Raw genomic sequence first — 282,714 nt, 5'->3', positions numbered from 1 at the left:
GGAATTTTTTAAGTATTCTTGTAATTTCTCTATCTTAAAAAACATTTGATTTCTAAATACATAAAACCACGTACATGTATTTTCCAAAAATCTATTATTATGTACCATCATGGAATTTTGATCCGATTTAGCGGACATAGCTGTCTGTGTAATACACGATCAAGTTTATAATCTTTACCTAAAATGTTGTTATATTCTATTGTAGTTTGGTATTGACCCAGGAAAAACTTACATTGAAAAGTAATGAGTTAAAAAGCTAATAAAACCTCTTTTCACAACTTCTTCATTAGCATTTTGAGTCATTATTTTAACACGGTGATGTCATTGGAGGCAAGTACTTCTACGCTCGCTTACAAATAGGGAGTTAAAGAAGTACTTTATCTTACAAAACAGTTTTTTAATAATAAAAAGAGCTAGTTAGAATACGAACCAGGGACTTCGGTTTGTTAGTCAAATAATGGTTTTCACATACAAATCTAATTGTTAACACTCAATTTAATAAAATGTGCAAACAAAATGACTAAGCCGAAAATAAAGTAAAGTACTTCTATATCAGATTATAAGAAAGTTATTACTAGTGTACTTCTAAGTAATGTAGACGGTAAGCAGTAGTCATTGAAAAGTAAGTGGTTATGGAAGTACAACCCATTACCGAGTTTTTGCTGGGGAATAACGGAAAATAATAGTAATAGTATTATATTCGGCTATGACGAATCATATATGTATGTATATCCACTATCAGCATCTATCGTATAAATTGAGGACTTTATGGATAAATCCTTTTATTATACTACGGTTAACTAATTTGCTATTTATTGATAATAAAATTACTTTCCGTAAAAGGGGCTGTAATAGGATCAATTGTGGACCAATCGACATAGATTTCGGTTCTTAAGAAACTATTTCAACAGACAGACGGGCGGACATGGCTATATCGTCTTAGAACTTAATAAGAACCTAGACAAAATATATACTTACAAACGGAACCACAAAATCAATATACCCCTAATATTTTTATACCCATCAAAAAAGATTGGGGTATATTAATTTATTCCGTTTGTAAGGTAGTAGACCCACCAAATTATATATTCATTCATGAATCTGGCTTCTTAGAAAAAAAATTAATTAGTGTGGCCTCCAGTAGGTTAGTGGTTTATGTTATAGTCAGACCTGACGTCGTGCGTTCGATTCCCACCTGAGGCATTGGTTAGGAAGTTCACAACGGGACCGATGCAGGCCTAGAAGTATTTCTTCGGATTTTATATAACATCCTCATTTCAAACTAACGAACTTACTAACATTCATGAATCAGAAATGTTGAAATACATAGAAACTTAATATTTTCTTAGAACAAACAATATAAACTTAACAAGGATAAACTTAAGATTGACGTATTTATTAAAATTCTTATTACTTTGCCATAACAGGGTCAGAAATGTTTATAAATTCATATGCATGAGATCAAAATTATCTTATCCTACCAAATTTGGACCAAAATTTAAACCTACCACCAAAGTCATTTCAGAGATTTGAAACTACCAATTTTGGTCCAATTGGACCAAAGTGGCAACGCTGGTCCGACATCAATTTAGTTAAAAGTGCAATATATAGTCTGGGCTAATATCTTGTTAATCTAAACGTAATTTTAAACCGTTGCAACGGTTACAACGCGCTGTTTGAACAAACATCAAGAAAGGGGATAAAAGACAATACACTAGCCTATAGTCTGGACTATACACTAGTATATACTCTGAATTATACATTTGTCTATAGTATTAACTATACTGTAGTCTGGACTATTCACTAGTCTTCAGTCTGGACTATACCACAAGGTATACAGAGGCGTCACGAGCTAAAGCCTATTTCCCTCTCTTTCGCACAAAACGATTTCAATGATTTTTTTTAGCTGTATTTTATATACCTCTTCTCACCAAACAATTTCAAAATCAAACAAAAGCTGATTTTAGACTTTTTTAAATGTCACAAGTGACATCTCTGTATATTTTGTGACTATACATTTGTCCAAAGTCTGGATTATACACTAGTTTATTGTCTATTCACAGGCCTATTGTCAATATACTGGTAAAATTGCATTGAAGTGGACAAGAATATATTTACATTTTAAATTCAAATGTTTTGTTAGAACAAATTTTTTCATTTAAAATTAATTTATTTTAATCAGAAACTTCAAAGAAAATGAAAGATTTTTAAATTAAATATGGTAGCACGATTCTAATGGAGACTTCAAAATCCTTAAGCATGTCAGATGTAGAATTCAAGAAATTAAGATAGATTGACACTACCTTCTCTTTTTCTACTATTGAAAATTCGGTTCAACAATAAAAATTTTAAATTTTCTGACAACATCAAAAAAATCTTGATTTTTTTTTAATTTTCTCATACACATAGTTTTGGTATAAGAATGAACAATGATAATCGTAAAAATCGATTTACAATTTCCTGTATTATTTGTTGGTGTACACTTTTCTCAATCTTCACGGGGACACCAGTCATGCCTTACGAGCTTGTTGGTAAAGGGGAGAAAGAAGAAAACAGTGTTGCAAAACAGGCTCGAAACGTAATTTGAAGGTTTTTTTCGATATTGCTTTTGTTACATGTTTGTAATTTCTATTCTGATCTCCCAGCATAAAGATCGTGTGCGATTACTATCACACATGTATAAGTTTTACCACTTCCAATAATTTATTATATCCTTAACCTTCGTGAGAAGGGCATGAAGTCGAAGTGGTTTACGTGAGTACCTGGCGTGTAGCCCTATCTGACGGTGGTAGTTTTTCAACCACTGGGTGAGTATCAAGTAAACAACTCACCACTGCCCCTTTGTGTTTGTTTTCGCAATTTCTGTACATGGATATGCCGGTCCATGTACAAGCACTTTGCGCAAGTACTCGAGCTATCTAATCTCTTGCCAAAGTAGTCACGTTGGGGAAAGACAGGTGTCATGAGCAAGCTCAATCTACCCCGACATAATGTCGCCCAACCACACTACTATGGCTCTGTTTTATTAATCCACAGTCATGCTCTGTAATTTGAACCGCTCCTTGCATCTAGGACCGATAACAGAAATGTATCTTGAAAATTTACATTTCACCGTGTATCAGTCTTTTAACCAAGCACCCCCTTCCTGCGATTTAGGTTTCAACCACAGCCACTACGTGGATCCCGAAGGAACCTCAACCAACTGACCAGCCAGGACAGGTCCTGTGGGCAACTGGTCACCCGTAGTACCAGATTATGTGGTGCTCTGGTTAGACCTCTTTCCAATTTATGCAAGGACTAGGCCAGGCAGTAAATTGTCAACACCAATTTATAGTCCCGGAAGACTACAGGTATTGGTAGCACCTATCTACCTCCGGATTGCAATACACCAAGATGCGGTCTGAACATCAAGGAAACATGCCCGAGGGGGGCCGTGAGAAGTGTATATAAAAGTTTGTCCTTCCTTTTGTAATTTCTATAATATAATTTTCCGACCATATAAAGTATATATATATTATGGATCCTTATAGGCAGCGGAGTTGATTAAGCTATGTTCGTCTGTCTGTCCGTCTGTATGTTTGTTGGAATCAGTTTTTAGAGGACCCCAGATATTGGCGAGATCCGAATCTTCAATAATTCTGTTAGACATGCTTTCGAGAAGATTGCTATTTAAAATCAGCAAAATCGGCCCATAAATAACGGAGATATGAGCAAAAATCCAAGACAACCTCTGAAAATTTCATCAAACATTCAGATTTTTCGTGCATGCTGAGGCAAAAATTATAAACAAAGAATAACAACAACACACATACGGTAAATTTTGTTATTGTATTACTTGTTTATAAAAAAGCAAAGCAAGAACAACATTTATGAAAGAAGCAGTGTGTTGTTATTAGCTAGAAACATAAAATTAAGTATGTAGGGCACGGATTCTCGGAGGAGTTTTCCCGTTTTTCCTACCGAGCGCGTCCCCGGGTGGCGGATAGGGGGTGGTGATGGACCATCTGTCCTCCCACAGTTTTAGTTTGACTCAAGCTAAGGGAGGGCAGATTGTCCACCACCTGGGAACATTATATTCCCCGCGGACCAAAAAACTGAAAAAAACAACATGGAAAATAAAAATAAAAAGAAAAAATTAAGTTTGTAGGGCACGGATTCTCGGAGGAGTTTTCCCGTTTTCCCTACCGAGCGCGTCCCCGGGTGGTGGATAGGGGGTGGTGACGGACCATCTGTCCTCCCACAGTTTTAGTTTGACTCAAGCTAAGGGAGGGCAGATTGTCCACCACCTGGGAGCATTATATTCCCCGCGGACCAAAAAACTGAAAAAAACAACATGGAAAATAAGAATAAAAAAATGAAAGTTACGGTGCAGGGCCTAAATAACCCAGTACCGGCGGCAAGTGTTAATCCACTCGCGAGTCACGTGTCGTCGTCATCCTGCAATCGTGAGCAAAATACTACTACGGAGGTGAGTACCTTGGCCTCCGTGGCGGACAATGCGTCAAGTGTACAGCATGCCGCTGGCAAAAACATAGGGGTGAAAGAGAAGGATGTATTCGGAGAGAGCTCTAAGCTACCTCAGCCTTTAAATATAGGTGAGGGTTCCGACTCTGAATCCTCAGATGATAATAATAACACCATTATAGCAAATCCCAAAAAGGATGAAGTAGAGCAAATGGTGAAACAGATGAGTGATAGCATAGCTAAACTACCTATTACTAAGAAAAGACTATCTGGAGCACAGAGGAGAAAGTTGAAAAAGATGCTTCAGGAAATCATAGTCAATCCAACGACACTCCAAAGGAAAAATCGGAATCTCTCACAAGATCTGAGGCAAAGAGGATCAGGTCTCCCGAAGAGTTTGCAACTGAGAATAAACCTAAGAAGAAAAAGAGCTCTTCTAATACACAGTCGAAGCCAAGCCATACTTCACTCAAAGGAACCTCAAGACAGAATCCTGCGAGTAAGGGTGACAACGCCAAGATAGATATTCCGAAGACGATCACGTTGGCGAAATCAACCTCGAAGGTACGGGTATCTCAAATGAAGCCCCGAAAAGCGAGGAAAGAGAGGCTAGACAGTGGAAAAGGAAGAGAGCCGCAATCTTACGCCAATATTGCCAGAAGAAGACACAGGGACGATCTCTGCAACGCAGTTTACGATGCCGGTAATCCGGCAAGCAAAATTCCAATAGACCAACTGAGTAAAATAGAAGACCTGGTCAACAATAAGATAGTGGACCATGCAATCGCTTCAACGGGCAAACAACCAATAGAGAGCGAGAGCTGCGAGTTCAGCATGGGCGTGTTGATGAGGTTGGCATCTCACCAATGTGTGAGCACCCTAAAGAACTTGGTGGAAAGTATCCCTCCTCCCTGGGACGACCCCGATAAGGACATTAAAACACCTAAGACGGTACCCAAAGCATCATTAGCAAGTACTGGTAATTTTGAGGAGTCAAATCTTAAAATCGAGGAGGAAATCACTCACTCGCCAGAAGACAGAACAGCAGTGCTGTACAAAATTGGGAATGTGTCGATTAAAAAGACTGCTCTTGCTATGCCTCTGGATTAAATCACGTAAATTTCCAACTTTTCTACGTTGATGCAGGGTCTCGACCGAAAACATGTATCTTATGTCACAAGAACTTATGTTTTCTCCTCTCAACAGGATTATCCATATCGGATGCAACGGTGCTGAAGTAAGGTCGTGGCAACATATACCTTGCATCTGTTTACCTGCCTTTCGATTCTCCGACACTACCACCCACGTCGGATCTGATGAAACTGGTCGAAGAGGCACAAAAGAAAAATAAGAAAATTGTAATAGGTTGTGATGCCAACTACCACCATGTAGCTTGGGGTAGTACAAACACCAATCGCAGGGGACAAGCCCTTATGGATTTCCTTGATACTAAAGACTTGATCACATCAAACTTAGGTAATAAAGCTACCTTCGTCAATAGAATTAGAATAGAAGTATTAGATATAACTATATGTTCAGAAGAGTTTATAAACGAAATTCAGGATTGGAGAGTTTCGGACGATCACTCCTTTTCTGACCATCGGTACATAAGATTCAAAATACTCCGGCCGCCACCAAAGCCGATAAAGTTTCGGAATAAGTCTAAAACTAATTGGACAATGTTCGGTTACTTACTAAAGAACTGTTTATGTCAGGACACTTTTCAATGTCGAAATAAAGAAGACATAGACGCCAAAGTAGAACTATTCACAAGTGCCTTGGTTGAATCGTTCGAGGACAGCTGCCCTCTGCGAGAGCGAAGATCTGCCCAGGAGAAACCCTGGATAACCGGGTAGATCTGGAACCTTGGTAAGACTCTTCGCAAACTACTTAACCGGGCACTGCGTAAAAAGACCGAAGTATACTGGGAATATGGTAAACTTGGTGAATATAAGAAAATGTTCGTAAAACCAAACGGGACTCCTGGAAACTTTTCTGTGAACAGGTAGACGAAGATAAAAAAATTCTTATCCAAAACTCATATCCAACCGGAATCTATGGTCGATGATACGGGAAGGAGGCTGGAGGATATGGAGGAGACAATGAAACTCCTAATGGACTCTCATTTTCCACCCGGAATATCGAATACCGATATTGGAGAAAGGGGAGGCTAACACGAAAATTGTAATTACATACGAAAATTGTAATTACATCTGATATGGTTAAAGGGGCAATCAAGAGCTTCGCTCCCTATAAAGATGCAGGGCCGGATGGCATTTTCCCGGCACTCTTACAGATGGAGGCGGGACTGGTTTCCGAACATCTGTCTCAGATGCCATTAAATGGCTCGATGCAAGGGTAATATTTATACCTAAGCCAGGGAAACCTAGCTATTCGACACCTAAGTCTTATCGACCGATAAGTCTTACGTCATTTCTACTTAAAACCTCGGAACGGATAATCGATAATATGATTAAAAGCAGTATACCCGACAAAGACCTAAAATTTAAGCAGCATGCTTATGTAAAGGGACGATCGGTGGAAACCGCTATAAACGAAGTTGTCCACTACATAGGTGCATCCTTTGATAGCAAACTGTGTACACTGGCGGTATGCACTGACATCGAAGGCGCCTTCAATAACGTGCACACTGATACTCTTATCCAATCCCTAGACCAGTTTTATGTTGACCGGGTGCTCCGTAACTGGATCAACCACATGCTAAGGAACAGATGAATAAGCTGCGAGATGTACGATATAACTATCAGAAAAAGGTATTTCGCGGTATACCACAGGGTGGCATTTTGTCACCTTTACTCTGGGTTACCACGATTAATATCCTCCTAAGGACCCTAACCGAGAAAGGACTTAGACCTGTCTGCTATGCAGACGATGTCGTAATATTTTTAAAGGGAAAGGATCCAAATTACTTGTGTAGAAGGGCTGAGGAGGCTCTGAATACGGCCTTGAGCTGGGCTCAACCGAGAGGCCTCAATGTTAAACCGGCAAAAACGGAAATCTGTCTTTTCACAAGAAAGACAAAAATTTATACTTATACTGAACCTTGCTTCCTGGGCAAGAAGATACCAGTGACAGACAAAGTTAAGTACTTAGGTGTAATCCTCGACCGGAAATTAAAATGGAGACACCACATAGAGGATAGGATCAACAAGGCACATCGGTGGTGGGCGATATGTAGGAGAACTATAGGCATGAAATGGGGTCTTAGTTCTACTATGACAAATTGGCTTTATAAAAGTGTAATTAGACCAATTCTAGATTATGCATCAATAATCTGGTGGACTGCTTTGGACAAAAAGTGCAATATCAAACTACTACAGGGAGTTCAGCGTACATGCTGCTTGGGTACAAGTGGTGCCATGTGTACGACTTCAACCAAGGCTCTGAAAACTAGATATTCCACCCATTGAAACATATTTAAGATATGAGGCGGCGCTTACAGCCGAACGGCTCTTTACTTTAGGAGAACTGGCCAAAAGTGGTTATAGGACACGTCATCAATGCATACTGGACACATTGGAAGGTTATGCACAATCATCGGACGTGCCTGATCGTATACCAGACACAGAATATGTCGGAAACTTTGAAACCCTGATCCCAGATAGAATGTCTTAGTCAAGAGGAACATTAGAGCAAATACCAGTAGGAATCCGTTGTTACACGGATGGCTCTAAATTGAGGGACAAAGTGGCGCTGGGGATCTATATTGAAGACCCAGAAACCGAAATATACCACCGTTTACCAAATCATAACACAAGCTTCCAGGCAGAAGTACCAGCAATAATGGAATGCGTAAATTGGATTAAAATAAATATGGCGCCCACAGCGCTTAATATATTTAACGATAGCAAGAAGGCAATTAGAATAGCCAGAAGGCAATTCGTCGCAACAAAAGCTGAACTAAAAATATGGGTGAGAGAATCCCAAAAGGCCTCTTGGAATAATGAAACAGTGGGTAGAACCACGAAGATCCTATGGGGTGACCCTGATGAGAGCAAGAGGAAAGATCTCCTCAAAATGAACCAGTCTGAAGTTAGTATGATGGTACGTATTCTGAGTGGACACACAGGATTACGAGCACATCTATGCAAAATTGGACGTGCGGATTCAGACGAATGTAGAGCATGTGGAGAGGACAGTGAAACTCTGGAGCACTTTCTTTGCCACTACCAGGCATTCGTCGAAGTTGGATTCAAGTATCATGGAAGTGAAATAACATTCCTGCCTAATACTGATTGGAAGGTTCTTAGGAATTACGTTAAGGAAACTGAGTTTATTAACACAGATCCCTTTTTTTCATGATAAGGAGCGCACAACAGGCCCGATAGTGGCCTAGGTGTATTTCTACGGATTTGATGTAGTATACGTCCTCCTATCAACCTACCTACCTACCTAGCGCACGGATTAAGTAAGAACCTATAAAATGGTACTTTATCGTTCTACAAAAGGTACTTTTTGAACCTATAACTGGGGATCTATAAAAGGTAGGTACTTTTTGAATTTTCTATAATATTGAAACTAGAAACATGAAATTTAGCATGTAGGAACTGGATTATGTGAGAACCTATAATAGGGGACTTTTTGATACTTTTACGTTCTTATTCGTTCTTATTCGTCCTACAAGAGGTACTTTTTGAATTTTCCATAATATTGAAACTAGAAACATGAAATTTAGCATGTAGGGACTGGATTGAGTGAGATTAAATTATGTAGAGCCCGGATTTTTTTCTGATTTTTTTTAATAATTGTAGTTACTAACTACTTTTTTTAATACATCATGGTGAATGGTATATATGTAAGATTCGGCACAGCCGAATATAGAATAAGTCTTAATTGTTTCTTATTAAGATAGCTAGCTTCCATGAGCTCTTTCGTCGGGATGATTTGCAAAAACCATATCATAATCGTTTATCATATAAAAAGATCTAATTGTGAAATGGGTTACAGATACTAATAATAGATCAATATAATTATTTTTAACGACAATTTCAATTTCATAAGAGTGATTGGATAGACTGTTCGCATTCCACATAGCTATCCTTAAATTTATTTGCATAATTTTGCCAATAACATTGACGTCACATTCATTCGATTATCCATAATTTTTTCAAGTCGATCCATACGAATGTTTTCACTTGTATTAGGAGATTTGACTGCTTCTGAATATGATATGTTGAAACTATTTTGATTTGGCTGACGATGGCAGTATCAAAGGCGGAGTATCTGTTGTTGTTGGATGATGTAGTTGGCATATAATGTAGGTTTATTCTTTTAGTATTTTTATGTTTTGGAGATTCTACTCCATACCCACCATCAAAAAAATGGTGGGTATATTTATTTTGTCATTCCGTTTGTAACACATTGAAATATTGGTATTAGACCCACAAAAGTATATATATTCTGGGTCGGTATTAAATTCTAAGACGATCTAGCCATGTCTGTATATCTGTCCGTCCGTCTGTCTGTCTGTTGAAAGCACGAAAGAGGCCGAACGGAAAGAGGTAGAGGCTTGAAGTTATGCACAAATATTCCTTACAGGAGGTTTGTTTGGTATTGAAATATCGGTCCATGTTTTCGGAGAGCCCCCATACAAGTGGACCCCCGAAACACAGCTTTAACTGGTATTACTGTTTTAAAAATACGTCTATAGCGATGAAATTCGACATAAATAAGTTTCATATAAGCCAAAATCTCTTTTATGAGGATCGGTCCAAAATTAACCCTACCCCTCATATAAGGTCCCCTTCAGAAAATTACTTTAACGCTCATTATTGGCTTCGACATGAATAAGTTTTGTGCGAGCCAAAATCTCTCTACCGAATTTTATGTGAATCGATCCATAATTGACCCAACCCCCTATATAAGGTCAACTTTAGAAAATGACTTTAACGCTCATTACTGGCTCAAAAATGTGAGTACATCGGTGAAATTCGACATTAACAAGTTTTGTGCGAGCCAAAAACTCTCTATAAAATTTTATGAGGATCGGCCCCTACCTCCCATATAAGGTTCCCTTCAGAAAATGGTTTTAAAGCTCATTACTGCCACAAAATAGTGAGTAAAGCGATAACATTCGACATAAACAAGTTTTATAGGAATTGAAATCTTTCTTCCGATTTTGATGAAGATGGATCGATCCTACCCCCATTTAAGGACCACTTCAGAAAATTGCTTTAACTCTTATTAGTTACTTAAAAATACGTCTTAGGCGATGAAATTTTAAATAAAGAACTTATTTACGAAAAATAATTTATGTACAAAAGTTTATGAAGATCGGTATAATAAGGTCTACTTCAGAAAATGACTTTAACGCTCAATACCTCAAAAGTTCGCACAAATTACGGTGGTTTTATAGGAACTGAAATTTTTGAACTGAATTTGATGAGGATCGGTCGATAACCGACCCATTCAGAAAATTACTTTAAACCTCATAACTGAGTTAAAGATACGAGTACCGCGATAAAATTCGAACAAATAAATATTGTCTAAACCATTAGGAATAGGTCCATAATTGACTCTACCCTCCATATAACCCCTTTTACAAAAAAACAGTTTATGGTTATAAAAATAGGACAAAAACGATTTGTTTTTAAAGCACGGTCCATACTTAAGACCTCATTCAAATATTACCCTGATGTTTATATTAATATCGATATATGATGATAAAATTAAACATAGATCTAATAAATTACAAATTTTTTTCAATAATAACAAAAGCATAGGTTCGTATATATCAAGGTTTATTTATAAGGAAGCATTTCTTTTCGGCAATGATTTGATGGTGGGTATATAAGATTCTGCATGGCCGAATATAACACTTTTACTTGTTGTTGTTACACTTTGCCAAATACTAGGTTCAGCGTTGTTGTTATTATTGTCATTATTTGTATTATTTTTACTTGTGCTTGCTACATCATCACTGCTGTCTTCAATCAAGTTTGCCATCGCTAAAGGGCCCTTCAGACGATCACACTTTATGTACGTTGGTATAAAACATACACTATAGGCAGCGTTGCCACTGTACAAATTTTAAACCTACCAAATTTTTGTCAAAAAAAAATACCAAAAAACCTACCAAGTTTTTAAAATCATATAATTTTTTTATACCCTACACCACTATAGTGGGGAGGATATTATACATTTGTGCTGATGTTTGTAACACACCAAAATATTGGTCCTACACTCACCTTAAAGTATATTAAGACATGTCCGTCCGTCTGTCCGGCTGGCTGGCTGTCCATGCAAACCTTGTGTACAAGGTACAGGCCGCAATTTTCAAGATAATGTGATGAAATGTGGACCAAGAATGTTTTTTGACACGAAGCCTATTGGAATCGGTCGATTATTTCACCTAGCCGCCATACAACCGTACCTGCCGATTTGGGCTTTTTATGCCATAATTACGTCAAATATACTATTATCTCTCTAAAAATTGGCACAAATAAGTTTTATCAATATATATAAAAGAGTAGCGTTACTGACTGACTGATTCATCATCGCACAGCCCAAACGGCTGAACCTAGAATCATTAAATTTTGACAGTAGATGTGTTTTTGGTTATGTAGATCCACTAAGGAGGGATTTTTGGGAATTTGTACATTTACGGGTAACAAGGGGAAAAAACGGGTAAAACAGGCTTTCTTAATTATCTTACCTAATATTAGTGATACAAGAAAAATTTTAAATGCACCTGTATCTACTCTTAAAATGAGCAGATGGGTGTCTGGTACTTTTTTGAAATTCGTACTTTTAAGGGGTAAAAATGTGTAACAAATGTGATTTTGCTACCTTTTTTGGCCCCTTATAACTTTTGAACTAATTAACATAATAAAATTTTTATAAATATTTTGGATACATCTCCCAAAATTATGAGATACCTGTTTCGTACTTTTTTAAAATTCAGTTCTTTTTCGGTGTAAAAGGGAGAAAACTTTATTTATGGTACTTTTTTTTAGCACATTAAGAAAACTTTTTCGGTTTATTGAATTATTCCTATTAAATTACGGACTAACTCTGTAATATTTATTGTAATAAAAAAGGAAAAAAACGGGAAATTTTAATTTATTCAAACTCATTGAGCCAATTTTTATAAAATTTGAAAAAGTAGTTTAATTACTCACACAAAATAAGCTGTTGGTATATTATTTTGGAATTCGAGTACTAAGTCCTATATAGGACCAAATTCGAGTAAATTGTTTGGTACTTTTTGAAAGCACTATTTTTCTGGAACAAATGACTGCAGATTTGAATCATTTCAGTTTTATCTGTGATATATAGATTTAAATATGGAACATTTTGTAAACTTAATTCTCGAAAAAGTATATTTCTAAGCGAAAAATTGTATTCTTTATTAGTACATTCCACTTAGGTAAATTTTATTCCACTTTTGGTACTTTTTCTTTCTTCAAATGATTCTCTTTGTATGTTCTTTAATATGAATTCAAAACACATGATTATTAAACATACACGGTCCTCATTGAATAAGATTCTTTAAGAGAGAACTTTTTAGTACTTTTTAAAATGCTTTTTATCAATAAATTGCTTAAATACTTTGGAATTAAGGTAAAATTCAACATAAAAGTTTCTTTATGAAAAATAAAAATTTTAAAATATACTCATGGTGTAGGCTTTATATGGTCGGCCATGCCCGACTATACTTTCGTACTTGTTTTTGCGAAATGTGTGACTTATTTCGTCGCCTAAAATGTAAAAGGGTGTTAAACTATGTATAAACGATTATTAGATCTAATATTGGCAACTTACAATTATTAAGATCTTTGTAAGATCTAAAAACCATGTAGGTATCACAGCTTTTATTATACATTTATTTCTTGAGATTCTTTTTTAATATGTGTAGGGTGTCCTGGAAGATATGAATTTTATAAAAGATGTGTTTTAATGTGATTAAAATGTGTCGATTAAATTTGCTATATACAACTGTATCCACACCCAATACAAATCGGAAAGCTTTTGGAAAATCATTTTAATGTTCACAAATATGTTGGTTATGTAGCAATTGTAAACAAATTTACCCCAACTCAGTTTGAAGTACCCAAAAATCATAATAACGGCTCCCTAACTGCCACATGAAATAGCCCAAAATAATATTAATATGCAGCTGTTTTTGGGAATAGAGTTTTAAAAATTTGCGACAATATACATATTGAAGCAGTGGACCATTTTCAATCAAAAAGTTTTCAATATTTTGGTTATTGTGCCTCTCTGCATTTCAGATGACTACTTAGATACAATTCGTCATAAACTACATATATCTTTGTTTCAGAATTTCAGAAAAAAATTTTGCCCTAGGTTATTTATTTATTATTCTATACAAAACAAAATACAACCCTGATAAGCTGCCGACGCGTCAAAAGTTGAAAGTTGCTGAACTTTTCGCGGCAGACGCGTTACAAACTACAGTGTGTATCTTGTTAAATGAAAAAACACTATTTTAACTTTTTTGTCGCGTACAACGTGTTGTGTACTTCTACCTTTACGGTTTTATTGGTCACAATCTTCATAAACATCCTACCAGGGTGTACTGAATACAAGTTGTCATCATTTGCCCAGCTTATCATTGTTTCCTTTTTTATACCCTTCACCTTCGTGAGAAGGGTATATATAAGTTTGTCATTCCGTTTGTAATTTTTATAATATAATTTTCCGACCCCATAAAGTATATATATTCTCCTTATAGATAGCGGGGTTGTTTAAGCTATGTCCGTCTGTCTGTCTGTCCGTCTGTGTGTTTGTTGAAATCAGTTTTTAGAGGACCCCACATTCAAATCTTCAATAATTCTGTTAGACATGCTTTCGAGAAGATCGCTATTTAAAATCAGCAAAATCGGTCCATAAATACCGGAGATATGAGCAAAAATCCGAGACAACCTCTGAAAATTTCATAAAAAAGACAATTTTTTTCATGCTTCGATGTAAGCAACAACAACAACATTACTTATTCATTGAGTTTCATATGTTTGGATGGCTGTGTGTTTCATTGCCTTGTGTATATTGTTTTTGTTTCTTGGTGCATTCAGTTTCGTATGTTTGAATGTCTGTTGTGTTCTTTGCGTTGTGTATTTTGTTTTTGCTTTTTTGTGAGTACTTCGTCATGAAACAAAGAAATATAGATACTGCATTACTGCATTACTGCAGGTACGTTATTTTTGTTTGTGAATCAGCTGTTTTTGTGTGACGTCACTGTAGTAGAAAATTTGGTTGTGTATTTTGTGATTTATTAAACTGCAATTAAAGCAATGAGGAAAAGCTTCTTTTTGCAGTTTTTTCCGTTTTCCAGCTAATGTAACACTTCGAAAAAAGTGGATTAGCTTTTGCGGCCGGAAGAAGTTTAATCCAGACACTTCTTTTGTTTGCATGGATCATTTCAAAAGTGAAGATTTTGCCAATAATCTACAATATCGTTGGCTATGTATGCCACAAATTGAAAGACTCGGTTCCAGATATTGCCGAGCATAAAAATACAGACGCTCCTTCCTTTACATGGGTAGACCATCTCAGTGAAGGTGGATTGTCTAAGCCAACACCAGAAATGATGACAGATATGAAAGGACTAGAATCCGTTTTCAATTCTGTTAATGAAAACGATTTATTAATGACAAATAATTTCTTAAAAATTCATTTGTAACGAGCACAACACATAAAGTGCAGTGAAAAAATTAAAAAATTATTCTTCCGTGCCAGAATGTATTTCAAAATAAGAATTTTAAATCGGGAAATATGCGATAAATTATCTAACAGAAAAAGAAAATGGCACAAGACATTGAGTTAAAATTTATATTAAATACATATATTTTTAAACTTAAAACTACAATGTACCTACTATTACTATTTAATAAAACTTGCATTTTATGAAATAAATCTACATATTAACATTTGAATTTGAGCTTTATTAAAATTATTGGTACTTAAATCAATGGGGTTAAAAAAGTTGTTAGTAACTTCTTAAAAATTAAATAAATGCAAAAATATGAAAGTAAAGTTGCTGCAAAATCTACCAAATTTAGTAAAAAGGGTTCAATAATGAATACTAAACAATTTTGTATTAGTTATAATACAAAAATAACAATATTTTCATTAAAATATAAATGTAAACAAAATTTCCCCATATTAAATACAAGTGTTCGTATGATTGTGTTTTGTTTATTTACTACTGTGACGTACATGCGCAGAACAATCAAATTTTGACAACGTGAATGCGCTGTCTTGTATTCTTTGTTTCATGGTACTTCGTGTCGTATGTTTCATTGCCTTGTGTATATTGTTTTTGTTTTTTGGTGTATTCAGTTTCGTATGTTTGGATGTCTGTTTTTTTTGTGTATTTCGTTTCGTATGTTTGGATATCTGTTGGTTTTACTGCCTTGTGTATTTTGCTTTTTTTGTGTGTTTATTTCGTTTAGCGTTGTTGTTGTTCGTTTTGCTATTGCTATAATAATAATATAAACGGGAAAATGAAATAAATTAAAATTTTATAGAATTGATATTTTTTAAATACACTGTGGTGAAGGGTATATAAGATTCGGCACAGTCGAATATAGCACTCTTACTTGTTTATACATAGACTTGCATACAAGCTTAATTAAACCGCACTTTTGTCAAACTGCATATAAAAAAATTTGACAATCGTGAGGTTGCTCTCTAGTGCTGGTACCTTGTTAGGATGCTTAACAAGGTACCAGCACCTTCCATTACCATATTTTTAACTTTAAATCTTAGAAAAGTTGTTATTGGGTTTACAAAAGTTTTCGTTTGTACGCATAGGCCTAAAACTATATCTTTCGTTAAACCGGGAAACCATTCTATTTATAAGTAAATTTAAATGTAAGTTTTATATGTGTATATTATTATTTTAATTTATTTTACATTCACAAACTTTTCTGAATTCAATAAAATGTTTTACTTTTTTTCTTAATGTCATCTATTTTTGTTTCCAAAATCGGATCGCCTTAAATAAGGGTATTCATAAAACACGTGTGCAAACTTGCACATTTGCACAAATGGTTATCTTTATTATTTAGAAGAGGAAATTTAATTAAAAATTATTTGTTCAAATAGGCTATCAAATATATTAGTGTTGTGGATGTAAAATCCCATACAATTTCAATGTAAAATTAAAAATGCGCAGATTGTTGAGATTGCGAGGCTTGGAAGTACACAACACGCGTTGAGGCGGCAACGCGTTTTACGCTTTTTAAACTTTTCGCGTTTACAAGCTGCAAGTTACACACCACGCGTCATTTTGATCTTTCTTTTAATGTTTTTTTAAAACTATTACTGTTTTAAAAATCAAAATTTTAAGTTTTTGTTTATTTTTTAAAGTTTTTCTTTCATTGTTGATGAAATTTATTTCATATTAGTTTATTCTTATTCTACACAAAACAAAATACAACCCTGATCAGCTGCCGACGCGTCAAAAGTTGCTGAACTTTTCGCGGCAGACTCGTTACAAACTACAGTGTGCAACTTGTTAAATGAAAACACACTATTTCAACTTTTTTTGACAGAAGCCTATAACGCGTTGCCGCGTACAACGCGAGTTGTGTACTTCCACCTCAATATCTTTAACAATATCATCATCATCAACAATGACCAACAAAATGTGTGTGCGAAGAAAAAATAGAACAAAAGGAAATATGAGAGATTTTTTAAAAAGAGTAAATGGTTTAAAAAAATCCTTCTAGAATAGCTGGTTACCATAGGCAATCATATCCATGTAAGTTTTGTATTTAGTAGGATTATAAATGTTCTGGACATTGAGCAGTGAATACATTTTGAAAAGTGCTATCAATAATAAGTGAAAATAAAGAAAAATGTAAGTTTTTTTGTCTGATAAAAAGATAACATCTACACTGTTAAATATCTTAAAATAAAATTAAAGATTAAAATTAATAAATTATTTAAAATAATACGAAAGAAAAATAAAACAAGTAAGAGTTGTATATTGGGCTGTGCCGAATCTTATATACCCTTCACCATTATGTGTTAAAAAAAGTAAGTACGAATTTTATTACAAAAATTAAAAATACCATTTGTAAAACGAAAAAGTACCAAAAAGTCTAATTTTAAAGATCTTTAATCAATTAAAATGTACCAGTCATAGAACGAAATAGTACCAAAAATCCTTTCCGCATACATTCACTAACTTAGGACTCTTGACTTTTTAAGTTTATGTTTCTTGGATCATGAAGAAGGAAAAAGTACCAAAAAGTTCAATTTTATGTGTTCCCACTTAATCAGGGCCTTACATGCTTAATTTCACGTTTCTATGTTTAATATTATAGAAAATGCTTTTGAATCCGGGCTCTACACACTTAATTTCATGTTTCTAGCCAATAACAACACACTGCTTCATTCGTAATTGTTGTTCTTTCTTTGCTTTGTTTTTATAAACAAGGAAGTACAATAACAAAATTTACAGTATGTGTGTTGTTGTTGCTTGTTTATTATTTCAGTCTGAGCATGAACGAAAAATCTAAATTGTTTTCAGAGCTCATATCTTCCTTATTTATGGACCGAATTTGGTGATTTTAAATAGCATTCTATTCGGTTCTATTCAATAGAATTATTGAATATTCGGATCTCGCAGATATCTGAGGTCTTCTGAAAACTGATTTCAACATACACACGACAGACATACAGGCAGACAAACAGACATTTGAAAACAAACTTAACTAAAAAAGCGGTTGCGTAGACGGACATCGCTAAACCGACTTCGACTGCTATAAAGAGTTACAAATTGTAAATATACCTTATGAGGACACAAAATTAATATTTTTAAATTATGAACAGAATAACAAACTTATATGTACACTTCTCACGAAGGTAAAGGGTATAATTAATGATTAAAATAAAGAAATTATTTAAAATAAAACAAGTAAGAGTTTTATATTCGGCTATACCGAATCTTATATAAATACCTTTCACCATGATGTGTTAACAAAACAGTCAGTATGAATTTTATTACAAAAAATCAATAAATACCTTTCGTAGTGAGAAATAGTAACAAAAAGTAACCTTTTATGTGTTCTCACTTATCCGGGCTCTACATACTAAATTTCATCTTTCTAGGCACTATTGACAGATTTGACAATTTATCGTCACATTGACGATTTTAACTCTAAATTTTACGTTTTTTAAAACAGGATGTTCGTTAAAATTTTCATAATTTTTATCAGTATTTTATCTAATATTTAAAAGAAAATCGAAGCATATTCTAAGAATATGTTAATAAAATTAAGAATTATAATAATTTACAATAAAGGTAGAATATCCATTGACCAAATATTTGACGTAAAAGCGAAACTAAAAATTTTTGATAATTATACTTTTATGACCAGCACTCATGATACCTACTCATGCAGTGTATTGTGGAACAATGGAAATAGTTTGTGGAAGGAGGCTAGAGGAAATAGCGTTTATTGAGTAAAGGGAATCATAATTTCGTTGAAGAAGAAATAGCTATCTAAACTCCTTTGGAAAATTTTTGCTAGGACCAATAGATGAAGAGTTACACTTATTTGAAAAATACCCTTATTACCAAAATGTCCAACTTTTATCCCTTCTAACTCCGGTAGTTCTTGACCGATGGAGCTGAAAACTGTATTTTGTACACTATCCAATAGTACCAACCTTGGTTCAAATTTCATCCGAATCGATTTTTTGAGTTGGGTCACTTGACACGAAATTGCCCGTATATTAAAAAAAAATATTTAAAGAAAAAATCGAAAAAAATATGGAATACTAAAAACCATAGAAGAAATATAGAAGGTAGTCTCAATCAAAAAAATTAAATTTAATGATGAAACAGAACTGGGGCATAGCGTTTTTTTCCATACAAATTGGCATTTTTTGAAGTCGTAGAATGCGCTTGTAAAAATATATTTTATTTTATTTTGACAGCGATTATTTTTATGCTCTCATTTTGAAACTCCCATTCTCTCAACAACGTTACCATATTTTCATACATTTTGTAAATAAACTAAATGTTTTTGAAGTTTTGTGTCAACGAAAAATTAAAGGAAAGAAACAAGATAAATTAAAAAATCGTTATTTTTTTTTTTTTTGTAAAAAAATCTAATAATAATATAATTTTAAAAACTTTTTGATGAAATGAGTGACATTAACGAAAAATTAATAGAAGAGGTGCAAAAACACGATTGCATATATAACTTGCAATCCCATATGTATAAAAATTTTTATTTGAAACAAGAATTGTGGAAAAAAATTGGAGAAGCGGTCGGAATCTCAGGTTAGTGAACTTTTTTTTAATAACTTAAATAATGTTTTTATATTGATAGATGATGATGCAAAGAAAAGGTGGAAGAGTATCCGCGACGCTTACAAAAGGTACAAGCAAAAAGAAAATCAGTCTTCCGGAAGCGAGTTTTTGTTTTGTAAACCTTACAAATACGCTGACAGCCTACGTTTTTTAGATGATGTGAAATGTAAAAGGAAGTACGAATAAATACGCATTTGTATTAACAATATAAATACATACCTATGTATGTATACTTTCAGAACTATATCTAATGTGCCCGACTTATCGGTGGATACAACAATCGATGAAACTGACACTGAATTCATCACAACAACATCATTAAAACGGAAAAATAAACGAGAGGATATTCAAAATCAAATGGAAAAATTTTTAAATAAAGCAACAGAATCTATTGAAAATATAAGTTCAAAAATTAATCCAACTGCACAGCTCTTCGGAACTTTGGCAAATAAAATTCAGGATGCTAATCTAACGATGCAGCAAATTAATGAAATTGAAAGAGCGGTTTGTTCATTAATTTATTCAAAAATAAGTGAATATGCAAATTCATAAATATTTGACCATTTTTTTTTAATTGCATTTGTTTTACTAGTAGTGTGCAATAAACAATTTGTGTATATTATATGAATTACTATGTATCTATTTCTTGTTTGTTCCCTGATAAAATAAAATAATTTTTAATATTAAACAAAATACAGGACTTTTTATTTATAATGTTACTATATTTGATAAATAATTCTTTAAATTGTCCCGTAAAGTAAATGCATCTGAAGATGAATGGTTCGAAGGCAGTAGTCGTATGTTTTCCAATTCTTCAAGATTTTCTTCTGCATTTTCTGGATTAAAATATTGTTTGTCTTTGTGAAAAATTAAGAAGTTGTGCAGAACTATTGTTGCTAAAACTATTTTATCAACGTTCTTTGGGTAAGCATTAATTGAAGTGTGCAGAATTCTCCAACGGTTGGCGAGGATTCCAAAAGAAATTTCTATTCTGCTTCTAGATTTTGACAAATTTTTATTAAATTTTCTTTTGTCTTCCGGAAGGTGTTTCCCCGGATAAGGTCTCATAAGGTTTTTTAATAGTGGAAACGCATTATCTGCTACAAAGTAGTACGGAAACACAATATTTGAATTTGGTAATGATCTAGGATTTGGAACGTCAAGTTCATTATTAATAATTTGTTTCCCAAAATTGCTCTCACGAAATACACCGCCATCACTTTGGCTTCCTAAAGCTCCGACATCCACATACGTAAAAGCATAATTCGCGTCACATGCCGCCAGCAAAACAATACTAAAGAACTTTTTATAGTTATAAAATAATGATCCACTTTGTTTTGGACTTTTGATGCGAATATGCTTCCCGTCTATGGCGCCTAAGCAATGAGGAAGACCGGTTTCTTTCAAAAAATTTTAAGATATTTTTATCCACTCATTTTTGTTAGGATTTGATAAATATATTTCATGGAGGCTATCCCAGATGACTTGACACGTTTCATAAATGATCTCCCTCGTTGTAGAAAATCCTATTTTGTATGCCCAAGTCAATACTTGGAAATTGCATCCGTGGGCTAGGTATCTAGAGTGTATAATTATTGGTATATACATTTGTATGTACAACATTATTAAAACTCAATACGTACAGTATTGTTATTGAGAGACGTTGTTCCGGATCAATCGGTTTTCTTCTTGAAAACTTCTGCAATTTTGGTTTTAGTAACGTAAGCAACATATTATATTTAGATACCTCCATTCTCGTTGCCTTAAAAAAGTGTTCTTCATCCTGGACTTTTATTTGTTCCATACACGTCTTAAAAAATCCTATGGAATCTCGGGTCAAATTAACCGGCCTCACCCACCACCTTCGATTACTTCTCATCAGGGATTCCTCGTACAGCGTGTACGTATTTATTGTAGTTTTTACAATGCTGGATATATTTTTAATCACGTCCATGGCAGTGATTGCACTCATTTCATCTGTATATTGATTTATATTATTTCCTTAAAAATTTTTTAAATAATTTTTATTTTTCACAAATGTCATTCTGAAGTTAAAATATGTATTAAAAATGACAGTATTTTAAGTTACTCCCAACGACTTAATTATGGGCCATTTTTTTCTGACAACGTTTTTGCTGTAAGTTACGGTCGTATTCTGTTTCATCATTTAAATAAGGTTTTTTGACGTTTTCCTTATTTTAAACTTTATATACAGAGTTGCCACATGTTAAAAATTATAATGGATTTCAAAAAATATTTTACAAAAAATGTGTAGTTAATTTATCTAAATAAAATGTAAGTTAATTAAATTACTGATTTCCTCTACAAACTTATAAATATGTCAGATTTTGCTTAATAAGTTGTATTTATACCCTACACCACTATAGTGGGGAGGGTATTATACGTTTGTGCTGATGTTTGTAACACACAAAAATATTGGTCCTACACCCACCTTTAAGTATACCGATCGACTCAGAATCACATTTTGAGTCGATTAAGACATGTCCGTCCGTCCGTCTGTCCGGCTGGCTGGCTGTCCATGTAAACCTTGTGCGCAAGGTACAGGCCGCAATTTTCAAGATAATTTGATGAAATTTGGACCAAGCATGTTTTTTGGCACAAGGACGAAGCCTATTGAAAATGGTTGAAATCGGTCCATTATTTCACATAGCCCCCATACAACCGTACCTCCCGATTTGGGCTTTTTATGCCCTAATTACGTCAAATATACTATTATCTCTCTAAAAATTGGCACAAATAAGTTTTATATAAGTATAAATGACACTGCAGATTTTCGTAATGATCGGCCCTTATTTGACCCTAGCCCCCATACAAACCCCCCTTCAAAAAATGTCTTAAACGTCTAAAATTGACTTGTAACCATTTGTATCGCAATGAAACTCAACATAATTAACTATTATTTAAAAATACATCCTGTTCCCAAATTTAATGAGGATCGGCCCATGTTTTACCTATACTCCTAAATAAAGCCTCATTTAGAAAATTAGATTTTTATCAATAAATTGCTTAAATACTTTGGAATTAAGGTAAAATTCAACATAAAAGTTTCTTGTGAAAAATAAAAATTTTTAAAATATACTCATGGTGTAGGGTATTATATGGTCGGCCATGCCCGACTATACTTTCCTACTTGTTTTAAGATAGATATTACAAAACTCCTCACATTCTAGTGTACTAAACCAACGCATGTACATACCTAGTAGTTATTGGGATAGCATTTCTATCCAATCTTGCACGTTTTGAATTGATTGTAATGTCACTTTTAAAGAAATGATCTGAACAAACCATAGGCTCTTTTGGCAAACTTTCTTCGTTGGTTTTGCATCTTTCAAGCCACTGTTGGCGTTTACCCGGTAATATAGGGACTTTAAAAAATCTTACATTGGAATTTTTGCAGAAGTATTTCGTATTTTCGCAGTTCGGGAAAATGCAGCTCATATTTATTCTCTAATTAATTTTACAAATTAGTTTTCAAAGATTTCAATATAAATGTGATTTTATTCAAAAGAACTATTTTTATAATATTTTCTAACTGAATTGAAATTATTTTTATAAATTTTTACATAAACTTCAAAGCATATATAGAAATTTCATTATAAAATGGGAAAAATTAAACTGTTTATGATATCACTAATTTAACGAAAACTTCAAAATCCTTAAGCATGTCAGATAGAGAATTTAAAAAAATAATGAGAGATTGACACTACCTTCTATATTTCTGCTATGCTAAAAACTCTTATATATTTACTACAGATTATATCAAATAGTTTACAAAAACTAAATATAAGTTCTTTTGAAATATAAATATTTGCCAAATTAAATATTTAATAACTAAAACTATCAAAATTTATAAAAATGTCTAGACAGTTAAAATAAATAAATATTCTAGGACCTCATAAGATTCTAAGACGATCTAGCTATGTCCGTCTGTCTGTTGTTGGCACGATAGCGTCCATAAAAAAAGAGATAGGGAGATGAAATTTTCCCAAAATATTCTTTATTGATCAGAAATGTCTGGTATCGAAAATGCGGCAACGATTTCACATAGCCCCAATACAAATGTACCCCCGGAATATTATGTAAAAAGCTTCAAACATTCACAAATTTTGACTTCCGAAATTAAAATCTGAATTAATGAGGACATAGGACCATAATTGGCCTTACCACCCATGTAAGGTCCCCTTTAGAAAATGACTTTAATGCTGATTACTGCCTTAAAAATATAGTGATGATGAAATTCGACACACATAAGTGTCAAACGAGCCAATATCTTTCCACAAAATTTTATTGGCGTAAAAATACGAGTGATGAAATTTGACATATGTAAGTATCTTAGGAGCGAAAACCTTTCCACCAAATTTTATGTAGATCGGTCCATAATTAACCCTACTCCCCATATATGGTTCCCTCCATAAAATTACTTTAACGCTCATTACTGGCTTAATAATACGAATATAGCGATGAAATTTCACAGAAGTAATGTACGAGCGAAAATCTCTTTACCAAATTTTATGTGGATCGGCCCATAATTGACCCTACCACCAATATAAGGTCCCCATCAGAAAAATTACTTTAACGCTCATTACTGGTCTAAAAAACGAGTAAAGTAATGAAATTCGATATAAACATGACTTGTATGAACCAAGATCGATCTACAAAATTTTACGAGGATCGGTCTATAATTGACTCTACCCCCATAAAAGGCCCCTTCAAAAAATGATTTTAAAACTCAGTACTGACTTAAAAATACTAGTGATCTCTGAAATTCGACATAAACTAGTTTTGTATGACCTAACATCTCTCTACCAAATTTTGTGGGGTTCGGTCCATAATTGACCCTACCCCCCATTTAAGGTCTCCATCAGAAAATTACTTTAACGCTGATGGCTTAAAAATGCGAGTACAGCGAGGAAATTCGACACTGATAAGTTCTATAGGAACCGAAATCTCTCTACCAATTTTTATGAGGATCAGTCCATAATTATCCCACCTCATATAAAATCCCTTTCAGAAAAAATGCAACGATTATACTGGCTGGAGATTTAACATAAATATGATTTGTATAAACAAAAATCGTTATACAAGATTTTGGTTCTTAATTGATCCTACCCCCATATAAGGTCTCCTTCATTACTGGCTAAAAATACGAGTACCGCAATCCAAGTCGACATAAACCAGTTTTGTATAAGCAAAAATCTCTCTACCAAGTTTTATGAGGATCGGTCCATAATTAACCCTAACCCCGTATAAGTTCCATTTAAAAAAATGTCTTTAACGCTCATTACTGACTTAAAAATACGAGTAGATCTATGAAATTTTAAATAAATAAGGAACTGAAATCTTCCTACCGAGAATTGGTCCATATATGTATAAATAACTCTACTCCCTATACAAGATCCTCTTTAGAAAATTACTTTAACTCTCATTAGCTACTTAAAAATATGAAATAAGAGACAAATGCGGTGATAAAAGTCGAAACAAATAATTGTTGTATAAATAGATGACGATAGGTTCATAATTGACCACGAATATAACTCCTCTTACAAAAAAAAAAAAAAACAGTTTATGGTTATAATAATTGATGAAAACGATTTGTTTTTAATATTTAATATTTTTATTTAATTCGGAAGAGCACTGTCAATAGTTAAACCCCCTCAATGGACCTCGTTCAAATATTACCCAGATGTTCTTATTAATATCGATATTGATAATAAAATATTCATAAATATCAAAGTTTATTTATATGACAACGATTTGATGGTGGGTATTTAAGATTCGGCATAGCCGAATATAACACTCTTACTTGTTTCTTCACTTGACTGGTACGCATTGACGTCAGAGTTTGTTATCATTTACATTTTTATATTTAAAAATTTCCGTTAAAACAGAGAAAAACTTCGTTTTTATTTTTAATAATTTATGTAAAAAATGTGAAAATACCAAGGATTTTGTAAACAAATATTTTTCTTATATAAATAATGATTAAAAATTTGGTATAAAAATAATATTTTTTCTATTATATGCTAAGAAATTTAACAATATTGTTTTATATTTAAACTGTGTATATAATGTCATTACACAGGCCTCATCTTGAATGTCTAAAAAATAGTTCTTGGTTCCCTGGAAAAAATTGTAAAAATTTTTCTATAAGAATTACAGCACCTGTGAAGTCAATATTCTTTGGAAGAGAATCGGCAACAAGTATAGATAGAGCACTACATTTTACGTGACAGAGACCATGACATAACCAACAAATAATCATCCTCTCATCATCATTAGTAATGGCGCACTTTTTATTCACACAATTCATAATTATAAAACAAAATTGTTTATTGGGTAATACAAAATTTTAAAATTAACGTTAGAAATTGAATGAATTTTAAATATGCAACAGCAGTGACCTTCAAACTGTTGTGATTTGGTGATTTAATTACCAGTGTTCTGTAACTATAACAGCTGTGTGTTTGCTATTATTTACTTGAAGTTTCTTTTACTTTGATTTGTATAATTGTTCCAATTGTTGTTGATTATAAAATATTTATTATAAATTCCATAATTTTATCACTGTATGATTGTAGTCTATGAACTGCTTTCAATATCACAGGTAGTATATTCGGTATATAATTTTTACATAAATTTCAACATTTTTGTTTATTTTTCATAAAAATATTAATTTTACATAATTTTAGGCACAAACTTAAGTTTTGCACATTAATCTGCCGGAGTAGAAATTTTCATTTGGAACAAACATTATTCCATTTATTTATCTTCACAATTTTTATACCCACCATCAAAAAAGATGGGGGTATATTGATTTTGTCATTCCGTGTGTAACACATCGAAATATTGTTCACAGACCCCATAAAGTATTCTGGGACCTCGTAAGATTCTAAGACGATCTAGCTATGTCCGTCCGTCTGTCTGTTGTTGGCACGATAGCGTCCACAAATTTTATTTTTATTTTATTATTATTATTATTTTATTTTATTTTTTATTGAAATGTTTGGTATTGAAAATGGGCAAAATCGGTCAACGATTTTACATAGCCCCCATAGCTTCAAACATTCACAACTTCGTTGTTTATGAAGCAAATGGCACAAAATTTCGCATAGGTCAGTTTTTTGACTTCCGAAATAAAATTCTGAATTATGGCGGACAATGGACCACAATTGGTCCTATCCCCCATATAAGGTCCCCTTTTGAAAATGACTATAATGTTGATTACTGCCTTGAACATACGAATATAGCGATGAAATTCGACACACATAGGTTTCATGCAAGCCAATATCTCTCCACCAAATTTTATGTGGATCGGTCCATAATTGACCCTACCCCCCATATAAGGTCCCCTTCAGAAAATTACTTTAACGTTCATTATTGGCGTAAAAATACGATTATAGCGATGAAATTTGACATAATTATGTATTATACGAGCCAAAATCTGTCTACCAAATTTTATGTGGATCGGTCCATAATTGACCCCCTTCAGAAAACGACTCTAACACTCATTATTTGCGTAAAAATACGAGTATAGCGATGAAATTTTTCGAAGTAAGTTTAAAACGAGCCAACACCTTTCCATCAAATGTTTTGTGGATCGGTCCATAATTGACCCTACCCCCCATATAAGGTCCCCCTCCATAAAATTACTTTAATGCTCATTACTGGCTTAAAAATACGAGTATAGCGATGAAATTTCACAGAAGTAAGTTATTTACGAGCCAAAATCTCTCCACGAAATTTTATGTGGATCGGTCCATAATTGACCCTACCAGCCCATATAAGGTCCCCTTCAGAAAATTACTTTATTGGCGTAAAAATACGAGTATAACGAAGAAATTTGACATAAGTAAGTATCTTAGGAGCCAAAACCTTTCCACCAAATTTTATTTGGATCGGTTCATAATTGACTTTGCCCGCTATATAAGGTCCCCTCCAGATAATTACTTTAACGCTCATTACTGAGTTAAAAATACGATTATAGTGATGAAATTTCACAGAAGTAAGTTTTATATGAGCTAAAATCTCTCTAACAAATTTTGTGGTGATCTGTCCATAATTGACCCTACCCTCCATTTAAGGTCCCCTTCAGAAAAGTACTTTAACGCTCATTACTGGCTTAAAAATGCTAGTACAAAATCTCTCTACCAATTTTTATGAGTATCAGTCCATTATAACCACTCCCCATATAAATTCCCCCTCAGAAATTTACTACAACGCGAAAAATACAAATACCGCAGTGCAATTCGACATAAACTAATTTTATGCTAAAATCTCTCTACCATATTTTATGATGGTCGGTCCATAATTAACACTAACCCCGTATAAAGTCCCTTTGAGAAAATTACTTTAATGCTCATTATTGGCTGAAAAATACAAATACATAGATCTATGAAATTTGAAATAAATAAGGAACTGAAATCTTCCTACCGACTTTTATGAGAATTGGTCCATATATGTATAAATAACCCTACTCCCTATATAAATTAATATATTTAATTCGAAAGAGCACTGTCAATAGTTAAACCCCCATTAATGGACCTCTTTCAAATATTTCCCTGATGTTCTCATAATATTCAAAATATAAGTTTATTTATATGGCAGTGATTTGATGGTGGGTATAACAGAATATAACACTCTTACTTGTTTATATTTTTATGTGTATTTTTTATAAAATATAAAAATTTCACAAAATATTTTCAATAAATGAATTCGCCGCAATTATTGTTTTTGACATCAGTGTTTGATGAAATTTTCAGAGGTAGTCTTAGATTTTTATACATATCTTCCTTATTTATGGACCGAATTTGCTGATTTTAAATAGCGTTTTTTTCGATCGTATGTCTGATAGAATTATTGAAGCTTCGGATCTCGCAGATATCTGGGGCCTTCTGAAAACTTATTTTAACATACACACGGACAGACGGTCAGGCGGGCATGGCTAAACCGACTCCGCTATCTTCATGGATCCAAAATATATATACTTTATAGGGTTGGAAAATTATGTTATAGGAATTTCTAACGGAATGGTAAACTTATATATACCCTTCTCACGAAGGTGAAGGGTATAAAAAGGTAAATATATGTTTTGTAGGTTGGCAAAAGTTTGAAGATTTGAAGTATACTGGATGAAAAATAAAATTTAAGGTTACTGCAATAACAAATTCTAACAAAACCTAGAAGTTTGTTCCTGCAAAATAGTATTACAGTATTATGACTAACCAAATCCTGTGTGCTCCGATACCCTCATCGTAATGGAATAAAATTAGTATATATATCTGCAATATCAAAAAGTTTCCATTTAGAGATTTGCATAAATGTTTTTGGTTCAATATTGAAAATCTTGCTTAACTACAGATTTTTATACAATCAGCTGCCTGTCCAATTTTATATTTTTAGGTTTAATATTATAGAAAATTCGTTCAATCTGGATACTGCGTGTTTAATTTTGTGCTTATATATTGAATATTTTAGAAAACTCAAAAAGTACCAGTTGAAGTACGAAAAAGAACCAAAAGACCTCTTTTATTTAATTTAATGTTCCTAAGTCCAATATTGTAGAAAATTCAAAAAGTACCAGTTAAAGAACGAAAAAGTACCAACAAATATTCTATTTTAAATTTTCATTCACTCAAGTTCCTGATTGCTTAGTTTTCGTTTCATTATAATAGAAAACTCAAAAAGTACCAGACGAAGAACGAAAAAGTACCAAAAAGTAGCCTTTTATACATTCTCACTTACGTGCTTAATTTCATGTTTCTTTGGCAAAATATAGGGGCGAAAGAATCCTCAGATGATAATAATAACAAAACCATCATAGCGAATCCCAAAAAGGATGAAATAGACCAAATGGTAAAAGAGGTGAGTGATAGCATAGCTAAACTACCTATTACTAAAAAACGGCTTTCTGGAGCACAGAGGAGGAAGTTGAAGATGCTTCAGGAAATCATAGTGAGTCAATCCCATGACACTCCAAATGAAAAATCGGATTCCCTCTCAATATCTGAGGCAAAGAAGATTAGGTCTCCCGAGGAGTTGACAATGAGATGGCGCTAAACTGGGACTGGTAAAAGAGAGGGATCTCCCGGTGCTCTTAAAGTCCACTGTCTACATAAAAGGATGGGGCAGTAAATTGACTAATGAGCGTATATTGGAAATTTTTGGAAGCCAAAACGCAGAACTGACCGTGGAAAAATGGGATGTCTTTTACAGGAAAGAAGAACCTGAGGGAACTTTATTTGTAATAGGTATCGACCAGAACTCCATGGCTAGTCTTGCCGAGAACAAAGGTAGGGCTTATTTCGCCTCTAAAGCTGTCAAATTCAAAAATGGGAAGGTGCAGATTGGAAGGGCTGTTACAACAAGTCCCGACAAGGACACTAAAATTCCTAAGACGGTGCCCACAGCATCATTAGCCACTACTGTTAACGTTAAGGAGTCAAATCCTAAAATCAAGGAGATTACCACTAACATGGCAGAAAAAAGTGCAGCTGCCCTTTCTAATATTGGGAAGGCATCGATTGAAAGGGCTGTCACAACTGGCCCGATAAGAACACAAAAATACCTAAGGCGATGCCCAAAACATCATTAGCCAGTACTGGTAACGATGAGGAATCAAATCCAAAAAGTGAGGATGAAATCACTCACTCGCCAGATTACAGAACAGCGGAGCTTTCCAAAATTGGAATCATGCCACTTAAAAAGACTGATATTCCTAGGCCTGATAAGTACACAGCAGTGCCATCAATAGTACCCACTGCATCAATAGCCACTTCAGGCTTCCCGGAGGAGTCAAATCCAAAGAGCGAGGAGGTGATCACGAACTCGCCCGAAGACAGTTTAATGGATGACCATGATTGAGGTTAAACCTCCATCGGAGCGAGACAGCTACCAACGCTTTGATGGCTAAAATAAACAAAGGTAAAATACATATAGCTTTAATTCAGGAACCTTGGACGATTCATAACAAGGTTTCTGGATTAAATCACGTAAATTTCCAACTTTTTTACGCTGACAAAAACTTATGTTTTCTCCTCTCAACAGGATTATCAACATCGGATGTAACGGTACTGAAGCAAGGTCGAGGCATTAAATGGCAGGATGCAAGGGTAATATTTATACCCAAACCAGGAAAACCTAACTATGCGACACCTAAGTCCTATCGACCGATAAGTCTGACGTCCTTCCTACTTAAAACCTTGCAACGGATAATCGATAGTAAAAGCAGTATACCAGACAGAGATCTCAAATATAAGCAGCATGCTTATGTAAAGAGACGATCGGTAAAACGGCGTTGAATGAAGTTGTCCACTATATAGGTGAATCCTTCGAAAGCAAGCTGTATACACTGTGCTCCGTAACTGGATCAACTACATGCTAAGGAACAGATGAATAAGCTGCGAGATGTACGATATAACCATCAGGAAAAGGGTATTTCGTGGTAAGGCTGAGGAGGCTCTGAACACGGCCTTGAGCTGGGCTCAACCTAGAGGCCTCAATGTTAACCCGAAGACAGAAATATGTCTTTTCACAAAAAAGACAAAAATTTCTAAGTATATTGAGCGTGCCCGATCGCATACCAGAGACAAAGTATGTCGGAAACTTTGCAACGCTGATTCCAGATAGAATGTCTTGGTCAAGCGGAACTTTAAAGCAAATTCCAATAGGAATCAGTTGCTATATGGATGGCTCTAAATTGGCAGACAAAGTGGGCTTGGGTTTTTATATTTAAGACCCAGAAACAGAAATATACCACCGTTTACCTAATCACAACACTAGTTTCCAGGCAGAAGTCCGAGCAATAACGGAATGCGTAAATTGAATTAGAATAAATATATACTCTCCCAGAGGTAAGGTTCATACGGATACCAGGCCACTCGGGAGTAGTCGGCAATGAAAGAGCGAATGTAATAGCTTTAAAGGGAAGAGAACTCGAGGTAGTTAACCTGACGAACGCAATACCATTTAACACAACAAGGACAGAATTAAAATTATTGGTGAGAGAAACCCATAAGGCTTCTTGGAATAATGAAACCGCGGGTAGAACCACAAAGATCCTATGGGGTGACCCTAACGAGAGCAGGACGAGAAGCCTCCTTAAAATTAACAAGTCTGAGGTTAGTATGATGGTATTTATTCTGAGTGGACACATAGGATTAAGGGCACATCTATGCAATATTGGACGTGCGAATTCAGATTAATGTAGAGCATGTAGAGAGGACAGTGAAACTCCGGAGCACTTTCTTTGCCATTGTCAGGCTTTCGCCGAAATTAGAGCCAAATATCTTGGAAGTGATATTATTACGGATACAATATCCCTCACGAACACTGATTGCAAACTTCTTAGAAATTACATCCAGGAAACTGAGTTTCTGAACATCGGACGATAATACATTTAGTGAATGCTATATAAGGTTTTTGTTTTTACCATCAAACATTTTCAATGAAAAGGAGCGCACAACAGGCTCGATAGTGGTCTAGGTGTATTTCTTCGGATTTGATGTAGATACATCCTCCTATCAACCTAAACTAACCTAGAATTTTGCACGAAGAACTTTAATATTCAACTGAAAACATCAGAGTTTCATATGAATAAAATAGACAAATTCGTATATCTGAGAAACTATTAGATCTAGAATCTTTAAATTTTACTTGAAGAACTTTGACATTCATCTGAACCTTTAGAGTATAACGGGCGGACTTTCAATGGAGGACTTGGTACCTCCCATATGAATTAAATACAAATTTAACTGGAAAACTAATAGAACTAGATTCTTCAAATTATGCACAAATTACTTTAATATTCATCTTAACATTTTGGAGGAAAAAGGGCGGACTTTCATCTGGGGAGCTTGAAGCCCTCACATGAATTAAATATAAGATTACGTATATCTGAGAAACTATTAGAGCTAGAATCTTCAAATTTTACATGAAGAACTTTAACATTCATGTCACCACCAGGTTATATCGTGAGTATTTTATGGTCTCCACCAGTTAAAAACATAGCCTCACTCTGAGGTAAAACGAAAGCACGCGTTTAATGAAGACAACGCATAACTTAGAAACAGTTATACGAAGTAGTGCATTAAATTAGTGCGGGGGTGAGAAGTAATTCTGTCGAAAGCTCGGCAACAAGCACAAGCCAGACCGTTATTAGGAAATCAAAACGCGAGAGTTGTTCCCCAACTCAGACCTGAATTACAACTGACAGCTGTTATTTGACGTTTGTTTGATCTTACACATGGCGAAACTAATAAGGTGAAGTAATTTCAACATCTGATTATTTTTTGTCCGTGGAAATTTAGCTTGAGGCTGTCAAACTCCATATAAAAAATTTCTCTCAAACCCGACGCTTTTAAACCCCATATATAAAAAATTTCATGAATTCGCAGCAAAATGAAATGACTTCACCTTATAATCTATTCACCTTGATCTTACATTTGGTTTGCAAGACCAAATAATGCGTAAATAAAAACCATATGTTTTTGAATGCTGAAAATATTTGTAATTTTTCCATTTTTTCGGCTCGACAAATAAGAATTTTAGGGAAAACAAATGAAATGTAATCAGCTGTTTGTTTTAATTACGTACTGCTTATGTTATTTCGTAAGTTGGAAAACAAGGTTGCCAGATAAATTTCACAATGTTTTTCCCAATAAGAAGAGAGTACCCAGCAGTTCGACGGGACAGTCCCGAACGGACCACTTAACCTACCACTTGTGGTGGCCCCTAGCCAGCTGACTACCCAGGTGACCAACCATTTTAACATGGGCTTGTCCTACAACTTGTGGTGGCCCCTAGCCAGCTGACTACCCAGGTGACCAACCATTTTAACATGGGCTTGTCCTACAAGGAAGTCAATCGTCACTCTATACCCTACAAAGATACAGCAAAGAGACGATTGCCTCCGCTCTCGCTTACAAAGGGGACACTAAAATGACGACTGTCTTCATTCTCGTTTACAAAGAGTTTATTTGTGACGAAAGACCAAAAACATACGAATTGGAAGTGGTAACATATTAATGGAACTAAAATTTAAAAATTTCAAGTGTCTACTCTCTAGAATACTATGGGACAATAATGTGACGATTAAACCGAAAGATATAAATTTGAGTCAACCAGATGGTGGCACATCATCTCCAAAAGATGGGTAAAATAACTACTTTCGGAAGTACAACAAAAAAACAACTTTTAAGAGTATAATCTCTAGGTTACTTGAGGACAGTAAAGAGACGACTGTCTCCGCTCCCGCTTACAAAGAGGACACTAAAGTGACGACTGTCTTCATTCACGATTACAAAGGGTACATTCGTGACGAATGACCCAAAACATACGAATTACGATCATCCAGGTGGTTAACTATTAGTGGAAATTACTGTCTTTTTCGTATGCATTGACTCTTTGTCGAACTGCTGGGTACTGCCACAGGGTATACAGAGGCGTCTCGAGCAAAAAACCATTTCCCTCTCTTTCGCACAAAACCATTTCAATGATTTTTTTACCTGTATTTTATATACCTCTTCTCACAAAACAATTTCAAAATCAAAAAAAGCTGATTTTAGACTTTTTCAAATGTCAAAAGTGACACCTCTGTATACTTTGTGGTACTGCTTTTGCGAAATTATTTCGCAAATATTGCTACCAAATATTTTATATGTAGTTTGACAGCATTTCGAACGAAAATTTTAACAGTAATGGTAATATACAAAAAAAGTACAAAAAGGAGTATAAAGACTAAAAGGAAGTACATACATTTAAGTGCTTATTGAGGGGTTATGCAGTTTAAAGTACAATTATGTGATAAAAGTACGCGTACTGATGAAAACAGTACGTCTGGCAAACACAAGACTGATTTTGTTATATACGTTTGTAACAAGAACAATACCCGTTAACCCCGTGTCTATATTAGACAAATATTTATTATACTAAACGTCAAATTGTTATCATGATAAAAAATTAGCAGGTACGGACGGCATTTATTAGCGTTATAACGTCGTTATGACAGTGTTGTCTAAACAATTGTTTAGACAACGTTGTCTTGATAACAAACGTCATTTTATTGTAAAATTTGTTTAGAATCTTGTTTTTGTGCAATTAAAATTGATTTTTAACATAAGTTTTAGTGAAATTAGTGTTTATTTACAAAATTTTCATTAAATTTTAATTGTTTTTATAAAATTTAGCATTATTTCAATAAAATTATCTGTGAGTTGTCGTGATAAAATCAGCATTTTGTTACCCCTATGCATTAACATAAACAAAAAACTGACAATTTTTCTGCCGACGTTTTGTCAAGTATCGTGATAAATATTTGGCTAATATAGACACGGGGTAATAAAACAACCTTTTAATAAACAGCAAACCCTAACATCTGTTTCTGATTGTTGTGTGGTGAGTTTCTATAAAAACGTAAACAAATGAAATAAAAACAAATTACAACACAAATTTATTTTGTGTTAAGAAAAATACATGTATTTTAATACATAAAATGTTTTATAGTCAGTGCCAGTGTTCTAGGAGTACATCATCTGCACCAATAATAATCGCGGTTGCTTTCGCTTCAACCCTTGCCATAATGTGCATATCGTTCTACTATTCCAAGACTAATAGGGCCACGGAATCCACCGGAGGTCAACCTATAACAATGACAGAGGGGTGGCTTTAACACCTTGTTCCTTTTATGTGGGTCAAGATACGAGCCTCATCTTGACAGTTCGGTAGATGCCTCATTTATGTACATTGCAGGGTCCTGGTACCCAACACAGCCTTATTGTATACGGTCTCATTATAACACTTAGATCTTTTCTTCTTTCTACGACTATACAAGGAAACACCTTTGACATATTAATGCTTTAAGTGCAGCATTATTATCAACCTATAGTGTTACCACAGTCCAGCGAACAACGTGATTCCAGCGTTTGTAACACATCGAAATATTGGTCTAGGATCCATAAAAGTATATGCTGGGTTCTTAGTACAGTCTAAGACGATCTAGCCAATATTTGCCAAAATAAGTTAAGTTAAGTTCTTTCACTTTTTGATGAAATAATTGAATAAAAATATTTCACTTTTTGATTAAATGATTTGAAATTGGTAAAAAGTTGTATAATTTTTTTGAAATAATTTTTATTTTTTGGTGAAATTATTGATTTGAAAATGAAATAGCGCGATTTTTTTGAAATAATTTTTCATATTTTGGTGAAATGATTGAATTGTGGGAAAAAGTGATATAGCGCCGCAGGTGAAATGATTGAATTGTGAAAAAAAGCGGCCTAGCGCCGCATGCGAAAAATTATTTCAAAAAAATCGCGCGATTTTTTTGAAATAATTTTTCACTTTTTGGTGAAATGATTGAATTGTGAAAAAAGCAGCATACCGCCGCAGGGGAAAAATTATTTAAAAAAATCGCGCGATTTTTATGTATGTATGTATGTATGTATGTATGTATGTATGTATGTATGTATGTATGTAGTATGTATGTATGTATGTATGTATGTATGTATGTATGTATGTATGTATGTATGTATGTATGTATGTATGTATGTATGTATGTATGTATGTATGTATGTATGTATGTATGTATGTATGTATGTATGTATGTATGTTATGTATGTATGTATGTATGTATGTATGTATGTATGTATGTATGTATGTATGTATGTATGTATGTATGTATGTATGTATGTATGTATGTATGTATGTATGTATGTATGTATGTATGTATGTATGTATGTATGCAGTTGCGTGATTCAAATAATTTTTAAACTGAACACATTACAATTAACCAAAATATATTTGAATTACGTGTGTTCACCCTGTTTTAAACAAGACGATTATAAATTTTTCGATTTTTTTTGTCGATTCGAAAGTTACAAAACACAGGCACTGGCTGTTAATAGGTTGATATAAATGATATGGACCATATTATATATCAATCAAAAGATATTTCAATACCATTGCATTGATATCCATATCGAATAATAAATAGTCCAATCTATACAAATGCATTCCATAAAAAAAAAAAATTTTTAAATATTAATTTTTAAAGTTATCTAACTTCTGCATTTCATGAGTTAGGTCTTTCAAACATGCAACATATGAAAGCTTATAATGTTGTCTATAAGATTTCATGTGACATAAAGTACCTTTATATCGATTTATTTTTGAAATAACGGTACTTTTGTAAAGAAAAATAAATAAAAATATATACAAATTGACCCTGGCTCTCAATGGGTTAATGATATAAGTTACAATATACATCAATTGAAAGGTATTTCAGAGACCTATCCACTGATACCCATATTGACCATATCAAATAATATGCACTTGAGATTTATAATAACATATGATAAAAATCAAAATTTACGAAAATATAAAATTTTAAACTTAAATAACAACTGCATTTCATGGGTTATAGCTTTCAAACATATATCAAAGGAAAGCCCCAAATGTTGTCTACAAACATTCACGTAAGATGAGGTACCGTTATATCGATATGTTTTAGAGATAACGGTACGTTTTTAAAAAAAGACAAATGAAAAAACAAAAAAATTCACCCTGGTTCTCAATGGGTTAATGATATAAGTTACAATATACATCAATTGAAAGGTATTTCAGAGACCTATCCACTGATACCCATATTGACCATATCAAATAATATGCACTTTAGATTTTTAATTACATATGATAAATATCAAAATTTATGAAAATATAAAATTTTAAACTTAAATAACTCCTGCATTTCATGGGTTATAGCTTTCAAACCTATATCAAAGGAAAGCCCCAAATGTAGTCTACAAACATTTACCTAAGATGAGGTACCGTTATATCGATATGTTTTAGAGATAACGGTACTTTTTTAAAAAAAGTCAAAGGAAAAAACAAAAAAATTCACCCTGGTTCTCAATGGGTTAATAATATTTGTCATCTAACACATCAGTGGAAAGCTCTGTCAAAGACCTTTCCAATGATACCCATATCGACCATATCCGTTTATCAGTGATCGAGATATATCCAATTATATATCAGACCTTTGGAGGCCCAAAACTCCCGAACCTTAATAGAGCGAATAATTTTTTTTCCTTTGTTGAAGTCACAAGAACAAGTACTATCATGTGGTATAAACAAAAGTTTTAAAATCAGCTGGATCAGAACGCTTAATTTATACCCCAACATAAAGTTCCATATAGGTTTTAAGCGTGCACAAGATCGTCCGATAGCAGTTATATATCTTTATATATGTACGGCCATAGTAAAATTTTTTGTAAAAAAAAGCTTGCTGTTGTAGTACACACCCTAGAACGATGAAATCCGGAAAACATTTATGCCATCCGATTTCTATATTGTCAATTTAAAGTTCTCTATAAGTTTTTAGCACAAGATCATTCGATAGCAGTTATATATAATTTTCAATATATGGCCATTTTTTATAAAAAAAAGTTTGTTGATGTAGTACACACCCCAGAACGATGAAATCTACAAAAAAATGGAAATCTACAAAAAAAATGTATGCAATCGATTTCTACACTTCCAACTTAAAGTTCTATATAGGTTTTTATCGGGCGCAAGATCGTTCGATAGCAGTTATATATAATTTTCTATATATGGCCATAGTAACATTTTTTGTAAAAAAAATCTACAAAAAATGTATACCATCCGATTTCTACACTTCCAACTTAAAGTTCTATATAGGTTTTTATCGTGCACAAGATCGTCCGATAGGCGTTATAGATAATTTTCTACAAAAAATGTATGCCATCCGATTTCTACACTTCCAACTTAAAGTTCTATATATTTTTTTATCGTGCACAAGATCGTCCGATATCAGTTATATATAATTTTCTATAAACTGCCATTGTAACATTTTTTTTAAAAGGCATTCTGTAACGATATAATCCGAAATATATTTATATTTTATCAGATTTCTTTCTTTCCACATTTATATACATATTTTAATTGATCAAAAATAAATTTTTTAAAGTAAATCATTAAAATCAACTTTTTTGATTTTTTTCCACGTGCATAAACACATATTGAAAATGTAAATAATGAAAACTAGTTTTTGCGTCTTTTCCACGTGCAGAAACACATATTTGTAAACAAAAATAACTCACCACACAAAAAAAAATGTTTATTATTGTTTACTTTTTCGTCGGGTTGTTTTCTTTATGTGCGTAACAAAAATAACTCACCACACCAAAAAAATGTTTATTTAGATAAAAGAGCTGTTACGGTTTGTTTTATTTTTCGTCAGGTTGTTTTCTTTATGTGCGTCTTCGTAGATTTAAATTAGGAAAGTCGACTTTTCATAAGTTACTTTTTCGAAAAGTCGACCGTTTGTTTGAACTATACAACCATGTCTAGGGTAAAGGAGTACATTATACGCAACTCTGTTAAAATCATTGCAAATTGTATTTTGTACACGGTAATATAAAGGTTGGCAACGCTTTGAATATCGAAGTTAAATCCATCCACAAATTTATTAAAAGAGAAATATTGTGCTACTTTTTTTAAAATGGTAAATTATATTTAAAAAAAAAGTTTTATTATTTACTATGTGATATATTTTTTCATTTAGGGTTCAAATGAAAGAACAAGATCACCAAGAGCCGATGATAATGGCAACGAGTCTGTGTCTCCAAAAAAGTTTCGCGTTGATTCTGGTAATTCCATTTATATTTTTTTAATTTACCACATACATATGTATATATTGAAATAGTATGATATCTATATTAATCTCTTATGTTTTTGATCTAAATACACAATAATGATTATGTTTCCTATGTACAAACATACATACTGATGCAAAGTAAATATATACAATTAACCCTCTTGTCTATATCCGAACTAATTCACGTTATTCAGTTGTTCAAATGTTCCCAGCAAAAAAAAATTTGAAGTTGTTAAAGAAGAAAGGATATTTTCATGATTTCTTTTGTACGTATTCTATTTAATGCGTTTTAAATACATGCCTAAATTCTAATAAATTTGTCATCAGTGAAGGCATGAAAAATGCACCCAAATTCACACATGTAACTCCACTATAGGAATTGTAATATTTTACTATAATTTGGTATTCTCTTAGGAGATTTAACGAAAACGTGCATTTCATACAATAAATATTAAAAATTACATTAATTTTTTATTAGATTTTTGTTTTTGTAGGTACCTACCTAGTAATATTAAGTCCATTTTAACATTAATAAGAGAAGGAAAAAAACGAGACTGCTTAACGGATTTTAAAACACAATGGGTATTTTTCCTCTGCATGAATTTAAATCCAATAAAAATCAGTTATGTTTTATCTTATTTTATTTTTATCAATATCACGCAAAAAAATATTTAAATATTGATAACTAAATCGAAATACCATTATTAATGCATTTTTAAATAAATATAGTGCACCAATGAAAATTCGCTTGAGAATAATCGAATATTCATTGGTTATAAGAACTCATTTAAATGACGAACTATTTTTCCAAATACGAACACATGCATGCCAATGACACGCTAATGTTAAAATCATGCATGTTTCCCCTAAATATGAACCAGTTCATTATCAGTTCAACCCATGCATTTACTACTTTTTTTGCACGTCTTTTTTTGCTGGGTTCCATTATAGCCAGGACTCTCATCCAATTATAAGACAGTTTAAATTTTTTACATAAAACTAATGTATTAAAATATGTACAATATGTACATTTTAGCCTTTTTTTTAATTTCTCATTGTATTCCTATTAACAAATAGGTATATTCTAAAAAACCTTCAAAGCCCTACACAATTATTACTCTACCGATAATGTAACAGAAAGATCACATTACCTTTAACTTTTATTGTAAGCTTTAGGAATTTTTGTAAAAATATGGAGGAAAAACAAATATGTACATATATGTAATTTAATTTTTCATATGAAAAAGACCCCAGGAAAATTAGGCAAAAAAAAAAAAAAATCTGGGGAATTTTAGATAGCTAAATAAAAATTGACTTATAGCTTCTCCTTAGCTTAGCCTAATTAGTATGGGATTAAATGTCACCGAAGATATCCTGTGCGCTAAGCGAGATATTGGATTTCAAAGATTACAAAAATCTGTTTTTAGCAAATACATATTTTTGGCTCAGATGGTCGTCAAATGATATGGAGATGCATTGGAATTATCTAACTTAAAACCAACTGTAAAGGACCCAAGTTGCTCTGCCATATTTTGGGGTTCTGTGTCCGTCCACGGTGTTGGACTGCTAAAATTTATTATTGTAATTATAGACTAGAAGGTCCACTTGTCAATTTTAGCAGAATTTGCATGCTAGTACCACCAAAATGGGGCTACAACCCATTCAATTTATTTTTCAACAGAAAAACGATCCAAAATACACGACCTGGTACGTCAGAATGTTGATCATTTACAACACTAAGTATCTTCTCTCACCAAATTTTCAATTGAGTTAATGTCTGGACTTAAACTCCATTAAAAATTTGTGGTTATATTTACAAGAACAACTTTTAAATCACTCATTATCCTCTAAAACCACCATACGGTTGCTTTGCATGAAGAATGGGACATAATAACGCCAGAACTATTCCATAAATTGGTAGAAACGGTCCCACGACGCTTGGAAGTTGTTTTTACTATACAAAACATTAATTTCATTTTAATTATTTACTTTTACTTCATAATGCTAATCTAAATATGATTTATACAAAGAATTCGAATAATTTTGTGAAGCTATTTTTTGCACTTTTTTTAAAAAAAAGTTAAATTAGTTTAAGTAAATTATTTTTTTTTTAATTTTTAAAATGTGGTATAAAATTTAAGGACTGTCTGGACAACATAATAGATTTATTTATTTATTTTTCCCACAAAATCTATTATAAAATGATGACTGTTTTCATAATACATTAAATTCGAATACTTATGAGAGACACTGTATCTTGCTTAATATGCGTCGTACGCATTTTAATGTAATTATAATTTTTATAGAGATTGACTTTCCTACATGGAAGAATATTTTTGTTGTTTTCGAGCTATAGTGCTGGAATATTTTCAAATCTATAGCTTGTACCAATAAGAAATTTGTCATAATTTGTACGTTATTTATAAGCAGTTAATATATGCTTATATCTATATTCTTTAATTTTTTTGTTAATATAATTTAATTTTTTTGTTAATATAAAAACAAAATTATAATAGTAAGCATATGTAATGAATAAAATTTAATTCATCAACATTGGTCAATATTTGTAAATGTTACAATTTATGAACTGCGACATATTACTCCGTATTTTAAACAAAATGTGTAATTTACTTCCACTTTTTTCATAAGATATAAGAATATATACAGTGGCGGAAAAAATTATAGAAACGGTTATATATCGAGTGAACAATTTGTTCTCACCCAACAATTAGCCGTTAGAATTGCATGAATAATATTATAAATGAAAGGTATTTAAGTCTACTTTAATCCGAAATTTACATTTAAAACTTATTTTAACTTATTTGTATTTTATTGATGTATACGAATATTTAAGTAATATCCCAGCAAAAAAAGACGTGCAAAAAAAGTAGTAAATGCATGGGTTGAACTGATAATGAACTGGTTCATATTTAGGGGAAACATGCATGATTTTAACATTAGCGTGTCATTGGCATGCATGGGTTCGTATTTGCAAAAATAGTTCGTCATTTAAATGAGTTCTTATAAACAATGAATATTCGATGATTCTCAAGCGAATTTTCATTGGTGCACTATATTTATTTAAAAATGCATTAATGGTATTTCGATTTAATTATCAATATTTAAATAATTTTTTTGCGTGATATTGATAAAAATAGAATAAGATAAAACATAACTAACTGATTTTGATTGGATTTAAATTCATGCAGAGGAAAAATACCCATTGTGTTTTAAAATCCGTTAAGCAGTCTTGGTTTTTTCCTTCTCTTATTAATGGACTTAATATTACTAATTTTAACAAAAATCTAATAAAAAATTAATGTCATTTTTAATCTTTATTGTATGAAATGCACGTTTTCGTTAAATCTCCTAAGAGAATACCAAATTACAGTAAAATATTACAATTCCTATAGTGGAGTTACATGAGAGAATTCATTCATTTTTCATGCCTTCACTGATGACAAATTTTTTAGAATTTAGGCATGTATTTAAAACGCATTAAATAGAATACTTACTAAAGAAATCATGAAAATATCCCTTCTTCTTTAACAACTTCAAAATTTTTTTGCTGGGATAGGTACTGTAATAATAATAAAAACGTTTCGTGGTATTGCACCGGGGACACAACGTTTTTCAACACTTTATTAAATAGTATAAACGCCAGATAGCTGAATCGGAGGACCCACTTTGAAAATAAAGAAACAATGAAGTTAATTACTTAAAAATGTTAAATAATCTATAAAATTAATTTATGATGAGATTTCGGGCCGAAAAAGTGTTGAATCCATGTACAGATAAGGACAATCTATATATATAAAATAGTAGCGTTACTGACTGACTAATTCATCATCGCAAAGCCCAAACGCCTGAACCTAGAATCATGAAATTTTGACAGTAGATGTGGTTTTGGTTATGTAGAACCACTAAGGAGGGATTTTTGGAAATTTATACATTTACGGGTAAAAAGGGGAAAAACGGGTAAAACAGTTATTCTTAATTATCTTACACAATATTAGTGATACAAGAAAAATGTTAAATGCACCAGTATCTACTCTTAAAATGAGCAGATGGGTGACTGGTACTTTTTTGAAATTCGTACCTTTAAGGGGTCCTTTATAACTTTTGAACTATTTAACTATTTAACATAATCAAATTTTTATAAATATTTTGGATACATCTCCCAAAATTATGAGACACCTGTTTCGTACTTTTTTTAAAATTTAGACCTTTTTGAGTTAAAAGGGAGAAAACAGTATTTATGATCCTTTTTTTATTGAATTATTCCTATTAAATTACGGACTAACTCCGTAATATTTATTGTAATAAAATTTTTGCTATTTCACTGGGAAAAAAATTACCAAAAAAGGGAAAAAAACGGGAAATTTAATTTTATTCAAACTCATTGAGCCAATTTTTATAAAATATGAAAAAAATAGTTTATTTACTCACACAAAATAAGCTGTTGGTATATTATTTTGGAATTCGAGTACTAAGGCCTATATAGGACCAAATTCGAGTAAATTGTTTGGTACTTTTTGAATACACTATTTTTCTGTAACAAATGAATGTACATTTGAATCGTTTGAATTTTATCTGTGATATATAGTTTTAAATACGGAACATTTGTAAACTTAATTCTCGAAAAAGTATATTTCTAAGCGAAAAGGAGAAAAATTATTAGTACTTTCCACTTGGTAAAATTTATTCCACTTTTGGTACTTTTTCTTCCTTCAAATGATATTCTTTGTATGTTCTTTAATATGAACTCAAAACACATGATTATTAAACATACATTGAATAAGATTATTTAAGAGACAACTTCTTAGTACTTTTTATCTCATAAATTGTACTTTTTTAATTTTCTAAAATATTCAACCTAGGAACATTAATTGTAACATACATGGTCTTGACTGAATAATATTCTGTAAGTGGGAACTATTTGGTACATTTCTATTCTTCACATGGTACCTTTTAGATTCTTTATAATGGTTAACCGGTTATTAAATGAGAATTTATTGAGAGAGATTTTTGTAGTTTTTCGTTTTTCCGATGGTACTTTTTAATATTTTTACGATACTGAACATAGATATTGAAAATAAAATTTAAAATGTGAATGAGAATCTACTGAAAGGGACTTTTGGTACTTTTTCATTCATCAAATTAAATTTTTTGAATTGTATATAATATTGAACACAGAAACATAAAATTTTTGATTAAATGATAATTTATCTTTTTATCAAATATTACTTTCGAAATTTTCTATAATGTGGAAGCTAAATGAATGAAACTAAAAATACAAGCTTCTTACTGAATGCGAATTTAATCACGTGATATTGAACGTATAAAACTGAAACATTAAAAAACTGTTTAATCAATTTTAATTTTCTATAAATGTAAACAAAATTTTGTATGTATTTAATTTAAGTTAGGGTAGCGAAGCCCCAGGGTATGCTAGTTTATTGATATTTCGGCCAAATTTCGAGCAATATTTTAATATTTTCCAATTCAAACCATTCTAGGAAGTTTAAAAGGGACTTAAATGTATATAATAAGTTCGAATTCAGAAAAACGTAATAATATAAATAACATGCTATTCGAACTTACCCAGCAAAAAAAGACGTGCAAAAAAAGTAGTAAATGCATGGGTTTAACTGATAATGAACTGGTTCATATTTAGGTGAAACATGCATGATTTTAACATTAGCGTGTCATCGGCGAGCATAGGTTCGTATTTGGAAAAATAACTCGTCATTAAAATGAGTGCTTATAACCAATGAACATTGATGTTTTAAATGCGAATTTTCCTTGGTGCACTATATTTATTTTAAAATGCATTATTGAAGGTACTATGAATTAATTTTTACTATTTAAATTAATTTTTTAGCGTGATATTGATAAAAATTATGTATGATAACAAAATAAAACATTAATAACTGATTTTAAAATGCATTAAAATACCCATTATATTTTCAAATCCGTTAAATAGTCGGTCAACTTGGTTTTTTCCTTTTCGTATTAAGTAAGATTTAAAAATGGACTTGATATTACTAATTTTAACAAATATTATATACAAAAACCTAATAGAATTAGTGTATTTTTAATATTTATTGGTTTAAAATTCAAGTTTCCTTTAAATCCTAAGAGAATACCAAATTACAGTGAAGACCTTAAGGAGACCTTAAGGTCCATTGTGATTCCCTTCAAGGCGTGAGGATTCAAAAACAGAAAAACAAAATAAAAACACACTACAAGTAAAAACAGAGAAGGTAAAAAAGGATAGATATATATATACAGTTAATCTCAAAAATAAGTATACAGAAATACTGACAATTGGTTTTATTTAAAAAAGGATATTATTTTTTCAAAAATCAAAAAAGTAACACATTTATTTATTAAAAACAATTACTTGAGTTCTCATTTAAGGTGTAGTTAAATAGGTCCAAAATTTACGTCACAAAAGTAAGTATACAGATAATTTCAATATTCATGAAAATTTTACCTGTTTGAATGTAATTATTTTATAATAAAATATTCTGTACACTATAACATGGAAAAAATTCACTTTTTGTTCCGAAAAATTAAAATTTTTGGTAATTGATCTGATTATTATTTATAGGAGCATTTTTTCCTATTTAAGAATATCTGACTATTTAAACCCCCGGAGTTTTGGATCGGGTATTCAATAATATCCCTCGTTTGCTCATTATGATGCATTGGAAGACGATATTTTAACTTTTAAATTAATTGCTTCTTTACAATAATTGCAATCCATTGCGGAACATTGCCGTTTTTAACATAGTATAGCGTTCATATTCGATATTTAACAGCGATTTCCTAAAATGTATATCTTAAAATTCGATATTAATAATATTTGTACTAGTATCCATTAATTAAAACAAGTTTTTTGGTTCCAATCATCCATTACACACTCCAAAATACTACCAATAATCGTCAAATGGTGACCTTGTCAATAACTTACACTCCATATCGGTACCTGAAATTGATTATTGTCCAATATAGTAAGATTTTTATATTAAATCAGGCTCAATTTGTGGTATGAATTCGAATTGAACAATTTTGAACACGGATACATCTTAATTTGTTGCTAGAACAAATAAAATGTCCGATCCATAAAACATGGTTATTGTATCGAGTATATCAAGATATGATTGGTAGCATTATTGTATGCTTTGGAAATCAGAGTATTTTGAAAACCTGTTTAAATTAAAGGAAATATGTAGAATTATTCAAATTTTAAAGTTTATGTTGTAAGTCTTAAGAAATCGAAGTTAAATTTCGGTTTTTTAAGAACGTACTGTGTTCAAAATGGCCAAATCCATGCATATAACATTAATTTCGAAATAACAACTCTTTTCAAAAGTTAAAAATTCTATTTCCAATGCATCATTTGGAGGGTTCAATGACCACCAGATCCAAAATCCGGGGCCTAAAGTGGAAAAAAATCATAGAAATGAGAAAAAACTGTTCTACTAATTGGTTCCGGAGCCAATCGGCCCAAATTTCAAGATTTCGGAACTAAAAGTAGATTTTTTCCAAGTTATTGTATAAAAAATATTTTATTTTATTTATTATATTAATACAAGTAAAATTTTCATAATTTTTGTTAATATCATTAAACCAAATATATACTGAAATGATCTGTATACTTACTTTTGTGACGCACCTTTTTAACTTCCGCTTAAATGAGAACTCAAAGAACCAAAATATGAAGAAAAAAAGTAGTGAATAATAATTATCATAATTGTTTTTAATAAATAAATGTGTTACTTTTTTGTTTTTTGAAAAAATAATATCTTTTTTTAAATAAAACCAATCGTCAGTATTTCTGTATACTTATTTTTGTTTCTCTTTACTATTCTTTACTATGGTTAATGTCTTAACGACTCTTGATTTTTTTTAAATTGTCATTTACCGAACTCTTGGTGATAAATTTAAATTATTTTGGCATTATGTATTCGTTCTTTTTGTCAACATGCCTTGAAATTTAAGTCCTTTTTAAACTATCCAGAACGGCTTGAATTCCAGTACCTGACCTTCATGCTCAACAATTCTGGCATGGAGGTCAGTAAGGGTAACATCACCGTCCTCCCATGTATCATCCTCGTTGACCGTGACGTCCGGATTGTCTCTCCCTAACAGGTCGACCACCCCTTCCGTCGTGTGTCTACTCTCATCCTTGTTTGTTTTTATGTTTGGTTCCTCTATTTTGAATCCCACGAGTATGCACGTACAGACGGACGATCCACGCAGTGACGGCGTATGTGGACTAGGCAACTACTTTACAACAGCGCTTTACCATGACGCTGAGGGGAGCTGTTAGCAACTAGCCTCTTTATGCACTGGCTAGCCATCCAGGCCCTCGGTACTGCTACCACTCACCTTGACCTTAAAAGTGCATATATAAAGTGTATATAAAAGTGCATATATATAATGTCTAACAATAAAGCCCTTACTGCTCAAAGAGCCAAATCGAATAACATAGCGTATCATCTATGTCATGATAGAAGTAAGTAGGATTGACAGACACATACCACACTCACTATCTTGACAAGATGAGTATCCTTTAGTTATACACTTCTTTGAAACCATAACTTCCTGTGGCTGGATACCGAAGCATTAGTCACAGTAAGCTATAGTCACGATGTGTACTTAAGCCCTCGCATCACGACAAGATAGTTACCCTTGTTATAGATAATTTGACATTTTTAAGTCATGAACTTCATTGTTTCATTATTTTATTTAAGAAATTTTCAAAATGGGTCCTCCGATTCATCTATCTGGTGTTATACTACCAAATAAAGTGTTAGAAAACGGAAAAGGAATGATATAAAAATCATATTTTGATATTAAAAACATCATTTATGATTACAACGTTTTAATAAATACTACGTTATGTCCCCTGCGCAATACCATGAATCATTTCAATTATTTTTTCCAATATCTATATTACTTAAATATACTTATATACCATTAAAACACAAATAAGTTAAAATAAGTTCAAAATGTTTATTACGGATGAAAGTAGACTTAAATACCTTTCATTTGAGATATTAATCATGCAATTCTAAGGGCTAATTGTTGGATGAGAACAAATTGTTCACCCGATATATAAACGTTTCTATTATTTTTTCCGCTTAAATTTGTAATGAAACTTAATTTTTTACCTAGAACTCTCAAAATGTGTAGAGTTAAACTCTATGTTAATTACTGAATACTTAAATAATGAAAAAAATTATCTCGTCAAGATGAACACCACAGATTTTCTTCGAAAATGCATTATTTGATTTTAAACCTTAATTGCATTGCGTGCCATATATGCTACATGATTAAAAAAATCTAATTCCAAAAAATTAAGCTTAAATGTGGAAAAGTATGTATGTACGTCTCAAATTATTTTAGACAGTATGTATAACGGTTCATACAATCATCAATCAGTAAATACTTTGAAGAACATCCACAAACTTTTAAAACGGCGCAAAACAAAAATCAAAAACATGTTTGCCGATGAAATGCACACATATTTTTCTAGGTTACTTAAACGTCATATATGTCATTATAAAGGGCTCAGCTTTTGCTTTCTAAATCCCTTGAGAAGCTTAAAATCGGTTGAGATTCAACTATCTTACTGACTTTTAAATGCTTAAAGATATGAAAAATCGGTTTTTAACCGTATCTCAAGATTTTGGAGGCGTTTGGGAAATTTCAAAAACAGATTCATAATCTACTCGGATCCACCTTTCAGAAAAATAGTATCACTTCCCAGGTATTTATTTTTGTCGCATAGTGTCATCAAAGGTTTACAAGACACATTTTCATACAAATTTTTTTCTATAAATCTTTGATAAATTATTATGAATAAAGCAGCAATAAAATACAAATAAATTAAAATAAGTATAAACTGTAAATAACGGATGAAAGTAGGCTTAAATACACTCAAACCGTACACACAGAAAAAAGTTTCAGCATAAATATTATGAACTGCTTTCATTGACTAAAGTTAATAATATTTAAGAATAAGTTCCTAAAATGTATGAATTTTTTCATTTTTTTATTTTTAAACATAATCTAGAAGCCTTGACTTAAAATATTAAAAATTTTCTTTATATTTTTCTGTTTGTTAAAAAATTTTTGAAATTTTCTTTAGAAAATTTTTTATTTCTTTATGATTTTTAGATTGAAAAAAATGAAATATGCGCGTAACATGCAACATTTTCTGAAGAATGGATGTTTAGCTATATGCTGGTTTTTTTATTTCATATTTTGTTTTCCAGCATTTTTATTTATTTATCATAAAAATTCGCTAATATGTGATTATTTTCTAAAAAATGGAAGATATTAATAGGTAACGGTTATTTATTTATTGCATTTTTGATGAAAATCAAAGAAAATGAACAAAAAAAAAACAAAAAATCTTTCATGTACAAATTCATACATTTTATGAACTTTTAATATTCTGAATGAAAATGGTTTGGGAAAAAAAGTCATGTTCGATTCATTTAATTTATTTCAAAATTCATTCCAAATATGAATTATTTTTTTCTGTACACACACCCGTTTTATACGATTAATTGGTTTCGAAAGATCGCATATGGGCATTTCCACCGAAAAGTCCACCGCGGCTCAAAAACTCGAAAGTCAAAGAAAAAGATGCAAATTTGATTAAATAAAAGATCCCAAAGATATTCTTATACATTATGATAAGAAATCAGAATTTACAATAATATTTCAGACATATTTTTTTACCTTTATTAGCATTTTCTTTTAATAGTTTTTATTATTTTAAAGGCTAATATTTAAATGGATCGGAAAATATTTGTTGGAATAATTGTTATCTTAAAGCATACAAATATAAAATGATAAAAATCCGTAAAAGGCAAATTTTCGATTTTCTTTCATAGACATTTAATTCAGAAGTGTTAAAAATTTTGAATCTAAATCATGTTTAGTATATAGAACTCAATTTAAAAGAAAAAAATTAATTCTAATCGGGATTGTTTTTTTATAGAATTTCAAAGTTTGTCACATTACGTAAATTTTCTCAAGTGCATCCTTTGAAATGTATTGAAAAAAGTGATTTTTGGATATCGGCGTTTATGATCTATTTTTGTATTATCATCAGAATGGTCAGTAGTTGTACTTTTGAAAGTTTTTTGTGTGTTTGTATTATCCAGGATGGCGACTTTATGTTAATTAATGTTAATTATTACATTATTCTTATACGGGAGCTCACGCACTTTAACTATTTATATCTTAGGGCCATTAAGATCTTTCAATTTCTTCTTTCGGCCAATTATAGAGCTATTGAAGCCGTATATAAAAATACAAGAAATTTTAAAATTATATAGTGTAATTTCATAAAATTTCGAAACAAAAATTGGGAATTTGAACATGGCCCTCTCCGATTTCTAAGAAATTCGATACATACATTCTTCATATGCATACGGAATTTAGTTTTCCAAAATTTTCAAATTCGTTACGGCTTAGATTTTATTGAGGTACAAATTTCATATTTTTTAGGATTTCTTTCAATAAGCATTAAATTGGACAAGGCATATTTTCTAAACTACATATTTGTTCGATTTTAATCGTTTTAGTCGCTAATTAAAGCCTATGTCTTGTAGTTTAATATTACCAATTATTTAAATAAACATGGATAATTATATCAAACAACATCCTTAAGTCAAGGATATCTCAAAAACGGTATCTTCCATTTTCAGAATATCTTCACAAAATATTAGTGTCCGACCGAACGTTCGGGTACGGGTTCGGAGTTCGGTAAAAAGTGGGGTTCGGTGTTCTGCGAAATTTTGACCGAACACCGAACGCCGAACTTTTTATAAATGTTTTTTTTATCATATTTTTATATCATCAAAAAGTTTTAAAAATGCTGAAAATCTGTTTACAGAAGTGATCATACATCCTGGCTGTACAATAAATTTCGGATATACATAGGTACAAAACGCCTTTTTAACCGTTCGTTTTTTCGGTTGATTTGAAAAACTGTTAACCAGAAACGGATTAAAAAGCTAAGAAAAGTGAAACATTTAATTTGAATTATCTAGTTTCGATTATAAATCTTTGATTTCATTTGTAACATCGAAATTTTCTAGGTTCTTATTCTCAAACGATCTAGACATGTCTGTCAGTCAGTCAGTCTGTCAGTCTCTTGAAAGAACGATAGGACCTAAACTATTGTTGCAGTTTGATTGGTATTCAAAATGGACAAAATCGGTTTACATTTGGACATGGCCTCCATATAATGTTCGCTTTAGAAAATTACTAACGTTCATAACAGGCTTTAAAATACTAGTATTTGTATGAAATTATACTTAAATTTTTTTATGAACCAAAATTTCATATAAATTGGCAAATTGAAATTTGTGAATTGTGTTAAGTATTGTATATATATTTTTTTAAAAACTAATTTTACTGATTCGATAAAATTCATTTTGATTTCGATACATATTTAAAACGAAATTTTGATCACATTGGATCATAATATCATGTATAACAATATTATGATAAATACAAAAATATCATGATGAAATATTTTGACGGTATTTAATCATATGATATTTTAAAATTGTTACAATAACGATAATATGTTTAGACTACAATCATATTTTTAATCATAATATGTTGCTCTTAGAACATGGTTTTTCCATGTTTTTTCTCAGCGTGCTCTTACAGATAATTATATCATTATCAATAAATCGTTTAAAAACCAAAAATAAATAGGTATTATTTTTCATTTAAAAAAAGTTCGTGTTCATCGAACTTTGAACACCGAACAAAGTTCGGGTTCGGCCGAACTTTCAAATTTACCAAAGTTCGGGTTAGGTGTTCGGTACCGAACGAAATTTTGAGTTCGGTCGGACTCTACCAATATAGCTTACAGTGTCATGAGCAAAATATACAAAATTCATAGTGGGACAGTGAGGGGATCTCGAGAAAATAAGATTTTACTAAAATGAATCATATCATTTCCATACAAATTTCAGAACTTATAAGTTTTAGTTAATAAACAATTTATTTTTTGTTTATGAACGCGCAACGCTGTTCTAGAATGTTGAAAAATTTTCCGTTATTGTTTTTGCTGTCTATTTTAATAAACAAATTGTGTTAAGGGAAATGACCGTTTTAATGTTTTTGTAAAATGATTTTATGTATGTATGTATGTATGTATGTATGTATGTATGTATGTATGTATGTATGTATGTATGTATGTATGTATGTATGTATGTATTGTTAAAGATAATGCTCTATATAATTTTGGGATTATATTGATCCCAAGTGTTTTAAAGGGTTAATTTTATTTTTTTATTGTTATTTTTAATATCGGGCCATATACATACTATACAAATAAATAATATTTCTATATGTTTCAATGAGAATTTCCAAATAATGAAAATTTGACCTTTGACCTCCAAAGTTTACGACTTAGGATTTCCCGCTTTATATATAACTTCAAGGACATATTTTATATTATCTGAGAAATAATATTCTGTAAATATTTTGTTTAAAATGTATAACAGTAAAGAATTAGGATATATTTTCTAAAATATTACAAAAAATAGTTTTTCTCGAAATTCGCAGAATTAAAATCGCAGCTTAACTATAAAAGGTATTGACCTAATTTTTTCACTGTTTTATTCCCTAATCTATAATCTAACCATAAATCGTCTGGTGATATTTCAAAAATTTTAAAAGTTGTTTACAAATATTAAAAAAAGCTAAATGGAGCCGCTATGTTGTAAAAAATACAATAAATTGCAACTTGCAGTTGCTCATTTTGCTACTGGCAGTAGTAGTTAGTTAGTTAGTTAGTTTGAAAGGAGGATGTATATACATCAAATCCGAAGAAATGCACCTAGGCCTCTATCGGGCCTGTTGTGCACTCCTTAACCAGTGCCTCAGGTGGAAATCGAACACTCAGGTGGGAATCGAACCCACCACCTCCGGTCTACCAGACTAGAACACTAACCTACCGGAGGCCACTGGCAGTAGTAGAACCAAAACAATATATTGCAGCTAGGAAAAAACGAGCAGCACAGCGATGGCGTGTGTAATATATTAGTAAATTTAAACGCTGCACAGTGGGGTCTCCCTGAACAAAACTTGGCATTAACTAAACTACAATGTTTTGGTATAAATTATGGGTATCGATGGATAGAGGAAGTCCTCTAGATACGAATTAAAAAAAGAAAAAGTTGCACTTAATGCAATTTTTTTGCATAATTTTCAAAACAAAATTTTCCAAAATTTTATTTAAGAAATATTTTTATTACATTTATAAATATCCTAATTACTTTCGCGAAAGACTAAATTTAATGCATCTTCTGGAAGATTTCTGGATTTTTTTTAGGGAAAGTTCTTTTTACAGTTATAAAGGGATCCGAATAAATTAATAAAAAGTTGAAAATATCTTTCATATTTTGTATTCGGCTGCATTTACGGGAATTCTGTTCTCGGTTTTTTTTTGAATCGTTTGTTCGTGGCTTCTTGAGCTTCTTCCGACATATCTGCTACGCTTAATTTTGAATTTTGTACAACTTTGCTGCTGTGAATTAAAATTTTATGTAAAGTTGGTGACATCCAAAACCAGTTATATTTTTCTACAACCAATTTTGCGGTTTTCGTACAAAAGTCTTTAAATTTCTCAATTTTGATTTTATGTTTTCCGGAAAGAACAGAAACTCTAGGATTATGCTGTGAATAGTGAACTTTAATATTTACATAGTAAAGATTTATAGTTTGAATTATACGAAGAGTAGTTTTATTTTCTATATTTTGTCACTAAAAATCGCTAACATGTTAATATGTGGTTTACATACCGGTGTACTAGTCTTTAAAAACTTTTAAAGTGATACCAAACCCTCATGAGAGTTACTCTTCTTATCACGGATTTTTCCGTACAAATAGATTCCGTCTAATAATTTTGCAAAACTTATTTACAGGAATGTAAGACCAATAATGCATCAATCAATAGCACGTTCAGCCATTATTTTACTAGTTTCTACTATTTTACTTATTACTTAAATCAATTCATTTCGCATTCAATAATTCGATTTTAAATAAAATATAAATATTTTCATAGCATGGAGTGTTAGAAAAGAGAGCGTAAATGCCGCAGAGGCAAAAAGAGGCAAACATTTTTATTTTGGTGTTATTGAGACGATTTCAGAGTATCTTTAGCATATGGTCGCTTAGAGGCCATCAGTGGCCAAATTGTACATTTTCACTTTTAAAAATTGAAAAAAAAAAACATAAATATCTATAAAAAATAGCATTTTAAGAAGTCGTTAATAATTAAGTCTCTGGCTGTAAAGATGATTTAAAATAACACCTTTTCATACATAACAATGGTATATTTGGTATCGAAAAAGAAAATTTTAAGAAATTTTATATTAAATGGTAGATTCGTACAAAAAATGTTATGGTATTAAATTAAATAAAAAAATTTCTTGAAAAATATATATAAAAACATAAACTTTGCTGCATCATGTAAAGTCCTATACAATAAAAATGGGAAAACTAATGATAGCGTTATATAGAATAAAGTCATAGCTTTCCAGGCATATTAAATTTTTATCAAAAAACTCATTTCTAAATAAAAAAAACTCATTTCTAAGAAAATTCGAAAATTTTTGAAATGCCCCTATATGTATTTACAGTGGGCGACAAAATAATGGAAATTTTTTCTAAATTTTCACAAATGGACTCAAAACCTAAAAATTTATTTAAAAAAAAAATATTTTTTAGTATTTCTTTTTTATATATCCTTATTAACTTAAATTAATAAAAATCTGTTATCTTTGGCAAAGAGTAGACGAGTAGAACGATTCTTTCTTAAACGAAGAGATTTTCTCGCAGGGTGACTACAGCCAAAACCAGTCTCATTTTCCATGTGACTAACCATAGGAGTACTAATTTCGAACTTTATAATAATAATTACCCCTGAGGAGTAATTTTTTGGAATTTTTCGAATTCTATTGTCAACAAATTATCCTGTATTAGAGCAGTTTTACGAGGTCTTCAACACATATGTTGAACTTTCACTGTATCTTTCTCATGAAATTGTTTAATATTTTTGAAAGTGTTGTTTTATTCATTAACCCCCTTATTTAAAAATAAATAATAAATATAAAAGGTTTATAAAACAAAATTTCCATACAAAATCTAATTTATAAACCGTTTATAAAATAAAAATTTTGTTTGTGAAAAATATGGTAAATTTTTATCGCAGATCAACAAATATTAGGTAAAATATTAAAAGAGGTATTAAAATCGTTAATTATTTTGGATTTTAAATAAACTCTAGCCATTTTAATTGATGATATCAAAAATTAATTTTGCTAAAAAATTACAAAATTATCAAAATGAAGAATACCTTGAAATGACTGTAAATCACTATGCTTTTTACACGGTTATTTTGCATATTTTTTAGTAAGTCTTCTTTTCTGTAAAAGTTCAAAAGTTTCCAATGTTTTGTCAGTACCATAATAATAAATAATCATTTGGTTTTCTTTTTACTGAATTTAATTATGTTCTGTATGTTAGGTTGTCCCGTGGACCACTTTTATGGAGGAATACGAGAAAAATAAAAAATAATTTTTTTGAAAAGGCCCTCAGTTCCCTACCAGCGATTGATTGATATCAGTACAATATGCACAAAAAATATTTTCTGCAATCATTTCGAATTGTGTATCAAAAATTCTGTAATTTTGAGCTTGTCGCGGGAAAAATAATAAACATTTTTGTTTGTGTATTTCTGGTCCGCAAAACGATTTTTATTGTATTATAAGGGGCGGCATATAAATTTGAAAAAATTTTAAAAAATTCTGAAAATGGACTAAGCCAAATGCCAAACTATTTTTTAATTTTTTTTTTCTGTATGAAATCGAAAATATTATGCCTTTCCAACTGTTCGTGCGTGAAAATAAAACGAAAAAATTGTTTTTTAAAATTTTGTTTAAATAAAAATCTTTATTAAATAATACCTTGTGTTTGGGTTATACGAAACGTATACGACAGCGATTAGGAAGATAATGCTATATTTTAATGGCAGAAAGTGGCGAACAATATTTAAGCCAATACCGTTAGCGGTTTTACTCGTTAGAATTTAGAAAAATATCCCCACCCAAGGGTGTAAAAAAAGGAGTGTACTAAATCCTAACAAGTATCAAATCATCAAAAAACGTAAATACACGTACAAAAAAAAAAACGAACTTAAACATTGCCGGCCACCTTGCAACAACATAGGGTGTTGCAACCATAATAAAAACTTAAGAGGTAAAATCTAATAAAGAATAAAGAGCTTAAAGTAATAGGTTTTTTTTTTTTTTTTTTTTTTATTTAATTAATATTTCATTTTTTCCAAAAAACGAATTGGTCATAGGACCAAAAAACCACACCAGCTGGTAAAAGATGTTCCCATAGAACAAATTCTATGGGATGTAGTTTTACGCAGACTACATACTGCTCTCATGGGAGAATGGTTTTAAATCAGACCATGAACTGGGCCTCTTAAAGAGAGGCTTGGCCAGAAATGACCCAACCAAAAATGGTGTATTGAGCCATTGGAAGTCCCGGGTTCGAATATATTTTTCCTTTTAAAACCTGTGGAGCAATTTCCGGACCAATGACAAGCGCGACTTTGCCAGAGACATTAAAACTAGGGTCTGCCAATTGCAGTCCCTCAAAATGGACCTTAACCGAGTCCGGTACAGTTTGCAACGGTGTTTTAATGCCCTGCATTTTTTTTACTTTGACTGTAAACGTTATCTGTTGCGTCGTGTCATATTGTGAACTAATGTTCACTCGGCATATTTTGTCTGCACCAACAGTGGTCACGGGCAGTTTTAGATTTGCAACTAAGGAGGAGCAAATATAGCTTATACTGCAGCAAAGGTCTAAAGCTGCCCGTACCCGAATGCTCTTTTTTGAGCCAAGCAACAAAACGGTTGCTGTTGGTGAGAATGTCACGACATGAAAAAACGGCAACGGCGAAGATATAACGGGGTCTGGTCGGGAAACTTGATTTCGTGCGCGTTCTTTAGGTTTAGCGGCGACGTGATTTGTCGAGTGGAGCATAGAATGGTGCTTTCCTTTATATTTCCTACAGCGGCCTTCACTCGTACAATCACGAGAGATATGTTCTGCTGATAGGCACCGGGAGCAACAATGATGTAATAACACCATCCTAATTCTCTTCTCGAAAGACATGTTTTGAAATTTTCGACAACCCGATAGTCGATGACGTCGCTTACAAATACGGCAATTTTGCTGACCGCTTATTGAATTCGCGACCGGATTCGAACCTGAGGCTTCCGTGGCACCTGATACGGGATCAGGATTTTGCGTAGGATCGGCTGCTGGAGCCGGTACTGCCATAGGGGCAGCCAGTTGCTCAGGTGAGGTCAAAGGTACCTCTCGAGCTGGAACCACTGCAGGTGCAGTGGAGTTTTCGTTTGAGGTCAATGGGACCTCTGGTGCAGGGACCACGGCGACTGATGGGTTTTCCACGGCGGCGATACTGGTGGCGCCATCGTCCGACTTGTCGGTAGAACCCAGTTGGTTCGTGGCTGCTGCAGTGTCAACCTCCATTGCCTTATTATACTCCTCAAGGAGAGCTGCTTCAGACATGGCCATAATGCGATCCATAGTGCTAGGAAACAATGAAGGTTAACAAATATTCTTCAAAATGATTCACTGGTCAAAACGACCAGTTTGGTAATTGGTCGCTTTATAACCCCGTTTTCGGTACGTATGTCCGCGACGCGTACGTGATTGTCACTTTTCGCTCATTTCGAATAACTACTAAATCTCCGGTTATTATATCGCGTTCCGGATACTTCCACTTGTAACGTTTGTGAAGCCCTGACAAGTATTCTTCCTTCCATCGACGACAGAAGTGCTGAGTCAAGGCCTTTACTTTTCTATACCGATTTAGAAGACTAAGCGGAGATTGATAAATCGAAGGTTCAGGTGGAGCTAATATTGGAGACCCTATTAGGAAATGGCCTGGTGTAAGAGCCACTATGTCATTAGGATCGTCACTCATAAGACTGAGAGGTCGAGAGTTTAGACATGCCTCAATTCTAGCGAGGACCGTCGAAAGTTCTTCAAAAGTGTATTTGCCGGAATGGGCTTCTTTACGGAAGTGAAGTTTAACGCTTGTATTTATAAAAAAATCTTATTTTGCTTTTAATGCACTCAATAGTTAAAGCTTTAGCCTTAAAAACCATTAATAAAATTGTGATATTCATAAACAAATAATAAACGTATATTAACTATTGTGCTGATTTATGTTTAAGTTGGCAGCACTGTACAATATGGCTGTCATTTTATGTGTTAGTGTTGCGTACAATTAGGATAAAATATTTGTTGATTCGGTTTTCTTAATTTCATATTTTTGTTTATAATAGATTTTTGACAATAAAAACAAACTTTTAAGAAAAATAAATATATATATGGCTTTAATAAATGTCTATTTAGTTCAGATGTATAAATATAACATATAATTTCTAATTATTATTAAAAGTATCCGAATAACGGATATTTTGCGACAAAATATACATCAATATGACACATTTTCTTATTTTTACTTATTTTCCTTGTAATTTTTGATAAATTTTTGCAAATATTGATAAATTTCTTAGATATTTGACTAATTTTAATGCCGGCGAATATATTTTGCATTAGTATAACACTAATCAATATAATTTACATGGTTAATTACTTTATGGCATTATATTTAACCAACAAACTTTGAAAAAGCCAAATCAAATGATTTTGTCCATCATTTGGTTGACAGACGGGCATTTCCAAATTGCCTAAAAATAGTGCTGGACAATTGGAATATTGTCAAATATTCATGCATTAATCCAATAATGCCTAGATTTGAGTTTTTTCCCCAAAATATAATCGTTTAAAAATTTTCTGGGATTTTATTTACAAATTTGTAAACGTTAAAATTAGAATTTTTAGATTTTATTTTAAAAGAAACCATAATTAGTTTTCGCAATCAACCTAAAATTACCGGAAAAATCTTTATCTGAGAAAAAAATTTTTAAAAATCAACTTATTGTTGGCTTAAAGAAGGGTCAAGCCTACAATAAAATTCTTCTAATTGTCAATGGTTTATTGAAGGTGTTTTAAGCTATTTCACGTTTATAAATACGATTTTCCTGAATTTTGCCTAAAATTGTTTAATAAACCTAAAATAAGTTTTTATAAATACAGCCGTAAAACTTCGGACTCCCGCTTCCCATAAACCACCCATATGAGGTGCTCCAGCTGGAATAAAACGCCAAGAAAGGCCGTTGATGCCGTACGTCGTACACATCCTAGCTCTACATTCTGACAAAAATGTTTTGAACTCTCGAGAAGCTCCTACAAAATTCGTCCCGTTATCCGAAAAGATGGTAAGTGGACAACCGCGTCTTGATATAAAGCGATTAAAAGCCGCTAAGAATTTATCCGTTGATAAATCCGAAGTTACTTCTAGATGTATGGCTTTCGTAGAAAAGCATACAAAGATACATACATAGGCCTTTAAGATCTGACACGATCTACCATTTAAATTTCTCATATCAAATGGGCCAGCGAAATCCACTCCAGTTGTTGTAAACGGTCGATCTAAATCAGTTCGTTCTGGAGGTAAGGCAGCCATAATTTGAGTGCAAGCGCGTTTACGATCTAAGATACATCGTTTACACCTATTTACAACAGTCCGAACAAGGGTCTTTGCACGAGGAATCCAATATTCGATTCGTATTATCCGTAGCATAAGCTGATTTCCACCATGGATGGAAATCTTATGAATAAATTCCGCTAAAAGAAGAGTGAAACGACATGAATATGGCAATAAAATAGGATGCCTTTCAGTGTAAGCTAATGAAGGCGATCTAGCCAATCGACCGTTAAGTCTCATGACACCTTCATTGTCCAGAATAGGATTTAAGGGCAACAGGCTACTTTTAGAAGAAATTGGTCTTTTTTCCAGTAGACTCTTGTATTCTTCCGCAAATTTGACCTTTTGAGCCACAATGACCAAACGTAGTTTCACATGTCTTATTTCATTATCAGATAGCGTAATTGTATCATACGAATAGCGATTCCTATAAGACGAATGGGTTCTATGGAAAAATCTAAAAACGTAAGATACACATCCTCATAGTTTGTAAAAAAAGAGGCGTGAGATTTCACATTTCGAGCTTCAAGATCGGTATCAAGCATACCTAGGCTTTTCAAATTCCAAGTAGACTTTTTCTCTCTAAGCCAATGTGGACCATTCCACCAAAGAGAGCTCTGAGCTAAAATTGAAGGGGTAACTCCCCTACTTCCTAAATCTGCTGGATTGTCCTCAGATCTGACGTGATGCCAGTTATGTTTGGCAACAATTTCTTGTATTTTGCAAACTCTATTTGCAACAAATGTTGCCCAAGTACAGGGTTCTTTTTTCAACCAGGAAAGGACGATCGTGGAATCAGTCCAACAATAAACCTGGTTCAATGGAATGTCGATTTCACAGCCTTCAAAAGATCTGCCGCTAATACAGCGCCACAAAGTTCAAGACGAGGTAAAGTAACCGATTTAATCGGGGCCACTTTCGTCTTGCATGTGAGCAAATGTGAATAAATTTTTTCTCTAGGTGTTTCCACTCGAACATATATTACCCCCGCATATGCTTTTTCTGAGGCATCAGAAAAAACATGAAGTTCCACTGAGGATTCTGGTTCATAATGAACCCATCGAGGAATTTGGATACTATTGACTTCATGATATGAAGTCACAAATTTCTCCCATTCGGCCAGCGTTGAAACTTTAAGATTCTCATCCCAATTTATCTGATCCTGCCAAATTCTCTGCATTATCATTTTTGCCACTACTATAACCGGACCTAACCATCCTACTGTATCAAATAATTTAGATATTGTGGATAAAACTTCCCTCTTTGTATATTTTGAACGCCATGCTATGGGATCCACTTTAAAATAGAACGCGTCCAAATGAGCATTCCATTGGAGTCCCAGCGTTTTCGAACTACTCGCTTCGACAAAAACTAAAAGTTTTTCATCTACCAAATGTTCTGGGGGAAAACCGGCTAAAATTGTTTTATCATTCGAAGTCCATTTTCGAAGATTAAACCCTGCTGATGATAATGCCGCTTTAAGCTGATCACGAGCAACCAAAGCGGTTTCAACATCATGTGTCCCTGTAAGTACGTCGTCAACGTACATACCTTTACGTATGATTTGCGAGGCAAGTGGATATTGACTCTCACAATCATCTGCCAACTGTAACAAACTACGAATGGCCAGATAAGGCGCACAATTGACGCCAAAGGTCACAGTCTGTAATTCATAATCAGTCCAACAATAAACCTGGTTTAATGGAATGTCGATTTCACAAAGCACAGCCTTCAAAAGATCTGCCGCTAATACAGCGCCACAAAGTTCAAGACGAGGTAAAGTAACCGATTTAGTCGGGGCCACTTTCGTCTTGCATGTGAGCAAATGTGAATAAATTTTTCCTCTAGGTGTTTCCACTCGAACATATATCACCCCCGCATATGCTTTTTCCGAGGCATCAGAAAAAACATGAAGTTCCACTGAGGATTCTGGTTCATAATGAACCCATCGAGGAATTTGGATACTATTGACTTCATGATATTAAGTCACAAATTTCTCCCATTCGGCCAGCGTTGAAACTTTAAGATTCTCATCCCAATTTATCTGATCCTGCCAAATTCTCTGCATTATCATTTTTGCCACTACTATAACCGGACCTAACCATCCTACTGGATCAAATAATTTAGATATTGTGGATAAAACTTCCCTCTTTGTATATTTTGAACGCCATGCTATGGGATCCACTTTAAAATAGAACGCGTCCAAATGAGCATTCCATTGGAGTCCCAGCGTTTTCGAACTACTCGCTTCGACAAAAACTAAAAGTTTTTCATCTACCAAATGTTCTGGGGGAAAACCGGCTAAAATTGTTTTATCATTCGAAGTCCATTTTCGAAGATTAAACCCTGCTGATGATAATGCCGCTTTAAGCTGATCACGAGCAACCAAAGCGGTTTCAACATCATGTGTCCCTGTAAGTACGTCGTCAACGTACATACCTTTACGTATGATTTGCGAGGCAAGTGGATATTGACTCACAATCATCTGCCAACTGTAACAAACTACGGATGGCCAGATAAGGCGCACAATTGACGCCAAAGGTCACAGTCTGTAATTCATACTGCTTTATTTCCTCCGTCGGAGAATCGCGAAACAAAATACGCTGAAAAGGAGTATGAGACTGGTCAAGCCTTATCTGTTGATACATTTGAGTAATATCCCAATTAAACACGAATCTAAAAAATCGCCAACGCAAAATAAGTAGGACTAAATCAGCTTGAAGGGTAGGACCGACCAACAAACAATCATTCAAACTAAGTCCATTTGAGGTTTTATTTGACGCATTAAAAACTACTCTCAACTTAGTAGTTTTCCGATCCAATTTGATTACTGGATGGTGCGGCAAATAACAAGAGGAAATAGAAGACGAAGTCTCCATTATTGGTCTCATGTGATCCAAAACTAAATATTCTCTTACTACATCGTCATACATTTTCTTTATCTCTGGTTTTCTCAACAATGAAGCTTCTGTCCTCAAAAATTGCGCCCTAACATTTTGTTTTGAAAAACCTAACGACAGCTTTTCTGGAAAATCAGATTTAAAAGGAAGTGTGACAATATATCGTCCATCAGGTCCTCTACGAGTTGTGGCCTTGTAATTTTCTTCACACATCCTATCAAGGGGGGACATAATTTTTCTTTTCGGCGCTTCTTCCAGTTCCCAAAAACGAAGTAAACTACTGTTTAAATTGTCCTCTTCCGAAAAGTCAACCCTGGTGTTAAATACCTGTACAGAAGAGGATGGCACTGGACCTGTGATAATCCATCCGAATATCGTGTTCTGAGCCAATAGCGATCCTAAAATATGCGTACGAATTTCTCCTAACATAATTTGTGGATATAAATCGGCACCTAAGAGCAGATCAACCGGTCTGGATTTGAAAAACTGAGAATCAGCTAGTTGAAGATTCGGTAAATCCCTACAAAGTTCATCTGATAAGACAAAAGATGGTAAGATACCTGAAATATTCGGTATAACAAGAGCATTAGTCCGCAAAATAATAGAAGTGTCTAAGGGAGAGGCTATTTCGATCGAGCAAAGTTTGGTAGAAGTAGCAGTAACAGTCTGGTTAACACTAGAAACTTGGGCATTTGTCAAATGCGCCGTAATTTTTAACTGATTCTGCAAACGTTCCGAAATAAACGATGTTTCAGAACCAGGGTCAATAAGGGCTCGAGCCGGGTATGTCATACTTTGGTGACATATTCACCATAGCAGTCCCTAAAAGTACAGTCCGATTATCAGACACGTGGAACACTTGTCGATTAGAAGGACCTGCATTATTGTTATTGGAAGTAGGTGCTGAAGATTCCACAGACCTAGAGTGGGTGGGTAGCGAAGCCACAACAGAACTCGTGCCGGTATTGGCACTAGCAGTCGCTTCATCCGATGATGAAGAATTTCTATGGAGCAAGGTATTATGTCTTTTCTTGCATATTGAACAGCTATGAGCACTTGTACAGTTCTTAACCTCATGTGTTCGTGACAAGCAATTAAGACAACAATGATGTTTCCTAATCGTAGAATATCTTTCCGAAACTGAAAGATTTTTGAATCGCTTGCAATCACGTAGGAAATGGCTTTGATGCTTACATAGAACACAAATATGAGAATTGGATGCCGGTTGAGCATGATGAGTCTTTACCTTTTGTGTCGTGGATTTCTTTGTCTGAGGCGTTTCCCGAATATCACGAAGACATTCTAAAGTTTGGATCCTTTCCGTAAGAAAGGCATTCATCTCTTTCCAGCGTGATAAAGCGAATTTATTCTTAATGCTCTGTTCCCATAAGGTCACAATGCAATCAGGAATACGCTGCACGCATAAAAAGACAAGAATGGGATCCCAATTTTCTGTCGGCACTTCATACTCCGACAACGCTTTCAAACAACTATTAATGCCTCCTTGTAAATCTTTGAGGCCTGTGAAAGACTCTTTTTCCAAGACTGGAAGACTAAAAAGCGCTTTTAATTGGTTATTAACCAACATACGCGGATTCTCATATGCTGCCTTTAATTCTTGCCAAGCCATTTGAAACCCTTTATCTGAAAGCGGACATTGTGATACAATTTTCTTTGCGTCGCCACTAGTTTTACGTAGCAAGTGACATAACCTTTCAATGTCAGTAAGACGTGAGCTATTTATGTATAAGGCCGTAAACAAATCCCGAAAGGCGGGCCATGAAAGGTAATCGCCCTCAAACATTTCCACGTCGCAGGGTGGTAAAGTCAAATTATATTGACCGTCACAATGTTTCGGATTCTTTACTGGCGTATCAGTTGATTTACTAACGGGAGAGAATTGAAGTTTTTTCCTATCTAGGCTACAAGCACATTCAACAAACGCATCAAAAGTTGCTTGGAATTTCGCGGCAGACACCTCAATCTCACCAGGTTCAGTGTCCTCAGAAGTTGTCAAGAAATCTAAACATAAGTCATAAGACGACTGAGCCGCTTCCCACAATTTGTTCAAATTCTCTTTATAGTAATCAATTTTGAGTCCGTCAAGTGTGTATTCACGAGCTCTATACTGTGCCTCAAAACTAATAACCGAATCCGAAGCTCTAATAAAGCGATCAAGTGGTGTAATAGACATGGTTTGCCTTTTCTTCTATTCAAATCGAAAGTTTAAAACACAAAATTTAATTTATTATTGACTAAAAGTTTGAAACTTTTATAAAAAAAATCAAAATTTTTATTGATGATATCAAAAAAAAATATTTAATAAATTAAATTTTAATTATTTCCACTAAATTTGGTCAAAATTAAACGAAAATTAATTTTGTCAAATTTAATTGAACAATATGATAGTCAAACTGACCGACCGTAGGGTGACCACTTAAGAATGAAGAAGAAGAAACAAGTAAATACTTAAGCTTATGTATTTACTTAAAGCACAACAAAAAACACACTTCTATTACACCAAATTGTTTTTCATTCAATAAGCCACAATAAATTTTATTAATTTAATTTAATTTTAAATAAACAAAATAAAAATTGCACACTTTTATTTTATAAAATTTTCACTGCACTTTTTAAAATCAAGTACGCACCTTATTAATTGTTTTGCTATTCCAAAAATTAAAATTCTCCGATGATGTTTGGCAAAATGTCCAAATAAATATGGCGATCTTGTGTGGAAACAAATAAAACAAAAAGAATACCAATTAATTTGTGGTGTACTTGTAAGCGGCAAATTAAATCCGTGAAATCGTTAAATCGTGCGTGAAAATAAAACGAAAAAAGTGTTTTTTTAAATTTTGTTTAAATAAAAATCTTTATTAAATATTACCTTGTGTTTGGGTTATACGAAACGTATACGACAGCGATTAGGAAGATAATGCTATATTTTAATGGCAGAAAGTGGCGAACAATATTTAAGCCAATACCGTTAGCGGTTTTACTCGTTAGAATTTAGAAAAATATCCCCACCCAAGGGTGTAAAAAAAGGAGTGTACTAAATCCTAACAAGTATCAAATCATCAAAAAATGTAAATACACGTACAAAAAAAACGAACTTAAACACCAACCAACTTAAAATCATTTTATGAATCAAAAATACTCGACAAAAATTTTAAAATTATTTTTCTCTTAATTAGATCAAAATTACGGAATTTTTGAGATCCATTTCAAAATAATCGAAAAGACTTTATTTTTCAAAACGTACGACATTTACGTTTGTCACGATGGAAATGCCCATATGTAATTCAACTTCGCACAAAACAATACACATACAAAATCCACTAATTGGATTTTAAATAAAAAATCACATATTTTCAAATTAAACCCTAAAAGTCAAACAAAATCTCATAAAAATCTACAAAAAGTTTAATTCTTTACTGAAACTAATACTTTAACTGAAATCATAAAAAAGAAACAAAACAAGTTAGAGTGCTATGCCGAATCTTAAATACCATCCACAAGCACGTTACATTTTATTAAAAGCTTTATAACTATCTAGTTAACTCGGCATAAGTTTTGTTTCCGTAGTGAGGGGTAACTCATTTGTAATTTCTTTATGCATATATGAAACTTGTTTTGAATAGGTCGCAAAAAAAAATTATTTTAAGTGATTTTCGGATATGGACTTTTTAAACGATGCTGTTGGCCTTATATGGGAGTTACGACCTATAACGGATCAATTGCAAAACATTTTAGCACAATGATTTATCTATACGTTTAAGTGATTTTCGAAAGTGGACCTTATATGGTAGCTATGACCAATTACGGACTTATCCGGAAAAAAATCGTAGAGCGATTGCTACATATACAAAACATATTCGTGCTGAATTTTATCTCGATAACTTTATTTACAATGACATATGCGCGTTTAACTGATTTTTGATAGTGGACTTTATATGAGAGCTATGACCAATTGTGGACTGATTCGAAAAAATTTCGCTGAATGATTTATATATATACAAAACATATTCCTGTTATCGCAATAGGTTTATTAGTTAATGAAATATGAGCGTTTAAGTGATTTTCGGAAGTGGACCTTATATGGGAGGCATGACCAATTATGGACCGATTCGGAAGAGTGATTAATACACTCACAAAACATATTCATGTCGAATTTTATCTTGATAGCTTTATTTATCAGTGAAATATGCGTGTTTGAGTGATTTTTGTGAGTGGGCCTTATATGGGAGCTATGACCAATTGTGGACCGATACAAATCTACGTTTGTAGTATGATTTCTGTTCATATTATATTTGTATGTGCAAAATTTTAAGTTGATATTGATATATTTGAGGAAGTTATTAACGGCAAATCCATTTCCGAAAATATTTACCCTTATATGAAGGCTATGGCAAATTTTGGATCGATTGTTTTGATTTTCAACATAATTAATCCTTGGGTAAAAAAATAACGGGTGACAAAACTCATCGAATTATCTTTTGTAGTTTCTGAGAAAACGACTTTAAAAATTACGAAAAAAAACTTAATAATTTTTTTCGAGGTAGTCTGAAATGTCTACTCATAACTTTTAACGTTGTGAACCGATTTTGCTGATACCAAACTGCTTAGGACAACAATGAATTTTTGGTGAATATGGTTTATTTCTTTTGCTAAGTTTTAACGTGAGCGTGTTTTAACCAGACAGAAAGACAGGCGGACATAGCTTAATCGACTCAGAATTTGATAAGGACGTGGAATATACAGTGATGTTCCGAAAAATAGAGCCACCTCTTTCAAAGTTTCTTTACACTTAAAATCTCTGATTCGAAAAAATTTCGCTGAATGATTTATATATATACAAAACATATTCCTGTTATCGCAATAGGTTTATTAGTTAATGAAATATGAGCGTTTAAGTGATTTTCGGAAGTGGACCTTATATGGGAGGCATGACCAATTATGGACCGATTCGGAAGAGTGATTAATACACTCACAAAACATATTCATGTCGAATTATATCTTGATAGCTTTATTTATCAGTGAAATATGCGTGTTTGAGTGATTTTTGTGAGTGGGCCTTATATGGGAGCTATGACCAATTGTGGACCGATACAAATCTACGTTTGTAGTATGATTTCTGTTCATATTATATTTGTATGTGCAAAATTTTAAGTTGATATTGATATATTTGAGGAAGTTATTAACGGCAAATCCATTTCCGAAAATATTTACCCTTATATGAAGGCTATGGCAAATTTTGGATCGATTGTTTTGATTTTCAACATAATTAATCCTTGGGTAAAAAAATAACGGGTGACAAAACTCATCGAATTATCTTTTGTAGTTTCTGAGAAAACGACTTTAAAAATTACGAAAAAAACTTAATAATTTTTTTCGAGGTAGTCTGAAATGTCTACTCATAACTTTTAACGTTGTGAACCGATTTTGCTGATACCAAACTGCTTAGGACAACAATGAATTTTTGGTGAATATGGTTTATTTCTTTTGCTAAGTTTTAACGTGAGCGTGTTTTAACCAGACAGAAAGACAGGCGGACATAGCTTAATCGACTCAGAATTTGATAAGGACGTGGAATATACAGTGATGTTCCGAAAAATAGAGCCACCTCTTTCAAAGTTTCTTTACACTTAAAATCTCTCCAATGAAGAATTGAGTTCGAAAAACTAACTGAAATTTTGTATTGATTTGTTATGAATACTATTATTTTTTCAATAATTTACGCTTCGCTATTCGTAATTTTAAATTAGTTTTAAATTAAACTATATAAAAAGGTGTGACAAAAAATAGAGAAAGTTTGCAAAAATATAAAAAGTTTATAATTTGTAGACAATTTTCAAATTAAAATCGATCGAAATAGTAAGTCTAAGGGCTATTATTACAACTTGACTTTAATGTTCGTAATAGTAAAAGTAATAGAACTTTAAATATTTTCATTATTACAACATAAATTTGTATTATACAAAAACCGTAGCATACTTTTAGCCTTTAATAATCTCTTTCATATAAAAATTTAAATTTAATTAATTTTTCTTTCATATTTTTACAAAAATCCTTAAAGCTTACGTTAAAGCTTACGCTTAAAGTTGACTTGTAATAATGAAAAGCACATTATCTGTACGATAAATTCCTAACTTTAGTTATTGGATAGTTATAATAATGGGCCTAAAAGTATTTCATTAAAAAATTTTAATATTGAGACGAAAAAGGGGCAGAAGCAAACATTGCAGGCGACACAGCAGAAAAACGATAAAAACACTCCATAATCTAGGAAAGGGCTATAGACAAATTGTTGAAATAATTGGGTACTCCAAGAATTTGATAGATGATGCAGTTAGAAATTCTGACTCATGCAGAGGATGACACTTTTATGTGCTCCGTGTACCTTTAAAAGGGAATATAACTTAGTTGTTGGAAAGCTTAATAGTAAGATCTCTCATGTACAAAAATAATTTAAAGGATAAAATTAGTAGAAAAGTATTATATGGTACTTTAAAGATCCTGAAAGAAAAATAAAATTTCTAAAAAAACATTTGAAATCTCCCCTTAAGCAGGAATCGAAATATTTTGTGCAAAAAAATGTATTTATTTAATTCTGATATGATCCGTATAGCTGTATGTAGACGTTCCAACACTGAATTTTGTCCCCAATGTACTATGAATATCATTGAACATGGTGGCGGATACGTAATGGTGTGGGGTTATTTTTGTTTGTTTGGAATATGGTCTATATTTCGGATTGAGAGAAGATAGGACTGAAAATATCCCATAATTATAATTAATGATGCTATGCTGAATGAGAAATAGCACTTTTTAAGGAGATTCTCACTATTGTGTCCTCAAAAGCGCCATTTTTTTACATGACTTCATATTTCTTGCTCAAAAAAAAAAAAAAAAAAAATATTTTATATTTTTTCTTGATATTTTCTGGCTTAAACTTATTTATTTCTTTGGACCAAAGAATTATTTCTACAATTTGCCTATAGCCCTTACATTGAACATGGCGTATTTTTATCATTTTTCTGCGGCCTAGCCGGCAAAGTCTGCTTTTGCCTCTTTTAGGACTCAAATTAATTTTTTTTTTTTAATGAGATTATATTAGGATTGTAATAATACGCCTTATACTTACTATTTGTATCGATTTCAATTTGAAAATTATCTACAAATTGTTAAATTCTGATATTTTTGAAAACTGGTTCTTTTTTATGGCACACTTTTTTATATAGCTTAATTTAAAATTACATTTAAATTACGAATAGCGACGCGTAAATTATTGCAAAAATAATGGTATTATATTCATAACAGATCAATTCAAAATTTCAGTTAGTTTTTCCAACTCAATTCTTCATTGGAGAAATTTAAAGTGAAAAGAAACTTTGAAAGAAGAGGTGGCTCTATTTTTCGGAAGATCACTGTTTATACTTTGTTAGGTCTCAGATGAATATTTCTTTGTGTAACACACGGAATGACCCTCTATATATACCCTCTATCACCACTGATGGCGGTGGAGGGTATAAAAAGGGAACAAACCAAAGAATATATGAAAAACAAACAATAAAACAAGACGAATTTCAAATAATGAAGAAAATATATAGGGTAAAGTTGGATTTTGAACATGACCCTCCCCGATTTCGATGAAATTCTGTACACATATTCTTCATGTAAATACGAAATTTGAATTTCTCCAAAATTTCTAAACTCGTTACGGTTTATATTTTATCAAGGCTCAAAGTTCACATTTTTTTATACAAAAACTGTAGCATAAAAATTGACATTTAATTAATTTTTCTTTCATATTTTTATAAAAATTCTTAAAGCTTACGTTAAAGTTAAAGGTAAGGTGATCTTCCCGTTAGCTTATCGGACACTTTTAGCGCCTAAGGCCTAAGAATTTTTTTAAAATATGAAAGAAAAATTAATTAAATGTCAATTTTTACATGAAAAAGATTATTAAAGGCTAAAAGTATGCTACGGTTTTTGTATAATAAAAAATTATGTTGTAATAATGAAAATTTGCGAAATATTATGAATTGCTGAATAATATATTTGAACTTTTTCGTATAGATATGTATAGTAATAATCATAAGAAAGTAAACTTATACAGATCTGAAGTTGTAATTGAATCGTTAGACACATGGAAGTAGTCATTGGAGGGATAATTGACCTTGCAAAACATATGCGAAAAATAAAAAAAAAATTTTTTTGAAAAGGGGATCAGTTCCCTATCAGCAATTGCGAAATGGGTCTCAAAAATTCCGTAACTTCGAGCTTATCGCGGGAAAAATAATTAAAATTTTTGTTAGAGTATTTCTGGTCCGTAAAACTAATTGCCAATAACTAAAGTTAGGAAGTTATCGTACAGATAATGTGTTTTTCGTTATTACAAGTCAACTTTAGCTAAAAGTGTCCCGTAGGCTAACAGGAAGATCACCTTACCTTTATCTTTTAACGTAAGCTTTAGGATTTTTTTTTTAAATATGAATGAAAAATAAATTCAATGTCATTTTTCATATGAAAAATATTACTAACGGCTAAAAGTATGCTACGGTTTCTGTATAATAAAAAATTATGTTGTAGTAATGAAAATATTTAAAGTTCACTTTATTCCTCACTTTAATTAAAGTTACCTTTTATTATTATGAACATTAAAGGCAAGTTGTAATAATGGCCCTTAGTGTATTATAAATTCCAAAATAATCTAAAAATTTCTGAAATGGACCAAACCCAAACTGAATTTTTAATTATTTTTAGTATAAGCTAAAAATTGCGAAAATTTTGACACCTATTTCGGAAAAATCGAAAGTAATATGACTCTTCAACCCACTTAATATTATTTTGTGGACCAAAAATACTCTACAAAAATTTTAATATCATTTTTTCCGTAATCATCTCAAAATTTTGAAATTTTTGAGACCCATTTCAAAAAAATTTAAGATATCTATCTATAATAATCTTGATAACTCGTTGACATTGTCTATGGATTCACAGTACTGGGACCATGAAATCCTTTTAGCCCTTTTGAGATCAGCTTTATACTTATTGAAACACATTTTATAGTTGTTCCAGTCAATCTGTAAGCTTGGCCCTATTGAACAATTTCCTAACAGTCGACCTTTGAAGTCTAAGTTCCTTGGTCCACCACTTAGGTTGCTCTCTTTTGCCCGGGAAAGTAACCGGACAAGATAGCTCATAGCTTCCCTTAAGTAGGTCTGTGAACTCGTTCACAACCCCCTCTAAATCAGTTGGCAACAAATCGCACAAGGCCCGTTGTGCCAATACAGACTCTACCCTATCATTAAAGGTTCCCCAATTTGTTTTCCTAGGATCCCCAAAAGGTGGACTCCTAGCCAAGACAAAATCCAGTGTGAAGGTAATGCGACTATGGTCCGAAAATGAACAGTCCGTTGCAACCTTCCAATCCCTAACGAGATCTTCTAAACGGTTAATTAAAGTTAAATCTATAACTGCCTCCCTATCCTTGTTCCTGAAGGTCGGCGTATCGCCCTTGTTACAGACGATGAGATTATTATCAGTTATAAAGTCAAACATTAACTCAACTCTTTTGTTGATATCCTTGCTGCCCCATTGGCAATGATGAGCATTAGCATCACAGCCCATCACAAGGATCGCACTTTTTCCTTTCGCATATGCCGTCAGCTCACGCACCTCAGTGCCGGGTGGGTCAGTCGCCTCGTACGGCATATACACCGAAGCCAGTGTGAGCGTACGCCTACCTTTGGCTTCTCTGTTTATTACGGTTATGTCACCGCTCCTAAAAGAATGAGAAATGAGAAAACCTAATTCATTCTTTGCCAGGATACAAGTCCTTACCTTGTCTTCGAAAGATGGGACAAATAAGGTGTAACCTTTGTCCCTTAAACCAAGAACCTTATTGTTGTTAATCCAAGGTTCTTGGATAAGGGCCACGTCCGTCTGTGAATCGATGAGGAAGGTTACTAAATCGGCTGAAGCTGCTTCACAGTGATGCAGGTTTATCTGCACCACTAGCAACTTCTTTGGTTCTGTCATGTTTCGGGTACCGGAACCTGACAGTGCCAAGACTCATCCAGTACCCCGTTTCTGTAACTTTGAGTGAGAAGTTCTCACATCGAGAAGTGTGAAACAAAAAATTCCATCGTTTCTCGATTTGTGAGTAAAAAGTGTTTCTGTAACTTAAAGTGAGAAGAGGCTGCACGAATTACGTTTTTATTGGAAATTTCCAATAAAACAGCTGTCAAAAACATAAAAATTAAAAGAAGAAAACAAAAATTGCCGAACAAATTTATAAACGAAGAATAAATAAACAAAAAATATAGAAATTAAATGAAAATTGTTCGAAAAATTATCCCACTAAATTTGCCCTTGGCAAATTCTAAGTTTATGTCCACGTACTTTTTTAGCATTTGCTTCTGTATATCCGAAATTCCTCCTATTTTCTAAAAATTAGTGAACAATATTTATTTTAATCTTAAATAATTATAAATATAACATTACTTTTTCATTGTTTCATATAATTCATGTTTAAATTAAATTTTATTTACTTAAAAATTTCCTTTCCGCACCGTTTTAAAATGTGAGTTTTTTTGACAGTTCATGTGAGAAACTTCTCACAAAATTTTCTTACAGAAACACTTTTACTCACAAATTTCCAATAACTTAAGTCAAAAAACATAAATGACAGATAGTTCTCACAAAATTTTCTTACAGAAACACTTGCATGTGAGAAATGATATTTTCTTTCAATTCACATTGTTTTTTCTTCAATTCCACTGTTTCATGCGAGAAACTTCTCGATGCGAGAGTTACAGAAACGAGGCACAGGACTTCTAAGGACTTACGATCCACAGCGAATCGAAAGTCCTTGCCAGTATTCTCCTTACAAACCAGTGAGTTCACATGTCTCCATTGGTCTGTAAGAAGACTACCATTCTGTTTGGCCAATACTGCCAGTATGGTTTGCACCGTTCTTACGGGTGGTGGAATCCACACTGTTACTATTGACCGTAGTGGCAGTTCGGAAGCCTGTATCACCTCAAGCTTTGCTGCTGGGTTAATGTCGCTACATTTGCCAATTGCCGATTTTAAGAATTCCAAGGAGTTCTTGTTTCCGCAATTGACAACCTTCACGCCCTTAACCCAGTCTGCACCATTGAAGTATACATCCTCCGGCCCACCCTCAAAGATGGCGATTTCATCAATCAGCCTACCTTCAATTGATTGCCAGAAATCGGTACTGATCCTCCCATCTGGATCATTCCGATCAATGACTGCCACTTGAAGGCATACATCCAGGCTAGTTGAGTTCTTTACCTTCTTACTGGATGAAGAGGGTTAATCATCACCAGATCTGGCTCTCTTAATTGTCTCCTTATGGGGACCTTTAGGAGCGCCAGCCGGGGATGGACCAGACCTCATCGTTGTGCTAGGTGACTTTGACACCACTGGTTTGGAGGGTCGGTCACTACCGGATCCCTTTTCCTTACTGACGTTCTTGCGGAGGTCAGTAGGAGTGCGGGACAGAAGTTTACCGGTCCTCTTTACCTTACCTGGTGTCGTGTCCACCTTGCTAGGGTTTTTGGATGGTAAACCTTTGACCTCCGCAGCTCGCTCCGAAGACATGAGCGCCTTGGTTTCCGGGATACCACCCTCTTTGCCTTTTGGCAGACTGCAGGTTGATGTTGCTATCGACCCATCACTCTTTTGAGTGTTAGTCGGGTTGATTGCAGCATCCACCTGTTGTCTCCAGGGAGTGGACCAACCCAGAACGTCACCAACGGGGCCGTATATTCTCTCGAATTTAGCGACGCTTTGTCGGTGCCTTCTGAGCAGGAGCCTCTCCCTTGACGAGAAATTTGAAGAATCAGCCTTTGCCTTCTTAGACAGAAAGGCGAGAGACCTCAAAGTCCCGTTCCTTGCCTTCTCCTCCTTCGTTCGGCCTGTATAATTAATATCTCGTGGAGGGGCACTTGGCTTCTCCTCCACGGCTACTTGCCGAACGACCTGTGGACGGTCTTCTCCCAAATGACCCCTTTGGATCCTCTTGGCCTCTTTAGCAGGGGATGTTATCTTAACAGTCTGACTGTCAGCAAGCTCTTCGTCGGACAGAGATAAATTCCCCAGCTTCTGTGTGGCACTAGTTTCACCAAAGGAGTCACTTGACACCTCCAGAAGACCCTCTACGTCTAAGTCGGTCAGTACCTGTCCTTCATGCTCAACAATTCTGGCATGGAGGTCAGTAAGGGTAACGTCACCGTCCTCCCATGTACTGTCCAACTCCCCATTATCCTCGTTGACCGTGACGTCCGGATTGTCTTTCCCTAACAGGTCGACCACCCCTTCCGTCGTGTCCCTACTCTCATCCTTTTTTGTTTTTATGCTTGGTTCCTCTATTTTGAATCCCACGAGTGTGCACGTACAGACGGACGATCCACGCAGTGACGGCTTACGTGGACTAGGCAACTACGTTACAACAGCGCTTTACCATGACGCTGAGGGGAGCTGTTAGCAACTAGCCTCTTTATGCACTGGCTAGCCATCCAGGCCCTACACTCACCTTGACCTTAAAAGTGCCTATATAACGCTATGTCTAACGGTAAAGCCCTTACTGCTCAAAGAGCCAAATCGAATAACATAGCGTATCATCTATGTCATGATAGAAGGAAGTAGGATTGACAGACACATACCACACTCACTATCTTGCCAAGATGAGTAACCTTTAGTTATACACTTCTTTGAAACCATAACTTCCTGTGGCTGGATACCAAAGCATTAGTCACAGTAAGCTATAGTCATGATGTGTACTTAAGCCCTCGCATCACGACAAGATAGTTACCCTTGGCGAAGGGTAACTAGGGGCTCTTAAATCGTCGAATTTTTAAGCGATATCCATTTTAAATAATACGAACTATTTTGAGGAGATTTCTCGTCTTGCTCTCATCAGGGTCACCCCATAGGATCTTCGTGGTTCTACCCACTGTTTCATTATTCCAAGAGGCCTTATGGGATTCTCTCACCCATATTTTTAGTTCAGCTTTTGTTGCGTCGAATGGTTTCGCGTTTGTCAGGTTAACTGCCTCCAGCTCCCTACCCTTTAAAGCTATTACATTCGCCCTTTCGTTACCGACTACTCCCGAGTGGGCTGGTACCCATATTATGTGAACCTTACCTCTGGGAGAGTATTCAGTTAAAGCTTTCTTACAATCCAATACGGTCTTAGATTTAGTTCTATTGACTGATATCGCCCTAATTGCCTTCTGGCTATCGGTAAATATATTAAGCGCTGTGGGCGCCATATTTATTCTAATCCAATTTGCGCATTCCGTTATTGCTCGTACTTTTGCCTGGAAGCTTGTGTTATGATTTGGTAAACGGTGGTATATTTCTGTTTCTGGGTCTTCAATATGGAACCCCAGCCCCACTTTGTTCCCCAATTTAGAGCCATCCGTGTAACAACGGATTCCTACTGGTATTTGCTCTAATGTTCCGCTTGGCCAAGACATTCTATCTGGGATCAGCGTTTCAAAGTTTCCGACATTTTCTGTGTCTGGTATAGGATCAGGCACGTCCGATGATTGTGTATAACCTTCTAATGTGTCCAGTATACATTGATGACGTGTCCTATAACCGCTTTTGGCCAGTTCGCCTAAAGTAAAGAGCAGTTCGGCTGTAAGCGCCGCCTAATATCTTAAATATGTTTCAATGGGTGGAATATCTAGCAACGTTTCCAAAGCCTTGGTTGAAGTAGTATACATGGCACCACTTATACCCAAGCAGCATGTACGCTGAACTCTCTGTAGTAGTTTGATATTGCACTTTTTGTCTAAAGCAGGGTGGGAAATTAAAGCACTCCACAAAAACAGCGAAAAATGGCTCAGCGAGCAAATTTATCTTCCGAAATAGTGTCCAGTTTAAAGTCCCGACATCAATACGTAATCTTCTCTATATATATTTAATATTAATCTTTTGATTGCGTATATAAAAACCCCAATCCTGGGGAAGAAGTAATTTCACTGCGATATGGCGATGTAAAACACACATCAAAAATAGTAAAGAATGGTGTTCTGAGCATAACTTTATGTTGATGTAGTGTCCAGCTCAATGACCCGAACCCAATCCAATAGAGAATTTGTGGTGAACCACGAAGAAGCGATTTAAACACTATCAATTTGGTGAGCTTTAGCAGCGAAAAGGGTAAAAATTTATGGAAGTATGAGTTGTTTTAGTTTTGTCTGTTTTTTACTTAGAACTTAATGCTTATTGATTTGAATTGCAATTCATTTTGTTACATATTAAACCTAAAATAAATGACAGAATTTTGTTTGGATTTGCATTATTACATTTATTTTTATTCCATGAGAGGTCCACAAAGTACCAACATGTACTCATTTATGTTTCCTACTGTAAATGTAAAATATTGTTTTTGTATATTAAATAATGATCATTTTATAACGTTTTTTGCTTCTCCTGTAAAACTATGAAAAGTGATTATACGTTATTTTGCATTTTATATGACGATATGTATGAACAAATTTTAAAAATGGGGATTTTCGTGTCAAGTGACCCAACTTTAAAAATCGATGTCTTCTGATGAAGAAATTTGCACCAAGGTTAGTACTATGGGATAGTAGGCCGGACTTTCTTTTAAGCAAAAAAAAAAAAAATATAAATAAAAAGGGCCCACTTTGTAAAAAAAAAAAATAATAAAATTATTTTTTTTTTTGGAATGAATAAAGAAATAGCTATCTGAACTCCTTTGGACAATTTTTGCTAGGACCAATAAGTGAAAAGTTACACTCATTTGAGTAAAACCCTCTATGACCAAAAGGTCCAAATTTGACCCCCTCTAAGTCATGCAGCTCTTGACCGATAGAGCTGAAAATTTGTGTCTGATCTACTATCCAATAGTACTAACTTTAGTGCAAATTTCGTCGAAATCGATATTTTGAGTTGAGTCATTTGACATGAAATTCCCCAAATATATTATCCTTAGATTTTATTACGTTCTTCATATGGAAATATTTACAGGGTTAAAATATTTACAAAATGTTGATGTTATAGCTTTTGACTAATTTCCGAAACTTTTTTTTATTGGTTTTATTCTAGAAAACTATAAAAACAATAAGAATTATCGCATAGCATTAATTATGTATGTGTTTCTATTAAGTCAACCTTGGTAACAAAATATTTTTTTCTTCACTGCTCAGAAGAAAAATGTTTAATTTTTCTCATTAGTGCAATCTGAATTAAAATTAATATACGAGTGATTATTTCTAATAAATTATATTTTTTTCTTTTTTGCTTTTTAGGATTTTTTTGTTTTTTTCTTTTCTTTTCTTTTCGCATAGACAACATATATAAAGTCTTTAAGTTCGAGAATATTTGTTGATTGAGAATAGCTGATTGCGGAATATTCAAGGGTAATGTTTGTCATTACATAAAAAATGCTACCTTTGTTTTCTTTTTCTGTTATCTTTTCAGATTCTGTTTGGTTATATAATTTATTCCTCTTGAGTACAACAAGAAATATATATATTGAAAATAGGACTGTTAATTCCAAATAATTTGTAGATTATTTTATTACAAAAACTATTAAAAAATTTCAAAATTTTTTTTACTTTAAATATTTAATAGAATTGAGTGTATATAAACTAAAATACAAAAGAAACAATTTATATTATATTATTGATATTTTTTGGAATTCTTCTTCGATCCTCATTATTGAAAGGATTTTGGTGTATTTTCTAATCAAAGTTATCTGTTTGCAGTTAGTTGTAAAATGAAATATAAATATTTTAAACAACTTTATTCGCAGTTTTCCGATTATTTTTATTAACATGAAATGGATTTGATCAAAACAAAAGATATCTTTTTAAATACATATGTACATGTATGTATATGTATGTGTGCATTCCAATTATTTTTACGCAGAATGGAAAAACCCTATACAAAATTTTTAAAATTAATAAAAAAAACTAATATTTTATAAGCTATAATTATTATTTTTAAATAAACAATATCAGACCAAAAAAGGAATAAATAATCGCATATGATACAAGGATACAACAACAAATTAAATACAGTTTTGATCGAAACAAAAGCACCACATCAGATTTATCTTTAAAGCAATTCTAGCTATTAAACACTTTTTATTTGGTAGTTCTTATTCGTCACACTTTCCAGCAGGCGGGGGACCTTTTGCAGTAAAATGTTTTTTTCTTTTAAGTAGAAATTTTAAATACAAAAGTTCGTAACTAGGTATCTATCATGTTTTATATATTTAGGTAATAAATTGGCGGAATAGCAAAATGGATATGTCACATTTGTATATAGCTGACTAGAAAAATAAGAGTAGCTTTTCCGTAAAAAGTAAATATGAAAAATTCTAAAAGGGGGTTTTAATATACCCAGTAAACAATTTTTTCAGACATGTCTGATGTCAGAAATTTTCTGAAATAATTCTTATATTTTATCAGAATTTTTAACGAATTTCTAAATTTCCTTTAGACATTTTACAGAATAATCGGCAAACTGTTTGTTAGACTTTTCTGCACATTTTCTGAAGTATTAAACGATTAACATCAGACTTGTCTGCACTGCAATGGCTTAAGAATTATATCCGATAAATCTGCACATAATCTGAAGAGATTTGTTTTTGTAACTTCGTCAGACAATTAAGCGAATAATATAAATTTCCTTTCAGATATTTAACAGAATAGTCTGCAGATTTTCTGATATTTTTTACTAGGTCATTTTGTTCTCATTTTCAGTACTTTTGTAAGAAAACTTTGCGACAACTCTGCACATTATCTGAAGGAAATTTTGTTTTTTTTTAACAAAAACCATGCACAAACCTGTTTCTATTTTGAAATTCGTCAACTGTACTTTAAAAGGAAATTTAATTTTTCTTTTATTTTATTTTCTTACTTCGTCTTTGGAAAGCAAGTAAACAACATCTGCATATGAGATGATTATTGTTTAAATTTCTTTAAAATAAATAATATTTGTGTTTGGTAAAAAAAAATAGATGTACATAATGAACTCTATTTTCGTATATAATATGTAAGTAGTATGGTTTAATTTTATTAATTTAAAAAAATATTCTATAAGTTTCTATTTATTTATGTACCCTTAAGAAGTCATGAATAATGGAAGCTTATAAATTATTATTAAAATTAATAAAATTAAACCATAATAAATTATATATATGAAAATAGTTTTCATCAGACATTGATCAGAATAGTCAGGCCATTTTCTTATACTTGATCAGACTTTTGTACGAACTGTCGGACATTTTATCAGACATTTATCCGACATCTATCAGACTTTCTTATACTTGATCAGATTTTTGAACGAACTGTCGGACATTTTATCAGACATTCATCCTACATCTATCAGACTTTCATACGAAATGTCGAAAGAATGTCATATTTCGTACCTATTTCTGACCGAAAATTCTGCACATTTTTCCGAATTTCCTCAGACAAAGAGTTCCGAATTCCGAGCAACCTTTCATACGATTTTCGCAACGAATTCTGGCGGAATTCGGACACGAAATCGGCAACTTGTGCAGACTGTCGGTACGAATTCGGCAAAAATTGTTTAGTGGGTACATAGGTATTTTCCCAGTAAACATTTTTTCAGACTTGTCTGATGTCAGAAATTTTCTGAAATAATTCTTATACTTTATCAGAATTTTTAACGAATTTCTAAATTTCCTTTAGACATTTTACAGAATAATCGGAAAACTGTTTGTTAGACATTTTCTGAAGTATTAAACAATTAACATCAGACTTGTCTGCACATTGTCGAAAGGGAATTTCAGTGTTACGACAATTATGAGACTAATCTGCACATTGGCGGAGGACAATTAAGCGAATAATATAAATTTCCTTTAGATATTTAACAGAATAGTCTGCACATTTTCTGGTATTTTTTGCTCGGTAAATTTTTTTCTTTAATAAAAATCATACACACACCTGTTTATATTTAGAAATTCGTCAACTGTACTTTAAAAGGGAATTTAATTATACCCTACACCACTTTAGTGGGGAGGGTATATTGGGTTTGTGCTGATGTTTGTAACGCACAATAATATTGGTCTTATACCCACCTTAAAGTATACCAATCGGCTCAGAATCATTTTCTGAGTCGATTTAGCTATGTCCGTCCGTCTGTCCGTCTGTCCGTCCGTCCATGTAAACCTTGTAATCAAACTACAGGTCGAAATTTTGAAGATAATTCAATGAAATTTAGTACATGATCTTCTATTGTCCCAGTGACGAAGCCTATTGAAAATGGTTAAGATCGGTCCATTATTTCACCTAGCCCCCATACAACTGAACCCCCCAATAGGGCTTGTAATCCTTGTAATCAAACTACAGGTCGAAATTTTGAAGATAATTCAATGAAATTTAGTACATGATCTTCTATTGTCCCAGTGACGAAGCCTATTGAAAATGGTTAACATCGGTCCATTATTTCACCTAGCCCCCATACAACTGAACCCCCGAATAGGGCTTTTAAAATTTTAATCAAACTACAGGTCGCAATTTTGGAGATAATTCAATGAAATTTGGCACATGATCTTTTATGGTACCGTAGATGAAGCCTGTTGAAAATGGTTTACATCGGTCCATTATTTCACATAGCCCCCATACAACTGAACCCCTCGAATAGGGCTTTTATACTTTGTAATCACACTACAGGTCGAAATTTTGGAGATAATTCAATGAAATTTGACACATGCTCGTTTATGGTACCGTATACAAAGTCTATTGAAAATGGTTAACATCGGTTCATTATTTCACCTAGCCTCCATACGACTGAACCCCCTGAATAGGGATTTAAACTTTTTAATCAAACTACAGGTCGCAATTTTGGAGATAATTCAATAAAATTTGGCACATGATCTTTTATGGTATCGTAGACGAAGCTTATTGAAAATGGTTAACATCGGTCCATTATTTCACCTAGCCCCCATACAACTGAACCCCCGAATAGGGCTTTTAAAACTTTTAATCAAACTACAGGTCGCAATTTTGGAGATAATTCAATGAAATTTGGCACATGAACTTTTATGGTACCGTAGACGAAGCCTATTGAAAATGGTTACCATCGGTCCATTATTTCACCTAGCCCCCATACAACTGAACCCCCGAATAGGGCTTTTAAAACTTGTAATCAAACTACAGGTCGCAATTTTGGAGATAATTCAATGAAATTTGGCACAAATGGCACGACAAAAAGTTGCAATAACCAAGTTGTATACTAGACTTGATGACCCCCACGAATTCCATAATAATAGGTTCTCATATGACCCTAGCCCCTATGCAAAGCCCCCATCAAAATTTCACATAAATGTCCACAATTTTATTCAACAATAAACGGCTTAACAAATAACGGCAATTTTAGAGATAATTTAATGAAATTTGGCACAAATGGCACGACAAAAAGCTGCAATAACCAAGTTGTATACTAGACTTGATGACCCCCACGAATTCCATAATAATAGGTTCTCATATGACCCTAGCCCCTATGAAAAGCCCCCATCAAAATTTCACTTAAATGTCCACAATTTTATTCGACAATAAACGGCTTAAGTATGTATATCTAAGGCAAGGTACAATTAAACTTAAATGCTTTATTATGGCAAATAAATCACATTATATTTTTGACAAAGGTGTAGGGTATTATATGGTCGGCCACGCCCGACTATAATTTCTTACTTGTTTTTATTTTCTTTTCTCAGTTGGTCTTTGTAAATCAAGTAATCAACATCTGCATATATGATGATTATTGTTTAAATTTCTTTAAACTTTGTTAATACACAAAATTAGCAAAAAAAAAATTACATAATTTTTTATGGTTTAATTTTATAATTTTAAATATGTAGATGAATGAACTTTATTTTCGTATATAATACATATGTAAGTAGTATGGTTTATTTTTATTAATTTTAAAAATAATCTATAAGTTTCTATTATTTATTTATGTACCCTTAAGATGTCATGAATAATTGACGCTTATAAATTATTATTAAATTTAAACCATAATAAATTATATAAAAATAGTTTTCATCAGACATTGATCAGAATATTCAGAAAATCTGATAGATGTCGGATAATCATCAAGAAAATGATTATCCGACATCTATCAGATTTTCTTATACTTAATCAGACCTTTGTACGAATTGTCGGACATTTTATCAGACATTTATCCGACATCTATCAGACTTTCTTATATTTGATCAGACTTTCGTACGAAATGTCGAAAGAATGTCAGACATTTGTCCGACTTCAATCAGATTTGTCGAAAATTCTGAAGGAATTCGTAACGAATTCTGACGGAATTCGGATACGAAATCGGCAACTTGTTAGTGGGTTGTTTTTAGGGTAGCGAAGCACACTGGGCATAGTTAGATAATTACAGGAACATTTATATTTTCTTTATTTATTGGAATTCATGTTTAAATTAAACTTTTTTCTTGCTCTGAGAAGTGATATTTTTTTCAATTCACATTGTTTTTTTCTTCAATTTCACTTGTGCCTGCTTTGGCCATCATTCTTTATCTGTCACCTATAGAAAATTTTGTAGCGGGTGTGGCGGCTAGGAATCTACTAAGACTCTATGAGCCTTCGTTAGTCAAACATTCTCGCGACAATCACACAAAAAATTCTGCTCGAAGTACATACAGTGCGTGACAAAAATGTGTAAATGATGGTAAAATATTTAAACTTTTGGTCTAATTTTTAAACTAAAAATGATATTTAAAAAAGTTTTATGTTTCTTAAAAGGGTATTGATAGAAGATATTTTTGAACTAAAATAAATAAAAAATCCACCAAGTTATACTTCAGAAAAATAAAAAATTAAATTAAACTCATTTACACATATTTGGCGCGTAGTACTTAAGTCAATTTTTATTATAAATTAACATTTTCTTGTTCAAAAATTTTAGTATTTAGTATCTTCTCTTTGGGTCAACGATAGTTTCAACACTGAAAGGCATAATCTCAATCAGTTTGCAACACGCTTCTTGCGTTATGAACATCCACACTTCATGGCACCTCTTTCAGAGATCTGTTGTGTTTTTACATGGGTGTTCGTAATTGTAAACCATAAATTATCAATCGGTTTTAACTCTGGCGACTGTAGGGGCCAATATAGCTATAAAATTGTAACACTTTATTGAAAAATCTAGTGTTTTTAGCCTTATATTTGGGCTCATTTTCGAGTTGTATCATAGTCATTTTCATCGTTTTGACCCCAATCATTAAAAATATCTCGATAAAATGGCTTCATAATATCAGTCGACATTTCGGCATTCATTTTCTCTGATGAGAAATATCCCTAAAATAAAATATTTCCATCACCAAATTTCATAATAAGCATTATGTCGCGGTCTTTTAATGGTGCATTTGGTTTTCTATATACATGCTTTGGCCTATCAGGTCCAAGAATATTATTTTTTGGCTCATCTGTCCATATAACATTTATCATATCGTTTAACGTCCAGTCTTGAAACCTTTTAGATAATTCTAATAGAAGAGCTTTGAGCTTCCTGTGAAAAGAGGCTTCATAGCACTTTCTCTAGCATGGATAGAATTGATAGATGACATAAAATTGATGGAATCATGAATGTCGAAATTTCTATTGATATTATCAAGGCATTTAATTTGGATATTTTTAAAGATTAGGGTCGAAATGTTGAAAAAACTATGATGCAACGAGATAATGACCCCAAATATAAGGTAAAAACACTCGATATCTTCCAAAACAGTTAAAATTTCATTGCTACATTGGCCCCTTCAGTCGCCATAGTTGACCCCGATTAAGAATTTAAGGTAAAATGAAGTTTACAATTACGAACACTTATGTAAAACACAACAGACCTCTGGCAGATCTGCCATAAAGAATGGACGTTCATAACGCAAGAAGAGTGTGGCAAATTGATCGAGATTATGCTTTTGAGAGTTGAAACTGCCGTGAACCTAAACAGAAGATACAAAATACTAAAAAATTTTAACTAGAAAATGTTAATTTATAATGAAAATGTTCCTTTAGTACTACGCGCCAAATATGTGTAAATGAGTAAACATTTTTTTTCTGAAGTACAATTAAGTGCATTTTTAATTTATTTTAGTTTGAAAATATTTTCAATAAATACATTTTTAAAAAACATAAAACTTTTTTAAATTTAGTTTTTAGTTTAAAAAATTAGACCGATGGTTTAAATATTTTACCATCATTTACACATTTTAGTCTCACACTGTAGTACATTAATCATGGCAACCCCCTTTGTGCAATTACAGATCATAGAATTACGACTTTAGACTTCAGGGAATACTTCTAAATGAATTTCCAACTACGTACGATTGGCTGTTTGATGGAAGTGCAGTTTTTACCGATGGGTCCGTCCGTGATCCATTAGTTTCGACAGGTAGGTTAAACTGAAGAGTTTGATCTCTTCATTTTATGGGGACATTGAGATCCCTGTGAATATTACTATTGCGAAGTACCACGGGGCACCTGTTATTGTCCTTAACAGTGCTGACTGCCTTATTTGCAATTTTTCAACATTAGATGAAGATTCTGTTGTCCATATCGGTCTTGTACTTTGTACTATAATTCCCATTTTCTCAATGTCTGGTTATATTTTATCGAAACGATAGATTAACAGTTTTCATACAAAAATATTTTTAACCGACAGAATATCTACCGGTTAAACGATAACCGGAGGTTGAGATAATTGGCCTAAGTTTAGAGCAGACCACACAGTGCTTTGTTCCCATATAGCGAAACGGCAAAATTAGAGGAGTGATCCTAGGATTATGAAATTTGGTATGTTAGTATCAAAAAAATCGGTGCAATGACACGCCTACCCCCCATATAACCTAAAACGTAAAAATGCTTTTGCTTCTACATTGGATACATGTTTAGCCAATAAGACTTAAAAATGCAATAAAACCCATAAAATAAGGGAAAAATAATTAAGTTTTCAATTAAAAATATTCAGTAAAACAATATAAAAAGAAAACAAAATTAAATTCATGATAATTAAATATTAATCTAAAGATTAAAACATATTTATAAATAAAGTCGAAGTATCCAGTTTTGCACGTTTTAAAAACAATTAGATTTTTAATATTTTGTGCAAAGTCCTTTTGCTTTTATGCCACTTTTTATACGTTTAGGAGTACTTTCGACCAAGGTCTCAATGGTCCGGTGCGGAATACTAGACCACTCCGTTTGTACTCTCGACCAAAGTTCTTTAAGATTTCTTGGTGCATTATCGAATTGCGCAAGACGTTTTTTTAACAAAGCCCATAAATTTTCAATCGGATTGATTTCCGGGCATTGAGTTGGCCATTGCATCGTTTGAAACCCAATTTTTTACGATTTTTGCCGTATGCATCGGATCCCCATCCTGTTGGAGTATAACCTCTGACTCTGGATATGCACATTCTTCCACAAAATCTGGAATATTTTATTGAAAATGCTCAAATAATCCTCCTTTGTCATTATAGCATCTAATTTTACTAAAGTACCGAGATTCTACCAAGTGAAACAAGCCCACACCACCAGACTACCACCCCCATGTTTCACCGTTTCTTTTACTTTGTGCTTTTCATAGGGGCTTTCATAAGGGCGGTGCCGGTAATATTCCTTGCCATCAGACTGAAAGCGATTAGTCTTCGTTTCATCGGACCATATAACCCTTTTCCAGTCATCAACACTTCAATTTTTGTGCTTCTTGCAAAATTTAACACGATCCTTCACATTTTTTTCTGATACCGCTGGTGTTTTTTGCTTTACGGCTGATATAAGGCCAATTCTACGAAGAGCTCTCCGGGCTGCGCATTCACTTAAGGGCTCATTTATGGCGACAGGAAAAGAAAAAAATATATTATTAAATATTTTAAAAGCCTCAAATTTAATGAAATAAGTGACTTCTTGTCAAAAATTTCAACATGTATATAAAATTTAATATATTCCCCCAAGAAAATATAAAATTTTATACTACGAACATAGGCTTATTTTAGCCATATGCTTTTTAAATTTGCGAATTAAGGCATAAACAAAAATGCAAAGTTTTCTAAGTTGTGGTTCGTAATTAAATTTTTTTTATTTTGTATATTAAAAGACAAAAAGAGATATCGAAAACAAAAATAAAAAATAACGCATCTTTTAAAACAAATTTTTGCTACTCCATTAAACTTTGGAAATTTTCATATTTATATTAAAAAAATTGTATAAATTCCAATACGACAAAAAGTAACAATAAGGTGTGTTTCAAAATTATAAGAACAAATATAATTTTCGAATTTCTCTTCAAGTATTGAATGGATCTACAAAAAATTTGTACAAATAATACATTTTTACATTTACTATTTATACATATACAAAAAAATAAGTTTGAGATTCTTGTTGTTGCATTTCTGGAAGTTTTCCGTTATTTTAATGTTTCATAATTATAAAACTAAATAAATAAAAACCCATTATGCAACTTAGTAGGCCAAAAATCTTGGATATAATTGGTCCTAAAATAAAGAAAAACAATTGTGGCTTTGATGTACCATGTAGATTTTTTTAATTCTGACCCTGCAAAAGGTAAAATTTCGGCCATAAAAGACCAACTTTTGAAATTTAGGCAAATTGCTCAGAAATTTGATAGGATTGACAAAGTTTTTAATTTTTTTATTTATCGTGATAATTAAGCACAAACCAAGTGATCAGCATGACATAAAACTCTTTCCCAGCGAGAAATACCCCATATTATTCGTAAAAAGAACAATTCAACTTTGAGTTTAAAAAATATAAAAGCTCAGATTTGCGTTTCAGTGCCTAAAATAACTGTGTGGAGGACAACTTCAGAAATAAATAATTCAAAATAATTAAAAATTATGCAAGTTCCGCGGTTACTACCCCATCATGTTACTCCAAAGCTCCAGTTGGCGAAAGAAAACATGCAAGCAAATTACATCCAAGTATGACTTTATCTTGTTTTTTGTAAATGGGAAAATAGCTATAAATTTTACATCATTTTATATTTTCGAAGGAAAAAAGTGGAATCCAGATAGAAAGTAAGGATACTGGAGAGATATGAGCAAGGATTCCCTACATTTTTCCAAGAAAAATTTTGGTGATGGTTGGTGCAGATTTTTGCTCCGACGTCTGCCCCCAATTCCAATTTCATTCATGTAAAATTAACAGCACGTCCTATGCCAGAACTCTAGAAATTAATTTTGTGCTTTTTATGGTACAAGGTCCAACAAAAAACTAAATTTTCAGCAAGAAAATGCTTTTATACCCAACATTAGATTTTTCAAAAACTGTTTTAACACCAAAAATACACCTGCTTTAGAGTGGTCAGCAGTGCTAACTAGATGTAAAGTCCACGGAAAGTCTTTTGGGGATACAACCCAATCGAGTTTACTTGGGAAATCAACTGTACGAAAGCCTTAATTTACGAAAAAATGGAATTTCACAGGAATCATCAAATATTGATCAAAATATAATAAAAACTTTAGTAAAAGTGTGAATTCTGGAATATTAAATCTTCTAAAATATAAGGGAGGCCGAATTACCAAATAATTTTTTAAAATTATGTTTAATTTTTAAAAAATATTGAAATGTTTTTATAATTTTTAAACACAGGCAAACTTGTTATTTGAAAAATATTAGAAATTACGAAAGAAATGGAGACAAACTGCACATCGCACAGTGGTATAGGAAAAAAAAGAGGGAAATAATTCGGTAACTTCTAAACGGTTAATCCGATTTTAATGAAATTTGGTATGCACAAAGAGAAGGTGTTGTCGAGGTTTTGAATTTGGACCTTATAGGCCAACCATGGGCCCGGCGGGGGGTCCTCAAATTAGGACACCTCGGCTATGTTAAATTTTTAAAACGATCATATTTCTTCATTTGAGTTCCGATTTAAAAAAAATAGAATCTCCTCATCGAGCACTATAGCAGTAAATTATCTCTTATAGTTTAGGAGATATTCGCATTTGAAAATTAAAATTTTAAAACTTTTACCGTCCTTACTTTAGTTTTTTTGATAATAGCGGGTCCAAATATTCCCGATTTTCGTCATTTTTTTTATTCGCTTAACAACAAGTTTATATATCAAGCAGTGAAAGAATTATGTAAAAATCATGACTGAGTCCAAAGTTATAGGCATTTTAATTTAAAAAATTAAAAAAAGGCGATTTTTTGTAATTTTTTTGGGAAAAAAAGTATCATTTTCTTTTTAAGTTATCTAAAAAGTTTCTAAGAGGATGTATATAGAATTTATACTTTTTGGAAAGCTGACTTTACATAAAATACGATAAATGAAACAAAACCTAAAAATTTTTGATACCGAGGGGACCAGGTCCATCCAAAAAAACCCTATTTTTTATGGAAAATTCAATTTTGAGCAAAAATTCTCAAATCGCATAGTCGATATCAAATTATAGTGACCTGTTTTATATGACCCAATATGTTCTTAATCATTTTGTAACGGGTTTCGATAACCCCGCCCCTGGTATGGATATAATAGGCAAAAAACCAAAAAATCCCATTTTTGGGATTTTTTAAAACTTTTTTGGAAATTCCGGGATTTCTAATAAGAAAATTCGAAATTTTTATTTAATATTGGATTTTGAGTAAAAAAACTACCTAACTGTAAAATTTCATCAAAAAATATTCATAAATAAAATTTTTATTGCAATTTGAAAAATTTGTATCTTCGCAAAAACTGAATAAAAAGCATTTTTTAATTTTTTTTTTAAAAGTATTCCGCTAATTTTTTAATTTTCAAAAATTATATACAGTTTTGAAAAATAGACAAAATTACCTTTCCATTGATATATAACAGCCTACCTAATGTTTTTTAAGTGACAAATTAATTAGGGAAAACTCAACATCTTTTAGAAAATTTACCTATCACTATTATTTTCATCCATATGTGTAACAAATTTAAGAGTTAAGAAATTTAAAAAATTCGCGGAATACTTTTTTTATAAAAAATTAAAAAATGTGTTTTCTTCAGTTTTTGCGAAGATACAAATTTTTCAAATTGCAATAAAAATTTTATTTATGAATATTTTTTGATGAAATTTTACAGTTAGGTAGATTTTTTTACTCAAAATCCAATATTAAATAAAAATTTTCGAGTTTTCTTATTAGAAATCCCGGAATTCCCAAAAAATTTAAAAAAATCCCAAAAATGGTATTTTTTGGTTTTTTGTCTATTATATCCATACCAGGGGCGGGGTTATCGAAACCCGTTACAAAATGATTAAGAATATATTGGGTCATATAAAACAGGTCACTATAAGTTGATATCGACTATGCGATTTGGGAATTTTTGCTCAAAATTGAATTTTCCATAAAAAATAGGGTTTTTTTGGATGGACCTGGTCCCCTCGGTATCAAAAATTTTTAGGTTTTGTTTCATTTATCGTATTTTATGTAAAGTCAGCTTTCCAAAAAGTATAAATTCTATATACATCTTCTTAGAAACTTTTTAGATAACTTAAAAAGAAAATGATACTTTTTTCCCAAAAAAATTACAAAAAATCGCCTTTTTTTAATTTTTTTAAATTAAAATGTCTATAACTTTGGACTCAGTCATGATTTTTTCATAATTCTTTCACTGCTTGATATATAAACTTGTTGTTAAGCGAATAAAAAAAAATGGCGAAAATCGGGAATATTTGGACCCGCTATTATCAAAAAAACTAAAGTAAGGACGGTAAAAATTTTAATTTTCAAATGCGAATATCATTTTTTATAGTGCTCGATGAGGAGATTCTATATACGAAATTTTTTTTAAATCGGAACTCAAATGAAGAAATAGGATCGTTTTAAAAATTTAACATAGCCGAGGTGTCCTAATTTGAGGACCCCCCGCCGGGCCCCTGGTTGGCCTATAAGGCCAAATTCAAGACCTAAACTCGACAACACCTCCTCTTTGTGCATACCAAATTTCATTAAAATCGGATTAACCGTTTAGAAGTTACCGAATTATTTCCCTCTTTTTTTTTTCCTATACCACTGTGCGCTGTGAAAATTTGATTCGGTGCAGCCGTTTAGTAGTCTATAACGTTCAAACATACAAACAAACACACATTCATTTATATATATATATATATAGATTTATAATCAGAATGTTATTTTTTGTGAGAGCGATGTCGATAATAAAACTGTTCTTAGAGCTCTTAGAGAATTCCTACACAGAAATGAGTTGGTATTAATTAAATTCTCTTTGTATTCCTCGACGATTATTAATAGAATAAAACTTTCCCAGTCTTTGTAATTTGGAAATGAAAGGAGTGGGGAAGTGAGGCCGACCTTATATGCGGGACCATTTGGTATAAAGATTTATGTTCCCATAAAACATCACATCACTACAGTACCGTTATTTGTAATTCTGTTTAAACATTTTTATATTTGAAACCGTGGACCGGTTTTGACCATTTTCAATACCAACATTTTCTGGTCAATAAATAGAAATTAACTTTGACATCCGTATAAACATTTTAGAAAAAAGTATGCGGACTAGCATTAGTGGGCTTGGAATCTCTCATATTCATCCAATTACTAAAATTCGTATCTGAGAAACTTGTTACTTAAGTATCAATATGAATTTTAGGGAAAAAAATGGGCGGTTTATAAATAATTTAGGAGGGCTAAAGTTTATTCGATAAAGATAAAAGTTAATATGTTATTTTTAAATACTAAATGTAAACTAAAAACTAGAAAAATAACACATTACATAGGAAACAAAAAAATAACATGTTATAATACTTCAATTTATACTAAAATTCAACAAAACAAAACTTTTAAGTTTTATGATAATAATTGAAGCCCAAAGTCTCACCCACCAAACAAAAAATAAAATAAAAAATAAGAATAATAAGAAATATCCCCTCTCCTTACAGACAAATTTTGCGTAAAACTTTTTTGCGAAAATATAATTTCAGATAATTTCACTTTTTACACGTTTTCTCACACACATAACACATTGTTGATTTTTTCTTTTCACATTTTTACACCGTTAAATAGCCAGTGAAACGTCAAATATGTATGTTTTTTGGCAATTAATTTTTGAGGAATACAAAAAAACTAAACACGAAGTTATAGTCGGGCGAGGCCCTTGCCTCAGATATACTTTAGCCATTTTTTGTTGTCATATTTTGAAGGGGGCTTTGAATAGGGGCGAGGGTCAAATGAGGCCCTGTCATCAAAAAAATCCTTGGGGGTCATGAAGGCTAGTATAGAACTTGGTTTTGCAGCTTTTTGTCGAGAACATAATTATGAACTTAAAAGCCCTATTCGGGGGTTCAGTTGTATGGGGGCTGGGTCAAATATTGGACCGATATTACCCAGTTTTAATAGGAGTCGTCTCTAGTACAATAGAAGATCATGTGCAAAATTTCACTGAATTATCTAAAAAATTATGACCTGTACTTTGATTTCAAGGTTTACAAGCCCTTTTCGAGGGTTGTATAGGCTTCGTCACTGAGTCAATAGAAGATCATGTACCAAATTTCATTGAATTATCTTCAAAAATGCTACCTGTAGTTTGATTACAAGGTTTACATGGACGATAAACATAATATTTTGCAAAAAAGCGAATAAAAAATTTAAAAACATATTTGGTTAATTTCGTGTCAAGTGACCCAACTTTTAAAATCGATGTGTTCCAATTTGGATAAAATTTTCTCCAATGTTAGTACTATTGGATAGTAGGCCAGACACAAATTTTCAGTTCTATCGGTCAAGATCTGTTAGAGGAGGTCAAAGTTGGACATTTTGGTCATACAGGGTTTTATTTAAATGAGTAACTTTTCACCTATTGGTCCCAGCAAAAATTGTCCAAAGGAGTTCAGATAGCTATTTCTTCATTGTTTCCAAAAAAAATTTAAATAGTTTTTTTTATTTTCTTTTTTTTCAAAAAAATCTCTTTTGCTCAAAAAAAAGCTTAGACAATTTTCTTTAAGGACTTTATAGTCTCATAATGGGATGCGAGTGGCATATCTATTAAAAAAAATTTTTTAACTTAATTTTCCCCAAAGTCTCCCAGAAAGAGAGGCAGATAAAAAAAGCACTACTACACACACTAAGTGGCATTTTTTCAATAAGATTGCACTGAAAAAAGGTTTGGCTATTTCCAATTTCAAAGATTAACTTTCATTACAGTAAAATGGAAACTTTTACAAATAAAATGCAATCAATGAACTTAAAAACGATAATTTCTTCACATAGTATAACATTTTCATTGAAATGTACAAAAAAAGTAATCAATCAAAAGCATTCCACAAAAATATTTGGAGTGTACGTTGTTTTTGTAAGTTGTGTGTTTGTTTTTAAAAATTGTGTTTGAATTTGTAAAATAAAGCGACATAGGCCTTCGTTGTTGAATACTGTCAAGCATCTAATGAAATTTGTTTGTTATTTACGCTCTTGTTGACAAGTTCGTCCACGGTCGTGTTGTGTACATGTAAACAGCCGAAAATCTTCGCATGCTGAACAATACTAGCGAGGAACTCTGGCCTAGATCATTTCCTTTAAGAGCTTTGTGACGACTTACTAGGAAGCAAGGGGCACAAAAAAATAATATTTTAACTCGAAACACTGCTTTTTTCAAATATTTTTTTATAGATATCCCACTAGCATCCCACTAAGTATATACACTCCCGCTCACTTAAATAGGTTCACTATTTTGTTTACATAAAATAATGGACTAATTGGTTATATTAAAATTTTAATTAATAGCATAATGTCTTATGTATCACTCGATAGACAAACATTAGTGCAATACTTAATAACCGATTTTTAATATTTGTTTCTAAAACACTACGACCACTTTTAGCTAAGGGGACACCAATGTGCGACACGAGTTTGTAGGCAAAGGGGGTAAAGACGAAAGGGAAGTAGCAAAAGACGAACGAATCGTATACGCACGGTATCTCTTTTGTTAAGCGTTCGTATTTTTGGCAGTTTGAATCTTTCTTATGTAGAAATTTACAATAAGTATTAAAATCTTAACCTAAATTATAACTAACGTTGTTATTGCCGATGCAATTTCAACCACAGTTCTCGATAATTTGATTATATGGCAAAATCCAATGTTTCCGTTCTTCTCAGTTGTCTATGAACCTCAAATGACAGCAACTCCCTGGCAAGGGGATTTGGGTGATCCATTAGTTTCGACAAGTAGGTTAAACAAGAGAATTCGATCTCCTCGCGTATTATGGGGACATTGAGATCCCTATGAATATTACTATTGCGAATGTACCACGGGGCACCTGTTATTGACCTTAACAGTGCTGACTGCTTTCTCGGTTTTATAACTGTTTTGTACAAAAGCACTTTGTATTCCAAGTCTAGAGCTGACCGTGGTCCAATTAGCCAGTACATTTGAGATGACTTTTATTTTGTGTAACCTTGGCTTCAATGTGGTGAGTCCATGTTAAGCGGCGATCAAGGTGGATACCAAGATATCTCACATGGCTTTGTTCAGGAATTCTTATATTGTTTATTTGTACGGGAGGACAATTTTCTCGTCTTAAAGTAAATGTAACGTGATTACATTTTGTTACATTGACCTTTATTTTCCAATGTCCAGCCACTTTCGCCGATGTGAAGCTGAAGTTGCTCAGAAGCATTGAAGGGTTATCATGTATGCTTACAAAAGCGGTATCATCCGCAAATGTAGATGTGTGAGTCAGTGCGCTCGATGGCATATCTGCAATATATAAAATATATAGGAACGGACCTAGAATACTCCCCTGGGGTACTCCAGCAGATATTTTTCGACGTGAAGAGATCCCATCTTTAGATCTGATTTGAAAAGATCTTTTATATATGTAATTTTTAAGCAGTTTGTGAACATTCGCAGGTAGTAATGTGATAATTTTGTGTATTAGTCCATCGTGCCAGACTTTATCGAAAGCTTGAGAAATATCTATGAATAATGCTGAGCAATATTGCTTGCTCTCGAAGGCCTTCCGAATAAGAGTAGTTATTCGATGTACCTGTTCGATAGTGCTGTGCTTTCTTCTGAAACTAAACTTATGGTCAGGAATAATGCAATTATCGTTAAGGTGTACTATAAGGCTTTCAAGCAATAACTTTTCAAAAAGTTTTGAGAATATAGACAACAGGCTAATGGGACGGTATGATGCCACTTGAGTGACATCTTTTCCCGGTTTTGGTATCATAACAATTTCGGATACTTTCCATGAGGTAGGGAAATATCCAATACGTAGCTGAATTGGGCAGGTTACTTATCATCGTGGTAGTAATTTTATCTATACTAGGTGATTTACCTGCCTTTAGACCTTTGATTGTCGTCTTCACGGTAGAGAACCGGAATTTTATTGGGCATGGAACCACATTATTTATAATGTTAGCACTAATAGAAGAATCTGTATAATTTTCAGTAAACACATTCTCCAAGTGATTGGCGAATGCTTCAAGTTTTTATGACGTATTTATTGCCCATTGAGCATTCTAGACGCGTATGGGTGACTCATATGCAATAGGGCATTGCATATGTTTAACAGCTTTCCAGAGACAATATTCTGTTTTCTTAGTAGGGTCTAAGTTTTTGAGATAATTTCTCAGATTAGATTCCTTATTATTTTTTAAGGCGATGTGAAGTCTTCTTTGGCACTGATTAAGTTTAACCTTTATGTTTGCAGATCGCGATTGTTGCCATTGACGTCTGAGTGTTCTCTTTTCTTTAATTAGAGACTCAATGTTCCTAGGACATTTCGAATTTTTGTAGTATCCTAAGGTGACTGGGGGTGTAGAAATTTTACAGCATCTTGTAAGATATCCGTAAATATATCGACAGCGGATTGTATTTCATGGTCATTTTTCAATGAAATATTTTGTGGCAAGTGTGAGCTGACATACATTTTATACTTTAACCAGTTCGTCTTCTTGTTAGGGAAACAAGATAAAACTGTAGGTAGTGGTCTGACGAGAGGTCCAGTGAAGGGATCATTGAAATAAATTCTCGCTTTATGTTTTTGATTACAGCAAAGTCAATTAGATCGGGAATCTAATCTAATCGGGAATCTAAGGCCAATAAGTAGGTTGGCCACTAGATATGGCATCTAGTCTGTTATGTGATATTGCTTCTAGCAATTGTCTGCCTTTGGTAGTAATGAGGCGAGAGCGCCAAAATGTATGTTTTGCATTATAATCACCAGCTGCTATGAATCTTGGTCCAAGAGTTTTAAAGTAATCAAGAAACTGCTCTCGATTAATATTATGGACAATATATTGAAGATATTGTAACTCCGCTAACAGGTATATTTATAGAGGTGGCCTGGATATGGTCCTTTTTGTATTCTAGCATTGGGAAATGTCTAATATTTTTTCTCACTGAAATGGCTGTTCCACCACAGGCTCTGCCACTTGAATGTTTTGTATCGTAAGTGTAGCATCCGTTAATTCTGAAACAATTCTTTAGGGTAAAGTGTGTTTCAGAGACGAGTAGTACGTCAATTTCCTGAAGTAGCAGGAATTGTTCTACTTCATTCTTGTGTTGGCTAAGGCCGTTAGCATTCCAAAAACAAATTCTTAGGGAATTCATTTCTTATTTAACAGGATCTGCATGATCATGCTTTGATTCTGCATTAATTGTTGAAACATATTTTGCATTTGCCATGAAACTGTTCATGGTTTGAATTATATTCTCAATAGAGCTTTGAGAATTTGTTTCGGGTGATGGTACACCCTCTTTTAATGCATGTGCATATGAAAATAACGTGGTATTATTTTCATTATTTGTTTGCAAATTTTCATTATTTTTATTTGTAAGACTTCTATATTGGGCACTAGAAGTTTGTTTTGCATTCATTTGGGTAACGGAACCCTCTTTTGTCGTATGGGCATACGATTTATTCTGATTGCTTTTATTTGTGATACTTCTATATTGAGCACTAGAAGTATTAGGAAGGCTTGGGAAGTTAGAAGCTTTATATTGAGCATATAAAGGTTTTCTAGCCTTATTTGATTGTTGCTTTTATTGTTATCTGTTTTTGGGTGGGGACAATCTTGGCTTTTATGGATGTCTCCGCATCTCACACAAACAGATGGTAATTTTCAGAAAGTTCTGGTGTGACCGAACTCTTGGCAATTTAGGCATTGAGGAGGACCTCTGCGCTTAATGGGTTCCTCTACAGTTATTTTGCGATTAAGAAGATATCTTAAACTATATATGGGATGAGTATCACCCTTCTTCTTCAATTGTGAAGAGTTAAAAGTAATTTCAACTCTAAACATTGGTTGAGGAATTTTGTCCTTGTTAAATATATTGTGAATGGACTTCATTTCATAACCTTCAGTCTCTAGCGCCTTTTTATACCCTTCACCTTCGTGAGAAGGGTATATATAAGTTTGTCATTCGGTTTGTAATTTCCAAAATATAATTTTCCGACCCCATAAAGTATATATATTCTGAATCCTTATAGATAGTGGAGCCGATTAAGCCATGTCCGTCTGTCTGTCTGTTGAAATCAGTTTTCTGAAGACCGCAGGTATCTTCGGGATCCAAATCTTCAATAATTCTATCAGAAATGCTTTCGAGAAGTTTTCTATTTAAAATCAGCAAAATCCGTTCATAAACAACGGAGATATAAGCAAAAATCCGAGACAACCTCTGAAAATTTCATAAAAAAATAAACAAGAACAATACTGCTTATTCATTGCCTTTGTATTTTGTTTTTGTTTTTTTTTTTTTTGAGTATTTCGTTTCGTATGTTTGGATGGCTGTGTGTTTTATTGCCTTGTGTATATTGTTTTTGTTTTCTTGGTGTATTGAATTTCGTATGTTTGGATGTCTGTTGGTTTCATTGCGTTGTGTATTTTGTTTTTTTCTGTATTTCGTTTCGTATGTTTGGATGTCTGTTGGTTTTACTGCCTTGTGTATTTTTTGTGTGTTTATTTCGTTTAGCATTGTTGTTGTTCATTATGTTTTGCTAGTATATGGGCATTTCTACCTAGAAGTATATTTTTGTCACATCGCGACTCATCATTGCCTATATCTCCTAACTTTTTGATTTTTCGCAAATATACTATTTAACATCCCTAAATCAAAAAGTCCATAAAAAATCAAAACACTTTTGATTTTCAACTGAAATTGAAGCAGAAGAAGCATAAATTCATTTTTATTTAGTTTTTGGCGATACAACATCACATTTTTTGCAAGGTAAATGAATTAATAAAAAATAATTTAAAAAAAATAAATAATTGTTTTTTACAGCAAAAATTACATTTATATTAATGGTAAAAATTGTATGTCGACAAATAACGCATACATTTTTTTATATCACCATGCGTTAAAAAATTGATGTTGCCGTCGCAAAATCTAAATAAAAATAAAATTTATGCTTCTTCTTCAATGATTATTAGAATAAATTACTAACACATAAACAATTTTTCATTAATAAAAAATAATTAAAAAAAATAAATAATTGTTTTTAAAGCAAAAATTACATTTATATTAATGGTAAAAATTCAATGTCGACAAAAAACGCATACATTTTTTCATAATTTTTTTTTATCACCATGCGGTAAAAAATGATGTTGCCGTCGCAAAATCTAAATAAAAATAAAAATTTAGCTTCTTCTTCAATGATTGTTGGAATAAATAACTAACACATAAACAAGTTTTGACCAAATTTTTTACGCGTTGCCATCACCCTTAAGAACAACAACAAACGAGAGATCTCCTCTCTCAAGTGCGCCAAAACAAAAAAATTGTGTAGATAATAGCGCAAAAAAAATAAATAAACAAACAGATTCAAAAATAACAACAACGAGAGATCTCCTCTCTCAAGTGCGCCAAAACAAGAAAATTGTGTGGAAGACAACGCAAAAGAAAAAATAGAAAAACAACTGATACAATGGTTCATAAAAATAGTAATGCTAATGTGAATAATATCACAAATAGTATCAATAACAATATTAACACTATAAAAACCATTAATGAAAAGGTGACCTTCCTTTTTGTTTTCTTGGTGTATTGAATTTCGTATGTTTGGATGTCTGTTGGTTTCACAATACACCAAGAAAACAAAAACAATATACACAAGGCAATAAAACACACAGCCATCCAAACATACGAAACGAAATACTCAAAAAAAAAACAAAAACAATACTGCTTATTCATTGCCTTGGTATTTTGTTTTTGTTTTTTTTTTTTGAGTATTTCGTTTCGTATGTTTGGATGGCTGTGTGTTTTATTGCCTTGTGTATATTGTTTTTGTTTTCTTGGTGTATTGAATTTCGTATGTTTGGATGTCTGTTGGTTTCATTGCGTTGTGTATTTTGTTTTTTTCTGTATTTCGTTTCGTATGTTTGGATGTCTGTTGGTTTTACTGCCTTGTGTATTTTTTGTGTGTTTATTTCGTTTAGCATTGTTGTTGTTCATTATGTTTTGCTAGTATATGGGCATTTCTACCTAGAAGTATATTTTTGTCACATCGCGACTCATCATTGCCTATATCTCCTAACTTTTTGATTTTTCGCAAATATACTATTTAACATCCCTAAATCAAAAAGTCCATAAAAAATTATTTGTTGATCATATTTGTTTTGACCATACCTCCGATTCTTATAGACCGATTTTACGGGGTTTAAACAACTAAACACTTAAAAGCATATTTAAATTAATTAAATAAGATTTGGATTCCGAAGACATATGGAGCCTTCAAAAAACTGATTATAAAAAACAGACGGACAGACATTTGGTGCGTGAACTTTTTAACCAACCGCGAAAAAATAATAATGTAGTTTCTCATAGTTTTTAACACTTTATTCGACTATGATATGCCAACTTGCATATTTGTAAAGAATGTCAATAGTTATATCCTTAATGTGTAATAATTTCTTTTCTCAGAATCAAAACTATCAACTATTGTTTTAAAAGACTTTTCTGAATAAGTCTGTATTTTTGTTTCCTGAATGTTTACTTTGCGTAGAGAGACTACGTGGAAATTTTCTTTGCCTACAAGTTGGGAATACTTATTAACCAATAGATTTGTGGTAGGTTCGCGCAAATAGAAGTGACAAAACGGTCCATTCCCGTTTGGATCTTTTCCGTTTTATGCGAGCTCAATGTATTTGGATTGTTTTTTGGTATGGCACCAGTATTCTTCGACATTGGGCTTGAGTGACCTTCCTTTTCGTTAATGGTTTTTATAGTGTTAATATTGTTATTGATACTATTTGTGATATTATTCACATTAGCATTACTATTTTTATGAACCATTGTATCAGTTGTTTTTCTATTTTTTCTTTTGCGTTGTCTTCCACACAATTTTCTTGTTTTGGCGCACTTGAGAGAGGAGATCTCTCGTTGTTGTTATTTTTGAATCTGTGTGTTTATTTATTTTTTTTTTGCGCTATTATCTACACAATTTTTTTGTTTTGGCGCACTTGAGAGAGGAGATCTCTCGTTTGTTGTTGTTCTTAAGGGTGATGGCAACGCGTAAAAAATTTGGTCAAAACTTGTTTATGTGTTAGTTATTTATTCCAACAATCATTGAAGAAGAAGCTAAATTTTTATTTTTATTTAGATTTTGCGACGGCAACATCATTTTTTACCGCATGGTGATAAAAAAAAAATTATGAAAAAATGTATGCGTTTTTTGTCGACATTGAATTTTTACCATTAATATAAATGTAATTTTTGCTTTAAAAACAATTATTTATTTTTTTAAATTATTTTTTATTAATGAAAAATTGTTTATGTGTTAGTAATTTATTCTAATAATCATTGAAGAAGAATCATAAATTTTATTTTTATTTAGATTTTGCGACGGCAACATCAATTTTTTAACGCATAGTGATAAAAAAAATTATAAAAAAATGTATGCGTTATTTGTCGACATACAATTTTTACCATTAATATAAATGTAATTTTTGCTGTAAAAAACAATTATTTATTTTTTTTAAATTATTTTTTATTAATGAAAAAATGTTTTATTAAAAACTGGATATTTTTCTTGGTATATTTCACTGTGCCTTTAAATAAATTCGAATATGATTTTTTTTCATCCATATTTCATTTACCTTGCAAAAAATGTGATGTTGTATCGCCAAAAACTAAATAAAAATGAATTTATGCTTCTTCTGCTTCAATTTCAGTTGAAAATCAAAAGTGTTTTGATTTTCATCAATCCAGTGCGTGTAAGTTTTTCTTCACTAACACAATCAAAAAAATTAATGTGTTTGTAAATTTGTTTGATCGTTGCCATCACCCTTTACACTTAAATAATTTTTATGATTTTTTGGATCATAATTATTGTTGTTGTTGTATGGAGAGCTCATAACAAAGTATGCATTTTTTCCATTGCTTCTGAGCCTCCTTTCATTTATTGGAGAGTTAGAGAAACTCATGCACAATAACACTGTTACTTATCTTTTTTTATATTTTAATTAAGAATTTATGTTCACAATGTTATTTTCTCGTGAGAGCGGTTTAAAACACGTCTATCCACTATGAGATCTATACAATTGTGCAGTTGCTTTATTTTTATTCTGCACTCAAAGAGTGAAGATCGTGTGCGAACACTCGAATGCATGAATCAGTGTTGCCACTTGCAATATTTTGAATTTTATTTACATTACATTTAATCCAAAAATAATAAATATTTTAGATATTTGCTAGTTAAATTTTAGTTATTTTTATAAAGAATATAAATAATTAAACAAGTAACTATAAAAATAACAATATTTCTCAACTAAACTCATATTTTAATAATCAATTGGTCGTTATTTCACCAAAATTGTATAAATTATTAAAGTATATTTGTAAAACATATTTAACACAACATTTAATTAACAAATATTTAAAAAATAAACATATATATTATTGAACAAAATAATAGAAACAACATTTAAGAATCATAAATATGGCAATACTAACAAAAAATGTCGCACACCTTTTGAGTCTCCATCTATTATTTTACGAAGGGCATTTAAAAAAGAATGGAGAAAAAAACCCTGCGACATGACCTCTCAACTAAAAGTGCTCTACGTTTTTGAACAATATTTTTTTGGCTCATTTGAATAGGTTCATCATCTTTAATTGACAAAAACAACAACAAAATGCATTTTTCATGAAACTTTTTTATTTGCATAAACATTTTCACAAGGTTTTAGAAAGCATTTAGTAAGGAACATATCCTTACTAAATGTTACATCGATCTGGACCTTCTAAATCAAACTTTTTTTCATCCTAAAAAACAAGATGTTAATATTGCTTTTCATAACCATGTGTTCATGTGCAAACTAAAGAGGTTTTTCTTTACGAGTGGCAATTGGAATGGCTTTTATTAAGTTTTTAATATTGTTACAGCTTTGGCCCTTCTTACAATACGTTTTACTGCAGCTAGGCTTGCTACTTTTTATTCAAATTTTGCTGCAGAATCACTTGGCTTGTAGCTAGATTTTATGAAACCTCTTCTGTCCTCTTTTGTTATGACTCCATATGTACATCTATGTATGTTTTCTTAATATTCAGACTGTTTTCTTATAAAATTGCGAATAACATTTTGAATTTGCACCATTTCTTTTGCCAAATTCCTGTGATTTTGGACAGTTCCCAAAAACGCTTAAATTTTGTAATTTTATTCTTTAGTTAATGGCTTACCGCGACCTATTTTTTAAAAATAGGTGAAAAGTTACACTCATTTGAATAAAACCATGTATGATAAATGTTTTCAAAATAAGAATCAATTACGGGCCTTTATCCAGAAAACGTGGTACGAAATACCAGTGGAAACCTGCCGTAAACTGATCTCCTGTATGCCAAAAAGAGTGGATAAAGTTATTCAAAATAATGGTTGTTACACATGATACTACCAAACACAAGTTGTAATGAGCAAAAAAAAAAAAATTTTAAATATTGAATTAGTTTTACTTTTCTGGTACCTTTGCTGAATGTACTTATTTTTTTGTCCACCATTTAAAACATTTTTAAGAAGACTGAAAGCAGTTTAGGATTTTAATTTATTTTTCTTTCGTATTTTTATTTTAAATCTTATAAAAAAAATAATTATGTTCAGTTTTTAATCTATCTTCAATAAATATTTTATTATAAGCTGTTAAACAGAACTGTTACTGGTGTATTTATTTTTTTGTCCACATGTGTATCCTTCACCATAGCACAGTGGGGCAGAATGGAAATTTTTTGGAAATAAATCTGGCATTTCTAAACGGCTGATCCGATCGGGATAAAATTTGGCGTGAGCGTAGCCAAGGAGTATTCGAGTTTAAGTTTTGAAGATGAACCGTGCAGATGCCCCAGGGACGGCGCTGTGGCGGCTCAAAGTAGGGTACCTACAACATGTAAAATTTTTAAACTCGTGCCATTTTTTTGTTTTTCACCCAAATATATCTTGTGAAAGCGCTCGACGAGATCTTGAAAAAACATGCTTGGACATACTACTTATCACTTATAATATCCGAGTTATAGGCATTTAAAAATTTAGTGATACAAAATTTACCATACCTTGGTCCGCCTTTTTTTGAATACCGGGCGTAATTTTGGACCAATAATATAAAAAAAATTTGAGATCAATATCATTTACTGATCCAAAAATATACGTTTTTTAATTTAAAAATTCAAAAAATTTTAGATTTTTGGCGTTTTTTTTTGCCAAAAATGTGTCTTAACTCTTTTATTAATAAAATAAAATTTTCTTTAAGAACATATAACAATTTTATAGTTTTCTAAAAGGTATCTTTACGCAGAACGCTTTGGCGTAAAAAACTTGTCCTATTTTTTGAAAATGTTGCCACTGCGTCCTTCCGAATGTGACCTATTTTCATTTATTGTTCATAAATAAAGATTTTGTCATATATTACATATTTGTTTAATTTCTAAAACTATGATTTATATCAAAATTTTAATAGGGTCGCAGATAGCTACAACAATTTAGTCCATATTTATCCCTTAATATATTTTTTTAGTTAGATATGGAAATTCTCGACCCTTTACAAAAAATTTCAAGCCAATATCTCAATTACATTCAAAAATATGTTCATTTAAACATGTGTCCTTTAATTTCATCTTTTTCATATTTTAGTATTAAGTATGACAGAACATACATTTGGTGTTGAATAAAATATTTGGACAATTTTTAAAATTATTTAGTTAATTATTTTATTAATGACTATAACATTGTATATACAATAAAAAGTTATAATTTTATTATGAGCCACGCACAACAACACCTAAATCACCCCACACAAACCACCTTTCCCGCCCACGGAAATATAAAACACAATTTAATACAATATCATCAGTATAATAGCTTTTTTATTTGAAATGTTTATCTTAAACATAATACAATTAATTCTTACAACCTACTTATATAGTTAATTCCTAACACTACTTATTTTCTATAAAATAATCTGTCATATCGGTATACATATCCAGAAGGTAATATAAGTCCTTTAAATCTTCCTTGTTTTGAGATGATAGAGTTTCATAACAAATCCATCTTTTTCGCATAGTTGAAAGAACAGGATCAGAAGATAGAAGTAAACTATTAAAAATATCTTAATTCTGTGATTGCCTGGAGCATTTTCTTGAGCTGAATAGTTGAACATGCTTAAAATCTCGATTCCTCGCTTCCTGGGCTTCTTCTGTTAACTCTCCAAGTGGAATATTCGATTCAATTATTATTTGACCATGACACAATACTTTGTGTACTGTTGGTGTTAGTTCCCTCCATGGATACAGAGATACAAGTAATTTAGAAATTTCAGATGTATATTCCCCAAATCGATTTCCATTAATTTTATGTTTACTATTCAGTGCCATTAAAATAGTGTTAACTCTTCGAAGCAACTCCTTGTCGATTCCAGTTATTTTTGAAGTAATTTTAAAATTACGAAAAAACCTTCTCGCCGTATTACCATCATTTGTACTACCGCAACTTGAAAGTGGTTTGTCGATGTTTAATCCCATCTGAACTTTAAATTCTTCTTGGATTCTGCTTTTTTCCGCAGCTCTCAGTTCTTTCAATTCTTCATTATTTTTTGTTGATTTAGTAAGATTCTCTGGCACACTTCTATATTTGAGGTCGTATGCTATGTGTAAAAAGTAATCCAAAAATCGTATTCTGGCATGAAGTGGTGAAATTCCGAAAGACAGGTCTTCTTCATTAATACTTCTGCTTTTGTTTATATTTGAGAATTGCGACTTTTTCTCATTACATATTGAGCATCACCAGAAGGAAGAAGTTTCTGTTATGGCATTGCTGACCTTTCCATCAACCATTGTTAAGCTTAGCTGATATGATGCGTTAATAGAGAATTCCTTTATTTTTATGCAAATGGGCTCCAGTTGTTTTCTTTGACTCCTTTATATGTTCAAATCCAATGGGTCTACAAAAATTTTTTGAACCCGGAGTTGTATTGATATATATATCTTCAAATGAATTTCCGATGCTTGACGATGATGGATTAAGGGAATATGAACGAATTCGTAATGGCACTAATGATGACATAAATACACTTTTGTAGTCTGCTAATGTCCGACTTCCACAAGCTTGTTTGTATTCTGGAAGTGCTGATAAACCGTCACATCCCCACTTACATATTAAGACAACATCACAGTTATGAATTTTCCTTAGTTGGTCTTCTGAAAAGTCTGACACAATTATTGATCCTGTGTTTTCGAGCATAGATGATATATCAATACAAGCTTCCACATCATTAACAGCAATAGGTGATGGTAGGATAGTTTGTTTTTTGGTTTTTCATAGGTTGGTTTTCCTTTTTCAGCATTTCGTTAAATGTATCAGCAATTTCCTCATTTGAGATTGAAAAAAGTTTTTGTGTGACCCTCTTTTTTTTGACCTTGAACATAAGTCGTCGTATGACTTGCAAGGCGCTCCTGTTGATGTGTTGAAAGTTGAGATTTCCGTAGTAGTTTCCATCCAATTACAAAATTTTAATAGAAATTTCTTTTGATTTCCATCCACAGACTTACTTTTTACATCAAAAAGTTTTAAATTTTTGATATGCCTGTTTTGTCTACTTTTCTACTATATGTAGTTTTTATATAATTTGAAATGTCTTCAATTCTTTCTGGCCCTTTTGAAGATACACTCCATAAAACGGAACACAACTCTTCGTTTAATGTAATCTTCATTGTAGATTTATTAAATATGGTACTTAAAATCTAAGAAGTTTACTTATATACCAATTCTTGTCATTTCCGATACAGGTATTTCAAAGTAAAAAATTACAAATTGTCTACCTATTAACATTTAGGACTATATTACTATAACCTGTAATTCAGTCATTGATATTTCTTATTAGTGAATGAATCGAAATTATCATTACCTGTATATTTTTACCTACATGATCATAAACGAAACAGAACGAAATGATCTGTCGAAAAAATTTAGGTAAAAAATAGTTATAAATTTTTGAAAATTTAAGCATAATAGGACCTTTCAATTATAAGGATAAGCAAACAAATAGAAAATAGGTAAATATAAGATTTAAATATGTTCTGTCATACTTAATACTAAAATATGAAAAAGATGAAATTAAAGGACACAGGTTTAAATGAACATATTTTTGAATGTAATTGAGATATTGGCTTGAAATTTTTTGTAAAGGGTCGAGAATTTCCATATCTAACTAAAAAATGATATTAAGGGATAAATATGGACTAAATTGTTGTAGCTATCTGCGACCCTATTAAAATTTTGATATAAATCATAGTTTTAGAAATTAAACAAATATGTAATATATGACAAAATCTTTATTTATGAACAAAACTCAATGAAATTTTCAACGCTTGTTAAATTTGTCATTTAAAATAAGAAAATGCAAAAAAAAATTGAAAAGGTCAAAGGGCATCCCGCAATTCCCAAAAATAGGAATGAAAATCCCAAAAATGGGATTTTTTACTTTTTTGCCCATAGGGTCCACATTTCTTTCAGGGCTGGGAAAATACTTTTGGAGTAAACAGAAAACATATTGAGGTTTCCAAAAGTGCTTTCAGTTTTCTGATCTCAGCTTTGGGATTTTAGAACATGTCGCCCAAAGTTGAAGTTTTGATAAAAAATAGGTCACATTCGGAAGGACGCAGTGGCAACATTTTCAAAAAATAGGACAAGTTTTTTACGCCAAAGCGTTCTGCGTAAAGATACCTTTTAGAAAACTATAAAATTGTTATATGTTCTTAAAGAAAATTTTATTTTATTAATAAAAGAGTTAAGACACATTTTTGGCAAAAAAAACGGCAAAAATCTAAAATTTTTTGAATTTTTAAATTAAAAAACGTATATTTTTGGATCAGTAAATGATATTGATCTGAAATTTTTTGTGTATTATTGGAAATTTTGTTGTCATTTGGTCCAAAATTACGCCCGGTATTCAAAAAAAGGCGGACCAAGGTATGGTAAATTTTGTATCACTAAATTTTTAAATGCCTATAACTCGGATATTATAAGAGATAAGTAGTATGTCCAAGCATGTTTTTTCAAGATCTCGTCGAGCGCTTTCACAAAATATAAAAATCTTTGTATTTGAGTGAAAAACAAAAAAATGGCACGAGTTTAAAAATTTTACATGTCGTAGGTACCCTACTTTGAGCCGCCACAGCGCCGTCCCTGGGGCATCTGCAGGGTTCATCTTCAAAACTTAACTCGAATACTCCTTGGCTACGCTCACGCCAAATTTTATCCCGATCGGATCAGCCGTTTAGAAATGCCAGATTTATTTCCAAAAAATTTCCATTCTGCCCCACTGTGCATAGTGTGTTAAACAAAAACAGTACGTATTTTATTACAAAAAATTAAAATAAAAAAAATACAGGTACGAAAACGAAAAAGTACCAGAAAGTCCCCTTTTATAGATTTGAATGTTTAATTTCATGTTTCTATATTCAATATTAAAAGTACATTTTGAAGAACGAAAAAGCGGTAAAAAGTAACTTCCCAGCGGTAAAAATACACATTTTGTACTCGCTTATCTAAGTGATATTTCGTGGCAGTCAGTGGTGATGCTTTCACTTATTCTTTCACTTAGATTTAACATAAAAGTGTCCTAGGCTGCCTCATCGATGTGCTCTCGCTTAGAATGTAAGCCACAATATCATTAAGACAAATTAAAATTTCACTTACATAATGTGTGGAGTTCAAATGAAGTTAATGAGACGCCTATAAACGCTTGCAAATAAGAATGTAATGTATATATATTACAATCCTATTTGCATTTGTAAGTTAAAGTACCATGTCTTCCGATTTTGTTATAAAAAAATATATATTTTTTATATTTATTTTAAAATTATGCAAGTTTATTTAAAAATGATCATCAAATAATAAACATGTATTATAGTTAATTCAATAAAAATATAATTAAATAATTTTAACGAAGATAAATGAAATGAATCTTAATTTTCTTTTGAAACTTTCGGTCATCTTCCTTTAGAGATCCTGTAAATAATCAAGAGAAAATTGTTAGTATTAAAACTAGAATATATGAAGTAAATTTACCCCAATTTTTAAGTCCGTTTCTGCCATTTAGATCAACACAATTATTTTAAATTTTTACAATAAAATAACTTTTTTAACAAAACACAACGTCACTTACTAAAGATCAACTTTAAACTGAAATAAAAATATTCTTCTTTTCATGTAGTATACAAAAAAAAAAATAAAACGGTACTTTAGTTAAGTTTTTTTTTTTTAAAGAAATAAAAACAAAAAACAACATAAAAAAGGCAGCTAACTCTCTGCTTAAATCGTAATCTATGTTGCACTCTAAGTACTTAGATTGCTCGCTTAGAACGTCATACTGACGTCATCGAATATTACACCGTCCAACACCATTTTTTACACACGAACCAAACCATATACATACGAAAGCACATAATTTATATGGTGTAACTGCGTACTCAGTTTTTCCTTTTCTGATCGTTTGTCCTTTTTAAAGGACTTTTAAATTTGAGGTACATACAATTTTCAAAAATTTTTATAAAATATTTTTAGCCACCCTATTATAACAATATGGGTATCAAACTAAAGAGGACAATTGCAGTATTTTTATCTCGTATTATGTTTTATTTTTCAAGAATAAAAAGATGTAAAAAATATCCTTATAAAAATTTATCCTTTATTTTCCTTGAAATTTTGTACAAAATTATTCAACAAAAAATATTCATAATAAAGACATTAGTATGGAGTACAAAAATCTGAAATTTGGTCTTCATAGCTCCATTTGTTTAATTTTTATAATATTTTTTAAATATCTCAATAAATTAATTAATAAAATTTTCCCGTCTGAAAATTTCAAAGTCATTTTTTTGTTAAAATATTATGTAGAAAAATTAGAAATTTGATATTGTGGAACCGAGTTTCTTTATCTCTATGATAAAAAGTTAAAAAAGTGGAAGAATATGAAAGGATAAAAATCGATTAAGGATATCTTGCATTTTTTATCCTTTCATGTTAAAACTACCTTCTGGGAAAGTATATTTTCCTTTTTAATTTAACACAATTATTCCGAACTCTATAGTTATTCTAAATTCTATATATCTTTTAAAAATACCTTTGACCTCCCAATAATGTTATCAAAGTAGTTTATTATATAGTTTTCATTAAAAAATACAACAGGGCGAAGGTATATCATGTGCAATTAGTAAACCACGATATACATAAATATTTAAACAAGTTAGGAAAGTATAGCCGGACTGGGCCAAGCATGTCATACCCTACACCAGTTGTGAATTTCTTTAAAATGTGATTTATTTTAGCAAATAAAATATTTATGTTGAATTTTATTTCAATTGCGACATATTGAAGAAAAACTAATTTTCTGAAAGTGGGCTAGAGTCAAATAGAGATTAAAGGCCTGCACAAGACAACAATAATGCGACAATTTGTTAAACAAGTATCGTGTGCGCCACCATAAGCACACGAAATTTTTTAACAAATTGTCGCATTATTGTTGTCTTGTGCAGGCCTTTAATATGTATATTATAAAATTAAGAGGAGAGATTTATGTCTACATATATAAACGTTTTTTATGTAGCTTTTCATCGTGATATTAATGTTTATATTAATTATATTATAATTTATATTTATAATAGTATTGCGCTTATCATATTATCCTGAAGTGGATTTTAGAATTCGGAACATGCATGTTTTAATCACTAAACCGTCATAATCATACGAAATAAAATTTTATATATTTTAAGGCTTGTTATCTCAACCACCGGTTATGTTTAATTGGTAGATATTTTGTCTGAAAACTGCCAATGTAACGTTAGGATAAAAAATTAACAGACATTGAGATAATGGGGGTAGGTAATTGGTATAAATAATAAATTAAATTAAACAAAATATTCTCAACAAAAATTTTTTTAATTTGAATACATCTTAACTTTTAATTTTTTTACAAAGAACTAATAAAGATAAAGACATGAAATTTGGGAGTCTGCAACTCCATATTTGTAGATATAACATATATTTTTTTCTAAAAAAACTGACTATAGAAAATAAGGATATTAAAGGATTAAAATTTTAAAGGACATTTTTTTAGTTTTTTTATTCTAACATTTTAAAACTATTTTATTTGTAAAAATACTGTTATTCTCCTCTTTCAATCGATACCTACTAGACCAAACCAAATTTAAGCTAAATATAATTATACTTACTCTTCCTTTCAAACTTTAAAGTCCTTTTAAAGGAAGAAACGATCAGAAAATAAAAAACAAAAAATGTAGTTTAACTATATCAAGTATGTAGTTTCCAACGTATATGGTCTTGCTCCAATGTCATCAAGTACTTCTCCGCTCGCCTACAAATAGGGAGTTAAAGAAGTATTACTTTTTATACCCTCTACCACCATCAGTGGTGATAGAGGGTATATATAACTTTGTCATTCCGTGTGTAACACCAAGAAATATTCATCTGAGACCCAACAAAGTATATTTATTCTGGGTCCTTATCAAATTCTGAGTCGATTTAGCTATGTCCGTCTGTCTGTCCGTCTGTCTGCCTAAAACACGCTCACATTAAAACTAAGCAAAGGAAGTACACCAAATTCACCGAAAACATTCATTGTTGTCCTAAGCAGTTTGGTATTGAAAATGAGCAAAATCGATTCATACCGGGAAAAGTTATGAATCAAAATTTAAAACAACCTCGAAAAAAATAAGCATTTTTTACACATTCGGATGCAATTTTCTCGAAAACTATGCAAGATAAATTCATGAAAATCACCACGAATAAGTTTCTACACGAGAACTTAATCCCTGCTGAAAATTGCTACAATCGATCCACAATTTCATATACCTCTCATACCAAAGTTCATATTCCCGGAAAATGGGTTTTTTGTTAATAACTTCCGTCACAATGTCGATATCTTCACAAAATTTTACAAATTAAAATCTTATGTCAATAGAATTCATTCAGAGAAAAAATTTTCTGGATCGGTCCATAATTGGACACAGCTCCCATACAAGATCCCCTCCCGAAAATCACTTAAACGCGCATAACTCATTACTTAATTAAGATATCCATATAAAATTTGGTACAAGTATTGCTTATCTGTACAGAAATATTACTGAGAAATTTTTTTCCGATCGGTCCATAATTGGTCATAGCTCCCATACAAGGTCCCCTCCCGAAACTCACTTAAACGCGCATAACTCATTACTTAATTAAGATATCCATATAAAATTTGGTACAAGTATTGCTTATCTGTACAGAAATATTACAGATAAATTTTTTTCCGATCGGTCCATAATTGGTCATAGCTCCCATACAAGGTCCCCTCCCGAAAATCACTTAAACGCGCATAACTCATTACTGAATTAAGATATCCATATAAAATTTGGTACAAGTATTGCTTATCTGTACAGAAATATTACTGAGAAATTTTTTTCCGATCGGTCCATAATTGGTCATAGCTCCCATACAAGGTCCCCTCCCGAAACTCACTTAAACGCACATAACTCATTACAAAATAAAGATATCCATATAAAATTTGGTAGAAGTATTGCCCGTATGCACAAAAATATTACTGTGAAAATTTTTTCCGATAGGTCCATAATTGGTCATAGCTCCTATGCAGGGTCCCCTCCCGAAAATCACTTAAAACCACATAACTCATTAGTAAATGAAGACATCCATATAAAATTTGGTGCAAGTATTGCTCTTATATACAGAAATATTATTATGAAAGTTTTCTTGGATCGGTCCATAATTGGTCACAGCTCCCATACAAGGTCCCCTCCCGAAAATCACTTAAACGCGCATAACTCATTTCTAAAGTAAGACATCTATATAAAATTTGGCACATGTACTGTTATATGACTGAGAAATATTATTGAAAATTTTTTTTCCGATCGGTCCATAACAAGGTCCCCTCCCGAAAATCTCTTAAAACCACATAAATCATTAGTTAATGAAGATATCCATATAAAATTTGACACAAGTATTGCTCTTATATACACAAATATTATAATGAACATTTTTTGGATCGGTCTATAATTGGTCATAGCTCCCATACAAAGTCCCATCCCGAAAATCACTTAAACGCGCATAACTCATTACTGAATTAAGATATCCATATAAAATTTGGTACAAGTATTGCTTATATGCACAGAGATATTACTGTGAAATTATTTTCCTATAAGTCCATAATTGGTCATAGCTCCCATACAAGGTCCCTTTCAGAAAAACACTTAAAGGCACGTAGCTCATTACCTAATAACCCATAAAATATGTGGCATAAATATTATTTTTGTACACTTAAATGTTATTTCAATTTTTTTTCATGGTTGGTCCATTCTTGGTCGTAGCTCTCATACAAGGTTCCCTCCCGAAAATCACTTAAACGCACATAACTCATTACCAAATATTGATATCCATACATTTAGCAAAAATATACATAAATTAACCTATAAAATTGTTGTACGATCGGTCCATATTTGATCATAGCTCTCATACTAGGTCCCCTCCAGAAAATCACTTAAATGCACAATATTCATTACCAAATAATAATATAGATACAGAATTTTGAATTTTTGTCTTTATATACATAATTGGTCATAGCTCCCATACAAGGTCCTTTTACGAAAATATCTTAAACGCACATTACTCTTTACCAAATAAAGCTATTGATACAAAATTTGGCATAAATATTAGTTTTGTATACAAAAATTCTATTTCCAGATTTTTTCACGATCGGTTCATAACATGGGTGCGGTCGGTCCCATAAAAGTTTCCTTTCAGAAAATCAAATAAACACTCATAACTTATTACAAAATTACGATATAGATACAAAATTTGACTGAAATATAGCTTTTATGTACAGAAATTTTTCTTAAAGAATTTTTTACGATCGGTCTATAATTGGTCATATCTCCAATACTAGGTCCTGTCCTTAAAAGCGCTTTAACCGTATTTAACTAGTTGCATTATCAATTTGCGTAGAACAAAATTATATATATGTATTTTGAAAATCCTTAAATCTTTCACACACATGCATACATGCAAATTACTAAATATCACTAAGCGCTATTAAAATATAAAGAAAATGGCGTTTGTAATGTTCAATAAATCTTGGAATTGTAATAGATTTATGCTGTTTAAATCTTGGGATTTTTCTATTTAAGACATGAGAAAACTTATTTCTACAAATATTTTATCAATTAGAAAAGTATTAATATAAAATTAGCTGGTGGAGGGTATTTAAGATTCGGCACAGCCGAATATAGCACTCTAACTTGTTGAATTATAACAATGTCAAAAGATAAAAAAGTCAAAAAATATTAAATTAATTAAACATGCGAAATAAACCAAATTAATTTCTTTGAATTTTCAATTCTTTTATTTTCTTTATTCCACATTTTAAACTAATAAATAAACTGTTTTTAATAAAATTTTTGTTTTTTTGTTTTGGTAAACAGCTGTTTGTTTTTGATTTCAGTGTTAGCACTTTTTTTTATGTTAAAATCGTTTGAATTTTTTGTTTATATGTTGAGATAAATAATTGGCAAAACTAAACTTTCTTAGGGCAGTGTCACACGTTCAATATATATCGTGATATTTGCTGTATTGTGATATGTATTGAACGAGTAGCATGTAATATTGATGGATCGTGTTCCATATCACAGAAAACCCCAATTTTCTGAAATCCAAAATTCGTATCAATATTTATAATGAATCACGTGATAAATATTGAATGTGTAGCATGTTTTGTGATATCAATCACGATACATTTTTAAAATTTGGAAAAAAAATGAAATAAAGCAAATAAAAATGAAATATTGTTTTAAAAATTGTTAAAAAATATAAAAGAAAATTAATTTCTTCAAAATTTTTGTTATTTCGGTATTTTCGCGGTATTTGTTTAATCATCCGCCGACTCGATCAATATGGATCAAGACCCATTTTAATATACTGATGAATAATTCGGGTATGCTACACGTTCAATATTTTTTTCTTCAGTATTTGCTATATTTTATGGTATACGAGTCGGCGGATGATTAAACGAATACCGCGAAAATACCGAAATAACAAAAATTTTGAAAAAAGTAATTTTCTTTTATATTTTTTAACAATTTTTAAAACAATATTTCATTTTTATTTGCTTTATTTTATTTTTTTTTTCCAAATTTTAAAAATGTATCGTGATTGATATCACAAAACATGCTACACGTTCAATATTTATCACGTGATTCATTATAAATATTGATACGAATTTTGGATTTCAGAAAATTGGGGTTTTCTGTGATATGGAACACGATCCATCAATATTACATGCTACACGTTCAATACATATCATAATACAGCAAATATCACGATATATATTGAACGTGTGACACTGCCCTTACAACATTCGAAAAACATATGAAAAATTGTCGTAGGAGTTGTATAGAGCTTTTGCATAGAAAATACCAACAACATTGTTATGACTATTGTAGCAGCTGCTGACATACAACGCATACAACGCTACAACATCGATTGTGAATTGAACCCTTATTGAACCTAAAAACATAAAATTGGACACTTCCTGAATGTATAAAAATCTGTATGAGAGGAATTTCTGGTAGAAAATTTAACATGCTCCATCCTTATTTAACTATAATCTATAAAAAGGGACTTTCTCTTACATTTTCGTTCTCCAACTGATATTTTTTGAATTTCCTGTTTTATTTTTTTCAAAAAAGTTGTAATAAATTTAAACTTAAAATTTTAAGTTGTTATTATTATTGAAATAGCTAAATTTCAACTAAGAAGAGTTGAGTTGAAAACCATAATCGGGGCATACAACTCAATTAAAGCAGTTGTAGCAAATTACAACTTCATTGTTTATAATGATATTTTATGAGAGAAGTAGAGTTCTTTTTAAAAGTCTTAAATTTCATTATTCACAGATTTCGAACGAATTTACAATAGAAAGAATGCTATACGAAAAATTCTATTTCATAAACTTTTCGCTTAATTTTATGACAAAAAAGCTTAACATCTGGCAATTTTAACTTGGTAATTCATAATATGTACCACAAAAAAGTTGAGTTGTAAACCGTAATAGGGGCATTAAGTACATAGTCTTCCAGTAGTGTGCACTATAAAACCAGGCTTATGACTCTGCTTTAAATATATTACAATTTTGGTGGGAGTTGAACACGGAAATAAAATAATTTATTTATTTAATAATTTATGTGACAGTTTACCACTAATATAATCACATACATATGTACATATAAATAAATTTACTTCTTATATTTCTTATATTCAGCAGGAAAAAGTATGGACTCTAAAATACCATATATTTCTCAACCTATCTATGATCTTAAACAAACCGGTGATGTGAAGTTTGGACCAGGAACCAGATCTGCGTTATTAGGATTACTTGGAGGAGCTTTACCAAAGCTATCTTCAGAACAGCATGATACCGTCAGTAAAGCTAAAAAGTATGCTATGGAACAAAGTATAAAAATGGTCCTTATGAAGCAAACACTAGCTCATCAACAACAGGTATTAAATTCATATCTTAATATACAACATACATACATCATCACCTAAATTTTGAAAACGGCGTAACAACATTTTAAAAATTTTACAGGAGAGACAAAAACTAAATAAAATGAACACTATTGTTGTTATAAAAATGACATTTTCTTATATGTATTATATCATAACATCAATAAAAACGTTTGAATATATTACGTTTGAATAGTGTACCGCCAGATATTGCAATTATATGGATTTGTAGGACTTTTTGGCTTGTGGAAAAGACTAATTTGTTGTTACGCCCTTTTGAATTTTATGTCTATAAAGTCGGTGTTTTTGACAATAGATGTTCGATATTTTAACACAAAGGCGTTCGTGGCAAAAAAATTATAATTTTTTTATGTAACAAATTAGAATACTTAGTTGCTATAAATCATATATACCAGAGATGTGAATGAATGGTATAAAAACGACATATATACATACATATGGGGAATTTCATGTCAAGTGACCCAACTAAAAAAAATCGATTTTGATGAAATTTGCACCAAGGTTAGTACAATTGGATATTAGGCCAGACAAGGCAATTGTCTAAGCTTTCTTTTGACCAAAAAATACAACAAAAATGTTCATTTTGAAAAAATTGGGAAAATTAAGTAAAAAAATATTTTTTTTATAGATATCCCACTCGCATCCCATTATAGGACTATAAAGCCCTCCAAGGAAATTGTATAAGTTTTCTTTTAAGCACAAAAAAGGCCCATATTGAAAAAAACAATTAAAAACAAAAATTATTAAAAAAAAGAATGAAGAAATAGCTATCTGAACTCCTTTGGACAATTTTTGCTAGGACCAATAGGTGAAAAGTTACACTTATTTGAATAAAACTCTGTATGACCAAAATTTCCAACTTTGACCCCCTCTGAATCCGGCAGTTCTTGACCGATAGAGCTGAAAATTTGTGTCTACTAGCACATAGAACTAACCTTGGTGCAAATTTCATACAAATTGGAAGACATTTATTTTAAAAGTTGGGTCACTTGGCACGAAATTCCCCATATATGATTAAATTCAGAATTTTTTTTAATTTTGGGATATAAAAAAGTGTGAAATTTTTTTGATGGCACCATTGATCCTGTTTGCGTAAAAGTTTTTCCAAAAGGTATGTCAAAGTTACCGCGTTTATTTATAAATGCTTTTTAAAAAAATTTCAAAAATACATTACTCAACATAATTAAACAAAAGTTAAGGAAATTGATAATACTTAACTAGGGCTACAAATCAATGTAAAAGTTTCATTTGTTTCGGCTCCTCTAAATGGTTATATTTATTTAAGTTATTATTAATAACGTCATATTTAATTTTTTTGCAAATTATGTAATAACATAATTTATAAAAATGTTTAGATGATAGTCAAAGTTGTTCGTACAATATTTGAAGATTCTAGCTCCAATAGTTTCCCAGATGTAAAAATGTTGGTGTTTAATTAATGGAGATGACCATGCCCCAATTGCTAGTTAGGTAATTTTTTTCCCTAAATTATTCGCATGGATTTCTATGTTGCCCGTGCAAAATTAGCTGTAATATTTTCCCAGATATACGAATTTTTGTATTTAATTTTAATGAAAGGGCCCAACCCCCATAATCCGCAAATTTATCAGACAAATGTTTACATGGATGTCAAAGTTATTTGTGAAAAATTCGAGCATTCTTCCTATAATAGTTTCCCAGATATACCATTTTTTATTTAATTCATATGGGAGGAACTTCTAGTCCGCCCATATTTTTCTTAAATACTTATTAATATTAACACTAAAAGTGGCTCCGACAAATTTTTAAAACTCTGTTATATTTTCTCAGATATGCTAATTTAATATTTTCTTTATATGGGAGGTGCCACGCCCAATATTGCTAGTATACCAATTTTTGTCCAAAATATTCATACAATAATAGTCGTACAAAATTTGTGCAGTCTAACATTTATTGTTTCTCAGATATACTAATTTTGGTATTAACTATATATGAGAGACAACACGCCCACTATTTATTGTCCATCCATTTCTTTATAAAATTTTCATATTGACACTTAGTTTATCGTACAAATTTTGGGACTGCAGCAGTTATAGTTTCCAAAATTTACGCCATTTGGTATTTGCACGCAATATTAGGCGTGGGATCTGCCACGCCCACGATTGCTAGTTCGCTCATGTCCCCAAAATGTTCATATATGTATGTAGGTGTCAAATATGTACGTGCAAAATTTGAGGACTATAGTTGTACCAGTTTCCGAGATATACGACTTTAAATAGTAATTTAGTAAGTGGACGTGGCACTTGCAATTTCAAAATAAAAAGTAGCCTATTTTTCCTTCCAGGTATACAGGAACACACTGTAAAAATTTCAAGAAAATCTGTTTAGCCGTTTAGCAGTCTATAGACTTCAAACAAACACACATTAATTTTTATTCTATGTTTTTTGTAAACACTTGTTATTTTTATAGAATTTCATCAATATTTTAGTTACTGCAAACATTTATCTATTTACCAGCTATACTCAGTGTGCTATGCTACTCTAAAAGCAATATAAATAAAAAACACTACGATTTTGAAGATTCTAACTATAATAGTTTTCCAGATATAAATTTTTTACATTTTGGGGATGCCACGCAAATTACACTGTGTGACACTCAAAAACACTCATTACGCGATATAATGCTGTTTATAGACCTAGATGAGTAGATAATTTTACCATTTTTAGAATCTTTAATATACCCTAAAAATCGGAAGATATTGGAAAAAAAGCTTTTTGTCTTATGTCTCAAAATTTTCTTAACCGATTCAATATTTTTGAACCGTTATGAAAAGAGTTTCCTTTGTCCTTTTTAAAAGGTATACGTACTTTTATATTTTTTACGGAAATGTGTAAAATATTTAGATCTAAATACAAATTTTTATATTGTTTTTAATAAGCCCATATTTTTATGAACGAAATAAGATATAAAACGTTGAAAACAGATAAAAACTGACAAAAATAGATTTTTTTTTTCGTAAAAACAAAAATTTACCAAATCCCTCATTTCTAAACCAGTTTTTCCGGTACGCCTTCAACACATACCATATAGCTCTACGTTTTATTGTGTCAAATGCTTTTTTGAAATCAATGAAAACCAGATATAATGGCTTCACTGGCGATGTTTTGGAAGTATTTTGTTTTGTCCTTCCTAGCTGAGGTTTTGACGGCCTTTGCTATAACCTTATATTGTCCCATAATTGATCGATTATTCATAATGTTCCTTTTCAGGTCATTTCTCCCCTGAATAAGTCTCCAGGTTTCATTTGATATCTATATCTTCCTTCTTTCCTTTTGTTTGTATCCAATTTCCCTCATTGCTATATTATTAAGTTTATTGTAAGTTTCGTCCCATGAACTGTAATTTACTGGTACACATTCTCCCAGTACTTCCCCAACTCTATCTCTCCTAGCCTGATTTTTAAGTCTTGAGACGTCTAGCCGTTTCTTCACCCTTCCCTTATTTTCAATGTAAATTTTCCTGAGTTTGATTTTGATCGTTCCTACCACAAGCTCGTGGTCGCTGTCGATATCAGCTCCCCTCTTAGAGCGTACGTCCTGTAAACATCCTCTCCATTTCCGACGAATACATATATGGTCGATCTGGTTTTTTGTGTTGCCACTAGGTGATGTCCATGTATACTTGTATATATTCTTGTGTGGGAATAATGTACCACCAATCACCAAATCAAAAGTTAGGCATAATTCTATAAAACGTTCACCATTGTTGTTCCTCATTTCGATACCATGTTTCTCCATTATACGAGTCAGGCCCAGGTTATCACTACCAATTTTTGCATTGAAATCTCCAATTAGTATCAAGATATCCAGATTCGGTACCTTTCGTATAGTAGATGTTAGTTGTTCATAGAACTCGTCCTTAGATCCATCGTCAGCCTCTTCCGTAGGTGCATAACATTGGATAATGGATAAACATTTCCCGATTTTTGTGAAAAACCGTGCGGTTATTATGCGGCCAGACACTGGGCTCCAGTCTTTGAGTGACCTTTTAAGATCCTTTGCTATTATGAATCCAACTCCGCTCTCATGTCTATCATCCCCCACGTTGCAGTATACTACCTACAATTGCAACTGAATTTAATTTTTTTTTAGATTTTGTGAACTTTTTGTGTTAAATTTAACTTATTTATAGCATTATTTCACAAGTCCATCAACATACTTTGATATTTAAGCCCCTTTTTAAACACCAAAAACTATCTACAATTCCAACTGAATTTCATTTTTTTTAGATTTTGTGAACTTTTTGTGTTAAATTTAACTTATTTATAGCATTATTTCACAAGTCCATCAACATACTTTGATATTTAAGCCCCTTTTTAACCACCAAAAACGGGTCGAATTGGAAAATAGCGAAATATTGTTCGAAATTTGGCCCAAAAATCGGTGGATTGTCGTTATCTATAAGTGGATTCATAACTTTTTCTTCTCGAAATCTACTCAGAAACTTATTTTTTAGATAATTTAACCATTAGAAGTAATTTCTTTCACTATCTGAACTTTTTATTTAAGAAAACTTGAAAGTCGGGCCTCTGATTCAGCTGTCAGGATCCATATGGTCAATCAAGCTTCGAAAAAACAAATGTTAACATAAAAATTAAAGTATACTTTTATATTAAGAATTTCATTTATAATTAAAATTTTTAAAAATAAATACAAAACACAGTTTAATAAATCTCAGCTATTATTTTTTCCAATGCCAATTTTTTTAATTCCAATAAAATACGATGGAGCAAAAAAACTTAATAACTCCATATATCATAACAAAGTAGACTTAAATACCTTTTATTTAAGATACAAATCATCAAATTCTAACGGGTGGTTTTTAAGAAAATATAGTTTTCACCACAAAATAAAGTCGTTTCTATTATTTTTCCACCACTGTATATAGATGACAATTTTGGGAATGATTCTTTGAAAAATAATTATTTTTACAAAAAATATGTAAACATATTATATTATTTACAACTTTGGTATCAGATAAGATTTCATTTATAATTTCGATCCTAAATAACTTAATTTCGACAGAGTAGGCTATTAAAAACATTGAATTCATGATAAAATTTAGAGGGAACTTGTATTATTTAAATCTTAATCATATTACCATATTTTCCTCTGGGTCCCTTTAAGAAGATCAGTTTTGAAGTCTTTTTATAAGGACATATGAGCTGATTGTAAAAAACGGAGTATGCAGAATAGCTATAAATGGACTCCAGTTGCACATTCACATAAACGTTTCTATGTGTGAAAGCTTTTTTTCAAAATTGTTACAGTACCGAGATGAAATTCGGCATGAACGGGTTTTATATGAATGTTAATCATTTTACCAATTTTATTATGATCGGTGCCGCTTAAGGTCCCTAAAGAAAATCAGTTTAACGTTCATACTTGACTTAAAATATTAGTACCGCGATGAAACTTAACGTGAACGATTTTAAATAAATGTGAATCATTTTACAAAATGTTTTATTAAGATCGATGCAGAATTGTCCCACATAAGAGCCTTTTAAATTTGTGAATGAATTCTAGGCACGATAATATAATTAATTATAATTATTTGCGCAAACTTTTATGTAGAATCTGTGCACTGCAACAGGAAACCTTGTAAATATATTTTGAAACCGCCCAATATTGTGAATTCGATTCACAAAATATCAAATGGCAAATCTAAGGAATTAAAAGTCATCAACACAGGTCAATGTTTTTTACGAAAATCTGCTATTTTGGCGGCATTTAGTCCACAGGGTTTTTAAATATTTTTTTCTTTTTTCGGTACTTTTAAGAGCTTTATCGGGTCCAATTTTTTGAAATTGAAAATAATACTGTTTAAAATCAATGACATTATATCATTCATAAAGGTGAATTCCTAGATACCTCTTAGGTTCTCTAAAATATAACAATTCCTTATTCGAGTGATGTATAAGAAAAACAGGGTACAGAAATACACATATATATACAGTTAATCTCACAAATAAGTATACAGAAATACTGACAATTGGTTTTATTTAAAAAAGGATATTATTTTTTCAAAAATGAAAAAAGGAACACATTTAGTTATTAAAAACAATTATGAAAATTATTATTCACTACTTTTTTCCGGGTTATTTTGGTTACTTGAGTTCTCATTTAAGGTGTAGTTAAATAGGTACAAAATTTACGTCACAAAAGTAAGTATACATTTAATTTCAATATGTATTTGGCTTAATAATATTAACAAAATTCATGAAAATTTTACCTGTTTGAATGTAATTATTTTATAATAAAATATTCTGTACACTATAACATGGAAAAAATTCACTTTTTGTTTCGAAAATTTGAAATTTTTGGTAATTGATCTGAATATTATTTATAGGAGCATTTTTTCCTATTTAAGAAAATCTGACTATTTAAACCCCCGGAGTTTTGGATCGGGTATTCAATAATATCCCTCGTTTGTTCATTATGATGCATTGGAAGACGATATTTTAACTTTTAATTCGATAACTTTTGTTGCACAAAAATATGTCATTGAAAGCGTCTCTCAAGGACCTTTCTTATGACACGCATTCGAGAAGTTTCCTATTTAAAATCAGCGAAATCCGTCCATAAATAACGGTGATATGCGAAAAACTCCGAGACATCCTCTGAAAATTTAATCAAAAAAATAACATTTTTTGCAAGCATAGGTAAAAAAGCAACAACAACATTGTTACTGAAAAAAACCTATGTTTGAAAGTGTGTTGGTTTTATTGCTTTGTGTATTTTGTAATGGTAGGGTTGGAAAATTAAATATGTAAATTGGTGAAAGGGTACATAAGATTGGGCAAAGGCGAATATAGACTTCTTACTTGTTTTTCTTTTATCTTATATAGAACTTAAGTTTTTGACAACAAATGTATAGGTTCTTGACACTGTTGCCAACTTTTTTCTCAAAAATATCGCTAAAGTCGACCGAAAAATAGCTAGAAAATAGCTAAATTCAAGACATTTTGAAAAATTTAGCGATAAATCGTCATAATAATATTTATTATATGATTCTGAAAAGAAATAGCTAAATTTTTCAGATTTTTTATATTATTCTAAAAAGTCAGCGATTTATCGCTAAAATCTATATACATACGTAGGAATGGGATAGTGATACAAACACATCTTATAACAAACACATAAGAGAATCTTTTTTATGTTAAATATTTTCACTTTGGGTTAGGAAAAATGTCAAGTTGAGGTTAATTTCGATATGCGACCCTATACAGATTGCTTTAGAAATGTTGTAAAGATAAATTGAATTTCGAAATGCTGACCTTTATGGATCGATCCTTTATTTTCGGCATAAGAGTATTATTTATTTTTCCATTACAATACAATTACAAATTATATTCTAACCTAATTTACCGAGCAGGGTGACGATAACCATAAGACCGTTGTAGTGTAGCAGACCAGGATCTCTCCTGGGAATCGAACCCACAACCCCCAGACTGACAGGCTAGCACACTACCAACTAGCCTACCGGGGCACCCAAGGTTATTATATACTCCTTTTGTGGGAAGTTTATCTGCAATATCGATATGCGGCCCTATACGCCTTAGAAATGTTGTAAATTTTTAGGACTTTATGGATCGATCCTTTCGTCACTTATTTCCAATGTTCACTAATTTTTAGAATTATGGTAAATTTTATTATCATATCACTCATTTACTAAAAGACTAGAATAATTAAATATTCGTTTTTTAATTGAGTACAACAAAATATACCCCTTTTAAAGTTTTTCGTATAACTTTACCTGTACGCACAAATATTTGCTCCTAATTATGTTCTTCAGAACATTCAAAATAAGTATAATACACACAGCTAAAACTCAAATAATTTACATTGAATGCATATTTTTATATACATACATATATGTAAATATCGTCATTCGTAGCAACTTTTAAGCGATATTATCAAAATATAAATGAATAAAAAATGCCTTAAAATCTAAAGAAAAATCGCTAGATTCCCCGCCAAATGGGATTAAAAATCGCTAGATTTGACGAGAAAATAGCTAAATTGGCAACAGTTGTTCTTGATGACTTTATGTGCTCTTATACCGAGAACCATGATTTAAAAAATAGAAGGTTGTTTCAATTTTATTTGTTTGACAAGAATGGAGATTTTTGAACTTTATTTTATTTGTAAATATTCAAAGGGAGCGTTGCCACATCTAGAAAAAGACTTTGAGGAGTTTTTAAACAAAAATGTGTAGTTTATTAAAATAACAATTTTAATTGAATTTATGAGACAAATTATGTATTTTTGCACAAGAATCGAGTTGCTAAATTTAAAAATCGTTCATGAACTATTTTTTGTACTAACAAGATGAACAGTAAACGATTTAGTGTTTCTTTTCCTATTATCCTTTTTTATTATTTTAAGTTAACAGAATGTGTGTTAAATTCGAATCCTAAGCTAAGTATACACGGTTGTCAGATCTTACAACGTTGGCAGTAAAATGTCTAACAACCGTGTCTACTTACATATTGTCAGTAATGCTTTTTCTGACAACGGTCATATAACGGACCAATCACTTTCACTATCATGATTAAACTGATGGACGGACATGTCTAGATCGTCATAGGACTCATATACATATGCACATATGTATACTTCTACAACCACTATTTCGATGTATTACCAAAGGATTGATCGATACTTTCTTTTTTGATGATGGGTTTATTAAACTTAACATGCGTAAATGGCCTGTTCCACAATACAACAAATTCAATAATAAAGAAACAATTCTTGAGAAAAAGAACACCGAAAAATGTCATTGCTGGAAGATGAGGCTCGTGTCTGCACCTGAATTTTGTTTTCTCATGGCGGCTAGTATGGTATTAAAATATGCCAATTAATTTCTCATCATATGGAGCACTTTAGATTTTTTTTAGAATTTAATTAAATATTATTAATATGGTAGCATTACTTTAAACATGAACTTCAAATCGCCTTTATTGTCAGATGGTTAATCAGGCTGACAGAAATAGAAATTGAAACTACCTTCTAATATTTTTTATACCATGCCGAGAACAACGAACATATGCAAATTAAAACAAGAAAGTATAGTCGTGTACGGTCGACCATATGATACCCTACATCAATGGTGCCCAAAATCACCATTCCCTATCACCCGAGATAGGGCAAGAATATTCTGCTGACGCACAGTGGTATAGGAAAAAAAAGAGGGAAATAATTCGGTAACTTCTAAACGGTTAATCCGATTTTAATTTGGTATGCACAAAGAGGAGGTGTTGTCGAGTTTAGGTTTTGAATTTGGACCTTATAGGCCAACCAGGGGCCCGGCGGGGGGTCCTCAAATTAGGACACCTCGGCTATGTTAAATTTCGTATATAGAATCTCCTCATCGAGCACTATAAAAAATGTCGTCGTAGCAGTAAATTATCTCTTATAGTTTAGGAGATATTCGCATTTGAAAATTAAAATTTTTACCGTCCTTACTTTAGTTTTTTTGATAATAGCGGGTCCAAATATTCCCGATTTTCGCCATTTTTTTTATTCGCTTAACAACAAGTTTATATATCAAGCAGTGAAAGAATTATGTAAAAATCATGACTGAGTCCAAAGTTATAGGCATTTTAATTTAAAAAATAAAAAAAAGCGATTTTTTGTCATTTTTTTGGGAAAAAAGTATCTTTTTCTTTTTAAGTTATCTAAAAAGTTTCTAAGAAGATGTATATAGAATTTATACTTTTTGGTAAGCTGACTTTACATAAAGTACGATAAATGAAACAAAACCTAAAAATTTTTGATACCGTGGGGACCAGGTCCATCCGAAAAAACCCTATTTTTTATGGAAAATTCAATTTTGAGCAAAAATTCTCAAATCGCATAGTCGATATCAAATTATAGTGACCTGTTTTATATGACCCAATATGTTCTTAATCATTTTGTAACGGGTTTCGATAACCCCGCCCCTGGTATGGATATAATAGGCAAAAAACCAAAAAATCCCATTTTTGGGATTTTTTTAAACTTTTTTGGGAATTCCGGGATTTCTAATAAGAAAATTCGAAATTTTTATTTAATTTTGGATTTTAAGTAAAAAAATCTACCTAACTGTAAAATTTCATCAAAAAATATTCATAAATAAAATTTTTATTGCAATTTGAAAAATTTGTATCTTCACAAAAACTGAATAAAAAACATTTTTTAATTTTTTTTAAAAAAAGTATTCCGCGAATTTTTTAATTTTCAAAAATTATATACAGTTTTGAAAAATAGACAAAATTACCTTTCCATTGATATATAACATGCCTACCTAATGTTTTTTAAGTGACAAATTAATTAGGGAAAACTCAACATCTTTTAGAAAATTTACATAGCACTATTATTTTCATCCATAAGGTTAACTCTTAAATTTGTTACATATATGGATGAAAATAATAGTGATAGGTAAATTTTAATTTTCAAATGCGAATATCTCCTAAACTATAAGAGATAATTTACTGCTACGACATTTTTTATAGTGCTCGATGAGGAGATTCTATATACGAAATTTTTTTTAAATCGGAACTCAAATGAAGAAATAGGATCGTTTTAAAAATTAAACATAGCCGAGGTGTCCTAATTTGAGGACCCCCCGCCGGGCCCCTGGTTGGCCTATAAGGTCCAAATTCAAAACCTAAACTCGACAACACCTCCTCTTTGTGCATATCAAATTTCGGATTAACCGTTTAGAAGTTACCGAATTATTTCCTCTTTTTTTTTCCTATACCACTGTGTGACGTTGCGTTGACTCACCTACACTATAAGCTTACTTGTGTATTTTCTTATTTGAGCATGTGCTAGTTGATTATCTCTCAACTTGCAAAACAAAATCAACTCAGTTGCTGATCAGCATTTGTCGAAGTAAGATCTGTACGCAACTTTTTTAAAATCCACACAGAAATACAACAACAAAATTTTGAGAAAGCCGAATTTATGTAGGTGAATGAGAGAGCACAGCTGATAGTTTTTTATATATGAACTTTAATGTACGCTGTTTGTCAAAATCCATAATATCAATTTGACAGTTAGAATATACTTTTTAGTATGCAGTCATTTTACTAGTACAGTTTTATTTTGGGTTACATTTTGTTCTCTGCTGCTTTACCAATACAAATGAATGTGTAACAGTGTGTGTATGGGCAACACTGCCCTACATCAATTACGAATATATTTAAATATGATTTAATTAAAATATTAGAGCATTTATATGGAATTTTGCTTAAATATTATTAATATGGTAGCATTACTTTAAACATGAACTTCAAATCGCCTTTATTGTCAGATGGTTAATCAGGCTGACAGAAATAGAAATTGAAACTACCTTCTAATATTTTTTATACCATGCCGAGAACAACGAACATATGCAAATCAAAACAAGAAAGTATAGTCGTGTACGGTCGACCATATGATACCCTACATCAATTACGAATATATTTAAATATGATTTAATTAAAATATGCATTTATATGGAATTTTGCTATGATTACGGTATTTTTCAACAATTTTTGATGAAAATTGTTTATCTGGAAGAGGGTTCATATGTCGGAGAGCGTCAAAAATTTTCCGATCCTCATAAAATTTGGTGAGAGGATGTATTATTGTATAACTAATATTTACACACAAACCTCGTTTTATGCGATTAATTCGCACAAAACGATACACTAGCTCCATACAAAATCCACTAATTGGATTTTAAATAAAAAGCACACATTTTCAAATTATTCCCTTAAAAGTCAAACAAAATCGCATATAAAAAATCAACAAAAAATTTAATTCTTTACTGAAACCAATAAAAATAAAGGAAACAAACAACAAAACAATACCAATTCCAAATAATGAAATAAATATATAAAATTTCTTAAAAATAAAAAATAATATTTCTTCATGTACAAAGGATTTCAACAATACTTTATATATCCGATCCGGAATTGGTAAAAAATCAGTAGTAGTACTTTGTTGATAACTTTTTTTTGGATGTATGTGGACCAACATTTTCCTCAAAATAATTTTTGCAAAGAAAAACAAGAAAGAAATTATAGTCGGGCGAGGCCGACCATATAATACACTACACGTGTTAAATTAAAATGTGATTTAGTTTTCATAATAAAGCATTTAAGTTGAATTGTACCTTGCCTTGAATTATACTTAAGCCATTTATTGTTGAGTAAAATTGTGGACATTTATATCCTGTTTTTCAAAACAATTTAGTTCACACACGAACATTTCATTTTATTACGATCAAGTTTAAAATTAGGTTTTTATAAAACATTTGACAGTTTTCGTTTAAAAATGTCTAAAATGAAACGTATTTTATTTTTGAAATTTTAAATATTTTTTCATGTAGTAATAAGGTGTTTGGTGTTAACTCTAAAAAATAAACAAAAATAAAATAATTTTACAAAAAAAAATTAAATTATGAAAAAATGTTTTTATAAAAACAACATGAAAATTGTATGCAATGTCTCATGAAATTTAAAGGTTTGTATTACAAATTGCATTCAGGTTTAAGTGGCTACATATTATTTCGTATTTTGGTATAATTTTCGTTGTTTTTTGGGCAAACGAAAGGCCTTTGCCTATCGTCTATTTCTGACATTTCTTTCGTTTATTACGAACGAATTCATTTTCTAAAAACCAAAAATATATGGAAAAATAAAGCTCTTTCGTTGCCACTCACATGAACATTTATTTTTTCCTTACAAAAACGTAAAGCCAATTTCCGGTACCATAGAAGATCTTGTGCCAAATTTCATTCAATTATCTTCAAAATTTCGACCTGTAGTTTGATTACAAGGTTTACAAGCCCTATTCAGGGGTTCAGTTGTATGGAGGCTAGGTGAAATAATGGACCGATCTTAATCTAAATCGACTCAGAAAATGATTCTAAGCCGATTGGTATACTTTAAGGTGGGTATAGGACCAATATTATTGCGCGTTACAAACATCAGCACAAACCCAATATACCCTCCCCACTAAAGTGGTAATTATAGAATTTTGAAACCGCACTAATTCAAATTCGCATAAAACGACGTTTGAGTGTATTTCGAATTTTATCGTAATGTATTTAAGTGTATTATAGTCGATAAAGACATTTTCTGAAGGATATTTTTTATGGGGGCTAAGGTGAGTGATATGTATGTGTGGAAAAAATTTCGTCAAATTATTTGTTTATATGGACACACAGATGGACCTATATTTTTGTACGTTAAAATCATCAGCACAAAAAGCTCTGTACTGCGATTATTATATATATATTTTTTTTTTTGAGAAATGTCACTAAAACAGAATGTTTTATTATTTGTTATTTTTTATCTCCACAATTGAGTCTTATTTCATTTTAAAATCGGGGATTTTTTCATATGAAATAAATACCAAAAATGGGGCGTTATTTCATTTTAATTTAGGGAGTTATTTCATCTCGTTGATGCGTTTTTATTTTTTAATTGGGGAGTTATTTCAGATACAGTGAAATAGCTCTCAAATGAAATAACTCCCAACATGTAAAATGAAATAACACCCAAAACCATATAGTAGCATATAGGCGAAAGGGATTGTCAAAGACCTAAGTCCCCTGTCAAAGACCTAACTGGTGAGAATGTATTAGTAGAAGCACAAAAATAAACACAGTTGTTCAAAATGTACTAAATAATAAATGTATTTTTGATACGTTATTTTTTGTGTGTTATTACTGGGATTTCAGCTAATTGTAAATGAAAATTTTAGTTAATTTATTTTTTTTTAAAAGATTTTTCATCTTAAAACATATTATAAACACGTCTTTTTGTTCTTTTTTTCTGCACTAATGGAAAAAGAAAAAAAGTATGTGAAATACTTTTTTCATTTTCAATACAAAAAATTACAACTTTTCTTTTTTCAGTTTTAATTAAAATGAAATGTCAAAGAATAAAAAATATTTTTTTTTTCGTTTGTAAAATTTAAATTATTTTCGGGGTTTTAAATACATTAAAAGTGTGGCAAAAAATAATAAATATTAAGTTTAAGTGATAAGAAAAACTATTAAGTGCTAATATCTTCCCAATTTCGCGAAGAAAATTTGAAATTTTGTGAGTGCGTTTAGTTCTCTCAAGTGTGTTTTATTCTCTCAGAACTCGTCTGTGTGAAGAGAATAACAATTTTTCTTTTACACAAATAGATTCTTCGACTTGGGAATTATTTCATATTTTTTATGATTTGTTTCATTGGGAGCTATTTCGCATTTTTTTGGGACTTAAATTTTTACAATTCCCAAACTCCCAATTATTGGGAATTATTTAATTTTAAACTTTGGGAGTTATTTAATTTTAAAAGTTTTTTTCTGATGAAATTGGGGGTTATTTCATTTTACTCGTTGGGAGTTACTTCATTTGGGGTGCTATTTCACTGTACTATGAAGTAACACTCAATAAAATTTTTGGTTGGGAATTATTTAATTTTATGAAAAAATCAGGAGTTATTTCATATGTAATGGGAGTAATTTCTTTTGTGCACTTTTTGTTAAAATTGGAAGTAATTTCATTCTTGTCGTGAGTTATTTAATTTTTCTAAGTTGGGTGGATAATGCATTTTGAATTATTTTAAACAAGTATCGTGAAAAACGGCCTTCGGCCGGACGCAAGGATTTTAATCTCTAGGGTATTTCGAACACCGGCTTGCCTAAAATTAACATTTCTTTGCACACCAAGTATTTTATGTCATTATATTATGAACATTGTGATACTTTTTAATGTGTCATAATTCAATATGGCTCTTTTAAAAAATTCATAATGTACATGAGAATAGTGATATACATAAGTACCATGGAATACAAATAGTCCGTTTATCAAGAAAAGGCTTAATTTATTGAAGCCGGTGTGCGAAATACCCCAGAGTTGAAAATCCTTGCGCCCGGAGGCCGTCTGTCCACCAAACTTTCTTAGGGAGTTGGGAGTTATTTTACTTCTGTGGAAATCGGAAGTTATTTTACACAAAAAATTCTTCGACTTGAGAATTGTTTCATATTTTTTTTTTGGGATCTGTTTCATTGGGAGCTTAAATTTTTAGAAGTCCAAAACTCCCAATTGTTGGGATTAATATCATTTTACACTTTATAAGTTATTTAATTTAAAAGTTAATTTTTGGAGGAATTGGGTGGGAGTTATTTCATGTTCTTCATGGGGAGTTATTTCATTTGGGAGCTATTTCACTGTACCGTTATTTCATAATAAAATGAGGAGTTTTTAATGTTTGTTTTGTGGAGTTATTTCATTTAAATGAATAGCTGAAATTTTCCTCAAATATTTCTTATAGGCAAGGTTTGTTTGGTACTTACAAAGGGCAATATCGGGTGAAGATTTTGCCTAGCCCCCATACAAGTGACCCCCACGAAAATTCCTAAAGATCTTGTGCCAAATTTCATTCAATTATCTTCAAAATTTCGACCTGTAGTTTGATTACAAGGTTTACAAGCCCTATTCAGGGGTTCAGTTGTATGGAGGCTAGGTGAAATAATGGACCGATCTTAATCTAAATCGACTCAGAAAATGATTCTAAGCCGATTGGTATACTTTAAGGTGGGTATAGGACCAATATTATTGCGCGTTACAAACATCAGCACAAACCCAATATACCCTCCCCACTAAAGTGGTAATTATAGAATTTTGAAACCGCACTAATTCAAATTCGCATAAAACGACGTTTGAGTGTATTTCGAATTTTATCGTAATGTATTTAAGTGTATTATAGTCGATAAAGACATTTTCTGAAGGATATTTTTTATGGGGGCTAAGGTGAGTGATATGTATGTGTGGAAAAAATTTCGTCAAATTATTTGTTTATATGGACACACAGATGGACCTATATTTTTGTACGTTAAAATCATCAGCACAAAAAGCTCTGTACTGCGATTATTATATATATATTTTTTTTTTTTGAGAAATGTCACTAAAACAGAATGTTTTATTATTTGTTATTTTTTATCTCCACAATTGAGTCTTATTTCATTTTAAAATCGGGGATTTTTTCATATGAAATAAATACCAAAAATGGGGCGTTATTTCATTTTAATTTAGGGAGTTATTTCATCTCGTTGATGCGTTTTTATTTTTTAATTGGGGAGTTATTTCAGATACAGTGAAATAGCTCTCAAATGAAATAACTCCCAACATGTAAAATGAAATAACACCCAAAACCATATAGTAGCATATAGGCGAAAGGGATTGTCAAAGACCTAAGTCCCCTGTCAAAGACCTAACTGGTGAGAATGTATTAGTAGAAGCACAAAAATAAACACAGTTGTTCAAAATGTACTAAATAATAAATGTATTTTTGATACGTTATTTTTTGTGTGTTATTACTGGGATTTCAGCTAATTGTAAATGAAAATTTTAGTTAATTTATTTTTTTTTAAAAGATTTTTCATCTTAAAACATATTATAAACACGTCTTTTTGTTCTTTTTTTCTGCACTAATGGAAAAAGAAAAAAAGTATGTGAAATACTTTTTTCATTTTCAATACAAAAAATTACAACTTTTCTTTTTTCAGTTTTAATTAAAATGAAATGTCAAAGAATAAAAAATATTTTTTTTTTCGTTTGTAAAATTTAAATTATTTTCGGGGTTTTAAATACATTAAAAGTGTGGCAAAAAATAATAAATATTAAGTTTAAGTGATAAGAAAAACTATTAAGTGCTAATATCTTCCCAATTTCGCGAAGAAAATTTGAAATTTTGTGAGTGCGTTTAGTTCTCTCAAGTGTGTTTTATTCTCTCAGAACTCGTCTGTGTGAAGAGAATAACAATTTTTCTTTTACACAAATAGATTCTTCGACTTGGGAATTATTTCATATTTTTTATGATTTGTTTCATTGGGAGCTATTTCGCATTTTTTTGGGACTTAAATTTTTACAATTCCCAAACTCCCAATTATTGGGAATTATTTAATTTTAAACTTTGGGAGTTATTTAATTTTAAAAGTTTTTTTCTGATGAAATTGGGGGTTATTTCATTTTACTCGTTGGGAGTTACTTCATTTGGGGTGCTATTTCACTGTACTATGAAGTAACACTCAATAAAATTTTTGGTTGGGAATTATTTAATTTTATGAAAAAATCAGGAGTTATTTCATATGTAATGGGAGTAATTTCTTTTGTGCACTTTTTGTTAAAATTGGAAGTAATTTCATTCTTGTCGTGAGTTATTTAATTTTTCTAAGTTGGGTGGATAATGCATTTTGAATTATTTTAAACAAGTATCGTGAAAAACGGCCTTCGGCCGGACGCAAGGATTTTAATCTCTAGGGTATTTCGAACACCGGCTTGCCTAAAATTAACATTTCTTTGCACACCAAGTATTTTATGTCATTATATTATGAACATTGTGATACTTTTTAATGTGTCATAATTCAATATGGCTCTTTTAAAAAATTCATAATGTACATGAGAATAGTGATATACATAAGTACCATGGAATACAAATAGTCCGTTTATCAAGAAAAGGCTTAATTTATTGAAGCCGGTGTGCGAAATACCCCAGAGTTGAAAATCCTTGCGCCCGGAGGCCGTCTGTCCACCAAACTTTCTTAGGGAGTTGGGAGTTATTTTACTTCTGTGGAAATCGGAAGTTATTTTACACAAAAAATTCTTCGACTTGAGAATTGTTTCATATTTTTTTTTGGGATCTGTTTCATTGGGAGCTTAAATTTTTAGAAGTCCAAAACTCCCAATTGTTGGGATTAATAGCATTTTACACTTTATAAGTTATTTAATTTAAAAGTTAATTTTTGGAGGAATTGGGTGGGAGTTATTTCATGTTCTTCATGGGGAGTTATTTCATTTGGGAGCTATTTCACTGTACCGTTATTTCATAATAAAATGAGGAGTTTTTAATGTTTGTTTTGTGGAGTTATTTCATTTAAATGAATAGCTGAAATTTTCCTCAAATATTTCTTATAGGCAAGGTTTGTTTGGTACTTACAAAGGGCAATATCGGGTGAAGATTTTGCCTAGCCCCCATACAAGTGACCCCCACGAAAATTCCTTAAATACACATAAGTACGTTTATGCACCCAGAAATTTCACTGTATAGTACAGGCACGGATCCTGATCAAGCGTTTGTGGGGGATTTTATTTTCGGGTATATATTTTGGAAGTGTCTATTTTATTTGATTTTTTATGATTTCATTTAATTAAAAAAGATTCACAATTTTTATGAGAATTTTAATTTTTTGACGATTTCGCATAGTTTTTATCAAAGTATACTTTGGTTTTTATTTAAAATAAACTGACAATATAAATTTATTTTTATGGAAATGAGTTAGTTTTACAAAATTTACTCTAAATCGTCTTTGACGGCTGACTTTTTACAAGCTATGGGATTGTAAAATGTCAGCTTTGTTAGTTTGTTCGAGCGTTCAAAGTGTGTTACTGAATTTTGGACTAATCCCCATAGCGCGAATAGATTGAAGACTGGCAAACATGAATACACTTAATGATAATGCAAAGTTATATTCGATAATTCGAAAATTTAGAGCTTTGTCAGTTTTTTAGTATGGTTATGAATTGGTAACTGAAATTACAAAAAATCCAGTTACTTTAAAGCTTCCTGTCATCCGAATAGGCAATTTAAAAATTCGAAAACTTGAAGCTTTAAAAAGCTTCTGAAATAATCTCCAAATCTTGACATCACTAAAGGATCTTCGAAATTTTGAACTTATGTTCGAAAAACTTTTAGAACTGTTACAATAATTTTTATAGATCTATTTCATTTAAGGCCGAGTTCCTACATTTTCCAAAATAAAAATGTAAAAAAGGTATGTTCATAAATGTTAAAGTATTTGCAGATAATTTAAAACTTTGGAAATTTTTAATAGCTTATGACAACACCATTTTCAACTGTAATTCAGAAAAGTGCAATCGTTAATAAGATTTTTCCTTTGAGATTCAGAATGATATTAATAAAAGATCAATTGAAATTCAGATTTTTCGTTTTGAATTTAGAAAAGTTAAATTTTCAGTTAAACATCATCTTTCATTTAAACTAGCTATACTTTGCTACCCTAAAAGCAATATGTATAAATAAAAAACCCACTTAACAATTTTGAAGATTCTAACTACAATAGTTTTTCAGATTTATAATATGTTAGATATGAGAGATGTCAAGCAAATTATTGCAAGTTCGCCAGTTTCTATATATCGTCAATTTCTATGAAAATGTTTATAATATAAGAGTTTCCAAGAAATTTTGTATTTAATTCATATATTTTGTGCCAAGCCACCCATTGCAAGTCCGTTCACATGAATATCAAAGTTCTTCATGTAAAATTTGAAGATTCTAGCTCTAATAGTTTTCAGATATACGTATTTTTCTATTTGATTCATGTGGGGGCTTCATGCTCCCCAGATGAAAGTCCGCACTTTATCCTCCAAAATATTCAGATGAATATTAAAGTAATTTGTGAAATTTTTAAGAATCAAGTTCTATTAGTTTTCCAGGTGAACGAAATTTTATATTTAATTCATATGAGATGTGCCAAGTTCCCCATTGAAAGTCCGCCCGTTACACTCTAAATATTCAAAATTATTCAAGTAAAATGTGAAGATTCTAGCTCTAATAGTTTCTCAGATAAACGAATTTTTCTATTTAATTCATATGGGGGCTTTAAGCCCCCCCCCAGATGAAAGTCCGCTTTTTTTTTTTCTCCAAAATGTTCAGATGAATATTTAAGGTCTTCGTGCAAAATTTGAAGAATTTAGTTCCATTAGTTTCCCAGACAAACGAATTTTTATATTTAAATAATATGGCCAAGATTAAGATTCTAACTTTAATAGATAGATAGATAGATAGATAGATATAGATAGATTAAGATAGATGAGATAGATAGATAGATAGATAGATAGATAGATAGATAGATAGATAGAATAGATAGATAGATAGATAGATAGATGATAGATAGATCGCTAGCTGATCGATCGCTAGCTAGCGATCGATCGCTATCGCTCGATAGATAGATAGATAGATAGATAGATAGATAGATAGATAGATAGATAGATAGATAGATAGATAAGATAGATAGATAGATAGATAGATAGATAGATAGATAGATAGATAGATAGATAGATAGATAGATAGATAGATAGATAGATAGATAGATAGATAGATAGATAGATAGATAGATAGATAGATAGATAGAATAGATAGATAGATAGATAGATAGATAGATAGATAGATAGATAGATAGATAGATAGATAGATAGATAGATAGATAGATAGATAGATAGATAGATAGATAGATAGATAGATAGATAGATAGATAGATATAGAAGATAGATAGATAGATAGATAAGATAGATAGATAGATAGATAGATAGATAAGATAGATAGATAGATAGATAGATAGATAGATAGATAGATAGATAGATAGATAGATAGATAGATAGTAGGTAGGTAGGTAGATAGTATAATATAATTTATGTTTGATTTTAAATGAAAACGTAAGAAAAAATGCTGGAATTGTTTTTATTATTGAATAAAAACAAACAGTGCGAATGTAAAAAGAAAAATATTCTTTCTTATTGATTTTCTTCTAAATATTAACTTAATATTATTAAGAACGTGTTTCTAAATAAAATAAAATAAAACAAAATACATGTAATTTTTTTAATCAAGGCTACCTGAAAAAATTAAAAATCATATTTCAGTTATTGGTTTCCGAAATGGAAAAAACCGTTTTAATTATGCTTCTCTAATTTTAAGTAAAAATTCTTAATTTAATTTAAGCGTTTCTATTTTTTAAATCAAAAATATAATTTTGTTTTGGGCTTTATTGAATTTTTAGTGAAAATTCTTAAATGGAAAATCATATAGTAGCATATAGGCGAAAGGAATTGTCAAAGACCTAAGTCCCCTGTCAAAAACCTAACTGGTGAGAATGTATTAGTAGAAGCACAGAAATAAGCACAGTTGTTCAAATGGTATTAAATAATAAATGTATTTTTGATACGTTATTTTTTGTAGAATTTCATATACTAGTGAATGAAAATATTAGTTAATTAATTTTTTTCCAGAAGATATTTCATCTTAAAACATATTATAAACACGTTTTTTTGTTATTTTTTCTGCACTAATGGAAAAAAAGAAAAAAAGTATGTGAAATACTTTTTTCATTTTCAATACTAAAATTTACAACTTTTCTTTTTTCAGTTTTAATTAAAGTGAAATGTCAAAGGATAAAAAATATTTTTTTTTTTTCGTTTGTAAAATATGAATTATAAAAGTGTGGCAAAAAAATAATTAATATTAAGTTTAAGTGATAAGAAAAACTATTATGTGCTAATATCCTCGCAATTTCGCGAAGAAAATTTGAAGTTTTGTGAGTGCGTTTAGATCTTTCAAGTGTGTTTTATTCTCTCAGAACTCGTCTGTGTGAAGAGAATAACAAATTTTGTTTGACAACCCCTTCAGTTTCGCCTATATCCCTACTATATGTGGAAAATCTAACCCTTTACCGCCCCGTGTAACATTTCTGTAACAAACTCAAAAATTGACTCTATAATACCCCTAAGGCACATATTTTCGAATCAAATTAGTTGAGCATTGAACTTTTTTAGCATGATACATCAATATGTAGGTGGCAAAACTATAGACTTATGGTAAAATGAACTTTCGGTTTGATAAAAAGTTAAATTTTGTGTTCAAGCTAAATTGGTAAGATAAATTTAATTTAAAAAATGGAAATTATAACAAACCAATAAAATTGGATTTGTTTTTTTTTTTTTAATTTTGCTTTGAAATTCACAAACCACAGAGAATTATTTTTTTCGAATATAACTTCAAATTTTCGAATGGAATTTTGAAAATTCGAATATAAAATTATATTGTTATCAGATGTCGACATACATATATTAAAAATTTCAACATATACGGGAAGTGGTTTCAACAAAAAAACTAACATAACTCCGAATTTTCGAATTATGTTTCGATTTTTTTGAACATAACATTGTCATCAGGTGTCTTTCTGTGTGCCAAATTTCAACCAAATCGGGCTACGGGAACTGGTCGAAAATTCAGTTACAAAATTTGTAACCCAACTATTAAAAGCTTCTAAAAATGTTATAAAAGAGAAAAAGCTTTGACTATTTTATATAATATGTATTGTATATAAGGATATCAATTTTTTATTAATTTAAAAATATATATAATTTTAAATTTCCAATTTTAAAATTGGTAAATCAAAAATATGAAAAAAAAATCATAAAACCTTAAAAAGGGCATTTATGCCTACATACAGATAATCAAATACCTTCGCCACGGTATATATTTGAAGTTTAGTAGGAAAAATTTAAATATTTTAATTTCCTTCATACAAATGAGACCGCCCTAATATATGAATTTAATAATGACTACTATAGAGGATTTTCCTGAACTTTCAGAATTTTTAATAAAACAGTAAAAAAAAAGATTTTAAGAAATATCATGTTTTTGAAGCAAATTTTTAATATTTTTTTTATTTTTTAAAATCTATTGAAATATTTCCTAATAACACATACATACATATAATCACTGAGGAATATAAATTAAATTTTAATTTTTTTCTATGAGAAAAATCGATATGTTTTTTATCCGAATCTCTCTTAATTTCTTCGAAAGTGTTTTAAAAATTCTCTAATAAAATTTAGTATATCATGAATTCCAGGAAAGAACACAGAAAAACTGACAATTTTTGATCTCATGTCTTCCAATTTCCTTCATATTGTCAATATATGTTCTTTAAGTAGAAAATAGAACAACTCCGTTGTTTATTTTGAAAAATTTTAAGAAACGCGATTTTTATGGCGATTTTAATTTGTTTGAAAACTACAAAAAATCAAAAAGGTATAAAACTTTGAACCTTTATATCTTTGAGAGTTTATATCGGATTTTTTTGATTTAGATCCCAATCTATTACTATGGATGAGCTCTTTCATTCTAATATAATTTTTATATTAAAAAGTTTAAGATAGTGCATTTTTAAAGAAATGCACTTTTTGAATGCATTTTTGAAATCGTTCTCCCTGTTTAAAATTTTTTAAAAGTGCATAAGTCGATTATTTGAAGCTTTTTATGCAATATATAAAAATATATTTTTGTGACGTCCATTACATCTATTTTTTCGATTTTTTAAAATGTTTTATATTGTAAAATTTTTAAATTTTATTGATATTTTAAGAATTTAACAGATTTTAAAAACTACTACTTATATTATATAAAATAATTTTTTATATTAAACGAATATGCACTTATCATTTTTCGCGATATTTTGAAAATATTTTTTTTTTAATTTAAGTTAGTTCAAATGCCCATAAAAAATATATAATTTTTTATTTTATATAAATTTATCAATAATGCCCTTACAAGATATGTTAAACATGGAGTAAAATGTAGAAAATGCACCTAATGTGCATTTGCAATAAAAATGCATTTTTCTTAACAAATATTATTTAGAAATGCTTTTTTATGAATGTGTACATTAGTTGTAATCGAATTTAAATATTTGCATCCCAATTGTGATCAGTAATGTATTTTAAACAGTTTTACATTATGTTAAATGCATAAAATATCAATAAAGTTTAAAAATTTTTCAATATAAATCATTTAAAAAATCGACAAAAATAGATGTAATGCACGTCACAACAAAATATTTTTATATTTTGCATAAAAAGCTTCAAATAATCGACTTATGCACTTTTAAAAAATTTTAAACAGGGAGAACGATTTCAAAAAGTGCATTTCTTTAAAAAATGCACTATCTTAAACTTTTTAATATAAAAATTATATTAGAATGAAAGAGCTCATGCATAGTAATAGATTGGGTTCTAAATCAAAAAAATCCGATATAAACTCTCAAAGATATAGACGTTCAAAGTCTTATACCTTTTTGATTTTTTGTAGTTTTCGAACAAATTAAAATCGCAATAAAAATAGCGTTTCTTGAAATTTTTAAGAATTTAACGTTAATATGTTTTATGCGTCTAATAGTGTATGTGTTTACAAAAAATTAAAGAAATCTGAAGACCATCGGTCAATTCTTAATTGATTTCTCATGGAATTCATGATATATGAAATTAAAAAAATCTTTAGTATTTTATAAAAGCTCAAAATACATATACATAGTTATAGATATAAATCCACATCCAATATTATTTTGTCTTTGACCATATATGTATTAGCTTACACAATGTATTTTTAGATAATGATGGCCTAAACTAAATTTCAGCTTCCAAAGATAGTTTTTTTCTTGAAATAAATTAAATCCAAAATAAATCCAGTGATTAAAAAAGCCTCTATTGTCTTAGGTAGTATCGTAATTTTTCGTACATTTCCTTTTTAGAACACAGTGCGTTTTTCAGGAAAATCATTAGCGAATTCGTGTTTAGAAAGAGGTTCTACATAAGGATACACCAGTTTTAACTTAAACGAAGAATAATTAATTTAAGGTTTATTTAAATTGGATCTATTAATTAAATACGTATTTTTTTCATTTTCAGCAATTGGCTTCACAACGAACACAAGTGCAGAGGCAGCAGGCTTTGGCACTAATGTGCAGGTAAGTGTGTTAAACAAATTTATACATAGTACATACAAATATACAAACATGCATGCATGAGTACATACTATTATTAGGGTGTCCCGAGGAAAAGCATTTTTAAAAATATCGTAATGGTTTTCTGGATAGTAGATTAGATTTAAGAATTCACAGTACATAATTTTGATAAACGGAAGTAATTGGAAGTTCTATATCCTAAAAAGATAAATTTTACTTAGTGCTTTAGATTTTCTTATCGATAATCGCTTTTATATAGCACAAAATGGAAACCTATGTTGTGCCTGATCAACATAATTGTGATATCTGTATTTCCTTCCACCCTATTTAATAGTAACTTCGAAGAATATTAACGTGCATTTCATATTAACTTTGCATTACATCAACATTATATGCAAATTTGACTATGACTATATGACGTAATAGATAATGTTGCTTTTTAGGACTTTCTGGCGGGTGGAAATGACTAACTTGTTCCCAGCAAAATATTTGCTTACAAATTCACTAGAAAAATCACCAGAACTCATCGAGTAAAGTGCTTACAATTCTACTAGAAAAAGTACTTATTTTTGTTTGAGATGTTCCAAAAGTAAGTCAATATTATTTGGTTGGAAATAAGTTGTTTTTTAGTAGAGTTATTTATAGAATATTTATGAAAAAATAAAAATAAAAAGTCGACACAGACTGGGGTTGAACTCAGTACCTTCCGTCTACCAGTTGAATGCTACTCTTACTACACCACTGCTTTGTTGTTTTATTGTGCGTCAAATAATAGTTTTCCCACACAAATACTATTTTATTTTCTGTTTGTCTAAAAATAGACATTTGATATCGTGTGCACAAAAAAAGGAAAAAAAACAGAAAAACTAACTGTTTTAATTTTTGTTTGTTTCTTTATTTTGATTTATTTTAGACGTTGCCTACAAAGTAAGTCATTAATGAAGTACTTAATGGTAATCATTGTAAGCAAAGATTTTGCTGGGTTATTACGCCCTTTTCAAATTCATGTTAATAAAATCGATGTTTTTGACAATAGAGTTCAAAAATTTGCGACAGTATTTATTTTGATGCGGTGGACCATTTTCAATCAAAAAGTCGATATTAAATTTTTTGGTTGTTACGCCGTTTTGGATATGAGAAATTTTGTCTCAAGTGACCCAACTTTACAAATCAATGTCTTCCGATTTGAATTAAATTTGCACCAAGGTTAGCACTATGGACACAAACTGTCAGCTCTATCGGTCAAGAACTGCCGGAGTCAGAAGGTTTTATTGAAATGAGTGTAACTTTTCACCTTTGGTCCTAGCAAAAATTGTCCAAAGGAGCTCTTTCTTCATTCTTTCAAAAAAAAAAATATATATATATATATATAAAAATATTTTTTTTTAAATATTTTTCTTTTTCAAAATGGGATTTTTTTTTTTTGCTTAAAAGAAAGATTATACAATTTCCTTGCAGGGCTTTATAGTCCCATAATGGGATGCGTGTGGGATATCTATCAAAGAAAATATTTTTTAACTTAAGAATAAGATTTCAAAATAGACGTTGTCATCGGAAGACAGATTTTTAAAGTTGGGTCTCTTGACACGAAATGACCCATATGGAGGAATACCTCTAAAACGATGCGTTTCGATGTACTAAATACGAGGAAAATAATTGAAAATCTTGATCTCAGTACAATATGTTAAAAAAAATGTTCTGGAAGCTTTTCGAATTAAGTGTAAAAAATTCCGTAATTTTGAGCTTGTCGCGGGAAAAATAATAAAAAATTTTGGTAGTGTATTTCTGGTCTGCAAAACGACTTTTATTGTATTATAGGGGCATATAAATTTCAAAAAATTCTGAAATGACTAAACCAAATGCAAAATTATTTTTTTTAATATTTTTCTGTATGTGCTAAAAATTACAGCAATTTTGACACCCATTTCGATAAAAAATGATTTTTGTGGACCAAAAATATTCTACAAAAATTTAAAAATATTTTTTTCCGTAATCAGCTTAAAATTGCGGATTTTTTGAGACCAATTTCGAAAAAATCTAAAATATTTTATTTTTCAAAAATTATACTAAAAATTATACTAAAATTATACAATCGTTGGTAGGGAACTGAGGAATATTCCAAAAAAATGTTTATACCCACCATCAAAAAGATGGGGGGTATATTGATTTTGTCATTCCGTTTGTAACACATCGAAATATTGGTCATAGACCCACAAAAGTATATATATTCTGGGTTCTCATTAAATTCTAAGTCGATCTAGCCATGTCTGTCCGTCCGTCTGTCTGTCTGTCTGTCTGTCTGTTGAAAGCACGATAGAGTCCCAATGGAAAGAGCTAGAGAGTTGAAATTTCACATAAATATTTCTAACAGGTAAGGATTGTTTGGTATTGAAAATGGGCAATATCGGTCCACATTTTCTGATAGCCCCCATACAAGTGGCCCCTCGAAAAGCTGCTTTAACAGCCATAACTTGTTTAAAAATACGAATATAGCGATAAAATTCGACATAAGGAAGTTTCTTATGATCCAACATCATTATGCAAAATTTTATGAGGATCGGTTCATAATTGACCCTACCCCCATATAAGGTCCCCTTCAGAAAATGACTTTAACGCTCATTACTGGCTTAAAAATACTAGTATATAGATGAAATTCGACATAAGTAAGTTTCATACGAGTCAAAATCTATCTAAAAAATTTTATGAGGATCGGTCCATGATTGACCCTACCCCCCATATAAGGTCCCCTTTAGAAAATGACTGCAACGCTCATTAATGGCTTAAAAATACGAGTGTAGCGATGAAATTCGACACAAATAAATTTAATACGAACCAAATTCTGTCTACCAAATTATATTAGGATCGACCCATAATTGACCCTACCCCCTATATAAGGTCCCCTTCAGAAAATTACTTTAACGCTTATAACTGGCCTAAAAAATACGAGTATATAGATGAAGTTCGACATAAGTAAGTTTCATTCTAGTCAAACGAGGTTTGATGGTGGGTATATAAGATTCGGCATTGCCGAATATAACACTCTTACTTGTTGATATTTTTCTCGTGTTCACTACATTAATACGCATCGATTGAGTGGTATTCCTACATGAAATTCTTAAAAAGGCTGTTCCTCGGGACCAGTGATGCCAAGTGTAGGGATTTTTCCCTTTTTGTAGGGATTTTTTTCAAAAATTTCACGTGTAGGGAAAAAGGGAAAGATTTCTTACTATTGTTAAGTTGTAGGAATTTTTTCAATTTCATAGTTTTTATCAAATAAAAATATACTCTTTCATGTATTAAACTTTAAAATTAAAAATGAAATCAATTTTAAGTGTATCGTTAGTAAAAATTCCGCTTGTAATTTCTACAATATGTGTACCTACATATCGCTACAAGCCTGGCATAATCCAAAATTCGGGTTTCTTGAACTGACGTCTACAAAACATGCGACATACTAAAATCTTTCATATAGATTTATCAAATTTCTAATATGTCTATTATTTTCGATGTGAAAACGATTTTTTGTAAACGTAAAAACTAAAACCCGCGTTTTCGTGAATATTAGACAACTAAAAATTGAATTTCAATTTAGATGAGAAACATATTAACCTCAACTATCTGAATTTGGATTTTTAAAATCCCTTAATTTATTTAAAAGTTATCAAAGAAAATAGTTAAATGTCATTAAATATTCATATCCATTTTTCTTCAAACTACTTTTTTGGATTATGCCAATCCTGTAGGGCGATATATTCTGACTCTTTATAGATAGAGTAGTCGGGGGCTTAATGCAGTAACTCAGGATTGAAAAAAATAATTTCATGTTCTGAGATTTATAAAAGTAAACCGCAAAAAGTAAACGCAAAAGTAAACCTTATTTAAAATAATTATATTAAATTTTATGACATCTTTTTGTTGGGAGCACATAAAATACATTTTTAACATCGAATCGTGATACTGCTATAAATCTCTCAATTGTCTTGTTTTTTTTAATCTTAACTGAAGAGTCAGGGTTGGAAGATTTGTATGATGTAAAATTGAAAGTAAAAAATTAAAAATTTAAATTCTAGAAATTTCATTCCTAAAAATTAAAAACAGCTAATATTTTAGTTTTTTATGTTATTTTTGTATTTTTTTAAGATAAACTTGGAAAAAAATTGAAAAAAGTAGTGTAGGGAAAAATGTAGGGAAAATAAAAAGTGGGTGTAGGGAAAAAAGGGATTTTTTCTCATAAGCGTAGGGATTTCTGAAAAAATTCTCCTGGCATCACTGCTCGGGACACTCTAATGTATATTTGGCAAACATATGCATAAGACGACTAATTGAACCTTTTTTGCAAAATAACAAATTATAAATTAAATTTTATTATAGGCTCAACCCTACTTTAAGCCAACAATATGTTGATTTTTAACTTTTTTCTCAGAACTCAGCTTTTTTCGTTATTTTTAGTTGATATCGAAAATTAATTATGATTTCTTTTAAAAAAAAATATAAAATTTATAATTTTATCGTTTACAAATTTGTAAAATTTAAAAGATTATATTTTGAGAAAAAGTTTCTAATATAGGTAACATTGGATTAATAGATGGACATTTGACAATATTTCAATTGGCCAGCACTATTTTTAGGCAATTTGGAAATGCACCTCTGTCAACCAAATGATGGCCAAAATCATTTTATTTCTCTATTTCATAGTATATACATACATATGTATGTATGTTAAATATAATAATATATTAGATATTTATCAATAATTGCAATAATTTATCAAAAATTGCAATAATAAAAAGTAAAACTAAGAAAATGTGCAATAGTGATGTTAATTTTGTCGCAAAATATTCTATATTCGGATATTTTTAATATGTAATAATTTAAATGTTATATGTACAAGATTTAAAAAAAGATATATCTTTTAACGTAAAAATCTTTAGATAAAGGAATATTGTGATTATTTTCAAAATACATAGAGAACTGGAATTGGTTGTCAACAAAATTACTTACTCGAAAATGTTCAGAAGTTTTCACATGGGAATTAAATAATTTTAATAAGAAAACAAACAAATCATTCATCTAACTTTAATAAATTTCTTTCTTAAAATCTTTAAATACATATTTTATATTTATATTATATTTTAACTCGAGAACATACTAAAAGTTGATTTAGTTTATAAATCAATCATATTATTTAATATATATTATACACAATTTAATAGAACATTTTTATTTTAATTTAGAGATTATATTAAAAATTTTATAATTTGACATTATATTTTTGTCGTTTGTTGGATAATATTTCAAACCGATACTAGTTAATTGATTCCAGAATAAAATTTTTGTTTATAAATGAAAAGCAAAAAAAAAAATTGTAATGATGAATTTATAACATGGTTAATATTGTTAGTACATACAATTTCTTCGTTCAAGTTATAGAACTGAAATTGAGTAACAATAATATAATGAACCACATAAAGCTGATAAGATCTGAAATAATCTCACAATAAAAATAAAAAAATTAAATATATATAAATTTAACAATGTTGTTTTAATTCCACAATCATTGTAGGGTTTATGTTGGAAGTATATCATTTGAACTTAAAGAAGATACGATAAGAGCAGCCTTTCTTCCATTCGGTCCTATAAAATCCATTAATATGTCATGGGACCCAATAACACAAAAGCATAAAGGATTTGCCTTCGTTGAATACGAAATACCCGAAGGTGCTCAGCTGGCATTGGAACAAATGAATGGAGCTTTAATGGGTGGTCGTAACATTAAAGTAGGTCGACCCAGTAATATGCCACAAGCCCAACAAGTAATAGATGAAATACAAGAAGAAGCAAAAAATTTCAACAGGATTTACGTGGCCTCTATCCACCCAGATTTATCTGAAGAAGATATAAAAAGCGTGTTCGAAGCTTTTGGACCAATTCTGTACTGTAAACTGGCCCAAGGAACTTCTCTACACACACACAAGGGTTATGGATTTATTGAATATGCAAATAAACAAGCCATGGATGAAGCAATTGCAAGCATGAATCTGTTTGATCTTGGTGGACAACTCCTAAGGTAAAAATTTTGAATAATATACTACTAGATATACCCAGTGTGCTTCGCTACCCTAGTAACAATATAACGTTAGCTTAGTACGCAAACGTAACAAGTCCACGTTTTATAGAAATTGAGATTTAAATGCAGAATGGTAGTATATCTTGAAATACACATGTTACAATCAAGAAATTACCTTATTTTTACTTTAAACATGTATTTTTGCTGTGGTATGCAAACGTGCTAAGTTCTCAAAACAATAAAAATATACAAAGAAAAAGTGCCAAGTCCTTTCAATTTGCTATTATAAAGGCATTAATTAGTCATGTAAAAAGAAATATCAAACATTTTGTACATCATCGTCTAGAAAATAGTTATAGTTTGTAAAATCTTCGATTGAGTACGAAATTATGGAATACTATTTTAAAATAAAATAAAACAAGTAAATATTGACAAAAAACTGATTTTATTTAAGAAGAATGATAGCGTAAATTATGGACCGAATCTCATAGTAGTTAGTAAAGAAATTTTGGTTCCTTTAAAACTTGTTAAACTTGAATTGCATCACTATATCGTTATTTTAAGCCAGTTGTGCGCTTTAAAATCAATGGGCGTTGGGTAAAACATTGCCCTATCCTCATGAAATGACGTAAATAGTTTTTGTGGTTCCATAAATCTTGTTTTTGTCGGATTTCATCACTATTCTGCTATTTTAAATACAGTTATAAGCATTAGAGTAATTTTTTCAAGGGTACTTTATTAGGGAGCGATGGTCAAATGTATAAAAATTAGTGTAGCGATTTATGTTCATTAAAGTTTTGTCTATATAGAATTTCGAAGCTTCACTGATATGTTTAATGCATTTATGAGCATTAAAATATTTTTCTGAATGGGATCTTATATGGGGGCTAGGATCAAATAAAACCCGATATATTCCTTACTATATAATTTTTGAAAACAAAAAAATAACTTGGTCCAAATTTTATCACGATTACTAGCTACTCATCACATTTATTTGCGTTTTCTAGAAGCCACTTGTATGAGGACCATGAGAAATCGTGGATCTACACTTACTAAATTTTATACACTTCGTCTTAAAGACACAGCAAAACATGTGTGTCAAATTACATCAAATTATCTTCAAAATAGAAATAGAAAGGAAAATGTTATAAGAAAATGTGCTAAGTCCAGCAAAAAATAAAAATTCAGAAAAAGAAAACGTGCTAAGTCCTAAAAAAGCCACCATAAGTATTCAACAGCATTATTTTTAAATTGTTTCACAAGTGATATTAAAAAAGGAGAAATCTAAGAAGATAACTGCGTTTACAGATTTTAAAAATATGAAATAAAGAAAAAGTTATGAAGTTTTTTGCTTCTTCTATAAAATTTACAAAAGAGGACTTGTTACGTTTGCGTACTAAGCTAACGATAAATTAAAAATCCCCTTATAATTTTTCATATTAAGTAATTTTAAAAAATTTCGAACAAAAAAGTAGGATTTTGAACATGACCCCCTCCGATTTCAATGAAATTCGGCACATAAATTATTCGTTATAGTTCAGATTTTATCGATGTTCAAAGTTCATATTTTTTAGGACTTTTTTCAACAAGCATTAAATTTGACATCTTATATGTTCTAAACTATATATCCGATTTTAATCGTTTTAGTCGCTAATTAAAGCCAGTATATTGTAGTTTAATATTACTATTCTTAAAATATTATAGTTTTAATAAAAGGATAATTATATTCAAAATTGTCCTTGAGTGAAGGATATCTCAAAAAAGGTACCTTCCATTTTTTGTCTTCCTTCACCAAAAGTAGCTTATAGTGTCATAAAATTATTCACATCATTTCAATACAAATTTTAAAAATATATAAGTTTTTGTTAATAGACTATTTTTATTTTGTCAGACCTTTTTGTGTTCATCAAGGAATAAAATTATAAATTTTGAAATTTGTGTGGAAATGATATGGATTATTTTACTAAAAGTTGGATTACTTGAGATCCCCTCATTATCCCTGCAAGCAATCTTATATGAAGGAATAAAGAAAATGGAAGGTACCTTTTTTGAGATATACTTTACTAAAGGACGTTATAGCTATAATATTTGAAATAAAATTCTGTCAAACTACAAAACATAGGCCTTAATTAAGGACTAAAGCGAATAAAATTGGATAAATAGGTTACAAAATATACGAAGTCAAAATTTAATGATTGTTTAATCTTAAAATTGAAATTTGAATCTTCATAAAATCTAAACCGCAATGAATTTGGAAATGGAGAACTTTAAACTTCGTATTTATACAAAGAATGTGAGTACCAAGTTTAATCGAAATCGGAAAGGGTAAGGTACAAAACCGTTCGAAAATTTTTGAAATGCTCATTTTTCCTTTTGCCCATTTTTGTATTCAGTGAAAGTATTTGTACAATTTACATACTTTCTTAGTTCCTAAGATATAACATTTTTTATTTTGTATGAAAGATGACATGTCCATGTGACATGGAGGTGCTTCGCCTACTTTCCAGTCCACTTATTCTCCAATCACATGATTATTTTTAAACTTAAAGTACACGTCCAAATGTTGAAGAACTTGAGTGTTTAATATACATATATGGTAGATGCAACGCCCACTATTACAAGTTTACAGTGTTACACGGGCAAAATTTTAGATTTCCATCTCTAATTGCTCCTCAGATGTATACATTTTTGTATTTAATTCACATGGGAGGTGTCATGTCCCCTATTGCTAATCCCAAAATTTATTTCCCAAATGTTTACATGGGTAATAAATATTCGTACAGCATCAAAGTCCCAATAGTCCAGATGAAAAAATTTGTGTATTTAATTTATATTGAAGGCATTTGGCATGCTAGTCAGGTAATTTTTTTCCAAATTGCTCACATAAATTTTTATGTTGCCCGTGGAAAGATTTGAGGGTTATAGCTCTAAAGGTTTCCCGGATATATGATTTTTTTATTTAATTTATATGGGAAGGATCACGCCCCCATAATCCGCCAATTCATTGAACAAATGTTAAGATGTATGTCAAAGCTGTTCGTGCAAAAATTAAGCATTCTAGCTTTAGTCTGCATATGTCCCGGTTACACATAAAATCATATCAAATTGTTGTCATCCTTATAAATTATATTTAAACTCAGCCTGTTTAAAAAAAATCAACCTTTGGCCTCTGTGAATATTAGAAGTTAAAAGTTTTATTAGAATTAGGGCCAAAGTTTGGCATTTTCTGATAAGATTAAAGTTAAAAAATTATTTTAAAATAATATATGTCAACTAAAAAATATAAACTAGAACATAATGCTTCACTTTATACTAAAATTCGACTAAAAACGAAAAAAGTTAACTTTAACCCTCCATACCTTTTTTTCCAACAAAAAATAAACTGCGTTTAAATATTACAATATAATCAAAAGTTATGGATTTATGAACTACTGTGCGAGCACAGTGGACTTATTGACTGAATTGAAGTTTTTAATTGTAGCTATAAAAAATTAAAATTTACCCCAATTAAACTTTTACGTTTACCTGTTTACGTAGTGTTAATATTACGTAATACTTGATCGTGACATTCAGCCCCGTTAACTCCACCTCCGGTTACCGTTTAACCTGTAGATATTCTGCCGGTTAAAATTTTTTTTTTTGTATGAAAAGTGTCAATTTAACCGTACGATAAAATATAACTATGCCCAGTTAACTCCACCTCCGGTTATCATTTAACCTATAGATATTCTGCCGGTTAAAATATTTTTTGTATGAAAACTGTCAATTTAACCTTACGATAAAATGTAACTAGATATTGGGATAAAGGGAGTTAAAATATAACACAAATAACAAATGTGTCCCATTTTTTTTTGTATAAAAAACCTCATTTGGAAAATCCTAATTGTTTTTGTGTAAATATGGTAAAATTTGTAAGAAATACAGCACTCCTTAAAAATTTAATGAAATACTTACGTAGTAATAATAATTTTTTTTGTTTTCGATTTTGTTTGGATTAAATATTGAAAAAACACAAAAAAAGTTATATAAAATAAAATTATACAACAAATCATAACGGGACTTTATGACAAAAATACTGTTAATGATAATTTGTAGTAAATACAATGATTTTATCATTACTTTATTGTTATTCGTCATTTAATAAATAAGCCAATCGCGAACATTTAATGAAATCATGCTACTAAATTAATGTAACTTGTCATCAATGTAGTGTAATGTCAAAATAATAACGGGACTTTATGACAAACATATTTTTAAAGTTAACTGTGAACTTTAAAGCAATTTTTTGTGGGAATTGGAGTGAAATGTGAACCTATTTTTGTTACACTTTATACAGGTCTGTCACACATTTCGATCGGAATGGTCTCAATTCCGTATTATTATTCCGATCGATTTTGTTTCAGCTTCTTCAAATTCCGAATTATGTAGTCAGTTCACAAAAAAATTTAAATTATATTGATTTTATTTAAAATTGATTCTGTTAAGCTTATCAAAACTAGAATCGTATTTTAGTAAAGGTTCTTGTTATTGAAACTTTAAGCAAAAAGATTAATTACATATAACTTTAAAAACTGAGAGTGGTTTCATTTCGAAAGAATTTTTCGTTTTCATTTTCTAAAAAAGCAAAACTACAGAAACAATTCTAGGAATTTAAAAATAATCATTAAGTTTTATCATATTACTACAAAATTAATACAAGTCTGACTGTACAAATTTAAGGCACATTTATATGAGGGATACCTTAAATCCCGGCAATATTAAGCCCATTTCCAATACCATCATGTTTTTAACTAATCGACGTCCACTTGGCCGTTTACAAAGAAGTTTAAAAAAATATTACCAGTTAATACCTGGATCGGTTTAATATTGACCATAGCTCCCATAGCCCCTGCCTGTGTCGACTTTTTTTATAAATGTTCTATAAATAACTCTACAAATAAATAACTTAAGCTTTTCCGGCCAAATCATAAGGGCTTTTAATTATGTTTTGAAATTAATTAATTTGTTGGTTCAATTTACATTCTAATTGAAGAAAATCCTGATAAAAAGGATCTAAATCTAACAGTTTAATGAATAATAAACTAAAGATTACGACATCAAGCGCTCATAAATACATAGTTTGATTTAATAAATAGTTTAATTTATTCTATACAGACAAAAAAAACTCCAATATACAGTGGTATAGAAAATAAAAACTAAATCTTTAACTTCTAAACTGTAAGGGCGAGTTTTTGAGTTGGCAATCAAATACCAATTAATTATCAGATTAACTAATCTGAAAATAAATTTAATCTGATGTTAATCCCCTTTGATGTTTTGAGTACAAGATTAAATTTCGCAGTGTTGCCATACAAAAGAACAGAAAACGTCACTGTTTGTTATCAAAACAATAAAAAAGAAGAAGACAATTGTAAATTTAATATGAAAATCAATGAAAACTTAAATTTAAAACAAAAGATGTATTTTCAAGTGTCCATAATTTGTACTAATCAATAAATAGAACATTTTAATGTTTATATTTATAAAAATTGTGTTAATTTTTTTGCATCAGCTGTTTACTGCATTTCATGCGTAAGTTTAAACCACCTCCATTGGGCGCTTAAACCTGCCAACAAAATTAGCTATTTGAGCACTCAAAACCAACTTTCTAGGATTAGTTTTAATTTAATCGCTAATCTTTCACCTAAAGATTGGCCCTAAGTATAACTTGCGTAAAAAAGAAGTGTTGTCATGGGTCCCCAAAGTGAAACAACTCGTTTATGAAAATTTTTTAAAGGAATCATATTTGTTTGGTTGTAGCCCGATTTATAATGTACTATTGGTAAAATTTTCTCATCGAGTACTACAAAAAACCTCGTCGTAGCTATAAATTATTATTATATGTATGTATATAAGTCAAGGTTATTGAATTAACAACAAATGTAAAATTCATTTATACAAATAAAAAAAAAACTGTTAAATAAACTCTTTTTTTGTTTAAGATTTTAATAAATCAACTTTATGCATTAAATATTTCTTTCGATTAATATTTTGAAAATTAAGTGATGACGAATTTTTATTTACAAGACACAAGGTCGAGAGTGTTGGAGAAATAAACACTTAAAGTCAAAATTTCTCAAAAAACTGATTGAAAGCATCTAGTTTTCTTTATAACTTTGAGGGCGGAAAGTCAATTTTGCTAATGAAGGTCACTGTGGGAGAAGCTTAAATATTGGAAAAAATAAACGTAAATTTTCTAAAAAGGGCTTTTTCATGAAGTACACTAACAGAGTAACTTCAATATACCCAAAATATCGCGTGATCGAAATACTTTTAAATTTTAGATGTTGAAATCACAAAGCCGCGATAAAATATTAGCATGCAAAGATGTTAAAACGAACACAAAAAAATTGTGAATTTTTAATTTTTTTCTGAATTTTATCAGTAATCAATCTTTATATAGAAAGAATTGGTTTGCAGCACGCCTCTAATTTAAATTGGGGACATTATACCTCAACCGGTAGCAGCTGACAATGATGCTTATACGAAAATCGATAAACCGTTGGAAAAAAAGTACGTTTTTGCATTAAAAAAGTATAAAAAAGTTCATTCATGTAAATATATATTTTTTTTTTGCAAAATTTAAATTAACCGGACTTGTTTTCACTTTAACGGTTTTCTGGATTAATAATTCATTTAAATTTAGAAATAAACAAGTAAGAGTGCTATATTCGGCTGTGCCGAATCTTATATACCCTTCACCACAGTGTATTTAAAAAATATCAATTCTATAAAATTTTAATTTATTTAATTTTCCCGTTTATATCATTATTATGGCAATAGCAAAACGAACAACAACAACGCTAAACGAAATAAACACACTAAAAAACAAAATATACAAGGCAGTAAAACCAACAGACATCCAAAAATACGAAACGAAATACACAAAAAAACAAAATACACAACGCAATGAAACCAACAGACATCCAAACATACGAAACTGAATACACCAAAAAACAAAACCAATATACACAAGACAATGAAACATACGAAACGAAAATCTCAAAAAAAGCAAAAACAAAATACACAACGCAATGAAACCAACAGACATCCAAACATACGAAACTGAATGCACCAAGAAACAAAAACAATATACACAAGGCAATGAAACACACAGCCATCCAAACATATGAAACGAAATACTCAATGAATAAGCAGTGTTGTTGTTGTTGCTTATATCAAAGCATGAAAAAAATTGTCTTTTTTATAAAATTTTCAAAAGGTTGTCTCAGATTTTTGCTCATATCTCCAGTATTTATGGACCGATTTTGCTGATTTTATATAGCGATCTTCTCGAAAGCATGTCTAACAGAATTGTTGAAGATTCGGATCTCGCCGATATCTGGGGTCCTCTAAAAACTGATTTCAACAAACACACAGACGGACAGAGAGACAGACGGACATAGCTTAATCAACTCCGCTACCTATAAGGATCCAGAATATATATACTTTATGGGGTCGGAAAATTATATTATAGAAATTACAAACGGAATGACAAACTTATATATGTATACCCTTCTCACGAAGGTATAAAAATGTAGTCAATTGTAAATAAGAAAGGATATGGTAACTATAAAAGAAATTTCATAAAAATTTCTCTTTCGCCGAAAAAACGCGGTGTTTCTTGAGTTAAAAGATAATTCGACGAAGCACACCTAAACCGCTAATTAAAATTGGTAACACTTAACATTAATCGGTAGCTGACAATGCTGCTTATATCAAAATCGATAAGCCATTAGAAATATGTACGATTTTCCATTAAATGCATTGAAAAAAGTTCGGTCATGTGTATGAAATTTATTTCCAAACTTTATATAGATTTTCATTTTAACGGTTTTTATATTATTTAATCATTTAAATTCAGAAATGGAAGCATAAGATAATTATAAACAAGCAGTTATTAAAAATATTTGCATCAAAGTTTCTCGTGTGCAGAAAATGCAGTGTTTTCCTTTTAAGAATAATTAGTGAAGCACACCCTTCACGCTAATTAAAATTAATAAAATTATATTCTTTTAGGTTGCTATTAATGAGGTCTATAGCAAAATCTATAAAAAAAACTACAACCATTTTGGATTTAATGCAATTTTAAAATAATTCATTCGAATATATGCATAAATAAATTAAAACTTCATAATTTTTAGTCTATCAAACATAAATGCATATTTTTTAGTTAATGATTGTAAATTAATGTATTAATTCATCATGTTAAAAAGTCCAAAAAAATGTGTACATAGTTTTATAAAAAAATATTTTTTGAAGAAAATCTAAATTAAAAAGAGAATTTCCCATATACATACAGTGTCTCACATAAATATTCGAATTTATTATTTTTTATGAATTACTGTGTTATTTTATGATGTTACTTTAAAAATAATAATAGTATTTAAAATTTTTTAATGAAATTTTATTAATTTATATTATTTCTACGAAATACAAGAAAAAAGTAATAAAAACTCATTAATGGTTTCCAAGAAAATGGAAAAAAACCCAAAAAGGGTCATTTCAGGTACTGCGCAAAAATATTCGAATTTTTTCTAAGAACTTCTTTAGAATCCTTGAACACGTGTTTTATTGCCCATTAATTAACCCATTATGCAGGTAGTGGTTATATGGAATATTTAACATTATATTTTTTGGAAATTTGCATAATTATGTTGTAAATCCTTCCTGTGTAAGCGCTTAAAATGTTCAAAGAAAAAGAGTTGATCAATTCAAATTATAAAATTAATTTATATCTGAATAATCAAGGCCGATCAATTAAATACATATAGGAAATGGTTGATAGATTCCCATCGACAATATATTTTGTCATTACACGCATGGAACAAGGAATTCCATTGAGTATTTACCATTATCAAGTCGTCCAAAACTGCTGTCAATACAGGACGACAGAGAAATACTGAGGAAATACCGAAGGAACCTTCATCTATCAGCTCCAAAAATTAACAACGAACTCATGACAGTCCTGTGAATAAAAATTAGTGTCGAAATTGTGGGCAAAGTACTAGGGAGCAATAATTTGCATAGTCAAGTACCAAGGTGGAAACCGCTCATATCGAAGTTAATCGATGTTAAGTGTCTTGACTCCGCAAATAGACTCATAAGTAAGAATATTGGATTCTGGAAGGAAGTTATTTTCGACGATTAGAACAAATATAATATTTTTGGCTCAGATAGTCGTCAAATGATATGGCGAAAGCTTGGAGATGCCTTGGAATTATCTAACTTAAAACCAACTGTAAAGGACCCAAGTTGCTCTGCCATATTTTGGGGTTCTGTGTTCGTCCACGGTGTTGGACTGCTAAAATTTATTATTGTAATTATAGACTAGAAGGTCCACTTGTCAATTTTAGAGCAGAATTTGCATGCTAGTACCACCAAAATGGGGCTACAACCCATTCAATTTATTTTTCAACAGAAAAACGATCCAAAATACACGACCTGGTACGTGAAAATGTTGATCATTTACAACACTAAGTATCTTCTTTCACCAAATTTTCAATGGAGTATATGTCTGGACTTAAACTCCATTGAAAATTTGTGGTTATATTTACAAGAACAACTTTTAAATCACTCATTATCCTCTAAAACCACCATACGGTTGCTTTGCATGAAGAATGGGACATAATAACGCCAGAACTATTCCATAAATTGGTAGAAACGGTCCCACGACGCTTGGAAGTTGTTTTTAAAAACAAAGGCTACTATACAAAACATTAATTTCATTTTAATTATTTATTTTTACTTCATAATGCTAATCTAAATATGATTTATACAAAAAATTCGAATAATTTTGTGAAGCTATTTTTTGCACTTTTTTTAAAAAAATAAAATTAGTTTAAGTAAATTATTTTTTTTTTAATTTTTAAAATGTGGTATAAAATTTAAGGACTGTCTGGACAACATAATAAATTTATTTATTTATTTTTCCCACAAAATCTATTATAAAATGATGTCTGTTTTCATAATACATTAAATTCGAATACTTATGAGAGACACTGTATGTATAAGAAATTTCCAAGAAGATATGAAATGCATCCCTACAAAAATACTTTGTCTCATAATAAAGGCAATATTGATTTTTTTTATTGAAACCTTTTGCACACATCCAACTAAATCTCTCTTACTTCATACTCGAATTTATTGAATTTTAAATGTCGTAGTAATGCATAAAATGCACAGTGCGATATTTTGTTTGGAAATAGACATAAAAAGTATCCAAATGCAGAAAATAATTCATCAATTAAAAAATATTTTCACATAACAAATCTTAATTTTTTCTTTTGGACAAAAATACTCTAACAAATCAAAATATGTATTACCAACATATCGTCACCTACAATCAAACAATTTAAAATGGAAAGTTAAGTTTCAATAAGCGCGATTTGTTTTTCTTCGAAATAAATATTTTTCAACGGTTTTGACAATTTTAAAAATTTACTTAGTATGTTGTATTTATAAATGATCAAAATGTCGAACATCGGAATTGTTTTAATTACGAATTAGTTCTCAAAAAAAATTAAAATTATATTGATTTAATTTAAAATTGAATCCGTTTATGTTATCAATCGAATCAGAATCGTATTTTAGAATATGAACCATTCTTATTACTGAAGCTTTTCTTATTGGTTATCGGAGTCCAATTTTTTGTGAACATTTGGTTTGGTTCAGTACATTAGAATTAATGAAAATTCGATTTGTAATTTATTGTTAGTTAGGTGACAATATACATACATACATTTAATAAGGTACTTTAAGAATTTTGCTTTTTTAGACCGGAAAATAAATAAAAGTTAAATTAGATATTTCATTAATTTAATATAAAAAATACAATTAAATATTAACTTTTATTCTTTTCTTAAAAATTTCTAGGGTTGGTCGTTCAATAACTCCACCAAATGCATTAGTAAGTCCAGCAGCAAACTCAACCATGCCAACAGCCGCTGCTGTAGCGGCTGCAGCTGCAACAGCAAAAATACAAGCTTTAGATGCAGTTGCAAGTAATGCTGTTCTCGGCTTAGCTGCCGCTACTCCTTCCCTCGGAATGCAGCCCCTTGCAGCTAAAGTAGCTACATTGCCGCTCTCAACACCTGGAAATAGTTTACATTCCGCTATTTCTTTACCCACAACTGCTGGTACTTCATTTATATCTACTGGTATATTCCAAACTCCAAGTGTTGCTTCAAATATTATGGCTGCTTCAGCTTTGCAAGCAGTTTCTACGCAAGCTATAAATGCTGCTGCAAAGACAATAATAGGTCCAGGTTCTAATGTGACAGTTCCACTTATTAGTAAATTTAATGCAGGCGCTTCGGAAGTAGTTCCATTGGCAACAATACCCAATCCCATAGTACCATTAGCTAATACAAATGCTACAACTATACCAGGCGCAGTAACGAATCAACAGGATCAAATACAAAAACCACATGACAAGCAACAAGAAGAACTTAAGAAAAAGATTCTGGATGAGGGAGAAACTCAAACTCTACAACAACAAGAAAGTATGTCTATTAAAGGTCAAAGCGCCCGACAATTTGTTATGCAGCGTTTGATGAGACCGCAAGAATCGAGAGTTATTATTCTACGCAATATGGTTGGACCTGAAGATGTTGATGAAACACTACAAGAAGAAATTCAGGAAGAATGTACTAAATTTGGAAGTGTCAGCCGTGTAATTATATTTAATGAAAAGCAAACAGAAAATGAAGATGACGATGAAGCAGAAATAATTGTTAAAATTTTCGTTGAATTCACTACAAATACTGAAGCTACGCGTGGAAAGGATGCTTTGCATGGGCGTTTTTTCGGTGGTCGTCGCGTAATTGCAGAATTATATGATCAATCACTTTTTGACCATGGCGATTTGTCTGGTTAATAATACTAATTGTATTTGCAGACTATCACTAAGTACATACATATATTCTTATTCTAAAAATAAATGTATATCAAGTAAAAATAAAAGTTTCAGCAAAAAGTTTTTTATTTATTTTTTCAACAGCTTCAAACTATTTTTTTCTTTCTAAAGTAAATCTACCCCAAAAAAAAAAATCTGGAAAATGAATTAGCAAAAAATAAAAGAATTATTAAAGCAGACTATGGGAGAAGTCGATAAATTTTTACTTCATACAGTCAAAACAAAATAAAATGTAAGTAGATATGATTATCAAAAAAATCAAATAGAAAATATTTTTTGTGTCTACACTATCCCATCTGAAATAAAATCAAAGAAAAAACATAAAATTTCATTTAAATTGGCTTTTGTTTTTATTTCTGATTTTTTCTGTGTTTAAATAAAAATAAAACTCTGATAAATTGAAAAAAAAATCCAATCGTTTTCAAATTTTTAAAAAAATTTTCAGTAAGTTTCATTACATTTTGTATATACACTATTATATTTTTCATTTTATTTGAATATTTTGACATGTTGCTTTACTGAATATTATGTGTGTAGTCAGCTTAAGAAATTAAAAATAAAACAAAACAACCGTGTAAATTTGTCTAATTTCACTTAAAATTTCATATTTTGTAGAATATTTGCACATTTTGATAATATCATTCCTTCTCCTGGACACAATATTCCCCAGAACCCACTAGAAATACTATGACATAAATTTTAACTTTCAGCCCATAAATTGGCAAAATTCCTAGGGATTTCTGCTTTTATTTGTTGCTCCATATCATTTCATATGTTCTTTATTGGATTGGGATCGAGAAATTATACTGGGCACTGCAAATATGTCAATCCCGCTCGCTTCCACTTTTAACACATTTTCAGTCGTTGTCGACCAAAAACGCCATTTAAATTAACTTTTTTTCTCTAATTTTTTTACTAAAGTATTTAAGAGCATATCGTCCGTCCCTGTTTTAAATATTAGTACTATGTGGGTTTTAACAAAGTTTTCAGAATGGCAAAAAACAGTTTAGTTTGGCTGTATTTTTGATATATAGCGATGCTTTAAAAAAATATGTCTCTTCGCGCATTCGTTAACAAAAATAATTAATACTATGTATTTTGAAAAATAACTGAATTTTGATCGCGCTTTAGAGCAGTTCAAAAAAACTCCACATTGGAAAACATTTTTATATTGAAATGTTCTTTCCAGATTTGATTTCTTTCGAAATATGGGTTAAAGGACTTTAAGGGGTATATTTGATCAATTACAATACCATGTAGCGGATGTTAGCATTACATCCATAACTTCTGCGAAATTTACCTTAGTAAACGTTATCTATCCACATTCGCAGACAAAATGGCTAAAATTAAGAATTTAACAAGATAAAATAAAAACTAGTTTTCAACTTTATCTTACAATTTCCACTTATTATCTGTTTATGCAAAAATTCTAATAGGTCTAGAAGTTGCAATTATACTTTCAATTTGAAATTTATTTTTGTGGACTTAATTTATTAAGTACGTAGACTAAAAATCGGAATAATAAATATAGCCTACTTCTGTTTTTCATACAAGAACTGCAAGTGCTTTAACTAAATGTTCATATAAAAATATTAACGGAAGGACGGACAAGATTTAATCGCCCCAAAAAGTGATTTGAAGTTGATCAGTGCACCAAAAGTTGAGTGATGATCCGTTATTTACGGTGTCAGATTGACTAGTGTAAATAAAATAATATTATAGTAGTGTTATTATTTAAATCAATATAATTTGAAACACAGTCTTGCTTTGGCAATTGCCGTGTTAAGTCGATCTTTTTTCTCTCTCTTAATAAGTGCGGATAGTATAACGGTTTTCTCAGTTTACTTTAAACAAACAGAAACGTGTTTTTTTTTTCTTATTTATTGTTGCTTAAATATCAAGAATAACAAACAAAAATTTTTAAGGAAAAAATTTCAACCTCTTTCTGAGGACTGAACCACCCAAATATGAATGGTTCACACCACCTGAACCATAACGGGTTCAGGGAACTATGATCAAATGAGGACTTAACCAACAGGGGTAAAAGGTTCCGTGTTGATGACTTTGTAGCTCTCCCAGAAATAAGACAATGCGACGATCATATCCCTCGATTCCTTGTCATATCAGTCAATATTAATAAAGAAGACCGCTGAGAAATTCAGAAAAGCCAATTACATCGACACAATACCTGTTTCCATTACTTATCAAATTAGGAGGGAACTGTGCAGATAATGTAGAGAAAATATTCACCAAGAAAAATTGTCCATCATTCCTAAAACATAAAACTGTTTTGAAAATAAAAATTGACAGAAGATGCACAGAGAAGCATGGAAAACCTATAACTCCAATCCAAAAGCACATAAATTTTTTACAAAAAATAACCCCAAACCCACATTTGCAAATATTACCAAAGGAACAAATAACGTAGCACAGTGGTATAGGAAAAAAAAAAGAGGGAAATAATTCGGTAACTTCTAAACGGTTAATCCGTTTTTAATGAAATTTGGTATGCACAAAGAGGAGGTGTTGTCGAGTTTAGGTTTTGAATTTGGACCTTATAGGCCAACCAGGGGCCCGGCGGGGGGTCCTCAAATTAGGACACCTCGGCTATGTTAAATTTTTAAAACGATCCTATTTCTTCATTTGAGTTCCGATTTAAAAAAAATTTCGTATATAGAATCTCCTCATCGAGCACTATAAAAAATTATCTCTTATAGTTTAGGAGATATTCGCATTTGAAAATTAAAATTTTAAAATTTTTACCGTCCTTACTTTAGTTTTTTGATAATAGCGGGTCCAAATATTCCCGATTTTCGCCATTTTTTTATTCGCTTAACAACAAGTTTATATATCAAGCAGTGAAAGAATTATGTAAAAATCATGACTGAGTCCAAAGTTATAGGCATTTTAATTTAAAAAATTAAAAAAAGGCGATTTTTTGCCATTTTTTTGGGAAAAAAGTATCTTTTTCTTTTTAAGTTATCTAAAAAGTTTCTAAGAAGATGTATATAAAATTTATACTTTTTGGAAAGCTGACTTTACATAAAATACGATAAATGAAACAAAACCTAAAAATTTTTGATACCGAGGGGACCAGGTCCATCCAAAAAAACCCTATTTTTTATGAAAAATTCAATTTTGAGCAAAAATTCTCAAATCGCATAGTCGATATCAAATTATAGTGACCTGTTTTATATGACTCAATATGTTCTTAATCATTTTGTAACGGGTTTCGATAACCCCACCCCTGGTAAGGATATAATAGGCAAAAAACCAAAAAATCCCATTTTTGGGATTTTTTAAAACTTTTTTGGGAATTCCGGGATTTCTAATAAGAAAATTCGAAATTTTTATTTAATTTTGGATTTTGAGTAAAAAAACTGTAAAATTTCATCAAAAAATATTCATAAATAAAATTTTTATTGCAATTTGAAAAATTTGTATCTTCGCAAAAACTGAATAAAAAACATTTTTTAATTTTCTTAAAAAAAGTATTCCGCGAATTTTTTAATTTTCAAAAATTATATACAGTTTTGAAAAAATAGACAAAATTACCTTTCCATTGATATATAACAGCCTACCTAATGTTTTTTAAGTGACATATTAATTAGGGAAAACTCAACATCTTTTAGAGAATTTACCTAGTACTATTATTTTCATCCATACATTTGTTAGGCATGTTTTATGAATTTTTACAGCCACTTTTTACGATTAATCTTTTATTCTCTATCCCTAAAAAAATTAACAAGTATTTATTTTATATAAAAATAGTCTTTATTTTTTTTTTTATAAATTAATATAATTTTGTAAAATAATCGGTATCACAGTAGTCCATATCTAAAAGATAAAGTAAATCTTTAAATTCATGAATATTTTCAAATGCTAACGTTTTGTTTCCTTATAGTAGATAAAACAGGATCAGAAGATAGAATCAGATTATTAAAAATATCTTCATTTTTAGACTGCCTAGAACACTTCCTTGAGCTAAACTGATGAATATGCTTAAAGTCTCTCTTCCTCGATTCTTGGGGTTCTTCTGTAAGCTCTCCTAAAGGCAGAATATTATGTTCTATGATGACCTTTCCATGACATAATATCTTGTGAAATGTAGGTGTCATTTCTTTCCAGGGATATAATTCCAAAAGTAATTTAGAAACTTTTGTAGAATACTCTCCAAATTTTGTTGCGTTCACTTTATGCTTGCTATTTATCGCCATTAGAATAATATTGACCTTTTGCAGTAAATCCATATTAATTCCGATTATTTCGGAAGTAGTTTCGAAATGATTGAAAAAACGTCTAGCGGTATTACCATCGTTTGTGCTTCCATATCCTGTGAGTGGTTTATCAATATTTAATCCCATCCGCTTTTTAAATTCCTCTTGAATTCTTCTTTTCTCACTGGCTCTCATTTCCATTAACTCCTTATTGTTATTTGCACTTTTGTTTGCATTTTCCGGTATGCTTCTGTACTTTAAATCATATGCTAAATGTAGAAAATGTTCCAGAAATCGTATGCGAGCATGTAGGGGGGATATTCCAAATTGTAATGTTTCCTCATTTATTGACCTTTGCTTGGAAATATTCGAAAATTCTGATTTTTTATCACCACATGTAGCAGTACCAAGTAGATGATGTTGCTGTAATGACATTTCCAACTTTCCCATCAATTATTGTAAGTTTTAAATCATAGGACATGTTAAACGAATAATTTTCTATTTCGATTGTTATAGGTTCCAAGTTTTTAATTTCTGCTTCAATACGATTTATCAAATCTTGCGTTGTTGTTTTGGATTCCTTTATATACTCAAAGCTTATTGGCCTACAAAAAGCTTTGGATCCTGGAGTCGAATTCTTCCAAATATCATCGAAACTGGTTGATGGAGAATCGCTGTCAGCATACTTTCGAATTCTTAATGGAACTAGCGATGCCATAAATACACTTTTATACTCGGAAGATGATTCACTTGTGTTGATTTGTTTATATTCCGAGAGTGCTGATAATCCATCACATCCCCACTTACAAATGAGTTGAAGATCACAAGAATTTATTTTTTTTAGTTGGTCTGAAGAAAAGTCAGAAGCAATCCTTAAAGCAGTATTTTCGAGTAGAGCGCCGAGTCCAATAACAGCCTTCCGATCAGTTATTTCAATAGGAGATGGTTAATGCTTTTCTTCTTTTCATTTATTTTGTCATATGATGGTAAAACATCCACTTCTTTTTCAGATAGCGCCTTTCTTAACGTTATGTAGTTATCACGACTTAATCCCAGCTGCAACATAAGCGCAATAGCTTCTTCCTCAGTGAACGTTGTATCAGATGATGGTGTGGGTATACTCTTTACTATTCTTTTCGGTCGTCTTGGTGATGCGGTTGGAAGAATATTTGCAATTTTTATGGCATCCAAAGGCTGTTTTCTTTTCTTAACATTGCTTTAGAAGTGTCCGAAACTTCTTCGTTAGATAAGGTTTCTAGTGAAGTTGATAACCTTTTCCTCTTTGATTTTGAGCTCAAATCCTCATACTGCTTACAGGGAGCACCAACAGTTGATACGCAAATAGCAACTTCTACACATTCATCCAGCCAATCAGAAAATTTCGATCGAAATTTAGCAATGGAATACCGAACACTCTTCAGTTTTATATCAACTGATTTTATAAAATTTTCAATTTTACATATATCAGTTTTATCCACTTTATTTTTATGTGCAGTTTCAATATATTTCAATAAGAAGTTGACTTTATCTTGAAAAGGAGCTGAAGAGTGTTCAAATAAAATGGAGCACAAATCATTTTTTTTAGTACGATCGCCATGGTTAGAAAATTACAAATAATTACAAACAGATATAAACCTGTCTTATATATTAATTACAGGTACTTAAATTAAATTATTTTTTAAAGGGTTATGATATTCTACCTAATATGTCTAACGTTTCCTTATGTAATGAATTTTTCCTCAATAGGTCACTTTAATAAGCTACCTATTAAAGTGACCTATAAATCATTACAGTTTAAAAAATAATACCTGAACATTTTTTAATATATGTAACAAATTTAAGAGTTAACCTTATGGATGAAAATAATAGTGCTAGGTAAATTTTCTAAAAGATGTTGAGTTTTCCCTAATTAATTTGTCACTTAAAAAACATTAGGTAGGTATGTTATATATCAATGGAAAGGTAATTTTGCCTATTTTTCAAAACTGTATATAATTTTTGAAAATTAAAAAATTCGCGGAATACTTTTTTATAAAAAATTAAAAAATGTTTTTTATTAAGTTTTTGCGAAGATACAAATTTTTCAAATTGCTCATCAATTACTCAAAATCCAAAATTAAATAAAAATTTTGAATTTTCTTATTAGAAATCTCGGAATTCCCAAAAAAGTTTTAAAAAATCCCAAAAATGGGATTTTTTGGTTTTTTGCCTATTATATCCATACCAGGGGCGGGGTTATCAAAACCCGTTACAAAATGATTAAGAACATATTGGGTCATATAAAATAGGTCACTATAATTTGATATCGACTATGCGATTTGAGAATTTTTGCTCAAAATTGAATTTTCCATAAAAAATAGGGTTTTTTGGATGGACCTGGTCCCCTCGGTATCAAAAATTTTTAGGTTTTGTTTCATTTATCGTATTTTATGTAAAGTCAGCTTTCCAAAAAGTATAAATTCTATATACATCTTCTTAGAAACTTTTTAGATAACTTACAAAGAAAAAGATACTTTTTTCCCAAAAAAATGGCAACAAATCGCCTTTTTTTAATTTTTTAAATTAAAATGCCTATAACTTTGGACTCAGTCATGATTTTTACATAATTCTTTCACTGCTTGATATATAAACTTGTTGTTAAGCGAATAAAAAAAAAATGGCAAAATCTGGAATATTTGGACCCGCTATTATCAAAAAACTAAAGTAATAAATTTTAAAATTTTAATTTTCAAATGCGAATATCTCCTAAACTCTAAGCGATAATTTACTGCTACGAAGTAGGATCGTTTTAAAAATTTAACATAGCCGAGGTGTCCTAATTTGAGGACCCCGGGCCCCTGGTTGGCCTTCAAAACCTAAACTCGACAACACCTCCCCTTTGTGCATACCAAATTTCATTAAAATCGGATTAACCGTTTAGAAGTTACCGAATTATTTCCCTCTTTTTTTTCCTATACCACTGTGCGTAGCGAATGAAAAAGAAATACCACAAAACAAACAATCAAACAAGTAAGAGTGTTATATTCGTCTTTGCCGAATCTTATATACCCACCATCAAATCACTGCCATATAAATAAACTTTGATATTTTGAATATTTTATTATTATATATCGATGGCAATGAGAACATCAGGGTAATATTTGAAAGAGGTCCATTAATGGGGTTTAACTATTGACAGTGCTCTTTCGAATTAAATATGTAAATTTATATAGGAAGTAAGGTTATATATACATATATGCGCCAATTCTCATAAAAGTCGGTAGGAAGATTTCAGTTCCTTATTTATTTCAAATTTCATAGATCTACTTGTATTTTTTAGCCAGTAATGAGCATTAAAGTCATTTTCTTAAAGGGGCCTTATAAGGGGTTAGGGTTAATTATGGACCAATTCTCATAAAATATGGTAGAGATTTTAGTATAAAATTAGTTTATGTCGAATTGCATCGAATTTCATCGCTGTAGTCGCATTTTTAAGCCAGTAATGAGCTTTTAAGTGATTTTCTGATGGGAACCTTAAATGAAGGATAGGGTCAATTATGGACCGATCCCCACAACATTTTGTAGAGAGATGTAAGTTCATACAAAACTATATCGAATTTCATCGCTTTGCTCGTTTTTTAGGCCAGTAATGAGCGTTAAAGTAATTTTCTGTTGGGGACTTTATAGCCCGATTCACATACAATCTGTGGAAAGGTTCTTAGCTCCTAAGATACTTATTTATGTCAAATTTCTTAGCTATACTCGTATTTTTAATCCAGTAATGAGCGTTAAAGTAATTTTATGAAGGGGACCTTATATGGGGGAGTAGGGTCAATTATTGACCGATCCTCATAAAATTTGGTGGAGAGATTTTCACTCATATAAATCTTACTTCTATGAAATTTCATCGCTATACTCGTATTTCTACGCCAATAATGAGCGTTAAAGTAATTTTATGAAGGGGACCTTATATGAGGGGTAGGGTCAATTATGGTCCGATCCACATATAGTTTGGTGAAAAGATATTGACTTGCATGAAACCAATGTGTGTCAAATTTCATCGCTATATTCGTATATTTAAGCCAGTAATCAGCATTATAGTCAATTTTAAAAGGGGACCTTAAATGTGGGGTAGGGCCAATTATGGACCGATCCACATAAAATTTGTTAAAGAGATTTTGGCTCCTATAAAACTTACTTCTGTGAAATTTCATTTCTATACTCGTATTTTTAAGCCAGTAATGAGCGTTAAAGTAATTTTATGGAGATGACATTATATGGGGGGTAGGGTCAATTATGGACCGATCCACATAAAATTTGGTGGAGAGATTTTCACTCGTATAAAACTTACTTCTGTCAAATTTCATCGCTATACTCGTATTTTTACGCCAATAATGAGCGTTAACGTCATTTCCTGAAGGGACCTTATATGGGAGGTAGGGTCAATTATGGGCCGATCCACATATAGTTTGGTGGAGAGATATTGGTTTGCATGAAACTTACGTGTGTCGAATTTCATTGCTATATTCGTATTTTTAAGCCAGTAATAAGCATTATAGTAATTTTCAAAAGGGGACCTTATATGGGGGGCAGGGCCAATTGTGGTCCTATGTCCGCCATAATTCAGAATTTTATTTCGGAGGTCAAAAAACTGACTTATGCGAAATTTCGTGCCATTTGCTTCATAAACAACGAATTTGTGAATGTTTGAAGCTTTTTACACAATATTCCGGGGGGTACATTTGTATGGGGGCTATGTGAAATCGTTCACCGATTTTGCCCATTTCAATACTAAACATTTCTGATCAATAAAAAATATTTTGGGAAAATTTCATCTCAATATCTCTTTTTTTGTGGACGCTATCGTGCCAACAACAGACAGACGGACGGACATAGCTAGATCGTCTTAGAATCTTACGAGGTCCCGAATATATATACTTTATGGGGTCTGTGAACAATATTTCGATGTGGTACACACGGAATGACAAAATCAATATACCCCCATCTTTTTTGAAGGTGGGTATAAAAACAAGGAAAGCAACAAAATCACTACAATAAACAAAGAAACAGTAAAACAAAATACTCAAGAACAAACTTCAACAATCAAACCAACAACAAGTCTCTCAGAAACACAAAACACAAAAACAACAACAACACACTCAAAAAATATACAACATCCACTAGAAAATGTAGATAATATCACAACAGAAATGGAAACTGAAACTGAATTAAACCACATGACTCCGAAAAGAACAACCCAACAAATTGGTACATGGTCCCCAGGTGATAAACTATGTCCATATTCTCGTGCAATATATTACGACATTAAAACCCAAATGGAGAAAACAGCAGCTGAAAAGGAAAACAAGGAAAGAGAATAATCACAAAAAACAACTTATAATTCTTCTATTTTTATTAAATTTCATGAACATTGGTCTTAACTTATTTATAATACAATGGAACATTCAAGGGTTCTTAAACAATAAATTTGCTTTAAAACTATTTATAAAAAAACACAATCCAAACATAATAATCTTACAAGAAACTCATATTATACAGAAAAAACAGACAATTTTTACATTTTCCAAATTATAAAATCTTTCACCACAACAAAGAATACTCAATCTGTAAATCCGGAATAGCAATATTTGTAAAAAATTCCATTAATGTTACCCATCACTTAACATCAACAGGAGACCTTCTACATCAAACTTTAACTATTAGTGGAACAGAAAATCTACACATCACAAATATATATATAAAGAAACAAATGTTACAGTAAATCAAGATATAATTAATACCATACTAAAATTTAATTCCGGCCAACATTTGATATGTGGGGACCTAAATACACAAAATACAATATGGGGCTCTCAGTACACTTCACAAGCAGGAAATCTATGGGAATATTTTGCCAGTGAAAGAAACCTAACTATTTTAAATGATGGATCTCCAACACTCTTAAGCACGATACACTCTCTCACAGCAATAAATGTTTCCATGGCTACGGTGAATTTAGTCATCTCCTTAAGCTGGAAATGCTTTAGTCATGAAATGAGCGATCATTTCCCAATTTTTATCCTGAACACAAACGGCAACTCCTATCGCAAAAAATACGTCAACAGATTTAACGATAATCTAGCTGACTGGGTAGTTTTTTCGAGAAGCACTAATCAGCTTTCAATTAACAATCCAATTTCTGACAATATAAATAAAGAAGCGGCCATAATAAGTAAAATAATTAGAACATCTGCAAACAAATCAATGCCGGTAAGCCAAGGTCCAAAACATAAAAGCCAAAACAACCCCATTTGGTTTAACGCACATATCGCATCTCTGATACAAGAAAAAAATGCTAGCTGGGAACTCTTTAGAAGAAGAAAAAACCTTTCAGATGTCATAAACTACAGAAGAAATTGTGCATTAGTACGAAGAGCGTGTAAAGAAGCCAAACGCAAAACATGGGAAAACTTCCTAAATTCCTTAAATCCTTTTTGCGACTCAAAAATGCTGTGGAATAAAGTTAGAAAGATAACACATTCAAGATCAATCGACTTACCGTCTATTTACCATGACAATGATATCATATCCCATCCACAACAAATAGGAGAGGCATTCGCAAAGACCTGGTGCTTAATAGGATCAGACAATTCCTTCAATCCACTGATAATAGAGAAAAAAGACAGCTTAACATCGATCTTCTTGAAAACATTCCAAATGAAATTACTGAGTTAAACAATCCCATTTCAATATATGACCTCCAAAATGCACATAAAAAGTGCAGCGGATCTACACCTGGTCTAGACAAAATCTGTTACTCTATGATAAAAAAAACTCTTCAATTACACTTAAATTAAGACTATTTCTTCTCTAACATTGTAAGCAAAGGAATATACCCCCACGCATGGAAACACGCAATCTTGTGCCCAATCCCAAAACCAGGCAAAAATCCAAACAGCACAGACGGATAAAGACCTATATCACTGTTGCCTGTCATATCAAAAGTGTTTGACAAAATTATTTCACAAAGGTTATGGAAACATTGCCAAAATAACAACACGCATATCTACCAAACAGGGGATTTTTCTCCTTATGTCACCAAATAGAGAGTAAACTAAAAGAAAGTATGAGAGAAAAAAAGCACTACGATTTTGTCAGAAGATCTGGAAAAAGCATTAACTTTGTTATAGAGGAACTACACAAATGGGGAGTATCCAAAAATCTGTTAAAATCGTTTCTCTCAAACAGAAGAATATCTTCAGAGTTTCAAAGTCTTATGAATTTTACAATGGCGTCCCTCAAGGCTCGCCATTATCTGTGGTATTGTGTACAGCTTATATAAACTCACTTTTTGATAAACTAAGATCTGTTAGAGGCATAGACCACACATCTATTTACGCAGACAACATTTTCATAATAGCCTCAGGATCGCACGAGGAAACAAGCTCATCGCTTAATAAATGTGACGATGTTATAAATCAATGGACAAATCAAACAGGAGCTGTAATTCCCATAATATCCACATCTGCAAAAAAAGTAAAATCCTAGGAATCACCTTCACAAAAAACATTCTTTGGAATCGACATATCAAGATACTCATCGACAAACTAAAAAGAATAAATAATCTGTTAAAAATAATTTGCACCAAGCATAAAGGCCCTCATATGGAAACTGGAATATCAATTTGCCGTGCTCTAACTGAATGATTAATTCAACACTGTATAACAATATATGGTTGGACAACAAAAACTAACACCAAGAAAGTAAATGCCAATACAATCAACACATCCTTAAATTCTATTAGAAAAACCGATGTAAATATACTTTATTTCAACAACTTTATTTAAGCGAAAAAGAGAAATATAATGCCAAATTATTAATATTTACTGATGGATCTTACTCAAATGGAAACACTTTGTATGCTGTTATTGAACAAAATAACGGAAACCATAAAATCATAAAACAATTATTACTACCAAACAATGCCGGTATTTTCCCAACGGAACTAGCAGCTCTCAGATTCGCAGTATCCTACGCATCAAAGAAGAAAGAAAAAACTTTGATTTGTACCGACAGTTTAAGTGCTGCCAAATCCCTAAAATTCGAAGGAGAAAATAGAAAATATGTTCTAAACAACTGTACACTACTTACTGAAATTATCATTCTCTGGATTCCTGGACATCTAGGAATTAAGGGTAATGAATACGCAGATTTAGCTGCAAAAAATGCAGTCAAATACCCATTAATTACCGAAGTCCCACCATTTGTCCCAGTAATAGTCAACTTTTACAAAAAATGTCAACGGGAACAACAGGAAAATCAATGGAGAACATCAACTAGCTTTCTAAAATCGCATAACGACACCATAGCACGACCTCCTCACTGTAAACACTTTAGTCGAAATGATTGCGTTATAATTGCTAGAACTAGAGTTGGAATAACAAGATTCAGTACACAACATTATTATGAACAAACTCAACCTAAAACGTGTGAACACTGCTCTGAAATCCTCACAATAAAACATATGCTGAAAGAATGTCCATTAACATTAACAACCGAATCACTACAAGATTTACTAAACTGCCAAAATAGAATGACAGCTAGAAAAATAAAAAACATCCTGACAAATGCCAATGTTTTAAATGAAATTTAATATTTACATACATAGTGTAATGGCCTAGTAGCCCACACTATTCAATAATTTGTATTTTATAAATTAATTATATATTTTACTTTAAATAAATAAATAAATTATTTTAGGACTTTTTGCTAAATCCTAAAACAATTAAGATATCGATAAATGCTATTGTGCACAAAGGTACAACCAGTAGAGGTACAAATTGCAATAATAAAAAAATTTAAAAAATTCCACGTAGTACTAAAATTCAAAACAGGGACGATATTTTGATAGTCATACTGATCCATTTGTGCATCCACCTTCCGTATTGATTCACCACTACGACCGGAAAACGCCACCAAATTCGTCCATTATGTTTTATGGTTTTAAATGTTTGGAGTATATCATAAATACACTTTTCCATCAAATCTGAACCTATTAAACTTCAATTAGTATCCTCCAATCATGCAGATTAAGTCAAAATGTTCCTGAGGAATTATAATGGGGGAAATTTGATGATATTCATTGCATTTTCTTGGCGTGCTGTTGGTCCTATATTGATGTTGGATGCACAAGTGGATCAGTATGTTGATAGCCATAGGCTCTTACATATTTTAGTAAAAAAATCAGAGAACAGAAGTTCAGTTAAATGGTGTTTTTGGTCGATAACGACCGTAAATATGCTAAAAGTACTGAAGAAGCTTCTTGGAAGCGTGCGGAATTGACATGTTTGCAGTGCCCAGTTTAATTCAGGATTCAAATCCAATAGAGAACATGTAAAATGATATGGAGCAACAAATAAAAGCAGAAATCCCTAAGAATTTTCCAATTTAGTGGCTGAAAGTTAAAATTTATGTCATGAAATTTACAGTGGGTTCTGGTGAAGTTTGTGTCCAAGAGAAGGAATGATATCAAAATGTGCAAATATTCCACAAAATATGAAATTTTAAGTAAAATTAGATAACTTTAGCGGGATTTGTTTTATTTTTAATTTTTTTGTGATTTCATATTTTGTGCTTAATTAATGTCCAGATTTTGAAAGTAAAAATTTCTATTATTTACCGTTCTGGAGTTATAGCTTCATATGTTAGCTTTTTGGCCAAAAATGTGGATTTTTTCAAACTTTGAGCGACGAGCGGTACGTGTTAACGTCTTTTAACCGAGCTCAAATTTCGGCTATCTCAATATCTGGAAAGTGGAATCATTTGGGTTAAGACAAACAAGATTCCGACATTTTATCTCCCCATATAAGATCCGGTCAGTCTAATATATATAATATATATATGTACATATATGTATATACATACATATATATATGTACTTGGTATCTGTTATCTGAAAATTTCCTTAACAAATTATACATGTCTGTTCTGTAAATTGATTCGCTTTCAAAACCGAGAAGCTTTTAAAACCGAATTTGGTGTTCTGCAAATCGAGTTTTTATTTCAACGTAAATTCAGAAAAATAATCATATTTTAAATGAAAAAGAGTTTAAAATGCCCTTAGCATTAATTGTTCAATTCACAATCAAGTTGTATATTGTACCTACTAAAGTGTAGTAACAGTGATTGTGAACAGATCTTTGCAGCAAGTCATAAGTTTATGTTCTCAATGAAAAAAAAAAAACAATCAAAACAAATATACATAAGAATGTCAGAAGATAAAAAAATCAAAAAATATTAAATTAATTAAACATGCGAAATAAACAAAATTAATTTCTTTGAATTTTCAATTCTTTTATTTTCTTTATTCCACATTTTAAACTAATAAATAAACTGTTTTTAATAAAATTTTAGTTTTTTTGTTTTGGTAAACAGCTGTTTGTTTTTGATTTCAGTGTTACCACTTTATCGTTTTTTTATGCTAAATTCGTTTGAATTTTTTGTTTATATGTTGAAATAAACAATTGGCAACACTAAACTTTCTTACAACATTCGAAAAACATATGAAAAATTGTCGTAGGAGTTGTATAGAGCTTTTGCATAGAAAATACCAGCTGCTGACATACAACGCTACAACATAGATTGTGAATTGAACAATTATTAAGTTACAACTATATTAAAAAACGCAAAAAATATATTTAATTTATTTGAATAAAATTAAAATCGGTTTAATTTCGACTAGATTTGTGTACTCGGTCTTAAAACGAGAAAAATTATAACTCGTTTTTAAACGAGAAATTTACTCGGATTCGGTTTACAGAACAGACAGACAATAGAAGCATAAAAAACAAGTACAACGGGATAAAATAGTAATATTTGGGTAATGTAGCTTATATTTGTTTTAACAGTTAATAAAAGGAGTGAAAAATGTAATCATGTTTTTGTGAACACTATTGTAACCCTACTGATATATGGGCATTTTCTATTTTCCGCATGGATATATACGCATTTATTGGAACCAACTTTTGCTTTAATAATAGGTTTAAGTCTCTTTTGCATGTTTTAAATAAAATTCCATAAAAAATATTTGTCAAATTTAACCCATTCTTCATTCATCGTCTTCTAAAGCTTTTCCAGATTATGTGGCACTGTAGATCACATATTATGTTAAATTTTGGCATATTCGAAAAATTTTCGGTTCCGTCTTGATAATTGTTGGGGCCAATCCAAACATTTAATACCGTGCTTCTCAAGTCCCTAGGTGGTTATATATACCTTTTGCTTATGGCCACCGTCTTACATACTGATATTTAAGTGTGGTTCACACCCTAAGACTTCCTGGATATGGAGATAAGAATCCCTTAAAGGATCAATCTAAGGTTCCGCCTGACTATTTTCCTAAGGATTCTTAACTTTTTTTCAGGGAACCAACTCCAAATCAATCCCTGTTAAAATATTATGAATATTTCGGCTTTTTCATTTAAGCACCTGGAAATTCTCAATAGAGACATTAAATTTTACGTTTAAGAAATGGAAACTCGTATCGTGGTATAAATAAAATATTTCAGATCTGTTGATCACATTTACAGTTAGTGGGACCCCGCGGAAAGCTCCAACTAAAGAAATACTAAAGAAAAGCATTAGGTGACGATAAATGAAGAATGAGCTAAAATTAACACATATTTTTAATCAAATTTTATTAAAAACATGCAAAAGAGTCTTAAACCTATCATTACAGCAAACAGTTTGATATATCCATGCGGAAATTAGAAAGTGTCCATATATACATAGGTAGGGTTACAATAGTGTTCACAATGATTACATTTTTCACTCCTTTTCTACGAAAATCAAATTTCATTTCATAATTTATGGCTTAGTTCATTTTCAGGACGTAATATATTTAAAATATAAAGAATGAAATTTGTATCTTGCTAGAAAAATTTTTTATACTAAAAATATTAAAATTTTGTGTTTTTGTGAACAGTTGTGGAAGTCACTGTATTTCCACATGTATTTTACACATGCAATGTTTAATATGTATCAGACGATATGTATAACTTTTACAGATGGAAATTTTTACAGTACATATGTAAAATACATGTCGTCTAATAGCACCTTTAGTATTAAAATGTGAAAAAATTAATTAAAAATTAGTCATCACAATCTCAAATAGCCTCTAATTCCTTTTAAAACATAAAATACTTAAAATTAAATATTTATTTCTTAATTACAAGAAGACCAAGTAAGAGTGCTATCATAGACTCACCTCATACTTAATTTTTTCAAATGTAAAAAACAAATTGCATTACAGTCAAACCCCTTTATAACTTTTTCTTGCTTTTTACGAACTTATCTTAATTAGCGGAATTTTGATAACTATTTTGATACAAAAACATATTTTATAAAGAATTCTTGGTTAAAAAGAATTACTATTTAGTACCATGAATAAAATTTGATACAACTATCCATTTTCATATTGAACTTCAAAAAATATGTGTTGAGAATATATAAACGGGGTTTACTGTACATGCAAAGTCAAAAAAGTTGTTTCTGGTGTTGATAGTGTATTGCAAAGTGTTTTATAATGAAATAAACATCAAGCAAATATTTTATGAAATAAGGTTGTTTTCCTTTTAATCTTCATTCAATGTTTACATTTTTTGCTGTTTTATTTTCAAACGAGCGATGAAAACAGTCATGCAGCTCATCTCACACACTAATCGATTTTTAATACATTTTTATTTTTTCTTTTGCTCTAAAATTTTACCTAATGGCGGAATTCAAAAAATGGTAAAAAAATGTAAACAAAACCATACGGTTCGAATTTACTTTTTTGACAGCTGTCAATTGTTTCTTATCTGGTTATCTGTGAGTGCTATATTCGGCTGTGCCGAGTTTTATATACCCTTCACCATAGTATATTTAAAATATGTATATCAATTTCATAAAATTTAAATTTATTTCATTTTGTTTTTGTTGCTGTTTGTATTAAAATGAAAAAAAAAAAAAAAAATAGCGGTATTCGATGTTCGTTCGATGCGTTTTGTATTGTAAAAGTTTAATCTTGCAAATATTTTGCTAACGATTGTAAGCGGTTTCTTTCTTTGATATTTGCAATGCAATGTAATTTAAGCTTTTGAACAATTAATGAAAGTTTTTGTTTGATTTTTTCAATAATCTTTGGAAGAAGTTGCTCAGGAAATAACTTGGACTGAATGTAAGACTATTTATAATTTTTTATTATGTATACGGCCATTTATGTATACGGCCTCAACTTACATTAATTTTTTTGTAACAATTCCGCGGTTTGTAAAAAAACACTTATTTGTTAAAAAAAAACGTACTTCTATACTTGGTGCCTCCTCCAAATAATGAATGAACATTTATATTCCTTCTGTTGACCACTTTTTGTTTGGTTTTTCACTTTTTAATCTATTTGTAATCATTTTTGCCTCTATTGTTTTAGTTTCATTTATTGTGTTGTTTACAATTGACAGCTGTTTTAATGGGAGAATTGCAAACGCAATAACGCACCAAAAAAAACTATACCATTTAAGTATTGCATCAATGCAATGGTGTGACAATTGCAACAGTGTGTGTTTTGTTGTTGGATTGCAATAAAAAGCTATGAAATTTTGCATTTGCTCTTTTGCAAGACCATTTGCACTAAACACTGAACTCCGCTAATGTATTTTTTATAAAATTTTCAGAGGTTGTCACGGATTTTTGCTTATATCTCCGGACGGAAACTTTCCGGAGATATAAGGACGGAAACTTCTCCAAAGCATGTCTGATAGAATTATTGAAGATTTGGATTCCGAAGATATCTGGGGTCTTCACTAAACTGATTTTAACAGACAGACGGACATGTCTTAATCGACTCCGCTATCTATAAGGATTAAGAATATATATACTTTATAGGGTCGGAAACTTATATTTTGGAAATTGCAAACGGAATGACAAACTTATATATACCCTTCTCACGAAGGTGAAATAATGAATTATTGCAGCTGTCAGAGTTTGGCTTGTGCATTTTTTCTGAAGTAGTTGAAGATTTTTGAGTCTATTTTATGTTATCTCTCTATATTAGGGTTGCCAGATTCCGATTCGCAAAAAGCTGGAAATCGGGTTTTAAAAAGCTGGACAAAACAAAAAAAGCTGGACATAAAAAAATACCGAGAAAATGTTAATTTTGGTTTTGTGTAAATAATTTCACAGTGATACACCAGAAAAATGCAGGGGTTCTCATATACCAATTCCGTTTTTTTATAGTCCATATAGTACGAATATATTTTTAGTTTTCCCCGATCACTTCGTTAACTTAGTTTTTAAGAGCAAAAGATGTGAAAAAGCTCCATTTTTGAAGTTTTAAATTTTAAAAATCATAAGTACGTAAGCTTTACGTAAAGAAATTGACTATCGCTCGCAATAATATGTATTTTCGCGTACTTTCCTGTAAGAAATATCCAGTAACTTTATGATAGAGAGCCAATTTTTAAAAAAAAATGTGCAAGTTTTTGTTTATAAACAAAGATTAGTAATGCCCTTTTGCTGAAATCTCAAAAAAACAAATAATTGAAACTTTGATTTTTCTTATAAATAAATGGATATTTAAAGTTAACAAAATATGTAGTATCATTAAAAATATATTATTGTTTTAAAACTTTATGATACAAACATATTATTAAAGTAAAAATTTACACAAAATCGCTAAGAGAAAGACAAACTAAATTGGTTTAAAAACGCCAGATTGACAATATTTGTTATGATTTTTCACAACAAATAAACTCTTTTAAAAACTAATTTATGATAAATAAAATTAAAATAAATCTAATTACAAATAATTTTTTAATATTCTTGTGTTATTAATTTATATATTTCTTTCAAAAAATTTAAAATTTACCAAATTTTCGATTTCTTTGGTTTGTTTACATATTCACAAAACAAACATATGTTGTGAATATAAGTTGGATATTTTTTACTGGGGAAAAAATATCCAGTAAAATCAAAAAATTCTCTATCAACGAACTGTTAATAATTCGCTCGAACGCGAACGGAATCCAGTAACAATTGTTGCAAATTGTTACAAATTATCGAGTACGCGAACAGACATAATATTTATTACGACATCAGCTGTTCAAGTGTTGAGACATGATGATAGAAGAGGGAAATCATAACTTAGTTGTATAACAAATGTACAATCAGTGTTGGCTAACATGATTTGACAAAGATAACATACAAATTATTGCAGTGTGCTAAAAAAATTCTATTTAGCTGGACAAATTAAATTTTAGCTTGAAAATGGACAAGCATCAAAAAAGCTGGACAATCCAGCCAGGCTGGCAACCCTAGTGTCCACTCAGAATACGTACCATCATACTAACTTCAGACTTGCTCATTTTGAGGAGATTTTTCGTCTTGCTCTCATCAGGGTCACCCCATAGGATCTTCGTGGTTCTACCTACCGTTTCATTATTCCAAGAGGCCTTATGGGATTCTCTCACCCATATTTTTAGTTCAGCTTTTGTTGCGTCGAATGGTTTTGCGTTTGTCAGGTTAACTGCCTCGAGCTCCCTTCCCTTTAAAGCTATTACATTCGCCCTTTCGTTGCCGACTACTCCCGAGTGGCCTGGTACCCATATGATGTAAACCTTACCTCTGGGAGAGTATTCAGTTAAAGCTTTCTTAGAGTCTATCACCTGATATCGCCCTAATTGTCTTCTGGCTGTCGGTAAATATATTAAGCGCTGTGGGCGAAATATTTATTCTAATCCAATTTACGCATTCCGTTATTGCTCGAACTTCTGCCTGGAAGCTTGTGTTATGATTTGGTAAACGGTGGTATATTTCTGTTTCTGGGTCATCAATATAGAATCCCAGCCCCACTTTGTCCCCCAATTTAGAGCCATCCGTGTAACAACGGGTTCCTACTGGTATTTGCTCCAATGTTCCGCTTGACCAAGATATTCTATCTGGGATCAGCGCTTCAAAGTTTCCGACATATTCTGTGTCTGGTATACGATCCGGCACGTCCGATGATTGTGTATAACCTTCCAATGTGTCCAGTATACATTGATGACGTGTCCTATAACCGCTTTTGGCCAGTTCGCCTAAGTTAAAGAGCCGTTCGGCTGTAAGCGCCGCCTCATATCTTAAATATGTTTCAATGGGTGGAATATCTAGCAACGTTTCCAGAGCCTTGGTTGAAGTAGTAAACATGGCACCACTTATACCCAAGCAGCATGTACGCTGAACTCCCTGTAGTAGTTTGATATTGCACTTTTTGTCTAAAGCAGTCCACCAGTTTATTGAAGCATAAGCTAGAATTGGTCTAATTACACTTTTATAAAGCCAATTTGTCATAGTAGGACTAAGACCCCATTTCATGCCTATGGTTCTCCTACATATCGCCCAGCACCGATGTGCCTTGTTGATCCTATCCTCTATGTGGTGTCTCCATTTAAATTTCCGGTCGAGAATTACACCTAAGTACTTAACTTTGTCTGTCACTGGTATCCTCTTGCCCAGGAAGCAAGGTTCAGTATACGTAGAAATTTTTGTTTTTCTTGTGAAAAGACAGATTTCCGTTTTTGCCGGGTTAACATTGAGGCCTCTCGGTTGAGCCCAGCTCAAGGCTGTATGCAGAGCCTCCTCAGCTCTTCTACACAAGTAATTTGGATCCTTTCCCTTTAAAAGTATTACGACATCGTCTGCATAGCAGATAGGTCTAAGTCCTTTCTCGGTTAGAGTCCTTAGGAGGCTATTAATCGTGGTAAAGGTGACAAAATGCCACCCTGTGGTATACCACGAAATACCTTTTTCTTGATAGTTATATCGTACATCTCGCAGCTTATCCATCTGTTCCTTAGCATGTGGTTGATCCAGTTACGGAGCACCCGGTCAACATAAAACTGGTCTAGGGATTGGATAAGAGTATCAGTGTGCACGTTATTGAAGGCGCCTTCAATGTCAAAGCATACTGTCAGTATATACAGGTTGCTATCAAAGGATGCACCTATGTAGTGGCCAACTTCGTTTAAAGCGGTTTCCACCGATCGTCCCTTTACATAAGCATGCTGCTTATATTTAAGGTCTTTGTCAGGTATACTGTCTTTAACCATACTATCGACTATCCGTTCCAATGGTTTAAGTAGGAAGGACGTAAGACTTATCGGTCGATAGGACTTAGGTGTCGCATAGCTAGGTTTTACTGGTTTAGGTATAAATATTACCCTTGCATCCTGCCATTTAACTGGGGTATATGTTAGCTTCAAGCATGCAGTGAATATTTGTGACAGATGTACGGAAACCAGTTCCGCCTCCATCTGCAAAAGCTTTATAGGGAGCAAAGCTCTTGATTGCCCCTTTAACCATGTCAGATGTAATAACTATTTCCGTATTAGCCCCCGCCTTAATCCATTATCGGTTTATCTATGTTATTCGATATACCGGGTGGGAAATGAGAGTTTATTAGGAGTTTCATTGTCTCCTCCATATCCTCCAGCCTCCTGCCCATGTCATCGATCATAGATTCCGGCTGAACATGAGTTTGGATAGGAACTTTTTTATCTTCGATATGTCATTTACGATATCTACCTGTTCACAGAAAAGTTTCCAGGAGTCTCGTTTGGCTTTTCGAACGATTTTCTTATATTCACCAAGTTTTTTACGGTACTCATCCCAGTATACTGCGGTCTTTTTACGCCGTGCTCGGTTAAATAGTTTGCGAAGAGTCTTCCCAAGGTTCCGGATCTCCCCGGTTACCCAGGGTTTCTCCTGGGCAGATCTCCGCTCTCGCAGAGGACAGCTGTCCTCGAACGATTCAACCAGGTCATTTGTGAACGTTTCTACTTTGGCGTCTATATCCTCCTTATTTCTACATTGAAAAGTGTCCTGACCTAAAGGGTTCTTTAGTAAGGTCCCGAACATTGTCCAATTAGTTTTAGACTTAATCCGAAACTTTATCGGCTTTGGTGGTGGTCTTAGTATCTTGAATCTTATGCACCGATGGTCAGAAAAGGAGTGCTCGTCCGAAACTCTCCAATCCTGAATTTCGGTTATAAGCTCTTCTGAACATATAGTTATATCTAATACTTATTCTCTGATTCTATTGACAAAGGTAGCTTTATTACTTAAGTTCAATGTGATCAAGTCTTTAGTATTAAGGAAATCCATGAGGGCTTGTCCCCTGCGATTGGTGTTTGTACTACGCCAAGCTACATGGTGGGAATTTGCCTATTAGAATTTTCTTATTTTTCCTTTGTGCCTCTTCAACCAGTTTCATCCGATCCGACGTTGGTGGTAGTGTCGGAGAATCGAAGGCCAGGTAAACGGAAGCGAGATATATGTTGCCACTACCTTGCTTCAGTACCGTTGCATCCGATGTGTATAATCCTGTTGAGAGGAGGAAACATAAGTTCTTGTGACATAATATACATGTTTTCGGGCGAGACCCTGTATAAGCGTAAAAAAGTTGGAAATTTACGTGATTTAATCCAGAAATCTTGTTGCGAATCGTCCAAGGTTCCTGGATTAAAGCTATATGTATTTTACCCGTGTTAATTTTAGCCATCAGAGCGTTGGTAGCTGTCTCGCTCCGATGGAGGTTTATTTGGATAACCTCAATCATGGTCATCCATTAAACTGTCTTCCAGCGAGTTGGTTTTCACCTCCTCGCTCTATGGACTTGACTCCTCCGGGTAGACAGAAGTGGCTATTGATGCAGTGGGTACTATTGATTGCACTGCGGTGTCCTTTTCTGGCATTGGAATATGAGACTGTTTAATCGACACCTTCCAATTTCCTCGATTTTAGGATTTGTCTCCTCAACATTACCAGTACTTTGATGCTTTGGGTACAGTCGTAAGTGTTTTAGAGTCCTTGTCGGGACCGTTTTTGACAGCCCTTTCAATCGGCGCCTTCCCAATTTTGGAAAAGGCAGCTGCACTTTCTTCTGGCGAGTTAATGGTAACTTCCTCGATTTTAGGATTTGACTCCTCAACCTTATCAGTGTTCTTAGGTTTTTTAGTATCCTTTTCGGGGCTTGTTGTAACAGCACTTCCAATCGGCACCTTCCCAATTTTGAATATGACAGCTTTAGAGGCGAAGTAAGCCCTACCTTTATTCTTGGCAAGACTACCCATGGAATTCTTGTCGATACCTATTACAAATAAAGTTCCCTCAGGTTCTTCTTTCCTGTAAAAGGCATCCCATTTTTCCACAGCCAGCTCAGCATTTTGACCTCCAAGAATTTCCAGTATACGTTCATTAGCCAGTTTGCTGCCCCATCCTTTTATATAGACAGTGGACTTTAAGAGCACCGGAAGTTCACTCTTCTTTGCCAGTCCCAGCTTAGCGCCGTCCCAGGGAGGAGGGATACTTTCCACCAAGTTCCTTAGGGTGCTAACACATTGGTGAGATGCCAACCTCATCAACATCACGCCCATGCTGAACTCACAGCTCACGCTCTCTATTGGTTGTTTGCCTTTTGAAGCGATTGCGTGGTCCACTATCTTATTGTTCACCAGATCTTCTACCTTACTCTGCTGGTCTTTTGGAATTTTGCCTGTCGGATTACCGGCATCGTAAACTGCATAGCAAAGATCGTCCCGGTGTCTTCTTCTGGCAACTTTGGCGTAAGATGGCGGCTCTTTTCCTTTTCCACCGTCTAGCTTCTCCTTCCTCGTTTTTCGAGGCTTCTTTTGAGATACCCTTACCTTCGAGGTTGGTTTCGCCGACGTGTTCGTCTCCGAAATATCTGGCGGTTCCTTTGAGTGAAGTGTGGCTGTGCTTCCACTGCGTATTAGAAGACGGGGAGCTCTTTTTCTTCTTAGGTTTATTCTCAGTTGTCAACTCTTCGGGAGACCTGATCCTCTTTGCCTCAGATCTTGTGAGAGAGTCCAATTTTTCCTTAGGAGTGTCGTGGGATTGACTAACTATGATATCCAGAAGCATCTTTTTCATTTTGCTAACGATTGCAGGATGACGACGACACGTGACTCGCGAGTTCATCAACACTTGCCGCCGGTACTTTAAAATCCATTAAAATATTAGCAAAAGCAACAATTTTTACTTAGAAGAAATATATTTATTGTTTATGAGCAAAAGGTACCAATTTTTACCCCTTTTTCCCCTTTTGTCCCTTTCTGGGCCATGTTACGAAAAAAATATATAGCCATTGATGCTTCCTAGTGTAGATCAATCAAGTTTTTAAAATTGATGTGATTGTAAGATCCCAGCGGGAAAAAGAGGCAGTAAAGAGGCCTTACACAAGCACACCCCTCTGTATTGCAAAATCATTTCAATTTTACACGGCGTGTCATTGTCAGCCAAGTGCTTGCCTTCTCTCTTCTATTAAAGGGCTGATAGAAGGCTTACTTAAAAAGACCTATTAAACGGTCTTCCGTTGTAGGCCTATTAGAAGATCTTTCGCTGAAGGCTTATAAGAAGACCTATAACGTAATGTATATAAGATGGTCTTCCGCTAAAGTCATATTAGAAGATCTTCAGTCGAAGGCTTTGTAAATAGTCTGTATAGGAAATTATTATAAAAGTTTTAGGAATATATATTTATAGGAGTTTATCAAAGTTTTATAAAACAAATTTTCATAAAAAATTGATAAATTCTTATCCTAAGACTTTAAATATAATTACCTAAGCAGACATTCTACAAAGCGAGCGGAAGCATGGGTTATTAGGGAAGATATTATTAATAAATTCCACATTAAACATAAGAAATTGGCACATGCGTATTTTTAATTATAAAAGCCTACTTTACAAGAACTTTACAACATAAAGTTTTCCAAAAGACTAAATTTTATTTGGAATGTAAAAAAATACATTCTTCTGTTTTCAGGTAGCGGTTTATAAAAAAGAGGCCAAATAAATTTTATAGAGCCGATTTTAGAGAGCCAATATATAAAAATAATTGCAAACCCAATCATGTTTGAATTTTAATTTGATTGTTTGGCATTGTTTTGCAATGCAACTTGTAATGTGCATGAATCCTACAAGAAGGGGAAGCTATGTGCTTGTGGAATATCTTCCGCGAGAAGGCAATGAGGAATGAGTATCGCATCTTTTAGAATGAGTAAATATGTCTCTTAGAAGGCCTAAAAATCGAAATCCTACCACTTTTTCCCGCTGGGATGTACTGGCGTAATTGAAACATGTAATAAAGGTGCAAAAGTACCAAAAATACAAATATTTTCCGGTTTTTACCCTTGTGTTTTAAATCTTTCAAAAGATTAATATTTAATTGATATTATTTTAAGTAATTTTTCACTCGTATTTAAAATTTTGACTCTATAAATATCTTTTCTACAAATGAGTGTAGAATGTCCTATTTTGCCCATTTTTACACCCTGAAAGATTGGTAGTCGGAAAAGTACTTTTGAGAGATAAAACACAAATATTTCCACCTAAGAATAAAAAATTAACATTATATAAGAAAATACAAATTTACCCGTTTTTCCCCTTTTTGTGCCTTTGCGGTCCAAGATAAAAAAGTGATATAGCCTATTGACGTTTTCATAGCTTTATGCTTAATAATTTAAAAATTCAAAGTTTAGTCCCCCTAAAATTGCAAAATCTGACACTGTGCATACTCTTCCTATTGAAAATGGTTAAAATCGGTCCATTATTTCGCATTGCCCACATACAACCGCACCCCGAAATATGGTTTTTGAGCAAATATGTTAAATGTTCTTGTATCACGCCAAAAATCGGCAAAAATCGACACTGCTGATTTTCGTAATTATCGGTCCTCATTTGATCCTATCCCCCATATAAAGTCTCTTCATAAAAGGACTTGATGGTTCAAATTCACTTATAAACACTAATATTAATACGATATTCTACATAAATAACTTTAATGTAGACATAAATCCGTTTACCAAAAATTTATAAGGATAGGCCCATATTTTTTCTTTTAGAAAATCTCTTTTTTGTCAATAAATTGTTAAAATATTTCTGACTTAAGGTAAAAATTAATTTAAATGCTTTATTATTAAAAAAAAATAATCAACATTTGTAACATAAACACTGGTGTAGGGCATCATATTGTCGGCCATGCCCAACTATATATTTATACTTGTTTATTTATTTGTTTTATTTATTTATTGAAGTAATTTGAATTGGCTGAAAATATGCATTTATTGAGTCCCTTTACTCAGCAAATACAGATTTCCCTTTTTTACCCGTTTTTTCCCCTAAGGGAGGGATTTCTAAACATATGTACATTAGGGTGGCCCCAAAATGGAAGTTGCTGATGTTCCCACCGAAAATGAAAATTTAGTTCATTCTAAGATACCATTTCACAAAATATTTGGCGAGCTGGATCAAAAGGTCCTTTTTTAAGGGTTTTAAGCTTTTTTTCACATTTCTGGCAAATTAGCCATACGTAAATTTAGTATCATATGAAAGGTCATTGAGAGACGATTTCAATGACATAACATAAATTTGTATACAACTCTAAAATTATTACAAATGTCGTAATTTTTCGGAAAAATTTTCAAATTTTAACAAAGATTTGTATAATGTAAATAATTAAAATTATTACATTGTAAACCTCATACAATTTCACTGAAATGTTTTTTTCTTTTTTTTCGAAATTATTAAATTTTGCATTTTATTTTAATATTTTAAACTCAATTTTGTCACAGGTTTTCTGCTAGCTATATTTATCCAACGTACTTAATATGTACATCAGCATACGCGTAATTTCATTAGTTTTACAATGGTATATAACACTTTATGGTTTCATTCTATTATCAATGAAAATTTTAAGTTTAACTAAAATATTAACTCAATTTTTCCCAAACATCTACTTATTTGTTATGCTTGCTTTATAAATAACGGTTTCTATGTTAATGTTTACATTATTTAGCAATGTTTTGGTAGCGTACATAGGCTTCGATATATTTAACCCTTTCCGTGGTTTTGTCGAATATATTCGACATTTTTTGGGTATAATATTTAACTTTAGTTTTAATTGTTTAATGTTTTTTTCTTTTTTTTTTCGAAATTATTAAATTTTGCATTTTATTTTAATATTTTAAACTCTATTTTGTCACAGGTTTTCTGCTAGCTATATTTATCCAACGTACTTAATATGTACATCAGCATACGCGTAATTTCATTACTTTTACAATGGTATATGACATGATAGAAGAGGGAAATCATAACTTAGTTGTATAACAAATGTACAATCAGTGTTGGCTAACATGATTTGACAAAGATAACATAAAAATTATTGCAGTGTGCTAAAAAATTCTATTTAGCTGGACAAATTAAATTTTAGCTTGAAACTGGACAAGCATCAAAAAAGCTGGACAATCCAGCCTGGCTGGCAACCCTAATCTATATACATATATATACCCTGCCAGCAAATTTGAGTTTAATTTTGGATAAATGAACTAAATTTACACTATTTAGGCTCAAATTCATGTTTCTCAGTGCTAAATAAAAATATTTACAAAAACAAAATGCATTATTTTCTAATTTTTATCACATTTTTGTAAAATTTAAGTTCGATCTAATATACCAAAAAGAAACGTAAATGATAATAATTAGATAGAATAAAAATGTATAAAAAGAACACTTTTTAATACACTAACAAGATAATTTAAGGCAGAATTATTTTTGCTCTCAAAATTTAAAAGAAAAAGTGTTTGTATATTTCAGTAAATATATTAAGTTTATAGTGATCAGTTGTGTGAATAGTAACACATTGTGAAATTTTGTAATGATTTTGTTTAAAATTTAATATATAAAAAATAAATTTAATATATAATAAACATAAGTGAGAGATTAGTGAGTATAAAAAATTTTAAATTATTCATAAAGTAAGAGAAAGAAAATGTATTATAAAGTCCAGTTTCCCTATTGCTATGGCAAAATTGAAAATTTTACTAATTTTACGCACTTTTATGCTATAAAAAAGTGACTTAAAACTGAAACGAAATAGACTCACTAAGTAAGTATTAAACAGGTCACTTTTCTTCCTTTCAAATTGTGCAATATTAGATGTTTTTTAGATATTTTTACCTACACGTTGTTACGTTATGGATACTATTTATATAGCAATTGTTTGCAGGGTAGCCGCCTAAAACGCCTTTTCTGGAAATTTTCACAGTGTGTTCCTGTATGCCTGGAAGGAAAAATTGGCTACTTTTTATTTTGAAATTTCATGGGGCGCCTACTTACTAAATAACTATTAAAAGTCGTGTAATTAGAGTCCTCAAATTTTGCACGAACAACTTTGACATCCATAAGAATATTTTTAGACAAAATGGGCGGACTGAATATAGTGAGCGTGGCATCTTCCATATTAGGTAAATATTAATATCTCAGAAAATATAACAGTTAGAGTCCTCAAATTTTGTCGGAGCTAAATAAGTCTCAAAATGATTATTTAGGACAAAAAGTGGGCGGACAAGCAGCAGGTTGCGTGGAACCTCCCTTATTAATTAAATAAAAAAATTCGTTTATCTTGGAAACTATTAGAGTTAAAAGCTTAAAATTTTACAAGAAGAACTTTAGCATCCATGTAAATATTTTGGATAATAAATTGGCGGACTACCAATGGGGGTTAGTGTTCTAGTCTGGTAGACCGGAGGTGGTGGGTTCGATTCCCACCTGAGGCACTGGAGCGCACAACTGGCCCGATAGAGGCCTAGGCCTTTCAAATTAACTAACTAACCAAAGGGGGGAGCGGCACCTCTCATATGCATTAAACACAAACAAATCTTTTATCTACCAAACTAATAGAACTAGATTCCTAAAATTTTGCACAAAGGACTTTCATCTGAACATTTTGGGAAAAAAAGCGGAGTTTCATCAGGGGGTGGTTTGGAACCCCCATACGAATTATATAGAAAAATTTGTATATTTGAGATACTAATAACTTTTACATGAAAAACTTTGACATTCATGTGAACATTTAGAGAAAAATAAGCGGACATTCAATGGGGAGATTGGCCCCTCCAATATTAAATACAATACAACATTTTTCATAGCTTACATTAAAATCCTTATTAGCGGAAAAATTGGCGAACTTGCAATAATTTGCATGGCATCTCCCATGTGTAAGTAGGTTTTTTATACCCTACACCACTTTAGTGGGGAGGGGATATTGGGGTTGTGCTGATGTTTGTAACGCACAATAACATTGGTCCTATACCCACCTTAAAGTATACCAACCGGCTTAGAATCATTTTCTGAGTCGATTGAGCTATTTGAAGATAATTCAATGACATTTGGTACATGATCTTCTATTGTCCCAGGGACGAAGCCTACTGAAAATAGTTAAGATCGGTCCATTATTTCACCTAGCCCCCATACAACTGAACCCGACGAATAGGGCTTTTAAGTTCATAATTATGTTTAATATACTCGTATCTCGACAAAAATCTGCAAAACCAGGTTCTATACTAGCCTTGATGACTCTCATGAATTTTATTTCTCCCCCATTGAACGCCAATTTATTACCCAAAAAGTTTACATGAATGTTAAAGTTAAAAAAATTTGAAGATTCTAACACTAATAGTTTCCCAGATAAGCGATTTTTTGTATTTAATTCATATGGGAGGTACCACGCCCCCTACTGCTAGTCCGCCCTTTTTGCTTAAATAATAATATTGACACTATAGGGGTTCCGACAAAATTTGATTTTCTGTTATATTTTCTCAGATATACTGATTTAATATTTTCTTCATATGGAAGGTGCCACGCCCACTATAGGCGTTCCGCCAATTTTTTTTCCAAACATAATCTTATGGATACAAAATTTGAGGACTCTAACGCTTGCAGTTTCTGAGATATGCGACTTTTAATATTAATTTTTAATGTGGGCCGTGGCCCGTCGCCTACTTGAAATTTTGAAGTTAAAGGTAGCCTAAAGTTCCTTCCAGGCATACAGGCAAGACACTGTGAAAATTTCAGAAAAATCGGACCAGGCGTTTAGCTGTCTATAAAGTCCAAACAAACACACATTAATTTTTATATAAATAGATGGGGGTGCCACGCCCCTATTGCTAGTCCTCCAATTTTTCTACCAAATAATCATATGGATGTCAAAAGTGTCCATAAAAAAATTGAGGACTCTAGATCTACCATGTTCGGAGATATTCGACTTTTGAAGGAGTGGCCTTGGTACCCCTCTCACTTGCAATTTCAAAATAAAAAGTAGCATATAGTTTCTTTCAGATATAGATGAATATACAGTGAAAATTTCAAGAAGATCGCTTCAGTGGTTTAGCCCACTTCTTCAAAGGTCGAACATCTCGGAACATGGTAGAACTAGAGTCCTCAATTTTTTTATGGACAATTTTGAGATCCATATGATTATTTGGTGGAAAAATTGGAGTATTAGCAATAGGGGGCGTAGCACTCCCATCTATCTTCTATTTTCTTCTATATATATATAAAAATCAATGTATCAATTTTTTATTTGTTTGTTTGTTTGATTGTTTTTTTGTTTGTACCTTATAGGAGGCTAAACCACTGAAGCAATCTTCTTCAAATTTTCAGTGTATGTTCCCCTATATCTGGAAGGACCTATAGGCTACTTTTTATTTTGAAATTGCAAGTGGGGTGTCACGTCCACAGTCGAATATCTCGGAACATGGTACAACAAGAGTCCTCAAATTTTTTATGGACAATTTTGACATCCATATGATTATTTGGTGGAAAAATTGGAGGACTAGCAATAGGGGGCGTAGCACTCCCATCTATATATATAAAAATGAATGTGTGTTTGTATGTTCGTTTGTTTGTTTGGACTTTATAGACGGCTAAACGGCTGAACCGATTTTTCTGAAATTTTCACAGTCTCTTCCTGTATGTTTCAAAGGAACTATACACGCAGAGAAAAAACATGGTTCAAAATGGTTACTGCAACTATCCCATGTTTACTGTAACAATATATTGTTTTCAAAAACATATAATTGTTATTTTAATCAGATTTTAACAATATTTTAGTTACTGTAAACATTTTCATGTTCCAGGCAATTATAAATTTTAGTATAATTCACTGAATCATAATTATTTTTACAACAACTAAATACTGATAACAAGGAAAACATATTCTGTTATTAACAACCATTTAAACTTGCAAATAACCATAATATGTTATGTTATATAACCATTGTATGTTATGTTGTTATAAATAACCATTATATATTATGTTGTTATATGTCTGCTGATACATCAACAAATTAATACAACAACAAAACAACTTTTGCTCACACAGATTACTTTTTCGTGTGTGTTTTTACGCGACAATAAAATGAGTTGAAATAATTCTCATTTGGTTTATAGCATTAAATGTATAAGTATTTCAGTTTGCATATATATATATATATATATATATATATATATATATATATATATATATATATATGTATATGTATATATATATATATATATATATATATATATATATATATATATATATATATATATATATATTATATTTTTTTTTTTTTTTTTCTTTTTTCTACTTTTTTTTAGAAACTGATTCAGTAAAATTTATTTTCGATACATATTTTTAAACGAAATTTTGAACACATTGGATCATAATCAGGCCTGCCAGATTTGCCGATATTTTACCTTCCAAATCGGAAAATGCCGACTTCCCGATTTTTGCTTCAAAAATGCCGATTTTTTACCCAATCGAACAAATTAACGAATTTATTATAACACAATTTATGTATGAAAATCCTGAATAGGTTCTAAAAGTCTGATCTAAGGGTGCTAAAATTTTTAAGAAATTTTTTATGGTTCGAAAATAAATTTACACATTTTTGTGGAAAAGTTAAAAAATCTGGAGAAAATTTCCCATTATAAAAATGTACTCAGCAAAATCTTTACCTATCCGGTTTTTGTTCGACGATAACCAATAACAAATGTGATAACCCCACTTTCTTGGATTCAAAATCGGCTTTGCACTAATTTTCTGTGTTTATTAGTCTATTCTATTTGATCGTGCAATTTGGAATGGTTTTAACAAAAATTTAAAAAACAATATTTTTTCAAAAAACTTCTAATATTGACTAGGATTAGAACCATTAACTAATTCCACATTAGACACACGCTCTAGACAATTGGTTACAAATCCTATTGTAAAAATTAATTAATATTGTTGATAACGATCACTCACTGTCAAGTAATGTATAAAATAACTACATCACTCACAACCAAAATTTGAAAATTTTTTACAGGGTAAATGTATAGTAATCCACAAATAATTATGTATTTACATTTTTCTGCAAAAGTGACACAAATTCTAATAGATTTTATTCCAGTAAACCAAAGTTTCGGTGTACCCTTACAAAGAGTTCTTTTATTAGACCTATTCTGAATAAAAATTCCCTGAGTTATGCATGTATGTAAAAACAATATTGTGATTTTTGAATTTATTTGTGTTATGTTTCTTTGGTACAAAATAGTGTTTCTTTCAATTGTCGATTTATTGCCGATTTTTAAAACGTAAGTGCCGATAAATGCCGATTTTTTGGGAAAAAATTGCCGATATTTCAACAAATTTATCTGGCAGCCCTGATCATAATATGATCATGTATAACAATATTATTATGATAAATAGAAAAATATTAAGATGAAATATTTTAACGATATTTAATCATAATATGATATTTTAAATTTGTTACAATAACGATATTATGTTAAGACTACAATCATAATTTTAACCATAATATGTTGCTCTTAGAACATGGTTACCACAACCATGTTTTTTCTCTGCGTGTAGGCTACTTTTTACTTCAAGATTTTAAGTGGGCGACGTGCCACGCCCACATACAAAATCAGTTTTAAAAGTCGCATATCTCAGAAACAGCAAGAGCTACAGTCCTCAAATTTCGTATGCAAAAAAATGGGCTGCCTAGCTATAGTGGGCGTGGCTCGTCCCATATGAGGAAAATCTTAAATTAGTATATCTGAGAAAATATAACAGCTAGAGTCCTCATTTTTTTTCGTAGGAACTTTCGTATCAAAATGAATGGGCGGAATAGCAACTTTTAGGTAGTCTTGGTACCTCCCATATGAATTAAGTACAAAAATTCGTGTATCTGGAAAGCTACTGACATTCAATAGGGGCTTGGCACCTTCCATATAAATTAAATGCAAAAATTCGTTATACACCACCATAGAGGGTATATATAATGTTGTAAAGATAAATTGAATTTCGAAATGCTGGCCTTTATGGATCGATCCTTTATTTTCGGCATAAGAGTATTATTTATTTTTCCATTACAATACAATTACAAATTATATTCTAACCTAATTTACCGAGCAGGGTGACGATAACCATACGACCGTTGTAGTGTAGCAGACCAGGATCTCTGCTGGGAATCGAACCCACAACCCTCAGACTGACAGGCTAGCACACTACCAACTAGCCTACCGGGGCACCCAAGATTATTATTATAAACTCCTTTTGTGGGAAGTTTATCTGCAATATCGATATGCGGCCCTATACGCCTTAGAAATGTTGTAAATTTTTAGGACTTTATGGATCGATCCTTTCGTCACTTATTTCCAATGTTCACTAATTTTTAGAATTATGGTAAATTTTATTATCATATCACTCATTTACTAAAAGACTAGAATAATTAAATATTCGTTTTTTAATTGAGTACAACAAAATATACCCCTTTTAAAGTTTTTCGTATAACTTTACCTTTACGCACAAATATTTGCTCCTAATTATGTTCTTCAGAACATTCAAAATAAGTATAATACACACAGCTAAAACTCAAATAATTTACATTGAATGCATATTTTTATATACATACATATATGTAAATCGTCATTCGTAGCAACTTTTAAGCGATATTATCAAAATATAAATGAATAAAAAATGCCTTAAAATCTAAATAAAAATCGCTAGATTTCCCGCTAATAGCTAAATCATATTTTCCCCGCAAAATGGGATTAAAAATCGCTAGATTTGACGAGAAAATAGCTAAATTGGCAACAGTGATTCTGTGTGTAACTTCAAGAAATATTCATCTGACACGCAACAAAGTATACATATGTATTCTGTCTTACGTAAAAACGATGCTAAATAAATTAATGAAATTCGACCAAAAGATTCACTATTGTCCTAGGCAGTTTGGTACTGAAAATGAGCAAAATCGGTTTACATCGGAAAGAGTTATGAATCAAAATTTAAAAAACTCCAAAAAAATTAAGATTTTTTAACACATTCTACACTCTTATAAATTTTTGTTTAAATTTACACTATTTATTGTAGGTAACCAGACTCCTAGTATAATTAGTGTAAAAATACACGTCGAAAAGTATTTAAAATTTTTAAACATATTGTATGTAAAAATACGGGATACAAGTTTAGGTTTTTTTACTTACTTATTTTTAAACATTTTGTGTGTAAAAATACTGAGGTTGAAAGTGGAGATACATTTAAACTGTTTAAAATTGAATGCCAAATATTTAAACTTATACGCCAAAGAATATAGAGAAATTGGGGCTTGTCAGTTGGTACGTAAAGGAGTTGTCATTCGGTACCTAACTCTAAGTATGTATTGGTAGAATTTTTGTATTTGTATTGGAGCTCCAACCACTTTCACCACACTTTCCAAACATACATACTTGCATAAAATCGTACATAAAAATTTTACGAAAAATAAATAACATTTAAATTTCTACATTCGCAGATTTTTTAATTTATTTTGCCCACATCTAATCAGTAAACATTTAATAAATATATTTATCGGACTTAAAATCTCTTTTTTTTGCAAAAAGATAAGTTTATTTTAAATAATTTTTTCATTTTCAATACCAAAATATACAACTTTGTTTTGTCAATTTTAATTTCAAATAAAAAATTAAAAAATAGTTATGTGTTTGTGAAAAAACGTCGTTCAAGTCCTATTATCCCGGTATTTTCGCGAAAAAGTTTTGAAGTATTGTGAGAGAATTGAATTCTCACAAGTGTGTTGAATTTACACAGAACTCGTCTGTGAAGAGAAGGAAATGTTATTGTTGTAAAACAATGTCATAGTCCAACTTCTTATTATTCTTTGTTACACGCCTTCAAATTCAAAATATATTACAACAAATATTTGTTTTAAATGATCTTTTATTGAAACCAAAATAGCCATTTAATAACATAACAGATTCAATTAATAAAGTGGCATTCTGGTTTGATTAAAATATGAAAAGATAACAAATTTAATTCTCAGTTAAATCAACTAATGAAATGGTTCCGCAGTCTAATTAAAACTACCATTGAAAAATTAGAATTTGTCCGGTATACTATGCATGTAAACAAATTCATTTTATCCGTTATTTTGCCACGACGATCGGTAAGTATTTGAAAAAGAATTAACTTCTTTTCGAGATATGTATATGAATACAACTACATTCCTTTTGAGTTTATTGCGTATTTTCTTCACTGTAATACAAGTGTGATCTTGATGATCATATAACTATTTTGAGATAGAAGGCTCAAGACATCAGCTTCCTCATCCACGAGTTAAAACTCTTGATTTATAATTCTTATGATTTAACACCAACAACATTATTTATGTATTTAATTCGCACTATTTATAGTATTTTTTTTTTAAATCAATGTATGTTTGAATATTCTTATTTAAAAGAACAAAAATATTTGTTCAATAATTTGTAATTTGTATAATTTTAAAAATGAAATTATGACATATTCAATACTTTTTTTGAAAAGTAAAATTACACATTTTGTGCTTAAACAAATAATTTTACTAAAAAGTATGTAAATGTAACGCTAAAATGTTTATTGTATTAGAAACATGTTTACGAAAAATCTAAAATACTTACTTTTGTGTGTACTTTTGCATACAAATGAATGTAATGAATTTTGTTAAACATAATATGTCTAAATTTAAGCATTTTATGTATTTTTACATGAAATCTTACATACTCTGTAGCAGTAATTTTACATGCATTTTTTAAAGTGTGTAATACAATTTTCACAAAAACTATGCGATATAATTAATAATAATAAAAATCAGCACACAATTATTCTATATGAGAGCTTGATTCCTGTTAAAAATAGGCGGAATCGGTCCACATTTTCATATACCTCCCATACAAATGTACATATTCAAGGAAAATGCATTAATTGTTAATAACTTCCGGTAGAATGACAATATCTTTACAAACTTTTACAAGTAAAAGTTTTAATATCCAAAATTTGGATAGTGACAAACAAATATTAATAAAATTTTCCTAAACAAAAAATGTATTTCAATATATTTTGAATATTTTTTATTTTATATCGACAGGGGTAGCAAAGTACGCTGGGTTTTAGCTAGTATACATATTTAGATTTCTGAAGATTTGCCATGCAGTTGTTCCAGTCAATTGCTTGGCCTGTAAGCTTAGCCCTATTGAACAGTTTCCTTACAGTCGACCTTTGAATTCTAAGTTCCTTGGTCCACCACTTAGGTTGTTCTCTCCTGCCCGGAAAAGTAACTGGACATTATAGCTATTTCTGTGGGTTATCCACCACATTTTGAGTATAATATACATTTTTTAACTTGAAATATATTGCTTTACATAAATAGCTATAATTTTTTGTTTAGCTATATTTTCAGATTTTTTTTTTATTATAATTTGTAAATATACAATTTAACCAAAAACTTAAAATTTTTTACATTTCTTTGCTAAGTTCATGACTTACAGCCTTTGCCTAATTTTGAGCAAAAATATTGATTTTACCTAAGTTTGAATAAAAATACTCAAAAAAAAGTAAATTTTTTTTTTATTTCTTTTCATTTTTTTATTACCTTGTATCCCGCTCTATAAAAGTAATTTGATCAGAACTGTATTTTTTTATTTCTTGTGAACCTCTATTGGTTTCACTAACCTATTGGTTTCTCTAACGCTGTTTATTTGTTACATCATGTTTAATTCATTTTACTCATTTTCAGATGTTCAAATAACTTCAGATTCTGCACGAGTTATTTATTTATTTATTAAATTTTGAAGTATTTTGTGCACTGCTTTAATTTTTTTTAATCGTTTAGAGTGATAAATTACTTGTAAAACATTTCTGATTTAGGTTCCGATGATTGTTTTTATTAATTTCCGAGTTTAATACTATTTATTATTTATTTAGTTTAAGTGATTTAAGGAAAAATATTCATAAATGATTAACAAATGATAGTTTATTAAATAAACCATTGAGAACTTTATGAATATTGAAGTATATAAGTACAAATATAAGGCATTTATAATATTTGTAAAAACAATTAATTACAAAAATATGAAATTGTACTCCTACCTAGAACAGAATCCAGTGAGAAGGTAATGCTACTATGGTCCGAAAACAACAATCTGTTGCTACCTTCCAATCCCTAACGAGATCATCTAAGCGGTTAATTAAAGTTAAATCTATAACCCTATCTTTATTTCTAAACGTCGGCGTAACGCCCTTGTTACAGATGATGAGTTTGTTGTCAGTTATAAATCAGTACGAACACTCATATTGATACATTCATAATAAAAATACATGAATGAAATTTACAATTCTTTCATGTTCATTTTCGGAAATGGAAGGGTTTGTGCTGATGTTTGTAACGCCCAATAATATTGGTCCTATACCAATCGGTTAGAATTATTTCCTGAGTCGATTAACTATGTCCGTCCGTCCAATTTTGAAGATAATTCCGGTACCGGAGAAGAAGCCCGGTCCATTATTTCATCTAGCCCCATACAACTGAACCCGGCGAATAGGGCTTTTAAGTTCATAATTATGTTTAATATACTCGTATCTCGACAAAAAGCTGCAAAAGCAAGTTCTATACTATCCTTGATAACCCTCAGGAATTTTATAATTATATATTTGACCATAGCCCCTATCAAAGTCCTCTTCAAAATTTAACTTAAATGTCCACAATTTTATTCAACAATAAATGGCTTAAGTATATCTGAGGCAAGGTACAATTCAACTTAAATGCTTTATTATGAAAACTAAATCACATTTCATTTTTGTAACAGATGTAGGGTATTATATGGTCCTCGCCCGACTATAATTATACCCTACACCACTTTAGTGGGGAGGGTATATTGGGTTTGTGCTGATGTTTGTAACGCACAATAATATTGGTCCTATACCCACCTTAAAGTATACCAATCGGCTCAGAATCATTTTCTGAGTCGATTTAGCTATGTCCGTCCGTCTGTCCGTCCGTCTGTCCGTCCGTCTGTCCGTCCGTCTGTCCGTCTGTCCGTCCGTCTGTCCGTCCGTCTGTCCGTCCGTCTGTCCATCCGTCCATGTAAACCTTGTAATCAAACTACAGGTCGCAATTTTGAAGATAATTCAATGAAATTTAGTACATGATCTTCTATTGTCCCAGTGACGAAGCCTATTGAAAATGGTTAAGATCGGTCCATTATTTCACCTAGCCCCCATACAACTGAACCCCCCAATAGGGCTTGTAATCCTTGTAATCAAACTACAGGTCGCAATTTTGAAGATAATTCAATGAAATTTGGTACATGATCTTTTATTGTCCCAGGGACGAAGCCTATTGAAAATGGTTAACATCGGTCCATTATTTCACCTAGCCCCCATACAACTGAACCCCCGAATAGGGCTTTTAAAATTTTAATCAAACTACAGGTCGCAATTTTGGAGATAATTCAATGAAATTTGGCACATGATCTTTTATGGTACCGTAGATGAAGCCTGTTGAAAATGGTTTACATCGGTCCATTATTTCACCTAGCCCCCATACAACTGAACCCCTCGAATAGGGCTTTTATACTTTGTAATCACACTACAGGTCGAAATTTTGGAGATAATTCAATGAAATTTGACACATGCTCGTTTATGGTACCGTATACAAAGTCTATTGAAAATGGTTAACATCGGTTCATTATTTCACCTAGCCTCCATACGACTGAACCCCCTGAATAGGGATTTAAACTTTTTAATCAAACTACAGGTCGCAATTTTGGAGATAATTCAATGAAATTTGGCACATGATCTTTTATGGTATCGTAGACGAAGCTTATTGAAAATGGTTAACATCGGTCCATTATTTCACCTAGCCCCCATACAACTGAACCCCCGAATAGGGCTTTTAAAACTTTTAATCAAACTACAGGTCGCAATTTTGGAGATAATTCAATGAAATTTGGCACATGAACTTTTATGGTACCGTAGACGAAGCCTATTGAAAATGGTTACCATCGGTCCATTATTTCACCTAGCCCCCATACAACTGAACCCCCGAATAGGGCTTTTAAAACTTGTAATCAAACTACAGGTCGCAATTTTGGAGATAATTCAATGAAATTTGGCACAAATGGCACGACAAAAAGCTGCAATAACCAAGTTGTATACTAGACTTGATGACCCCCACGAATTCCATAATAATAGGTTCTCATATGACCCTAGCCCCTATGCAAAGCCCCCATCAAAATTTCACATAAATGTCCACAATTTTATTCAACAATAAACGGCTTAACAAATAACGGCAATTTTAGAGATAATTTAATGAAATTTGGCACAAATGGCACGACAAAAAGCTGCAATAACCAAGTTGTATACTAGACTTGATGACCCCCACGAATTCCATAATAATAGGTTCTCATATGACCCTAGCCCCTATGAAAAGCCCCCATCAAAATTTCACTTAAATGTCCACAATTTTATTCGACAATAAACGGCTTAAGTATGTATATCTAAGGCAAGGTACAATTCAACTTAAATGCTTTATTATGGCAAATAAATCACATTATATTTTTGACAAAGGTGTAGGGTATTATATGGTCGGCCACGCCCGACTATAATTTCTTACTTGTTTCTTACTTGTTTTTATTTTATTTTAAGCACACATAGTACATAAATGAAAACATTTGTATTTTTTAAATAAGTATGTACATATTCGTAATGTGAATGGTCATTAATATTTGTATTCATGTGTGAGTTGTTAGATTAAGTATGTTGGTCGTCCTCGCGATGTCTTCTTGTGATATCTGTCACAGGTACCCTGGATTCCTAAACCAAGCAAGTTAGACTCACGAATAAAGAAGTCTATCTTCCGTATATCATCCTCCGATAGATCCGTTAAGTCCTGCGGGAAATTGCTATCTATCTGTTTCAGTCTATGATCTGCAAGGGCGGTACAATGTCAGACGAAGTGAGTGATACCCTCCTCTTCCTCCTCATCTTGGCAACTCCTGCAGAAGCCATTACTGGTTAAGTTAAGTCTTCTTGCATGGAGCCCGAAGTGCCAGTGGCCAGTCATCACTGCCGTTAAGTTCCGTAGATTTGTTCTCGGATTATGAAGAAGGGCTGGTAATCGTTGGGCGTTAAGTAACGGCCATATGACTCTCGCTTGCCTGCATGTTATATTACCAGAATGCAAACAATTTTACCAGAATGTTTTATCTACACTCAGAATATGCTCATGTCGAATTCTATACGGATATAATCATTTAATAATGAATTATGTGGTATTAAATGATTTTCAGAAGTGAACCTTATATGAGAGCTATGACTATTTATGGACCGACTGATTTATATACACAAAACATATTCAAGTTGAATTTTATCATTATAACTCTTATTGTCAATGAAATTGTGCATTTAATTTATTTTCGGAAATGATCCTTATATGGGAGCTATGATCATAATGGGAGTTGTGACCAATTATGTAGATGACCTTATATGAGAGCTATGACCAATTACGAGCCTATCCGGAAAAAAGTGATTGATACATACATGAAATATATTCGTGCTGAATTTTATCTCATGCTTCATTTGTCAACGAAATATGCGTTTTTAAGTGATTTTTGAAAGCTTAGGACAGCAATGAATATTTTTGGTGAATTTGGTTTATTTATTTTGCTTAGTTTTAACGTGAGCGTGTTTTAGGTAGACAGACGGACATAGCTAAATCGACTCAGAATTTCATAAGGACCCGGAATATATATACTTTGTTGGGTCTTTGATGAATATTTCTTGGAGTTACACATGGAATGACAAACTTATATATACCCTATCACCACTGATGGTGGTGGAGGATATAAAAATTACGACATTCTGAACAAAGGCACAAGCAGCGGGAAAAAATTATAGTATTATAAAGATGAGATATAGTTTCTAATTGCCTTTTCGCAAGAGATATTCCTGGAAGACTTTATTTCCTCTTCTAAGGCCCATTCTTATAACTTGCCAATAACTAAAGTTAGGAAGTTATCGTACAGATAATATGTTTTTCGTTATAACAAGTCAACTTAAAGCTAAAAGTGTCCCATAGGCTAATGGGAAGATCACCATACCTCTAACTTTTAACGAAAGATTTAGGAATTTTTTTACAAATATGAAGGAAAAATAAATTCAATGCCATTTTCCATATGAAAATATTATTAACTGCTAAAAGTATGCTAGTATGTATGTTTTTTGTATAATAAAAAATTATGTTGTAATAATGAACATATTTAAAGTCCACTTTATTCCTCACTTTAATTAGTGTTACCTTTTACTATTACGAACATTAAAGGCAAGTTGTAATAATGACCTAACAAACTGAAGTCAGCTTAAGCAACTGTGCGAACACATATAAAATGTATGTGACAAACAGAGACAAAAAGAGAGTTTCGTCAAGTTTCGTCAAATTTTATTTGCTTAAGCAAAGAGCGATACTGACAGCACATTACGTACGGAATCAATTGTTTGTTTATTATACACAAAGAAAATAAAGAAAAAATGGAAAGCTACAAGAAAATTAATTTATTTCAATAAAATATTTTGAAATATGTATTTTTTTTTATTAAGTTTGTCACATAAATGTGTAAATGGAGCTAAATTGTTTTGAATGCACGTAAGTTTCCTCGGATTTTCTTAAGCATTTGAGAGACTTTTCGTTCGATTTTTAATTACCTTAAGGAAGCTTATGTACATTATAGTTTTGCCTTAAAACATATACCGGCGTATAGAGAGGCAGATAAAAAATCACCTCTACACACACACTATTGGCATTTTTTTAATGAAATTGCACTGAAAAAAAATATTTGGTTATTTTTAATTTTGAAGATTAAATTGCATTACTGTAAAATGCGAATATTTATAAACAAAATGTAATCATTGTACATAAGAATGATAATTTCTTCACATAGAAACAACATTTGAAATTAAAATGTACAAAAAAAGTATGAAACAAGATGAACTTATTTACTTTCATTGTTATGCATTCTAGAAAATTATTTAGGGTGTACGTTGTTTTTGTAAATTATGCTCATGTTTTTGCAAGTTGTTTTTGTTTTTTCAAGTTGTGTTTGCAATTTCTTTAACAAAGCGACATCAGCCTACTTTGTTGAATGCTGTCAAGCAACTAAATAAAATATTTGTATTTTTGATGCTCTTGTTTAGAAGTTCGTCTGCGATCGTGTTGTGCACATGTAATTTGCCGAAAATCTTCGTTGTCAGAACAATACTATCTGCGACGTCTGCTCTAAAAGTTTCATGCACATTTATCAAAGGTTTGTATGAAAATTTGGTTTATAATAGGTTTGTTTGAATACATTTCTTGTAAAAGTAGTAAAACAAGACAAAAATCAAAAATATTCTCTAAAATATAAAATGTAAACGAAAGAGATTCAAATAAATTTTGTTTCATTGTCATTATATTACAAAATTTTAAACAAATTGTTTGAATTTTTTTCCAAACAAATCAATACAGAACAAATTTTGTTTTACTACTTTTTACTCGATAAAAATATTCAAGCCAAAAATAGTAAAAGAGAAAAATATTTTATTTCAAAGAGCTTACTATTTGTTAAAATTTTTTGTGTACAAAAACAGAAAACTTAAAAAATAGTAAAAAATGGTAAAACAAGTAAAAAATTGTTTGTAAACGAACAAACTTAATATGTTTGTAAGTTCTAATGAATAAGTCAACATCCTTCGACTGAAGATCTTCTAAAACGGAAGACCTTCCAACAGGCTTTCAACTACAACGGAAGACCATCTACAGGCCTTTTTAAGTAAGCATGTAAAATTTTAACGATTTTGCAATACGTCTGGATGAAATTGTGTCTATAGAATAATGCCTTTAGTAAGGCCACTATACTGAACATTTTTCCCGTTGGGATATGTTTATTTGTTGTTGCGGGACCCAGTTTGCTACGCCCCTGAAGACGAAAAAAAATTTTGCGTGAGGGTTAGTAGCAACAACACATTAGGAGGAGGCAAAAATTTTTGCGCACGCCTCTACTCCCTCATTGGTATTGAAATTCTTATATTAAATGGGGAGGGGCCCTTTGCCGATGGAGACACTAGCTCCAGCCCGAGTCCCAGTGGTTATAATATATGTTGTCTCTTTATTGTTAGTATTTTTTTTTTTTGTTAGTAAAAGATGTTTGCATATGATTAGTGTGTTAGTTGATGTTTTTATCTGAAAAAAAAGAGAAATAGAAATGTTATTTTAGGGTAAACACAAAAAGATTAGAACGATACTATTTTTTTATAATTACCTTAGTCTGCAAGAAATATTTAAGCGAAAACCTGAAAATAAAGAGAAAATAAGAAAAAAAATAGATAAATAAATATGTACATACAATGAAATAAAGAAAAGAGATTTGGTAAAAACTAATAAAATATAAAAGATAAAGATATATATATTTATTAAACCTATGTATGTTTCTTTATTTAACCAATATTAAAAGTAACGGCTAATTAATTTGAATTTATAAAATTGATATATAATAAGTGAAAATTAATATTAATAACTATTATAGTAGTGTTAGTGTTTATTTTAGATTATTTTTATATACAATAAAGTATGTTATGAATATAGTCAGAAGTTAAGACTCACCATGTTGGCTTAAATTATTAGTAGTTTGGTGATGATGAACCGGTAAGTGGAAAAGTTCGGTCGTGTGGGTTCAGGGTCGTAGAAAAAGAAGATCCGGGAGATCTACGACAAGGATGGGAGGGCTATCAGCGAGACTAACAGCTGTCTCGAGTTTGGTATGTGGTATGTTATGTTGATGTGTAGATTTTTGCAGATTTCAATTCTTGTGTTATGGTTTAGCAGCTGACGACAGGGTTGGGACCTCCTGAGACTCCAGAGCTAGTCGTTATACTCGTCCGGCACAGGCAGACCGTAACATAAATGGCGCCCAATCAGAATGAAACAACTTGATATACTCTATCTAGGAGACAGTATCTCAAGGTTGTATATAAAAATACATGTAGTAACAGCAACACATGTGACAATATCCCATTAATAGTGAAAACAATAGCCCAAAATCAGAAAGACGTTTTCCTAAATATAGCTTCGGTAGCCTCTGAAAAGAAATTAGAAAACAGAGATGTATTGGAATAGTGTTTGGTGAACGAAATTCGGTGTGAATACTTATGGAGCGGTTGACAATAGCTAAATTAAATAGTGTATGTGTTTTTTTTTATGTATTGTATCCAATCCCATAATTAATACAAATTCCGAGTTCTAATGGGGAACCGATGATAATGTGTAGATGTTAAATAGCCTCTCTTAGAAGTCGTATTCAGGAGGAATGTTGTATTTAAATTTATACAGTCAATCGTAATCTCATTATAAAATATTAATATTGAACAATGAAGTACGTTGTACCTTCGGTAACATCATTAGAATTGTTTTTGATTCGATTTTGAATTCATACCACATTACAAAACTGTGATTTAATATAGAAACCGCAGCGACCTCCACGTCCGTTCATCATTGCCAAACTAGAAAGATTAATAGAGAGAATAAAAAACAAAATAGATAAAGTAAAATTAATAGCATAATTATATTATACGTTTTTCTGTCGAGTATTTATGTAATTGGTATTTTATTTAGGTCAATATATATGTATGTTCCTTTTGATTATAGTATTTTTCCAAGCGTTTAGTATAATATTAAATTCTTAAATTACAAATTTTAGTATATTTTTATTTTTTTGATTTAGTTTATTTTAGATTTATTTTTTTAGCTATTTTAGTATATTGTATCGTACATTCTTTTTTAAATTTGTTTTAATATTACGTATGATTTTTTTTTAAGTATTGTTGTTATAATTATTTTTAAAATTTAGTATATAATAATTTAAAAACTTATTTTATAGAATTCTATTTCACAATTATCCCACCGATTTGCCACACATTATTAAATTTCGTATACATATGCTTATTCCGATTAATATATATAGTAATTTTTCATTATAAAACAATTAATTATTTACTAGTATTCGAGTGAAAGATTATGAATATTGAAACCCGTTCTAGAACTGAAAGTAGAAAACGTAATAGACAACCAAATTTTGATTTGAATAGCTCTATACAGCACGCTTTGCCAAAAGTTAGAAGAAAAGAAAGTCCAAATATTAGAATGTCTAATCCACAAAACTCAAGTAGGAGTCAAATCATTGATATGTCCCACACCATAAACTCTGGGGCGCAAGCTCAAAATATGAACAATAGCCATTCGAATGTTATAGGGAATACTATTCCAGTAGAGAATATTACACCTGAAGTAAGGGATCTTGTAGCCGATGAGGCATTAGTGGTACAAAGATCACTTGAGGATAAGATCAAGAAAATGGTACAAGATGAAATGTCAAGTATGAGAAAAAGTGTAGAAGTATTAACGAAAGCGGTAAGTGATCTTTCAAAGATCACTTCACGAAACCAACAAGCAATAATTGCAAACCCCAATACATCAAATCCATCAACAAGTGATAATTCCTCTGATTTAAATGATAGGCTTAACAGTAGATTAGTATCCGACCAATGTTCAGAAAATAATACTTTAAATAGTGGAAATGTAGCTTACCCAGGTCAACGAGTGCAGTTATCAGGTCAAAATATTCAAAGCATCGAACAAGCCCGCATTCGTGTCGACAAACTAGGAGTGCTATTTAATGGTAACCCGATTCATTTGAGCATTGATGACTTCGTATTTAGGCTAGAGCATCTACAAGCACATTACCAAATACCATGGACAGAAGTTTTGAGAGATTTTCATCTCTTAGTATCTGGAGCAGCGAGAGAATGGTATTGGCTGTTCATTCGTACTCACGGTGTTATAGATTGGCCCGGTCTTCGTCATGCGTTGCTGAGTCAATATCAAACAACACGCTCGAATTTTGAAATAATGAGGGACTTAGTAGAGCGAAAACAACAGAGCGGTGAAACTGTGGACAGTTATTTCCATGCAATGTGTCAAATCAGATCACGTCTCATACAACCGATACCCGAATATGACTTAATCAAAATAATCAAAAGAAATATTAAAGAAAGTATTGGCAGAATTGTATATCCCATTCCGGTCTCTTCAGTAGAGCAATTGAGAGTAGAATGCAACGAAGCTGAGAGAAACTTTCCAAAAAGGGATGTCCGAAGCATTCAACCTATGTCACGCCCTATGAAATATGTAAATGAGATTAATGATACAGACGTAATGGTAATGGAAAGCCCATTAGATGAATATGAAGAAGTTGCTGCCATTAACACTTACCCTCAACTTCGTAAACCACAGGTGGTGTGTTGGAACTGCCGACAACTAGGGCATATGTTTATGGAGTGTCCATCTCAGGAGAGATCGCTATTTTGTTACAAGTGTGGAAAACCAAACGTTATCACGCCAAGGTGTCCTAATTGCCAATCGGGAAACCAGTCACGGAGCTTGGGGGTGAAGGGAGACCCACGCTCATCCGAAAATCTCTCCCCAAAATAAATTTAACAGACGAGGCCAAAGAAATTAATAACCCAGTTCTACGTAAAGAAATGCCAAACCTAAGACACTATTTACCAATAGATATTAGACAACAATATTACAATGAAGTTAGGGCAAATATATTTGGATCTGAAAATTATAAACGAAAAGTTTCAAATCGAATCCTAAAAGTTCGAAAGAAATTTGCTGAACGGCGAAGAATGAGACGTTTGATGATAGAGTCAGTTCATAGAGCAAGTCGCGATAAGTTAGATAGTAGAATATTTACAGAAGTAATGGTAGAAGGAAAAATAATTAAGGGTTTGTTAGATACTGGTGCGTCAGTGAGCATTTTAGGACATGGATGTAGAGAATTTATACTTGATTTAGACCTTGAAATTCAGCCGATATTGTCTAATGTGAAAACTGCCAGTGGACAATATCATCGAATATCATCGAATCAGGTACAAAGATCAGGAGAATAAAATGCTTCTGTATCTTTGTCCAGACTTGGAACAATCTCTATATTTAGGAATAGATTTTTGGAGAGCGTTCAAATTAGCACCAGATATTATAGGATTAGAAGAACTAAATGTGGAAATAATAGGAAAAGATTTTATGTCAAAGAACAATGAGTACCAAATGAAACCACACGAATTAAATGATGCTCAGAAAGCAGAATTAAAAAACGTAATTTCTCAATTTGACACCTACGAAGAGAAAGGATTAGGAATGACCACCTTAGAGAAACATACCATAAAACTAGTAGAAGGAGCTGAGCCAGTCAAAGATCGATACTATCCCATTTCTCCGGCCGTCCAGGAAATTACATATCAAGAAATTGATACCATGTTAAGGCTAAATGTAATAGAATTGAGCGAAAGTCCATGGTCTAATAGAACTACGATAGTAAGGAAACCAGGTAAAAACCGCTTCTGTTTAGATGCCCGCAAACTTAATAAACTTACTGTTAAGGATGCTTATCCTCTCCAAAATATAGACGGAATTTTAAGCCGAATAGATGAAACGTACTTTATTAGCAGCGTCGATCTCAAATATGCCTTCTGGCAGATCGAGCTAGATGATAACAGTAAAGCGTATACAGCTTTTACTGTGGCTGGCAGACCATTATATCAATTTAGGGTAATGCCTTTCGGCTTATGTAATGCCGCACAAAGACTCTGTCGGCTTATGGACAAGGTCATACCAAATAGATTGAGAGAGAATGTATTCATATATTTAGACGACCTGCTGGTCATCTCTAGCACTTTAGAGGATCACATGAGATTATTAAATGAAGTAGCACAATATCTAAAGAATGCCAAGTTGACGATTGGCTTAAAAAAATCGCAATTCTGTTTTCAAGAGCTTAGGTATCTAGGCTTCATCATAGGAGGTGGGACTCTTAAAACAGATCCAGATAAAGTGCAAGCGATACGTGATATCAAATTACCCAAGAACGTTAGAGAAGTTAGGAGTTTTCTTGGCACGGCTGGGTGGTATCGTCGATTCATTAAGGGCTTTGCAACGATATCAGCACCTTTGACAGATACTCTTAAGAAATCGAAAAAGTTTCATATGACACCGGAAGCCATAGATGCGTTCGACAAATTGAAAAGAGCTCTGACTTCGGCTCCCGTACTTCGACATGCTGACTTTAAAAAACCATTTTTCATACAATGTGACGCTTCCGACTACGGCATTGGAGCTGTGTTATACCAGTTAAGTGATAACGACGAACATCCAATAGCTTTTTATTCCCAAAAACTAAATCCTTGTCAGAAAAATTACACTGTCACGGAAAAGGAATGTTTGGCAGCAGTGATGGCTGTAAAAAAATTTAGGCCGTATATCGAAATGATGCCGTTTTCAATTATTACCGACCACGCTAGCCTAAAGTGGTTAATGACCATGAAAGACTTAAGCGGAAGACTCGCTAGATGGTCGTTACAGTTACAAGCATTCGACTTTAAGATTGAACACAGAAAAGGCTCGGAGAATATTGTGGCTGATATGCTTTCTCGTCTACCACAACAAAACAGAGCAGACGAAATTCAAACTGAAGACCTTTTGGATTTTGAAACTATAGAATTTGAGTCCGATGAATATACCGATTTAATACAACAAATCACACAAAATAAGGAAATTTTGCCAGATATCAAAGTTGTCGAGGGAAAAATCTATAAGAGAACAAATTGTAAACCAGATTCGGAGGAAGAATACCAATGGAAATTATGGATTCCCCCAAACCTAACAAATACAATAATAGAAAAAGCCCATAGCGCAAACGTTTCTGCTCACGGGGGAACAGCAAAAACTATGGAACGCGTGAAAAGATATTTCTATTGGCCAAAAATGACTGTTCAAATTAAAGAATACGTTAAAAATTGTCAAGTGTGCAAGGAGACCAAGCCTTCGAACGTCAACTTAATGCCAGAGATAGGTAATGAGGTGATTACGGAAAGGCCTTTTCAGAAATTGTATATCGATTTCTTGGGAAAGTATCCTAGATCCAAAAGTGGCAATAGTTGTATATTTATAGTAATGGATCATTTTTCAAAATTCATATTCTTAAAAGCGATGAGAGAGGCAACTACTGCAAATGTGATTAAATTTTTGACACAGGAAATATTCTATAAATTTGGTGTCCCAGAAACGATTCACAGCGATAACGGTTCACAGTTCGTTGCAAAAGGTTTTCAAGATTTACTAACTACCTTTGGAATAAAACATATTAGAACAGCGGTTTACTCTCCACAGTCTAACGCGGCAGAGCGGGTTAACCAATCAGTTTTAGCGGCAATTAGGGCTTACTTAGATGAAGACCATAGGGACTGGGATTTATATTTGTCGGAAATTGAGTGTGCTCTGAGAAACTCTGTTCATTCTGCCACGGGTTTTACACCTTTCTTCGCCTTATTCGGATACCACATGTATACAAATGGTTCAGACTATAGGCTTGCACGAAAGTTAATGTCCCTTTCGGAACATGAGATTGCGAGTATTGCAAATAACGAAAGGCTCGAACTAATTAGGGAAAAAATTAAAAAAAACATGCATATTGCATATGAAAAGAGTGCAGCCAGATACAATAAAAGAGCTCGACAAATAAAACTGATACCGGGTCAAGAGGTTTTCAGACGAAACACAGTCCTTAGCGACTTTAGTAAAAATAGGAATGCAAAGTTTTGTAGAAAGTTTCTGAAATGCAGGATAGTGAAACCAATTGGAAATAATATGTATGAAATTGAGGATTTACAAGGCAAACCTATAGGTATCTACTATTTGAAAGATATTAAAGTGTAAAAGTCTACAGTAAATTTTGAAATCTGTGATAAAATCGATACTAAGTGCAATATTAAGACAATTAACACATATTATAGAAACGATCATTTATTTATTTAAGTAATATTTATTTTTAATTTTATATGTATGTGTCGTCGTAATATTTCTCTTTTTACCTCATTGATTTATAGATTTCGAAACCAACTGTGATGTAATGAAAACAAGTGCAATATTAGGATAAGTAAGAAGACCAATAATATTAACCTGACAAAGATAACAAAACAATAGTAGTAAAGTATGGTCATTATCCTAACATTTCACGATAATCCTGATACATAATATATCTTTCTTTTGGGTGAAAATAGAAATTTCTCATAAACCTTTCTACACAGAGTATAACGAAAATTATTTGGTAACAAATGAAAGTAAAATAGTAAAATAATGAATCACTTACTGCATTCCGGTTAAATGCGACCCTCGTTAGCGTGTACATTTTTTGTCCATCTGTGATATTTACAATAGTTTGTCCAATTTTTAAGTTACCTAAAAAAAAAAGGAAAAAAAAAAACAAAAAAATCACAAAGTAAGATTACTTAATGTAAATAATATAGGTATACTTCCCGTAAATCAGTTTTCATGCATTGAATTATGCAATTCGTGTCCAGTCAAATAAAGAAGTGTCTAGATAGAAGTGGATGAGATTGAACCAAACAAACTAAATGTAGATTTAAGCTACCAAGTATTGATGCCCGGCTAATCTTAGTTGAGACTCTGATCAGGGGTGGGAGTTCCCCACGTTGTAATGCATACCCGCACACCGTCCCCTCTGACGAACGTCAGAGAACCCGGAGTTTTGTTGCGGGACCCAGTTTGCTACGCCCCTGAAGACGAAAAAAAATTTTGCGTGGGGGTTAGTAGCAACAACACATTCGGGAGGAGGCAAAAATTTTTGCGCACGCCTCTACTCCCTCATTGGTATTGAAATTCTTATATTAAATGGGGAGGGGCCCTTTGCCGATGGAGACACTAGCTCCAGCCCGAGTCCCAGTGGTTATAATATATGTTGTCTCTTTATTGTTAGTATTTTTTTTTTGTTAGTAAAAGATGTTTGCATATGATTAGTGTGTTAGTTGATGTTTTTATCTGAAAAAAAAAGAGAAATAGAAATGTTATTTTAGGGTAAACACAAAAAGATTAGAACGATACTATTTTTTTATAATTACCTTAGTCTGCAAGAAATATTTAAGCGAAAACCTGAAAATAAAGAGAAAATAAGAAAAAAAATAGATAAATAAATATGTACATACAATGAAATAAAGAAAAGAGATTTGGTAAAAACTAATAAAATATAAAAGATAAAGATATATATATTTATTAAACCTATGTATGTTTCTTCATTTAACCAATATTAAAAGTAACGGCTAATTAATTTGAATTTATAAAATTGATATATAATAAGTGAAAATTAATATTAATAACTGTTATAGTAGTGTTAGTGTTTATTTTAGATTATTTTTATATACAATAAAGTATGTTATGAATATACAGCCTGTTTTTCTAAAACAATTTAGTTCTCACACGAACATTTCATTTTATTACGATCAAGTTTAAAATTAGGTTTTTATAAAACATTTGAAAGTTTTCGTTTAAAAATGTCTAAAATGAAATGAGCTTTTTCTATCGTAACAGAACATTATTGCCTACGTATTTCATTTCTGAATTTTTAAATATTTTTTCATGTAGTAATAAGGTGTTTGGTGTTAATCCTAAAAAATAAACAAAAATAAAATAATTTTACAAAAAAATTGAAATTATGAAAAAATGTTTTTTTAAAAACAACATGAAAATTGTATGCAATGTCTCAAGAAATTTAAAGGTTTGTATTGCGAATTACATTCTGGTTCAAATGGCCACATATTATTACGTATTTTGGTAAAATTTTCGTTGTTTTTTGGGCAAACGAAAGGCCTTTGCCTATCGTCTATTTCTGACATTTCTTTCGTTTATTACGAACGAATTCATTTTCTAAAAACCAAAAATATATGGAAAAATAAAGCTCTTTCGTTGTCACTCACATGAAAATTTATTTTTTCGTTACAAAAACGTAAAGCCAATTTCGTTCGTTATTTTTAAGAACGAAGACAAATTTTCATTTTAGAAAAACAAGCTGATAGTCAGAAGTTAAGACTCACCATGTTGGCTTAAATTATTAGTAGTTTGGTGATTTTGAACCGGTAAGTGGAAAAGTTCGGTCGTGTGGGTTCAGGGTCGTAGAAAAAGAAGATCCGGGAGATCTACGACAAGGATGGGAGGGCTATCAGCGAGACTAACAGCTGTCTCGAGTTTGGTATGTGGTATGTTATGTTGATGTGTAGATTTTTGCAGATTTCAATTCTTGTGTTATGGTTTAGCAGCTGACGACAGGGTTGGGACCTCCTGAGACTCCAGAGCTAGTCGTTATACTCGTCCGGCACAGGCAGACCGTAACATTGTTAGTTCATTTTTGGCTGTCGAAGTTTTTTGTTTCATTCTATTGCTACATCAATAATTTGGTAGCAATTGAACGATCAAATAGTAGAAAAGATTGCTGTTGCTACTTATCAAAAGTAGCAATAAAAATAAATATATTTTTAAGCTACTACTCCATTTGTAGTTTATGTTTTATTTATAACTATTTCTACTGCTACTGTTGTTGTTACTACTGCTATATTTTAAGATTTACTTTCTTATAAGTATGTAGCAATAGTTTTAAAAATGTATGACTACAAAACAAACAAATGCTACTGCTACAAGTTCAGATAATTGTTTGGAGCAGTAATTAAGCAATAATATAATTATTAGCAGGAGATGTAGTTTTTCTAACACTGAGACCTTCGGAAATTTTCTTTGAATTCCGTTATCAGCAACAGCGATGTGGGAAGGATTCCTTAAAAGCTTTTGCGGTGGGTCTAAGTGCAATTTGGTATTCTTGGGGTATTTAAATGCCATGATAGTTTAGAATCCATGTGCTGAGTGACTTAAGTGCAGTCTCCATCCTTTGCGATAGGGCAATAGTCCTATAGCCCATTTACCTAAGGTGCATGAGATGTGGGTTCAGCGCTAGGTTCCACAATAGTAGGGATAAAACTACTTCTTGTGGGGTACCGCGATTTGCCACTTTTGTGAAATTAGCTTCTCCCAATTCTGAGATAATGATTCGTTGGGTCAATAATCTCCCAAAGAAAGCTATGATTGGTTGATTTATACCTATAGGCATGTTGATGTGCATTCTGAGAAAGGTGGTATAAAATCCTTTGGCTTCGTGAGAAGACCACTGTGCACTTGTTCCAAGGTTCTGGTATATAAGACCATTTGAGATAGGCATTTTATATCCAAGGTTGAAGCTGTTTATCGTCCAGTTGATCCTTCATAACTCGATATTTGAGAGATTTGTGAACTGCATGTCAATCCCGTTTTCAGGGGACTGATAGCCTGGAAAGTTTGTGGCCATTAAAATTTCTAGGCTTTCCTGGCTACTGTTTGTCCAACTGCCACACGGTTTCTAAATAAAACTCGGGACACTCGGTTGACGATAATATTTTGCGACTAGTCGCAGAGGAACCGTCCTCGACCCCGTTTCTATGTCCGATCCCGTTTTCTATGTCCGATCACTTTCCACGATCGGAACAGTCTGGAGTGAACGTGAGATTAGCTTTACTTGCGTTTCCCAGTCTGTTATTTTCCTGTTTCTGAAGAGCCTTGAGACCTCTTTGTGTACTTCAATTTCAAAATCGATATCGACAAACAGTCACTTGACCCTCCACCCCTTTATCCGGTGTTACGTGGGTTAGGATCCTAAGTTTAAAATGTCAAGATTATTGCATAGAATGAAGATGTTAAGACTGCTTTTGGCTACTATACAGGATCGAATCTTACCAGATCCTTTTGCATACTATAGCTTATAGCTATTCATGTCTAGTCCGCTCATCCTTTCTTGGTGGGTCCATGGCTCCTGGACTAGGGAGAGCTCCTCCCCACTAACGTTCATTCGGAGCAGAAGCTGCTTTGGAGTGGTGGAGATTAAATTAGGTTAATATTTTCACAAATTGTTTATAATAATGCAAAGCAAACAAATGTTCCTAAACGTCAATAGTGTTGCAAAGTTTTATATAACAACTTAATTTGTTTTTCAGTGCTGCAAAGTATTACTGATTTATTTTATCACAACTTTGACGTTGCAAGGCAGCCTTACTCATCTAAATGATGACTAGAAGTATTTAGACAAATACCGAGACTGGTAACCGCCCCATCGGGAAAGACAGACGCTATTTTTACATAAAAAGTCAGAAAATAGCACTTATTTTGTGACTTTTATAATAAAAGTCATAACACTTATGGTTCCTGAATACAAAAGAAGAGCTTAACAATATGTTGCTCTCATCCTACGTAAGTACTTTGGCGGACAAAACTAAAGCACAAAATTTTTATTATTAGAAAAATTCCATAAAATAAAAAAAATATATATCGAGGGACTGAAAATAAGATTTTAATGGCCAAATATCCAGCAAACTATCCCATCAGTGACATAAATTTCAAAGAAAAAATATTTTTTGGCAATTTTATAGCAATTTTTACATTTCCCTATCTGAAAAAAAGAAAAATTCTGAATGAAAAACTCTCTATCTTATCCAAAAAATGCTTCAAACTCTATTATTTTGGATAATTTTCTGTTGCAAAACAATTTGGACATACTGAACACAAATTCGCCAAAATATTTAAAATCGGTTTAATAGTTTTCCAGATATCGCACATTATGTTACTAATTTGGTTAATTTTTTGTCGTGTTTAACCATATAACATTGATTTTGGACTAAAACCTTATAATCCGTTACTTTTTCAACAATTTGGTTTCTATTACTTTATTAAATTGCATAAAATATAATAGTTCTTGATATTAAATGAATTAAAAATTGTTTATTTCTATAAAAAACTCTCTATCTGAAGGTTGTAAAATTTTTTTCGTTGAAAAAAGCTCTATCTGATATAAATTTGTGAATAATTTTGCAAATAATGCAAAATTGTAAATTCTTTTTATACAACGATTTAGAATATGGTCGTAAAAATATAAATATTGTAGAAAAAAAAATTAAAAATCTTAACGAACTAGCGAAATAAACAGTTTTTTTGCCCTCCTGAAAACTTGCATTATTTTAAATAGAGACTATTGGATATAGTCCCTCGATATGTTACATATTTTGTAATGTTTGTTTTTGTTTCTGAGTCTTCAATGTAGAACTCCAGGCCTATTTTGTCCCCCAATTTGGAGCCATCCGTGTAGTAACGGATTCCTACTGGTATTTGCTCTAATGATCCACTTGACCACTATCTGGTCAAGTGCTCCAGAAAGCCTTTACTTAGTAATAGGTAGTTTAGCTATGCTATCACTTACCTCTTCACCATTTGATCTACTTCATCCTTCTTGGGATTTGCTATAATGGTGTTGTTATCATCTGAGGATTCAGAGTCGGAGCCCTCACCTATATTTAAAGGCTGAGGTAGCATAGAAAATACTAAAATTGTTTTTCGAAACAGTGAAGAAATAGCTATCTTAACTCCTTTACACCATGTGTTTTTTTTTAATATTACTCGAAAATATCGGGGGTTGAAAAAATAAAACACAACAAAAAAATAATTTTTTGTAATAAATAAAAAATGGGGTTTTATTTGGGTTTTTATCTCGAGGTTTTAATAGCTGTACGTACCGTAGACAAAGGGTTTACAAATGTACACAGAAAAAAATTTAAAACGCGATTCAATTACGAAATTCATCCAGTTGAGTTAAAAAAATATTTAGATTTCAGCCTATGAAAATATTCGCAAATTCAAGTACTGAGTGATATTTTTTTCATTGGAAATTTCAAGAAATATTTCCAATTAAAATAATATTATATTAACAAACAATTTTATTGGAAAATTTGAAAAATATCAAAAAAAAACAAATAATTATTTCAAATAAAATATTGGTTGGAAATAAAATTATAATTCAATAAATTTTTTATTTAATTTGATAATCATCGTGATTAAAACTTCTATATATAACCAATTAATATTTTTATTGTTTTAGTAAATAAATTAATTACTTTTTGCAAAAAAAGTAATAAACATTTTAATTGATTTAAATAATATTTTACTCAGTTTTACCCCCATAAAAATACTTGTTATTTTTTTCATTATTTATTATAAAAAATAATATAATTAGTAAAATAAGAGTATAAAATATATACAATTATAGATATAATTTATGTATGGCACAAATAATACAGATTATATAACATAAATCAATTATAAAAATTATCTTGTACCTTTACAATTATAATTTGAGGTAGGTATGTCATAAAAAAATCTTGAATAAAATTATGAAATATTTCAGATTCCTCGAGAAACTGAAGACTGAATACAAAAAATATTTTAAAAAGTAAATCAAATACTTTTACAATACTCAAAAATGGAAACTTAATGCCATCGAAATAAACAATTATAGATTTAATATCCTCTAAACAACCAGAAATTAATAATTTGCGCTGGATATTACGTCCTTGAAGCACAAGAAGTTTTAATTTTATATTGATTTCTTCTTCGGATTCTGCCAAAATTGCAAAACTTTCCTGGGAATCTAGTACAGAAAACTTTGTGCGTATTTCTGCCTCACTCATGTCCGAGGTGACTTTTTGTGTTGGAGGAAATAAATGATGAATATTCCGAAGTGCTGTTAAATTTACTGATTCTGAAAAGATATATATAAACAAATAATTAAAAAGTAGAATTTTTTAACAAAAATAAAAGTGTTGTTGCATTTTTTTGCAATAGCAGGGTTGCTGATTTTACTTTGCAGCAATTATATAACTTTATACATATCTATAGCTTGACCACCTTTCAGAAAATTGTTTGGCAAAAGGAAATTTCAGCTCAAAGTCTATATTAATCTGTAAATGAAGAAATTGAATTTCAATGTTTTTTTGTTGTTTAAAAGTTACTTACTAGAATTGAACCAGAAGGCTTTTTGTATTCAGGCCACATCTGAAAAATTTCGGCAGTACTTTTGGATTCTGAAATCTGTTTAAAACGGTAACGGTCACACTTGCGCCAGTAAAGGTCAAACTCGTCCGCTGTAATTGTAGGTAGCCTTAAATACTGCAATGCGACGGCCACATTTTCTTCTGGTTCTAATTGGAAGTAGGGTTCTATAAATCGACTTTCGAATAATCGAACAATCGACTTTTTGTCGAAAAAAGTCGAAAAGTCGAAGTCGACTATTTTGTTCCAAAAAAGTCGATAACTCGACTATCGTCTGTGAAAAAAGTCGAAAAGTCGACTTTGTTAATAAAAGTCGAAAACTCTGAAAGTCGGAAAGTCGAATAAAGTCGAAAAAAGTCGAAGAAAGTCGAAAAAAGTCGTACAAAGTCGAAAAAAGTCGAAAAGTCGGGAAAAGTCGAAAACTCGAAATTTGTAGAAAAAAGTCAAAAAAAGAGTCGGAAATTCTAAAAAAGTGGAAAAAAGTCAAAAACTCTAAAATAATCGAAAAAAGTCGAAAATAGTAAAAAAGTCGGAAAAAGTCGAAAAAAAGTTTAAAAGTCGACTATTTATAAAATACTTATAGTCGAAAAGCCGACTTTTAATTAAATGAAAAAAAGTCGAAAAATCGACTTTTCATAAAATGCAAAAGGTCGAAAAGTCGACTTTTAACTAAATGAAAAAAGTCGAAAAGTCGACTTTTGGTTTCAACTATAGAACCCTAATTGGAAGTAGAAAAAAGAATCATTTAATTATTGAAAACAATTTGCATATGTACACTTATGTACCACATTAGAAGGAAGTGCATAATTTTTAATTCATTAATTTTCAAGTTTTTAATTATAAATTATTATTTTTTGTAAATTACAGCACTTTTTAAATACATAAAACACTTCTTATTTTAATTTTCGTTAGTTATTTTGTTTTACTTACAATTCTTTCTAACACGCAACTTGTTTTAACCGTTATAAATGTTGTTGTTCTTGTTTAATTTGTTTAGTACTTATAAATACACTTTAACATCGATGTTGTCACCCCGAAAGCAAAAGAAGAACTAAACTTGTTTTGTTCTTATATTTTGTATTAAACCGAAATTAATAGGTGTTGCCGTTTTAAATATTTATAGTTAAACTTCTTATTTTATTTTTTTTACATGAAGATTTGATTTTAATGACATTTATTTACTTGTTTCATAATATTAAAATGACTACACAACAACACTGACACCTATTTATCGTTTTTTCTTTCATCATGCTGCATCTTGTTTTCCACAAAAGCAAAAAAAAAAACATTTCAAGTCAACAAAAAAATTTGTTGAATTAAGTAAAAAAATATTTAACTATTTTTATTGGAAATATTTTCCAATTTATAAGTGTTGCTTGGTAGCGCTTTATGCACTTGTAAAAAAAGCTCAAATATTAACATGTGTTTAACATAGAGCAATTATTTGGATATTCCCCGGTTTTTATTTTTTAACACATTGATAGCACTGTCAGAAAAAAACGACGATATTAATTAAAAAACTTATCGAATCAAATAAAAAATTACTCAAAATTAAATTTTTTAACAATTATCCATTTAATAGAAAGAAAATTGGAAAAATTTTTTTCTGTGTAAGTGATTTTCTGTGTAAGAGAGAAAGGGGATAAAAAGCGCTAAAGAATAAAAAACCTAGAATAACCAGTGAACAGTAACTGACCATCTACACTGTGGGAATAAATATCCCGCCTCTCTTGCAGCACTGCAAGGATAAGGATACTGCGGGGTAAAATAAGCTGAAAACAGAGTTACATAAAAACGGGTAACATTATTTCAAAATAAAAATTCATTTGTATAAAATTCATTAATTAATGACAACAATAATAAAAAATTCAAACTATACGGCCAGACATCACATTTATTACAATTGTGTCAGGGGTTTTTTGATGGCTGTATGGATGGGGTTGTTTTTGTTGTTGTTGCTGCATATAATGCTGGGTTTTTTGATACTGCGGCTGTTGTTGCATAAAATTTTGGGGTTGCATGCAGCAAAGATGTTGTGGTTGTTGTTGGGTTTTGCCGACCCTGGATTTGCCACGTTTATTTTTCCTTCTTTTGGAGGAACTTTGATTCTTGGGACTGTCGCTGCTGCTTGATTGCTGTTGGGCTTCGGGTTTCTGAACTGATGATGGAGCACTTGGCAGATTCCATGTGAAAGCGGACAGCAGTCGGATTTACCATCTCCCTTTTCCTCCCTTGGATCTGCGCCTGACTTGGTACTACCATTAAGTTTTATAATACCCGTTATGTCTACTATAAAAAAATCAACTTAAGAAAAATCGGTCCTTATTTGCAGCTTTTGGAAGCTTTAATATATTTTTTATAATCGAACTCTCTCATTTAACACCACGTACATACCTCACCTAGTATTTTAAGAGAGTGGTAATAAAGTAGATTGTTAATTTAATAATTTTCTTGTACACTTTATTTAAAATATTTTATTTATCGATTTTAAAGGCAATATCTTTGGCTTTAAAACAGAGAAGCTCAAGATTGCCATTACATAGCACGCGTGATAGGGTAAGAAAATTCTGCTGACGCTAAGTTCATACACATACACTATAGGTTTAAATGTTCTTCTTTTTATAATGAACAATATCAGTTAGTTTGCTCTCAACTTGAAAAACAAAATCAAATCAGTTGCTGATCAGCACTTGTCGAAGCAAGGTCTGTACCCGACGTTTTAAAAATACACACAGAAATACAACAACAACCTTTTGAGAAAGCCGAATTAATGTAGGAGAACATGAGAGAACAGTTGACAGTTTTTTATATATAGACTTTGATATACGCTGGCTGTCAAAATCCATAATAAATATTTGACAGTTAGCATATGCTTTATAGTTTGTAGTCATTTTATTAGTATACTATTATTTTGAATTGAATTCTGTTCTCTGCTGCTTTACCAACACAAATAAAACTATAGTAGTCTATCATAGTAGTAAGTGTTTGAGCACCACTGCTTTAAAACGAAATCAAAAATCATCCTGTACTTAAATTTCATTAAAATCGGAAAAAATTAATTCGATATGGATTCTGCCACTTTGAGTTTTTGCTATCTATTGGCAATCTCAACGAAAGATCGGGTGACAAAAGTGGTGCTCCTATCAGAAAATGTCCTGGTCTTGAGTTAGACAAGCTTCTATTCGGGTTAACATTGTTGTAAACTCCTCAAAGGTAAATTTCAGAATTCCAGCAATTTTGCGAAAATAAGTTTATACACCCTTAACGCCGGCTTCCCATAAGCCAGCGATATAAGGAGCACCAGAAAGCATAAAATGCCATTCAACTGGCTGAAAACTATTTCGTATAAGAGAAAACCCTTAATTGTAAAAACTGTTTTCCGTCTACTTCGAGAAAATTAGCAACACCGACAAATGCAGTTCTATTGTCCGAGTATATGTGGACAGGACAACCTCGACGGGAGTAAAAACTGGAAAAAGCACCACAAAATGTTTCGATCAACATATCACCGGTTGCCTCTAAATACTAAGGTTTTATACAAGCATTTTTTGGTTTTTAAATATTGTAAACAACTGAACCAATACGAAATAATTCGCATTGCACGGGGTAAATTTGATAAACGTTCCAGTATGTCAAATTTTGATTTTATCTGAACAGAAAAAGATTGAACTTCTAAGTGCTGATGTTCGTTAACGATATTTTGTGGCCAGTACTCTCGCGACAGTCTTAACCACGAGGGACCATGCCACCATAGGGGGTTATCAACTAAATCTCGAGCTAGACTTCCACGACTTGCGAGATCTGCAGGGTTATCAACATGAAACCAGTTTTCGTTACCAACTTTCTTTACGATTAGGGCAACTCTGTTTTTGACAAAGGTTAGCCAATGGCACGGGGGTATTTGAACGAAGATAAAACTATAGTAGAATCAGTCCACAGATAAATATTTCTCTTGGCTAGATTTAATTGACTACACAAGGATTCTACCATATTTGCCATCAAGGCCGCTCCACAAAGTGCTAAACGGGGTAATGTTTCACACTTAACAGGAGCTACCTTCGTCATCACAGAGAGTAAATGTGATTTCATTCGAAGAAATACTTCGAACGTAAAGAGCAGCGTCATAATGCATGAAGTTCAACTTCATGACTCGGGTGGAATGTTAATTTTCTCATTATTCAGGTAATCATTTAAAAATGAGTGCCATTGCACAAGAGTTAGGGTTTTAAACATTCATCCTAATCTGTACTGTCTTTCCATATTTGTTACATTATAATTTAAGCAACAATGATTTTTGGGGATAGCCAACCGGCGGGGTCAAATATCTTAGCTAGGCATGGCTGCGATATGAATTGGAAATTTTAAGAAGTCGGCAACCAGCAGATTCTTACGAGGTAAATCTTCTATGAGACGTGTGTGGCAGTCCATTTTCTCAAAACAAAACCAGCCGATTCAAGAACATGGGTAAGTACAATAAGTCTCCTAAAAGCGTCTTCTAGCTGAGAGCCAGCTAGTACGTCGTCGACATACATTTGGGTTTTCAAAATTTCAGATGCTAACATACTTAGGGGTTCACAATAGTTGGCGTATTGTAAAAGAGTCCGAATCGCTAAATACGGCGCACTTTATATCAGCTTCGGGATTACAGCGGTACAAGGCCCGTTGAAATTGTGCCTGTTCGGGATGAATTAAAATTTGGCGATACATTTTCCCAATGTCAGCATTAAAAACATAACGAAAGAGTCGCAATTGAAGGTTTAAGACTGTTATGTTTGCCTGTAAAACAGAACCGGGGTACAAAACATTGTTAAGGCTTACGCGATTGGAGGATGGGTTCGAGGCATTAAATACCACACGAAGTTTAGTGGTCACACTATCGGGTTTAAATACAACATAATGCTAAAAACAGCATAAATACTCTCTAATTACAGTATCATACTGTGATTTTAGATCGGGGTTTTTCAAAAGTCGAGGGACAGAACACTATGTCGAGAATCTCCTAATGTCACTTCATTGAGAAATACCCGATGGAAGGAGAGTGAAACTACATAGCGACCATCAGGATTCCTATAGGTAATAGTCCGGTAAAGTTATTCACAATATTCCTCGGTTTCCGACAATCGGGTCGCTTGGGGAACATCTTCAAGTTCCCAAAACCGAGAAAGTTGAGCCCTACATGGTTGCAAAATGATGCAATAGTATAAGGGGGTTCTGATTGAAATATTTCACCAGCATAGTTGCCAGATGATTTGGGTGTAAAATCGTCAAATTTCGAGGAAAAAATCGTCAAAATCGTCAACTGATTTTTTGAAATCGTCATTAAATAGTCAAAGCTATTTTCCATTTATATAATATACATGTTTGATGGTATTTTTACTATTTTATAGTAATTATTTTAACTGTCGAGAAATTTTTATAAATTTCGATAGATTTTAGTTTTGTTTGTTTGTACTTTAAGTTTGCTTAGCTGCATCTGCAGCTAAGACTTCTTGGGCGAATCGAAATATTATAACGCCAACACCAATTATTCCAGTACGACTGGACGGAATATCAAATTGAGTTTTTTGGTTCTCCACAATAATCAAAATTAAAACATAGGTTAAGTTAACACGAATACATATGGTCAACATGCTCTTCAAAAAACTGTAACTCGATACAGTTATTCGACGTCACACATTTGACCAATGCGGTTTGAAACGTAAAACTCTCGAAGGCGGAGCAAAAAGGACGTCCTTATTCCCCTTAAGCGATAATGGCAACGACGCACGATGATCTTCCTCCACCCAGAGCTGAATTACGAATGCATTTGTTTATTATCTGTTTAATTTGGCAAATATGATTTAAAATACTTTACATTGAGTTCTTGCAAACTAACTTGGTATGATCTCTAGTAAATGTATGTATATTAGATGTTTTAATTATTCGTATGCAAAGAAATTTCCTCCTTTAAATCAAATGTCCAAAAAAACTACTTCCTCTATCCTTCTTCCCACTACCAATTATTCTAGATCCAATAACCCATAAGTGCTGGCCCAAAAAAAGGGAAATTCTCAAACATTTTTGAGTTCGTTATTACGTAAATCATTCGATCAATGGACATTATCTAAAACATTATAATGTTTTATTTTCTTAACATTTTCATTGGATATTCTAAATACATCGACATTCTTAAAAATTATAGGCAGAAAAATGATAAAATGTATTAAAATTAGTACAAAAATCCTATTTTAAAAAATCGTCAAATTTAGAGTTAAAATCGTCAAATCGTCAACAGGCCATGTTTGACAGTGAAAATCGTCAAAATGACGATAAATCGTCAAATCTGACAACAGTGTTCACCAGTTCTCAGTTGACTGCCTAATAGAGTAGACGTGTGTTATGAATACTCCTCAGAAAACTTTGTGCGCGAAGTGTTTTAATATTGTTAAAACAAACCTCATTACTTGCCATATTTGTAGAACAAAATTTCATTTCATCTGCGCCAATATATATGAAGGTTTATTTGAATTATTTAATAAAAATAATAACGTTGTTTTTAATTGCGACGAGTGTCTTAATGTTTCTAAAGATTTGGTGAGAGTGAGAGAACTTAAATCACAATTAATAGCAACAACAATCAATGATGATGTGAAAGAGCTAAATCAAAGGTTCAATGAACTTGCTAGTAACCAGTGTGACCAGGTCTCAAAAAATGTTGCGGCTAAATCCCATCCAAAATAGTACTAGAAAAAATGCTAAATTGATTTTAAAATGCCAAAAAAAATGCTAAAATTTTTTTAAGTGTTTTTATGAACAATTCATATTAATTTGTAACTGAAATTCAATGTAATTTATAACAAGTAAGAAAGTATATTCTGCAGTGGTTGACCATATGAGTATAAAATTTGATTTATTTTTCGTAATAAAGCATTTATGTTGAATTGAACCTTGGTTCCGATATATTTAAACTAATTTTCTGAGAAAGGCTTTATACATTTGTATATGTATGGGGGCTAGGTAAAATAAAGGACGGACTTTAACCATTTTTAAAAGGTTTTGTCATTGGAAATTTCAACCTCTACCAGACGGTCAGACTTACATGGCTTAATCGATTCAGAAAATGATTCTTAACCGATTAGTACACTCAAACGTAGTATAGTGGAGTAGGGTAAAAAATTAAGTTCCGTGGTATTAAGTTAAACAGAAATGCTAAAAATTATTTCAAAATTTTTGTAAATTAAGCAATATGTAATGTCTCTAACTTTAAAATATTTCTGAATGCAAAAATTACATTAAAACTCTATTAATTACACTAGTTGCTCATGGTATTAAACCTATATGTGTTTTCGGAAAGAAAACACATATAGCAATATGTAATGTCTCTAACTTTAAAATATTTCTGAATGCAAAAATTACACTAAAACTCTATTAATTACACTAGTTGCTCATGGTATAAAACCTATATGTGTTTTCGGAAAGAAAAGTATAATATTTCTAGTTTTACTTTTTTTATATAAACAATTTTATTTGTCTTCCTCAAAACACTTTAAAAATGGTTTTCATGTCACAAAAATATTGAAAATTCCGTTGAAATAATTTTAAATCTCGGTGAATAGATGTCAGGTTTATAACTCATACTTCCAAGATTTTTTCGGAAAAATATATATGAGAATGCATGAAATGAATTGAGAGATATATTCAAATCCGTAAGTTTGTAATTCTGGAATAAATTGTCAATAATATTTTCGAAATTTATGTATTTTTTTTTTAATTAAAAAAAAAAAACGTGACAACAAAATTACTAAAAATTTGGTAAAAATAAAAAGAACATAAAGTAGGATGAGAAAGTCTTAATTATATATTATTGATTTTTTTCAATACTTATTTTCAATAAATTAGCATGAACTCCTGAAGGATGATAAAAATTAAAACCTCTTTATTTCGTATAGGAAAAAATAAAATTTGTTAATTAACCGTCATACATAGCCTTTTCCAAAATTATATGTTTCATTCCATGAGCAAACAAAAAGTATTAGTTTGTAAAATAGCGTACTGAACTTATTTGTAAAAATATATGAAATCTCTTGAATTATTTCTATCACCTCGAATTTAAAAAAGCATTGGGTTCCAGAAAAATATTTTAGAATACAACATTTTAAAGTATTCACTTGTATTGGCGTAATTTTAAGTTATTTATCTTCATGAATATTTTTGCATTATTTTGAATTACAGTGTAAATTATTACATTACTCATATTTCTTGTTGCTTGCGTTTGGGTAGACATTTAATTCTGATTTTTTCCGGTTAAACCTATTTCCAATATAAATCTTTTTTGCAAAAATTTTTCTTTTTTTTTTGTTTATATACTAAAATTGCAAAAAAAGCTAAAAATGCTAAAAATATTTTATAAAAATGCTAAATAAAATGCCAAATGCTAAATTAAAATTTTACAGCTAAATCAAAATAAAAAATGCTAAATCTAGCTGCAAAAATGCCAAAATGGTCACACTGCTAGTAACCTTGAACAATCAAGAAATCAACATAAAATGCATTTAACAAAACAAACAAATAATACTGCTGCAGTAAATTCAAATCAACATACAGTCGATGATGTTGTTGGTGCTTCAAACATAAATAATATTCGTGGTGATGGTTTCGCTAGTTCGTCTGTTTCTTCTTTTCCTACTGCTGCATCAAACACGTATGAAGCTGAGAACGTATTAACAAGTGTTCACAGCAGGGATGGAAAATGAGATTTTGTTTCAGTATCACAAAATATATCAGAGGGTACTTTTTTGGATCTTAGAGTACTAAAATATTTTTTTTTGCTGAAAGTTGTTAATTTTTTAAATACACCTTCACATATTTAGACATTTTTTAATAATTAACAACAGAAGTAGAAAAGGTATTTACCGTAGGGTGATCGATTATTCGACATTTTCCAAAAACCAGTTTTCGAGTAGTTCGATTAGTTGACATTTGAAAAAAACCGGTTGATATTTTTCAAATTCAGAGAAAACGGATTTTTATTATACATAAAAACATCTAGTTTAATTTGAAAAAAAATTATGACCCGAACTGATTTTTTAAAATAAACATTATTTCTTTAATGTAAAAAATTGGGAAGGATCATAATCCTAGTTTATTCTAAAGTCCCTGTTTAGTAAATTTTCATAGGCATTCCAACACTGCTATAATATTTCAGCGCCAAATTAATTATTGTAATTGGAATATAATCTTAAGATTGATAAAATTTTATCCAACAGTTATTCCAATCAATTTTACAAATAATTTTTTTAAATTATTAGGAAAATCAAAAAAGTTTAATTAAAGGTGCTTTAGAAAAATATACTCTAGTTTCTTGACTCGAATATTTTAAAATTTAGAAAGGTATTATTATTTATTTCAAAATTTAATTGAAGTAATCTTTGAATACAAAGCAAATAAAAGTATTCGAAACCGGCTTTTAAAAAGTTAAAAAACCGGTTTATTCGATAATCGAAAAAATCAACATTTAGAAAAAACCGACATTGGTAAATAGTTAAACTGAAAAATTTGATTGATAATAGAGTAATAGAAGAAAGTGTTATATACCATTGTAAAGCTAATGAAATTACGCGTATGCTGATGTACATATTAAGTATGTTAGATAAATATAGCTAACAGAATACCTGGGACAAAATAGAGTTTAAAATATTAAGATAAAATACAAAATATAAAGAATTTCGAAAAACAGAAAAAAACATTTCGGTGAAATTTAGGTGAGGTGAGGTTTATAATATAATAATTTCAATTAATTACATTATATATTTCTATGTAAAAATATGAAAAACTTAAAATTTTCCCGAAAAATTACGACATTTGTAATCATTTTGGTGTTGTATACAAATTTGTGTATGTCATTGAAATCGTCTCCCAAGGACCTTTCATATGATACTAATTTGCATATGGTTTATTTGTCAAAAATGTGAAAAAATAACATAAAAACCCTAAAAAGGACCTTTTTATCCTTTGATCCAGCTCACCAAATATTGACGTCAGGACAAAATTTTTGAGAAATGGTATCTTAGAATGAACTCTAATATACATATGTGTTATTAAATTAAAATTCGATGTACATAGGTGTTCATTTGTTAAAAAATCAATAGTCATATCAAATTCTACACATGAGACCATACATAAGACCATCCATGACATGAAAAAGTAATTTGCTTTAAAGTCCAAATAATTTTCACCAAAAATTTCTCTTATTATATATGGTTGAATTCTTAATTTCAAAACATATCGTTTTATATTAGATATAAATTGAGTCCTTCGAGCTTCTATCATTTGGAAATAATTAGTTTTAAAGTTAAATATTTTTTCAAAATTGAAATTTTTGGTAATTTTTTCATATAATATTAACAATGGAATTTAATTAGATTAATATTCATATAATGTCAATCAAGATAAAAATTCGAAATGAGCTGCATTGGTTATTTGCAAAACATACTTCTAAAAAGTGGCTTTTAAAACTAGATTTCAAAACATTCTTAGAATTTCAAATTTGAACTTTTAAATATACTTTGACCCCCATTTTCTCATTGTCTGATTATGTTTTATCATAACGATAAATTGACATTTTACATACAAAAATTATTTTAACCGGCAGTATATCCACCTGTTAAACGATAACCGGAGGTTGAGATATTAGCCTGAGAGTATCAAATAAGACTCGGGAGTATCACGGTACTTTTGAACATCAAATAGTATCAAAAAAAGTACCATCGTACCAAATTTGCCATCCCTGGTTCACAGACGTAAACGAAGAAACCGTGTGATTGTTGTTGGTGATAATGAGACAAATGGTTCCAACTGTTTCTGCTGACCAAATAATTTCGTATGTAGAGAAAACTGCAAAAATAAGTAAAAATCATCTTGAATGTACGAGGTTGGTTAAAAAAGATGTTGATGTTAATACTTTAAAACATGTCAACTTTAAATTAGCTGTTTCTCAATGTTATTATAATGAAATTATAAAATCATCTTTATGGCCTGTTGGAATCAAACTTCGCCCATTTTTTTTTTCCAAAAAAGCCGGCAGAGTTACCGGTAGTATAAAAAAACTGCCAAGTTTAAAATTTTTCTACCAAAATGTCTCTGGTATGCGTACGAAATCTTCTCAATTATACGATTTTTCATCTCAAAGTGATTTTGACGTTATTGCTGAAACTTAGTTGAACTCGGATTTTCAAGATGGCGAATTCTTTGATACGAATTTATACAACAATTATAGAAAAGACAGAAGTGCTGAAAAGACTGGATGCTTGCTTGGTGGTGGAGTACTGATAGCCGTAAGAAAAGTATTAAAATCTTATTTATGTTCATCAATTGTTGTTGATGATTTATTAGATCAGTTATTTGTTATTATTCCTTTTCTTAATAGTTATATTTGTGTGGGTCTATCTTACATTCCGCCTAATAGTTCTTATTATTTATACTCATCGCACATTGATAACGTTATCTACATATATATATATAAAAATGAATGTGTGTTTGTTTGTATGTTTGAACGTTATAGACTACTAAACGGCTGAACCGATTTTCTAGAAATTTTCACAGCGTATTCCGGCATGTCTGGAATAGGTAATAGGCTTCGAAATTTCAAGTGGGCGATGAGCCACGCCCACATTAAGAAAATATAAAATCCGTATATTTGAGATAATATAACAGTTAGAGTCCTCAAATTATGTCGGAGCCACTTTAGTGTCAATATGATCATTTAGGACAAAAAGTAGGCGGACTAGCATTAGGGGGCGTGGTACCTCCCATATAAATTAAATACAAAAATTCGTTTATCTGGGAAACTAATAAAACTAAATTCTTAAAATTTAGCACGAAGAACTTTAACATCCATATAAACATTTTGGGTAATAAATTGGCGGACTACCCATGAGGGGAGCGGCACCTCCCATATTAATTAAAAACAAAAATTCGTTTATCTGGGAAACTAATAGAACTAAATTCTTAAAACTTTGCACGAAGAACTTAAATATTCATCTGAACATTTTTAAGGAAAAAAGAGCGGACTTTCATCTGGGGGGCTTAGAGCCCCCATATGAATAAAATAGAAAAATTCGTATATCTGAGAAACTATTAGAGCTAGAATCTTTAAATTTTACTTGAAGAACTTTGACATTTATCTGAACATTTAGAGTATAACGGGCGGACTTCCAATGGGGTACTTGGTACCTCCCATATGAATTAAATACAAAATTTCGTTTAACTGGGAAACTAATAGAACTAGATTCTTCAAATTTTGCACAAATTATTTTAATATTCATCTGAATATTTTGGAGGAAAAAGGGCGGACTTTCATCCGGGGAGCATGAAGCCCCACATGAATTAAATTCGTATATCTGAGAAACTATTAGAGCTAGAATCTTCACATTTTAAATGAAGAACTTTGACATTCATGTGAACATTTAGAGATTAACGGGCGGACTTTCAATGGGGCGCTTGGCACCACATATATGAATTAAATACAAATTTTTCATAGATAGATAAAAATTGGCGAACTTGCAATAATTTGCTTGGCATCTCTCATATGTAACATATTGTTAATCTGGAAAACTATTGTAGTTAGAATTTTCAAAATCGTTAAGTGAGTTTTTTATTTAATCAGTTTAAACGGCTAAACTGATTTTCTTGAAATTTTCACAATATCTTCCTGTATGTCTGGAAGGAGTTATAACTGCTTTTTATGTTCAAATTTCAAATGAGCGAGGTCCCACGTATAGAGTCCCCAAATTTTGTACAAGTAACTTTTGTTTAAATACAAATATTTTGGACAAAAATAGGGAGTTCAGCAAAATCGGGCGTGGCACCTCCCATATGAAGTAAATACTAAAATCTAATTATTAAAATATGTATATCTAGAAAACTATAACAGCTAGAGTCCCCAATTTTGGTGCCTCTCACGTGAAGTAATTACAAAAAATTGTATATTCTTATCTATATATATAAAAATGAATGTGTGTTTGTTTGTATGTCTGTATGTTTGAACGTTAGAGTCCTCAAATTTTGTCGGAGGAACTTTAGTGTCAATATAATTATTTAGGACAAAAAGTAGGCGGACTATACGTTTATCTTGTTAGAATCTTCAAATTTTGCACGAAAAACTTTAACCTCCATCTAAACATTTTGGGTAATAAATTGGCTGACTACCCATGATGGGAGCGGCACCTCCTATATTAATTAAAGACAAAAATTCTTTTATCTGGAAAACAAATGGAACTAAATTCTTCAAATTTTGCACGAAGAACTTAAATATTCATTTGAACATTTTGGAGGAAAAAAAAGCGGACTTTCATCTGGGGGGTCTTGAAGCCCTATTAGAGCTAGAATCTTCAAATTTTACATGGAGAACTTTGAAATTAATGTGAACATTTAGAGCATAACGGGCGGACTTTCAATGGGTGGCTTGGCACAACATATATGAATTAAATACAAAATTTCGTGCATCTTGGAAACTCTTATATTATTCAAATTTTTTATAGATAGATAGAAATTAGCGATAGATAGAAACTGGCGAACTTGCAATAATTTGCTTGACATCTTTCATATGTAACATATAATAAATCTGGTATTTATTTATACATATTCCTTTTAGGGTAGCAAAGCACACTGGGTATAGCTAGTTCATTTATATAATAACTTGAATGCAAACACTCGTTTTTGTTTATTTGGTGACTATAATTTAGGTAACATTGTTTGGTCTACTACTAATAATAATTTAATTCCAACTAATGTAAATAATGATTTCGAAATGTATGTCATTGATAGCTTTTATGAAATTGATCTAGTACAAATAAACAATGTCTTCAACAAATTGAACAAAATTTTGGATCTTACTTATATTCCATCCAATCTAAATTATTCTATTTCTGAGTGTTTACATTCTTTTTCGCCTTTAACTATTCATCATTGTGCTTTAATTATTAAATTACAGTGCTTTAATTATATCAATTCTTCATTAAATACAAAACAAAAAATTTTGAATTTTATTGTATGTAATTTTGATCAATTAAATTCCACTTAAATAAATTTTGATTGGTCAGATCTATTTTCTGGAAATGATTCTAGAATATCGTATGAACTATTTCTTAAGAATTTTCTAGATATTTGTTATAAAATTATTCCCCTTAAGGAAAAAATATCTTTAAAACATCCCTGGTACACTAAAGGATTAAGAAGGCTCAAAAATCAAAGAAATAAATTGCATAAGTTATATATTACTTCAGGTTGTCCTGAAATTTTTAACCAATATAATTTACTGCATAAAGAATTCAGTTTCTTAAATAAATTTCTATATAAACAAAATCTAATAAATATGGAAAATAAAATTAAAAGTAATCCAAAATATTTTTGGAAATTTATTAACTCTAAAAGTCAATCTTCTGATATACCGTCTTCAATGATCTATAAAGATTGTATTTCTGATAATCCTCAAAATATTGCCAATATGTTTGCAGATTATTTTAAATCTAATTTGAATAAAAATCTCGCTGTGAATAATAATATTAATAATATATTATCATCGAATAATCTTAATTTGGGAAAATTTGTTATTTTAGAAGATGAAATAACTCTTGCAATAAATGATTTAAAGAAATCACTAACTTTAGATGCTGATGGAATATCTGCATTTTTAATTAAAAAATGTGCATCATCCATTATTTCAGCATTGGCACAAATTTTTAATAAATCTTTATTAGAAGGCATTTTTATAGATAGATGGAAACTTACATATATTACACCTATATTCAAGTCAGATCATAAAAATCATGTTGATTGCTATAGATCTATATCTCAATTAACAGTAATATCTAAAATTTTTGAACACGTTGTCTATAGAAGGATGCTACTAAATCATTAATAATTTCTGAACAACATGGCTTCCGTGAATATAGATCTACAATCTAAAATTTAATGGTATTTTCTGATTACTGCTTTTCATCAAGTGAATGTGGATTTCAAGTTGAAGTAATTTATACAGATTTTATGAAAGCTTTTGATAAAGTATCGCATAGTATACTACTAAGAAAATTGTTGGGAATTGGTATTCATTCGAATTTATATTCATGGATTTCGTCATATATTAGTAATAGAATTTGCATCGTGAACATTGAGGGATTTGAATCAGTACCTTATGAGCTAACTTCCGGAATCCCGCAAGGTAGTATCTTAGGACCTTTACTTTTTAATCTTTTTATAAATGATATATCTTCTGTTTTTAAACATTCAAAATATTTGCTATATGCTGATGATTTGAAAATTTTTCTGAAAATCAAAACTTTAAATGATGCTTTAAATATAAAATCTCACAAACTCATATTGAACGTATTGAGAAAATACAAAGAAAGTTTGTTAATTTTGCTTTAAAACATATTAAATTTACTCAGCCTATGCCGCCATATGAAGCGCGTAGTTTGTTTATTGGACTTGAGACGTTAGAACTTCGTCGTAAAGTTCAATCAATGATTTTTATTTTCGATTTAATTAATAATAATATCGACTGTCCAGAACTGCTTGGCAAAATTGATATTAATGTACCTCCAAGAAATCTACGTCATCATAATGTATTCTATTTAAGACTACATCGCTCTGAATTTATGCTAAATAGTCCGTTTATTCGACCCTTAATACTTTTTCAAAATCTACATTCTGAATTATTAGTGGAATTTAATTAAAAATTTTAAATTCTTTCTTTTTTATAATTTAAAATAAATGTATATATTATATGAATTATTAATGTAAACTTTTTATAAATACATATGTATATATTTTATTTATATAAAGCTATATATTATATATATTATTTTTATAATATTATTTTATATAAAACAATGATAATTTGTTCCCTAGTCTGTAAGGAATTTTGTAATTCTATAGACTTTAAATAAATAAATAAATATCCAACCAAAAACAGTTCTCTGGGCGAACTGGTTGCCATTCTGATGCTTTCTAACATCCGAAGTTCAAATTTTTGGATAAACGTTTCCTCCTAATAGAATATCCATACGGGTACACATGACGTCGACCATGGTAATATCGGGAAAACTAGAGTTTAAAACATCTGTAAGGAAACACCGACCGGTAATCTTCTTGACTACATACTTATGCACAAGTTTTCAATTTGAAACTCGGATCTATTAGAGAACCAATAATATGAACGCATATAGTCGAGGAATTTCTAGCCAGGCAATCCATCATACCAGTAACATTTATCGATGGCACCGAAAATGTTGGTATTGCACAGATAATTGAGGTCTTCAGAAAATTGCAATAGACACACAGACGGACATGGCAAAGATAACATTTAACAAAAATTATTTTTTCTAGGAAATTAATTACTCTTTTAAATATCGGCTTTAATTAATCCAAAACCCCATTAAAGGACCTATTCCGAAAATCTTCCTGATGTTTACATCAATATGGGTAATTTTTAAAAATTTCGAACATATGTTCTTTGCAGTAAGTCAAAATTCTCAAATTCGTTACTTTTTATCGAAGTCCAAAATTTCTTTTTTTGAAGAATGAAGTTTAATATCGCATATTTTCTAAACTACTTATCCGATTTTATTATTTTTGGTTTTAAATTAATGGTTATTTTTCTAGTTTGGCAATTCTTAAAAAGAATTTATTGTTACACCGTGATACAATTTTACAGTTTTTATTGGAATTGAACGAGACCATCCATATACATATGATACTAGAGGCCATTTAAAGTGAAACTGCATTTTCAGTTTTTAATTTTTTGATATTTTCTCCTTTTTAAAGGACTTTAAAGTTTTAAGGATATACAAATTTATTAAAATATATGTATTTACTGAATAGTTTTATCCAATATGGGTATCAAATGAAAGAGTACAATTTCCGGAAATCAAATATATTTTTTGTTTTTATTTTTCAGGACGAAAAAATTTAAATAAGATCCTTTGAAAATTTCATCCTTTTATATCTTTTGGAAATTCCATTATATTTTTTATATGAATATAGATTTATTATTTAAAACGTTTATAAATGAGGAAATAAATGTGAGTTAATTTCTTCAAATCGGAGAGGGAAAATGCGAACCCTGCTTGAAATATTGTAAAACGACCCTTATATAAAAAACTAAACTAGAATTAATATATATATATATATATATATATATATATATATATATATATATATATATATATGTATATTATAAAATAGCTAATATTTTAGTTTTTTATGTTATTTTTGTATTTTTTTAAGATAAACTTGGAAAAAAATTGAAAAAAGTAGTGTAGGGAAAAATGTAGGGAAGATAAAAAGTAGAACAATAATTCTACCGATCTATCAAATTGACCAATTTGTAAAAATACACATTATGCTACAAATGATATACCATATTAAAGTGCAATCATAATGCTTTAAAATGATGCATAAATGACTGTCATAGCGTGAAAACTGTCAATCTTATTTGCAACCATATCGGAACCTCAAATTACCGCGTTTTTAAACATAGAACAATAATTCTACCGATCCATCAAATTGACCATTTTTTAAACGAACACATTATGCCACAAATGATATACCAAATTAAAGTGCAATCATAATGCTCTAAACTGATGCATAAATGACTGTCATAGCATGAAAACTGTCAAAGTAATTCACAACCATATCGGAACCTCAAATTACCGCCTTTTTAAACCTGGGAAAATAATTCTATCGATCTATCCAATTGGCCTTCTTCTAAAAATACATTATACAATAAATTATATACCAAAACAAATGGCAACTAAAATGCAATAAAAAGATGTATAAACGACTGTTATAACATGAAAACTATAAAAGTTATTTGCAACCATATCGGGTATTTAAATTACCGCATTTTTAAACCTGTACCAATAAATATACCGATCTATCCAATTTTTGTAAAAATTCATTATGCCACAAATTATACACAAAAACAAAGTGCAACTGTAATGCTTTAAAATGATGCATAGCATGATGCATAGCATGATGCATAGCATGAAAACTGTCAAAGTTATTCACAACCATATCGGAACCTCAAATTACCGCGTTTTTAAACCTGGGAAAATAATTCTACCGATTTATCCAATTGGCCGTTTTCTAAAAATACATTATGCAATAAATTATATACCAAAACAAATGGCAATTTTAATGCTTTAAAATGGTGCATAAACGACTGTCCTAGCACGAAAACTGCCAAAGTTAATTGCAGCCATATCGGAACCTCAGATTACCGCGTTTATTAAACATAGAACAATAATTCTACCGATCTATCAAATTCACCAATTAGTAAAAACACACATTATGCTACAAATTATATACCATATTAAAGTGCAATCATAATGCTTTAAAATGAAGCATAAATGACTGTCATAGCATGAAAACTGTCAATGTTATTTGCAACCATATCGGAACCTCAAATTACCGCCTTTTTAAAGCTGTGAAAATAATTCTACCGATCTATCCAATTGGCAATTTTCTAAAAATATATTATGAAATAAATTATATACCAAAACAAATGGCAACTATAATGCAATAAAAAGATATATAAACGACTGTTATAACATGAAAACTATAAAAGTTATTTGCAACCATATCGGAGCCTTGAATTACCGCATTTTTAAACCTGTACCAATAAATATACCGATCTATCCAACTTTTGTAAAAATTCATTATGCCACAAATTATACACCAAAATAAAGTGCAACTGTAATGCTTTAAAATGATGCGTAAACTAATGCCCTAGCATGAAAACTGTCAAAGTTATTTGCAACCATATCGGAACCTCAAATTACCGCGTTTTTAAACATAGAACAATAATTCTACCGATCCATCAAATTGACCATTTTTTAGACGAACACATTATGCCACAAATGATATACCAAATTAAAGTGCAATCATAATGCTCTAAACTGATGCATAAATGACTGTCATAGCATGAAAACTGTCAAAGTTATTCACAACCATATCGGAACCTCAAATTACCGCCTTTTTAAACCTGGGAAAATAATTCTACCGATCTATCCAATTGGCCATTTTCTTAAAATACATTATGCAATAAATTATATACCAAAACAAATGGCAATTTTAATGCTTTAAAATGGTGCATAAACGACTGTCCTAGCACGAAAACTGCCAAAGTTAATTGCAACCATATCGGAACCTCAGATTACTGCTTTTATTAAACATAGAACAATAATTCTACCGATCTTTAAAATTATGCATAAATGACTGTCATAGCATGAAAACTGTCAATGTTATTTGCAACCATATCGGAACCTCAAATTACCGCCTTTTTAAAGCTGTGAAAATAATTCTACCGATCTATCCAATTGGCAATTTTCTAAAAATATATTATGCAATAAATTATATACCAAAACACATGGCAACTATAATGCAATAAAAAGATATATAAACGACTGTTATAACATGAAAACTATAAAAGTTATTTGCAACCATATCGGAGCCTTGAATTACCGCATTTTTAAACCTGTACCAATAAATATACCGATCTATCTAACTTTTGTAAAAATTCATTATGCCACAAATTATACACCAAAATAAAGTGCAACTGTAATGCTTTAAAGTGATGCATAAACTATTGCCCTAGCATGAAAACTGTCAAAGTTATTTGCAACCATATCGGAACCTCAAATTACCGCCTTTTTACACCTGGGAAAATAATTCTACCGATCCTTCAAATTGACCATTTTTTAGACGAACACATTATGCCACAGATGATATACCAAATTAAAGTGCAATCACAATGCTTTAAAATGATGCATAAATGACTGTCATAGCATGAAAACTGTCAAAGTTATTCACAACCATATCGGAACCTCAAATTACCGCCTTTTTAAACCTGGGAAAATAATTCTACCGATCTATCCAATTGGCCATTTTCTAAAAATACATTATGCAATAAATTATATACCAAAACAAATGGCAATTTTAATGCTTATAATGGTGCATAAACGACTGTCCTAGCACGAAAACTGCCAAAGTTAATTGCAACCATATCGGAACCTCAGATTACTGCGTTTATTAAACATAGAACAATAATTCTACCGATCTATCAAATTGACCAATTTGTAAAAATACACATTATGCTACAAATGATATACCATATTAAAGTGCAATCATAATGCTTTAAAATGATGCATAAATGACTGTCATAGCGTGAAAACTGTCAATGTTATTTGCAGCCATATCGGAACCTAAAACTACCGCGTTTTTGAAGCTTTGAAAATAATTCTACCGATCTATCCAATTGGCCATTTTCCAAAAATATATTATGGAATAAATTATATACCAAAGCAAATGGCAACTATAGGTTAGGTTAGGTTCGGTTGATAGGAGGATGTATACTACATCAAATCCGAAGAAATACACCTAGGCCACTATCGGGCCTGTTGTGCGCTCCAATTCAAGAAAAAAAAAAAAAAAAAAAAAAAATTGTTCACTGAATGTATTATTTTTCCATGTTCAGAAACTCAGTTTCCTGGACGTAATTCCTAAGAATCTTCCAATCGGTGTTGGTTAAGAATGTTATTTCCGGAATAACATCACTTCCAAGATACTTGGATCTAACTTCGACGAATGCCTGACAATGGCAAAGAAAGTGCTCCAGAGTTTCACTGTCCTCTCCACATGCTCTACATTCGTCTGAATTCGCACGTCCAATTTTGTATAGATGTGCTCGTAATCCTGTGTGTCCACTGAGAATACGTACCATCATACTAACCTCAGACTTGCTCATTTTGAGAAGATTTCTCGTCTTGCTCTCATCAGGGTCACCCCATAGAATCTTTGTGGTTCTACCCACCGTTTCATTATTCCAAGAGGCCTTATGGGATTCTCTCATCCATATTTTTAATTCAGCTTTTGTTGCGTCGAATGGTTTTGCGTTTGTCAGGTTAACTACATCGAGCTCCCTTCCCTTTAAAGCTATTACATTCGCCCTTTCGTTGCCGATTACTCCCGAGTGGCCTGGTACCCATATGATGTGAACCTTACCTCTGGGAGAGTATTCAGTTAAAGCTTTCTTACAATCCAATACGGTCTTAGATTTAATTCTATCACCTGATATCGCACAAATTGCCTTCTGGCTGTCGGTAAATATATTAAGCCCTGTGGGCGCCATATTTATTCTAATCCAATTTACACATTCCGTTATTGCTCGTACTTCTGCCTGGAAGCTTGTGTTATGATTAGGTAAACGGTGGTATATTTCTGTTTCTGGGTCTTCAATATAGAACCCCAGACCCACTTTGTCCCCTAATTTAGAGCCATCCGTGTAGCAACGGATTCCTACTGGTATTTGCTCTAATGTTCCGCTTGACCAAGACATTAGCGTTTCAAATTTTCCGACATATTCAGTGTCTGGTATGCGATCAGGCACGTCCGATGAATGTGTATAACCTTCCAATGTGTCCAGTATACATTGATGACGTGTCCTATAACCGTTTTTGGACAGTTCGCCTAAAGTAAAGAGCCGTTCGGCTGTAAGCGCCGCCTCATATCTTATATATGTTTCAATGGGTGGAATATCTAGCAGCGTTTTTAGAACCTTGGTTGAAGTAGTACACATGGCACAACTTATACCCAAGCAGCATGTACGCTGAACTTCCTGTAGTAGTTTGATATTGCACTTTTTGTCCAAAGCAGTCCACCAGATTATTGAAGCATAAGCTAGAATTGGTCTAATTACACTTTTATAAAGCCAATTTGTCATAGTAGGACTAAGACCCCATTTCATGCCTATGGTTCTCCTACATATCGCCCAGCACCGATGTGCCTTGTTGATCCTATCCTCTATGTGGTGTCTCCATTTTAATTTCCGGTCAAGTATTACACCTAAGTACTTAACTTTGTCTGTCACCGGTATCTTCTTGCCGAAGAAGCAAGGTTCAGTATATGTAGAAATTTTTGTCTTTCTTGTGAAAAGACAGATTTCCGTCTTCGCCGGGTTAACATTGAGGCCTCTCGGTTGAGCCCAGCTCAAGGCCGTATTCAGAGCCTCCTCAGCTCTTCTACACAAGTAATTTGGATCCTTTCCCTTTAAAAGTATTACGACATCGTCTGCATAGCAGACAGGTCTAAGTCCTTTATCGGTTAGGGTCCTTAGGAGGCTATTAATCGTGGTGACCCAGAGTAAAGGTGACAAAATGCCACCCTGTGGTATACCGCGAAATACCTTTTTCCTGATAGTTATATCGTACATCTCGCAGCTTATCCATCTGTTCCTTAGCATGTAGTTGATCCAGTTACGGAGCACCCGGTCAACATAAAACTGGTCTAGGGATTGGATAAGGGTATCAGTATGCACGTTATTGAAAGCGCCTTCGATGTCAATGCATACTGCCAGTGTATACAGTTTGCTATCGAAAGATTCACCTATGTAGTGGACAACTTCATTTAAAGCGGTTTCCACCGATCGTCCCTTTACATAAGCATGCTGCTTATATTTAAGGTCATTGTATGGTATGCTGCTTTTAACCATGCTATCGACTATCCGTTCCAAGGTTTTAAGTAGGAAGGACGTAAGACTTATCGGTCGATAGGACTTAGGTGTCGCATAGCTAGGTTTCCCTGGTTTGGGTATAAATATTACCCTTGCATCCTGCCATTTAACTGGGGTATATGCCAATTTTAAGCATGCAGTGAATATCTGTGACAGATGTACGGAAACCAGTCCCGCCTCCATCTGCTAAAGTGCCGGGAAATTTCCATCCGGCCCTGCAGCTTTATAGGGAGCAAAGCTCTTGATTGCCCCTTTAACCATGTTAGTTGTAATAACTATTTCCGTGTTACCCTCCCCTTCCTCCAATATCGGTTCATCTATGTTATTCGATATACCGGGTGGGAAATGAGAATCCATTAGGAGTTTCATTGTCTCCTCCATATCCTCAAGCCTCCTGCCCGTGTCATCGATCATAGATTCCGGTTGGATAGGAATTTTTTTTATCTTCGATACGTCATTTACGCTATCTACCTGTTCACAGAAAAGTTTCCAGGAGTCTCGTTTGGCTTTTCGAACGATTTTCTTATATTCACCAAGTTTATTACGATACTCATCCCAGTATACTGCGGTCTTTTTACGCCGTGCCCGGTTAAATAGTTTGCGAAGAGTCTTCCCAAGGTTCCGGATCTCCCCAGTTACCCAGGGTTTTTCCTGGGCAGATCTCCGCTCTCGCAGAGGGCAGCTGTCCTCGTACGATTCAACCAGGGCACTTGTGAACGTTTCCACTTTGGCATCTATATCCTCTTTATTTCGACATTGAAAAGTGTCCTGACCTAAACGGTTCTTTAGTAAGGTCCCGAACATTGTCCAATTAGTTTTAGACTTATTCCGAAACTTCATCGGCTTTGGTGGTGGCCTTAGTATTTTGAATCTTATGTACCGATGATCAGAAAAGGAGTGCTCGTCCGAAACTCTCCAATCCTGAATTTCGTTTATAAGCTCTTCTGAACATATAGTTATATCTAATACTTCTTCTCTGATTCTATTGACGAAGGTAGCTTTATTACCTAAGTTCAATGTTATCAAGTCTTTAGTATTAAAGAAATCCATGAGGGCTTGTCCCCTGCGATTGGTGTTTGTACTACCCCAAGCTACATGATGCGAGTTGGCATCACAACCTATTACAATTTTCTTATTTTTCCTTTGTGCCTCTTCAACCAGTTTCATCAGATCCGACGTTGGTGGTAGTGTCGGAGAATCGAAAGGCAGGTAAATAGATGCAAGGAATATGTTGCCACGACCTTGCTTCAGCACCGTTGCATCCGATGTTGATAATCCTGTTGAGAGGAGAAAACATAAGTTCTTGTGACATAAGATACATGTTCTCGGGCGAGATCCTGTATCAGCGTAGAAAAGTTGGAAATTTACGTGATTTAATCCAGAAACCTTGTTGCGAATCGTCCAAGGTTCCTGGATTAAAACTATATGTATTTTACCTGTGTTGATTTTAGCCATCAGAGCGTTGGTAGCTGTCTCGCTCCGATGGAGGTTTATTTGGATAACCTCAATCATGGTCATCCATTAAACTGTCTTCCAGCGAGTTGGTGGTCACCTCCTCGCTCTTTGGATTTGACTCCTCCGGATAGCCTGAAGTGGCTATTAATGCAGTGAGTACTGTTGATGGCACTGCGGTGTCCTTATCAGGCATAGGAATAGCAGTATTTTTAATAGACACATTCCCAATTCTGGAGAGCATTGCTGTTCTGTCTTCTGGCGGGTGAGTGATTTCCTTCTCGCTTTTAGGATTTGACTCCTCAACATTGCTAGTACTTGCTAATGATGCTTTGGGTACTGTCTTAGGTGTTTTAGTGTCCTTGTCGGGGCCGGTTTTGACAGCCCTTTCAATCGGCGCCTTCCCAATTTTGGAAAGGGCAACTACACTTTCTTCTGGCGAGTTAATGGTAAATTCCTCGATTTTAGGATTTGACTCCTCAACGTTATCAGTAGTGGATACTGATGCTGTGGTCTTAGGTTTTTTAGTGTCCTTTTCGAGGCTTGTTGTAACAGCCCTTCCAATCGGCACCTTCCCAATTTTGAATATGACATATTTAGAGGCGAAGTAAGCCCTACCTTTATTCTTGGCAAGACTAGCCATGGATTTCTGGTCGATACCTATTACAAATAAAGTTCCCTCAGGTTCTTCTTTCCTGTAAAAGACATCCCATTTTTCCACGGCCAGCTCAGCATTTTGACCTCCAAGAATTTCCAGTATACGTTCATTAGCCAGTTTACTGCCCCATCCTTTTATGTAGACAGTGGACTTTAGGAGCACCGGAAGCTCGCTCTTCTTTGCCAGTCCCAGCCTAGCGCCGTCCCATGGAGGAGGGATACTTTCCACCAAGTTCTTTAGGGTGCTAACACATTGGTGAGATGCCAACCTCATCAACATCACGCCCATGCTGAACTCGCAGCTCTCGCTCTCTATTGGTTGTTTGCCCTTTGAAGCGATTGCATGGTCCACTATCTTATTGTTGACCAGGTCTTCTATTTTACTCTGTTGGTCTATTGGAATTTTGCCTGTCGGATTACCGGCATCGTAAACTGCATAGCAGAGATCGTCCCGGTGCCTACTTCTGGCAACTTTGGCGTAAGATGGCGGCTCTTTTCCTTTTCCTCCGTCTAGCTTCTCCTTCCTTGTTTTTCGGGGCTTCTTTTGAGATTCCCTTACCTTCGAGGTTGATTTCGCCGACGTGTTCGTCTTCGGAATATCTGGCTTGGCGTTGTCACCCTTACTCGCAGGAATCTCACTTGAGATTCCTTTGAGTGAAGTATGGCTTGGCTTCGACTGTGTATTAGAAGACGGGGAGCTCTTTTTCTTCTTAGGTTTATTCTCAGTTGTCAACTCCTCGGGAGACCTGATCCTTTTTGCCTCAGATCTTGTGAGAGAGTCCGATTTTTCCTTTGGAGTGTCGTGGGATTGACTAACTATGATTTCCTGAAGCATCTTTTTCAACTTCCTCCTCTGTGCTCCAGAAAGTCTTTTCTTAGTAATAGGTAGTTTAGCTATGCTATCACTCACCTTTTTCACCATTTGCTCTACTTCATCCTTTTTGGGATTTGCTATAATGGTATTATTATTATTATCATCTGAGGATTCAGAGTCGGAACCCTCACCTATATTTAAAGGCTGAGGTAGCTTAGAGCTCTCTCCGAGTACATCCTTCTCTTTCACCCCTATATTTTTGCCAGCGGCATGCTGTACACTTGACGCATTGTCCGCCACGGAGGCCAAGGTACCCACCTCCGTAGTAGTATTCTGCTCACGATTGCAGGATGACGACGACACGTGACTCGCGAGTAGATCAACACTTGCCGCCGGTACTGGGTTATTTAGGCACCGTAACTTTTATCTTTTTATTTTTATTTTCCATATTTGTTTTTTTTTCCAGTTTTTTGGTCCGCGGGGAATATAATATTCCCAGGTGGTGGACAATCTGCCCTCCCTCAGCTTAAGTGAAATTAAAGCTGGGAGAGGACAGATGGTCCATCACCACCCCCTATCCGCCACCCGGGGACGCGCTCGGTAGGAAAAATCTGGAAAACTCCCCCGAGAAATGGCAACTATAATGCAATAAAAAGATATATAAACGACTGTTATAACATGAAAACTATAAAAGTTATTTGCAACCATATCGGAGCCTTAAATTACCGCATTTTTGAACCTGTACCAATAAATATACCGATCTATCCAATTTTTGTAAAAATTCATTATGCCACAAATTATACACCAAAATAAAGTGCAACTGTAATGCTTTAAAATAATGCGTAAACTAATGCCCTAGCATGAAAACTGTCAAAGTTATTTGCAACCATATCGGAACCTCAAATTACCGCGTTTTTAAACATAGAACAATAATTCTACCGATCCATCAAATTGACCATTTTTTAGACGAACACATTATGCCACAAATGATATACCAAATTAAAGTGCAATCATAATGCTCTAAACTGATGCATAAATGACTGTCATAGCATGAAAACTGTCAAAGTAATTCACAACCATATCGGAACCTCAAATTACCGCCTTTTTAAACCTGGGAAAATAATTCTATCGATCTATCCAATTGGCCATCTTCTAAAAATACATTATGCAATAAATTATATACCAAAACAAATGGCAACTAAAATGCAATAAAAAGATGTATAAACGACTTTTATAACATGAAAACTATAAAAGTTATTTGCAACCATATCGGGGCCTTAAATTACCGCATTTTTAAACCTGTACCAATAAATATACTGATCTATCCACTTTTTGTAAAAATTCATTATGCCACAAATTATACACAAAAACAAAGTGCAACTTTAATGCTCTAAAATGATGCATAAATGACTGTCATAGCATGAAAACTATCAAAGTTATTCACAACCATGTCGGAACCTCAAATTACCGCGTTTTTAAACCTGGGAAAATAATTCTACCGATTTATCCAATTGGCCGTTTTCTAAAAATACATTATGCAATAAATTATATACCAAAACAAATGGCAATTTTAATGCTTTAAAATGGTGCATAAACGACTGTCCTAGCACGAAAACTGCCAAAGTTAATTGCAACCATATCGGAACCTCAGATTACTGCTTTTATTAAACATAGAACAATAATTCTACCGATCTTTAAAATGATGCATAAATGACTGTCATAGCATGAAAACTGTCAATGTTATTTGCAACCATATCGGAACCTCAAATTACCGCCTTTTTAAAGCTGTGAAAATAATTCTACCGATCTATCCAATTGGCAATTTTCTAAAAATATATTATGCAATAAATTATATACCAAAACACATGGCAACTATAATGCAATAAAAAGATATATAAACGACTGTTATAACATGAAAACTATAAAAGTTATTTGCAACCATATCGGAGCCTTGAATTACCGCATTTTTAAACCTGTACCAATAAATATACCGATCTATCTAACTTTTGTAAAAATTCATTATGCCACAAATTATACACCAAAATAAAGTGCAACTGTAATGCTTTAAAATGATGCATAAACTATTGTCCTAGCATGAAAACTGTCAAAGTTATTTGCAACCATATCGGAACCTCAAATTACCGCCTTTTTAAACCTGGGAAAATAATTCTACCGATCCTTCAAATTGACCATTTTTTAGACGAACACATTGTGCCACAAATGATATACCAAATTAAAGTGCAATCATAATGCTTTAAAATGATGCATAAATGACTGTCATAGCATGAAAACTGTCAAAGTTATTCACAACCATATCGGAACCTCAAATTACCGCCTTTTTAAACCTGGGAAAATAATTCTACCGATCTATCCAATTGGCCATTTTCTAAAAATACATTATGCAATAAATTATATACCAAAACAAATGGCAATTTTAATGCTTTAAAATGGTGCATAAACGACAGTCCATAGCATGAAAACTGTCAAAGTAATTCACAACCATATCGGAACCTCAAATTACCGCCTTTTTAAACCTGGGAAAATAATTCTATCGATCTATCCAATTGGCCATCTTCTAAAAATACATTATGCAATAAATTATATACCAAAACAAATGGCAACTAAAATGCAATAAAAAGATGTATAAACGACTTTTATAACATGAAAACTATAAAAGTTATTTGCAACCATATCGGGGCCTTAAATTACCGCATTTTTAAACCTGTACCAATAAATATACTGATCTATCCACTTTTTGTAAAAATTCATTATGCCACAAATTATACACAAAAACAAAGTGCAACTTTAATGCTCTAAAATGATGCATAAATGACTGTCATAGCATGAAAACTGTCAAAGTTATTCACAACCATGTCGGAACCTCAAATTACCGCGTTTTTAAACCTGGGAAAATAATTCTACCGATTTATCCAATTGGCCGTTTTCTAAAAATACATTATGCAATAAATTATATACCAAAACAAATGGCAATTTTAATGCTTTAAAATGGTGCATAAACGACTGTCCTAGCACGAAAACTGCCAAAGTTAATTGCAGCCATATCGGAACCTCAGATTACCGCGTTTATTAAACATAGAACAATAATTCTACCGATCTATCAAATTGACCAATTTGTAAAAATACACATTATGCTACAAATGATATACCATATTAAAGTGCAATCATAATGCTTTAAAATGATGCATAAATGACTGTCATAGCGTGAAAACTGTCAATGTTATTTGCAGCCATATCGGAACCTAAAACTACCGCGTTTTTAAAGCTTTGAAAATAATTCTACCGATCTATCCAATTGGCCATTTTCCAAAAATATATTATGGAATAAATTATATACCAAAGCAAATGGCAACTATAGGTTAGGTTCGGTTGATAGGAGGATGTATACTACATCAAATCCGAAGAAATACACCTAGGCCACTATCGTCCCTGTTGTGCGCTCCAATTCAAGAAAAAAAAAAAAAAAAAAAATTGTTCACTGAATGTATTATTTTTCCATGTTCAGAAACTCAGTTTCCTGGACGTAATTCCTAAGAATCTTCCAATCGGTGTTGGTTAAGAATGTTATTTCCGGAATAACATCACTTCCAAGATACTTGGATCTAACTTCGACGAATGCCTGACAATGGCAAAGAAAGTGCTCCAGAGTTTCACTGTCCTCTCCACATGCTCTACATTCGTCTGAATTCGCACGTTCAATTTTGTATAGATGTGCTCGTAATCCTGTGTGTCCACTGAGAATACGTACCATCATACTAACCTCAGACTTGCTCATTTTGAGAAGATTTCTCGTCTTGCTCTCATCAGGGTCACCCCATAGAATCTTTGTGGTTCTACCTACCGTTTCATTATTCCAAGAGGCCTTATGGGATTCTCTCATCCATATTTTTAATTCAGCTTTTGTTGCGTCGAATGGTTTTGCGTTTGTCAGGTTAACTACATCGAGCTCCCTTCCCTTTAAAGCTATTACATTCGCCCTTTCGTTGCCGATTACTCCCGAGTGGCCTGGTACCCATATGATGTGAACCTTACCTCTGGGAGAGTATTCAGTTAAAGCTTTCTTACAATCCAATACGGTCTTAGATTTAATTCTATCACCTGATATCGCACAAATTGCCTTCTGGCTGTCGGTAAATATATTAAGCCCTGTGGGCGCCATATTTATTCTAATCCAATTTACACATTCCGTTATTGCTCGTACTTCTGCCTGGAAGCTTGTGTTATGATTAGGTAAACGGTGGTATATTTCTGTTTCTGGGTCTTCAATATAGAACCCCAGACCCACTTTGTCCCCTAATTTAGAGCCATCCGTGTAGCAACGGATTCCTACTGGTATTTGCTCTAATGTTCCGCTTGACCAAGACATTAGCGTTTCAAATTTTCCGACATATTCAGTGTCTGGTATGCGATCAGGCACGTCCGATGAATGTGTATAACCTTCCAATGTGTCCAGTATACATTGATGACGTGTCCTATAACCGTTTTTGGCCAGTTCGCCTAAAGTAAAGAGCCGTTCGGCTGTAAGCGTCGCCTCATATCTTATATATGTTTCAATGGGTGGAATATCTAGCAGCGTTTTTAGAACCTTGGTTGAAGTAGTACACATGGCACAACTTATACCCAAGCAGCATGTACGCTGAACTTCCTGTAGTAGTTTGATATTGCACTTTTTGTCCAAAGCAGTCCACCAGATTATTGAAGCATAAGCTAGAATTGGTCTAATTACACTTTTATAAAGCCAATTTGTCATAGTAGGACTAAGACCCCATTTCATGCCTATGGTTCTCCTACATATCGCCCAGCACCGATGTGCCTTGTTGATCCTATCCTCTATGTGGTGTCTCCATTTTAATTTCCGGTCAAGTATTACACCTAAGTACTTAACTTTGTCTGTCACCGGTATCTTCTTGCCGAAGAAGCAAGGTTCAGTATATGTAGAAATTTTTGTCTTTCTTGTGAAAAGACAGATTTCCGTCTTCGCCGGGTTAACATTGAGGCCTCTCGGTTGAGCCCAGCTCAAGGCCGTATTCAGAGCCTCCTCAGCTCTTCTACACAAGTAATTTGGATCCTTTCCCTTTAAAAGTATTACGACATCGTCTGCATAGCAGACAGGTCTAAGTCCTTTATCGGTTAGGGTCCTTAGGAGGCTATTAATCGTGGTGACCCAGAGTAAAGGTGACAAAATGCCACCCTGTGGTATACCGCGAAATACCTTTTTCCTGATAGTTATATCGTACATCTCGCAGCTTATCCATCTGTTCCTTAGCATGTAGTTGATCCAGTTACGGAGCACCCGGTCAACATAAAACTGGTCTAGGGATTGGATAAGGGTATCAGTATGCACGTTATTGAAAGCGCCTTCGATGTCAATGCATACTGCCAGTGTATACAGTTTGCTATCGAAAGATTCACCTATGTAGTGGACAACTTCATTTAAAGCGGTTTCCACCGATCGTCCCTTTACATAAGCATGCTGCTTATATTTAAGGTCATTGTATGGTATGCTGCTTTTAACCATGCTATCGACTATCCGTTCCAAGGTTTTAAGTAGGAAGGACGTAAGACTTATCGGTCGATAGGACTTAGGTGTCGCATAGCTAGGTTTCCCTGGTTTGGGTATAAATATTACCCTTGCATCCTGCCATTTAACTGGGGTATATGCCAATTTTAAGCATGCAGTGAATATCTGTGACAGATGTACGGAAACCAGTCCCGCCTCCATCTGCTAAAGTGCCGGGAAATTTCCATCCGGCCCTGCAGCTTTATAGGGAGCAAAGCTCTTGATTGCCCCTTTAACCATGTCAGTTGTAATAACTATTTCCGTGTTACCCTCCCCTTCCTCCAATATCGGTTCATCTATGTTATTCGATATACCGGGTGGGAAATGAGAATCCATTAGGAGTTTCATTGTCTCCTCCATATCCTCAAGCCTCCTGCCCGTGTCATCGATCATAGATTCCGGTTGGATAGGAATTTTTTTATCTTCGATACGTCATTTACGCTATCTACCTGTTCACAGAAAAGTTTCCAGGAGTCTCGTTTGGCTTTTCGAACGATTTTCTTATATTCACCAAGTTTATTACGATACTCATCCCAGTATACTGCGGTCTTTTTACGCCGTGCCCGGTTAAATAGTTTGCGAAGAGTCTTCCCAAGGTTCCGGATCTCCCCAGTTACCCAGGGTTTTTCCTGGGCAGATCTCCGCTCTCGCAGAGGGCAGCTGTCCTTTATTTCGACATTGAAAAGTGTCCTGACCTAAACGGTTCTTTAGTAAGGTCCCGAACATTGTCCAATTAGTTTTAGACTTATTCCGAAACTTCATCGGCTTTGGTGGTGGCCTTAGTATTTTGAATCTTATGTACCGATGATCAGAAAAGGAGTGCTCGTCCGAAACTCTCCAATCCTGAATTTCGTTTATAAGCTCTTCTGAACATATAGTTATATCTAATACTTCTTCTCTGATTCTATTGACGAAGGTAGCTTTATTACCTAAGTTCAATGTTATCAAGTCTTTAGTATTAAAGAAATCCATGAGGGCTTGTCCCCTGCGATTGGTGTTTGTACTACCCCAAGCTACATGATGCGAGTTGGCATCACAACCTATTACAATTTTCTTATTTTTCCTTTGTGCCTCTTGAACCAGTTTCATCAGATCCGACGTTGGTGGTAGTGTCGGAGAATCGAAAGGCAGGTAAATAGATGCAAGGAATATGTTGCCACGACCTTGCTTCAGCACCGTTGCATCCGATGTTGATAATCCTGTTGAGAGGAGAAAACATAAGTTCTTGTGACATAAGATACATGTTCTCGGGCGAGATCCTGTATCAGCGTAGAAAAGTTGGAAATTTACGTGATTTAATCCAGAAACCTTGTTGCGAATCGTCCAAGGTTCCTGGATTAAAACTATATGTATTTTACCTGTGTTGATTTTAGCCATCAGAGCGTTGGTAGCTGTCTCGCTCCGATGGAGGTTTATTTGGATAACCTCAATCATGGTCATCCATTAAACTGTCTTCCAGCGAGTTGGTGGTCACCTCCTCGCTCTTTGGATTTGACTCCTCCGGATAGCCTGAAGTGGCTATTAATGCAGTGAGTACTGTTGATGGCACTGCGGTGTCCTTATCAGGCATAGGAATAGCAGTATTTTTAATAGACACATTCCCAATTCTGGAGAGCATTGCTGTTCTGTCTTCTGGCGGGTGAGTGATTTCCTTCTCGCTTTTAGGATTTGACTCCTCAACATTGCTAGTACTTGCTAATGATGCTTTGGGTACTGTCTTAGGTGTTTTAGTGTCCTTGTCGGGGCCGGTTTTGACAGCCCTTTCAATCGGCGCCTTCCCAATTTTGGAAAGGGCAACTACACTTTCTTCTGGCGAGTTAATGGTAAATTCCTCGATTTTAGGATTTGACTCCTCAACGTTATCAGTAGTGGATACTGATGCTGTGGTCTTAGGTTTTTTAGTGTCCTTTTCGAGGCTTGTTGTAACAGCCCTTCCAATCGGCACTTTCCCAATTTTGAATATGACATATTTAGAGGCGAAGTAAGCCCTACCTTTATTCTTGGCAAGACTAGCCATGGATTTCTGGTCGATACCTATTACAAATAAAGTTCCCTCAGGTTATTCTTTCCTGTAAAAGACATCCCATTTTTCCACGGCCAGCTCAGCATTTTGACCTCCAAGAATTTCCAGTATACTTTCATTAGCCAGTTTACTGCCCCATCCTTTTATGTAGACAGTGGACTTTAGGAGCACCGGAAGCTCGCTCTTCTTTGCCAGTCCCAGCCTAGCGCCGTCCCATGGAGGAGGGATACTTTCCACCAAGTTCTTTAGGGTGCTAACACATTGGTGAGATGCCAACCTCATCAACATCACGCCCATGCTGAACTCGCAGCTCTCGCTCTCTATTGGTTGTTTGCCCTTTGAAGCGATTGCATGGTCCACTATCTTATTGTTGACCAGGTCTTCTATTTTACTCTGTTGGTCTATTGGAATTTTGCCTGTCGGATTACCGGCATCGTAAACTGCATAGCAGAGATCGTCCCGGTGCCTACTTCTGGCAACTTTGGCGTAAGATGGCGGCTCTTTTCCTTTTCCTCCGTCTAGCTTCTCCTTCCTTGTTTTTCGGGGCTTCTTTTGAGATTCCCTTACCTTCGAGGTTGATTTCGCCGACGTGTTCGTCTTCGGAATATCTGGCTTGGCGTTGTCACCCTTACTCGCAGGAATCTCACTTGAGATTCCTTTGAGTGAAGTATGGCTTGGCTTCGACTGTGTATTAGAAGACGGGGAGCTCTTTTTCTTCTTAGGTTTATTCTCAGTTGTCAACTCCTCGGGAGACCTGATCCTTTTTGCCTCAGATCTTGTGAGAGAGTCCGATTTTTCCTTTGGAGTGTCGTGGGATTGACTAACTATGATTTCCTGAAGCATCTTTTTCAACTTCCTCCTCTGTGCTCCAGAAAGTCTTTTCTTAGTAATAGGTAGTTTAGCTATGCTATCACTCACCTTTTTCACCATTTGCTCTACTTCATCCTTTTTGGGATTTGCTATAATGGTATTATTATTATTATCATCTGAGGATTCAGAGTCGGAACCCTCACCTATATTTAAAGGCTGAGGTAGCTTAGAGCTCTCTCCGAGTACATCCTTCTCTTTCACCCCTATATTTTTGCCAGCGGCATGCTGTACACTTGACGCATTGTCCGCCACGGAGGCCAAGGTACCCACCTCCGTAGTAGTATTCTGCTCACGATTGCAGGATGACGACGACACGTGACTCGCGAGTAGATCAACACTTGCCGCCGGTACTGGGTTATTTAGGCACCGTAACTTTTATCTTTTTATTTTTATTTTCCATATTTGTTTTTTTTTTCCAGTTTTTTGGTCCGCGGGGAATATAATATTCCCAGGTGGTGGACAATCTGCCCTCCCTCAGCTTAAGTGAAATTAAAGCTGGGAGAGGACAGATGGTCCATCACCACCCCCTATCCGCCACCCGGGGACGCGCTCGGTAGGAAAAATCTGGAAAACTCCCCCGAGAAATGGCAACTATAATGCAATAAAAAGATATATAAACGACTGTTATAACATGAAAACTATAAAAGTTATTTGCAACCATATCGGAGCCTTAAATTACCGCATTTTTGAACCTGTACCAATAAATATACCGATCTATCCAATTTTTGTAAAAATTCATTATGCCACAAATTATACACCAAAATAAAGTGCAACTGTAATGCTTTAAAATGATGCGTAAACTAATGCCCTAGCATGAAAACTGTCAAAGTTATTTGCAACCATATCGGAACCTCAAATTACCGCGTTTTTAAACATAGAACAATAATTCTACCGATCCATCAAATTGACCATTTTTTAGACGAACACATTATGCCACAAATGATATACCAAATTAAAGTGCAATCATAATGCTCTAAACTGATGCATAAATGACTGTCATAGCATGAAAACTGTCAAAGTAATTCACAACCATATCGGAACCTCAAATTACCGCCTTTTTAAACCTGGGAAAATAATTCTATCGATCTATCCAATTGGCCATCTTCTAAAAATACATTATGCAATAAATTATATACCAAAACAAATGGCAACTAAAATGCAATAAAAAGATGTATAAACGACTTTAATAACATGAAAACTATAAAAGTTATTTGCAACCATATCGGGGCCTTAAATTACCGCATTTTTAAACCTGTACCAATAAATATACTGATCTATCCACTTTTTGTAAAAATTCATTATGCCACAAATTATACACAAAAACAAAGTGCAACTTTAATGCTCTAAAATGATGCATAAATGACTGTCATAGCATGAAAACTATCAAAGTTATTCACAACCATGTCGGAACCTCAAATTACCGCGTTTTTAAACCTGGGAAAATAATTCTACCGATTTATCCAATTGGCCGTTTTCTAAAAATACATTATGCAATAAATTATATACCAAAACAAATGGCAATTTTAATGCTTTAAAATGGTGCATAAACGACTGTCCTAGCACGAAAACTGCCAAAGTTAATTGCAACCATATCGGAACCTCAGATTACTGCTTTTATTAAACATAGAACAATAATTCTACCGATCTTTAAAATGATGCATAAATGACTGTCATAGCATGAAAACTGTCAATGTTATTTGCAACCATATCGGAACCTCAAATTACCGCCTTTTTAAAGCTGTGAAAATAATTCTACCGATCTATCCAATTGGCAATTTTCTAAAAATATATTATGCAATAAATTATATTCCAAAACACATGGCAACTATAATGCAATAAAAAGATATATAAACGACTGTTATAACATGAAAACTATAAAAGTTATTTGCAACCATATCGGAGCCTTGAATTACCGCATTTTTAAACCTGTACCAATAAATATACCGATCTATCTAACTTTTGTAAAAATTCATTATGCCACAAATTATACACCAAAATAAAGTGCAACTGTAATGCTTTAAAATGATGCATAAACTATTGTCCTAGCATGAAAACTGTCAAAGTTATTTGCAACCATATCGGAACCTCAAATTACCGCCTTTTTAAACCTGGGAAAATAATTCTACCGATCCTTCAAATTGACCATTTTTTAGACGAACACATTGTGCCACAAATGATATACCAAATTAAAGTGCAATCATAATGCTTTAAAATGATGCATAAATGACTGTCATAGCATGAAAACTGTCAAAGTTATTCACAACCATATCGGAACCTCAAATTACCGCCTTTTTAAACCTGGGAAAATAATTCTACCGATCTATCCAATTGGCCATTTTCTAAAAATACATTATGCAATAAATTATATACCAAAACAAATGGCAATTTTAATGCTTTAAAATGGTGCATAAACGACAGTCCATAGCATGAAAACTGTCAAAGTAATTCACAACCATATCGGAACCTCAAATTACCGCCTTTTTAAACCTGGGAAAATAATTCTATCGATCTATCCAATTGGCCATCTTCTAAAAATACATTATGCAATAAATTATATACCAAAACAAATGGCAACTAAAATGCAATAAAAAGATGTATAAACGACTTTTATAACATGAAAACTATAAAAGTTATTTGCAACCATATCGGGGCCTTAAATTACCGCATTTTTAAACCTGTACCAATAAATATACTGATCTATCCACTTTTTGTAAAAATTCATTATGCCACAAATTATACACAAAAACAAAGTGCAACTTTAATGCTCTAAAATGATGCATAAATGACTGTCATAGCATGAAAACTGTCAAAGTTATTCACAACCATGTCGGAACCTCAAATTACCGCGTTTTTAAACCTGGGAAAATAATTCTACCGATTTATCCAATTGGCCGTTTTCTAAAAATACATTATGCAATAAATTATATACCAAAACAAATGGCAATTTTAATGCTTTAAAATGGTGCATAAACGACTGTCCTAGCACGAAAACTGCCAAAGTTAATTGCAGCCATATCGGAACCTCAGATTACCGCGTTTATTAAACATAGAACAATAATTCTACCGATCTATCAAATTGACCAATTTGTAAAAATACACATTATGCTACAAATGATATACCATATTACAGTGCAATCATAATGCTTTAAAATGATGCATAAATGACTGTCATAGCGTGAAAACTGTCAATGTTATTTGCAGCCATATCGGAACCTAAAACTACCGCGTTTTTAAAGCTTTGAAAATAATTCTACCGATCTATCCAATTGGCCATTTTCCAAAAATATATTATGGAATAAATTATATACCAAAGCAAATGGCAACTATAGGTTAGGTTAGGTTAGGTTCGGTTGATAGGAGGATGTATACTACATCAAATCCGAAGAAATACACCTAGGCCACTATCGTCCCTGTTGTGCGCTCCAATTCAAGAAAAAAAAAAAAAAAAAAAATTGTTCACTGAATGTATTATTTTTCCATGTTCAGAAACTCAGTTTCCTGGACGTAATTCCTAAGAATCTTCCAATCGGTGTTGGTTAAGAATGTTATTTCCGGAATAACATCACTTCCAAGATACTTGGATCTAACTTCGACGAATGCCTGACAATGGCAAAGAAAGTGCTCCAGAGTTTCACTGTCCTCTCCACATGCTCTACATTCGTCTGAATTCGCACGTCCAATTTTGTATAGATGTGCTCGTAATCCTGTGTGTCCACTGAGAATACGTACCATCATACTAACCTCAGACTTGCTCATTTTGAGAAGATTTCTCGTCTTGCTCTCATCAGGGTCACCCCATAGAATCTTTGTGGTTCTACCTACCGTTTCATTATTCCAAGAGGCCTTATGGGATTCTCTCATCCATATTTTTAATTCAGCTTTTGTTGCGTCGAATGGTTTTGCGTTTGTCAGGTTAACTACATCGAGCTCCCTTCCCTTTAAAGCTATTACATTCGCCCTTTCGTTGCCGATTACTCCCGAGTGGCCTGGTACCCATATGATGTGAACCTTACCTCTGGGAGAGTATTCAGTTAAAGCTTTCTTACAATCCAATACGGTCTTAGATTTAATTCTATCACCTGATATCGCACAAATTGCCTTCTGGCTATCGGTAAATATATTAAGCCCTGTGGGCGCCATATTTATTCTAATCGGGGCCTTAAATTACCGCATTTTTAAACCTGTACCAATAAATATACTGATCTATCCACTTTTTGTAAAAATTCATTATGCCACAAATTATACACAAAAACAAAGTGCAACTTTAATGCTCTAAAATGATGCATAAATGACTGTCATAGCATGAAAACTGTCAAAGTTATTCACAACCATGTCGGAACCTCAAATTACCGCGTTTTTAAACCTGGGAAAATAATTCTACCGATTTATCCAATTGGCCGTTTTCTAAAAATACATTATGCAATAAATTATATACCAAAACAAATGGCAATTTTAATGCTTTAAAATGGTGCATAAACGACTGTCCTAGCACGAAAACTGCCAAAGTTAATTGCAGCCATATCGGAACCTCAGATTACCGCGTTTATTAAACATAGAACAATAATTCTACCGATCTATCAAATTGACCAATTTGTAAAAATACACATTATGCTACAAATGATATACCATATTAAAGTGCAATCATAACGCTTTAAAATGATGCATAAATGACTGTCATAGCGTGAAAACTGTCAATGTTATTTGCAGCCATATCGGAACCTAAAACTACCGCGTTTTTAAAGCTTTGAAAATAATTCTACCGATCTATCCAATTGGCCATTTTCCAAAAATATATTATGGAATAAATTATATACCAAAGCAAATGGCAACTATAGGTTAGGTTAGGTTAGGTTCGGTTGATAGGAGGATGTATACTACATCAAATCCGAAGAAATACACCTAGGCCACTATCGTCCCTGTTGTGCGCTCCAATTCAAGAAAAAAAAAAAAAAAAAAAATTGTTCACTGAATGTATTATTTTTCCATGTTCAGAAACTCAGTTTCCTGGACGTAATTCCTAAGAATCTTCCAATCGGTGTTGGTTAAGAATGTTATTTCCGGAATAACATCACTTCCAAGATACTTGGATCTAACTTCGACGAATGCCTGACAATGGCAAAGAAAGTGCTCCAGAGTTTCACTGTCCTCTCCACATGCTCTACATTCGTCTGAATTCGCACGTCCAATTTTGTATAGATGTGCTCGTAATCCTGTGTGTCCACTGAGAATACGTACCATCATACTAACCTCAGACTTGCTCATTTTGAGAAGATTTCTCGTCTTGCTCTCATCAGGGTCACCCCATAGAATCTTTGTGGTTCTACCTACCGTTTCATTATTCCAAGAGGCCTTATGGGATTCTCTCATCCATATTTTTAATTCAGCTTTTGTTGCGTCGAATGGTTTTGCGTTTGTCAGGTTAACTACATCGAGCTCCCTTCCCTTTAAAGCTATTACATTCGCCCTTTCGTTGCCGATTACTCCCGAGTGGCCTGGTACCCATATGATGTGAACCTTACCTCTGGGAGAGTATTCAGTTAAAGCTTTCTTACAATCCAATACGGTCTTAGATTTAATTCTATCACCTGATATCGCACAAATTGCCTTCTGGCTGTCGGTAAATATATTAAGCCCTGTGGGCGCCATATTTATTCTAATCCAATTTACACATTCCGTTATTGCTCGTACTTCTGCCTGGAAGCTTGTGTTATGATTAGGTAAACGGTGGTATATTTCTGTTTCTGGGTCTTCAATATAGAACCCCAGACCCACTTTGTCCCCTAATTTAGAGCCATCCGTGTAGCAACGGATTCCTACTGGTATTTGCTCTAATGTTCCGCTTGACCAAGACATTAGCGTTTCAAATTTTCCGACATATTCAGTGTCTGGTATGCGATCAGGCACGTCCGATGAATGTGTATAACCTTCCAATGTGTCCAGTATACATTGATGACGTGTCCTATAACCGTTTTTGGCCAGTTCGCCTAAAGTAAAGAGCCGTTCGGCTGTAAGCGCCGCCTCATATCTTATATATGTTTCAATGGGTGGAATATCTAGCAGCGTTTTTAGAACCTTGGTTGAAGTAGTACACATGGCACAACTTATACCCAAGCAGCATGTACGCTGAACTTCCTGTAGTAGTTTGATATTGCACTTTTTGTCCAAAGCAGTCCACCAGATTATTGAAGCATAAGCTAGAATTGGTCTAATTACACTTTTATAAAGCCAATTTGTCATAGTAGGACTAAGACCCCATTTCATGCCTATGGTTCTCCTACATATCGCCCAGCACCGATGTGCCTTGTTGATCCTATCCTCTATGTGGTGTCTCCATTTTAATTTCCGGTCAAGTATTACACCTAAGTACTTAACTTTGTCTGTCACCGGTATCTTCTTGCCGAAGAAGCAAGGTTCAGTATATGTAGAAATTTTTGTCTTTCTTGTGAAAAGACAGATTTCCGTCTTCGCCGGGTTAACATTGAGGCCTCTCGGTTGAGCCCAGCTCAAGGCCGTATTCAGAGCCTCCTCAGCTCTTCTACACAAGTAATTTGGATCCTTTCCCTTTAAAAGTATTACGACATCGTCTGCATAGCAGACAGGTCTAAGTCCTTTATCGGTTAGGGTCCTTAGGAGGCTATTAATCGTGGTGACCCAGAGTAAAGGTGACAAAATGCCACCCTGTGGTATACCGCGAAATACCTTTTTCCTGATAGTTATATCGTACATCTCGCAGCTTATCCATCTGTTCCTTAGCATGTAGTTGATCCAGTTACGGAGCACCCGGTCAACATAAAACTGGTCTAGGGATTGGATAAGGGTATCAGTATGCACGTTATTGAAAGCGCCTTCGATGTCAATGCATACTGCCAGTGTATACAGTTTGCTATCGAAAGATTCACCTATGTAGTGGACAACTTCATTTAAAGCGGTTTCCACCGATCGTCCCTTTACATAAGCATGCTGCTTATATTTAAGGTCATTGTATGGTATGCTGCTTTTAACCATGCTATCGACTATCCGTTCCAAGGTTTTAAGTAGGAAGGACGTAAGACTTATCGGTCGATAGGACTTAGGTGTCGCATAGCTAGGTTTCCCTGGTTTGGGTATAAATATTACCCTTGCATCCTGCCATTTAACTGGGGTATATGCCAATTTTAAGCATGCAGTGAATATCTGTGACAGATGTACGGAAACCAGTCCCGCCTCCATCTGCTAAAGTGCCGGGAAATTTCCATCCGGCCCTGCAGCTTTATAGGGAGCAAAGCTCTTGATTGCCCCTTTAACCATGTCAGTTGTAATAACTATTTCCGTGTTACCCTCCCCTTCCTCCAATATCGGTTCATCTATGTTATTCGATATACCGGGTGGGAAATGAGAATCCATTAGGAGTTTCATTGTCTCCTCCATATCCTCAAGCCTCCTGCCCGTGTCATCGATCATAGATTCCGGTTGGACATGAGTTTTGGATAGGAATTTTTTTATCTTCGATACCGTCATTTACGCTATCTACCTGTTCACAGAAAAGTTTCCAGGAGTCTCGTTTGGCTTTTCGAACGATTTTCTTATATTCACCAAGTGTATTACGATACTCATCCCAGTATACTGCGGTCCTTTTTACGCCGTGCCCGGTTAAATAGTTTGCGAAGAGTCTTCCCAAGGTTCCGGATCTCCCCAGTTACCCAGGGTTTTTCCTGGGCAGATCTCCGCTCTCGCAGAGGGCAGCTGTCCTCGAACGATTCAACCAGGGCACTTGTGAACGTTTCCACTTTGGCATCTATATCCTCTTTATTTCGACATTGAAAAGTGTCCTGACCTAAACGGTTCTTTAGTAAGGTCCCGAACATTGTCCAATTAGTTTTAGACTTATTCCGAAACTTTATCGGCTTTGGTGGTGGCCTTAGTATTTTGAATCTTATGTACCGATGATCAGAAAAGGAGTGCTCGTCCGAAACTCTCCAATCCTGAATTTCGTTTATAAGCTCTTCTGAACATATAGTTATATCTAATACTTCTTCTCTGATTCTATTGACGAAGGTAGCTTTATTACCTAAGTTCAATGTTATCAAGTCTTTAGTATTAAAGAAATCCATGAGGGCTTGTCCCCTGCGATTGGTGTTTGTACTACCCCAAGCTACATGATGCGAGTTGGCATCACAACCTATTACAATTTTCTTATTTTTCCTTTGTGCCTCTTCAACCAGTTTCATCAGATCCGACGTTGGTGGTAGTGTCGGAGAATCGAAAGGCAGGTAAATAGATGCAAGGAATATGTTGCCACGACCTTGCTTCAGCACCGTTGCATCCGATGTTGATAATCCTGTTGAGAGGAGAAAACATAAGTTCTTGTGACATAAGATACATGTTCTCGGGCGAGATCCTGTATCAGCGTAGAAAAGTTGGAAATTTACGTGATTTAATCCAGAAACCTTGTTGCGAATCGTCCAAGGTTCCTGGATTAAAGCTATATGTATTTTACCTGTGTTGATTTTAGCCATCAGAGCGTTGGTAGCTGTCTCGCTCCGATGGAGGTTTATTTGGATAACCTCAATCATGGTCATCCATTAAACTGTCTTCCAGCGAGTTGGTGGTCACCTCCTCGCTCTTTGGATTTGACTCCTCCGGATAGCCTGAAGTGGCTATTAATGCAGTGAGTACTGTTGATGGCACTGCGGTGTCCTTATCAGGCATAGGAATAGCAGTATTTTTAATAGACACATTCCCAATTCTGGAGAGCATTGCTGTTCTGTCTTCTGGCGGGTGAGTGATTTCCTTCTCGCTTTTAGGATTTGACTCCTCAACATTGCTAGTACTTGCTAATGATGCTTTGGGTACTGTCTTAGGTGTTTTAGTGTCCTTGTCGGGGCCGGTTTTGACAGCCCTTTCAATCGGCGCCTTCCCAATTTTGGAAAGGGCAACTACACTTTCTTCTGGCGAGTTAATGGTAAATTCCTCGATTTTAGGATTTGACTCCTCAACGTTATCAGTAGTGGATACTGATGCTGTGGTCTTAGGTTTTTTAGTGTCCTTTTCGAGGCTTGTTGTAACAGCCCTTCCAATCGGCACTTTCCCAATTTTGAATATGACATATTTAGAGGCGAAGTAAGCCCTACCTTTATTCTTGGCAAGACTAGCCATGGATTTCTGGTCGATACCTATTACAAATAAAGTTCCCTCAGGTTCTTCTTTCCTGTAAAAGACATCCCATTTTTCCACGGCCAGCTCAGCATTTTGACCTCCAAGAATTTCCAGTATACGTTCATTAGCCAGTTTACTGCCCCATCTTTTTATGTAGACAGTGGACTTTAGGAGCACCGGAAGCTCGCTCTTCTTTGCCAGTCCCAGCCTAGCGCCGTCCCAGGGAGGAGGGATACTTTCCACCAAGTTCTTTAGGGTGCTAACACATTGGTGAGATGCCAACCTCATCAACATCACGCCCATGCTGAACTCGCAGCTCTCGCTCTCTATTGGTTGTTTGCCCTTTGAAGCGATTGCATGGTCCACTATCTTATTGTTGACCAGGTCTTCTATTTTACTCTGTTGGTCTATTGGAATTTTGCCTGTCGGATTACCGGCATCGTAAACTGCATAGCAGAGATCGTCCCGGTGCCTACTTCTGGCAACTTTGGCGTAAGATGGCGGCTCTTTTCCTTTTCCTCCGTCTAGCTTCTCCTTCCTTGTTTTTCGGGGCTTCTTTTGAGATTCCCTTACCTTCGAGGTTGATTTCGCCGACGTGTTCGTCTTCGGAATATCTGGCTTGGCGTTGTCACCCTTACTCGCAGGAATCTCACTTGAGATTCCTTTGAGTGAAGTATGGCTTGGCTTCGACTGTGTATTAGAAGACGGGGAGCTCTTTTTCTTCTTAGGTTTATTCTCAGTTGTCAACTCCTCGGGAGACCTGATCCTTTTTGCCTCAGATCTTGTGAGAGAGTCCGATTTTTCCTTTGGAGTGTCGTGGGATTGACTAACTATGATTTCCTGAAGCATCTTTTTCAACTTCCTCCTCTGTGCTCCAGAAAGTCTTTTCTTAGTAATAGGTAGTTTAGCTATGCTATCACTCACCTTTTTCACCATTTGCTCTACTTCATCCTTTTTGGGATTTGCTATAATGGTATTATTATTATCATCTGAGGATTCAGAGTCGGAACCCTCACCTATATTTAAAGGCTGAGGTAGCTTAGAGCTCTCTCCGAGTACATCCTTCTCTTTCACCCCTATATTTTTGCCAGCGGCATGCTGTACACTTGACGCATTGTCCGCCACGGAGGCCAAGGTACCCACCTCCGTAGTAGTATTCTGCTCACGATTGCAGGATGACGACGACACGTGACTCGCGAGTAGATCAACACTTGCCGCCGGTACTGGGTTATTTAGGCACCGTAACTTTTATCTTTTTATTTTTATTTTCCATATTTGTTTTTTTTCCAGTTTTTTGGTCCGCGGGGAATATAATATTCCCAGGTGGTGGACAATCTGACTTCCCTCAGCTTAAGTGAAATTAAAGCTGGGAGAGGACAGATGGTCCATCACCACCCCCTATCCGCCACCCGGGGACGCGCTCGGTAGGAAAAATCTGGAAAACTCCCCCGAGAAATGGCAACTATAATGCAATAAAAAGATATATAAACGACTGTTATAACATGAAAACTATAAAAGTTATTTGCAACCATATCGGAGCCTTAAATTACCGCATTTTTGAACCTGTACCAATAAATATACCGATCTATCCAATTTTTGTAAAAATTCATTATGCCACAACTTATACACCAAAATAAAGTGCAACTGTAATGCTTTAAAATGATGCGTAAACTAATGCCCTAGCATGAAAACTGTCAAAGTTATTTGCAACCATATCGGAACCTCAAATTACCGCGTTTTTAAACATAGAACAATAATTCTACCGATCCATCAAATTGACCATTTTTTAGACGAACACATTATGCCACAAATGATATACCAAATTAAAGTGCAATCATAATGCTCTAAACTGATGCATAAATGACTGTCATAGCATGAAAACTGTCAAAGTAATTCACAACCATATCGGAACCTCAAATTACCGCCTTTTTAAACCTGGGAAAATAATTCTATCGATCTATCCAATTGGCCATCTTCTAAAAATACATTATGCAATAAATTATATACCAAAACAAATGGCAACTAAAATGCAATAAAAAGATGTATAAACGACTTTTATAACATGAAAACTATAAAAGTTATTTGCAACCATATCGGGGCCTTAAATTACCGCATTTTTAAACCTGTACCAATAAATATACTGATCTATCCACTTTTTGTAAAAATTCATTATGCCACAAATTATACACAAAAACAAAGTGCAACTTTAATGCTCTAAAATGATGCATAAATGACTGTCATAGCATGAAAACTGTCAAAGTTATTCACAACCATGTCGGAACCTCAAATTACCGCGTTTTTAAACCTGGGAAAATAATTCTACCGATTTATCCAATTGGCCGTTTTCTAAAAATACATTATGCAATAAATTATATACCAAAACAAATGGCAATTTTAATGCTTAAAATGGTGCATAAACGACTGTCCTAGCACGAAAACTGCCAAAGTTAATTGCAACCATATCGGAACCTCAGATTACTGCTTTTATTAAACATAGAACAATAATTCTACCGATCTTTAAAATGATGCATAAATGACTGTCATAGCATGAAAACTGTCAATGTTATTTGCAACCATATCGGAACCTCAAATTACCGCCTTTTTAAAGCTGTGAAAATAATTCTACCGATCTATCCAATTGGCCATTTTCTAAAAATACATTATGCAATAAATTATATACCAAAACAAATGGCAATTTTAATGCTTTAAAATGGTGCATAAACGACAGTCCATAGCATGAAAACTGTCAAAGTAATTCACAACCATATCGGAACCTCAAATTACCGCCTTTTTAAACCTGGGAAAATAATTCTATCGATCTATCCAATTGGCCATCTTCTAAAAATACATTATGCAATAAATTATATACCAAAACAAATGGCAACTAAAATGCAATAAAAAGATGTATAAACGACTTTTATAACATGAAAACTATAAAAGTTATTTGCAACCATATCGGGGCCTTAAATTACCGCATTTTTAAACCTGTACCAATAAATATACTGATCTATCCACTTTTTGTAAAAATTCATTATGCCACAAATTATACACAAAAACAAAGTGCAACTTTAATGCTCTAAAATGATGCATAAATGACTGTCATAGCATGAAAACTGTCAAAGTTATTCACAACCATGTCGGAACCTCAAATTACCGCGTTTTTAAACCTGGGAAAATAATTCTACCGATTTATCCAATTGGCCGTTTTCTAAAAATACATTATGCAATAAATTATATACCAAAACAAATGGCAATTTTAATGCTTTAAAATGGTGCATAAACGACTGTCCTAGCACGAAAACTGCCAAAGTTAATTGCAGCCATATCGGAACCTCAGATTACCGCGTTTATTAAACATAGAACAACAATTCTACCGATCTATCAAATTCACCAATTAGTAAAAATACACATTATGCTACAAATTATATACCGTATTAAAGTGCAATCATAATGCTTTAAAATGAAGCATAAATGACTGTCATAGCATGAAAACTGTCAAAGTTATTCACAACCATATCGGAACCTCAAATTACCGCCTTTTTAAACCTAGGAAAATAATTCTACCGATCTATCCAATTGGCCATTTTCTTAAAATACATTATGCAATAAATTATATACCAAAACAAATGGCAATTTTAATGCTTTAAAATGGTGCATAAACGACTGTCCTAGCACGAAAACTGCCAAAGTTAATTGCAACCATATCGGAACCTCAGATTACTGCTTTTATTAAACATAGAACAATAATTCTACCGATCTTTAATATGATGCATAAATGACTGTCATAGCATGAAAACTGTCAATGTTATTTGCAACCATATCGGAACCTCAAATTACCGCCTTTTTAAAGCTGTGAAAATAATTCTACCGATCTATCCAATTGGCAATTTTCTAAAAATATATTATGCAATAAATTATATACCAAAACACATGGCAACTATAATGCAATAAAAAGATATATAAACGACTGTTATAACATGAAAACTATAAAAGTTATTTGCAACCATATCGTAGCCTTGAATTACCGCATTTTTAAACTTGTACCAATAAATATACCGATCTATCTAACTTTTGTAAAAATTCATTATGCCACAAATTATACACCAAAATAAAGTGCAACTGTAATGCTTTAAAATGATGCATAAACTATTGTCCTAGCATGAAAACTGTCAAAGTTATTTGCAACCATATCGGAACCTCAAATTACCGCCTTTTTAAACCTGGGAAAATAATTCTACCGATCCTTCAAATTGACCATTTTTTAGACGAACACATTGTGCCACAAATGATATACCAAATTAAAGTGCAATCATAATGCTTTAAAATGATGCATAAATGACTGTCATAGCATGAAAACTGTCAAAGTTATTCACAACCATATCGGAACCTCAAATTACCGCCTTTTTAAACCTGGGAAAATAATTCTACGGATCTATCCAATTGGCCATTTTCTAAAAATACATTATGCAATAAATTATATACCAAAACAAATGGCAATTTTAATGCTTTAAAATGGTGCATAAACGACAGTCCTAGCACGAAAACTGCCAAAGTTAATTGCAGCCATATCGGAACCTCAGATTACCGCGTTTATTAAACATAGAACAACAATTCTACCGATCTATCAAATTCACCAATTAGTAAAAATACACATTATGCTACAAATTATATACCGTATTAAAGTGCAATCATAATGCTTTAAAATGAAGCATAAATGACTGTCATAGCATGAAAACTGTCAAAGTTATTCACAACCATATCGGAACCTCAAATTACCGCCTTTTTAAACCTAGGAAAATAATTCTACCGATCTATCCAATTGGCCATTTTCTTAAAATACATTATGCAATAAATTATATACCAAAACAAATGGCAATTTTAATGCTTTAAAATGGTGCAATAAACGACTGTCCTAGCACGAAAACTGCCAAAGTTAATTGCAACCATATCGGAACCTCAGATTACTGCTTTTATTAAACATAGAACAATAATTCTACCGATCTTTAATATGATGCATAAATGACTGTCATAGCATGAAAACTGTCAATGTTATTTGCAACCATATCGGAACCTCAAATTACCGCCTTTTTAAAGCTGTGAAAATAATTCTACCGATCTATCCAATTGGCAATTTCTAAAAATATATTATGCAATAAATTATATACCAAAACACATGGCAACTATAATGCAATAAAACATATATAAACGACTGTTATAACATGAAAACTATAAAAGTTATTTGCAACCATATCGTAGCCTTGAATTACCGCATTTTTAAACCTGTACCAATAAATATACCGATCTATCTAACTTTTGTAAAAATTCATTATGCCACAAATTATACACCAAAATAAAGTGCAACTGTAATGCTTTAAAATGATGCATAAACTATTGTCCTAGCATGAAAACTGTCAAAGTTATTTGCAACCATATCGGAACCTCAAATTACCGCCTTTTTAAACCTGGGAAAATAATTCTACCGATCCTTCAAATTGACCATTTTTTAGACGAACACATTGTGCCACAAATGATATACCAAATTAAAGTGCAATCATAATGCTTTAAAATGATGCATAAATGACTGTCATAGCATGAAAACTGTCAAAGTTATTCACAACCATATCGGAACCTCAAATTACCGCCTTTTTAAACCTGGGAAAATAATTCTACCGATCTATCCAATTGGCCATTTTCTAAAAATACATTATGCAATAAATTATATACCAAAACAAATGGCAATTTTAATGCTTTAAAATGGTGCATAAACGACAGTCCTAGCACGAAAACTGCCAAAGTTAATTGCAACCATATCGGAACCTCAGATTACTGCGTTTATTAAACATAGAACAATAATTCAACCGATCTATCAAATTGACCAATTTGTAAAAATACACATTATGCTACAAATGATATACCATATTAAAGTGCAATCATAATGCTTTAAAATGATGCATAAATGACTGTCATAGCGTGAAAACTGTCAATGTTATTTGCAGCCATATCGGAACCTAAAACTACCGCGTTTTTAAAGCTTTGAATATAATTCTACCGATCTATCCAATTGGCCATTTTCCAAAAATATATTATGGAATAAATTATATACCAAAGCAAATGGCAACTATAATGCAATAAAAAGATATATAAACGACTGTTATAACATGAAAACTATAAAAGTTATTTGCAACCATATCGGAGCCTTAAATTACCGCATTTTTGAACCTGTACCAATAAATATACCGATCTATCCAATTTTTGTAAAAATTCATTATGCCACAAATTATACACCAAAATAAAGTGCAACTGTAATGCTTTAAAATGATGCGTAAACTAATGCCCTAGCATGAAAACTGTCAAAGTTATTTGCAACCATATCGGAACCTCAAATTACCGCGTTTTTAAACATAGAACAATAATTCTACCGATCCATCAAATTGACCATTTTTTAGACGAACACATTATGCCACAAATGATATACCAAATTAAAGTGCAATCATAATGCTCTAAACTGATGCATAAATGACTGTCATAGCATGAAAACTGTCAAAGTAATTCACAACCATATCGGAACCTCAAATTACCGCCTTTTTAAACCTGGGAAAATAATTCTATCGATCTATCCAATTGGCCATCTTCTAAAAATACATTATGCAATAAATTATATACCAAAACAAATGGCAACTAAAATGCAATAAAAAGATGTATAAACGACTTTTATAACATGAAAACTATAAAAGTTATTTGCAACCATATCGGGGCCTTAAATTACCGCATTTTTAAACCTGTACCAATAAATATACTGATCTATCCACTTTTTGTAAAAATTCATTATGCCACAAATTATACACAAAAACAAAGTGCAACTTTAATGCTCTAAAATGATGCATAAATGACTGTCATAGCATGAAAACTATCAAAGTTATTCACAACCATGTCGGAACCTCAAATTACCGCGTTTTTAAACCTGGGAAAATAATTCTACCGATTTATCCAATTGGCCGTTTTCTAAAAATACATTATGCAATAAATTATATACCAAAACAAATGGCAATTTTAATGCTTTAAAATGGTGCATAAACGACTGTCCTAGCACGAAAACTGCCAAAGTTAATTGCAGCCATATCGGAACCTCAGATTACCGCGTTTATTAAACATAGAACAACAATTCTACCGATCTATCAAATTCACCAATTAGTAAAAACACACATTATGCTACAAATTATACACCGTATTAAAGTGCAATCATAATGCTTTAAAATGAAGCATAAATGACTGTCATAGCATGAAAACTGTTAAAGTTATTCACAACCATATCGGAACCTCAAATTACCGCCTTTTTAAACCTAGAAAAATAATTCTACCGATCTATCCAATTGGCCAGTTTCTTAAAATACATTATGCAATAAATTATATACCAAAACAAATGGCAATTTTAATGCTTTAATATGGTGCATAAACGACTGTCCTAGCACGAAAACTGCCAAAGTTAATTGCAACCATATCGGAACCTCAGATTACTGCTTTTATTAAACATAGAACAATAATTCTACCGATCTTTAAAATGATGCATAAATGACTGTCATAGCATGAAAACTGTCAATGTTATTTGCAACCATATCGGAACCTCAAATTACCGCCTTTTTAAAGCTGTGAAAATAATTCTACCGATCTATCCAATTGGCAATTTTCTAAAAATATATTATGCAATAAATTATATACCAAAACACATGGCAACTATAATGCAATAAAAAGATATATAAACGACTGTTATAACATGAAAACTATAAAAGTTATTTGCAACCATATCGGAGCCTTGAATTACCGCATTTTTAAACCTGTACCAATAAATATACCGATCTATCTAACTTTTGTAAAAATTCATTATTCCACAAATTATACACCAAAATAAAGTGCAACTGTAATGCTTTAAAATGATGCATAAACTATTGTCCTAGCATGAAAACTGTCAAAGTTATTTGCAACCATATCGGAACCTCAAATTACCGCCTTTTTAAACCTGGGAAAGTAATTCTACCGATCCTTCAAATTGACCATTTTTTAGACGAACACATTGTGCCACAAATGATATACCAAATTAAAGTGCAATTTTAATGCTTTAAAATGGTGCATAAACGACAGTCCTAGCACGAAAACTGCCAAAGTTAATTGCAACCATATCGGAACCTCAGATTACTGCGTTTATTAAACATAGAACAATAATTCTACCGATCTATCAATTTGACCAATTTGTAAAAATACACATTATGCTACAAATGATATACCATATTAAAGTGCAATCATAATGCTTTAAAATGATGCATAAATGACTGTCATAGCGTGAAAACTGTCAATGTTATTTGCAGCCATATCGGAACCTAAAACTACCGCGTTTTTAAAGCTTTGAATATAATTCTACCGATCTATCCAATTGGCCATTTTCCAAAAATATATTATGGAATAAATTATATACCAAAGCAAATGGCAACTATAATGCAATAAAAAGATATATAAACGACTGTTATAACATGAAAACTATAAAAGTTATTTGCAACCATATCGGAGCCTTAAATTACCGCATTTTTGAACCTGTACCAATAAATATACCGATCTATCCAATTTTTGTAAAAATTCATTATGCCACAAATTATACACCAAAATAAAGTGCAACTGTAATGCTTTAAAATGATGCGTAAACTAATGAACTAGCATGAAAACTGTCAAAGTTATTTGCAACCATATCGGAACCTCAAATTACCGCGTTTTTAAACATAGAACAATAATTCTACCGATCCATCAAATTGACCATTTTTTAGACGAACACATTATGCCACAAATGATATACCAAATTAAAGTGCAATCATAATGCTCTAAACTGATGCATAAATGACTGTCATAGCATGAAAACAGTCAAAGTAATTCACAACCATATCGGAACCTCAAATTACCGCCTTTTTAAACCTGGAAAAATAATTCTATCGATCTATCCAATTGGCCATCTTCTAAAAATACATTATGCAATAAATTATATACCAAAACAAATGGCAACTAAAATGCAATAAAAAGATGTATAAACGACTGTTATAACATGAAAACTATAAAAGTTATTTGCAACCATATCGGGGCCTTAAATTACCGCATTTTTAAACCTGTACCAATAAATATACCGATCTATCCAATTTTTGTAAAAATTCATTATGCCACAAATTATACACAAAAACAAAGTGCAACGGTAATGCTTTAAAATGATGCATAAATGACTGTCATAGCATGAAAACTGTCAAAGTTATTCACAACCATATCGGAAACTCAAATTACCGCGTTTTTAAACCTGGGAAAATAATTCTACCGATTTATCCAATTGGCCGTTTTCTAAAAATACATTATGCAATAAATTATATACCAAAACAAATGGCAATTTTAATGCTTTAAAATGGTGCATAAACGACTGTCCTAGCACGAAAACTGCCAAAGTTAATTGCAGCCATATCGGAACCTAAGATTACCGCGTTTATTAAACATAGAACAATAATTCTACCGATCTATCAAATTCACCAATTAGTAAAAACACACATTATGCTACAAATTATATACCATATTAAAGTGCAATCATAATGCTTTAAAATGATGCATAAATGAATGTCATAGCATGAAAACTGTCAATGTTATTTGCAACAATAAATTATATACCAAAACAAATGGCAACTATAATGCAATAAAAAGATATATAAACGACTGTTATAACATGAAAACTATAAAAGTTATTTGCAACCATATCGGAGCCTTGAATTACCGCATTTTTAAACCTGTACCAATAAATATACCGATCTATTCAACTTTTGTAAAAATTCATTATGCCACAAATTATACACCAAAATAAAGTGCAACTGTAATGCTTTAAAATGATGCATAAACTATTGCCGTAGCAGGAAAACTGTCAAAGTTATTTGCAGCCATATCGGAACCTTAAATTACCGCGTTTTTAAACATAGAACAATAATTCTACCGATCCTTCAAATTGACCATTTTTTAGACGAACACATTGTGCCAGAAATGATATACCAAATTAAACTGCAATCATAATGCTTTAAAATGATGCATAAATGACTGTCATAGCATGAAAACTGTCAAAGTTATTCACAACCATATCGGAACCTCAAATTACCGCCTTTTTAAACCTGGGAAAATAATTCTACCGATCTATCCAATTGGCCATTTTCTAAAAATACATTATGCAATAAATTATATACCAAAACAAATGGCAATTTTAATGCTTTAAAATGGTGCATAAACGACTGTCCTAGCACGAAAACTGCCAAAGTTAATTGCAACCATATCGGAACCTCAGATTACTGCGTTTATTAAACATAGAACAATAATTCTACCGATCTATCAAATTGACCAATTTGTAAAAATACACATTATGCTACAAATGATATACTATATTAAAGTGCAATCATAATGCTTTAAAATGATGCATAAATGACTGTCATAGCGTGAAAACTGTCAATGTTGTCAATGGTGCATAAACGACTGTCCTAGCACGAAAACTGCCAAAGTTAATTGAAGCCATATCGGAACCTCAGATTACCGCGTTTATTAAACATAGAACAATTATTCTACCGATCTATCAGATTCACCAATTAGTAAAAACACACATTATGCTACAAATTATATACCATATTAAAGTGCAATCATAATGCTTTAAAATGAAGCATAAATGACTGTCATAGCATGAAAACTGTCAATGTTATTTGCAGCCATATCGGAACCTCAAATTACTTTTTAAAGCTCTGAAAATAATTCTACCGATCTATCCAATTGGCAATTTTCTAAAAATATATTATGCAATAAATTATATACCAAAACAAATGCAATAAAAAGATATATAAACGACTGTTGTAACATGAAAACTATAAAATTATTTGCAACCATATCGGAGCCTTGAATTACCGCATTTTTAAACCTGTACCAATAAATATACCGATCTATCCAACTTTTGTAAAAATTCATTATGCCACAAATTATACACCAAAATAAAGTGCAACTGTAATGCTTTAAAATGATGCATAAACTATTGCCCTAGCATGAAAACTGTCAAAGTCATTTGCAACCATATCGGAACCTAAAATTACCGCGTTTTTAAACATAGAACAATAATTCCACCGATCCATCAAATTGACCATTTTTTAGACGAACACATTATGCCAAAAATGATATACCAAATTAAAGTGCATTCATAATGCTCTAAACTGATGCATAAATGACTGTCATAGCATGAAAACTGTCAAAGTTATTCACAACCATATCGGAACCTCAAATTACCGCCTTTTTAAACCTGGGAAAATAATTCTACCGATCTATCCAATTGGCCATTTTCTTAAAATACATTATGCAATAAATTATATACCAAAACAAATGGCAATTTTAATGCTTTAAAATGGTGCATAAACGACTATCCTAGCACGAAAACTGCCAAAGTTAATTGCAACCATATCGGAACCTCAGATTACTGCTTTTATTAAACATAGAACAATAATTTTACCGATCTATCAAATTGACCAATTTGTAAGAACACACATTATGCTACAAATTATATACCATATTAAAGTGCAATCATAATGCTTTAAAATGATGCATAAATGACTGTCATAGCATGAAAACTGTCAATGTTATTTGCAACCATATCGGAACCTCAAATTACCGCCTTTTTAAAGCTGTGAAAATAATTCTACCGATCTATGCAATTGGCAATTTTCTAAAAATATATTATGCAATAAATTATAAACCAAACAAATGGCAACTATAATGCAATAAAAAGATATATAAACGACTGTTATAACATGAAAACTATAAAAGTTATTTGCAACCATATCGGGGCCTTAAATTACCGCATTTTTAAACCTGTACCAATAAATATACCGATCTATCCAATTTTTGTAAAAATTCATTATGCCACAAATTATACACAAAAACAAAGTGCAACGGTAATGCTTTAAAATGATGCATAAATGACTGTCATAGCATGAAAACTGTCAAAGTTATTCACAACCATATCGGAAACTCAAATTACCGCGTTTTTAAACCTGGGAAAATAATTCTACCGATTTATCCAATTGGCCGTTTTCTAAAAATACATTATGCAATAAATTATATACCAAAACAAATGGCAATTTTAATGCTTTAAAATGGTGCATAAACGACTGTCCTAGCACGAAAACTGCCAAAGTTAATTGCAGCCATATCGGAACCTAAGATTACCGCGTTTATTAAACATAGAACAATAATTCTACCGATCTATCAAATTCACCAATTAGTAAAAACACACATTATGCTACAAATTATATACCATATTAAAGTGCAATCATAATGCTTTAAAATGATGCATAAATGAATGTCATAGCATGAAAACTGTCAATGTTATTTGCAACAATAAATTATATACCAAAACAAATGGCAACTATAATGCAATAAAAAGATATATAAACGACTGTTATAACATGAAAACTATAAAAGTTATTTGCAACCATATCGGAGCCTTGAATTACCGCATTTTTAAACCTGTACCAATAAATATACCGATCTATTCAACTTTTGTAAAAATTCATTATGCCACAAATTATACACCAAAATAAAGTGCAACTGTAATGCTTTAAAATGATGCATAAACTATTGCCGTAGCAGGAAAACTGTCAAAGTTATTTGCAGCCATATCGGAACCTTAAATTACCGCGTTTTTAAACATAGAACAATAATTCTACCGATCCTTCAAATTGACCATTTTTTAGACGAACACATTGTGCCAGAAATGATATACCAAATTAAACTGCAATCATAATGCTTTAAAATGATGCATAAATGACTGTCATAGCATGAAAACTGTCAAAGTTATTCACAACCATATCGGAACCTCAAATTACCGCCTTTTTAAACCTGGGAAAATAATTCTACCGATCTATCCAATTGGCCATTTTCTAAAAATACATTATGCAATAAATTATATACCAAAACAAATGGCAATTTTAATGCTTTAAAATGGTGCATAAACGACTGTCCTAGCACGAAAACTGCCAAAGTTAATTGCAACCATATCGGAACCTCAGATTACTGCGTTTATTAAACATAGAACAATAATTCTACCGATCTATCAAATTGACCAATTTGTAAAAATACACATTATGCTACAAATGATATACTATATTAAAGTGCAATCATAATGCTTTAAAATGATGCATAAATGACTGTCATAGCGTGAAAACTGTCAATGTTGTCAATGGTGCATAAACGACTGTCCTAGCACGAAAACTGCCAAAGTTAATTGAAGCCATATCGGAACCTCAGATTACCGCGTTTATTAAACATAGAACAATTATTCTACCGATCTATCAGATTCACCAATTAGTAAAAACACACATTATGCTACAAATTATATACCATATTAAAGTGCAATCATAATGCTTTAAAATGAAGCATAAATGACTGTCATAGCATGAAAACTGTCAATGTTATTTGCAGCCATATCGGAACCTCAAATTACTTTTTAAAGCTCTGAAAATAATTCTACCGATCTATCCAATTGGCAATTTTCTAAAAATATATTATGCAATAAATTATATACCAAAACAAATGGCAACTATAATGCAATAAAAAGATATATAAACGACTGTTGTAACATGAAAACTATAAAAATTATTTGCAACCATATCGGAGCCTTGAATTACCGCATTTTTAAACCTGTACCAATAAATATACCGATCTATCCAACTTTTGTAAAAATTCATTATGCCACAAATTATACACCAAAATAAAGTGCAACTGTAATGCTTTAAAATGATGCATAAACTATTGCCCTAGCATGAAAACTGTCAAAGTCATTTGCAACCATATCGGAACCTAAAATTACCGCGTTTTTAAACATAGAACAATAATTCCACCGATCCATCAAATTGACCATTTTTTAGACGAACACATTATGCCAAAAATGATATACCAAATTAAAGTGCATTCATAATGCTCTAAACTGATGCATAAATGACTGTCATAGCATGAAAACTGTCAAAGTTATTCACAACCATATCGGAACCTCAAATTACCGCCTTTTTAAACCTGGGAAAATAATTCTACCGATCTATCCAATTGGCCATTTTCTTAAAATACATTATGCAATAAATTATATACCAAAACAAATGGCAATTTTAATGCTTTAAAATGGTGCATAAACGACTATCCTAGCACGAAAACTGCCAAAGTTAATTGCAACCATATCGGAACCTCAGATTACTGCTTTTATTAAACATAGAACAATAATTTTACCGATCTATCAAATTGACCAATTTGTAAGAACACACATTATGCTACAAATTATATACCATATTAAAGTGCAATCATAATGCTTTAAAATGATGCATAAATGACTGTCATAGCATGAAAACTGTCAATGTTATTTGCAACCATATCGGAACCTCAAATTACCGCCTTTTTAAAGCTGTGAAAATAATTCTACCGATCTATGCAATTGGCCATTTTCTAAAAATATATTATGCAATAAATTATATAACCAAAACAAATGGCAACTATAATGCAATAAAAAGATATATAAACGACTGTTATAACATGAAAACTATAAAAGTTATTTGCAACCATATCTGAGCCTTGAATTACCGCATTTTTAAACCTGTACCAATAAATATACCGATCTATCCAACTTTTGTAAAAATTCATTATGCCACAAATTATACACCAAAATAAAGTGCAACTGTAATGCTTTAAAATGATGCATAAACTATTGCCGTAGCATGAAAACTGTCAAAGTTATTTGCAACCATATCGGAACCTCAAATTACCGCGTTTTTAAACATAGAACAATAATTCTACCGATCCTTCAAATTGACCATTTTTTAGACGAACACATTGTGCCACAAATGATATACCAAATTAAAGTGCAATCATAATGCTTTAAAATGATGCATAAATGACTGTCATAGCATGAAAACTGTCAAAGTTATTCACAACCATATCGGAACCTCAAATTACCGCCTTTTTAAACCTGGGAAAATAATTCTACCGATCTATCCAATTGGCCATTTTCTAAAAATACATTATGCAATAAATTATATACCAAAACAAATGGCAATTTTAATGCTTTAAAATGGTGCATAAACGACTGTCCTAGCACGAAAACTGCCAAAGTTAATTGCAACCATATCGGAACCTCAGATTACTGCGTTTATTAAACATAGAACAATAATTCTACCGATCTATCAAATTGACCAATTTGTAAAAATACACATTATGCTACAAATGATATACCATATTAAAGTGCAATCATAATGCTTTAAAATGATGCATAAATGACTGTCATAGCGTGAAAACTGTCAATGTTATTTGCAGCCATATCGGAACCTCAAACTACCGCGTTTTTAAAGCTGTGAAAATAATTCTACCGATCTATCCAATTGGCCATTTTCCAAAAATATATTATGGAATAAATTATATACCAAAGCAAATGAAACTATAATGCAATAAAAATATATGTATATAAACGACTGTTATAACATGAAAACTATAAAAGTTATTTGCAACCATATCGGAGCCTTGAATTACCGCATTTTTAAACCTGTACCAATAAATATACCGATCTATCCAACTTTTGTAAAAATTCATTATGCCACAAATTATACACCAAAATAAAGTGCAACTGTAATGCTTTAAAATGATGCATAAACTATTGCCCGTAGCATGAAAACTGTCAAAGTTATTTGCAACCATATCGGAACCTTAAATTACCGCGTTTTTAAACATAGAACAATAATTCTACCGATCCATCAAATTGACCATTTTTTAGACGAACACATTATGCCACAAATGATATACCAAATTAAAGTGCAATCATAATGCTCTAAACTGATGCATAAATGACTGTCATAGCATGAAAACTGTCAAAGTTATTCACAACCATATCGGAACCTCAAATTACCGCCTTTTTAAACCTGGGAAAATAATTCTACCGATCTATCCAATTGGCCATTTTCTTAAAATACATTATGCAATAAATTATATACCAAAACAAATGGCAATTTTAATGCTTTAAAATGGTGCATAAACGACTGTCCTAGCACGAAAACTGCCAAAGTTAATTGCAACCATATCGGAACCTCAGATTACTGCTTTTATTAAACATAGAACAATAATTCTACCGATCTATCAAATTGACCAATTTGTAAAAATACACATTATGCTACAAATGATATACCATATTAAAGTGCAATCATAATGCTCTAAAATGATGCATAAATGACTGTCATAGCAGTGAAAACTGTCAATGTTAATTTGCAAGCCATATCGGAACCTCAAACTACCGCGTTTTTAAAGCTGTGAAAATAATTCTACCGATCTATCCAATTGGCCATCTTCTCTAAAAATACATTATGGCAATAAGTTATATACCAAAGCAAATGGCAACTATAATGCAATAAAAAGATATATAAACGACTGTTATAACATGAAAACTATAAAAGTTATTTGCAACCATATCGGAGCCTTAAATTACCGCATTTTTGAACCTGTACCAATAAATATACCGATCTATCCAATTTTTGTAAAAATTCATTATGCCACAAATTATACACAAAATAAAGTGCAACTGTAATGCTTTAAAATGATGCATAAACTACTGTCCCTAGCATGAAAACTGTCAAAGTTATTTGCAACCATATCGGAACCTCAAATTACCGCGTTTTTAAACATAGAACAATAATTCTACCGATCCATCAAATTGACCATTTTTTAGACGAACACATTATGCCACAAATGATATACCAAATTAAAGTGCAATCATAATGCTCTAAACTGATGCATAAATGACTGTCATAGCATGAAAACTGTCAAAGTTAATTCACAACCATATCGGAACCTCAAATTACCGCCTTTTTAAACCTGGGAAAATAATTCTATCGATCTATCCAATTGGCCATCTTCTAAAATACATTATGCAATAGATTGTATACCAAAACAAATGGCAACTAAAATGCAATAAAAAGATGTATAAACGACTGTTATAACATGAAAACTATAAAAGTTATTTGCAACCATATCGGGGCCTTAAATTACCGCATTTTTAAACCTGTACCAATAAATATACCGATCTATCCAATTTTTTGTAAAAATTCATTATGCCACAAATTATACACAAAAACAAAGTGCAACTGTAATGCTTTAAAATGATGCATAAATGACTGTCATAGCATGAAAACTGTCAAAGTTATTCACAACCATATCGGAACCTCAAATTACCGCGTTTTTAAATCTGGGAAAATAATTCTACCGATTTATCCAATTGGCCGTTTTCCAAAAATACATTATGCAATAAATTATATACCAAAGCAAATGGCAATTTTAATGCTTTAAAATGGTGCATAAACGACTGTCCTAGCACGAAAACTGCCAAAGTTAATTGCAGCCATATCGGAACCTCAGATTACCGCGTTTATTAAACATAGAACAATAATTCTACCGATCTATCAAATTCACCAATTAGTAAAAACACACATTATGCTACAAATTATATACCATATTAAGTGCAATCATAATGCTTTAAAATGAAGCATAAATGACTGTCATAGCATGAAAACTGTCAATGTTATTTGCAACCATATCGGAACCTCAAATTACCGCCTTTTTAAAGCTGTGAAAATAATTCTACCGATCTATCCAATTGGCCATTTTCTAAAAATATATTATGCAATAAATTATATACCAAAACAAATGGCAACTATAATGCAATAAAAAGATATATAAACGACTGTTATAACATGAAAACTATAAAAGTTATTTGCAACCATATCGGAGCCTTGAATTACCGCATTTTTAAACCTGTACCAATAAATATACCGATCTATCCAACTTTTGTAAAAATTCATTATGCCACAAATTATACACCAAAATAAAGTGCAACTGTAATGCTTTAAAATGATGCATAAACTATTGCCCTAGCATGAAAACTGTCAAAGTTATTTGCAACCATATCGGAACCTCAAATTACCGCGTTTTTAAACATAGAACAATTATTCTACCGATCCATCAAATTGACCATTTTTTAGACGAACACATTGTGCCACAAATGATATACCAAATTAAAGTGCAATCATAATGCTCTAAACTGATGCATAAATGACTGTCATAGCATGAAAACTGTCAAAGTTATTCACAACCATATCGGAACCTCAAATTACCGCCTTTTTAAACCTGGGAAAATAATTCTACCGATCTATCCAATTGGCCATTTTCTTAAAATACATTATGCAATAAATTATATACCAAAACAAATGGCAATTTTAATGCTTTAAAATGGTGCATACACGACTGTCCTAGCACGAAAACTGCCAAAGTTAATTGCAACCATATCGGAACCTCAGATTACTGCCTTTATTAAACATAGAACATACCGATCTATCAAATTGACCAATTTGTAAAAACACACATTATGCTACAAATTATATACCATATTAAAGTGCAATCATAATGCTTTAAAATGATGCATAGATGACTGTCATAGCATGAAAACTGTCAATGTTATTTGCAACCATATCGGAACCTCAAATTACCGCCTTTTTAAAGCTGTGAAAATAATTCTACCGATCTATCCAATTGGCAATTTTCTAAAAATATATTATGCAATAAATTATATACCAAAACAAATGGCAACTATAATGCAATAAAAAGATATATAAACGACTGTTATAACATGAAAACTATAAAAGTTATTTGCAACCATATCGGAGCCTTGAATTACCGCATTTTTAAACCTGTACCAATAAATATAACGATCTATCCAACTTTTGTAAAAATTTATTATGCCACAAATTATACACCAAAATAAAGTGCAACTGTAATGCTTTAAAATGATGCATAAACTATTGCCCTAGCATGAAAACTGTCAAAGTTATTTGCAACCATATCGGAACCTCAAATTACCGCGTTTTTAAACATAGAACAATAATTATACCGATCCATCAAATTGACCATTATTTAGACGAACACATTATGCCACAAATGATATACCAAATTAAAGTGCAATCATAATGCTCTAAACTGATGCATAAATGACTGTCATAGCATGAAAACTGTCAAAGTTATTCACAACCATATCGGAACCTCAAATTACCGCCTTTTTAAACCTGGGAACATAATTCTACCGATCTATCCAATTGGCCATTTTCTTAAAATACATTATGCAATAAATTATATACCAAAACAAATGGCAATTTTAATGCTTTAAAATGGTGCATAAACGACTGTCCTAGCACGAAAACTGCCAAAGTTAATTGCAACCATATCGGAACCTCAGATTACTGCTTTTATTAAACATAGAACAATAATTCTACCGATCTATCAAATTGACCAATTTGTAAAAACACACATTATGCTACAAATTATATACCATATTAAAGTGCAATCATAATGCTTTAAAATGATGCATAAATCACTGTCATAGCATGAAAACTGTCAATGTTATTTGCAACCATATCGGAACCTCAAATTACCGCCTTTTTAAAGCTGTGAAAATAATTCTACCGATCTATCCAATTGGCAATTTTCTAAAAATATATTATGCAATAAATTATATACCAAAGCAAATGGCAACTATAATGCAATAAAAAGATATATAAACGACTGTTATAACATGAAAACTATAAAAGTTATTTGCAACCATATCGGAGCCTTGAATTACCGCATTTTTAAACCTGTACCAATAAATATACCGATTTATCCAACTTTTGTAAAAATTCTTTATGCCACAAATTATACACCAAAATAAAGTGCAACTGTAATGCTTTAAAATGATAAACTATTGCCCTAGCATGAAAACTGTCAAAGTTATTTGCAACCATATCGGAACCTCAAATTACCGCGTTTTTAACCATAGAACAATAATTCTACCGATCCTTCAAATTGACCATTTTTTAGACGAACACATTGTGCCACAAATAGGGTGATCGATTATTCGACATTTTCCAAAAACCGGTTTTCGAATAGTTCGAATAGTTGACATTTAAAAAAAAACGGTTGATATTTTTCAAATTCAGAAAAAACCGGTTAACCGGTTTTTCATTATAATTAAAAAAAATATATTTTAATTTGAAAAACTTAATGTTTATGTTTAAATTTGATTAATAAAACATGGCCCGAAATGATTTTTAACAGTTAAAAGATTATAACTTTAGATCTAGTCGTCTGATTTACATTATTTCTTTAATATAAAAAAGTTAGGAAAAAAGTGGGACACTTCTGTTAAACATAAGGTACTATGTAATCCTAGCTTATTTTAAAAGCCCTGTTTAGGAAATTTGCATAGGCATTCCAACACTTCCATAAAATTTCAGCCGTTTTATTGTAATTGGAATATAATCTTAAGATTGCTAAATTTTATCAAACAGTTATCAATTTTACAAATAATTTTTTTTAATTAATTAGGAAAATCAAAAAAGTTTAACCAAAAGAGCTGTAGAAAAATGTACTCTAGTTCCTCGACTCGAATATTTTTAAAATTTAGACGGGCTGTATTATTATTTACTTAAAAATTTCATTTAAATAATCTTTGAATACAAAGCAAATAAAAGTATTCGAAACCGGTTTTTAAAAAGTGAAAAAACCGGGTTATTCGATATTCGAAAAATCAACATTAAGAAAAAACCGACACTGGTAAAGCAGAAAAAACCGGTTTTAAAACCGGTTGAAAAATCGAGTCGATCACCCTAGCCACAAATGATATACCAAATTAAAGTGCAATCATAATGCTTTAAAATGATGCATAAATGACTTTCATAACATGAAAACTGTCAAAGTAATTCACAACCATATCGGAACCTCAAATTACCGCGTTTTTAAACCTGGGAAAATAATTCTATCGATCTATCCAATTGGCCATCTTCTAAAAATACATTATGCAATAACTTATATACCAAAACAAATGGCAACTAAAATGCAATAAAAAGATGTATAAACGACTGTTATAACATGAAAACTATAAAAGTTATTTGCAACCATATCAAGGCCTTAAATTACCGCATTTTTAAACCTGTACCAATAAATATACCGATCTATCCAATTTTTGTAAAAATTCATTATGCCACAAATTATACACAAAAACAAAGTGCAACTGTAATGCTTTAAAATGATGCATAAATGAGTGTCATAGCATGAAAACTGTCAAAGTTATTCACAACCATATCGGAACCTCAAATTACCGCGTTTTTAAACCTTGGAAAATAATTCTACCGATTTATCCAATTGGCCGTTTTCTAAAAATACATTATGCAACAAATTATATACCAAAACAAATGGCAATTTTAATGCTTTAAAATGGTGCATAAACGACTGTCCTAGCACGAAAACTGCCAAAGTTAATTGCAGCCATATCGGAACCTCAGATTACCGCGTTTATTAAACATAGAACAATAATTCTACCAATTAGTAAAAAAACACATTATGTTCAAATTATATACCATATTAAAGTGTAATCATAATGCTTTAAAATGAAGCATAAATGACTGTCATAGCATGAAAACTGTCAATGTTATTTGCAACCATATCGGAACCTCAAATTACCGCGTTTTTAAAGCTGTGAAAATAATTCTACCGATCTATCCAATTGGCAATTTTCTAAAAATATATTATGCAATAAATTATATACCAAAACAAATGGCAACTATAATGCAATAAAAAGATATATAAACGACTATTATAACATGAAAACTATAAAAGTTATTTGCAACCATATCGGAGCCTTGAATTACCGCATTTTTAAACCTGTACCAATAAATATACCGATCTATCCAACTTTTGTAAAAATTCATTATGCCACAAATTATACACCAAAATAAAGTGCAACTGCAATGCTTTAAAATGATGCATAAACTATTGCCCTAGCATAAAACTGTCAAAGTTATTTGCAACCATATCGGAACCTCAAATTACCGCGTTTTTAAACACAGAACAATAATTCTACCGATCCATCAAATTGACCATTTTTTAGACGAACACATTATGCCAAAAATGATATACTAAATTAAAGTGCAATCATAATGCTCTAAACTGATGCATAAATGACTGTCATAGCATGAAAACTGTCAAAGTTATTCACAACCATGTCGGAACTTCAAATTACCGCCATTTTAAACCTGGGAAAATAATTCTACCGATCTATCCAATTGGCCATTTTCTTAAAATACATTATGCAATAAATTATATACCAAAACAAATGGCAATTTTAATGCTTTAAAATGGTGCATAAACGACTGTCCTAGCACGAAAACTGCCAAAGTTAATTGCAACCATATCGAAACCTCAGATTACTGCTTTTATTAAACATAGAACAATAATTCTACCGATCTATCAAATTGACCAATTTGTAAAAACACACATTATGCTACAAATTATATACCATATTAAAGTGCAATCATAATGCTTTAAAATGATGCATAAATGACTGTCATAGCATGAAAACTGTCAATGTTATTTGCAACCATATCGGAACCTCAAATTACCGCCTTTTTAAAGCTGTGAAAATAATTCTACCGATCTATCCAATTGGCCATTTTCCAAAAATATATTATGGAATAAATTATATACCAAAGCAAATGGCAACTATAATGCAATAAAAAGATATATAAACGACTGTTATAACATGAAAACTATAAAAGTTATTTGCAACCATATCGGAGCCTTGAATTACCGCATTTTTGAACCTGTACCAATAAATATACCGATCTATCCAATTTTTGTACAAATTCATTATGCCACAAATTATACACCAAAATAAAGTGCAACTGTAATGCTTTAAAATGATGCGTAAACTAATGCCCTAGCATGAAAACTCTCAAAGTTATTTGCAACCATATCGGAACCTCAAATTACCGCGTTTTTAAACATAGAACAATAATTCTACCGATCCATCAAATTGACCACTTTTTAGACGAACACATTATGCCACAAATGATATACCAAATTAAAATGCAATCATAATGCTCTAAACTGATGCATAAATGACTGTCATAGCATGAAAACTGTCAAAGTAATTCACAACCATATCGGAACCTCAAATTACCGCCTTTTTAAACCTGGGAAAATAATTCTATCGATCTATCCAATTGGCCATCTTCTAAAAATACATTATGCAATAAATTATATACCAAAACAAATGGCAACTAAAATGCAATAAAAAGATGTATAAACGACTGTTATAACATGAAAACTATAAAAGTTATTTGCAACCATATCGGGGCCTTAAATTACCGCATTTTTAAACCTGTACCAATAAATATACCGATCTATCCAACTTTTGTAAAAATTCATTATGCCACAAATTATACACCAAAATAAAGTGCAACTGTAATGCTTTAAAATGATGCATAAACTATTGCCATAGCATGAAAACTGTCAAAGTTATTTGCAACCATATCGGAACCTCAAATTACCGCGTTTTTAAACATAGAACAATAATTCTACCGATCTATCCAATTGGCCATTTTCTTAAAATACATTATGCAATAAATTATATACCAAAACAAATGACAATTTTAATGCTTTAAAATGGTGCATAAACGAC

At 32.1% G+C, this 282,714-nt stretch overlaps 1 protein-coding gene across 4 annotated transcripts; it reads left to right on the top strand.

The window, feature by feature from the left end:
- The first annotated feature begins 39,164 nt into the window (after positions 1-39,164).
- Positions 39,165-158,852, top strand: LOC119602891 (poly(U)-binding-splicing factor half pint). 4 transcript variants are annotated; one of them, XM_037954689.1, is made up of 7 exons: positions 39,241-39,317; positions 39,378-39,462; positions 78,410-78,520; positions 115,901-116,139; positions 140,721-140,779; positions 146,340-146,843; positions 157,758-158,836. In XM_037954689.1, exons 4-7 carry the CDS (start codon positions 115,912-115,914, stop codon positions 158,758-158,760), a joined length of 1,794 nt encoding a protein of 597 aa, XP_037810617.1. In that variant the 5' UTR covers positions 39,241-39,317; positions 39,378-39,462; positions 78,410-78,520; positions 115,901-115,911; the 3' UTR covers positions 158,761-158,836. The 4 variants fall into 4 exon arrangements, with proteins under 4 accessions (XP_037810615.1, XP_037810616.1, XP_037810617.1 ...); XM_037954690.1 differs by having other exon boundaries at positions 39,242-39,317; positions 115,904-116,139; XM_037954687.1 differs by lacking the exon at positions 78,410-78,520 and having other exon boundaries at positions 39,165-39,317; positions 157,758-158,852.
- The last annotated feature ends 123,862 nt before the right edge of the window (positions 158,853-282,714 follow it).

Source organism: Lucilia sericata, unplaced genomic scaffold (genome assembly GCF_015586225.1).
Source record: "Lucilia sericata isolate MDLA Ls3-8-SP2 unplaced genomic scaffold, ASM1558622v1 Contig000261F_arrow, whole genome shotgun sequence".
Classification (NCBI taxonomy): Eukaryota; Metazoa; Arthropoda; class Insecta; order Diptera; family Calliphoridae; genus Lucilia; species Lucilia sericata.
The sequence above is the reverse complement of the archived record's forward strand: the minus strand, read 5'-3'. Positions and strand labels throughout refer to the sequence as shown.

Coding starts and splice junctions, on each gene's coding strand:
- LOC119602891 (XM_037954687.1), top strand. Junction 140,780..146,339: donor GCTTTGGCACTAATGTGCAG/GTAAGTGTGTTA, acceptor CAATCATTGTAG/GGTTTATGTTGGAAGTATAT. Junction 146,844..157,757: donor CTTGGTGGACAACTCCTAAG/GTAAAAATTTTG, acceptor AAAAATTTCTAG/GGTTGGTCGTTCAATAACTC.